A 202,356-nucleotide genomic window follows, 5' to 3' on the forward strand; every position below is an offset into this window, starting at 1 on the left:
GAGGATCTTTTTATATTTAATCAATTTTAGAATACGTCTGTAATGTAACAAAATGTGGAAACAGCGAAGGGGTCTGAATACTTTTCATATGCACTGTAAGGGGTGACCCTCCACCAGATGTTGGCTGGATAAAAGATGGTGAAGACATTGAAGATGACAGAGAGGCCTGTGTCTTTTTTACTTCGTTTTTATTGTCTGTGGTCAGACAAAGTGTATTTCAATACACAGGCAACGGTACAGACCAGACAGGCCTGTTTTATTCAACAAAACAATATATAGTTGGGTCAGAAATTCATTTATGGTTGGGAATATTTCTTTCATGGTATCATCAAACAGACAACCATCAACAAATGAAAGCTTACTGTATATTATTGTTACAAAACAGATATTTGAACACATGACTTAATGACATTTACATATTTTGTCTCTCTGCCACAAATGACAATGACAGCTGGCTTTATATTGATTAAGTATTTTACAAGCCAGAGTTAGATGCACATTGATAAGAGTTTATCTACAGTTGGAGTCGGAAGTGTACATACACTTAGGTTGGAGTCATTTAAAACTCGTTTTTCAACCACTCCACAAATTTCTTGTTAACAAACTATAGTTTTGGCACGTCGGTTAGGACATCTACTTTGTGCATGACACAAGTAGTTTTTCCAACAATTGTTTACAGACCGATTATTTCAATTATAATTCACTGTATCACAATTCCAGTGGGTCAGAAGTTTACATACACTAAGTTGACTGTGCCTTTAAACAGCTTGGAAAATTCCAGAAAATGATAGCTTTAGAAGCTTCTGATAGGCTAATTGACATCATTTGAGGCAATTGGAGGTGTACCTGTGGATATATTTCAAGGCCTACCTTCAAACTCAGTGTCTCTTTGCTTGACATCATGGGAAAATCAAAAGCCTTTTTTTTGTAGACCTTCACGTCTGGTTCATCCTTGGAATCAATTTCCAAATGCCTAAAGGTACCACGTTCATCTGTACAAACAATAGTACGCAAGTATAAACACCATGGGACCATGCAGCCGTCATACCGCTCAGGAAGGAGACGCATTCTGTCTCCTAGAGATGAATGTACTTTTGTGCGAAAAGTGCAAATCAATCCCAGAACAACCGCAAAGGACCTTGTGAAGATTCTGGAGGAAGTATCTGTATCCACAGTAAAATGAGTCTTATATCAGCCACAGCTCCAAACTCGCCATCAAAAAGCCAGACTACGGTTTGCAACTGCACATGGGGACAAAGATCGTACTTTTTGGAGAAATGTCCTCTGGTCTGATGAAACAAAAATAGAACTGTTTGGCCATAATGACCATCGTTATGTTTGGAGGAAAAAGGGGGATGCTTGCAAGCCGAAAAACACCATCCCAACCGTGATGCACGGGGGTGGCAGCATCATGTTGTGGGGGTGCTTTGCTGCAGGAAGGACTGGTGCACTTCACAAAATGTATGGCATCATGAGAAAGGAAAATTACATGGATATATTGAAGCAACATCTCAAGACATCAGTCAGGAAGTTAAAGCTTGGTCGCAAATGGGTCTTCCAAATGCACAATGACCCCAAGCATACTTCCAAAGTTGTGGCAAACTGGCTTAAGGACAACAAAGTCAAGGTATTGGAGTGGCCATCACAAAGCCCTGACCTCAATCCCATAGAAAATGTGTGGGCAGAACTGAAAATGTGTGAGCAAGGAGGCTTACAAACCTGACTCAGTTACACCAGCTCTGTCAGGAGGAATGGGCCAAAATTCACCCAACTTATTGTGGGAAGCTTGTGGAAGGCTACCCGAAACATTTGACCCAAGTTAAACAAGTTAAAGGCAATGCTAACAAATACTAATTGAGTGTATTTAAACTTCTGACCCACTGGGTTTGTAATGAAAGAAATAAAAGCTGAAATAAATAATTCTCTCTACTATTATTCTGACATTTCACATTCTTAAAATAAAGCGGTGATCCTAACTGACCTAAAACAGGGAATTTTTATTAGGATTAAATGTCAGGATTTGTGAAAAACTGAGTTTAAATGTATTTGGCTAAGGTGTATGTAAACATCCGACTTCAACTGTAGATCAACTCTCCAGCGTGCATGTTCAAAATAGCATGCAAAGGTCAAAGGTCTGTTGAGATCTTCACAATTGCAATAATAATCTGTGCAAAACCTCAAACGGCATTGATCACTTGCATTATGTTTTAATGTAATCTCAACTGAAATCCAGGCAATTTGGTTGTGCTATTAGATGAAGCACAGTGATAACACAAATGTTGTTGTATAAATAAAAAATATCTGACATTGTTTTCCCATTTGAAAGTGCAGCAATAACACATTTAGATGACAACTAAACCAAAAATTATGGATGTGCATGTGCTTTTAGATTGTTGAAAGCATAGTGATAACAGATTTAGGAATTTAACAAACTTCTGGCTGTCTTTTCAGTGGGTGAATAAAGATTGAAATCTCATTGATCAACGTCTCAAGCAAATATTAGCCACATTTTCACATTGAAATGATGAGGTGTGCCCAGTGGGAAGTCATTTACCATCCATCCTTCCCACTGGGCACAGATGTCAGTTCAACATCTAGTTTTGATTTACATTTGGTTAAGTTGTCAACTAACAAGATAACAATTCAAGGTGAAATCAAAGAAAAATATATTTTTTAAATCGGGTGAAAAAAAGACTAAATGCCCTTACATTAATGAGTTTTTTCAAATCCAATCAGTTTTTCAATTGGTCAGTGGACGTTGATTCAACGTCATCAGACTGGGTTGAAATGAAGTGAAAACAACGTTGATTCAACCAGTTTATGCGTAGTGGGTTGTGTGTCCAATCAAGATAATCCTCTGAAATATATATGCTAGCAGATATTATGGAGAGACTTTTCCTTCACTCTCTCGTACATTGTGGATCATTTGAGCTCTGAATGTACGATCTAGAGGTGGCGGAACACTCCAAGATTGCTCTGAGGGCCTTCTGTCATCTTCTCTTGGTTTACTTCCTCTTGGTCAAAGGTCATGTGGCTGTGACTGCATTCCAGGAGAGGGGCGCCAAGCTAGAGGAAAGGGTGTTTTTGCTGGGCCCTGTCAATTTACACAACTTTTAACTGAGTGTGAAGATGTCTAGGATAATTGTGTGACAGTTTGCTACAGCAGGAAAATGATCCTGCAGCAACAGGAAATGTGAATTATTATGGGATTATAATTAATGGACATTTTTGTAGGGGTTGATACATTTTTCATAAAGGGAAAGTCAAGTCTTCAGAACTATTTTTAAACCTCAAGTACACTACAAGTTTTACATTTCCTGCATTGCATGAAAGTTCTTCTGAAACAGGGAATTTCTATCTGCAATGTTCAAGAAAGTTTTTCAGCTGAATGTGGCCCTGTTAACATTACCAGTAGCCTATACGCAAACATTTGGTGGCACAGAAAGAAAGGAAAAAGAATAGCAAACAATTTATTGACTAAATTCCTCTTGCCACTACGCTATATCTGACTGGGTAAATAACATTATTTGAAGTTAATTTAGACCAAGTGACTCGACTTGAGCACTTGGACTAGGACTCGAGCACTGGGACTCAGACTTCAGCCATAGGGACTCGTGACTTGACCATTGGTCACTTGGACTTGACCATAGGGAACGTGGGACTTGAGGTTTAGGGACTCAACTACATCACTGGGCAAAACAGTCATTAGCTCCTGTTCAAAGTTATTATCCCCAATTCTAATTTTGGACATCAATGTGGCTGCGGTGTCTGAATCTTAAAAAGAGTGCCAAAATTAACACTGACCTAAACATAGCTCCTACCCCAACTCAGGCCTAATGACACAGTTGCTGCCGTCCAGCTTGCTCCAGATGGCGTGAAACAAGTAGTCGGATTGTAACAGGGTATCTTGTGTCAAGGCGGTAAAGTCAGACACAGAGTGGGCCTATCTCTGTCTGGATTGGAATAGAAGCAGAGGTGTGCCCGAAAGAGACCCTAGATAAGCCACACAGTGGGCTAAAACATGCTGGCCTGGCCTCAGTAACGCTTTCCCCTTGTAAAACTGTAACCTCATTATCAGTGCTGTAGCCTCTTGGGAGACGGGGTGTGAGCAGGGGAATAGAGGTGTCACACTGCATGTGTCAAGTTCACATAATACCTAATGAACTGAACTACTAATGTGGTGGTTAATGTTTGTTGATTATTGGACCACTGACCAATTGAAATTCAATTTCCATTGCTCCATTTATTTGTATGTGTACATTTACTACATTAGCACTTCATCTGCATCAAATAAACATGAGGCTTAGCCATTTCCTCCTGTGGCTGTTACCGACACAAAAAGGTTTTGTTTTGCGCCTCCGTTTATGGCCTGGAGTGAGTGCACGCTGGGCTATATATACAAAGAATCCCATCATTAACCACTGTCAGCAGCTGCTCGTGGTGTGCTATTTTAAAGTGCTCTGATGTGTAATATCAGAAGAGCTAACGTGGAGGGCAGCGTGATGTTTCTTCACACCCCTCCGTTCACCTGCCCAGTTCCTTCACAAATGTTTGCACACAAACCTCGCGACTTGTAAGCCCCAAACAACTATGCATAATCCCATGTGTCTCAGTCCAGTTTAAGCTCCAATTGAAAGATGTCTTCAATTGTCTTCTCAGTTTAACATTAATTGGTTTGTGAAGTGGGTCGAGTTTATTTCACCACTGATGAAATGTAAACCATCTGTCATTGTAAATTTTCGGCATTATGTTATGAAACAGGTGTAAGTTTAAATTGAAGATGACCTAATTCTAAACAAATTACACAACATTGTTGTCTCAGGAGTCCCTTGGAAACAAAATTATTTATCTTTTATGGAGGATTTGAGCTGGCAAAATATGTTTTACAGTGTTACTCCATTGATGTTTGAGTTGTCATGAGAGACTTGTCAGTCGCCCACTCTTACACAATGGCTTCAGGTGCCCTCTCATCCATTCAAAATGTTATGACAGAGTTGTTTAAAAGAAAGAAAATATCACCCATGGACACTTTGGGCAACAGCTTCAGTGTCACGTGGCACCCTAATCTCTCATGATGACAGCTCTCCATCCATCTAAAATAGGCTAATTTGTCACAGATTTTGTCCTGCAAAGAACAACTTTTATCACTCTCTGTCAGTAAACTAGTTTCTCAGATGTGTTTCTGCCAAGGAACTGTAGCTACATAGATTCTTAATCTTGAGCACTATTTTACTAGTCACAAAACAAGCCAAATGTATTTCCTTTTACATTATTCTGTTGATTTAGACAACTATTGTTGTCTGTAGTGCAATATAACTTTTAGATACATTTTGCGACTACTGAACAATTAATGTTATCTGACTTTTCATAACTACATCACAGTGCCTATAGCCAGATGAGTCTTAATGTGCAATAGTGATTTAATAGATGAGGTTGGTTTTTAGCTTAAATAATTTGAAAAACACTTCTATCTAGTCAGTCACATGGACTTTGTAATACGTTTAAAGAGAAGAACTAGAGACACATTTCAGGCTTAACTTACTGAATATTTGTGATTATTCTAAGACGTTTTTTTTAAATATTGACCTGATGATTCAAAATCGTAGAAAATCAGCTGTATTCCAAACTAAGCATAGAAAATGTAAACAATGAAAATATAAGGGTGTGCAAATAAATACTGTTTTTAAGGTCTAGTCATGGCTATCAACTAGCAACTTTTTTATTTTAAATTATATTATTATTTAAAATATTAAACATGTATTTATGATATACTACTTGTGTGATTAATTTGACAGATTTATTTTGTTAGTTCCTGTCACTTTATATTTTTTTCACTATTTCCATGACTGAGGTGGCACCTGACTTTGTTATATAAGCCCCGGCTACAACCACAGTGAGGTAACAGGAGGACGACAGAATACTATCTGAATACTTTCTCTTTTAGGAGTCCCTGCCCATGCTGTTTCTTTGAAGAAACCCTGCAATCGTGGCTTTTTCCAAAGTCTCTTCTGCTACCTATGTCACAAAGAAACAAAGCAAATCCCCATCAACAACAATGCCCCCTTATTGGTGGAAGAAAATAGGACCATTTCAAAAGTAAGCTGTCTATGTCCTTACATCCCTCTCTCCCTCTTGCCCTTTCTTGTGATGTTGACTATCTCACACGTGGTCAACATGATTGAGAGCCACGTGGTCGGTACACATGTTTTCTTTGCGCTATGTCGTTTCATGTTTACAAGCTCTCTGGTCAATAAACTATTGCAGTTCCCCCTTAAAAGTAAATATTTCACTACAAATAAATCAATCCAGATGACACCTTGAGTCAAAAAATATATAAAATAAAATCAGCACACACTATAATGTATTATCAGACCACAGTCATTCTGTGTCAGTGTATTAAGGTGAATCACTTAACAGCATTCCCTGCTAAACAGGAGATGATATCAGGCTATTCCAATTTTTGGGCAGATGACAAAGCCGCCCAAGACTCTACTGAACTTGGAAAACAACATGGTAGTTAGCTCACTACAGACAGATCAGGTGTTCAAGACTCTATTGAACACATTCTTGGGAAACAACATGGCAGTTAGCTCACTATAGACAGATCAGGTGTTCAAGACGCTTCTTGTGTGTCAGTTTAAGATTTATGCCTTACTTCAGCTTTTTATAGTGATTTGATATTCCAGGAGTTATTTGTCACGTCTCTTGAAGCCCCAAATAAAGTGCTAGGTCTCCTGGAGAGGGACCTGTGTGCTAGGCTCAGTGTGGTTGTGACCTCCTGTCATGCCAACATGAAGACTGTTGCTGCTGTCTCAGGCGGGCTGTGGACTCAGTGAAGACCCCCAGCAGTGCAAGCCACTAGTACCAAAGGAGCTGTCTGTGACCTGCCAGCCCTCTGGACTCTGTCACCTCCCTTGAGAAAACAACTCTCTCTCTCTATGCTTGGAAGAGTTTAAAACCTCTGAACACTACAAACCTATTGGAGAAGGTCAGCTCCCTGTGTACCTAAAGAAGCACTCTGGTCAAAGCAAAGCTTTTGACCCATCTGCCAAAAGCATGCCTGCTGAACACTGTGAGGTGTCAGAACTAATTGAAGTCATGGATTCAAGCGAGCCTTCTGAGCAATCTGCTGAACCCTGCATCATTGTGGACGAAAGAAAAAACTCTTTGGACTATACTGAATCCCAAAAGGTCAATGGACAAATGGATACCTCTGTGCACAGTGTCGATCATTACAACATGAATGGAGACCATGCAGAGGAGAGTAAACCTTCTGTGCATTATAATAGGCATTCTGTGGGCTTTGAACAATGGATCAACAAGCCCTGTGAGGACTATCCAGCTCTTCACAAGCACACTAATCAGTGTACGTCTTCCGAGTTAAGTAAATCATTTGAAGAATGTACTCAACATTGTGAGTGCTTTGAGTTCAGCAAGTCCTTTGAGCACTGTGCTAATGACTGTCTAGCTTCTGTATTTAGGCAACACTGCGAAAATTGCACAGGACACTTTCAGTCATCTGAACAATGCAAGCCTTCTGATCAACACTGTATGTCTTTTGAGCCAAGTGAACCTGCTGAGAGCTCTGAGTTTTTTGAGCAATGTAAGATAAATGACTTCATACCTGACATCTCTGAATCCACTAAATCAATCAGATCATTTGAGCACTGCACTGGTATTTGTGAGTATTCAGGAAAATACAATCATATTGAACATCCAACAGAATATAATGAGACTACAATGTCATATAATGATGATTTAAAGCCCGCTGAGCCTACAGTTCAACAAATTGAAATCTGTGGGCTTTTTGACTCTGAGTTTTGCACAACATTAGAACCTATACATTCTTCAGATTTGAACATGCCTTCTCAACGCTATGCTGAACAAGTTGATCCCAATGAAAGTAGACATGTCTCTAAAGTTTGTGAACCCACTGAGCAAACTTTGCTTGCTGAACAAAGCAGTCATCAATCTGCTGAATATGATATACCCTCGGGGCACTGTGAACTGCAAAACAATCTCTATGAGCAAAATGAGACAAGTGTACAGTGTGAACTGACTGAGCGATGTAATTCTTGTGAGAGCTATCCCGGTCAACATCAAAGCATAAATAACAAATACTATGAGCCTAGCAACGCATTATATTCTGAGGAAGACAAGTCCTCTGAGTGCGCATCCATTGAAACAAGTTATTTAGAATTTTGCATCAATGACAGTATAAATTCAGACCTATTAACTGATTCAGCTGATTCCTATGAAGTATTAGTGGAAGAAGGAGCACCAGACAAATCCAGTGATGATAAAGCTAAATTCTGTTCAGAGATATGGGAATCTTTTGACAATTGTCCAGATGCGGTAGAATGTGAGGAAAGCAAAGCTGATGAAGAAAAACCTCACTTGGATGCAGTCGTTGTTGAGGAATTCTTTGACTTATTTGATAAAAAGGATACTTGTACCTTTTCTCAAAGGCAACCTTATACCTCCTGTTTTGAAGGGGGAGGGGTTCATGAGCAGATTTTTCAACAACTTAAACCTCAAGTGCACATTATGAATGAGGAAGAAACACATATACTCTGTGCCAAAAAAAGGCTTGAATCACTTGCTTTAGATGAGAAAATCAATGAGAATAAAGCTTTTAGTCAAGAAGTAGTTGATCAATCTTATGATACTTGTGCTGAGGATGGACCATTTCATGTAGACTGTGCTGATGATGAGGCATCAGCCTCTGGATCTTTTGCAGAGGAGGAAAGATGTGAATCTTGTTTTGAAGAAGCCTCAGCTAATGAAGTTGACGTTTATGAAGCTTTTGTAGCAGAAGACAATGCTATTAAGGCTCAGGCCCACAAGCCCTTTGTTGAGAAAGATTGCATTGCTGAAGATAAAGCTGGTGAGGTTCAGGCCAATGGACCCTTAGTTGATGAGGACAACATGTACGAACACAGTGCAGAGGAAGCTTCTCATGGATCCTCTGCTGACGTGTCTCTTGTTGAAGATGACGAAACATATGAGGGCCAAAATGATCAGACTTATGAACCATGCTTTGAAAAAGATAAATCTTTTGATGAAGAAGACCAGAAAATACGCATTGCAGAAGATGAATTATACAAGCCATATGCTAGAGACAAAGCTTATAGATCATATGAACTGTGTGATGAAGATTGCATCGCATATGGCTGTGAACATACACCATTTTCCATGGAAGGGGAAGCTTGTGCACTCTGCACTGAGGAGAAAGCCTGTGAACCAAGTGATGAAGATCACCATGAATATGAAAGCAAAGCCAATGAGTCTAATGTTAATCAAGAAGCTAATGGATTCTGTGATGAAGAAGACTCTGATGATATTTTTAATGAAGGAATTGATGACAGCACTCCTGAGACATATTTTAAAGTTGGAGTATGCACTGAGGAGGGAGAGCATGATGCTCCATGTGCTGAGAAGAGTGAATGTCCTAACTCACTTGAGGTTATAACCAAAGACACTATATTATGCACTGAAGGAAGCAAACCAGCTATGCCTGATGGTATTGAATTCAATGGAGATCAAACTGATTCCTCTACAACCTCTTCGGAAGAGATAGATGAGCAAAACAAGTCATCTGAATTGTGTGAGGATCTGAACACACCATATCTGTCTGAGAGCTGGGAGGAACACAATGTTGTCTCAGAGTACTTCCAACCGCCAGAGTCAGAGGACCTTTCAGAGCAGGTGTCTGAGAAAACAAGCCCCCCTTTCGATGGTGCTGAACATAGTAAAAACTCCATGGTCAGCGAGCCACATGAACATCACGCCGAACAAACAGAGCCCGCTGAAAAAAGTGAGCTGGATGAGAAAACAGAGTTGAACAAATTTTTTAAGATTGTGGCCTCTGAACAACCAAGTGAAGAGTCTGAGGAGGAGCTGAGTGACGATGAGTCTGATGAGTCCTGTGAATGCGAGTACTGCGTTCCGCCTAGAGACCAGGTATTTCAAGGTCTTTGCACCTTTCTTTAAATCCATTCGAATAGCATGCACCTAATTTGATTATAGCTGTGCTTTCAAATTTCAAATGATATATGAACGTTTCAGGTGTTGCATCAAACTGAAATCTGACAGAGAAAATAGTAAAATGTGTTTGTCAATGTATTTGGCCTGTTTTTAAAAAAAAAATTACATATTGACCATTCAGTTTTTGCTTTGGCTGTGTTGGCGTTGGATCAAATTTGTGGCAACACAACTGAAAAAGAGGAGGATATGACTAAACATAAGGCTCTTATTGCTTGACACAGCAGGTGGTATTAATGTCAGCCTATAAAAGTTATGATATCCTGACCTGGTTATTTACTCTACTGGGGCAAACAAATTTTGATTACACAGTATTATAGGCTGCTTATTTGGTCATCCCATTTCCTCATGCTAGTATAGTCGGTTTCACAGTATTGCCTACTTGATGAGGGAAGGGTTAGCTCATAGTCAGCCCACAGACCCATGAGTCCACAGTCACATTGACATTTACTTCTTCCATCAACAGAACACCAGCTGTTTGGAAATTGCTGTCTTATGCCCCCCTATGGACACATTCCTCTATAACTCATTTCTCTCAACATCACAAGCAAACCTTTTATCAGTGTGTTTTCTCACTACAATTTCATGAAGTAATGTTTTAAGTTTAATTCATGACCCACATGCACACTTTTTAATGGTTTTTGCATCATGTCAGTGTTGTCTTGATTTGCTTTAGAGCACAAACATTACAAAATAATCTAATTGCATCAATGAATTTGATGTCATCATTTGGCTCATTAACCTAACATTTACCTATTTGCTTTCAGGTCCCAGCAAAACCTTTGCTCCCTCAAATCAAGTCAAAAGACACAGGGAAGATCTGTGTGGTGATTGATTTGGATGAAACATTGGTGCACAGTTCATTCAAGGTAAGCTGATGTGTGTGACCGGCTCTTTAAGGACAAACGCTAACGTACTAGAGTTGATTATTTTCAACTTTCTCTTTTGTACTAATTAGTAAAGCAAAATGCAAATAATAATTTATTTGATCTAACAGCATTGTTTTTATTCTATGTCCATATCAATATTAATTTCTTCAAAAAGACTTAAAAAGAAAACATACTTTTAGAAGATCCTATACTCAAGGGATCACAAAACAAAATTCTTGCCAAATTCAAGCAAGTTCTTCAGGGTCAAATCACTACTCTTGTAATGGCCATGGTTAAATAATACATTTCACTTCCAAGGGACCGTTTACGCCTAGTATTGAAATTATTGTCCATATCAAATAATGTGTGATATGTCCCTTCGTGTTCACAACTTGCCTATACAAGTTTCATGATTGTATCTGCTGTGATCAGATTTATTTGGAATGTTAATTGTTGTTAATGAATGTTTAACAAGTTGTTAAAGGCAGAGTTCAGGATTTTGGCAATGAAGCTCTTTATCTTAACTTCCCATTTCAATGAAATGACGTTGAACCAACGTGAAATAGACATTGAATTGACGTCTGTGCCCAGTGGGTTGTGGACACTATTTTTATGTCTCTGCATGCAGTTTGAAGAAAGTTGCTAACTAGCATTAGCACAATTGCTAAGTAGCAATAACTGTTCCTACAGACTTCCAGTCATTGCGCTAACGCTAGTTAGCATTGGCTTGCAAAACTACCTCTAACTTCCTTTGTACCGAACACAGAGACATAAAAATGGTATCCACGAGTTCATCTGACTCTTTGGAAGAAGATAAAGGGCTTCATTGCCACAATCCTGAACTCTCTCTTTTTTACGGTTGAGTGCACCATTAAAAATGGCAGGACTCCTTGTTGTGTTGCTTCTAGCAAGTATTCTTATCTATGCTACTCGGTATATCCAGAATTAGCTGCGTAATGGGCATTATGTACTCTTGCCCACCACAGGTGGTCTTGGCAATCTAATCACAGTCTGTCCCAAAGGATGTCACCGGATAGGGCCACAGGTCTAAACTATCAATGAAAGTGGCAGCATTTGATTGAAGGCGAGTCACAAGTTGTAGTGGTGCTGTTTTGAGTCACTTGTAGTTTTGGTTAGGGTGTATATAATTGGATTGATGTTCAGTTCTGTAATGTCTGCTTGTCCAAATAAGTTATGGAGGGGGACTTATAGTAAATTAAAGATTTTAATGATTTGAAATACATATTTAATTTCCTATTCTCTGAGAGACATGTGCCCTATTCTAAATTAAGTTGGCTTGTTTTTTTTCATAATATGGCTGTTTTGATTTTAGAATAATGCTGTACATTTAGGTGATGTAAACCTACATTTTGATGCATGAAAACAATAAGTATTCAACTCGGTTCAAAGTAAGCTAGAACGGTCTGGTACGGAGTGCCAGCAAAATAAATAGTGGGGTAATAGTGGGGTACTAGTAAAACATGAGCCTATCACAATAATTAATGAATAGATTCCTAGAGAACGGTAGGATATTGAACTATTTATCTTTGCTGCATTTGAGTCGCATGAAAAATTTGCGAATAGACATGAAAACTTGTGGAATACGCTCCAAAATGCGGTGTGGTTCTATGATAACACTAAAATGTAGCCATTGCAGAGATGAGTGGCCGAGATCGAGACGCGTGGACAGCAATGTACGCATCATTCAAGACATTTGAGGTCCTAATGAATGACAATCACCAAATGTCATTCATAACACGTTTTGGTGTTTTGTAAGTAATGTCTCTTCGCATTTCACTTTACTTGTTCATGTGATATTAAAACTTGAAACATTTATCAAATGGCACTGTATGGATGCCGGAATTGAAGTAGCCTAATGGTTGTAATAGTAACTCATGTCTGGAATCTGACTGTAGGCCTCACATGTAGCCTATTATAATATTAACCCCTGCAGAATTAAGTGTCCCTCGCAGTAAAATGATAGACCAAATGTCAATTTTGTCTCAGGAACAGGAGTGGAGAAGTATGAGAGAATGCGAATGCGTGCTTAGGGACCTGTTGTGTAGCCTCAACGTGCAATTTCTTTGTGACATAAAAGCTGACAATATTTCATTTTCAACCACATAATATATGCATCCAAGATTAACTGAAATATTTTTAGAAACATGTTGGATTATTTTCACAGCTTTTAATTTCCATAAAACCAGTCAAACTGCTGTCATTTGGAAATATCCCCTGGTTCCTAAATGTCCTCACTCCATGAGAGAAGCAAAACTGAAAGAAAAAACTTTACCGGTATCAACTAGATTGCTGATGATGTAATTCCTGTCCTAGAACTGAAATTCTTGTTTATGTTCCACCTCAAAGACTGACTCAGGCTGCTATTCAGCAATTTGGGGTGGGAATGTGGTGGTGATTTCCACATGTTTCCGAGAAAGAACAACAATTAGGCCACTGACTGACAGCTGTCAGTGTAACTACCTAGCATGCTAACCTTAGCCAGCTAATGAAAGTTATGTGAGGACATTTCAGTTAAGATAATTAGGTGTTAGTCTTTTTCGTAAATAATTATTTTCACCTATCAGCCTACCTGTCAAGAGATGAGTCTCAGCTAAACTGTGCGTATACGAGCTGTTGACATGTTGAGGGTTGACGTTTGTCTGACTTGTCGTTTGATAATTCCAGTGAAACCATGTTGGATTCCAGATGTCATTAATATTGGACATGCACACAAACATGATCAAATAGCTATATTCTTTGTTCTCTCTATTCATTTCAGAAAGTATTCATACCCCTTGACTTATTCCACATCTTTGTGGTGATTGGGTGTATTGATACACCACCCAAAGTGGAATTATTAACTTTACCATGCTAAAAGGTATATTCATTGTGTGCTTTTAGAATTGTTTTCCCCATCTACCAATTGGTGCCCTTCTTTGCGAGGCATTGGTAAACCTTCCTGGTCTTTGTGGTTGAATCTGTGTTTGAAATTCACTGCTCGACTGAGGTACCTTACAGATGTGTGGGTTTACCGAGATGAGGTAGTCATTAAAAAATCATGTTAAACATTATAATTGCCCACAGAGTCCATGCAGCTTATTATGTGACTTGTTAAGGACATTTTTAAACCTTAACATTTTTAGGCTTGTATACTTATTGACTCAATACATTTCAGATTTTAATTAATTTGTAAAAATGTCTTGAAACAAAATTCCACTTTGACATTATGGGGGTATTGTGTGTAGGCCAGTGACACAAAATCTAAATGCAATTAATTTTAAATTCAGGCTGTAACACAACAAAATGTGGTAAAAGTTCAAGGGGTGTGAATATTTTCTGAAGGCAATGCATTATCTAAATTGCGCAGCTATATATCAATGCATTATATAAATTGCGCAGCTATATATCAATGAATTTTCTAAATTGAGGCTGCGAATCCGCCATAGAAATAGAAAAAATATAAGCTCTGGTAATATGGATAGCCGATTGAATGGTTTGAAGCGTGTATTGAAGCAATGCACAATTTCGTTTTGCATGGTTTTCTCATTAAGATAAATGGAATGGTCGAAAATGAGCAAACCCTGCACACCCGGGCCATGCAAAACGAATTTGCCTAAACGTTAGTAGTCAAAACCATTCATCTTTGGGTGATGTGGGGAGTGGGGTTCTAAAATGCATAATTTATAAAATGGTCATCTTTGTTTTATGCAGACTAGCTACAAAATAATTGAAATTTGACAAATTAAAAAAGGGGAGGTGCAAAAACATTATTTTGCACCCCCTATTTTAATTTGCTACATGGCAAGGTGTAAGGTCATCACTAGTTAACACAGCCACAAGTCATAAACCCATTTTATTTCTACATTTTTCTATTCCTGAAATGTTCAACCTACATTACATTTACATTTTAGTCATTTAGCAGACGCTCTTATCCAGAGCGACTTACAGTAGTGAATGCATACATTTCATACATTTTTTTTTTTCTGTGCTGGCCCCCCATGGGAATCGAACCCACAACCCTGGCGTTGCAAACACCATGCTCTACCAACTGAGCTACAGGGAAGTAACTTCACTGCTAACCTGCTAACCTCACTGCTAACCTTAACGAAAAAGCTAATTTTTGTTTTCATGAATTTGTATGATATAGCCAATTTGAACTTTGGTTTCAGCTAGATAAAACAGCTACAAAGTGTAGGCTACAGAGAAAAGCTACTTGCCTCTTGGGTGACTTAGGGTGGCAACATAGCCTAGTGGGTAGAGTGTTGGACTAACAACTGAAAGGTTGCAAGATCGAATCCCTGAGCTGACAAGGTACAAACTTTGAACAAGGCAGTTTACCCACTGTTCCTAGGCTGTCATTGAAAATAAGAATTTGTTCTTAACTGACAAGCCTAGTTAAATAAATTAAAAATAGAGAGAACTTTGCAGCAAGAGGTTCGGAATAATAAACATTGCCATTTTGGTGGGTGGTAACATTGAAATAAAACCCAACCTGAAACAAAATGTGCAGTAGGCTGAAAATGTCATCTCATAGCAAAAGACACATAAGAGTCATGGAAACATCTGAAGTCACACATTTGGATTTGGCAATATATCATACTTTGACAAAAATGATGCCTTATTCACTTACATTGTTGTGCAACATCATGGGTAAGCTCTGGCCAGAGCCGGTCCTGACCTAAGCAAAATTCTGCTAAGGGGCCCTCGTACCTGACCCATGAGCCATGTAAACCATTGCCACACAGTCACACCAGTGCTCCCACTACAATCCTTCCTCCTTTAAATCAGTTTGCTCCATCTGTCGGTCTAAGAATAAGTAGACCTATACAGAACAGAATGAGGTATAAACAAACAATATTTATTGAATAGAATATTTGATAGAATCTTAAGATAAGTGAATATTAACATAAATAGGAAATTGTAGAAAATAATAAAATATAACACTGAGCTTTGGCTCTGCTGCCTGGTAATTAGTCCAGTCCTCACAATATTATACATTTTAGCTTTGTCTATACAATGTAAACATACGCCTATAGGCTATGGCTGCAGCTATACATCTTAAAATAGTGAAATAAAACCTATACAGCTGTGTGATTAGCTTTGTCTATACAATGTAAACATACGCCTATAGGCTATGGCTGCAGCTATATGTCTCAGAATAGTAAAATAAAACCTATACAGCTGTGCGATTAACTTTGGTTTCCTCTACAGCCTGGGCATTTTCAGCATCAGCACCAGTCTATCTGGACTGTCTGGAAGAAATTGAGAAAGTATGTCACATAGTTAAGCAGTCAATTACACAAGTTCACTTCTGCCATACAATGTTAAATGTTACTAAGTGTGTAAACATTTTAATGTTTGAATTAAAATCTTAGCATCAAAATATTCCTCTTCTACACTTTCTTGAGGCAAAATCATCTATGATATCATAGGACATGTGTTTCCCCACGTCATGATTTATGTAAATAGCCCATCCAACTACCTCATCCCCATACTGTATTTATTTATTTATCTTGCTCCTTTGCACCCCAGTATCTCTACTTGCACATTCATCTTCTGCACATTCTACCATTCCAGTGTTTAATTGCTATATTGTAATTACTTTGCCATCATGGCCTATTTATTGCCTTACCTCCCTTATCCTACCTCATTTGCACATGCTGTTCTATTAGGGTTTCACATTTACGCAAAAACAATGTGCAGTGGGGGGAAAAAGTATTTGATCCCCTGCTGATTTTGTACGTTTGCCCACTGACAAAGAAAGGATCAGTCTATAATTTTAATGGTAGGTTTATTTGAACAGTGAGAGACAGAATAACAACAAAAATATCCAGAAAAACGCATGTCAGAAATGTTATAAATTGATTTGCATTTTAAAGAGGGAAATAAGTATTTGACCCCCTCTCAATCAGAAAGATTTCTGGCTCCCAGGTGTCTTTTATACAGGTAACGAGCTGAGATTAGGAGCACACTCTTAAAGGGAGTGCTCCTAACCGCAGCTGGTTACCTGTAAAAAAGACACCTGTCCACAGAAGCAATCAATCATATTCCAAACTCTCCACCATGGCCAAGACCAAAGATCTCTCCAAGGATGTCAGGGACAAGATTGTAGAACTACACAAGGCTGGAATGGGCTACAAGACCATCGCCAAGCAGCTTGGTGAGAAGGTGACAACATTTGGTGTGATTATTCGCAAATGGAAGAAACACAAAAGAACTGTCAATCTTCCTCGGCCTGGGGCTCCATGCAAGATCTCACCTCGTGGAGTTGCAATGATCATGAGAACGGTGAGGAATCAGCCCAGAACTACACGGGAGGATTTTGTCAATGATCTCAAGGCAGCTGGGACCATAGTTACCAAGAAAACAATTGGTAACACACTACGCCGTGAAGGACTGAAATCCTGCAGCGCCCGCAAGGTCCCCCTGCTCAAGAATACATAAACATGCCCGTCGGAAGTTTGCCAATGAACATCTGAATGACTCAGAGGACACCTGGGTGAACGTGTTGTGGTCAGATGAGACCAAAATGGAGCTCTTTGACATCAACTCAACTCGCCATGTTTGGAGGAGGAGGAATGCTGCCTATGACCCCAAGAACACCATCTCCACCGTCAAACATGGAGGTGGAAACATTATGCTTTGGGGGTGTTTTTCTGCTAAGGGGACAGGACAACTTCACCGCATCAAAGGGACGATGGACGGGGCCATGTACCGTCAAATCTTGGGTGAGAACCTCCTTCCCTCAGCCAGGGCATTGAAAATGGGTCGTGGATGGGTATTCCAGCATGACAATGACCCAAAACACACGGCCAAGGCAACAAAGGAGTGGCTCAAGAAGAAGCACATTAACCTGTTGGATTTACCCTAGGATAGGGGGCGCCACAGCGCATTTTGGAAAAAAATCGTTCCCATTTTCAACGGCCTACTAATCAAAGTCAGAAGCTAAGACATGCATATACTTATTTTATATGGATAGAAAACACCCTAAATTTTCTAAAACTGTTTGAATGGTGTCTGTGAGTATAACAGAACTCGTATGGCAGTCAAAACCCCGAGACCGATTGAACCAGGAAGTGGAAATCTGAATTGTGGACTCGACTTCACAGCCTTACCTATAAATCACAACGTAAAAAAATGAAAATTGAGCACTTTCCAGTGCTTCCACTAGATGTCCCCAGTCTTTACAAAGTGTTTTGAGGGTTCTGCGGTAGAAACTCAGTGAAAGAGACGATGTGGCAATTGGTCAGAGTAGTAGGGCCATGAGCATTGTGACGTCGGCGGCCGTGTCTGCCCCCACCTTTGGAAGCCTTTTGAAACACAATGACATCGTCCCACTCGAATCTGATTGGCTCTCTTGTTGAAACAGGCCCTGACGATTATTTTATACAACGTTTGACATGTTTGAACGAACCTAACTAACCGTAAACAGTCATTTTGCATTAGACAGGTGCCGCGCACGGAACAACATTTGATTACAGCCTTAGGACGCGCTAACGACAGGAAGCTAATGGAACATAAAGCATGGACTTTTTCGACCGAAAATACATTTGTCATGGACCTGGGACATCGGGAAGTGTTTTCTGATGAAGACAACTAAAGGTGAGGGATTATTGGCGATATTATACAATATCAGATGTTACTTGCTCAAATGTTCAAAGATGGCGCCGAGCTAGGTTTTCGAGCTCAATTTCTGGGTATCGCATCCCATTTGATCTCAAAGTGTGATTACCCTGTAAAGTTAATTTAAAATCTGTTTTGACAGGTGTTTTCAAGAGATATTCATCTATAAATCTTAGATTGACAATATATATTAAAAAAATCGTTTTCGAATAGTAATTTATAAAATTGTAGCACTGTTTCCCGGGACGCATTATATGGGAAAATAGTTAGTCAACCTCAGGTGCCGATGTAAAATGCTGTTTTTATATAGAAATATGACCTTTATTGAACAAAAGATTGCATGCTGTGTGTAACATGATGTCCTAGGTGTGTCATCTGATGAAGTTTGTAAAAGGTTAGTGCTGCATTTAGCTGTTTTTTGGTTATATGTGATGGGTGTGCTTGCTCGGAAAATTCATATGATGCGACTTTTACAATGTACTCCTCTAACATAATCTAATATTGTGCTTTTCCTGTAAAACCTTTTTGAAATCGGACAACGAGGGTCGATTCAAGAGAGGTGTATCTATAAAACGATATGAGACAGCCCTATATTTGAAAAAAAAAAAATATTGAATTTCGTTATGCTAATGTCGCTAGGAGTTTTCGCTGGAAAATGATCCCGCTAACGGGATGGTAGGCTGAAGAAGTTGGTCCTGGAGTGGCCTAGCCAGTCTCCAGACCTTAATCCCATAGAAAATCTGTGGAGGGAGCTGAAGGTTCGAGTTGCCAAACATCAGCCTCGAAATCTTAATGACTTGGAGAAGACCTGCAAAGAGGAGTGGGACAAAATCCCTCCTGAGATGTGTGCAAACCTGGTGGCCAACTACAAGAAACGTCTGACCTCTGTGATTGCCAACAAGGGTTTTGCCACCAAGTACTAAGTCATGTTTTGCAGAGGTGTCAAATACTTATTTCCCTTACTAAAATGCAAATCATTTTATAACATTTTTGACATGCGTTTTTCTGGATTTTTTTGTTGTTATTCTGTCTCTCACTGTTCAAATAAAGCTACTATTAAAATTATACACTGATCATTTCTTTGTAAGTGGGCAAACGTACAAAATCAGCAGGGGATCAAATACTTTTTTCCCCCACTGTAGACTTTTTCTACTGTATTATTGATTGTAGGTTTGTTTATTCCATGTGTAACTCTGTGTTGTTGTATGTGTCGAACTGCCTTTCTTTATCTTGGCCAGGTCGCAGTTGCAAATGATAACGTTTTCTCAACTAGCCTACCTGGTTAAATAAGAGGTGAAATAAAACATTTAAAAAATTAAATGATGGCCAGACCACTCACACGTTCCTGTGACATGGAAGACTTTAGGTAGCATAATTTTGAAAAGCTCCTCTCTACCGATGCTACTGTTACTGGTAGAGTGACTGCAATTCTTAGGGCTATCCAAAAGGTTAGGATAGAGTTCCTCCAGGTTTTTCTCACAGAGAAAAAAGCAGATCAGGTCAATTCTGAATCTTGTGTGCCAGATCCCTTCCACTGATGTTACAGTCATCTCTGAAGGTTAGAGTGTTTTCAACTTCCATGCAGTGAGCCTTTAAATATTCACTGGACATCTGAGAGGCAGTGCTGAAGTTCAGCAGCACTCCATATTTGGTTTTCACCTTGTTGAGTGTTTCAAATCTCTCATCCATGGATGTCACAGCAGAGTCGACCACAATGTTGAAGTAGTTGACTTCAAGGTTTTTCAGTGCATCAGTAACTGGTTCATCTGGAGCCTCATAGCTTAAGTGCCTCTTGCTGTTTTTCAGTCTTCTCTTTCAGAACAGCCTTCACATTAATTTCTTCACAAATGCTTTTGGCTGTAGTCTTGGCCTCAGAGCATCCAGTTTCCTGGTATGTAGTGAGGGAGGCCTTTGCATTTGAGATTAAATTCACTGCGATATCCAACTGCATTGAGGCGGATTGAAGGAGCTTCTTTACCTTGTTTGTCATTGTCAGTATCTCACACCATACAACACAGCAAATCAAGAAGCGGTAGGACCCAACATCCTCTGCAAATGCTTGTGCCTCCACTTTGGCCACAGGATCATTGATCGTCTGTCTGGCTTCCAATAATGCCTCCCGAACCTCAGAAGCCTGATACCTGATTGCATGAACACTTTGGAGCCTACTCTCCCATCTTGTGTCACTCCATGATTTCACAGTTATGTTCACGTGTTTCTTCAAAACACTCCATCTTTGTGTGCCAGCTGAAAAGAAGGTGAAGAGCTTTTGCACATGCCCAAAAACCCCAACTGCATCTTTTGAAGATTTGGCAGCATCTGCAATGACAAGCAGTGGTCACCAACCTTTTCTGAGTCAAGATCCCTTTCGCAGTCAAAAAGCAAGCTGAGATCTACTGCTCACATTATTATTATTTTTTTTACATTAACCTGACACAAACAGTTTTGTAGGAATGAGGTTTGGGCAGTTGGCCTAATACATTATCACAGCATATCTGCTATATGATTGGCCTGCCAATATTGTTAATCAGACCATATTATATTTCAAAACTTGAGGTTTGATAACAAAATAGATCAGTTGGTTTAGCACTTTTGAGGCACTGTAGAGCATGAATTGAAATAATTTGCTTTTTTATTTTACTGGCCTGATGGTACCTTCATCTGATGGTCAACAAGGTCAAATCACGACGTCGGTGATCTTCAGGTCGAAAAGTCAGAGCTCTAAAAAGATGCCTGAGTTTCCGACTTGGAATTCCGACTTGGATGACCATTCAAAAGATTTTTCCCAACCCCTCTCACGGTCCCTGCTCTCTTCTTCCTTTCCTCCGGTGAGACTGAACAGAGAGAGGGGACACAGTCTTCCACCTAATGGCGAAACTCGAGTCGCACCGCATCTGCCTCATAAACAAATTCATGTTGTTCCTACGACCAGAGAAAGTTACATATTCCTTAATATTAAAATCAACACGAAGAACTGCTAATAATAACAAAACGCAGGGCTATCGATACTTGGCTACTCATTCATTGCAGCTGAGTCCCAGCGGAGAAGCGCATTTTGTAATAGTGTTGAATGAAAACAGTAACAGTGCTGAATATAAACTTAAACATGAACTCACTCATAAAAACAGCAGCTCTTTGCCGTATTTGTTGACAGTCTCTCTGTGGTCATGGTTTTAAAAGTTATTCAATCTTACGTAGGTTAGTAGCCTATTAAACTTGGCTGTAGCCAGGGTCATGGAAGCTCTGTAGCCACGGTGATTTGAGCTATCCGATTGGGCAGCGCAGTAGGTCAAATCAAATCAAATGTATTTATATAGCCCTTCTTACATCAGCTGATATCTCAAAGTGCTGTACAGAAACCCAGCCTAAAACCCCAAACAGCAAGCAATGCAGGTGTAGAAGCACGGTGGCTAGGAAAAACTCCATAGAAAGGCCAGAACCTAGGAAGAAACCTAGAGAGGAACCAGGCTATGAGGGGTGGCCAGTCCTCTTCTGGCTGTGCCGGGTGGAGATTATAGCAGAACGTGGCCAAGATGTTCAAATGTTCATAAATGACCAGCATGGTCTAATAATAATATTCACAGTTGTCGAGGGTGTAACAAGTCAGCACCTTAAGAGTAAATGTCAGTTGGCTTTTCATAGCCGATCATTGAGAGTATCTCTACCGCTCCTGCTGTCTCTAGAGAGTTGAAAATATCAGGTCTGGGACAGGTAGCACGTCCGGTGAACAGGTCAGGGTTCCATAGCCGCAGGCAGAACAGTTGAAACTGGAGCAGCAGCATGGCCACGTGGACTGGGGACAGCAAGGAGTCATCATGTCAGGTTGTCCTGAGGCATGGTCCTAAGGCTAAGGTCCTCCGAGAGAGAGAAAGAGAGAAAGAGAGAATTAGAGCACATACTTAAATTCACACAGGACACCGGATAAGACAGGAGAAATACTCCAGATAACAGACTGACGCTAGCCCCCCGACACATAAACTACTGCAGCATAAATACTGGAGGCTGAGACAGGAGGGGTCAGGAGACACTGTGGCCCCATCCGACGATACCCCCCGGACGGAGTGAAACAGGAAGGATATAACCCCACCCACTTTGCCAAAGCACAGCCCCCCACCACTAGAGGGATATCTTCACCCAACAACTTACCATCCTGAGACAAGGCCGAGTATAGCCCACAAAGATCTCCACCACAGCACAACCCAAGGGGGGGGCGCCAACCCAGACAGGAAGACCACGTCAGTGACTCAACCCACTCAAGTGACGCACCCCTCCTAGGGACGGCATGGAAGAACACCAATAAGCCAGTGACTCAGCCCCTGTAATAGGGTTAGAGGCAGAGAATCCCAGTGGAGAGAGGGGAACCGGCCAGGCAGAGACAGTGAATTTGGGTTTCCAATATCTCCAAAAGAATGTGGTGATCGATGGTATCAAAAGCAGCACTAAGATCTAGGAGCACGAGGACAGATGCAGAGCCTCGGTCTGACATCATTAAAAGGTAATTTACCACCTTCACAAGTGCAGTCTCAGTGCTATGATGGGGTCTAAAACCAGACTGAAGGCAGTGAGTTGCTGCGCAACAGCTTTTTCTACATATTTTGAGAGGAATGGAAGATTCGATATAGGCCGATAGTTTTTTATATTTTCTGGGTCAAGGTTAGGCTTTTTCAAGAGAGGCTTTATTACTGCCACTTTTAGTGAGTTTGGTACACATCCGGTGGATAGAGAACCGTTTATTATGTTCAACATAGAAGGGCCAAGCACAGGAAGCAGCTTTTTCAGTAGTTTAGTTGGAATAGGGTCCAGTATGCAGCTTGAAGGTTTAGAGGCCATGATTATTTGCATTATTGTGTCAAGAGATATAGTACTAAAACACTTTAGTGTCTCCCTTGATCCTAGGTCCTGGCAGAGTTGTGCAGACTCAGGACAATGGAGCTTTGGAGGAATACGCAGATTTAAAGAGGAGTCCGTAATTTGCTTTCTAATGATCATGATCTTTTCCTCAAAGAAGTTCATGAATTTATTACTGCTGAAGTGAAAGCCATCCTCTCTTGGGGAATGCTGCTTTTTAGTTAGCTTTGCGACAGTATCAAAAATACATTTCGGATTGTTCTTATTTTCCTCAATTAAGTTGGAAAAATAGGATGATCGAGCAGCAGTGAGGGCTCTTCGATACTGCACGGTACTGTCTTTCCAAGCTAGTCGGAAGACTTCCAGTTTATGTGGCGCCATTTCTGTTCCAATTTTCTGGAAGCTTGCTTCAGAGCTTGTGTATTTTCTGTATACCAAGGAGCTAGTCTCTTATGACAACTGTTTTTAGTTTTTAGGGGTGCAACTACATCTAGGGTATTGCGCAAAGTTAAATTGAGTTTCTCAGTTAGGTGGTTAACTGATTTTTGTCCTCTGACATCCTTGGGTAGGCAGAGGGAGTCTGGAAGGGCATCAAGGAATCTTTGGGTTGTCTGAGAATTTATAGCACGACTTTTGATGCTCCTTGGTTGGGGTCTGAGCAGATTATTTGTTGCGATTGGAAACGTAATAAAATGGTGGTCCGATAGTCCAGGATTATGAGGAAAAACATTAAGATCCACAACATTTATTCCACGAGACAAAACTAGGTCCAGAGTATGACTGTGGCAGTGAGTAGGTCCAGAGACATGTTGGACAAAACCCACTGAGTCGATGATGGCTCCGAAAGCCTTTTGGAGTGGGTCTGTGGACTTTTCCATGTGAATATTAAAGTCACCAAAAATTTGAATATTATCTGCTGTGACTACAATGTCCGATAGGAATTCAGGGAACTCAGTGAGGAACGCTGTATATGGCCCAGAAGCCCAGTAAACAGTAGCTATAAAAAGTGATTGAGTAGGCTGCATAGATTTCATGACTAGAAGCTCAAAAGACGAAAATGTTTTTTTTTTTTTGTAAATTGAAATTTGCTATCGTAAATGTTAGCAACACCTCCGCCTTTGCGGGATGCACGGGGGATATGGTCACTAGTGTAACCAGGAGGTGAGGCCTCATTTAACACAGTAAATTCATCAGGCTTAAGCCATGTTTCAGTCAGGCCAATCACATCAAGATTATGATCAGTGATTAGTTAATTGACTATAACTGCCTTTGAAGTGAGGGATCTAACATTAAGTAGCCCTATTTTGAGATGTGAGGTATCACAATCTCTTTCAATAATGGCAGGAATGGAGGAGGTCTTTATTCTAGTGAGGTTGCTAAGGCGAACACCGCCATGTTTAGTTTTGCCCAACCTAGGTTGAGGCACAGACACGGTCTCAATGGGGATAGCTGAGCTGACTACACTGACTGTGCTAGTGGCAGACTCCAGCTGGCAGGCTGGCTAACAGCCTGCTGCCTGGCCTGCACCTTATTTCATTGTGGAGCTAGAGGAGTTAGAGCCCTGTCTATGTTCGTAGATAAGATGAGAGCACCCCTCCAGCTAGGATGGAGTCCGTCACTCCTCAACAGGCCAGGCTTGGTCCTGTTTGTGTTTGAGTCCCAGAAAGAGGGCCAATTATCTACAAATTCTATATTTTGGGAGGGGCAGAAAACAGTTTTCAACCAGCGATTGAGTTGTGAGACTTTGCTGTAGAGCTCATCACTCCCCCGAACTGTGAGGGGGCCAGAGACAATTACTCGATGCCGACACATCTTTCTAGCTGATTTACATGCTGAAGTTATGTTGCGCTTGGTGACCTCTGACTGTTTCATCCTAACATCGTTGGTGCCGACGTGGATAACAATATCTCTATACTCTCTACACTCGCCAGTTTTAGCTTTAGCCAGCACCATCTTCAGATTAGCCTTAACGTCGGTAGCCCTGCCCCCTGGTAAACAGTGTATGATCGCTGGATGATTCGTTTTAAGTCTAGTACTGCGGGTAATGGAGTCGCCAATGACTAGGGTTTTCAATTTGTCAGAGCTCACGGTGGGAAGCTTTGGCGTCTCAGACCCCGGAACGGGAGGAGTAGAGACCAGAGAATCGGTTGAAAGTTTCTGTCGGCTGAATGAGCAACACCGGTTGAGCATTCCTACAGCATTTCCCTCCAGAAGCCATGCGAAAGTTGTCTGGCTGCAGGGACCGTGCGAGGGGATTTATACTAACGTTACTATCTGTACTTACTGGTGGCACAGACGCTGTTTCATCGGTGCACTCAATTTAGTCACAGATTTGCCAGTCCGCCGGGAAGGGGGAGTTTGTCTCATGGGAACACTTTGCTTACCCGGTGCGCAGGACTTTTGAATCAAGTGCACCTACTGGCAACAGCTCAACACGATTTTTAAAAAGGAGTGCAAGCCTTTATCGTTCTTTGGCTTTTATACAGAAATATTTGGTGATCGACTAGGAATGCCTTGAAGCTATTGACCGGTTGGCGACCACTGGTTTAGAGTATGTGCTCCACATGGGACGAATACGGCTCTGGGATTTCTTTGCAGCCGTCTGGCTTGTATTCCTTGGTGCTTGCCCTTCATGTTGGCACCATTATCATAAGCTTGCCCTCTGCAATCTTCAAATGGACTCTTCAGCTCATCTAAAATGACAGTGGACAGATTCAAGCCTGTTGTAACCTCAACATTCACAAAGCCAAGGACGTGCTTCTTGAGCTCTGGCTTTCCCTTTAAAGCCACGCTTCTCAGAATAATGGACATTTGCTCCTGGTGACTAATGTCAGGTGTGCAGTCCAAGATAATGGAGTACTTTGAGTCTCTTACTTGAGTCACTATTGCTTCCAGAATCGTGTCACTCATTCTGTGCGCACTTCCCAAGGTAATGAGCATGTGTTTCTCCATCTTTAATTTTGCTGAGATGATTTTCCATAACGGGGTCAAATTTAGCCAGTAATTCAACCTCTTTTAAGAAGTTTCCATTATCTGGTTGGAAGAGTTTGTCTGATGAACCCCTGAATGCTAGGTTTCTTTCAGCCAGAGACTGGGTGATACTTATTAAATGTGTAAGGACATCCCGTCATCCCTTTCTTTCAGCCTCCAAAATTGTCATTTGTATCTGGTCAAGAGTCTGTCCTCGACTTAGGCGCAGATCAAGTTCTGTCCACTTAATAATATTGTTTGTGTGTTCAGGACTACCCTCATGGTGTTTCAGAATGGCGTCACCAGTCATTCACGCCTTCCTTTATTATTTTGTAGTCTTTTGTTTAAAAGAGCTTACAGCAAAAACAAACACAGTGTATGAAAGCCAGCTCCCATTTGACACCTGTCTCTGTAATAAGCCTGAATGGAAACCTCTTCTAGACTTGTGTTTAGTGTAAGAAAAATCCAGTCCTGGTTTGAATGGACCTTTGCACACTAACTCAGTCCTCATAAAGTATTTTAAGAGTGGGGGCCAATCTGCTGGGTAACTTGGTAGAGCAGCAACTGTTCTATTAGGGTCTGAGCTGCTTGTATCTGATGCTGGCTGTACACTTCTGGTTGTGCTAGTACTGGCTGAGGCTGCCTGTACTTCACCTGGGTTTGTGTTAGTACTTGCTGAAGACAGCTGTATTGGGTCTGTGTTAGTATTTGCTGAAGCCAGCTGTACTGGGTCTGTCTTAGTACTGGCTGAGGCTAGATGTGGGTCAACTGAGTCTGTGCTTGTACTGGCTGATGATCCAGCATCTCCTCTACTGACAAACTTAAGCATAGCACCTGTAAATTATTGATAACAATACTATTATTAATTGTATCAGCTGCATCAGGCCCATTCAAACTGTCTCACCCATATTTCATTTTATACATTTTCAAATATACTATGGCTTGGCTGAATACTTGATGGTTATTATTTACTGAGAGATGTGCATCCATATTGCCCAGCATGCCCAGCTAATCAACATTTTAAATTCAATATATAAATCAATAGTCAATGTCAATCAATTACTTTCCATCTTGCATTCGTCCAGAGTTGTAACAAAACCTTGACTGAGAGACTAGAAAATCATTGTCTTGTTTTAATTATGTGCGCCTATGAGGAGTACTATCACGCCCATATATTGTCTGGACTGGTCCACACAGAGGTTGCTGCTGGAAAGCGCAAGTTTTAGTTCAGGCACGCGCATATGAACGCATGTTCACGCGTGACACGGTTATCTTTTCCAAGCTGCAGTTTATAAACACCGTTGCCCGTTGGTGCTTATCAAACGTAATAAATAGTTGTATTTCACTCTCACTTTTGTCAGGCACAGTCACAAAACACAGCCCTGAAAGTGGCAAGCAAGCAAGCAAGACACAGACAGACCAAGAGATGCACTGCCCAGCTATGTTAGCAAGACAGACACACTAGAGAGATGCACTGCAAGCTAGCACATCAACTTAACATTACAGTTATTTGCTGACAACAAACTTGGAGAGGAGAGAACACAAGTTTACCTGATTGCTGTTCCCGCAATTCACTCTCATGGTGTTTTTTTTTATACTATTTTCGTGATCAGAAGGATTGTTCCGCTTCATCCTCTCATCGAAGTTGTAAACATTGAACCCCGCTTTGACACACACCCTGTCGTTCCGCCATTCCTGAGTAATTTGCGCAGGTAGCCTACATGAGCCTTTTGAAGTTTGACAATCAGATGAAAACATCATGACTGGTTGTGTTTATGCCACATTAAAAAGCAGGCTAATACATGTTAAAAGCTAAACAAGACATCTTTACTGTTAAGGCCGATAGAGATCCTATTAAATTAATATGGATTCTATATGTAATTCCATTTTTTTTTGTTTAGGCACGTGCACACATAGGAGGTCCCTTTACCCGGGAATAAATTAAATCTACTTTCACTCCTGATTCAACTAGAATACTGAAACAAAGTTGGAAAACTTAAATAATCTTCAATTACATTTATTTAAAATGTCTCTGAATTAGTATTTTGATATATCAATATGACGTTTCAATGAGGTATATATGACCTCATTGATTTACTGTGCTCTACAGTAAGCAAAGGCAGTGCACTTTACCCAGGCAGCCTTGTGAGATAAGCATTTTATTTACGAGGGACTTCAGCTTGGCATCAACCCTGTGCTCACTGACCTGAATGTCGGGTGGCTACGGTCATGCTAGTGGTGTGGAGTAAGAAAGGGAACATTAAAAATGGGACATTATGAATCACTGTCATCTCTTAAATGGGCTTGAAATGATTTTGCTATCTATGAATGTGAACCCATGAGCATGAGGTAGCTAGTGATGTGAACAAGTCTGGTGTCCTGGTAGAACTTTCATAGAGCAAAAGCAAGTGTCTCTCAAAATTAGCTTGCGTCAAATTCTGACTTGGTCAGATGTGGCATGGAGTCAATACACATTTTAAATTAGCTACTCTTTTTGTCAAAGAAAACATTGAAAGCATTCCAACATGTGCATTTAAAAAAAACATGCAGATAACTGTATGTATGTATGTATGTATGTAGTGAAAAAAGCGCATATCCAGCCATATAGTTTGCTATCAGGTATCTAGGTAAGACCCAGATGCAGACACATCAAATTGACAATGGTTTCATATTTCAACAGGGGCAGGCAATAGACAGGTCAAGGCAGGCAGGGGTCAGTGAACCAGAGGTGGGGCAAAGGTAAAGGTCGGCAGGCAGGGTCAGGGGCAGGCAGAGTGGTCAGGCAGGCGGGCTCAGAGTCAGGACAGGCAAGGGTCAAAAACGCTGGTTGACTTGACAAACAAGCGAACTGGCAACAGACAAACAGAGAACACAGGTATAAATGCACAGGGGATAATGGGGAAGATGGGCGACACCTGGAGGGGGGTGGAGACAATCACAAGGACAGGTGAAACAGATCAGGGTGTGACAGTTTGCCAGACTCTACACTTTATTACTTCATAGATCATGAATTTAGGTGTCCTACAAAGCACATTCTCGTGAATTACCTAACATTTGAGAGACATATTGTAGGTAGAAGACGCATCTAAATATATCCAACATTTATTTGTATTTATTTTTTATTTATTTCACCTTTATTTAACCAGGTAGGCAAGTTGAGAACAAGTTCTCATTTACAATTGCGACCTGGCCAAGAAAAAGCAAAGCAGTTTGACAACATACAAAAACACAGAGTTACACATGGAGTAAAACAACATACAATCAATGATACAGTAGACAAAAATAAGACAATATACAATATGAGCAAATGATGTGAGATAAGGGAGGTAAAGGCAAAAAAGGCCATGGTGGCAAAGTAAATAAAGTATAGCAAGTAAAACACTGGAATGGTAGATTTGTAATTTGAAGAAAGTTCAAAGTTAAAATATAAATAATATGGTGCAAAGGAGCAAAATAATAAATAAAATAAAGAAATACAGTAGGGGAAGAGGTAGTAGTTTGGGCTAAATTATAGATGGGCTATGTACAGGTGCAGTGATCTGGGAGCTGCTCTGATAGCTGGTGCTTAAAGCTAGTGAGGGAGATAAGTGTTTCCAGTTTCAGAGATTTTTGTAGTTCGTTCCAGTCATTGGCAGCAGAGAACTGGAAGGAGAGACGACCAAAGGAGGAGTTGGCTTTAGGGGTGACCAGAGAGATATACCTGCTGGAGCGCGTGCCACAGGTGGGTGCTGCTATGGTGACCAGTGAGCGGAGATAAGGGGGGACTTTACCTAGCAGGGTCTTGTAGTTTTGAGATACAGTATATTTCAGTGACTCAAATTTAAACATGATGGTGCACCTTTATTTTTACTTGACAGTTTTACAAGCTTGTAAAGTACATATTTAAAGACTTCATTCAAACATCTCTTTCTTACATAAAAGCTGCAATATGTAACTTTTTGGGCAGCCTGACGAAATTCACATAGAACTGTAAGTTATAGATCTGTCATTGAAAGCAAATCCAAGCAGCGGTAGATATGTTATATTAGCTCTATTTTATGCTTCCTGTTCTGCTAGCTTTTTGCGTATTTTTACATTCAGTTTTGTACACCAGCTTCAAACAGCTGAAAATACTATATTTTGGGTTATTTAACACTAGAACCGCCTTGCCTTTCAGCCTTTAGGTACCCGCTAGAGAACATTGCCAGGCGTTCACTTTAGCATATGCATCAGATGCATATCAATCCGCAAGTTGCAGCACTTAAATAGTACATGAACTATAACATTATAAAGGGTAAATTCCATGAAGAAATATTCATGGAAATACTGTATTTAAAAAAAAATTATAATAAAAAAAAAAATAGTCAATTGTTTAGATTGAAAAATTATTAAAAAAATATAATTTACTCTAAGTCCTAGAAAAAACTGTCCTGTAGCGGTTTCCCTTACAATAAAACATTACAGTGTAATCCATGTGGTCAACTTTATTTGTAGATTCGATTAGTAATAGAGTTATAGTAATTAATAAAGTCCAGTTACAGCTCTTTTTGACAAAGTAGAAACGAATAAGATAATAATAATAATATAACCAGGTACACAGGTGAAATTATTTGCTCTATTCCTAAACAAAAGCATGAATGCATGAACAATTGTAAAGGATGAATTGCATAAATAAATAGCATATTTTGATTTTAAGTTTATTATGTCCGTTTTTGCTTAGTAGCCAGAGCAATGCTGCCTTTGCGAGTGGTCATGTGATGAATGCATGGACAGCACGGGTATTCTTGGAAATAGTGAAATTTGGAAATAGAGCTGCACCTGTTGAATTATGACAGTTATTTGACAAAGGTATATGATACTATATACACATCTAAATGTTTTACCTTCATGTGACTCTGAAGGAGGATTTGCATCTGTAAATTACAAGATGCAGCCATCTCTTCATATACAATTTGACATCTGATAGGCCTAATATTGTCACTCATCAGGTTATTGTCAATTTAATCTTGACTATAGGCTAACTCTTATTATGTATGAAGTTAGCTTCAGCATAGTATATGTGTAGATGTGCAGGCTGACTTGCATCAATTCTTTCCCGCTCATGAAGTCGGATGGAATCAATGATATGTTTAGCATTATCCTAAAGGCCTACTGCAACACATAGCATGTTTTATTTTCCCTTACACTACATTTGATTAGTAATAGAGTTGCAGTAAATGAAACAGTCCTGTAACAGCTTATTTTTACAAAGTAAAACGTAAAAGAGAATGGTATCAGTGACCAACCAAGAGTGGTAAATGTGACTGACCGCCTTGATTTGGTCTTAGGTATCAACATTTTAAATTGTGTTTTTTACATTGGATAAAAGTAGAGACTCAGAGCTAGAACATTGTATATCATACACTGCAGTTGAGGAACACTGGGAAAGTATTCCTGCTTTAAAAGTTGATAAAATTGTAACCCCACTTTTGAGAAAATGGCCCTTGAATCTTTGGTACACCTACTGGAGAGCTCTTCTTTGTCTACACCCTTTCAGCATCGTTCACACACTCTTAAGCCTTAACCCCACCCATCTCTTTAAGGATTCACATATGAGTCCATGTGGTAAACACACGCTATGTCAAATAAAATCTAAGTTTATTTGTCACATGCACAGGATACAGGAAGGTGTAAACGTTACAGGGAACTGCTTACTTGCATAGTAGCAATATCAAAAACAGAATAAAAATAATTTATAAATATTTTATCATTATTAGATGACGCTTACCTGACATGCTTGTCCAAATTGATTAGTCGGAAATGCTATAACCTCCCCCCAGCCACATCTATCTAAGTGGATTGGTCACTATTGTCTTGACATGTGCACATGTTCATGAAATACAATAGATGGCCGTAATCACCCCCAGACACACCTGGCTAATTTGATGGGTCATGTAATAATCCGTCTGAAGTGGAGTCTTTTGTTTAGACATGTAGCTTGCTAGCTAAACAATGAACCGGCATAATCCCAACTCATACTACTACCAATGCTAACATTGTCATAGCTATAGTATGAATCTGCAGGGAGCTAAAGCTATCAAACTAGTAGGTTAAATGTTAGCTAGCTAACATTAGGCTATAAATAGCAATGCAAATTGTTTTCTGATTCAAATAATATTACTGTACAAAGATCACAGCTAGCGAGCCAGCAAGCCAGCAAGCTAACATTTGTTAGCTGAAAATGTAGCTCGACTCTTACCCGTATACATGGATGAATGCTTCACGGCAGACTGGAACCATTTAACTTTGTTTTGTTTGTAGTTACATCTTGTTTTGGCCAGCGATGTGTCAATTCACTCTGATTCACAATGACCGTGGCGTGTGCAGAAAGTAGCCCATCACTTTTGCCAACTAATCTATCGATAGCGCCTGCTAAATTCAGGGCATGGATTTTGTTGAGAAAAGTAGCAAAACTTTTGTAGTTCTCGATGGCTAATGTTATATCTTTCAAAAATGGTGTGGTAGAAAGGACTGTCAACACATACTGAACAGCTCACGTTATAGACAGAAGCATGCTACATGGCAGACCATTCATTATCTCAGCCAATCATGGCTAGCGGAAGGTTCCTGTCTTTTTCCATGGCTAACCCAACTAGGCTCATCATTTAATAATTTAATTCATATTTATGGGTGGAATACAAGGTTGTTATTAAGGCACACGAAACTTCACATGTTACGGAAGGCATTTCTTCCTTTAAATAAAAAATAAATGTTTACGTTCAAATGCCGCTCCTGTGAAGTAGTGGCATGCAGCATATACCTCGTTTCCTGAAACGAGTCACATATAGGCATAACACAAACTCATGATTACACTATTGTTCTTGTAAATTCCATCAACCTCATCATTCAGTTAGGCCTCATTTAAATTTGATTGTGATGTAACTAATTATTGCCCATTCCATCCATTTGTTATTCATTCAGTGGGCTGGCATTGTTTGCTTCGTGATATGTTTTGCATCATTCTAAAGGCCTACTGCAACATGTAGCATGTTCTGTTTTCCTTGACAATAAATGTGATTAGTAATAGAGTTATTGTAAATAAAACAGTCCCATAACAGCTTATTTTTACAAAGACAAAATGTAAAAGAGAATGATATCAACCCCCAAGAGGCGCAATCAAGTTATTTGCTGCTTATAAAAAGGCATAACACATACACTATCATCTTTCTAAATGAAATCAACCTCTTCACCCTCCTTATCATTCTGTTAGGTCTAATTTAAATATAATTTTGAAGTAAGGTGCACAATTATCATACATTTGTCATTCATTCAGTGAGAAGAGAGAGATGTATTAGTGCCTGGCTGGGTACCAACATCCTACAATACATCTTGGTGGGTTAAGTTAAGAATAGGTATGAAAAAGGCTCTAAATATTTGTGATTTCAAAATTCTGACATATGAGCAACATTTAGGAAAAGTCAGGGAAGGAGCAGGACAGTTTTTTGTCAGAATTTTGTAAAATGTACAAAATCAAACGTCAGTGGCGGCCTATGGCGGTGTTATTTCACAGCGGTTTAGATGGTACAATGATTCTCTACTCTCCGAGTACTGGTTTTACAGTGCCTTGCGAAAGTATTCATCCGCCTTTCCTATTTTGTTGCATTATAACCTGTAATTTAAATGGATTTTTATTTGGATTTCATGTAATGGACATACACAAAATAGTCCAAATTAGTGAAATGAAGTGAAAAAAATAACTGAAAAGTTAAATAAAAAAATGGAAAATTGGTGCATGCATATGTATTCACCAGCCTTGCTATGAAGCCCCTAAATTAGATCTGGTGCAACCAATTACCTTTAGAAGTCAGATCATTTGTTAAATAAAGTCCACCTGTGTGCAATCTAAGTATCACATGATCTGTCACATGATCTCAGTATATACACTGCTCAAAAAAATAAAGGGAACACTTAAACAACACAATGTAACTCCAAGTCAATCACACTTCTGTGAAATCAAACTGTCCACTTAGGAAGCAACACTGATTCACAATAAATTTCACATGCTGTTGTGCAAATGGAATAGACAACAGGTGGAAATTATAGGCAATTAGCAAGACACCCCCAATAAAGGAGTGGTTCTGCAGGTGGGGACCACAGACCACTTCTCAGTTCCTATGCTTCCTGGCTGATGTTTTGGTCACTTTTGAATGCTGGCGGTGCTTTCACTCTAGTGGTAGCATGAGACGGAGTCTACAACCCACACAAGTGGCTCAGGTAGTGCAGCTCATCCAGGATGGCACATCAATGCAAGCTGTGGCAAGAAGGTTTGCTGTGTCTGTCAGCGTAGTGTCCAGAGCATGGAGGCGCTACCAGGAGACAGGCCAGAACATCAGGAGATGTGGAGGAGGCCGTAGGAGGGCAACAACCCAGCAGCAGGACCGCTACCTCCGCCTTTGTGCAAGGAGGAGCAGGAGAAGCACTACCAGAGCCCTGCAAAATGACCTCCAGCAGGCCACAAATGTGCATGTGTCTGCTCAAACGGTCAGAAACAGACTCCATGAGGGTGGTATGAGGGCCCGACGTCCACAGGTGGGGGTTGAGCTTACAGCCCAACACCGTGCAGGACGTTTGGCATTTGCAAGAGAACACCAAGATTGGCAAATTCGCCACTGGCGCCCTGTGCTCTTCACAGATGAAAGCAGGTTCACACTGAGCACGTGACAGACGTGACAGAGTCTGGAGACACCGTGAAGAACGTTCTGCTGCCTGCAACATCCTCCAGCATGACCGGTTTGGTGGTGGGTCAGTCATGGTGTGGGGTGGCATTTCTTTGGGGGGCCGCACAGCCCTCCATGTGCTCGCCAGAGGTAGCCTGACTGCCATTAGGTACCGAGATGAGATCCTCAGACCCCTTGTGAGACCATATGCTGGTGCGGTTGGCCCTGGGTTCCTCCTAATGCAAGACAATGCTAGACCTCATGTGGCTGGAGTGTGTCAGCAGTTCCTGCAAGAGGAAGGCATTGATGCTATGGACTGGCCCGCCCGTTCCCCAGACCTGAATCCAATTGAGCACATCTGGGACATCATGTCTCGCTCCATCCACCAACGCCACGTTGCACCGCAGACTGTCCAGGAGTTGGCGGATGCTTTAGTCCAGGTCTGGGAGGAGATCCCTCAGGAGACCATCCGCCACCTCATCAGGAGCATGCCCAGGCGTTGTAGGGAGGTCATACAGGCACGTGGAGGCCACAGACACTACTGAGCCTCATTTTGACTTGTTTTAAGGACATTACATCAAAGTTGGATCAGCCTGTAGTGTGGTTTTCCACTTTAATTTTGAGTGTGACTCCAAATCCAGACCTCCATGGGTTGATAAATTGGATTTCCATTGATTATTTTTGTGTGATTTTGTTGTCAGCACATTCAACTATGTAAAGAAAAAAGTATTTAATAAGATTATTTCTTTCATTCAGATCTAGGATGTGTTGTTTATGTGTTCCCTTTATTTTTTTGAGCAGTATATATACACCAGTTCTGAAAGGCCACAGAGTCTGCAACATCATTAAGCAAGGGGCATCCACCAAGCAAGCGGCACCATGAAGACCAAGGAGCTCTCCACACAGGTCAGGGACAAAGTTGTGGTGAAGTACAGATCAGGGTTGGGTTATAAAAAAAGATCTGAAACTTTGAACATTCCACGGAGCACTATTAAATCCGTTATTAAACAACAAACTTGCCGAGAGAGGGCCGCCCACCAAAACTCACGGACCAGGCAAGGAGGGAATTATTCAGAGAGGCATCAAAGAGACCAAAGATAACCCTGAAGGAGATGCAAAGCTCCACAGCGGAGATTGGAATATCTGTCCATAGGACCACTTTAAGGCGTACACTACACTGAGCTGGGCTTTACGGAAGAGTGGCCAGAAAAAAGCCATTGCTTAAGGGAAAACATTTAAATGTCTTCGAATGGCCTAGTTTCACGGCTGTCTGAAGAATGGGTAAAGCGCAGAGTGTGTATCGTTCCACATTTTATTTCCACTGTGAAACTATGCAAGATATACAAATTAACTAAAGAACAAAAACAACAAACTGTGACGAAGAGGTGCAACATACACTAACACAAAAACAAATCTCCCACAAAACAAGCTGGGAAAAACAACTACTTAAGTATGATCTCCAATTAGAGACAACGATGACCAGCTGCCTCTAATTGGAGATCATCCCAAAAAACAACAATATAGAAATACAAAAACTAGAACATAACAACATAGAAAGTCTAAACTAGAAATAAAACCTGTCACGCCCTTACCTACTCTACCATAGAAAATAACAGCTTTCTATGGTCAGGACGTGACAGGGTTTTTTCTATGGTCAGGACGTGACACCCCCCCCGCCCAAAGGTGCGGACATCCGAACGCAACCTAAAAAAAAGAAAAAAAAGGTAGGGTTAGGGTGGGTGACTAATGTCGGTGGCGGCTCTGGTGCAGGACGAAGAAACTTCTCATTCCGTGGATCCTCCAGCAGAGGAGGCGGTTCCGGTTCGGGGTGTAACTCCCGCTCCGCCCACTGACCCCTCCGCTTTTGTGTCACCGGACCCTGGATCGTCGCCGAAGGTTCTGGACTGCAGACCGCCGCTGGAGGTTCTGGACTGCAGACCGCCGCTGGAGGTTCTGGACTGCGGACCGCCGCTGGAGGTTCTGGACTGAGAACTGTCGCCGGAAGCTCTGGAATGGGAATGCACACTGGAGGCCTGATGCGTGGGGTTGGGACAGGTGGCGCCGGACTGGTAACACGCACCTCAGGGTGAGTGCGGGGAGCAGGAACAGTACACCCAGGACTGGGCGGGCGCACTGGAGGCCTGATGTGTGGGGCTGGCACAGGTGGCACCAGACTGGTAACACGCACCTCAGGGCGAGTACGGGGAACAGGAACAGGACACCCCGGACTGGGCAGGCACACTGGAGGCCTGATGCGTGGTGCTGGCACAGGTGGCGCCAGACTGGTAACATGCACCTCAGGGCGAGTGCGGGGAGCAGGAACAGGACACCCCGGACTGGAGAGACTCACTGAAGGCCTACTGCGTGGAGCCGGGACAGGTGGCCCCAGACTGGTGACACGCACTTCAGGGCGAGTGCGAGGAGCAGTAACAGGTCGTACTGGGCTGTGGAGGCGCACTAGAGGTTTGGAACGTAGGGTTGGCACAATCCACGCACTGGGCTGTGAATGCGCACTGGAGACACCGCGCGTATCACCGCAAAACCTGGTGCCTGACAGGTCACACCCTCCCCACGGTGTGTACGGAGAGTTGGCACAGGACGTACTGGACTGTGAATGCGCACTGGAGAAATGGTGTGTATAGACGGCCTCATTTGTACCGGAACTTTAACCTGTTGAGGACAGACGTTCTTCCGCCTGCGGAACCCCTAGCCAACAGCCAATGGCATCACACGGCGCGAAATACAAAAACAACTAAAATACCACAATTAAATTTTCTCAAACAATCAACTATTTTACACCATTTTAAAGATAAGACTCTCGTTAATCTAACCACATTGTCCGATTTCCAAAAGGCTTTACAGCGAAAGCAAAACATTAGATTATGTTAGGAGAGTACATAGACAAATAATCACACAGCCATTTTCCAAGCAAGCATATATGTCACATAAACCCAAACCACAGCTAAATGCAGCACTAACCTTAGATGATCTTCATCAGATGACACTCCTAGGACATTATGTTATACAATACATGCATGTTTTGTTCAATCAAGTTCATATTTCTATCAAAAACCAGCTTTTTACATTAGCATGTGATGTTCAGAACTAGCATACCCACCGAAAACTTCCGGTGAATTTACTAAATTACTCATGATAAACGTTGACAAAATACATAACAATTATTTTAAGAATTATAGATACAGAACTCCTTTATGCAATCGCGGTGTCAGATTTTAAAATAGCTTTTTGCAATATTCTGAGTACATAGCTCGGCCATCACGGCTAGCTATTTTGACACCCACCAAGTTTGGGACAACCTAAACTCAGAATTACTATTAGAAAAATTGGATTACCTTTGCTGTTCTTCGTCAGAATGCACTCCCAGGACTTCTACTTCAACAACAAATATTGTTTTGGTTCCAAATAATCCATAGTTATATTCAAATACCTCCGTTTTGTTCGTGCGTTCAGGTCACTATCCGAAGGGTGACGCGCGAGCGCATTTCGTGACAAAACATTTTAAAATATTCCATTACCGTACTTAGAAGCATGTCAAACGCTGTTTAAAATCAATTCTTATGCTATTTTTCTTGTAAAATAGCGATAATATTCCAACCGGGCAACATTGTATTCATTCAAAGGCTGAAAGAAAAAAATGGAGTAGTCTCGTGACTGCGCATCTCCAGTGTCACTGTCCCCAGGCTGACCACTAACAAATTCTCCTGCTGTTCTTTGCCCAGAGACAGCAGACACCCCATTCCACTTTCTGGCGGCTTTAGAGAGCCAATGGAAGCCTTAGAAAATGTCACGTTACAGCACAGATGCTGTATTTTCGATAGAGATGCAACAGAAGGACAACAAATTGTCAGACAGGGCACTTCCTGTATGGAATCTTCTCAGGTTTGGCCTGCCATATGAGTTCTGTTATACTCACAGACACCATTCAAACAGTTTTAGAAACTTTAGAGTGTTTTCTATCCAAATCTACTAATTATATGCATATTCTAGTTTCTGGGCAGGAGTAGTAATCAGATTAAATCAGGTACGTTTTTTATCCGGCCGTGAAAATACTGCCACCTATCCCAAAGAAGTTAACACACTTCTTGGGATGTGTACGGGGAGCTGACTCAGGCGGCAGCTGACGGCTAACATGCTCCTCAGGGAAAATGCTGTCATTCTACGCCAAACCAACAGCTCTCTCTCATCGTCTTGAGGCTGCCTCTCGTGCTTCCATCGTTGCCATGCTAGTTCCTCGTATCGTCGCCGCTCTGCTCTCGCTGCTTTAATCTCCTCCTTAAGACGGCGATACTCCCCGGTCTGCCTCCAGGGTCCTTTCCAGTCCAGGATATCCTCCCATGTCCATTTGTCCTGACCACGATGCTTGGTCCTTTGGTCGTGGGAGATTCTGTCATGGCTGTCTGAAGAATGGGGACCAAAGCGCAGCGTGTGTATCGTTCCACATTTTATTTTCACTTTGAAACTATGCAAGATATACAAATAAACTAAAGAACAAAAACAACAAACCGTGACGAAGAGGTGCAACATACACTAACTCAAAAACAATCTTCCACAAAACCAGGTGGGAAAAACAATTACTTAAGTATGATCTCCAATTAGAGACAACGATGACCAGCTGCCTCTAATTGGAGATCATCCCCCCAAAAAACAACATAGAAATACAAAAACTAGAACATAACAACATAGAAAATCTAAACTAGAAACAACCCCTGTCACGCCCTGACCTACTCTACCATAGAAAATAACAGCTTTCTATGGTCAGGACGTGACACCTAGTCAAAGACCAGACCTCAATCCAATTGAGAATCTGTTGTATAAATCAAAACTTTAACAAAAATATTACATTTTCCGCTAACTAAACAATCTGGTTGTTATATCCATAACTTGTTTGATTCTAAGCCAATCAGATGTTTATTATTAAGTTATTGACAGTTATGTGTGAGTTCCCACTTGTGGCCAATTTCAAAGCTGCATAAAAAACTGTTGAGGTAACCCTTAGATAAACATATTTTTCTGACAACTGTGTTACCTTTTCAGATAAGTGATCATAATTTTTGTAAAATTAAGAGACTCATGACAATTTTTTGCCAATTGAAAATGATTTTTTTTTCATGCTTGTAGTCGTGCCTGCATGTCACAGTCACACAGTAACATTACTTGGCGAACTACACCAAGATAGTAGATTTCAGGCATTCACAGCTTACATTTTAAAATTGCATTTTGTCTTATTTTACTGTTAAATTAACCTTAAATTCTGTTTTACACAGAAGCCATTTTTGTAAATTTGACATTTATCTCAGGTGGGCCTAAACGGTATAGTAGCACAAAAGCACTACCTAAATACAGAATGTAAATTACAATAAAGCAATATTGTAGAAAAATAATCTCAATACTCTCAATACTAACTTTGCATAATATTGTGATATATAGTGTATATTGATTCACCAAGTCATTGGTTTCCAAATATTTTATTAGTAGACTTTGTTATTCTGTTTTTTTCACCTTGAATCACTGTTGTTCCAATTAAGCCCAGTATGCTCCTATTAAGCCCGGTTTGCATTGAAATACATGGGGATATGCTGATATCCGTGTGATGATATCTGTAATATTCAATGAACGTGAGCATATGTTTCTTGTTCAGATATAAGTTAATTAAAACACACAACTACAGTTATTTTAGCGCCGGAGGAAACCATTTTACGGGGTTCCAACCAATTGTACTATTTTGTGTTTTTTTTTTACATTGTTTGTCACTTATTTTGTAAATAATGTTTCTACCACTATCTCTCATAACTGAAAATAGCTTCTGGATATCAGAACAGCGATTACTCACCTCGAACTGGACAAAGATTTTTTATTTAACGAGTCGGACACAAAGGATTTACTACAGATACCGGACGAGGCCCAAATCCCCGTCATTTGCATGAAGAATAGACGCAGATACAGGGAACGCAGGTCCGGGTGCCTTGTGAGTATTCGTCGGCGAGTGAGTAACCCGGCTCTACCATCCGTCTTCTTAGCCAATGTGCAATTATTGGAGAATAAACTGGATGACCTCTGTTCAAGACTCTCCTTCCAACGGGACATTAAAACCTGTAAAAGCACTAAAAGCTATTTCACTGAGTCGTGGCTGAACGACGACATGGATAATATACAGTTGACTGGGTTTTCCGTGCATCAGCAAGACAGAACAGTTGCCTCTGGTAAGACAAGGTGTGTCGGTCTGTGTATATTTGTCAATAACAGTTCACAAAATCTAATATTAAGGAAGGCCATAAGCGAACAAGAAAATGCTCATCCAGAGGCAGCGCTCCTTGTGGCCGTGGACTTTAACGCAGGCAAACTTAAATCCATTTTACCTAATTTCTACCAGCATGTTACATGTGCAACCAGAGAGGAAAAAAACTCTAGACTTCCTTTACTCCACACACAGAGACGCGTATAAAGCTCTCCCTCACCCTCTATTTGACAAATCTGACTATAATTATATCCTGCTGATTCCTACTTACAACAAAAACTGAAGCAGGAAGTATCAGTGACTCGCTCAATACGGAAGTGGTCAGATGACACAGATGCTAATCTACTGGACGTTTTGCTAGCACAGACTGGAATATATTCCGGGACTCATCCGATGGCATTGTGGAGTATACCACATCAGTCACGGTCTTCATCAATAAGGACATCGATGACGTTGTCCCCACAGTGACTGTACGTACATACCCCAACCAGAAGCCATGGATTACAGGCAACATCCGCACTGAGCTAAAGGATAGCTGCAGCTTTCAAGGAGTGGGACTCTAACCCGGATGCTTATTACAAATCCCGCAATGCACTCAGATGAACCATCAATCAGGAAAATGTGAATACAGGACGAAGATTGAATCCTACTACACCGGCTCCGATGCACGTTGAATGTGGCAGGGCTTGGAAACTATTACGGACTACAAAGGAAAACTCAGCCACGAGCTGCCCAGTGACACGAGCCTACCAGACAAGTTAAATTACTTCAATGCACGCTTCAAGGCAAACAACACTGAACCATACTTGATAGCACCAGCTGTTCCGGACGACTGTGTGATCACTGGGGGACTTGAATTTGCTTTTAATTAAATTGCTGTTTTAAAATGTTTTGTATATGGACCACATGTTATGAGTATTATTATTATTATTATTATTATTATTAATAGTAATATAATACGTTTGCTGTTTTCCGTAGCCGATGTGAGTATGACCTTTAAATAGGTCAACATTCACAAAGTCGCAGGGCCAGACGGATTACCAGGATGTGTACTCTGAGCATGTGCTAACCAACTGGCAAGGGTCTACACTGACATTTTAAACCTCTCCCTGACCGAGTCTGTAATACCTACATGTTTCAAGCAGACCACCATAGTCCCTGTGCCCAAGAACACCAAGGTAACCTGCCTAAATGATTACCGACCCGTAGCACTTATGTCTGTAGCCATGGTGCTTTGAAAGGCTGGTCATGGTTCACATCAACAGCATCACCCCAGAAACCCTAGACCCACTCCAATTTTTATACCGCCCCAACAGATCGACATATGATGCTCCCTTTCCCACCTGGACTAAAGGAACACCTATGTGAGAATGTTGTTCTTCGACTACAGCTCAGAGTTCAACACCATAGTGCCCTCGAAGCTCATCACTAAGCTAAGGTCCCTAGGACTAAACACCCCCCTCTGCAACTGGATCCTGTTCTTCCTTACGGGACTTCCTGATGGGCCGCCCCCAGGTGGTAAGGGTAGGCAACAACACATCTGCCACACTGAAACTCAACACCGGGGCCCCTCAGGGATGCGTGCTTAGTCCTCTCCTGTACTCCTTGTTCACCCATGACTGAGTGGCCAAGCACGTCTCCAACAAGCGTGACTCATTACGTTTGCCAACGACACAACGGTGGTAGGTCTGATCACTGACAATGATTAGGCAGCATATAGGGAGGAGGTCAGAGACCTGGCAGTGTGGTGCCAGGACAACAACTTCTCCCTCAACGTGATCAAGACAAAGGAGTTGATTGTGGACTACAGGAAAAGGAGGTCCGAGCACGCCCCCATTCTAATTGACGGGCTGTAGTGGAGCAGGTTGAGAGTGTCCACCTCACCGACAAACTATCATGGTCCAAACACACCAAGACAGTCGTGAAGAGGGCACGACAATGCCAATTCCCCCTCAAGAGTCTGAAATTTTTTTGCATGGGTCCTCAGATCCTCCAAAAGTTATACAGCTGCACCATCGAGAGCATCCTGACTGGTTGCATCACCGCCTGCTATTGCAACTGCTCAGCCTCTGACCGCAAGGCGCTACAGAAGGTAGTGTGTACGACCCAGTACATCATGGGGCCAAGCTTCCTGCCATCCAGGACCTCTATACCAGGCGGTGTACCCTAGTAATAGACTGTTCTCTCTGCTACCGCATGGCAAGTGGTACCGGAGCACTACGTCTAGGTTCAAGAGGCTTCTTTACAGCTTCTCACCCCCAAGCCATAAGACTGCTGAACAGCTAATCAAATGGCTACCCGGACTATTTGTATTGGTATTTTTTTACGCTGCTGCTATTCGCTGTTTATTATCTATGCATAGTCACTTTACTCCTACCTACATGTCCATATTACCTCAATTACTTCAACTAACATGTACCCCCGCACAATGACTTAGTATCGGTACCCGCTGTTTATAGCCTGGTTATTGTTATTTTATTGTTGCACTTTTTTTTTTCTTTAGCTTATTTAGTAAATATTTTTTTAGCTCTTATTTTTCTTACAACTAGATTGTTGGTTAAGGGCTTTTAAGTAAGTATTTCACGGTAAGGTTGTATTCGGCACATGACAAATAAAATGTTATTATATTTGATGCATATTATGCATCTAGCCATGGTGCCTTTACCAAGATTGGAAACTATTAGGAACAATTAGAAACCTCGGTACTCTCCCTAAGACGTTTGGAGTGGACAGGCAGTCGTTGATGCAGAGAGAGAAGAATAAGATCAGGGTTGAAGGATATCAGGGATAGAAGACCTACAAGTGGTGGACAAAGATGTGAACAAATGAGGGTTGTTCTCTTGATAAGTGTTTAAATTGGACTATTTCTGTCCTGCTAAGCATTCAAAAGTACTTTTGGGTGTCAGGGTAAATGTATGGAGTAAAAAGTACATTAACTGCTTTAGGAATGTAATGAAGTCAAAATAAAAGTTGTCAAAAATAGAAAGTAAAGTACAGATACCCCAAAAAAACTACTTCAGTAGTACTTAAAAGTATCTTTACTTAAGTACTTTTCACCACTGCTATTGGGCGACTACTCATGCACTTTTGGGTGGGCCTTTGTCATATTGTTGTCTTTCATCGAGGTGATTCAGTTTTTTGGTCTACCACCTGTACCTTTATAATACACAATAGAGAGGGATATTTTAAATTCTCTTCAGATAGGCTTTAGGAAGACAAGTTGAACTAATTAACAACAATAACAGTTCAGCAAATGTGAATCAGGTTTCAGATAATGAATTGAAGGTTGTGTGTGTTATAGACTTTGTTGCATGGCTTCTTATCCACAGAGGGCCAGGTTCGTTTTCTAACCAAACAATAACACACCTGATTCAACTAATCATGTCTTGATTGAAGTCTGTGATTTGTTGAGTCAGGTGTGTGTACTGGTTGGCAAGAACAAAAACCTAAGTCCACATTGATCTGTGTGGAAACGATTGGACCCCCACTGTTATAAGTGCTACTTTCATGATGAATAGCAATGATCTGTTTATTTTAATAACTTTAGGGGAGATTAATATAATCCCATTATAAATAACAAATGTCAGTTTGTACGTTTTGAACATTTGGACATTAATTAAAATGTGTTATTTAAGAGATCGGCTTATATGGAACACCCATGGGCTTAAAGGGTACAGTACCCACTAAACCCAGGCCAGACTTTTCACATATTTTATCTAATATTTTTTGTCTTATTAAAGCATTTTGTAAGTAAAGTCATAACTTCACATGAGAGATTAATCTTTCATTTTATATTCACTTTTCTTACAAAATTCGGACAGATTATTAAGTTAGAAATGTCTAAATTTAGATTTTGGTGGGCTTAATAGGTACACTTACCCTACCACTTCTTAGACTTTCTTTCAATGAGAATGACAGATCTATAACTCACATTTCTATGTACATTTGGTCAGGTCGCCCAAAAAGTTATATAATGCAGCTTTAAGTAAATGGGTTCCGTACTTGATTCTTACATCGTATGTTCTTGCTCTCAACAGCCATTGAACAACGCAGATTTTATAATTCCAGTGGAAATCGATGGAACAGTTCACCAGGTAAGCACGACTCTTTTGAGTTTAAATTCTTAGCCTTTTTCACAGGTTCTCTCCTTCATAGCACCACAATGGAATTAGCAGTAAAGTTGCCCTGACCTCAAATACAATTCTATAATCTATTATCTGTGTTATCCATGCTATCTCCTCAGTTTTAAAAGTGTGCCATTAGTTCAAAGTGGTCTCTTTTCTTTTTACCTTTTTCCTACCACTGTTTACTCACCGGTGCTATAGTGCTAGTACACTAGGCTAGCAACCTGACAGATCTTTGGCCTTCTCTGTTGACGGGTCTCAGCAGCTGGTGTCTATTTCTGTGGGCTGACGAAACAAGGAAGTACTGACTGGCTTCTCAGAAATCTCTGGGCCCATCAATCTCAGTCCCTAGAACAGATTCTGCCCAGCCCATTGGAGATCACATCGGAGATTGCAGATACTGCTGCAGTTTTGCTTAGTTTAAAGGCAATTTTGGCCAGAAGACAGAAGAAAACACCTGTTTTATACCTCAGGCCTGGGTCTGTTTCAAGTAATCTAGGATAGGCTTGTTTAAGCAGGGAGAGCCTATTCGGGATGACTTGGTTCAGGAACAAGGCCGATAGCATCATGCTCTTTAGAGGAATCGAGCAGAACTGGAATAAAAGTTATATATTGACAGGCATATCCTTGGTTCAGATAATAGGCTACACCTGATTGACCATTCCACATGGAAGTTTAGGGTCATCTGGTATTTATGAAGTCTGATATGCTGTCAGAGGTGTTAACCTCTCTTTCAGTCTCTTTCAACGTCTCATTTTTATGTCCCAACCCATTAACCTCAATATCATCTGGCACCCCAATAGCAGTAAACCTGGACAAGCAAGGCAAGGTGCAGCCAAAAGTTACAGATGAGAGGGTGTAGGCACAACTATTGCGGCAAAAATGATATAAAAATGATATTCAAAAACTAGTTTAAAGCATTAACGTCTTGAGCAAAGACAAAATACAGTCAACTTTTTGTAAATAATCGGAAGTATTTCCCCATGTCTTGTGTTTCTATTACTTCAGGTGTATGTGTTGAAGCGACCCCATGTGGATGAGTATCTCAGAAGAATGGGGGAGTTGTTTGAGTGTGTTCTGTTCACTGCGAGTTTATCCAAGGTGAGATCATGTTCACTGAATGCTGATTGGCATAACTACATTAAAGGTTGAAAGGATCTAACTTTTAGTCAACTACTAGGCTTAAAGGGAAATTCAGGATTTATGATGTTACATGTTAGATGGTTCCTCATCCTGAAAGTAGTCTATGGGCAAGGAGAACTTGTAATCCATGGTTCTGTTTTCTTTAAACAGCCACTACAAATGTAAGCTAACTTAAGTCCATGCTATGTAACAATCAATGGAAGTGATGGGGCCATCTACTGAACTTTCCATACTGAACTTTCCCTTTAAGAATGTGACACGTGTTTGACATGTTTTATTTACAATTCTTAGAAACTTTGCCCTGCCATTCTAATATCTTATTCATACACACAAACTTTGTTTACATGTACATATGCATCACACACACACACAGCTTTCTGTGAACTACCATCAATGACAATGTTGTGTGTTTTTTCATTTTGTGCCAGTATGCCGATCCCGTCTCCGACCTGCTGGATAAATGGGGTGCCTTCCGACACCGTCTCTTCCGGGAGTCCTGCGTTTTCCACCGAGGAAACTATGTGAAAGACCTGAGTCGGCTGGGCAGGTACCTCAACAAGGTCATCATTGTGGACAACTCTCCAGCCTCCTACCTCTTCCACTATGATAATGCTGTATGTCATTCAAACTTCTCTCTACCAGTATACTATACTAAGCCCTCTATTCAATCAACTGCAGATAAATGCGAAACTGCACTGCAGGTTCACTCAGAAAATTGCTGTTGTATCAGAGGTGTTTAAGGAGCCTTTTGGACCTAGATTTGGCACTCCGGTACCGCTTGCCGTGCGGTAGCAGAGAGAACAGTCTATGACTTAGGTGATTGGAGTCTCTGACACCGCCTAGTATATAGGTCCTGGATGGCAGGAAGCTTGGCCCCAGTGATGTACTGGGCCGTATGCACTACCCTCTTTAGAGCCTTACGGTCGGATGCCAAGCAGTTGCCATACTAGGCGGTGATGCAACCGGTCAGGATGCTCTCGATGGTGCAGCTGTAGAACCTTTTGAGGATCTGGGGACCCATGCCAAATCTTTTCAGTCTCCTGCGGGGGAAAATGTGTTGTGGTGCCCTCTTCATGACTGTCTTGGTGTGTTTGGACCATGATAGTTTGTTGGTGATGTGGACACAAAGGAACTTGAAACTCTCGACCTGCTCCACTGCAGCCCCGTCGATGTTAATGGGGGCCTGTTCAGCCCTCCTTTACCTGTAGTCCACAATCATTTCCTTTGTCTTGCTCACATTGAGGGAGAGGTTGTTGTCCTGGCACCACACTGCAAGGTCTCTTACCTTCTCCCTATAGGCTATCTCATCGTTGTTGGTGATCAGGCTACCACTGTTGTGTCGTCAAAGAAACTTAATGATAGTGTTGGAGTCGTGCTTGGCCACGCAGTTGCAGACAGAGGTGTATAGTCCCAGGGACCTTAGCTTAGTGATGAGCTTTGCAGGCACTCTGGTGTTGAACGCTGAGCTGTAGTCAATGAACAGCATTCCCACTTGGGTGTTATTTTTGTCCAGGTGGAAAGAGCAGTGTGGAGTGCGATTGAGATTGCATCATCTGTGAATCTGTTGAGGCGGTATGCGAATTGGAGTTGGTCTAGGGTTTCCATGATGATGGTGTTGATGTGAGCTATGACCAGCCTTTCAAAGTATTTCATGGTTACCGATTTGAGTGCTATGGGACAGTAGTCATTTAGGCAGGTTACCTTGGTGTTCTTGGGCACAGGGACTATGGTGGTCTGCTTGAAACATGTAGGTATTACAGACTCGGTCAAGGAGAGGTTGAAAGTGTCTTGGTAATCCGTCTGGCCCCGCGACTTTGTGAATGTTGACCTGTTTTAAAGACACTTGCTCACATTGGCTACGGAGAGCGTGATTGCACAAGTCCTGCCACATCCGAAAGGCGTCAGAGTCAGTGTAGTAGGATAATAAAACATTTAATTAAAATAAAAACCAAAAGTGAGGTGGGTTAGAATCACGGGAATGCAAGTACTGTGTATACAGGTCAATGCCAGTACCTTCTTAAATGTGCAGGGATACTGGAGTGGTTGCGGGGGGTTTCATACATAAAACATGACTGGTAGTAGAAATATATAAATGCTTATGGTACTATACTAATGGTAATATATACATGTAAACAGGAGTAATTGTCACGACTTCCGCCGAGGTCGGTCCCTCTCCTTGTTCGGGTGGCGTTCGGCGGTCGACGTCACCGGTCTTCTAGCCATTGCCGATCCACCTTTAATTTTCCATTGGTTTTGTCTTGTTTTCCCGCACACCTGGTTTACATTCCCTCATTACTCCTCTTGCTTATAACCCTCTGTTTCCCTCCATGTCTCTGTGTGGAATTGTTATATGTAAATGTATGTGTACTCCAGGCTGGTTTGTGCCAGGTTATTGTAACCCGTGTGTGTTTAGTTTTCTGAGTGCCGTGTTTTTGTTCGCCTCAATAAAGGGCTCCGTTTGCTACCCATTTCTGCTCTCCTGCGTCAGACTTCCCTGCAGCCAGTTACGCACTCCATTACAGTAATAGTTACCAGAAGCAGGATAAATAGATAAATACTAATGGCAATGAATAATTTACATTTACATTTAAGTCATTTAGCAGACGCTCTTATCCAGAGCGACTTACAAATTGGTGCATTCACCTTATGATATCCAGTGGAACAACCACTTTACAATAGTGCATCTAAATTTTTTAAGGGGGGGGGTTAGAAGGATTACTTTATCCTATCCTAGGTATTCCTTAAAGAGGTGGGGTTTCAGGTGTCTCCGGAAGGTGGTGATTGACTCCGCTGTCCTGGCGTCGTGAGGGAGCTTGTTCCACCATTGGGTTGCCAGAGCAGCGAACAGTTTGGACTGGGCTGAGCGGGAACCGTGCTTCCTCAGAGGTAGGGGGGGCAGCAGGCCAGAGGTGGATGAACGCAGTGCCCTTGTTTGGGTGTAGGGCCTGATCAGAGCCTGAAGGTATGGAGGTGCCGTTCCCCTCACAGCTCCGTAGGCAAGCACCATGGTCTAATAATAATCAATCGACAGCGGTGTAATGGAGTCAGTCGATAGGCTGTGGTAGAGGGAGAGCAGTAGTTGTTAGCCATTTAACAGTCTTATCACCAGGGGATGGAAGCTGTTTAGGGGTGGGTGGGACTTCTGGCTTTTCTCCTCCAATGGGTTTTGAGAAGGTGAGAGGACACTAGGAGTATGCAATTGAGATTCTCCCAACGCAGCATCGCCCTTTCAAAAAATGTACAACAGATTGGCTAGCGAAACCAACACTCAACCCTCTGAATGGACCATCAAACTGTCAATCAACACAGGTCGGGTGAGCTACTGAACAGATTGCTGATTTGCTGTACAGCTATACAGCTATACGATCGCGTGCAGCACAAAAGTCAAATTGTAGGGAGAGAGGAATTATATGGCGATCAAGAATTTTAACAGCTTACTTTGCAAGCTCACCAGCAATAGGGCGTCAAGCAACAATTGCTAGCATAGGCCTAATTGTATTTTAACCATGGAAAGGTGACTGGGAACATGGACAAGTAAAAACAGTCCATCTATGCTCTCCATAAGGCAATCAAACAGGCAACCTTCAGTACAGAGACAAAGTGGAGTTGCAATTCAACGACTCAGACACGAGAGGTATATGGCAGGGACTCCAGACAATCATGGATTATAAAACGAAACCAGCCACATCACGGACACCAACGTCTTGCTCCTGGACAAGTTTAACACCTTCTTCGCCCGCATCAAGTGCTACCGACGTGGGCCACCACCCGCGTCGTTCTCTGTGGCCGACGTCAGTAAGACATATTAAGTGCGTTGACCCTCGCAAGGCTGGCGGCCCAGACAGCATCCCAAGCCGCATACAGACCAGCTGGCTGGAGTGTCTTCGTACATATTCAATCTTTCCCTATCCCCACTTTCTTCAAGATGTCCACTGTTTCTAAAACAAAGAAAGTGACGGTAACTGAACTAAATGGCTATTTCCCTGTAGCACTCACTTCTTTCATCATGAAGTACTTTGAGAGGCTAAGTCCGTGGATGACGCAAGTTCCATCACACTGCACATTACCTTATCCCATCTAGACCAGAGAAATACCTATGATAAAATGCTGTTCATCGACAACAGCTCAGCCTCAAACACCATAGTGACCTTCAAGCTTATCACTAAACTCTGGGCCCTGACTCTGAACCCCACCCTGTGCAAGTGGGTCCTGGACTTCCTGACGGGCCGACCTCAGGTGGCAAAGGTAGGCAACAACACCTCCGCTACGCTGATCCTCAACACAGGAGCCAAACAAGGGTAACCTCTGCCTCAGTGTCAACAAAACAAAGGAACTGATTGTGGACTTCAGGAGACAGCAGAGAGAGCAGTGGAGGGTGAAAAGCTTCAAGTTTCTCGGCGTGCACATCAATGACAATCTGAAATTGTCCATCCACACAGTCAGTGTGACAACCTCAGGAGGCTGAAGAAATTTGGCTCGGCCCCTAAGACCCTCACAAACGTCTACAGATGCACCATTGAGAGCATCCTGTCGGGCTGTATCACAAACCTGGTACAGCATGGCGCCGGAGAAGATGGAGCACGTAAAACGTCAGCCTAACCAACTGTGTTTTTTGTTTGTTTTTTTGCGTTGTTTGTCATTTATTTTTCAACTTATTCTGTACTTAATGTTGCTGATACCGTCTCTTATGACTGAAAATAACTTCTGGACATCAGAACAGCGATTACTCACCACGAACTGGCAGAAGCATTTTTTTCCTTTAACAAGTCCGACGAGCCCAACGTGAAGGACATACTGCTTTCCCGGGAACAGGCCCAAATCCCCGTCATTTGCGTGAAGAGAGGTCAGGCTGCATTCGGAGAATTCTTAGGCGATCGAATAAACCCCCAATGCCTTTCGTTCTACTAGCTAACATGCATTCATTGGAAAATAAAATTGACGACCTACAAGGAAGATTAAACTACCAACAGAACACTAAAAACTGTAATATCTTAGAGTCGTCACTGGACAACGACATTATCAACAGCTGGCTGGTTATACGATGTATCGGCAGGATAGACCAGCGGCGTCTGGTAAGACAACGGGCGGCGGACTATGTATATTTGTAAACAACAGCTGGTGTATGATATCTAAGGAAGTCTCGAGGTTTTGCTCGCCTGAGGTAGAGTATATCATTATAAACTGTAGGCCACACTATCTACTTAGAAAGTTTTCATCTGTATTTTTCGTAGCTGTCTACATACCACCGCAGACCGATGAGTACAGTCTTAGTGCCAGCAATGAGCTGTATTCTGCCGTAAGCAAACAGGAAAACGCTCATCCAGAAGCAGCGCTCCTAGTGGCCAGGGAATTTAATGCGGGGAAACTTAAATCTGTTTGACCAAATTTCTATCAGCAAGTTAGATGTGCAACCAGATGGAAAAAACTCTAGACCACCTTCACTCCACACACAGAGACAAGTACAAAGTTATCCCTCGCCCTCCATTTGGCAAATCTGACTATAATTCTATCCTCCTGATTCCTGCTTACAAGCAGAAATTAAAGCAGGAAGCAGCAGTGCCTCAGTCAATAAAAAAATTGTGAGATAAAGCAGATGCTAAGCTATAGGATTGTTTTGCCAGCACAGACTGGAATATGTTCTGGGATTCTTCCGACGGGATTGAGGAGTGCACCACATCAGTCATTGGCTTCATCAATAAGTGCATTGATGACATCATACCCACTCTATCCCAACCAGAAGCCATGGATTACAGGCAACATTCGCACTGAGCTAAAGGCTAGAGCTGCTAAGAAATTCTGCTATGCCCTCCAACGAACCATCAAACAGGCAAAGCGTCAATACTGGACTAAGATCGAATCGTACTACACCGGCTCCGACGCTCATAGGATGTGGCAGGGCTTGCAAACCATTACAGACTACAAAGGGAAGCACGGCTGACAGCTGCCCAGTGACACAAGCCTACCAGACGAGCTAAACTACTTCTATGCTCGCTTCGAGCCAAATAACACTGAAACATGCATGAGAGCACCAACTGTTCCAGATGACTGTGTGATCACGCTCTCTGCAGCCGATGTGAGTAAGACCTTTAAACAGGTCAACATTCACAAGGCTGCAGGGCCAGATAGATTACCAGGACGTCTACTGTGAGCATGCACTGACCAACTGACAATTGTCTTCAATGACATTTTCAACCTCTCCCTGTCCGAGTCTGTATTACCAACACATTTTAAGCAGACCACCATAGTCCCTGTGCCCTAGAACACAAAGGTAACCTGCCTAAATGATTACCGACCCATAGCACTCACGTCTGTAGCCATGTAGGGCTTTGAAAGGCTGGTCATGGCTCATATCAACACCATTATCCCAGAAACCCTAGATCCACTCCAATGTGCATACCGCCCTAACAGATATACAGATGATGTAATCTCTATTGCACTCCACACTGCCCTTTCCCACCTGGACAAAAGGAACACATATGTGAGAATGCTATTTATTGACAACAGCTAAGCGTTCAACACCATAGTGCCCTCAAAGCTCATCAATAAGCTAAGGACCCTGGGACTTAACACCTTCCTCCGCAACTGGATCCTGGACTTCCTGACAGCTGCCCCCAGGTGGTAAGGGTAGGTAACAACACATCGGCAATGCTGATCATCAACACAGGGGCCCCTCAGGGATGCATGCTCAGTCCCTTCCTGTACTCCCTGTTCACTCAGGACTGCACGGCCAGGCACGACTCTAACACCATCATTAAGTTTGCCGATGGCACAAAAGTGGTAGGCCTGATCACCGACAACAGCAAGACAGCCTATAGGGAGGTCAGAGACCTGGCCGTGTGGTGCCAGGACAACAACCTCTCCCTCAACGTGATCAAGACAAAGGAGATGATTGTGGACTACAGGAAAAGGAGGACCGAGCATGCCCCCACTCTCATCGATGGGGCTGTCGTGGAGCAGGTTGAGAGCTTCAAGTTCCTTGGTGTCCACATTACCAACAAACCAACATGGTCCAAGCACCCCAAGACAGTCGTGAAGAGGGTACGACAAAACCTATTCCCCCTCAGGAGACTGAAAAGGCACTACAGAGGGTAGTGCGTAAAGCCCAGTACATCACTGGGGCCAAGCTTCCTGCCATCCAGGACCTCTATACCAGGTGGTGTCAGAGGAAGGCCCTAAAATTGTCAAATACTCTAGCCACCCTAGTCATAGACTGTTCTCTCTGCTACCGCACGGCAAGCGGTATCGGAGCGACAAGTCTAGGTCCAAGAGGCTTCTAAACAGCTTCTACCCCCAAGCCATAAGACTCCTGAACATCTAATCAAATGGCAACCCAGACTATTTGCATTGCCCCCCCCACCCCCCCACCCACTCTTTTTCTCCACTGCTACTCTCTGTTATTATCTATGCATAGTCACTTTAATAACTCTACCTACATGTACATACTACCTCAATTACCTCGACTAACCGGTGCCCCCTCACATTGACCCTGTACCGGTACCCCCTATATATAGTCTCGCTATTGTTATTTTACTGCTGCACCTTAATTACTTGTTCCTTTTTCTTATTTGTATTTTTTAAACTACATTGTTGGTTAGGGGCTTGTAAGTAAGCATTTCACTGTTGTATTCTGCGCATGTGACAAATAAAAGTTGATTTGAATTGTACCATCCTCAAACGCAGGGCTCTCCAGAGGGTGGTGCGGTCAGTGTAATGAATCACTGGGGCCACACTGCCTGCCGACTAGGACATCGACGGTGTGAAAGGAAGGCCAGGAAGATCATCAACGTCCTTAGCCACCCGAGCCTGTTCACCCCACTACCATCTAGAAGGCGGAGATCGTACACGTGCATCAAAGCTGGGAAATGTAAAAAACAGCTTCTAGACTGTTAAATAGTCACCACTAGCCGGCCTCCGTCCAGTACCCTGCCCTGCCCTGAACTTTAGTCACTGTTACTAGCTGGTTACCACCCGGTACTCAACCCTGCACATAAGAGACTGCTGCCCTAACTACATAAACTCAGCAAAAAAATAAACAGCCCTTTTTCAGGACCCTGTCTTTCAAAGATAATTCGCAAAAAATCCAAATAACTTCACAGATTTTCATTGTAAAGGGTTTAAACACTGTTTCCAATGCTTGTTCAATGAACCATGAATAATTAATGAACATGCACCTGTGGAACGGTCGTTAAGACACTAACAGCTTACAGACGGTAGGCAATTAAGGTCACAGTTATGAAAACTTAGAAGAGGCCTTTTCTACTGACTCTGAAAAACCCCAAAAGAAAGATGCCCAGGGTCCCAGCTCATCTGTGTGAACGTGCCATAGGCATGCTGCAAGGAGGCATAAGAACTGCAGATTTGGCCAGGGCAATAAATTGCAATGTCCGTACTGTGAGACGCCTAAGACAGAGCTACAGGGAGACAGGACGGATAGCTGATCGTCCTCGCAGTGGCAGACCACGTGTAACAACACCTGCACAAGATCGGTACATCCGAACATCACACCTGCAGGACAGGTACAGGATGGCAACAAAAACTGCCCAAGTTACACCAGGAACCCACAATCCCTCCATCAGTGCTCAGACTGTCCGCAATAGGCTGAGAGAGGCTGGAGTGAGGGCTTGTAGGCCTGTTGTAAGGCAGGTCCTCACCAGACATCCCCAGCAACAATGTCGCCTATGGGCACAAACTCACCATCGCTGTACTAGACAGGACAGGCAAAAAGTGCTCTTCACTGACAAGTCCTGGTTTTGTCTCAACAGGGGTGATGGTCGGATTCGCGTTTATCATCGAAGGAATGAGCGTTACACCGAGGCCTGTACTCTGGAACGGGATCGATTTGGAGGTGGAGGGTCCGTCATGGTCTGGGGCGGTGTGTCACAGCATCATCGGACTGAGCTTGTTGTCATTGCAGGCAATCTCAACGCTGTGCGTTACAGGGAAGACATCCTCCTCCCTCATGAGGTACCCTTCCTGCAGGCTCATCCTGACATGACCCTCAAGCATGACAATGCCACCAGCCATACTGCTCATTCTGTGCATGGTTTCATGAAAGACAGGAATATCAGTGTTCTGCCATGGCCAGCGAAGAGCCCGGGTCTCAATCCCATTGAGCACGTCTGGGACCTGTTGGATTGGAAGGTGAGGGCTAGGGCCATTCCCCCAGAATTGTCCACGAACTTTCAGGTGCCTTGGTGGAAGTGTGGGGTAACATCTCACAGCAAGAACTGGCAAATCTGGTGCTGTCTATGAGGAGATGCACCTCAGTACTTAATGCAGCTGGTGGCCACACCAGATACTGACAGTTACTTTTGATTTTGACCCGCCCTTTGTTCAGGGACATATTGTTCAATTTCTGATAGTCACATGTCTGTGGAACTTGTTCAGTTCATGTCTCAGTTGTTGAATCTTGTTATGTTCATACAAATATTTACACATGTTAAGTTTGCTGAAAATTAACACAGTTGACAGTGAGAGGACGTTTCTTTGCTGAGTTTAGTCATTGAACACTGGTCAATTGAATAATGTTTACATACTGTTTTACCCACTAAGTATGTATATACTGTTTTCTAGTCAAGGCTTGTCCTATATAACTACTACTGTACACACATTTTCTATTCATATACTGTCCATAATGTCTATACACACCATCATATACATATTTATATTCCGGACTCTGAGATTGCTCGTCCTGATATTTCTTAATTCCTTTCTTTTTTGGATTTGTTTGTATTGTTAGGTATTACTGCACTGTTGGAGCTACAAACATAAGCATTTCACTGCACCTGCGATAACATCTGCAAAAAATGTGTACGTGACCAACAACATTTTATTTCATTACATTTTTTTTATTTTAATGAATGTTCGCAAGACTCATGAGGTAGAAGTTCTTACATAGGTAGTCCTCTTGTTCAGATGGGATAGGGCAGGTTGCAGAGTGATGGCGATTTCATCGTCTGTGGATCTATTGGGGCGGTAAGCAAATTGAAGTGGGTCTTGGGTGGCAGGTAAGGTAATATGATCCTTGACTAATCTCTCAAAGCACTTCATGATGCTACGGGGCGATCGTCATTAAGTTCCGTTACATTTGCCTTCTTGGGTACAGGAACAATGGTGGCCATCTTGAAGCATATGGGGACAGCAGACTAGGATAGGGAGAGATTGAATATGCCCGTAAACACACCATCCAGCTGGTCTGCGCATGCTCTGAGGACGCAGCTATGGATGGCGTCTTGTCCGTCAGCCTTGCGAGGGTTAACACGTTTAAATGTTTTACTGATGTCGGCCACGGAGAAGGAGAGCCCACAGAATAACTACACTGTTTATATTCAGCCATATTCCCAGTCACCTTGCCACGGTTAAATGCGGTGGTTCAGTTTTGCGCGAATGCTACCCTCTATCCACGGTTTCTGATTAAGGTTTTAATAGTCACAGTGGGTACTACATCTCCTATACACTTCCTTATAAACTCAGTCACCGTATCCATGTATACATCTAGAATTGTTAGATTACTTGCTAGATATTACTGCACTGTCGGACCTAGAAGCTCAAGCATCTCGCTACACTCACATTAACATCTGCTAACCATATGTATGTGACAAATACAATTTTATTTTGGAAGATGGGCGACACCTGGAGGGGGTGGAGACAAGCACAGGGCAGGTGAAACAGATCAGGGCGTGTCAGTATTGTGCTGTTGGCGGTAGGTGCACTTGATACAGAAGCTCTGCGCAAAGTGTTCCCGTTTTGAACCATTTCATTTGTCTGAAAGGATGAACTCTTTGGCTAAATTGGTGTTCCTACTGTGCTGGCCAATCTGATAGCTCAATTCACCCTGTCTACAGTTTCTACAACCCCGGCCACAGCAAAGTTTTATACTAGTTTATGTGAGATTCAGTCCTTTAAAAACTTTGACCAGAGAGAGAGAATGTCAAAGAATACAGCAAGGAGCTGTATTTATTCAACACTATCACAAAACATAAAATGTGTTTCTCCCTACTTCCACTGGTGCTGCAATGAATGAGTAGCCAAGTGTATCGATAGCCCTGCGTTTTTATTAATATTATTAGCAGCTCGTTATCTTCAATATCGAGGAATATTTCACTTTCTCTGGTCATAGGAACAACATGAATTTGTGCATGAAGCAGATGCGACTCGAGTTTCCCCATCAGGTGGAAGACTGTCTGTCATGGGTGTCGTAAGGAGTGGACCAAAATGCAGTGGGTAAAGTGCTCATCTTCTATATTTATTAAAGAAAAAAACACTTAAACAAAACAAACGACGAAAACAATCCAGTAAGGTGCACAGACTATACTAGGAACAACCACCCACAAACACAAGTGAAAACACACGCAACTAAATATGGCCTCCAATCAGAGATAACCACAACCAGCTGCCTCTAATTGGAGGTCATTGACAAAACTAACATAGAAATAGACAAGCTAGATAAACACATAGAAATAGAAATAGAACCTAGAACATAAACCAAAACCCCCGAAACACACAAACCAAACACCCCCTGCCATGCCCTGACCAAAGTACAATAACAAATAACCCCTTTTACTGGTCAGGACGTGACACTGTCCCCTCTCTCTGGTCAGTGTCATCAGAGGTAAGGAAGGAGAGAACGTTCCCTCTGCTGCTCCCTCTGCTGAGACTAATGCTATGTTCAAAACAACTTGGAGATTCCCGAGTTCCCAGTTCTCCGAGTTCCCAGTTCTAGAGCCGGGGCTCTAGAAAGATACCTGTTTACGATTTGGAATTTCGAGTTGTATTACGATCAAAAAAATGTTGCCAGTCGGATCTCGTTTTTTTCCAGAGTTGTCTCGAACACACTGAAGTCGGAGATATCCGAGTTCCCAGTTGTTTTGAACATAGCATCAGTAAAGCCATCAGGATTCTCAGTACATCGCACAGACAGGAATAAATATCTCTCTGGGAAGCAGAAGGGCGGAGGGGTGTGTTTTATGATTAACGACTCATGGTGTAATTCTAGGAACATACAGAAACTCAAGTCATTTTGTTCACCTGACCTAGAACACTTCACAATTAAATGATTGCATGTACTGTTTAAATATATATATACTGCTCAAAAAAATAAAGGGAACACTTAAACAACACATCCTAGATCTGAATGTAAGAAATAATCTTAATAAATACTTTTTTCTTTACATAGTTGAATGTGCTGACAACAAAATCACACAAAAATAATCAATGGAAATCAAATTTATCAACCCATGGAGGTCTGGATTTGGAGTCACACTCAAAATTAAAGTGGAAAACCACACTACAGGCTGATCCAACTTTGATGTAATGTCCTTAAAACAAGTCAAAATGAGGCTCAGTAGTGTGTGTGGCCTCCACGTGCCTGTATGACCTCCCTACAACGCCTGGGCATGCTCCTGATGAGGTGGCGGATGGTCTCCTGAGGGATCTCCTCCCAGACCTGGACTAAAGCATCCGCCAACTCCTGGACAGTCTGTGGTGCAACGTGGCGTTGGTGGATGGAGCGAGACTGTAACGATCGTCGTGCATGAAGGAAGAAGTGGACCAAGGCGCAGCTGGGAGCGAACACATGTTATTTATTTCAGACTGAAATAACACGGACAAAACAGAGAATAAACGTATCGCTACTGCTCAAACAAAAAGAGACAACAACCCACAAACATCGTGGGGGGAAAAGGAACTTAAATATGATTCCCCAATCAGAGGCAACTAGCGACAGCTGTCTCTGATTGGGAATCGACAGAACCCAACATAGAAATACATACAACATAGAAAGCAAGGCTATACCAAAACATAGAAAATAAACTATAGAAATGCCACACCCTGACCAAAATAGAAGAGTTCACCTGGTCAGGGCGTGACAGAGACATGATGTCCCAGATGTGCTCAATTGGATTCAGGTCTGGGGAACGGGCGGGCCAGTCCATAGCATCAATGCCTTCCTCTTGCAGGAACTGCTGACACACTCCAGCCACATGAGGTCTAGCATTGTCTTGCATTAGGAGGAACCCAGGGCCAACCGCACCAGCATATGGTCTCACAAGGGGTCTGAGGATCTCATCTCGGTACCTAATGGCAGTCAGGCTACCTCTGGCGAGCACATGGAGGGCTGTGTGGCCCCCCAAAGAAATGCCACCCTACACCATGACTGACCCACCGCCAAACCGGTCATGCTGGAGGATGTTGCAGAACGTTCTCCACGGCATCTCCAGACTCTGTCACGCCTGTCACGTGCTCAGTGTGAACCTGCTTTCATCTGTGAAGAGCACAGGGCGCCAGTGGCGAATTTGCCAATCTTGGTGTTCTCTGGCAAATGCCAAACGTCCTGCACGGTGTTGGGCTGTAAGCACAACCCCCACCTGTGGACGTCGGGCCCTCATACCACCCTCATGGAGTCTGTTTCTGACCGTTTGAGCAGACACATGCACATTTGTGGCCTGCTGGAGGTCATTTTGCAGGGCTCTGGCAGTGCTTCTCCTGCTCCTCCTTGCACAAAGGCGGTGGTAGCGGTCCTGCTGCTGGGTTGTTGCCCTCCTACGGCCTCCTCCACGTCTCCTGATGTACTGGCCTGTCTCCTGGTAGCGCCTCCATGCCACACTACGCTGACAGACACAGCAAACCTTCTTTCCACAGCTCGCATTGATATGCCATCCTGGATGAGCTGCACTACCTGAGCCACTTGTGTGGGTTGTAGACTCTGTCTCATGCTACCACTAGAGTGAAAGCACCGCCAGCATTCAAAAGTGACCAAAACTTCAGCCAGGAAGCATAGGAACTGAGAAGTGGTCTGTGGTCCCCACCTGCAGAACCACTCCTTTATTGGGGGTGTCTTGCTAATTGCCTATAATTTCCACCTGTTGTCTATTCCATTTGCACAACAGCATGTGAAATGTATTGTCAATCAGTTTTGCTTCCTAAGTGGACAGTTTGATTTCACAGAAGTGTGATTGACTTGGAGTTACATTGTGTTGTTTAAGTGTTCCCTTTATTTTTTGGAGCAGTGTATATATATTTTTTTACTTGACCTGCTCTTAGAATGCATGACTTGGACTTGACTCGAGACGTTTCACTTGGGACTGGACTTCGGACTTGAACCTTGCGATTTGAGATTTGCTTGTGACTCGAATAATAAGGACTTGGTCCCAACTCTGCTTGATACATCTAGGCCCGGACTCGACACAGAGACCATTGCGCCATAACCAATCAGAGCTACAGTAAGGCTATATGCAAATAGTCCATTGCCATACGTACCAAAGATGGCTTGATACATCTAGCTAAGTAATTTAGCTAGCTAGAACCGAAAATCACACGAAGCCTTGTACCAAAGACTATCATCTGTGCTTGTACTGTCCAGCTGTCTGCTGGGAATATGTTAGGTTATCGTCCTGGACAAGTGGGTGAGGGGCAGACTTCTCCCCCAAAAAATATGTTGATGTAGTGCATTTTGGCAACTGAGGGAGAGAGAGCCTACTTGTTGGTTGTTTGATCAACAGGACTGTAATGTACCCAAAAGTAAGACTCCTGTTGTATTTATATATTTGCAGAAGACGATTCAGGTTCTTAAAATAACAACTGCTTTCTAAACATTGATCTGAATAAAGTCACGCTGTGCCTGTAAACACACTCCAGTGCAGTGCAACTTTAAAGTGAATGACACAGGCCTGTATTTTAGACCTACTGTACCTCTGATTGGTTATGGCACACCGGTTTGTGTCTTAAGTCCAAGCTTGGACAAGACTGACAATTTTATATTAATTTATATTTACTGCGGTGTCTGTTGATTGCCAAAATGCATTGCCAATTCCCACTCATATCAGTTGTGGCAAAGAAGGGGGTCGAGTGATAAATGGCAGATATGTGAGGGCAGAACTAATAAACGGGCTCTGCCCGATCACTAAAATGGCCACCCCGATCAGAACTACAGATCACAAAATGGCCGACTGCCAAAACTACAATTCCCAGAAGCAAGGGGAACCCTCAGAAGGTGGAGCCGACCCACAGATAAAAGGTCAAGAAAAACCAGGAAGAGAGAGAGAGAGCGGGAAGGATCTATGAACCATAGAGAGAGAGACATTCTACATTGGCTGGATTTACCGTGTACGAGCTGGACTGTTTTGGACTTACCTGTTGGCGTTTAGACCTGGACCTACCGAGAACCAGATTTGTGTACCGAACCCTGCTATCCTTGACCTTACCTGCGACCTGGGTGGACCAGGACAGAGAAACAAACATACAGGTACTGTCGTGTTCGAAAGAACTTTAATTCTGGGCTGACTTTGGTGACAGTTTCTCACTTAATTTGTGACAAACGCTCCTAGCTTTGAAGAGGTTTGCCACACGTGGTGGAGAATGTGGGCATTGGATTAACCATACCGCTGGTTAGGTAGAAAAAAAAAAAAAAAAAAAAAGTTTAGTTAGCACTCCAAAGGGGAGTCAAGTTTTTTTTTTGTTTGTTTTTTTGTGGCTTTGTTTGGTTAGGACAGTTTTTTCAGGAAAATGAGTATGGAGGGAGCCATACAGGCCCTGTTACAAGCGGTGGCCGCCCAACAAGAGGCAACTAGAGCTCAACAAATAGCTCATCAGGATGCAATGCGAATGTATCAGGACACGTTACAGGTCCAGCACCACACCAACCAGCTGCTCAGAGAAGAGCAAGAGAGAAACACCCGGGAGTTAAGAGAAGGCCTAAAGGGGCTAGCGGACCAAATTGGGACTCAGTTACCAGCTGCAAATACCCAAAGGTGGGCCAATCATTTTCTTCAAAAAATGACAGCGCAGGATGATGTGGAAGCATATCTTACCACCTTCGAAAGGACGGCAGAGAGGGAGAAGTGGCCAAAAGAAGAATGGGCAGGGCTTCTGGCACCATACCTGGCAGGGGATGCTCAAAAAGCATATTTTGACCTGGAGTTGAAGGATGCACAGGATTACGATAAACTCAAGGGAGAGATTCTGACTAGACTGGGAGTGACCGATACCGTGAGGGCACACCGCTTCCACCAGTGGTCCTACAGACCGGGACAACCCCCCCGAACACAGATGTTCGACTTGATTCACCTGGCACGGAAATGGTTGCGACCGGAGACCCGTTCGTCCGCTGAGGTCGTCGAGACCATCGTACTCAACCAGTTTCAGCGAGGTCTACCCCAAGAAGTGCGACGATGGGTTGGCCAGAACGAGGTACTTTCCGCCGACCATCTCGTGGGCCTGGTTGAACGGTATTGTACGGCAGGAACAGCTGAGCAGGCGCAGGAGGAAAGATTCCCATTCCCCAGGCCTGGGCGAACCAGCGGACAGGTTAAGACTGTGCCAACAGGGGGAGGGGGAGGAGAGCAGCGTGGGGCCATGAGGAAAGAATCAGAATCAGGCCGAGACACTAAGGGAAAAACCGGAAACCGGGACTGGGGGTCGAGGAGGTCTCCCCCCTGGAACCCTATTATCTGTTACAATTGTAATCGACCGGGACATATTGCAGCCTACTGCCCTATTAAAGAAGAGCCAATGCAATGTAACCTCGGTGAAAAAGAAGATGAGATATGGTATGCATGTCCCGTGGTAACCACTGTACTTGAAAGATCAAGAAACAAACATATGTGCAGGGTGAAGGTTGAAGGGAAGGAGGTTGAAGCACTACTGGATTCCGGCAGTATGCTAACCCTGGTCGTTGCAAACCTAGTGCCGACGCATAAACTGGATACAAGTCAGGATATCAGTGTTACGTGCATTCATGGGGATACCCGTCTGTACCCCACAGCATTAGTGAGCATACAAACAGAGGACGGTCTGCTGGATTATGAGGTCGGCGTGGTCCCAAAGATGCCATATGATGTAATATTGGGTAGATACTTTCCTAACTTTGCGAAGTTAGGTCAAAAGAACGGCATATTTGAGAAGCCAACAACCCTGACCAAGCAGGAAGAAGCATGGGGCCTTCAACCAAGGCCAAGAAAAGAGGTCTCCCAGGGGCCAAGCCCACAGGTACTAGTAGGGGAGGATGAGGATGAAGTGGCAAACCTTGTTGATAATGAACAGCCCAGTACTAGTGGGGCTGGGGTCGATCTGAATCCAGAGGACGACTATCTAGAACCAGCAGACCTGGCAGGGTCCATGACTAATTTCGGGACGGCCCAACACCAGGATCCAACCCTGCAGCAAGCCAGAGCAGACGTGCAGGTCATAGATGGTACTCCCATAAATGATAGGATGATGCCTAATAGTTTTCCCCACTTCATCATGAAAAATGGTTTGGTGTACAGAGTCTCAAAAATAGGGGTTGATGTGGTGGAACAGTTGTTGGTCCCCACCCGGTACAGAAAGACAGTGCTGGATCTAGCTCATGGGCACATTCTGGGTGGACACCTTGGTATCGATAAAACCCGAGACCGGATTGTAAGGAGGTTTTACTGGCCAGGAATTCAGGCTGAAGTGGCTCGGCATTGTGGAGAGTGCCCGGAGTGCCAGGTAACAGCTCCCCGACCAGCGTTTAGAAGCCCGTTAGTGCCACTCCCCATAATCGAAACGCCATTTGAGAGGATAGCGATGGACATAGTGGGCCCACTACCCAAATCTGCCAGAGGGCACCAATACATTCTGGTCATTCTAGATTATGCCACTCGCTACCCAGAAGCCATTCCCCTTCGGACAATGGCTTCCAAAAATATCGCCAAGGAACTAGTGCTATTGTTCACCAGGGTTGGGGTCCCAAAGGAGATCCTTACTGACCAGGGGACCCCCTTTATGTCCCGCCTTATGGCAGACCTTTGTAAATTGTGGCAGGTGAAACAGTTGAGGACATCAGTTTACCATCCACAGACGGACGGGCTGGTTGAGAGATTCAACCGGACCCTGAAGTCAATGCTCAGGAAGGTAATCGACAAGGATGGGAAAAACTGGGATTGCATGTTGCCATATCTGATGTTTGCCATTAGAGAGGTTCCTCAAGCCTCGCTGGGGTTTTCTCCCTTCGAGCTGGTATATGGGAGGCACCCCCGGGGAATCTTAGACATTGCCCGGGAAACCTGGGAACACCAATCCACCCCGTATACTAGTGTCATAGAGCACGTCACGGCAATGCAAAACAGGATAGCCACAGTCATGCCCATCGTCAGAGAGCACATGAGACAAGCACAAGAGCACCAGCGGCACACTTATAACCGGCAGGCTACCCTGAGGGAATTTCAACCGGGAGATAAGGTGTTAGTGCTGATCCCCACGGTAGAGTGCAAACTACTAGCCACATGGAAAGGACCATATGAAGTACTGGTGAGAATAGGAGAAGTTAATTATCGGATCCGACAGCCAGGTCGACGGCCCCAGGAACAGATCTATCACATAAACCTGTTAAAAGCATGGAGAGAGAGAGAAACACTAATGGTCACGTACCCCACACACACTCAGGAGACAGCTGAAGTAAATATTTCACCTACTTTGTCCCCAGCACAAGTACAGGAAGTAAAGACCCTGATCCAGAAAAACAGAGATGTGTTTTCAGAAGTACCCGGCCGAACTGAGGTTACAGCTCATGATATCGTTTCCCTACCAGGGAGAAAAGTGAGCATGAGGCCATATCGGGTACCCGAGGCTCGACAGGCAGCGATTAGAGCAGAGACGGAGAAAATGTTGACAGCTGGAGTGATCGAAGAGTCACATAGTGAGTGGTCTAGCCCAATTGTGATGGTCTCCAAGCCCGATGGGTCTTTGCGGTTCTGTAACGACTTTCGGAAGGTAAATGAAATCTCCAAGTTTGATGCCTACCCCATGCCCAGAGTAGACGAACTACTGGAGAAAATTGGTAAAGCTCGGTACATTACGACCCTGGACCTGACAAAAGGGTACTGGCAAATTCCTCTGACCCCCAGGGCCAAAGAAAAGACAGCATTTGCAACCCCTGACGGTTTGTTTCAATACACCGTCATGCCATTCGGCCTACATGGGGCCCCAGCCACCTTTCAACGGCTCATGGACAAGGTCCTAAAACCGCACCAAGCATACGCCGCAGCTTATTTAGATGACGTGGGGATCTACAGCCCAGATTGGGAATCCCACTTACCCCGGGTACAGGCGGTGTTAGACGCCCTTAGAAAGGCAGGGCTCACGGCGAACCCTGCCAAGTGTTATGTGGGGTTAGAGGAAACGGAGTATCTGGGATACACCGTGGGAAGAGGATTAATCAAACCCCAACGTAAGAAGGTGGAGGCAATTAGAGAATGGCCGAAACCAGTAAATAAGAAGCAGGTTCGAGCCTTCCTAGGGCTGACCGGGTACTACCGGAAGTTCATCCCAAGTTATGCCACAGTGGCCGCCCCACTCACCGACATGACTAGAGCCAGAGGGCCAAACATGGTCAAGTGGGATGAAAGGGCCACCAAAGCATTTAGGACATTACAGGAGGCCCTCTGCTGTAATCCAGTGCTGGTGGTACCAGACTTTGAGAGAGAGTTTGTGGTTCAGACGGATGCTTCAGAGGTCGGCTTGGGAGCAGTGCTGTCCCAAGAGGTAGAAGGGGTGGAACACCCCATCCTGTTTTTAAGCAGGAAGCTGGAACCACGGGAAACCAACTACTCAGTTGTTGAGAAAGAGGCGCTGGCAGTAAAGTGGGCTCTGGAAAGCCTGAAATACTACCTGCTGGGGCGCCACTTCACCCTCATCAGTGACCATGCACCACTCACCTGGATGCATAGGGCTAAAGAGAAGAATGCTCGGGTGATGCGGTGGTTTTTGAGTCTCCAACCGTTTCACTTTGACTTGAAACACAGAGCAGGAAAGGAAATGGGAAATGTGGATGGGTTATCCCGCATGCACGCATATTTTGCTGCGGTAGCCCGACCTAGGGGGTCGGATCTAGGGGGGGAGATGTGTGGCAAAGAAGGGGGTCGAGTGATAAATGGCAGATATGTGAGGGCAGAACTAATAAACGGGCTCTGCCCGATCACTAAAATGGCCACCCCGATCAGAACTACAGATCACAAAATGGCCGACTGCCAAAACTACAATTCCCAGAAGCAAGGGGAACCCTCAGAAGGTGGAGCCGACCCACAGATAAAAGGTCAAGAAAAACCAGGAAGAGAGAGAGAGAGCGGGAAGGATCTATGAACCATAGAGAGAGAGACATTCTACATTGGCTGGATTTACCGTGTACGAGCTGGACTGTTTTGGACTTACCTGTTGGCGTTTAGACCTGGACCTACCGAGAACCAGATTTGTGTACCGAACCCTGCTATCCTTGACCTTACCTGCGACCTGGGTGGACCAGGACAGAGAAACAAACATACAGGTACTGTCGTGTTCGAAAGAACTTTAATTCTGGGCTGACTTTGGTGACAGTTTCTCACTTAATTTGTGACAAACGCTCCTAGCTTTGAAGAGGTTTGCCACACAGTATAGAATTTTCACATCCGACTAGACGTAATTTCCAAACATTCTATGAATGTATGAAAATTTGACAATTAGCAATGCGTTTGCTTGACACAAAATGTAAAAAAAAAAGTTATATATATACACTTTTTAATGTGATTTAATGGTGCTAAAATTATGTCAGTTTCTATTTAAATGCATTCAAAGTCTCTGCCATTGAAAGGGAAACTTCAACTGATTGAATTGGGGCTTCAAGGGATAGTTCACCTATTTTCAATTTCCCTAGGGTAATGTTTCCTCCATACCTGGTTATTTAACAAAGTCTAAAATAATCTGGCTATCTAGAATTTTCAGAGAATGTAGCAATGCTAGGGAATACGGATTGTATCAGTTTCTCAACGCATGAGAAAGGAGCAGAGGGTGACCAAATAATAATAATTAATATTATTAAAAACAAAAAACGACTCTAAGTGAGAATAGGCATTGGTCTGAAGCCAAAAAATAAAGGAAATTAAAATGAGGACCGCAATGCCTATTCCACCCATGCTCTACCAAGGTTTTCCAGCACACAGAGTTGGTCTACTACAGTAGCTAATCTGGTATTGTACTTCAAACTATGTGTAGGTAGGTGGCTTAGGATTCAAACCTTCTCAAACAGCCTAATTCATGTTATTTCAAACAGAATATAACGTTGTTAAAAAAGATGGCTTAATTGTTCATGCGTATAAGCATTTAATTGTGTTCGGTAAAAATGATAGACCTTTCAAATGTTTTATGCAACATTATCGGCAAGTAACTTGATGCCTACTGTGCAAAAGTGATTTAGTTGTTTAACGGGAGTGAAGAGTGTGTGGACATAAAGGTAATATTATCAAAATCCCACATTTAAACCATTGTAATGTATGATTCAGTGCAAAATGCCTATGACATTATTGAAGCTATCGGAATCGGTGTAAAAAAAAAAGATTATGTGTGACAACATATTAAGCAAGAATAAAGAATTGGCAAAGTGATCGTGTCAGGCGAAAATGATTTAAAACGTTTTACCATTGCAACATTTGATGTACTGTACAGTCAAATTCACCGTGGTTGTCTGCAGCATGCTATACATTTCACAGCTGGCAAAGCCTCATTGTGGTTGGTTATTCCCCGTCATTTGCAACCGGTCAATGAGCGTCATCACTATCTTTCCTTTGAGGTACCTCAAACTGTCGTGATTACCAGCTGAGAAACTTTTATGAGTTAATTTTACTCCTGGCTCAAAGTCTGTCTGAGCAGTGTCTTAACATCATCCTAAAACCTACTCTGAGCTGAGAGTGTTTTGTTGTTGTCTTAAAACTGATTTTAACAGGGTTCCTAGGACCTTTTCTGAGAGGTTTTGTGGATACAGGCCCTGGTCTATCCTTCCTTCTAGCAAGATGCACGCAGTAGTACACACCATAACACTCAGTGCCACTTGCTTGCCTCTCCACGAACCCAAAGGCTCTTTTTAAGAGCCACCTAATACAACTAAATAAATGTGCGTGTGTCGGGAGGGGGCTGTCAAAACTATTTAACGAAAGAATGGTCAAAATATTTCCTCCAAGAGGCGAACCTACAATGTTCTGATCCACAGGTGGGAACTCTAACCATTGAACTGAATCCTGTTTTTAACCCCTTGACTTCAACAGACCATTTAAATGTCTGTAAGCTTTCGTCCCCCCCAAAAACATCTTCATTCACCCAGTAGTGTTGATTTATCTTGCTTTGTTAAAATAAAAAAAGTCTAAAACAGTTTATTTGTTGATAACAGACTCATTTAATCAAGTAGGTAACCAAGTTAGCATTTAATTTTCTTTTGACTGTATGCTGCTGTAACCTGATCTCATAGCATTTTGTATTATTCTCTAAGTAAATCTGAGACACTCCATTTAGTATGATATGTTATGTTTCATATGGTATGTATTAATTTGTGGATGTCCATCATCCATTTCACAAGATCTGTTGGAAATTACAATTCTTATGATATGTTACGAAATGCAATTCATATGATGTTTTGAATTTAAATTCATACAATATGTTATGAATTTCCAATATGTATGATATGTTACGAATTCCAATTTGTTGTTGCTAACGTTAGCTTGGAGGCTAATGTTAATGTTAGCTAGGTGCCTAATATTAGCCAAACTATAAGTTAGAGTAAGGTTAGGTCTAGTCTATGAGATCAGGCAGGCACATGGATTGTCCAGCAAGCAGTAATTCTGAATATTGTTGTTTTTACCCTGGTGCACCATGTATTTGTATTTATTAGGATCCCCATTAGCTGCTGCCAAGGCAACAGCTACTCGTCCTGGGGTCCAAACACATTAAGGCACATACTGTCATGACTTCCGCCGAAGTCGGTCCCTCTCCTTGTTCGGGCGGCATTCGGCGGTCGACGTCACCGGCCTTATAGCCATCGCCGATCCACTTTTCATTTTCCATTTGTTTTGTCCTTGTCTTACACACCTGGTTTCACTCCCCCAATTAATTGTTAATTATTTAACCCTCTGCTCCCCCATGTTTGTTTGTGAGTGATTGTTTGTTGTATTTACGGTCCCTATTGTGGGCTAGGTTTATCGTCTTGTATTTTGTCCTGCGCCTGACTCCTCTGCACCAGCTACACCCAGACCAATTACAGAATCACTCACCACCGAATGGAGTCAGCAGGAGCAGACGCCCTCCCTGGGGCGGTAGAGGAGCACGCAGGATTTCGCTTTGGACTGCCGGACCCTGGCAGCCAGCGCTGGATGGAACGACAGGGCCCTGATTGATCACTACCGGTGCAGTCTGCGCGAGGACGTCCGTCGGGAGTTGGCCTGCCGAGACACCACCCTCACGTTGGAACAGCTGGTGGACCTGGACAACCTGCTGGCCAACCGCGGACGTCCGGATCGGGGCCTATCTGTTCCTTCCCCCAGCACCTCCGCTCCGACGGTCATGGAGCTGGGAGGTGCTGCGCTTACGGCGACCGGAGGAGGGGCCATACCCTGCACCATCTGTGGCCGCAGAGGGCACACTGCTGGTAGGTGCTGGGTGGTTCCTCTGGGAGTCGAGGCAGCAGGCAGGGCACTATCGTGTCACCCCAGGTGGGACGGCACCAGGCTCACCCAGAGCCCCCTGTTGCTCACATGTATGTGTTTATTACATTTCCTGAGTTTTCCCCGCATTCACAGCGCTTGTAGATTCAGGCGCAGCTGGGAATTTTATTGACCGTTCATTTGCCCATAGTTTAGGGATCCCCCTTGTTCCTGTGGATATGCCCTTCCCTGTGCACGCCCTAGATAGTCGACCATTAGGGTCAGGGCTGATTAGGGAGGCCACCGCTCCACTAGACATGGTTACGCAGGAGGGTCACAAGGAGAGAATCAGTCTCTTCCTTATTGATTCTCCTGCGTTTCCCGTGGTGCTGGGCCTACCCTGGCATAAACCTCACTATGTCTTAGCAACAGAGGGCTCTCAAGGGGTGGTCACGAGAGTGCTCAGGGAGGTGTGTGGGGGTTTCCATCGGTGCGACTACGGTGGATAGTCCAGACCAGTTCTCCACCGTGCGCATCCCCTCAGAATATGACGATTTGGCTCTTGCGGGGGGATTGTGCGATAAATCTCCTGGTAGACGCAACACTTCCCAGGAGCCACGTGTATCTTCTATCACAGGAGGTGACGATGGCTATGGAAACGTATGTCTCCGAGTCCCTGGGCAGGGATACATTCGGCCCTCCACTTCACCTGCCTCCTTGAGTTTCTTTTTTGTGAAGAAGAAGGATGGAGGTCTGTGTCCCGTGTATTGACTATCAGGGTATCAATCAGGTCACTGTGAGGTACAGCTACGCGCTGCCTCTCATCGCCAGTGTGATCGAGTCAATGCAGGGGAGCACTTCTTCACAAAATTGGATCTCAGGAGCGCTTACAACCTGGTGCGTATCCGGGAGGGGGACGAGTGGAAGACGGTATTTACTACCACCTCAGGGCACTATGAGTACCTCTTCATGCCGTACGGGTTGATGAATGCTCCATCAGTCTTCCAGGCCTTTGTTGATGAGATTTTCCGGGAACTGCACGGGCAGGGTGTAGTGGTGTATATCGACAACATTCTGATATACTCCGCTACACAGGCCGAGCATGTGTCCCTGGTGCACCCTGCGCAGGGTGCTTGGTTGACTGTTGAAGCATGACCTGTACGTCAAGGCTGAGAAATGTCTGTTCTTCCAACAGTCCGTCTCCTTCCTAGGGTACCGCATTTCCACGTCAGTGGTGGAGAGTGACCGCATTTCAGCCGTGCGTAATTGGCCGAATCCCACCACGGTAAAGGAAGTGCAGCAGTTCCTAGGGTTAGCCAACTACTACCGGAGGTTTATCCGGGGCTTTGGTCAGGTAGCGGCTCCCATTACCTCACTGCTGAAGGGGGGACCGGTGCGACTGCAGTGGTCGGCTGAGACAGACAGGGCTTTTGGTCACCTGAAGGCTCTGTTTACCTCGGCTCCTGTGCTGGCTCATCCGGATGCCTCTTTGGAGTTCATAGTGGAGGTGGACGCGTCCGAGGCTGTGATAGGAGCCGTGCTCTCTCAGCGCTCAGGTATGCCACCGAAGCTCCGCCCCTATGCCTACTTTTTGAAGAAACTCAGCCCGGCAGAGCAAAACTATGATGTGGGGGACCGGGAGCTGTTGGCTGTCGTCAAGGCTCTGAAGGCATGGAGACATTGGCTTGAGGGGGTGAGACACCCTTTTCTCATCTGGACTGACCACCGCAATCTGGAGTACATCCGGGCGGAGAGGAGACTGAGCCCTCGCCAGGCAAGGTGGGCCATGTTCTTTTCCCATTTTGTGTTCACCCTGTCCTACCGACCAGGTTCCCAGAACGCTAAGGCAGATGCACTGTCCCTGATGTATGACACAGAGGAGCGGTCCATGGATCACACTCCCATACTCCCGGCCTCTTGCCTGGTGGCACTGGTAGTGTGGGAGCTGGATGCGGACATCGAGCGGGCATTACGTACAGAGCCCACTCCTCTCCAGTGTCCAGCTGGGCATCTCTACGTTCCGTCTGCTGTCCGTGACCGGTTGATCTATTGGGCCCACACGTTACCCTCCTCTGGTCATCCTGGCATCGGTCGGACAGTGCACTGTCTTAGTGGGAAGTACTGGTGGTCCACCTTGGTCAAGGACGTGAGGGTTTATGTTTCCTCCTGCTCGGTGTGTGCCCAGTGCAAGGCTCCCAGGCACCTGCCCAGAGGGAAGTTACAACCCCTACCCGTTCCACAATGGCCTTGGTCGCACCTGTCGGTGGACTTCCTGACGGATCTTCCTCCCTCACAGGGTAACACCATGATCCTGGTCATTGTAGATCGGTTTTCTAAGTCCTGCCTTCTCCTCCCTTTGCCCGGTCTCCCTACGGCCGTACAGGCTGCGGAGGCCCTGTTCACTCACGTCTTCCGGCACTACAGGGTGCCTGAGGACATAGTCTCTGATCGGGGTCCCCAGATCACGTCCAGGGTATGGAGGGCGTTCATGGAACGTCTGGGGGTCTCGGGTCAGCCTCATATCAGGTTTTCACCCCGAGAGTAACGGGCAGGTGGAGAGAGTAAACCAGGATGTGGGTAGGTTTCTGCGGTCATATTGCCAGGACCGGCCGGGGGAGTGGTCGGGGTTCATCCCCTGGGCAGAGATGGCCCAAAACTCACTTCGCCACTCCTCCACTAACCTCTCCCCCTTCCAGTGCGTACTGGGGTATCAGAGCCAGATCGAGGCTCCTGCGGTGGACGAATGGTTTAAGCGCTCAGAGGAGACCTGAGACGCCGCTCATGTGCACCTGCAATGGGCCGTGAGGCGGCAGAAGGCGAGTGCCGACCGCCACCGCAGTGAGGCCCCGGTGTTTGCACCGGGGGACCGGGTCTGGCTCTTGATCCGAAACCTGCCCCTTCGCCTGCCCTGCCGGAAACTGGGCCCACTGTTTGTGGGGCCATTCAAAGTCCTGACGGGACTGAACGAGGTATGCTACAGGGTACAGCTACCCCCAGATTACCGTATTAATCCCTCGTTCCATGTGCCTCTCCTCAGGCCGGTGGTGGCTGGTCCACCACAGGAGTCTGAGGTGCGGGAAGTTCCTCCACCCATTCTGGACATCGAGTGGGCCCCAGCGTATGCTGTTCGAGCCATCCTGGACTCGAGGCGTCGAGCAAGGGGCCTTCAGTACCTCGTGGAGTGGGAGGGGTATGGTCCGGAGGAGAGACACTGGGTGCCGGTGGAGGACGTCTTGGACCCTTCGTTGCTGCGGGAGTTCCACCGTCTCCATCCGTATAGCCCTGCACCTCGTCCTCCGGGTCGTCCCCGAGGTCGGTGTTGGTGCGCTGCTGGAGCCGCGCATTAAAGGGAATTAGTGACACAAATATTACAATCAAAGGCGGGAGCGGGAGAAATACTATTATAAAAAACACATACATTCCTCTGTAAACGGGTCATTTGATAATGTCCTGAAATTACCAAAAGGCACTAGTGCATCCAATTTTAGAGTATACTGAAATGTATTCCATGTATGTGCCACATAAAAACTAAAGAACGTTTTACCTAAATCGGTAGAGACCAATGGAATTTCAAGAATTAGCCATTCCTGGGAGTGAGTAAGATATTTCCTACTTCGGTATGTCAGGAGCAGGGTTTCCCGTTAGCCGGCAATTGCCGGCTTTTGGCCGATAAATAAAACTGTTGCCGGCCAAAATGACCAGGAGAAAAAAATCTAATTTCAAAATAATTCATGGAAATACCAGTCGATGAAAATACATTTGACCGTCATGCTTATCGGTCAATAGGTTAATTTGCAACATTTTGTTGTCTTCTAATTTATCCAACACAACTATCATACCTGCACAGTGGGATTTCTCCTGCAGCTCCTGAGCTGGTTGCTGCTGGAGTAAAACATGTGCATTTATAAGCCCATTCATTGCGCAACAATTTCTAAATGCAATCATATGTTAACAGTTTTGGTGCATGATTTAAAAAGAGCTACTATATATGTTTTTCTCAACTGGTAATTGAAGTGCGCCTACCATTCACAATTTAAGTGCAGGCAACAGGCTATCCGCGTGTCAAGCTGGAGTCAGTATGCATTTTGAAAACATACTTAATTGTTTGAAACCTGCATGTTTTACTTCATATTATGAGGCATGCTTTCCCTTGATTCAAAGTAGCCTATAGGCAAAATCCAACTATGGAATAGTGGAGGCAATTATTTTATACATACTTCATAAGCAGCGCATGTGTTTCCAGTTTGGGAAAGCTTACAATTTATCCTACCATTTCTACCGATCTGCATGCCAGTTATGATTTTGATATGCACATTTTCATGGAATAATAACATTTTTAGTTTCTCAAAATCATTGTCACCTGGTATAGTTGTCACCATATAAATCTGAAATAAAATAATCAAAGTTAAATATTCAACTAATGCGAGGGCAATGCCAAAATATCTTAAATCTCTGTTTAAATTGGTTGTTGATCATTGCTAGAGAACTATTTTCAGGTCTTTCCATAGATTTTCAAGTATATTTACGTCAAAACTTTAACTCGACATTCACTGCCTTTTTTGTAAGCAACTCCAGCGTAGATTTGGCCTTGTGTTTTAGATTATTGTCCTGCTGAAAGGTGAAATCATCTCCCAGTGTCTGGTGGAAAGCAGACTGAACCATGTTTTCCTCTAGGATTTTGCCTGTGCTTAGCTCCATTTTGTATTTTCTTTAATTCTGAAAAACTCCTCTGTCCAAGCATATCAGTACAAGCATATCCGTAATTTGATGCAGCCAGCACTATTCTTGAAAATATGAAGAGTGGTACTCAGTAATGGAGAGTGGTACTCAAACATAACACTTTTTATTCAGGACAAATAGTTAATTGCTTTGCCACATTTTTTCCAGTATTTCTTTAGTGCCTTGTTGCAAACAGGAGACATGTTTTGGAATATTTTTATTCTGTACAGGCTTCCTTCTTTTCACTCTGGCATTTAGGTTAGTATTGTGGAGTAATTACAATATCGTTGATCGATCCTCAGTTTTCTCCCATCACAGCCATTAAACTCTGTAACTGTTTTAAAGTCACCATCGATCTCATGGTGAAATCCCTGAGCGGTTTCCTTCCTCTCTGGCAACTGAGTTAGGAAGGACGCCTGTATCTTTGTGGTGACTGGGTGTATTGGTACACCATCCAAAGTGTAATTTAGAACTTCACCATGCTAAAAGGGATATTCAATGTCTGCTTTTAACATTTTTACCAGGGGTTGGAACCGAAATGATTTTCCAATTGTTTTGTTTAGTTCTGAACAGAAACATAATTTTTTTCCTTCCGTTCCACTCTTCCAACCAGCAAAATAAACTTCTGAACCGGTTCGAAACCAAATTAAAGTCATGGTTTAGATCATTCTGTTACTTTTTATACCTCTGAAATACATTTTTTTTTACATTTACCTCGACACTAAATTACTTCACCAATCAGCAGGTAAGCAATTTAATCTGTATAAGAAGGTCATTATGAGCAAATATTTATTTTGCCATAACAGCATGGTTGAATCATAATGAAAGACAAACACACTATCAATCACAGTGTAGGGCGTTTATTTCACACAGAGTGAGTCCATGCAACTTATGTGACTTTTTAACCAGTTTTACTCCTGAACTTATTTAGACTTACCATAACAAAAGGGTTGAATGCTCATTAACTCTAGACATTTCAGCTTTTCAGTTTTTATTAATTTGTAAAAAATATGAAAAACATAATTCCACTTTGTCATTATGGGGTGTTGTGTGTAGGCCAGTGACAAAACAATCTAAATGTAGTAATACATTTTAATTTCAGACACAACAAAATGTGTAAAAAGTCAAGGGGTGTGAATACTTTCTGAAGGCACTGTATTTTCTTAAAGAAGCTAATTATCCTTGATTCCTTAATGGCTAAGCCATGCTTTCTGGGGAAGTATTTTGAATGAATTTCTGTATTTCTTTACAGACAGGAGTAATTATATAATTTTGGCTAATTTATTTCAATTTAGTTCCCTAGCCTATTGGACCCACCGCTATGTCATTTCTCTCCTGTTCTATTGGTTCATACTTTCTTTCATTGTCCGGAAGCCAAAGGCACAATCCTAGTCATATTAGCAACCCGTCCTCGTTGTTGTATCTTTAGATTCCCCCTTTTTATAAGTTCCTAACAGAGATTTTCATGTGTCACATATGGAACAACTCTCATCAGGTGTGCCGTTTAGAATTCTGTTTTCCCTGTTTTATTACAGGAATTGTATGTTCTGTTAAAATGCATTACCATAATCTAAATGCAGTGGCGATCAGTGCCGTTTAAGATGAGGGAGGACACATTTTTTATGAGGATGGCCTTATTTCTATTATAGTATATTGGATGACTCTGATTCATATTCCATTCACCCAGTTCAATGTAACAGAGATAAGTTCAGGCTACTCTAATTTTCCCTATACCCATCAAAAAAATAAAAAATAAAAATGAGGTTGCTACAACCTAGCCTATGAATGAAAGTTTACAACATAGGTTGAAAGACAAAACTGAGGTGACAGACAGTGACATTCAATATCGTCTTGCACACTCTTGCCTGTTTCTATTGGACAAATTCATGTATGTTTATCCCCGTTATGTTCCGTTTGCTTCCATTTAAGAAGCGTTTTTCAACAGAATCGGCGTAATGAATACACCACTGATCACGTGTAAACACAGTTTCATAGCAGCCATGTTATATTCCTTCTTGCATCTATGCGCTCCTCCTCTCACCTCTTCCCTTCGCTTGTTGACTTCAATGCACAACATATCAGCTGTATGTGACCAGGCGAAAAAACCTTTCCAAGCCAAACCGCTACACACAGCCTACATCGTTGTCAACATATTAGCTAAAGTAACGTCCTTGTCAGCATAGCTAATATAACACATTTGTTCGTAAACCTGCTATAATCATGCAGAATTGAAAGCATTCGTCAACTATCACTTCGACTCATTGTTTTTGGTTTAGACAGATATTTTTCTGTCGATTTTTTCAGAACAGCATGTGTGATATAACTTATCTTCTCTCTGCACCAAAATAATGTCTGTGGCTTCCATAGTTATGTAATTTTGGTGCTTATATAGGTAAAGAATTTGCTCCAATGGAGAAATGTGAGATGGGTGTAAATGTACCGAACAGCATGCACCCTCTCGACCCAAATTTTTGGTGGGGATGTAGTGCTTTCGTGGATTGTCTAACGTCAATAAAAATGTATTTTCAATATATTCATCTATGACCTATTCATAATAATGTGGATTTTTACATTCTCATGAATAGGTCAACTGTTTAAATTATGATCTAGTTTCATTTCCACATATACCATTACTAAATGTAAATAAAGGGTATTCGATATAATTAAATCACTGGTTCACATAGATTTGTGTCATGATGTCTAAACCTGACTTTTTTTATGACTTCACCTCTTCACACACTCAGGTCCCTGTAGCATCCTGGTTTGACGACATGGCTGACACAGAGCTACTAGATCTCATCCCGTTCTTCGAGAGACTAAGCAAGGTGGACGATGTCTACGATACGCTCAAGCAGCAGAGGACTGCAAGCTAGTGTGTAATCAAACACCAGCTGCAACTTTTCACCACGGGGGCCATGGAGGAGGCTGGTGGTTAACAAGCTTCAAGTTTCTTCCCACTAGAAGGACCAGCTAGTGTCTCTCGGTTGTCGTCACCCAGCGAATTCCATTCACACACAACATCATAGAGGCCACTCAGTTTTGCACAGAGACAGAACTGGGAGAAACTACTTCATGACAAACATCGAAAAGAGTGTTATGAGTCATTTTTTCACATTTGATGCAGTAATCCCCTCATGGTTGCGACTTTTCCTCCTGAAGAGAAGGTTGAATAAAGCCCTTTTTCGTGGGACGGTGATCATTTAAGCAGGCAATAAAGTCCTTTTTGCAAAGCAATTGGTGAATACGATATGAAATACTGAGGGTGTTCATCTTGAGATCAAGATAACTCAACCCAATCGTTTAAAGATTCTTTCCAAAAATGTCCTACTGCACTGCAAGTATATTGTTTTTGAATTTCAATCATTTTTCCTTACCCGAACATTACTGTATATCGAGTGTTTTCAACATTCAATACCATTATAGTAAATTATTCACTACAACATGCACACTTGTGATTGTGTCAAGGATGTACGATTATCAACAAGGATGCACTATGTAGCAACACAGCAAATCATTGTATTTTGACCTTTGGAAAAGCTGTCACATGCACGTGTATGTATGTGTTTGTATTTTTATTCCATGTCAGCTGATTTAAGATCAGATTAGAAAAAGATACAGCAATAATGTTCACCTTAGTGAAAAAGTCAGCATTTGATATTAACTGTAACAGCAATTCATTATATCTAGTTATGCTCTTTTCATCATTAATCAAGTTGAAAAAAAACTGGAATCTCATCAGTCAAGCATTATGATGACATATTTAGCCATTATATCAGGTAATAAGTGTTTATGCCCGTTTGAAATGTATTACACACAGAGAATGCCTTATTCATGATTTGTCAATCATTCACTGAAAGTAAATACCCAGAGAATTTCACTTTTAAAAGTTACTATTCTGTTAACTCATTTCCAAATTAATGCTGTTGACTCGTCTTATACTCGTATTTGTGGCCAAAGCATAAATTTGAGAAAAGAAAAAGACTTATAAAACCCACCTCAAATTGATGTCTCAAACAGACCATTTTTTTTAAATCCTTGCGATTTCCTCATAGAACATAATATAATCTCCCCGAGGAGGGTGAGCAGAGCAATCAGCGGTCTAGGGGAGGATGAGCTGACCAGTCAGCGGTCTACTTGCATGAATATTTTGAATGACGATATACTCCCACACCATTCTGTTGGTGGGGTACGCCCATACCATTCCAACACAGAAAAGCAGATTTTTAACATACTTAATTAAAACATTTTTGGAAGGAATACTATTTAACTTATATTGTAAGTAATTATACTTCATATTTCATAGAAATCTGTAAACACTGGTCAGTTACTTTAAATGAGTACTGTACATTATCAAGTGAGGCTCGAATTGCCTTGGTCTTCACTAGTTACCACAGCCACAAAGTCATTAACCCACCTATTTCTAAAATGTATTTTCTTAAAATGTTTTTTAACCTAACCCTAAACCAAAACCCAACCAAATTGCTAACCAAAGGCCTAACCCTAACTTTAAATGAAGACCAAAAAAGCTATTGTTAGTTTTCAGAGATTTTTACAATATAGCCTGTTTTTACTCTGTGACTGTTGCAACTAGTGGAAATAATTGTTTTTCCTCATCAATCTAGACACAATACCCCACAATGACAAAGTGAACACTGTTTTATTTGTCATTTTTGCAGATGTATTATTAAGAATAAAAAACAGATACCTTATTTACATAAGTATTCAGACCCTTTGCTATGAGACTCAAAATTAAGCTCAGGTGCATCCTATTTCCATTAATCATCCTTGAGATGTTTCTTCAACTTGGAGTACACCTGTGGTAAATTCAATTGATTTGACATGATTTGGAAAGGCACACACCTGTCGTCTATATAAGGACCCACAGTTGACGGTGCATGTTAAAGCAAAAACTAAGCCATGAGGTCGAAGGAATTGTCCGTAGAGCTCCAAGACACAGATCTGGGGAAGGAGGAAACATGGCACCATCCCTACGGAGAAGCATGGGGGAGTCAGCATCATGCTGTGGGGATGTTCTTCAGCGGCAGGGACTGAGAGACTAGTCAGGATCGAGGGAAAGATGAACGGAGCAAAATACAAAGATCCTTGATGAAAACCTGCTCCAGAGCGCTCAAGACCTCAGACTGGGGCGAAGGTTCACCTTCCAACAGGACAAAGACCCTAAGCACAAAGCCAAGACAACGAAGGTGTGGCTTCGGGACAAGTCTCTGAATGTCCTTGAGTGGCCCAGCTAGAGCCCGCACTTGAACCCGATCGAACATCTCTGGACTGACCTGAAAATAGCTGTGCAGCAATGCTCCCCATCAACCCTGACAGAGCTTGAGAGGATCTACAGAGAAGAATGGGAGAAACTCCCCTAATACAGGTGTACCAAGTTTTTAGCGTCATACCCAAGAAGACTCAAGGCTGTAATTTCTTCCAAAGATGCTTCAACAAAGTACTGAGTAAAGAGTCTGAATACTAATGTGAATTTGATATTTCAGTTTTAAAAATTGATACATTTGCTAACATTTCTAAAAACCTGTTTTTGCTTTGTCATAATGGGGTATTGTGTGTAGATTGTTGAGGCTAATAAAACAATTTAATCGATTTTAGAAGGCTGTAACATAACAAAATGTGGAAAAAGTCAAGGGGTCTGAATACTTTCCGAATGCTTTGTATTTTATCAGCTCTATTCATTGTATTTCTATCTGCAACATTCATAATTCCACATCCCAGAATACACATCCCTGAATACGGATAGGCAATGGCCTATCTGTGTGACTGGAGAGTGGTCTCCAATGACCACATGCCTTGTAGCTGGACAGAATGACCATAGACTGATGGGTCTTTCAGCCCTAATATCTGATGGTTAGAACTACAAGTGCCAATATGGATGTGGTGAGAAGATTTGGACAGCTTTCAGTATTTAGCCAGTTGTTTTGATAGTTTGTTTTACATATGTTAAATATGTCATGTTTTATACTGTAGATTAACTGATATAGACAAAATAATATGTGCTAACTTGGAATAATTGTAGTACGCTGTCCAGGTGAGGAAATGGTTTGTAATCCATATGCTGGAGATGTATGTGTGACATTTGGTTTTAACAAGTACTTGTACTTGACCTTTTTGATATGCAATATCATATTGCAAGTCTAATGTAGTAGTCATTCAACCTGTACAGTCAGTTGAGTGGGGAGCCTTTTCATAGCTCCTTGTATTACATGCCTTGTAAAGATCCTAATATACTTTATGACACTTCCTGCCGTGCTTGCTTACACGTGACTACATGTCTGTGCATGCGAGTCTGCGTTACCTTAAAAGTAAAATGCAGCATTCATTTGACAAGATTGCCATCTTTCAATACAAAAAATCTTTCAATTACTATAATAATTTGCTGGTTTTTTTTCACTGCATGCAACAAGTGTTGACATCCGAGTAAAGAAACTTGAGCTAAGTCAAGTGTTTGAATGAGTTAGAGCTGCTCGTCAATTTTTAGAATAGAAAGAAGTAGAAAACGATTTGTACTTTACCATAATAAAGCATGATTTATTGAAAGAGGTAATATCCCATTAAAATTATTCCTGCATACACTAATGGAGCAATTGAATACAATGCAGGGGGTGTTGGAAACAAATTAAATTGAAAAGAAAAAGGAATAGGGAACTGACTTCACTTCATATGAAAACCATGTTCATTAATTATTCAATACAATATATATTACTCAGGTAACTCTACATTTAAACTTGAATATAATCTAATAAAATGATCAATATAAACTACCTTTCTAAATTAACCAATTTTGGCCCAATGTATTTATATTACAAGCCCAATACTACTTGACAGAACCCATTCGTCATAGTAGCTTGATTTTCTGCCTCCAACAAAACAACTTCAAAATGTAAAAAACTATGTTTATACAGTGGACACGTGATGAAAAATACAAATGAAATGATGCAATTATAAGTGATGATGATAAAGAAATTTGAGAGCGAGAATGGCGCTGTTCCTCAAACAGCTTGACTGACTGAATAAATGGACACTTAAAGTAAAAAGAACTAATGGAACCTTTTAAGAATCTTTTTAAACTTAGGACTGAATCCTAACTTGAGAAAAATGTGTATCTCAAAGTTCTGAATAAATGCATTGATGTCAAAGGGAGATTTATGTGAAAAGGTTGGTAGCTCAAGTTAGGATTCGTCGCTTCTAAACAACTTACAGTTTCTCAATACTTGCTATAAGTAACCATTATGGCCAAAATTCTGACATAGGATGCCAGTGCACAACTCAGACTTTTGCATAAAGCATGCATTCATATCTATGTGAGATTTGCAAGCAAATTCCACTCAAACATGGATCTCAAGTTAGGATTCGGTCCCACGCCTGTAATCAATTGCATTCTCCAACTGTATTTTACGATTGACTTTAGAACACATTTTTATATTACATAAAATGCTTATATTACATTACATTTTATGGATTAAGCACATGCTCGTATTCAGAGAGACAATTTAGTCAACTCTGTACTTATGTTGGTTGATATTTACCTAGAGCCTCTTTAGAGGACATTGTTTCAAGTGAGTAGGGGTATCTGCATTGGGAAATAATTATACAAAATATTTCAATAACATATTGTTAACTTTGACAAAATATTCACCCCCTTTTTAAAGACAGGAAATATCTTACAATTCTATTCCATACATTCCAATTTAACATGACAAATATGAACACAAATAAATTGGTGAATAAAATATCGATCCATCTCATTCTGATGTTGACACTGCATCACAACGATACTGCGTCTGTCAAGGATCACCTGTTGAAGAGTAGAAAAAAAATACACAAATACTCAGAACTATCAATCCTATATGTACTGTATGTTCGAGTCAAGCAAAATGGTAAACAGGTTTCCCCAACAAGACAAGAATGTGCGTCTTAATTCATGCATTCCAAAATCCATAGTGAAAATGTTAATATAATTTGAATTGACAAATCAACAGATTTCACAAATATAATTATTTCATTATTTGAAATTTAAACATTTATGTTGGCACTCCATAGTGTTGATTCATACTATATAGAGTGAAAGAGTTTACAGTGAAACAACATCACAAGTACATTTCCTGAGGAAATGTGGTGTGCTTGCTAGCTGTGAAGGATCGATTTCATTGATAGGATAGCCTGAACATGTGAAAGGTGGTTTGTTGTCTCTAGCTTAATTGGTTCAAGGGTTAGTGTTGGTGGGGTATGTTATGCTAATTCACACAAATGTCTATAGTTATAGTTGATACAAGTTTTTTAAGGAATTTGAAGTTAGGATAGCCTGAACATGTGAAAGTTTGTCTTTAGCTTAAACGGTTCAAGAGTTACCCCCCCTGTGTAACGATCATGATGTTTAATTCACTTCTTGATATGCCACACCTGTCATGTGGATGAATTATCTTGGCATAAACGAAATGCTCACTAACAGGGATGTAAACAAATTTGTGCATTTTAGAGAAATACTTATTTTGTGCCTATGTAACATTTCTGGGATCTTTTACGTCAGCTCATGAAACATTGGACCAACAATATACATATCGCATTTATATTTTGTTCAGTATAAATATTGTTTAAGTTCAAAAAGTTTTAAATGCTATCCAAAATATTTTCTCAAGTAATCTAAATTGGGGCTGTTTGGGGTAATATCTTAACACAAAATAGCAGAATAATTATAATACAAGTATGAGATAAATCTAGAGTTGTGCATTGTTTTGAAAGCACACCTAATTATCTATTTGGCATGACAATTGTTTTTGTTTTATTTTGGTCTTGTGCAATAATAACATAATGGTTTTGATTGAATAGGGAAAAACTGTATATTTTAATGCAGCTGCATAAATACTACAATGCAGGTTCAATTGAATTGGGGACATCCAGTAATCCTCAAGTAGCCATCATGAGCCAAATCCTAATATAAGAGCCGAGCTTCGGTCTCCTGAAAAACAATAATCCAAAATATAGTATAAATGTTGCAACTGCATAAATACTACAGTACAGGACGCTATAAGTAGCCTGTAATCTTAAGTCTCGCATAATGGCTCAAGTGATACGTTAGGAGAAATTAGATTGTATTAAAATATTTTCAATGCAAGGTATGTACAATCAGTTACGCTCACGGCAAACTGAACCACATTTAATGTGATGAACAAACATAATACTTATCCAATTATAGACCATGTTATAAAATTAAAAGTATTTTATTACTGTCAGCCTGTAAATATAGCCTTCGACGTCTACCGGGAAATACATTCAAATTGTCTGACCTAGATGTCAATGCCAATGGAGAACTGCACATAAACACCAAACATAGCTTACAGTATGTCACACTTCTCTCGCCATGTGCCGCTGTTATGTCAAATCACATGTAGAAGTTAAAGGGTTTGCCTACTCTTGACGTGGAGCTCGGCGCTGCTCTTGGCTTTTCCTGATGTGAACTCCACCAAGCCGTTCATGTCAACAGAGGTCTGTCGGAGGGTGAGGCGGTGGACCATGCCCATCTTCTCTAGGCTGACTTTGGGCCCCTGCTGCAGGGCCTCCCCCTTCAGGCTCCACACGGGGGCTTTGAGGATGGGGACCGAGACCTCACACTCGAAGCAGGCCTCATCCGGGGCCACCACCTCCACGCTCTTCAGTTCCCTCACCATCAGGAGAGACTGGGCTGTGTTGACCAGAGAAAGATAAATACATTGAGTGAAGAATGGGGGAACACTTAAAGGTACACTCAACAAGATGGCATCATCATCAATTACAAAACAACATCAGACCACATTGTCACCAAAATTCTGATGTACAACTACTGCCAGTGTTAGCCTTTCACAATTTGCACCTTACCCAATAATGGCTGTTTTGAAGTCTGTTGTCCATGTTGTATGAGTTTATCCCATTGTGTTTGAGGATGTCACCTTACTAAGTTTCCCTTAAATATGAATATACTATACACTCTATTCACTATATGATGAATTAAATGAGAATCAAATGACTCACCTGTAGAAGTTAATTGCAGATAAGGGGCATGGAACAATGCTTGAATTGAATTTATAGCACTTTACTTTCATACCTGAGTAACACTAGGAACACTAGGAACAACATGTTGATACAATGTTGTTACATAGTACTTTAGTAACTGCTTTATAATTGCACAGAACTAGAGTTGACCTATGATCCTATCAAATACTGAACTGAGTGAGCTGCAGTGTGTAATGAATAGAAATGTCTTACTGCCATGTTCCCAGTAGATGGAGCTGATATTCAGGATACCGATCCTTCTACGCTCCTGATAGAAGTTGCCCTTAGACAGATCTAAGATCAGCCTACTCTCCCCAAATCCTAACAATCAGGGGGATGCAAAACTTACCTTATATTACTGATCTTGCTATATTACTGAATACAATTTCTATTCATTTGAATTTGAGACAAATACTGTGGCTGTATCAACACAATAAATGGACTGGGACGTGGCCTCATTTTGACCAAAGGCAAATGTTCATGTCAAACATCTGACAAACTTTGATTGTGGGGTGAACTGGCATTTTAATAGATTATCTTACCTTCGACAGTCAGTTTCGCAGAGCATGTGTGCTCTCCAACCTGCACACTGTAGGTTCCCTCATCATCCAGTGCCACCTGTTGAATGACCAGCTTGCGATAGCAGCCCTCACTGCAGATCTCGAAGCGCTCTGAGGGCAGGATGACATTGCTGCCTTTGTACCAGCGGATACTGCACCGAGGGTTGGATACTGAGCAGTCCATGATCGCACGACTCCTCTCAAGAGCTACCTTGTCCTGGAGAGGGGTTGTTATGTTCAACGGAAGCTCTGCAAGGATAAAATACACATTTACGTCATTTCCGAATGTGTCGCAAGGTGTGTTCTGAGGCCTGACAATAATTAATTTGGGCAAGTGGCAGGCACCAATATCAATAATTCTATATTTACCTACAGTACCAGTCAAAAGTTTGGACACACCTGCTCATTCAAGGGATTTTCTTTATTTTTACTATTTTCTACATTGCAGAATAATTGTAAAAACACATGTACTAACAAAACAATCAAAGTATATTTTCTATTTGAGATTCTTCGAAATAGCCACCCTTTAACTTGACAGCTTTGCACACTCTTGGCATTCTCTCAACCAGCTTCACCTGGAATGCTTTTTCAACAGTCTTGAAGGAGTTCCCACATATGCTGAGCACTTGTTTTCTGCTTTTCCTTCACTGCGGTCCAACTCATCCCAAACAATCTCAATTGGGTTGAGGTTGGGTGATTGGAGGCGAGGTCATCGGATGCAGCACTCCATTGCTCTCCTTCTTGGTCAAATAGGCCTTACACAGCCTGGAGGTGTGTTGGGTCATTGTCCAGTTGAAAACAAATGATAGTGCAAACCAGGTGGGACGGTGTATCGCTGCAGAATGCTGTGGTAGCCATGCTGGTTAAGTGTGCCTTGAATTCTAAATAAATTACAGACAGTCTCACCAGCAAAGCACCCCCACACCATCACACCTCCTCCATGCTTCACAGTGGGAACCACACATGTGGAGATCATCTGTTCACCTACTCTGCGTCTCACAAAGACACAGCGGTTGGAACCAAAAGTCTCAAATGTGGACTCATCAGACCAATGGACAGATTTCCACCAGTCTAATTTCCATTGCTCGTGTTTCTTGGCCCAAGCAAGTCTTCTTCCTATTGGTGACTTTTAGGAGTGGTTTCTTTGCAGCAATTCGACCATGAAGGCCTGATTTACGCAGTTTCCTCTGAACAGTTGATGTTGAGATGTGTCTGTTACTTGAACTCTGTGAAGCATTTATTTGGGCTTCAATTTCTGAGGCTGGTAACTTGAATGAACGTATCCTCTGTAGCAGAGGTAACTCTGGGTCTTCCTTTCCTGTGGCAGTCCTCATGATAGCCAGTTTCATCATCACGCTCGATGGTTTTTGCGACTGCACTTGAAGAAACTTTCAGTCCTTGAAATGTTCCAGATTGACTGACCTTCATGTCTTATAGTAATGATGGACTGTCATTTCTCTTATGTTTATTGGAGCTGTACTTGCCATAATATGGACTTGGTCTTTTACCAAATAGGGATATCTTCTGTATACCACCCCTAGCTTGTCACAACACAACTGATTGGCTCAAACGCATCAAGAAGGAAAGAAATTCCACAAATTAACTTTTAACAAGCTACACCTGTTAATTGAAATGCATTCCATGTGACTAACTCATGAGAAAATGCCAAGATTGTGTAAAGCTGTCATTAAGGCAAAGGGTGGCAACTTTGAAGAATCTGAAATGTAAATATATTTTGATTAGTTTAACACTTCTTTGGTTACTACATTATTCCATATGTGTTATTTCATAGTTTTGATGTCTTCACTGTTATTCTACAATGTAGAAAATAGTAATATAAAGAAAAACCCTTGAATGAGTAGGTGTGTGCAAACTTTTGACTGGTACTGTAGGTCTATCCTATTAGGAACAAAGCATCTGATATTGACATAGATTTTCTATATCCGCCCCCATATGCCATTTGCCCCAAAAATATTATTTTGTTACTACAATAATATATATACTATATATACACAGTGCATTCGGAAAGCATTCAGACCCCTTCCCTTTTTCCACATTTTGTTACCTCTTCACTATTATTCTATAATGTAGAAAATATATATATATTTTTAAAAAACCTTGAATGAGTAGGTGTGCCAAACTTTTGACTGGTACAATTAAGCAATAAGGCCAGAGGGGGTGTGGTATATGGCCAATATACCACGGCTAAGGGTTGTTCTTTGCATAACGCAACGCGGAGTGCCTAGATACAGCCCTTAGCCGTGGTATATTGGCCATATACCACAAAGCCCAGAGGTGTCTTACTGCTATTATAAACTGGTTACCAACCTAATTAGAGCAGTAAAAATAAATGTTTTGTCATACCCGCGGTATACTGTCTGATATACCACAGCTGTTGGCCAATCAGCATTCAGGGCTCGAACCATCCAGCTTATAATACATATATAATATGCCATTTAGCAGACACTTTTATCCAAAGCAACTTAGTTGTGAGTGCATACATTTTACGTATAGGTGTCCACGGGAATCAAACCCACTATCCTGGCATTGCAAGCACCATGTGCTACCAACTGAACTACAGGGATGAGTTTACCTGATATTTAAACGGGGTCCAGTATTTTCCTGCCTACACTACATCAGGAGATTTGACTACATTTCATATGTACAGGAAAGGAGAGGTGGTCTAGAATGGTTAGTGCTACCAGAGTTGACAGGGGTTTAAATCCCAACCCCTGCCCTCTGACTCGCACTCCTTCTACCTTTCCTGTCTCTTCACTGGCCTATCCATTCAATTAAACCACACACGTATGAAAAGAGTGGGAATACAAAGAAGAAGTAATCATATTACCCTCCACCTCCAGATAGGCTGTGCATTCCACGTGTTTGGCGACAAACTTGATCTCTCCGGAGTCCTCTCCTCTCACGTTGCACATTAGAAGAAAATGCTTGGTCCCTAAAAAGACATGCAAAATCAGTTACCATAGAATCTTTGTTTTTTTTCCGGCTATGTTAGTGTGTTGAGAATAAAGTCATGTTTCTAAGAGCCACATGTTTATAAAGCATTAGACATGCACTTAAAGCTAGAATCCTAAATTTAAACAATAACAAAGCTTTTCCCTGCCCCTGTTTCGCTAAAAAGCTAAGGGATGGGGCTGGAGAAATGTAACAACTCTCAAATTCTTAGACAGCTATGGATGCAAGGGACTGACCATACATGATATAAAATGTATAGTTTTAACCATGTTTTGAGGCTATACAATGTGTGTTTACATTTACGTTGTTTATAAACATTGGAGTAAATTAAAACAAGCTCATATTTTGGGCTCTGATGAGGTACGACAGTTGAACTAAGCTCATGAGGCATTTATAAGTTATACCCATTGATTCTTGAAGAATATATCATGAATTTAGTCCAAAAATGCATTTAGCGATTAAGGATACTAGCTTTAAGGTGCCAAGGGTCACCCCATAGGGCATTATAAAATGTATTATAAGCACTTATAACAGGTGGTAAAATGCATCATAACATTTGTTTTAAACACTCATAGTTAATCCTCGACTATTCAAACATATATAAATACCTACAATGTATAAATAAATTAGTGGCTCATAGAAAGTATTGCCGCTATCTACAGATCAACATGCACAGACTTTGATATAATGTTTAAATCCTTGTCAGATGTCTTACTGGACCAAGACAGAATAATATACGTTTTCAAAGGTGGGCAGGTAACACTTTATAATAACTTTCATTACTAACTATAAATACAGCACATACTATTGATAAATGAGTATATCATTCGTTGTAAACATAAATACTTTCATAAGCATTAAAATGCATATGGATTGATAATATATATAATAATTTATAATAATTTATAAAGGCTTAAATATGAGTTATTATAAAAAGTGTAAACCCCAAAAGTATTACTACGTGTCATAAGAAATGATAACAATTGTAAGGATGACCTTCCTGGCGGATCTTGATGGTGCTGGTTGGTGTAATTCTCACTCCATTTTTTAACCACTCTCCAGGCACATCCTCCAGGGAGATCTCAACTACAAACACAGCATTCTGGTCCTCCTGTATGTCCAGGTCCTTCAAGCCTTGCAGAACCACAAGCTCCCGTTCTGCCAAGGGAGGTAAAGACAGAAGCTCTCATGTCAACACGTCATTTAAATATTTTAGAAGGTTGATACTGTATGTCTTTCTTATTGGTATTTTTATCACCTGTTCTGGACCTGTTAGTTGTTTAGCACCCCCTAGTGGCGGTTTAAGTGCAGCAGCGTAGAATTTACCTGTTTGTGTCATGTGAAAGGAAGCAGTTTCAGAAGGGAAGCAATGTTTTAGACGTGCAAGTGTGACAGAGTAGTTACAATCCTTCAACATCTTTATAAGCTTTGTAAAACGCAATGTCCGTAAGTACATTTGTTTATTAACACAAGATAAATGTTCATCACATTTAATTGTCATGTTTCTGTAAAATATTAATTGAGTTAGCTGTTAGCTACTTTGCGTTAGATTTAGTGCTATTTCTCCCTAGGGACACCTAGCTGAACAATATCAAGTAACTTAATTTTATATTTGAATCTAGATTGAGCACTCTTAATCCTTATTTCGAACATTTAGTGCAGTTATTGTGGAAGACATTCTGTGCTCTATACCACTGTAACTGAAAACATGTATTTTTGTGTTTGTTGCAGTTTCACACTGTGATTCAAGTACATTTCCAAAACAGCACCCACAGAGTTATTTGAATGAGTGTTTAGCTAACTGCATAGCTGGATAACGGCTACTTTACATTTAGCGAGCCAAGTATATCACCCCTTCAAAACAATAAAATAGTGGGAAAAAGGGATTTTTTTATAAAGACCCAATGTAACAATACTGCCCTACAAAGGCAAAACTCAGTAACTATGCCAACGGTAAAACTGAGAAAAATGGCTTTAAAATATTTTTGCTAACCAGCCAGATATGTTGTAGGTAGGTAAGTGATAATGCACTGATGTATCATCTTTATATCAAATAATTTTTATGCATATCAACCATGACCACTGATTTGACCTATGACCCCTTAAATGCAGATACTGCACCCTGCCTTTGTATGACCTTAAACAACTATATGGGCAATGCAAAGGCAAAGTGCAGTATCTACAATCTAAATGTGTTAATCCAACTTTATTGTTGTTTTTCTGTTTGATGGAAACAGTTTGAGAGTTCTAATTACTGTACTAACCAACTGTATTTAATGGTTTATATAGTTATGTTTTCATGTTTTAAATGTTGTATTGTAGTAACCCTCAAGCATTTCTTTACCAAAAGGTAAGGACTATTTCATTGCGCAGAATGTTTATACTTAAACAAATGTTTGACTTTGTGCAGTATCTACAATCTAAATGTGTCAGTGGTCATGGTAAAATAAATGGTAAAAAAATTACTTCATAATAAGATAATAAATCAGGGTATTATCACGTATCTACCTACAACATATTTGGCTGGACAGCAAATAAACTTTAAAGCCATTTTTATCAGTTTCATAGTGGAACAAAGCCAAAGTGCCTTGGTTTTTACTTGGATTTTGTACTTGCTGAATATTTCACACGCCATTTTCCCTGAAACAGAACATAATTGAATCAGGATACTTTGTCACAAGATAAAACAGATACTAAAAAGCCTGATTTCAGTCTTAACTAAATGTTGACCAAAAGTGTAGTTACTGCGTTTTGCCTTTGTACGACAGAATATCAACAGGTGATATGGGTTATTAAACTCTTTTTGGGGGGATTATGGTGACGTAATAAAATAAAAAAAGACTTAGTTCTAGTTCCCCCGACAGATGTCGGTCGTGTGCAAAAATGTGTGTAATCCACAGTGCTGTGGTGTCTTCATATATTTCTATGACCCTCTGATGTACAGTGCATTAAGAAAGTATTCACACCCCTTGACTTTTTAAAAATGTTGTGTTACAGCCTGAATTTGAAATGGATTAAATTGAGACTTTTTTGTCACTGGCCTACAAACCATACTCCATAAAGTCAAAGTGGAATTGTTTTTATTTATTTATTTGTATTATTAAAATTAAAAGCTGAAATGTCTTGATTCAATAAGTTTTCAACCCCTTCGTTATGGCAAGCCTAAATAAATTCAGGAGTAAAAATGTGCTTAGCAAGTCACATAAGTTGCATGGACTCACTCTGTGTGCAATAAACACCCTACACTGTGATTGGTAGCACAGTGTTTGTGTGTGTGTGTGTGTATATCTTTCATTATGATTAAACCATGCTGTTACGACAAAAATACAATTTGCTCATAACAACTTTCCTATACAGATTAAATCTGTATAGGAAATAGCAAGCTGCTCTATCTGCACTGATTGGTCAAGTAAGAGAAAAAATGAACAATGTGGAAGGTGTTTTCTGATCCATTATTTTCCAGAGAATGCATAGAACCCCGAGTTGATTATCCCTTTCATACCATGGCTATAATTCAACACATTTGCCACTAGAAATGTGTCAATTTGCCAGTAGAAATGTGTTCAACATCAACTGAAGTAGCTAACAACTTTATTCGAGAGCTACAGTAGTCGCTGTGGTAACGAAACAACCAGACTTGCTAGTTTAGCTAACCAAACCATCAGTCCAAGCTTGCTATAGTGAAAATCGACTTCAACATTACCAATAATGTTTTAAATTCGACATGCTCTGGAATGCCCTTTAAGAGAATAAGAAACAAGTATTCAACAATACCATGGTATAAGAGTGTTTAACATTATTTTTTAATGACTACCTTATCTCTGTACATACTGCCAAGACTGTGCTCATCAGAGCTCGACATCACCTGGAGCAGATCAACAACCACCTCTCGGACGGGCAGTTGCCGCCAGGATAGCAACGGAAGGCGAGGGAGCTGATCGCCCTCTTCATCCCATCGGGGGCCACCGAAACAGACCAGGAGATGTGGCACTGAGGAGAGAGCCCCTCAGACCACACGACGAGGAGGAAAGCGGACCAGCAAGACCAACAGGCTGACACCACCATACTCGGAAAACACCCGAGACCCGGCCAAACCCGGGTGGCACAGGGAGGGCTTCTGATGCGGAACACGACCCAGTCCGACCTCAACCCAGATAATGCCCCGACCAGGGTGACTGGACACGAGAGGCCTGCGGAAGTGACGGTGGTCCCAGAGCACCACGAACCCAGCCAAACCCAAACCAGGGTTGCACGGGGAGGGAAAAAGGCCCAGCCAGACCTCACCCTGGCCACACCCCGACCAGGGTGGCCCGGGACGAGGTGGCAGAAGACCCCATTGACATTGGTGAGGGACGGAAGGAGATGGAGACCCATACCCCACCCAGAACCCCGCCCGGGTTGATCCGTCATACCCCGACCAGGGTGACACCGGGGATTGGGAGGATGGTTGACCTTCTGGCGGCCAAGGGAGATGGCCTCTCAATGTTCTAAGACCTTTTCGTCCACCCCCCTGCGATCTCGGGGTCACCGCTGTCTCCCCTCCGCCACTCACAGACCCCCTCGCCCATGGATCAAGAGGACCTCAACATCCTGGATGACGCCATCTTAATGAGCACGGTGACTGAGCCCTCCCAACAGACCGAGCTCTCCCAACAGATACAGATAGAGCCACCCCACCGGCAGGATGGAGGTGGAGCTACCACCTCCACCTCTAACCTGCTGCCAGCCCTGTCACCCCCCCCCCTCCCCCTCCGCCACCTCCCCACGTCCCACCGACCTCGCTGCTGCCTCTGGAACATCACCATCCAGTGGTGGACCTGGGGAAACTCCCGGCAATCTCCTCGACTCTGACGTAGAGCATCGGGCAGCGACTCGTCAAGGCCTGTCAACCCCCGGCCAGCAGGATCGCCCCATCAAAGGTCGAGCAGTGAGACCCCGGTCTGGGCCGGCCCACCTGCCACCGCAACAGCCCTGCCAGCCTCATCGGCCCGACGCCGTAACCACCACCGCCAATGTCTCCTCTGCCGCCGCTCCAACCACACCAACAGTAACAGAACCCCCATCGACGCCCGACACAAGCCACTTCATGTGTCACCCCGTGCTCGCTACAAGCCCGAGTGGAGGGTACAACCCCACTGTCCCATCCTCATCCTGGGAGGCTCCAACATCGCCAGGCTCCTTCGGATCTTCTCCGACCAGATCTAAGTAAAATCCTTCCCCGGTGCCCGCTTTTGCCACGGCATCTGCCTCCTCGACTACCTGCGAACCGAGGGCTGTCCCGAGGTGGCAAAGGTCATCCTCTCCTTTGGCCTCAACAACCGAGAAAAGGGAACGGCTACCACCTACCACAAGGCCTCAACCTCCTACTTTGGACAGTGACCGAAGCCTTTCCGAACGCTGCCATCTTCATGCTGAAGCTAAATTACTCTCCTAAGATGCCGTTGGCCGACCGGATCAACTTGGATATCCTGAATGGGTTGATTGGCCACAGACAACATGTCCCTCTGCTGCCCTCATCACAGTTCCACACCCGACAGGATGGCCTGCACTGGACCCCGGTCATGGCGATGTGGCAATTGTGGAGCCACTGTTTAAATTAAGCATTCCGCTCACTGGCACAGACCAGGGGGAGAGTGACCCTCTGGATGGCACCAAGCCACCTGCCCGCCTCCCTGTGCCCCGACCGGCAGGGCCGTACCCCACCGTGACCAAGACCAGAACACTCAGATGGATTCGGGCGTCGGGGACCATGCACCCGCCCGCCTCCGACCCAAATTCGGGGAGACCGACATGGATGGGCAACCCCGCCGATGACCACCACCCCACCGAAGCAAGAGGAGGACAACAGGGGGCTGGACTCTGCCACACCGCACCCACCGCACTCTGACCCAAGCACGGAGGAGACCAGCATGGAGGTAGTGGTCCTGTCACGTATCTTCACACCCATAAAGCCCTAACTCTCCCTGTCCCGACGAGGCCTCTCATTCATGCCCACGCTTGACACGGGCAAGGAGGCATGTATCCGGCTCCGCCCTGAGATTGACGACTACCACCGAACGCTCAAAGTGGCCGACTACTTTGACAGCCACATAGGCAATGCACACCGCGGAACCCAGAGGGAACAGCGACTGTGGAGAGGGCCCACAGGGAAATAAACAACTATTCACAGTACCTTCAGCGTGGGAGCCGCCCGACACGTATCTGCCGCAGGGCATCCACTACCTACTGGAAACCGACTGGAAAACCTTTAACTTGACCCCCCCCCCCGACCTGCAAGGGGCATGGGACAACCTGCCTAAGTAGGAGGTTACCGCCCTCAGACAACTGGAGAGGGACGCGACAATAATCAAACCGGCGGATAAAGGGTCAGCTGTGGTCATCCTGGACAGGGGTCAGTACGTGAAGAAGGCTGAGCGCCAACTCGACCAGGAGGGGAACTACCGGTGGCTGGCGCAGCCCACCTTCCAACGGACGGCTCTGCTCATCAGAGGTGTGCTCGATGGGCTGGTGACGGACGGGACCCTGGGGCCCAAGCAATGCGCCTACCTGGTGGGAACCATGCTGGCCAAGACCAGGAAACTCTACCTCTTGCCAAAAATCCACTAGGTGCCCCACGAGGTGACCCCCGGCAGACCCATCAAGTCCGACTGTGGCAGCGAAACCTATGGTGTGTCGGAGTGGATAGACACCTACCTACGCCCGCTGGCAACGAGGCACGGCAGCTACATCAAGGACATGATGGACTTCCTGGACAAGGTGGCAGCAACCAAGGTGGGCGCCGGCGACTTCCTGTTTACCATGGACGTGGACAGCCTCTACACCAACATCGAAGTTGGACATGGCCTGGCCGCAGTCAACGCTCACCTCGAGCGCCACCCTCAGGACAGCAGGACAGCAGGACAGCTCACCCGCAACGACTTCGAGTTAAATAGAAAAATCTACCTGCAGGTCAAAGGAGTGGCCATGGGAAAGCAATTCGACCCCGCCTTCGCCAACATCTACCTGGCGGAATGGAAAGCCACCGTGTTCCCCCTGTGCGCTCTCCGACCCTCACGCTTCTACCGCTTCCTGTACGACAAGATGTGTGTCTGGCACTACGGGAGGGAGGTCTTCCAATGGTTCGCATGAACGCTGAATGCGCACCACGCGTCCATCCACCTCACCTACCGACTGGACGGGCAGCAAGTGGACTTCCTTGACACCACCACATAAAAGGAATCTCACTTCTCCCGTGCAGGCCGGCCAGCTGGAAATCAAAATGCACTTCAAGCCCACCGACACCTACGCCCTCCTACACGCCGCCAGCTACCACCCTCACCACACGTGCAGTGGGATACTCAAGTCTCAACTACCTCGCTAATTGTCTCTAAAAACATGTTTTCACTTTGCATTATTTTTACATTTTGGTCATTTAGCAGACACTCTTATCCAGAGCAACTTACAGTATTGAATACATACATTTCATTTCATGCATTTTGATTTTTTTTGTAACTGTCCCCCGTGGGAATCAAACCCACAACCCTGGCGTTGCACACACCATGCTGGCGTTGCAAACACCATGCTCTACCAACTGAGCCACAGGGAAGACTGGGGTATAGTGTGTAACAAACCCAGTGCAATGTTCAATCTAAGCGCTGGGTGGTAGTTTTATAGGTTCAGGGGTATGTCAGAAATATTTTTTCTATTTTCACAAGAACAATTATCAGTGCAGACGCTGGCATTGGCGCAAAAGGGCTGAACTTTGATGAAATTACAATTTGTGGGTGTGTTGAGGCTTGGACCCTGCTCCATGGATAAATACGTGGTTGCTTCAAGTTGTGTGTATTTATGGTCTTTAATGTATTGCATTAGAATCAACTCAAATCAATGTTAGTCTAAATCAATGTTAGTCTGTTATAGTTTGTTAAATGGTGGTCCCGTGTGGCTCAGTTGGTAGAGCATGGTGTTTGCAACGCCAGGGTCGTGGGTTTGATTCCCACGGGGGACCAGTACGGGGGAAAAAAATGTATGAAATGTATGCATTCACTACTTTAAGTCGCTCTGGATAAGAGCATCTACTAAAATGTAATGTAAATGTTGAACAGCTTACAGAAACAAAAATAGCAAAATGTAGACCTATACCATCTTTGCTAAATATGTTAACTTGAACCTGTTTGCAGTCCACATTGTTCTAAGTAATTGCATGGCTTCAATGTTGAAATATATACATACAATTCCCATTGATATAGGGGCTAGGCCAACTGTAAATTGCATTATGGCTGAGCATAGTTATGCCAAATGTGGTCAATAAACAAGACTAAATTCACTTAAAAGAGCAAATCATTTGAATACAATTCTAAACAAAACAACAATTTGTTTTAAATAAGCTATGTCTAAATACACTTACAGTACAGGCACCATAATTGCTTCATATTGGCATATAATATTAAAACAACGCACACTATGGAGGCTTTTACACACATCAAAACTTTTCACAGTAGCTGGACAAAGATCCAATATCAATAGAAAGGGAGAATGTCCACTCACCTTTATACTGCTCCCAAGTAGGCCTAAATTTTATGAACATAACCGGAAGCATTTTACAGATCAGATCGCATTCACACATCTCCAGAAGCTGCATTGCCAGAGCGTCATGGACGTTGTCACCATAAAACCAGCAAGGTGAATCATTCTTATAAGTTTGGTTGACATTTATTTTAAACTAAAAACAAGTAATCTGTTGTTTTTTTAAGAACAACAACAATACATACAATAGCATGTAATTATATGATAAAATAAAACCATCAGGATAAAAAAGACACACATTGCTGTTGAACTAGTGTTACCGGTGTGTAAGGGAGGCAAAGTTAGGTGCAGGAGAGTAGTGTGTAGTAACAGACGCACTTTATTCCGTTCCAAAAACGACAGCACAGAATACAATAAACGTGACCAAAAACGCGGAACACGAACAAAATACAGGCACGTGGTAAAATACCCACATAACATACAACAATATCACACAAAGACATGGAGGGGAACAGAGGACTAAATACATGCAGTGTGATTAGGGAATGAAAACCAGGTGTGTATGGAACAAGACAAAACAAATGGATATATGAAAAATGTAGCGGTGATGGCTAGAAAGCCGGTGACGTCGATCGCAGAACGCCGCCCGAACAATGAGAGGAGACGACTTCGGCAGAAGTCGTGACAGTACCCCCCCCCCCTTGACGAGCGGCTCCAGCGGCACGCCGACACTGGCCTCGGGGACGACCCGGAGGGCGAGGCGCAGGGCGATCCAGCCGGCAACGGTGAAACTCCCGCAGAAGTTCGGGGTCCAACACATCTGCAACCGGGACCCAGCACCTCTCCTCCGGACCATACCCCTCCCACTCCACAAGGTACTGAAGGCCCCCTGCCCGACGTCTCGAATCCAGGATGGAATGAATGGAGTACGCCGGGACCCCCTCGATGTTCAGAGGGGGCGTAGGAACCTCCCGCACCTCAGATTCCTGGAGCGGACCAGCCACCACCGGCCTGAGGAGAGACACATGGAACGAGGGGTTAATACGGTAATCAGAGGGAAGCTGTAATCTGTAACACACCTCGTTCACCCTCCTCAGGACTTTGAATGGTCCCACAAACCGCGGACCCAGCTTCCGGCAGAGCAAGCGGAGGGGCAGGTTTCGTGTCAAGAGCCAGACCTGGTCCCCCGGTGCAAACACTGTGGTCTCACTGCAGTGACGGTCCGCGCTGGTCTTTTGGCGAAGTGTGGCTCGCTGAAGGTGAACATGGGCAGCCTCCCATGTCTCCAACATGACCCAGAACCAGTCGTCCACCGCAGGAACCTCGGTCTGACCCTGATGCCACAGCGCCAGAACCGGCTGGTACCCCAATACGCACTGAAAGAGGGAGAGGTTAGTGTAGGAGTGGCAAAGCGAGTTCTGCGCCATCTCGGCCCAGGGCACGAACGTCGCCCACTCCCCCGGCCGGTCCTGGCAATAGGACCGCAGAAACCTGCCCACATCCTGGTTGACTTTCTCTACCTGCCCGTTACTCTCGGGGTGAACACCCGAGGTAAGACTGATCGAGACCCCCAGACGTTCCATGAACGCCTTCCAGACTCTCGACTTGAACTGGGGACCCCGATCAGACACTATATCCTCAGGCATCCCGTAGTGCCGGAAGACATGAGAAAACAGGGCTTCCGCAGTCCGTAGGGCCGTAGGAAGACCGGGCAGAGGGAGGAGACGACAGGAAATGATCCACAACGACCAGGATCATAGTATTTCCCTGTGAAATAGGAAGATCGGTTAAAAAATCCACCGACAGGTGTGACCAAGGTCGTTGTGGAACAGGTAGCTTACCTCTGGGCAGGTGTCTTGGAGCTTTACACTGGGCACACACCGAGCAGGAGGAAACATAAACACTCACATCGTTAGCCAAGTTGGGCCACCAGTACTTCCCAATCAGACAGCGCACCTTCCGACCGATCCCCGGATGACCAGAGGAGGGTGACGTGTGGGCCCAATAGATCAACTGGTCACGGACAGCAGCCGGAACGTACATACGCCCGATGGGACACTGGGGGGGAGCGGGCTCTGTACGCAACGCCTGCTCAATGTCCGCGTCCAGCTCCCACATGACCGGTGCTACCAGGCAAGAGGCCGGGAGTATGGGAGTCTGATCCATGGGCCGCTCCTCTGTGTCATACAGCCGGGACAATGCGTCTGCCTTCATATTCTGGTAACCTGGTCTGTAGGACAGGGTAAACACAAAACGGGTAAAGAACATGGCCTACCTTGCCTGACGAGGATTCAGTCTACTCGCTGCCCGGATGTACTCCAGGTTGCGGTGGTCAGTCCAGATGAGGAAAGGGTGTTTAGCCCCCTCAAGCCAATGTCTCCACGCCTACAACGCTTTAACCACAGGCAACCGCTCCCGGTGCCCCACATCACAGTTCCGCTCCGCCGTGCTGAGCTTCTTCGAGAAGAAAGCACAGGGGCAGAGTTTCGGTGACGTACCCGAGCGCTGTGAGAGCACGGCTCCTATCCCACCTCCACTATGAACGCCAAAGAGGGATCCGGATGGGCCAGCACGGGAGCCGAAGTAAACAGAGCTCTCAGCTTCCCAAAAGCCCTGTCCGCCTCAGCCGACCACTGCAACCGTACAGGACCCCCCTTCAGCAGTGAGGTAATGAGAGCATCCACCTGGCCAAAACCCCGGATAAATCTCCGGTAGAAATTGGAAAACCCTAAATATCGCTGCACCTCCTTTACCTTGGTGGGAGTCGGCCAATTACGCTCGGCTGCAATGCGGTCACTCTCCATCTCCACCCCTGATGTGGAAATGCGATACCCTAGGAAGGAGACAGCCTGCTGAAAGAACAGGCATTTCTCTGCCTTGACGTACAGGTCATGCTCCAACAGTCGTCCAATACCCTGCGCACCAAGGACACATGCTCGGCGCGTGTAGCGGAGTATATCAGAATGTCATCGATATAAACCACTACACCCTGCCCGTGCAGGTCCCTGAAAATCCTGTCTACAAAGGATTGGAAAACTGATGGAGCATTCATCAACCCGTACGGCATGACGAGGTACTCATAATGCCCTGAGCTGGTACTAAACGCTGTCTTCCACTCGTCTCCCTCCCGGATACACACCAGGTTATACGCAATCCTGAGATCCAGTTTCGTGAAGAAGCGCGCCCCATGCATTTACTCAATCGCCGGGGCGATAAGAGGTAGCAGGTAACTGTACTTCACCGTGATTTCATTGAGACCTCTATAGTCAATGCACGGGCGTAGACCTCCATCCTTCTTCTTCCCAAAAAATAAACTCAAGGAGGCGAGTGAAGTGGAGGACCGAATGTACCCTGACGCAGGGATTCAGAGACATATGTCTCCATAGCCACCATCTCCGCTTGCGACAGGGGATACACGTGACTACTGGGAAGCGCAGCGTCTGCCAGGAGATTTATCGCACAATCCCCCCGTCGATGAGGTGGTAATTGAGTCGCCTTCTTTTTACAGAAGGCGAGTGTCAAATCAGAATATTCTGAGGGGATGCGACGGTGGAGACCTGGTCTGGACTTTCCACCGTGGTAGCACCAATGGAAACTCCTACACACCTCCCCGAGCACTCTCGCGACCAACCTGTGAGAGCCCTCTGTTGCCAGGAAATAGTGGGGTTATGATGAGCCAACCAGGGCAGACCTAGTACCACGGGAAACGCAGGACAGTCAATGAGGAAGAGACTGATCTTCTCCTCGTGACCCCCCAGCATCTCCATGGTCAGGGAGATGGTGGCTTCCCTGATTAGCCCGGACCCTAATGGTCGACTACCCAGAGTGTGAACCGGGAAAGGTCTAACTACAGGAATAATGGGGATCCCTAAACTAAGGGCTAACGCTCTGTCGATAAAATTACCAGCTGCGCCTGAATCGACGAGCACCTTATGATGGGAATGCGGGGAAAACTCAGGGAAACAAACAGGTGGTCAACAGAGGACTCTGGATGAGTGTGGTGCAGACTCACCTGGGGACGCCAGAGTGCCCTGCCTGTTGCTTCGACTCCCAGAGGGACCGACACGACACCGACCGGCAGTGTGCCCTCTGCGGCCACAGATGGGGCACGTGATGGCCCCTCCTCCAGCCTCCCTACACGCAGCCCCTCCACCGGAGCGGGGGTGCTGGAAGATGGCACCGACAGAGCCCCCTCTGGATGTCCGCAGGTGACCAGCAGGTTATCCAAACAGATGGACAAATCCAACAGTTGGTCAAAGGAGATGGTGGCATCCCTGCAGGCCAGCTCACGTCGGACGTCCTCTCGCAGGCTGCACTGATAGTGGTCGATGAAGGCCCTGTTGTTCCAGCCTGCTCTGGCAGCCAAGGTCCGGAATTCCAGGGCGAATTCCTGGGCGCTCCTCGTCCCCTGCCTCAAATGGAAGAGCCGTTCCCCCGCCGCTCTACCTTTGGGTGGATGGTCGAAGACGGCCCGGAAGCGACGGGTGAACTCTTCGAAGTGGTCCAACGCCGTGTCTCCTTCTCCCCACACGGCGTTTGCCCACTCCAGAGCTCTCCCCAAGAGGCATGAGAAGAGGGCAGACACTCTCTCCCTTCCCGAGGGAGCTGGATACACAGTGGCCAGGTAGAGGTCCAGTTGTAACAGGAATCCCTGGCACTGTGCTGCCGTCCCATCATACTCCCTGGGAAGGGAGAGACGCATCCCACTGGGACTGGCTCCAGACGGGACGGGTAGAGGTGACCCCGGTTGCGCTGGTCGAGGCACTGGAGAGACTTCCTTTCTCTCCCAGCGGTCCATAGTCTGGACAACGCGATCCATCATGGCACCAAGATGATGTAACATAGCAGAATGTTCCTGGATGCACTCCTTGACTCCTTTCACCGGGGTACCTGCTCCTGCTGACTCCATGGGTGATGTGATATTCTTTTACGGGTGTGTAAGGGAGGCGAAGTCAGGTGCAGGAGAGTAGTGTGTAGTAACAGGCACACTTTATTCCATTCCAAAAACGACAGCACAGAATACAATAAACATGCCCAAAACACGGAACATGAACAAAATACAGGCGCGTGGTAAAATACCCACATAACATACAACAATATCACACAAAGACATGGAGAAGAACAGAGTACTAAATACATGCAGTGTGATTAGGGAATGAAAACCAGGTGTGTAATGGAACAAGACAAAACAAATGGAAATATGAAAAATGGAGCGGCGATGGCTAGAAAGCCGGTGACGTCGGTCGCTGAACGCCGCCCGAACAAGGAGAGGAGCCGACTTCGGCGGAAGTCGTGACACCTAGCCTTTGTTATAGTAGGCCTAAGGGAGGTCTTGGGTTATGAACATATGAAACGGAAAACAAGCCACTTTTACAAGTTACAGAAAACGTCTACATTCTCATCTCTCATTTCATGATGGCATGGACAAGTAGAAATGCCGTAGAAATGTTTTAATTTGCGGTAGAAATGTGTTGAACATCCACTGAAGTAGCAAGTAAGTTTTTCTAGAGAGCTACAGTATTTTATTTATTTTTTGTATTTACATTTTTATTAGGGGATGGATCAGCGTTAATATTGCAGATAGATAGTTGCTTCCATTAAAGTAATTGTCTGTATTATTTCAAATCCCCCATAGATGTTTTGGGTAAACATACACTGCCGTTCAAAAGTTTGGGGCCACATAGAAATGTCCATGTTTTTGAAAGAAAAGCACATTTTTTGTCCATTAAAATAACATCAAATTGATCAGAAATACAGTGTAGACATTGTTAACGGGGCGGCAGGTAGCCTAGTGGTTAGAGCGTTGGACCTGTAACCAGAAGGTTTCTAGAGCCAATGCCCAAGCTGACAAGGTAAAAATCTGTTGTTCTGCCCCTGAACAAGGCAGTTAACCCCCTGTTCTTAGGCTGTCATTGTAAATAAGAATGTGTTCTTAACTGACTTGCCTAGTTAAATAAAAAATAAAAAAAAATACTAGTGTAGCTGGAAACGGCTGATTGTTAATGGAATATCGACAGCTGAAGTCGGAAGTTTGCTAACAGGAGTGATGGTTGATTTCTTACTGACCCAACGCTCTAACCACTAGGCTACCTGCCGCCCCTAATCCAAGTATGTAATTTTAAAAGGCTAATTGATCATTAGAAAACCCTTTTGCAATTATGTTTGCATAGCTGAAAACTGTTCTGATTAAAGAAGCAATAAAACGTACCTTCTTTAGACTAGTTGAGTATCTAGAGCATCAGCATTTGTGGTTTCGATTAGAGCCTCAAAATGGCTAGAAAGAAAGAACTTTCTTCTGAAACTCGTCAGTCTATTCTTGTTCTAGTCTATTCCATGTGAGAAATTGGCAAGACAGTGAAGATCTCGTACAACACTGTGTACTACTCCCTTCACAGAACTGCGCAAACCTGCTCTAACCAGAATAGAAAGAGGAGTGCACAACTGAGCAAGAGGACAAGTACATTAGAGTGTCTAGTTTGAGAAACAGACCCTAACACGTCCTCAACTGGCAGCCCCCAACCCTCCAGGAGTCTGTCACAATGGGAATTGGACCCAAAAGAACACAGCAGGGAGTACAACGCTCCCAACCGCTATAAACAAGTCAATGAGAAAACAAAGGACAAGGCCCACAATTAAGGAGACCTGTGGGTCCGGACAACACCTCACAGAGACCTCCCCGGGCTAGTTAGAACCACACAAGTCTCGACAACTGCCTCCAAAAACCCTGGAACCTGTCGCTACCTCTTAAAACCTGTTAGGGATAGGGGGCAGTATTTACACGGCCGGATAAAAAACGTCCCCAATGTAATCTGGTTACTACTCCTGCCCAGTAACTAGAATATGCATATAATTATTGGCTTTGGATAGAAAACACCCTAAAGTTTCTAAAACTGTTTGAATGGTGTCTGTGAGTATAACAGAACTCATATGGCAGGCAAAAACCTGAGAAGATTCTGACCAGGAAGTGGCCTGTCTGACAAGTTGTTGTTCTTCTTGCCTCTGTTTATTGAAGACTGAGGATCTTTGCTGTAACGTGACACTTCCTACAGCTCCCACAGGCTCTCAGAACCCGGGAAAAAGCTGAATGACGTAATTCAAGGCCCAGGCTGAAACACACTAGCTCGTTTGGCAAGTGCTCTATCAGAGGGCTATTAGACGAGGCTCGTGCATGAGGGGATAGCATGCTTTTACTTTTTCTCTCGTTGAATGTAAACAGGCTTTGCCGGTCAGAATATTATCGCTTTTTTACGAGAAAAGTGGCATAAAAATTGATTTTAAACAGCGGTTGACATGCTTCGAAGTACTGTAATGGAATATTTAGAATTTTTTTGTCACGAAATGCGCAATGCTCGTAACCCTTATTTACCCTTCGGGTAGTGTCTTGAACGCAAGAACAAAACGCCACTGTTTGAACATAACTATAGATTATTTGGGACCAAACCAACATTTGTTATTGAAGTAGAAGTCCTGGGAGTGCATTCTGACGAAGACAGCAAAGGTAATAACATTTTTCTTATAGTAAATCTGACTTTGGTGAGTGCTAAACTTGCTGGGTGTCTAAATAGCTAGCCCTGTGATGCCGGGCTATCTACTTAGAATATTGCAAAATGTGCTTTCACCGAAAAGCTATTTTAAAATCGGACATATTGAGTGCATAGAGGAGTTCTGTATCTATAATTCTTAAAATAATTGTTATGTTTCTTGTGAACGTTTATCGTGAGTAATTTAGTAAATTCACCGGAAGTGTTCGGTGGGAATGCTAGTCACATGCTAGTCACCTGCTAATGTAAAAAGCTGTTTTTTGATATAAATATGAACTTGATTGAACATTTACATTCACATTTAAGTCATTTAGCAGACGCTCTTATCCAGAGCGACTTACAATTTGGTGCATTCACCTTAAGATATCCTGTGGAACAACCATTTTACAATAGTGCATCTAAATCTTTCGGGGGGGGGGGTAGAAGGATTACTTTATCCTATCCCAGGTATTCATTAAAGAGGTGGGGTTTCAGGTGTCTCCGGTAGGTGGTGATTGACTCCGCTGTCCTGGCGTCGTGAGGGAGCTTGTTCCACCATTGGGGTGCCAGAGCAGCGAACAGTTTTGACTGGGCTGAGCGGGAGCTGTGCTTCCTCAGAGGTAGGGAGGCGAGCAGGCCAGAGGTGGATGAACGCAGTGCCCTTGTTTGGGTGTAGGGCCTGATCAGAGCCTGAAGGTACGGAGGTGCCGTTCCCCTCACAGCTCCGTAGGCAAGCAGCATGGACTTGTAGCGGATGCGAGCTTCAACTGGAAGCCAGTGGAGAGAGCGGAGGAGCGGGGTGACGTGAGAGAACTTGGGAAGGTTGAACACCAGACGGGTTGCGGCGTTCTGGATGAGTTGTAGGGGTTTAATGGCACAGGCAGGGAGCCCAGCCAACAGCGAGTTGCAGTAATCCAGACGGGAGATGACAAGTGCCTGGACTAGGACCTGCGCCGCTTCCTGTGTGAGGCAGGGTCGTACTCTGCGAATGTTGTAGAGCATGAACCTACAGGATCGGGTCACCGCCTTGATGTTAGTGGAGAACGACAGGGTGTTGTCCAGGGTCACGCCAAGGTTCTTATCACTCTGGGAGGAGGACACAAGGGAGTTGTCAACCGTGATGGCGAGATCATGGAACGGGCAGTCCTTCCCTGGGAGGAGGAGCAGCTCCGTCTTGCCGAGGTTCAGCTTGAGGTGGTGAACAGACATGCATGTATTGTATAACATAATGTCCTAAGATTGTCATCTAATGAAGATCATCAAAGGTTAGTGCTGCATTTAGCTGTGGTTTGGGTTTATGTGACATTATATGCTAGCTTGAAAAATGGGTGTCTGATTATTTCTGGCTGGGTACTCTGCTGACATAATCTAATGTTTTGCTTTCGTTGTAAAGCCTTTTTGAAATCAGACAGTGTGGTTAGATTAACGAGAGTCTTGTCTTTAAAATGCTGTAAAATAGTCATATGTTTGAGAAATTTAAGTAATAGCATTTCTAAGGTATTTGAATAATGCGCCACGGGATTCAACTGGCTGTTGAGTAGGTGGGACGATTTCAAGCGTCCCACCTAGCCCAGAGAGGTTAACACGATCCAGACCCAAAGGAACACAGCAGGAGAATAATGCTCTCCGTTGGAAACAACATCATAGGCTAGCACCGTTGAAGCTAATGGCACTTATTCTCCAGCAAGGCCGGGATCCCCTAATCACCTGATCTCCAATTGACATTGACCACCCGATCAGGTGACAGCAAGGGAGTTGGAACCTGATTGGACGAATCGGCCCCACTGCATAGCAACTAAATGGACCAATAGGAACGGTCTGCGCCACACCCACCAGCCCTATATAAGCAGCACACCTCTCCACTCCCCTCATGAATTTGCGGAGGGACAGCCAGACAACGGATCTCTGCTTCTAAAGACTACTACGAATTAAGAAGAATACTCAAGACTGCAAGAACAGCTGAAGCACCACCATTACATCCACACACACACACACACACACACACACACACACACACACACACACACACACACACACACTCTCTTTTAGTCGGGAACGGCTAATTCCGGTACCATTGTTTTTGTAACTTTCTGCATTTTTTTGTCTTCCCTGCCACTTGTGGAAGCCGAATAGGCAGAAACGCATCGTGCCTGGGACCTTTCTAGAGCAGTTGTGTTGCCGTAAGAAATGTAGGTTCTGCCTGGACTCTTCGGAAAGGTAACCTTTTGTCTACCCCCCTTTTTTCTCACTCCTTAATTTGAGTTTTACAGAGTGCTTCGGTCATGACGGCGAGGGACCACACACTACAGAGCCAGTCTCTGGGCACTTCAATGCACTCCACGCCCCTCACGGACCCCACCTGCGCTACAGCTACGACCCGACCGTCAATCTCTTACCTGAGACGACGCTATGAGAGAACACCAGATGCTTCTTCCGGTATACAATGAGCTACTCAACCATCAGTCTCCCGCATGAGACCACGCACAGGGAGACCGCCGGATGCTTCTCCTGGTCGGCAATCAACCACTACCACCAGACTACCAGGCTCCCGCCGGAGCCAACGTGCCGAGGAAACACCGGAAGCTTCTCCCGGTCGAAGCACGGAGCAACACGCTGCAACCACTACCGTATCCATCACCCAGATATGGATAATGACCTGACAACCGGACCAGGTAACTCTGGACGCCGGCAACTCCCACCTTCACCACTCTCCACACGATGAGGGATGCCACGACACCTTCCACCTGGGCTACTACGACACGGACACGAGTGTAAAAGGGAGACACGATGAGGGAGACATGACGAGGGAGCACCTCCTCCCCCCCTCCCCAGTGCAAGGGCCAAGAGGGATAGCACCAAGGCTGCAAGTCCGGTAGCACACCCGACACCCTCCAGAGCACACCCACATCCACCGGTGGCTTCCCCTTCCCTTCCTTTTTCAGCGCGGGGCAGCCAGGGACAGTGGGGAGGCGACAGCCTCCGACACATACCCAACGCCTCTGAAAGCGCACTGCCAACCCTATAGGGTTACCCCTCCTTCCCCTCCCTCTTCCAACAGACACCCTACGGTTGGCAGGCATGGAGCAGATGCACCGGACATGACACTGGACACGACACGGAGGCAAGAGATCACAATGGAGGATGGACTACAGACCAACGATCCGAAACACAGTAAGGCCGAGTCAGTAGCCACCTTCTTCTTCCACCCCAGTGTCAAGGCCACTGCCAAGACACTGCTCATCAGATCTTGACATTACCTGAAGGAGATCAACAACCACCTCTAGGAAGGGCCGTTGCCACCAGGATACCAACGGAAGGCGATGGTACTGATCGATGGACTGACAGCTTTGTCCCGCAACCTCACCCGGGCATTGGCGGGCAGTAATGTGGAGGATGGGGAGTCCGATGGAGCGAGGGCGACACATGGGCATTGGCGGCAACAAAGGAGGTCTCATCGGAAGAGGAGGAGAGGAGTCCATCTCCACACTCAAGGCAGAACTGATGCAACCTGTCGGAAACACCACTTGGCTGGAGTGCATGAAGAAAGGAGACTAGGGGCCACAAGGAGGACGTTGGGAGACACCACCGGAACAGACACGCAGACGCGGCACTAAGGAGAGAGCCCCTCAGACCGCACGACGAGGAGGAAAGAGGACCGGCAAGACCAACAGGCCAACATCACCATCCCCTGAACACCCAAGACCCGGCCAAACCTAAACCCGGGTGGCACAGGGAGGGCTTCCGATGCGGAACACGACACAGTCCGACCTCGGCCCAGACCATGCCCCGACTAGGGTGACTGGACAGAAAAAGGCCCTTGGCCACACCCCAACCAGGGTGGCAGAAGACCCCATGGACATCAGTGAGGGACAGAAGGAAACAGAGAGCCGTACCCCACCCAGAATGCCGACCAGACCGATCCGTCATACCCCAAACAAGGTGACACCGGGGATTGGGAGGATGGTTGAGCTTCTGGCAGCCAAGGGGGATGGCCTCCCAATGTTCGAAGACCTCTCCGTCCGCCCCCCCGGTGATCTCAGAACCATCACTGTCTCCCCTCCGCCCCTCACGGATCCCCTCGCCCATGGATCAAGAGGATCTCAACATCCTGGACGACGCCATCTTCATGAGCGCGGTGACAGAGCTCTGCCAACAGATACTAATGGACACACCAGAAAATAAACAACTGTTCACGGAACCTTCAGGGTGGGAACCCGACACTGACCTGCCGCAGACTGTCCGTGACCTACTGGAAAATGACTGGAAAACCTTTGACTTGACCCCCCTCCCACCAGGGGCACAGGACAACCTGCCCAAGGAGGAGGTGACCTCCCTCAGGCAACTGGAGAGGGACGCGACGATCGCCATCAAACCGGCGAAAAAAGGGTCAGCTATGGTCATCCTGGACAGGGGTCAGTACGTGAAGAAGGTGGAGCGCCAACTCAGCCAGGAGGACAACTACCAGAGGCTGACAGGACACGGCGGACTTCCTGGACAAGGTGGCGGCAACCAAGGTGGGCACCAGCGACTTCCTGTTCACCATGGATATGGACTGCCTATACTCCAACATCAAATTTTTACAGGTTACAGAAAACGTCTACATTCTCATCTCTCATTTCATGATGGGCATGGACACGTAGGCTACATCATGGAGGGGGTTTTACGCAAGTCCAAAACGGGACCTGCATGGCTAAAAGAATGTGGACTTGCTTACAAATGCAGAGATAAAATGGGAATGTCAGCTAACTGTTTTACTCCTCTCAAACATAATATTTTAATAAAGCTTTGGTGATTAAGATTTATTTCCAAGTGGTCTCAAGAGCCAAAGCCTTTATCGACAATCTTGACTACTTCACGATTGCATTGGGGAAAAAAATGAATTGAGAGGAGGAGAGGCTATGCTTGGTTTTAAATCAAATTAAATGAAATTGTATTATTAAAACATGTTTATGTTTCTAAATACAAAGTATACAGGCACCAAAAGCAGATTAGGGCAGTATGTGTCACGGCTGGATAGGCTGCATTTTCGCTTTCAAAATTCATACCATAACCAACTGTGTTACCGCTAAAACCAGCTTTTGGTTGGTCATAAATATCCTTGCCTGAAATTAGCTCTTTGGATCATGTTTTTAAGGACACAAAAATTTCCAACCCGCCCATCTGAGCACAAGCGAGCTGATATAAGACAGGTAAATTGCCGAACCTGGCGTTAGGGCTGGAAAATGCCAGTGCGCCAGATTTTACATGACGAAATTGCAAACTAACGTGCGTTTGACACTAGCACCGTCTTAACGCAAGCCGAAAATAGAGCCCTAACACTGTAGTGTTGCCATACTTTAACACTGAAGTGTTACCATAAAGTACAGTATATCTGATCAAACCTAGAGGTGAGGCAATGAATGACAGGCAGGTTTTATTATAAGCTTAGTTAGTCATCAAAATATTGTTCATATGGGAGATTATTAAGGCGGCAGACATTACCGTAGACCTCTATATTGCAGGATGTACTGGAGTCTCCAGCGTCACATGAGTATGTGCCAGAATCACTGACTTCACACTTCAGGATTTGGAAGTAGTGTTTTCTTCCCATAGCATAAATACGCAAATCCTTGCGTGGTTTCACCTCGATCCCATTCTGAAGATAAAACATTTTTAATTGAGAAATAGTCAACATATCCACAGAAATCTGTCATATCATTTGAGTAAATGAATAATGTATAAGTAAACTGATCATTGTCGATGTTGTATTTTACAAACCTAGCTATTCATGGACTGCACTTCCCGTCATTGCCATTGTAATCAACGTTCTGCAGATGCCGCAGCATATTGATGTACGACTGATGGTTAATGCTCAGTTTTTTTGAACGATAGTTAATGACTGTTTGGTAAAAATTACACTATAGTGACCTGGAAATACAATGACATTGCTAAAGTAGACAAATTATTAGTAGGAAACAATTTTGACACCATTATGACGTAGTCAAGTTTACTTTAGAGAGATGGCAATGTTGCCATGAGCTAGCAAAGTTTGTCAGAAATAGCTAGCAATACTAACATTAGCTAGCCTCCACGGGATTGCTGTTCCTATACCGGGACGGTTGAGTTAACGTACGCTAATGTGATTAGCATGACAGTTGTAAGTAACAGCAAACTATCCAGACATGTCTTATATGGGTAGAAAGCTTAAATGATTGTTAATCTAACTACACTGTCCACTTTACAGTAGGTATTACAGTGAAAAATACCATGCTATTGTTTGAAGAGAGTGCACAACAACAACAAAAATTATCACGGCAACTGGTTTGATACATTCGCCTCTGAAGGTAAATAATGTACTTACATTCAGTAATCTTGCTCTGATTTGTCATCCTGAGGGTCCCAGAGATAAAATGTAGCGTAGTTTGGTCTGATAAAATCTACAAATGTAGGAACTGGGTTTTACAGTTTGAACCCCTGCTGTCTCTAGCTCCACACCCACCCCACCTGGCTATCTATATGTGTGAAAGTTATTGTATAAGCTAAGGATCCATCATGTATGACATCCCTGGGAGGATGTAAACTTAAATGTTGTGTTACCATATCATTTTTGTATGTTCTCTGTGGTTATGTACTTGAAAATGTATCAATTGACCAAATCGGCACATTTGGGAAGACTTCATACAAAATATTGTCCTGTTTTGTAATGCTTCACTGGATCAATCTGAAATTTTGCACACACACTGCTGCTATCTAGTGGCAAAAATCTAAATTGCGCCTGAACTGCAATATTATATTATGGCCTTTCTCTTGCATTTCAAAGATAATGGAAAAAAAGAAATAGAAAAGGCATGTTTTTTGTTTGTATTATCTTTTACCAGATCTAATGTGTTATATTCTCCTACATTAATTTTACATTTCCACAAACTTGTGTTTGTGGAAGAAAGTGTTTCCTTTCAAATGGTATCAAGAATATGCATATCCTTGCTTCAGGTCCTGAGCTTCAGGCAGTTAGATTTGAGTATGTCATTTTAGGCGAAAATTGAAAAAAAGGGTACGGTCCTTAAGAGGCTAACTAAAATTCTGGTGTTCTTCCCTCAATTTAGCTAGCTAGCTAAGGTTGTGCTGCATCTAAAGTCAATCTGGCGACATCACAATGATTACAAAAGCTTGTCCTACTAATTATTTTGAAAGCCATAGTCAATCAATCAACAATATAATAATTCTCTTAGGAAAGGTTTTCATCTTAACTCACAATCTTTAAAAAATATATTTTTAAAAATGCATTTAACCTTTATTTAACTAGGCAAGTCAGTTAAGAACAAATGCTTATTTTACAATGACGGCCGACCCCGACCAAACCCTCCCCTAACCCGGGCGACGCTGGGCCAACATCACAGCACAGTAAAATATATGGCACATGGGAACCAAACGAGGGTGGTCTACGGTGATAGGTGGGATGGGCTGAGAGTAGCTGAGGGGTGGGATTAAAGAGCTCATGATCGGTAATGGTATTATTGAAAACACTACACATAATATAATGTGTACCGGAGTAAAATCTAATGTAAGTATACTGAACAAAAATATATATATGCAACATGTGTTGGTCCTATGTTTCATGAGCTGAAATAAAAGATCCTAGAAACGTTCCAGGCGCATAAAAGATTATTTCTCTCAAATTATGTGCACAAATTTGTTTACAGCCCTGTTAGTGAGCATTTCTCCTTTGCCAAGATAATTCATCCACCTGAATGGTGTGGTATATCAAGATGCTGATTAAACATCATGATCATTAAACAGGTGCACCTTGTGCTGGGGACAATAAAAGACCACTCTAAAATGTGCAGTTCTGTCACGGAACACAATGCCACAAATGTCTCAATTTTTGAGGGAGCGTGCAATTGAAATGCTGACTGCAGGAATGTCCACCAGAGATGGAGAGATTTTAATGTTCATTTCTCTATCCTTACTACCTCCAACATTGTTTTAGAGAATTTGCCACTACGTCCACCCGGCCTCACAATCTTAGACCATGAGTATGGCGTTGTGTGGGCGAGCAATTTGCTGATGTCAACGTTGTGAACAGAGTGCCCCATGGTGACGGTGGGGTTATGGCAGTCCTTCTCAAATAGTGGGGCGCGCCCCACCTGGCGGGGCTCGAAGCGATGCCAGGGGGGGGCGCGTGTGACCCCGGGGAACATGCTTTTTTTTGCCGCATGGAGTAGGGTTTTTTTGCACCGAACAAGAGCACACAGCACAGAGCAGGAGATATGAAGTGCAGATAACAAACCCTTAAGAGACACCATGGAAAAATATTTAACAGTGATGAAAAGAAAGGCGGAGAGAGACGGAGATAATGAGACAAACGTAAGTCTCCCGAAAGCTAAGACGAGGAAATATGGCTTCACTGTAACTACGGTGGGAGACGAGGAAAGACCGGTATGTTTACTGCGTCTAAAAATGTTGGCAGCGGACAGCATGAAGCCAAATAAATTAAGGCGTCACTTAAAGACATTACACCCCAATCACGCTGATAAGCCGCTTGAGTTTTTTCAGCGAAAACGTGTCGAATATTGCCAACAATCGTCCTGCTTTGTGAATGCTACTTCAGTAAACCAGCGAGCACTGTTAGCATCATATAAGGTGCGTACCAAATTGCTCAGTGCAAAAAAAAACACTCCATAGCAGAGGAGCTGATACTGCCTGCAGCATTAGACATGGTCTCTGCCATGCTGGATGACGCAAGTGCTGCAAAAATAAAAACTATCCCTCTGTCCAATGACACTGTCGCCAGACGTATAAATGACATTGCTAACGATCTTAAAGAACAGCTGGTAGATAAACTCAAAGACAAACGTTTTGCCTTACAGTTCGATGAAGCAACTGACAGCAACAAAGACTGTTTGTTTATCGCTTATGTACATTTTGACATGACAAACTCCCTGTGTGAGGATCTACTTTTTTGTAAATATGTCAGAGACAGAGCCACAGCTGAAGAGCTATTCAAAATGCTGGACTGCTTCCTGACTGAGAATGGGCTAAAGTGGGAGAACTGCATTGGTGTTTGCAGTGATGGTGCACAGACCATGGCAGGGATGAGAAAAGGACTTCGGGCACTCATCAAGAAGGCCTCACCTAATGCTGAGTGGACACACTGTGTTGTACACAGAGAAGCACTGGCATCAAGGCACCTTTCCTCTGAATTAAGTGAGGTTATGACTGACATTCTAGGTGTAGTCAATTTTGTAAAGACCAGACCACTAAAAACAAGTCTTCTCTGCTATCTGTGAGGAGATGGGAGCTGAACATCAAGCTGTGCTGTTTCACAGGGAAGCAAGTTGGCTGTCACGAGGAAAAGTCTTGTCCCGAGTTTTTGAGCTCAGAGAGCAGATAAGAATGTTTTCGAAGCAGGAGCACAAGTATGACCTCGCAGAAAAAAATTGTGATGAGAACTTCCTGGCAAAACTGGCCTACCTGAGTGACATATTTGGAAAGCTTCAAGGGAAAGATAAACACCTCCCTCGGGTCACAGACAAGATCAGCTCTTTCACTCGAAAGCTTGCAATGTGGGGCAGGCGACTTGATGAAGGAAATACTGAGTCATTTGAGAACCTGCATGAATTTGTTGACACTACTGACTATGATGCCACCTCAGTGATTCCATATATTAAGGAGCATATTTCATCACTGATGGGATTCTTTAAAAAGTACTTCCCTGAAAACAGTTCCCAATATGACTGGGTGAGAGATCCTTTCAATGCACCAGCTCCAACTGGTTTCAGCTCTGCAGAGGAGGACCAGTTCATTGATATGACATCTGACTCCACATTGAGACTGAGGTTCACATCACAGACACTGAGTGAATTCTGGCTGAGTGTAGAGAGGCATTATCCACTCTTAGGGCAGAGGGCCATGGGCATTCTTCTTCCTTTTGCAACATCTTATCTTTGTGAGACTGGCTTCTCTGCTGTTGCTGCACTAAAGACCAAATATAGCTCCCAGCTAAACATTGAGCAGGAGCTGAGAGTTGTAGTATCATGCTTCAAACGCCGCTTCGAAAAGCTGTGCTCTGCAAAACGTGCTCATTGTAGCCATTAATCCTGACTTCCTCATTTTGATAAAAAAAAATCAGCACAAATTGTTTTATTCATTTTTGCTTTATAGGTCAAAGTGTTTCATATATTGTGCTCCTGAGTAATTGTTGCTGATCAATTTGAATTTATTATTATTTATTGATTATATTAAATTTATTTTTCAGTATCAAATGGTCAAAAAATGTTTACAGTTTAAATAAGGCTTGAATTTTTTGGGGGAATTTCAGGCAAATTGATTGATGCACTTTAAGTCTTTTCTGTTACAGACTAAAAAACAATGTTAATAAAGTTATTCTTTGTTGTAAGTTGATCTATATTTCTTTCTTTTTTCTTTTTTTGTTTTCTTTAATGCTAATAAGGATACAATGTTATGCAGAGGTGTACTTATAACAATTCTATAGACAAATTATACTATTTACAGTCGCGGCGGAGAGTTGGGGGGCGCGAAATGTTTACTTCTTCCTAGGGGGGGCGTAACAGAAAATAATTGAGAAGCACTGGGTTATGGTATGGGCGGGCATAAGCTACGGACAACAAACACAACTCCATTTTATCGATGGCAATTTGAATGCACAAAAAAAAACATGACGAAATCCTAAGGCCTATTGTGAGGCCCATTTTTTTTATCTATCTGTGACCAACAGATGCATATCTGTATTCTCAGTCATGTAAAACCCATAGATTAGGGCTGAATGAATTTATTTAAATTCACTGATTTCCTCATATGAACTGTAACTCAGTAAAATCTTTCAAATTGTTGCATGGTGCGTGAAAGTTTTGTTCAGTAAATGTATGTATGTACAGTGCATTTGGAAAGTATCAGAACCCTTGATTTTTTTTGTTAAGCCTTATTCTAAAATGGATTCAAAATGTGTTTTTTTCTCATCAATCTACACAGAATACCCAATAATGAAATGTTTACAAATTTATAAAAAATAAAATACTGAAATACCTTATTTACATAAGTATTTAGACCCTTTGCTATGAGACTCAAAACTGAGCTCAGGTGCATCTTGTTTCCATTGATCATCCTTGAGATGTTTCTACAACTTGATTGGAGTCCACCTGTGGTAAATTAAATTAATTGAACATGACTTGGAAAGGCACGCACCTGTTTATATAAGGTTCCACAGTTGACAGTGCATGTCAGGGTAAAAACCAAGCCATGAGGTTGAAGGAATTGTCTGTAGAGCTCCGAGACAGAATTGTGTCGAGGCACAGATCTGGGGAAAGGTACCAAAAATGTCTGCAGTATTGAAGGTCCCCAAGAACACAGTGGCTGCCATAATTCTTAAATGGAAGAAGTTTGGAACCACCAAGACTCATCCTAGAGCTGGCCGCCTGGCCAAACTGAGCAATTGGGGAGAAGGGTGTTGGTCAGGGAGGTGACAAAGAACCTAATGGTCGCTCTGACAGAGCTCTAGAGTTTCTCTGTGGGGATGGAATAACCTTCAAGAAGGACAACCATCTCTGCAGCACTCCACTAATCAGGCCTTTATGGTAGAGTGGCCAGACGGAAGCCACTCCTCAGTAAGGCACATGACAGCCCGCTTGGAGTTTGCCAAAAGTTACCTAAAGACTCTCAGACCATGAGAAACAAGATTCTTTGGTCTGATGAAACCAAGATTGAACTCTTTGGCCTGAATGCCAAGCGTCACGTCTGGAGGAAACCTGGCACCATCCCTATGCCGAAGCATAGTGGGGGCAACATCATGCTGTGGGGATGTTATTCAGCGGCAGGGACTGGAAGACTAGTCAGGATCGAGGGAATGATGAACGGAGCAAAGTACAGAGAGATCCTTGATGATAACATGCTCCAGAGCGCTCAGGACCTCAGACTGGGGCGAAGGTTCACCTTCAACAGAACAACAACCCTAAGCACCCAGCCAAGACAACGCAGGAGTGGCTTCGGGACAAGTCTCTGAATGTCCTTGAGTGGCCCAGCCAGAGTCCGGAACCTGAACATCAAACATCTTTGGAGAGACCTGAAAATAGCTGTGCAGCGACGCTCCCCATCCATCCTGACAGAGCTTGAAAGGTTCTGCAGGTAAGAATGGGAGAAACTCCCCGAATACAGGTGTGCCAAGCTTGTAGCGTCATATCCAAGAAGACTTGAGGCTGTAATCGCTGCCAAAGTTGCTTCAAGAAAGTACTGAGTAAAGGATCTGAATACTTATGTAAATGTGATATGGTAGTATTGTTTGTAGATTGATGAGGGGAAAAAAACAATTACATCCATTTTAGAAGAAGTCTGTAACGTACCAACATTTTGAAAAAGTCAAGAGGTCTGAATACTTTCCAGATGCACTGTATGTATGTATGTATGTATGTATGTATGTGTATGTATGTATGTATGTATGTATGTATGTATGTATGTATGTATGTATGTATGTATGTATGTACACTTAGTGTACAAAACATTAAGGACCACTGCTTTCAATGACAGACTGACCAGGTTAATAAAAAAATATATATACCTCATTTTGAAATGTCATCATGTTTCCAAGCCACAGTAATGCACTTTAGACTCAATCTTAATTAACCCCTATTGAGACTGCACTGAGTAGAATGCTTACTTTGGTATCAGTCCGTTTAAAACAATATTGTGACGAAACTTGCAATCCATGAATATGACTTCATGTGATGCATCATGCACCATAGTATATTTGAGTGAAAGGTTGCTAACAAAATAGTGTAATTATTGGGTGGAAAGGGTATGAATTGTTTACCTTCATCCATTTCACTTCAACGTGAGGCCTTGATAGCTCACAATCCATTGATGCCACAGCTGCTTCTGGAAAGCGCAAGTCCTCCAGTTTTTTAATGACTGTCACTGGTGGCTCTGAGAACAAAATGAGAACAAAATCAAGGTGAGAGAAAGAGTAGAGATGAAACTGTATAATTAGTGTGAGTGTGAAATGAGTGTGAAAAGCTTCCTGTACTGTGACACTGCCTCGAGTGTGAGGTGACATGAGCACATACATATTTCACTGGCTTAAAGTTATAAAACCTTTGTGTCTTTTCATTTTCATGTTTATGTAAAGTATCTGCCAGTTCTGACTGCATTATTTGGACAGGCAAAATCCAAGACTGGCAAAATCCATTTCTGTTGAGAAAAGTCTAAGTGTGATCCTTGGGACGTCCAACTCTGATGTCACCCCATTGAATTTGACATTTAAAATGTTTAAGGTAAGGGTTAAGGTTAGGGTTAGGTAAGGGTTAAGGTTTGGGTAGATGTAAGGGTTAAAGTTAGGGTTAGGGTGGGGTCGTCCCAAGGATTCCTCTAAGCAACTTAGCATATACCATTTATGTTGCACGTCCCTTTATTTAAAAGGGTATGTGGATGTGTCCCATTAAGAAAAAGGAGCATTTGGGGAAATGTTTGGTGTACCTGGGGCTGAGAATTTATTGTCTTAAAAAGCCTTGAAATAGCCATTAATTAAGTCTATAAACTGCTCATATTTGTGGACTTTACTCACCCTTCAAAGGAGTAAGTGTCACGTCCTGACCAGTAAAGGTGTCATTTGTCATTGTAGTATGGTCAGGGCGTGGCAGGGGGTGTTGTTTCTGTGGTTTTGGGGTTTGTTTGTTTCCAGGGGATATATTCTAGTTTTCTTTTTCTATGTTCATTTTCTATGTGTGGCCGAGTATGGTTTCCAATCAGAGGCAGGTGTCTTTCGTTGTCTCTGATTGGAAGCCATACTTAGGCAGCTTGTTTTTTCCTTTGGGTTTGTGGGTGGTTGCTTTCTGTATAGTCATTTACATTACATTACATTTAAGTCATTTAGCAGACGCTCTTATCCAGAGCGACTTACAAATTGGTGCATTCACCTTATGATATCCAGTGGAACAACCACTTTACAATAGTGCATCTAAATCTTTAAGGGGGGGGGGTTAGAAGGATTACTTTATCCTATCCCAGGTATTCCTTAAAGAGGTGGGGTTTCAGGTGTCTCCGGAAGGTGGCGATTGACTCCGCTGTCCTGGCGTCGTGAGGGAGCTTGTTCCACCATTGGGGTGCCAGAGCAGCAAACAGTTTGGACTGGGCTGAGCGGGAACCGTGCTTCCTCAGAGGTAGGGGGGCCAGCAGGCCAGAGGTGGATGAACGTAGTGCCCTTGTTTGGGTGTAGGGCCTGATCAGAGCCTGAAGGTATGGAGGTGCCGTTCCCCTCACAGCTCCGTAGGCAAGCACCATGGTCTTGTAGCGGATGCGAGCTTCAACTGGAAGCCAGTGGAGAGAGCGGAGGAGCGGGGTGACGTGAGAGAACTTGGGAAGGTTGAACACCAGACGGGCTGCGGCATTCTGGATGAGTTGTAGGGGTTTAATGGCACAGGCAGGGAGCCCAGCCAACAGCGAGTTGCAGTAATCCAGACGGGAGATGACAAGTGCCTGGATTAGGACCTGCGTCGCTTCCTGTGTGAGGCAGGGTCGTACTCTGCGAATGTTGTAGAGCATGAACCTACAGGATCGGGTCACCGCCTTGATGTTAGTGGAGAACGACAGGGTGTTGTCCAGGATCACGCCAAGGTTCTTAGCACTCTGGGAGGAGGACACAAGGGAGTTGTCAACCGTGATGGCGAGATCATGGAACGGGCAATCCTTCTCCGGGAGGAAGAGCAGCTCCGTCTTGCCGAGGTTCAGCTTGAGGTGGTGATCCGTCATCCACACTGATATGTCTGCCAGACATGCAGAGATGCGATTCGCCGTCTGGTTATCAGAAGGGGGAAAGGAGAAGACTAATTGTGTGTCGTCTGCATAGCAATGATAGTCTGTGTACCTTACAGAACTGTTGATTGTCGGTTTGTTATTTTTGTTTAAGTGTTCACTCTCTTTAATAAATATACGAAGATGAGCACTATACCCGCTGCGTTTTGGTCCCCTTTCATCGACGCGTATGACAGTAAGGTTTTTGTTGGTTTTGAGAATACCATTCCGAGGAAGTCTTTAGAAGGCCGGATTTCCCTTGCTACTGGGCAATTACACGGTAACAGATTGACGCCAAGACTCACTTTTAAACTTTGAAATGTATGCCAAGCAAAAACCATTGATTGCAACGTTCAACAAACCATACACCTATATGCAGAAATCTACTTTTTACAATTGCCTCTGGAACTTTTAATAAAACACATTTACATTAGGAACAGTGCAGATGAAAATAAATATTCCAAACATAGCCTGGGACAGTTGTGGGATGCAATAGATCCCAAATTAATACAACCACGAGCATAAAAAAAACAGTTTTAAGTAAGGAGCTTGACGCAACAGATGAGAAAGTTTATCAACATTTTAAGCTAAAAGATTAGGCTATTTCTGTGCATCATTTTAAGAAGTTATATGGCCACTTTAATTGTGATACAAACGTTATCAAAGCATATAGGCTTATGGGGTAGGCTACATGACGTGTGCGACTATGATTTGAAGAAGTAAAAAAAAAAAGCATGTGCTATTTGCCTTAAGCTGGGCACCATTCAAGTGATAGGCTAATAATGTCACCCATCACACTATTCTCGATTTAATCTTTACATATATTATTACATATATGTGTGAAATTTGTTTTGATTTAGAATGGACCATTATCATGCACCTGTCTCGAAACAGGGGCAGTGGGGGAAAAAAATCCATGTCATCGATGCACGTTAACAGCGAATTTCCCGTGGTTATTTTTCATGCCAGCCAGGTATACTATACTTCTGTTTAAAGACAAGCAATGTACTTAATATTAGGAAAGTTGAGAAATAAATATAGTAGGCCTAGCGTATAGAAAGCTGATGGGATCCTCCTCTTTTTAATAGAGGCAATCACTGTTTTCTCACGCAATTGCATAGCCTATAAAAACGTTGCGCAACATGAGCTCATGGGCTATCATGAAGTTTTGATTAGATTTTCAATTACATTTGCATTGATGTCAGAGTGATTATAGGGACAATAGAGTGCTGAGTACCGGGCAGTTAGCAAGTCTGGTAGGCTACTAACGACAATCAGCAGCATCAGAGCTTGGAGAAGCCTAATCACCGTGACTAAATGGTCACATGGAATTTGACTGCCGTTATGTCTCGTGACCGCCGTTGTGGCAGTAATATGATAGATCGAGTCAAGATTGAGACCAGAAAAATGCGAGTCCAATTCAAGACAATGATTGTAATTTTACCAAATCACCACCATAATAAGAGTTCAAAATGTCCAGTATTTCTGTGTTCATATTTCAGAACAACATATGGATTCTTTAGACATTCAGATAGAATAAATGCATGCTGATGGAAAATAGAGACACTCTACAAATTATTACTAACCCAAACACAGTGGTGAACAATGGGCATTCTACGCATTCAGAGAAGAGCTAAGGATTTATAAAATAATAATAATAATTATATTATTGTTTTCAATGATTTTCTGATTTAATCTCTTCAGTTTTTGTTGGAAAGGAAAGAGTTATCACTGAAGAGAAAAAATATTCAATCAGGATTTTGTTGGTCACGACTTTGCTGGTCTCTGGCAGATTACATCGAGCTAGCTAAGTCAGCCATTGGCTAGGCCAACAGAAGCTTGATAAAGGCATCTGCCATTCAACTGTATTAGGGCAAAATGTTGTAGTGACAGTGGAATCAAGCAATCACATTTTGACTTAATGGGTGGGACCGTTTTTACAAAAACTGGCAAAAAACAGCCAACACCTTTGCTGATATTCAGGAGTTGATGTTGTTGGAGGACTTTAAAAGCAACCTGCCTGACAGAATTATAGTTCATTTAACCTGTTTAGGATAGGGGGCAGTATATTCACAGCCGGATAAAAAACATACCCGATTTAATCTGGTTATTACTCCTGCCCAGAAACTAGAATATGCATATAATTGTTTGATTTGGATAGAAAACACCCTAAAGTTTCTAAAACTGTTTGAATGGTGTCTGTGAGTATAACAGAACTCATTTGGCAGGCCAAAACCTGAGAAGATTCCAAACAGGAAGCGCTCTCTCTGACTATTTCTTGGCCTTCTTGATGATCTCTAACCAAAACAGGGGATCTCTGGCATAACGTGAAATTTTCTAACGCTCCCATAGGCTCTCAGAGGGCGCCAGAACGATGAATGGTGACTTTGCAGGCCATGGCTGAAAAACAGTAGCGCATTTGGATAGTGGTCGATCTGAGGACAATGAGACTGAGGCGCGTGCACGAGGCGACACCATGTTTTTATTTTTTCGTCTTTGAACTAAAACAGGGTTTCCCGGTCGGAATATTATCGCTTTTTTACGAGAAAAATCGCATAAAAAATTGATTTTAAACAGCGTTTGACATGCTTCGAAGTACGGTAATGGAATATTTACAATTTTCTTGTCACGAAACGCGTTGGGCGCGTCACCCTTCTTTACCCTTCGGATAGTGTCTTGAACGCACGAACAAAACGCCGCTTTTTGGATATAACTATGGATTATTTTGAACCAAACCAACATTTGTTATTGAAGTAGAAGTCCTGAGAGTGCATTCTGACGAAGAACAGCAAAGGTAATCCAATTTTTCTTATAGTAAATCTTAGTTTGGTGAGTGACACACTTGGTGGGTGTCAAAATAGCTAGCCTGTGATGCCGGGCTATCTACTCAGAATATTGCAAAATGTGCTTTCACCGAAAAGCTATTTTAAAATCGGACATAGCGATTGCATAAAGGAGTTCTGTATCTATAATTCTTAAAATAATTGTTATGTTTTTTGTGAACGTTTATCGTGAGTAATTTAGTAAATTCACCGGAAGTGTTCGGTGGGAATGCTAGTCACATGCTAGTCACATGCTAATGTAAAAAGCTGGTTTTTGATATAAATATGAACTTAATTGAACAAAACATGCATGTATTGTGTAACATAATTTCCTAGGTGTGTCATCTGATGAAGATCATCAAAGGTTAGTGCTGCATTTAGCTTGTGGTTTTGGTTTTTGTGACATTATATGCTAGCTTGAAAAATGGGTGTCTGATTATTTCTGGCTGGGTACTCTGCTGACATAATCTAATGTTTTGCTTTCGTTGTAAAGCCTTTTTGAAATCAGACAGTGTGGTTAGATTAACGAGAGTCTTGTCTTTAAAATGGTGTAAAATAGTCATATGTTTGAGAAATTGAAGTAATAGCATTTCTAAGGTATTTGAAAATCGCGCCACGGGATTCCACTGGCTGTTGAGTAGGTGGGACGCAAGCGGTTAACAAACGAGGATCGGATGTCGTCAACCTTCTTTTCAAAATGGTTGACAAAGTCGTCCGCAGAGAGGGATGAGGGGAGGGGAGGGGAAGGAGGATTCAGGAAGGGGGAGAAGGTGGCAAAGAGCTTCCTAGGGTTAGAGGCAGATGCTTGGAATTTAGAGTGGTAGAAAGTAGCCCATAGAGGTTAACGAGAGTCTTGTCTTTAAAATGGTGTAAAATAGTCATACGTTAGAGTAATTGAAGTTATAGCATTTTTGAGGTATTTGTATTTCGCGCCATGCGATTCCACTGGCTGTTGACTAGGGTGGGACGCAAGCTTCCCACCTAGCCCAGGGAAGTTAATGCAACCGCTGTGTCAGATTTTAAAATAGTTTTTCGGCGAAAGCATATTTTTCAATATTCTGAGTACAGAGCTCAGCCATCAAAGCAAGCTATACAGTTACCCGCCAAGTCAACTAAACTCAGAATTAGTATTGTAAATCTTCCCTTACCTTTGCTGATCTTCATCAGAATGCACTCTCAGGACTCCCACTTCCACAAGAAATGTTATTTTTGTTCGAAATACTCCATATTAATGTCCAAATACCTCCTTTTGTTTGCGCGTTCAGGTCACTAATCCAAAGGCATAACGCGAGAGAGCAGAACCAGAGACAAAAGGCAAATAGTTCCACTACCATTCTTAGAAACATGTCAAACAATGTTTACAATCAATCCTTAGGGTATTTTTAACATAAAACGTCGATAATATTCCAACCGGACAATAGCGTATTCATTACAGAGGAAAAAGAAGGAGAGGTGCGCCAACGTTCCCGTGCAGTAAACAACTCACTGGTCCCAGGCAGTCCACTGATTGACTGAGCTCCTATTCTCTGCCCAGTAACAGTAGACAGATGAAACAAGTTTCTAAAGGCTGTTGACAGCCAATGGAAGCCTTAGAAAGCCAATGGAAGCCTTAGGAAGTGCAAAATAACCCCACTGACACTGTGGTTTGAACAGGGATTAGATAGAAGAACTGCAAGTCACTTCCTGGTTGGATTTTTTTCTCAGGTTTTTGCCTGCCATAGGAGTTCTGTTATACTCACAGACATCATTCAAACAGTTTCAGAAATTTCAGAGTGTTTTCTATCCAAATCTACTAATAATATGCATATCCTACCTTCCGGGCCCGAGAAGCAGGCAGTTTAATTTGGGCACGTTTTTCATCTGGCCGTGAAAATACTGCCCCCTACCCTAGAGAGGTTAAACAAAAACAATAAAACGACAGCCAACAGTTCCGCCAGGTGATACTCAGAAAATGGAAAACAACTACCCACAAAACCCCATAGACAAACCCCAACTTAAATATGATCTCCAATTAGAGACAACACAAACCAGCTGCCTCTAATTGGAGATCATCCAAAACTCAACCTAGAAACAGAAAAACAAGAACAAAACATAGAAACAAAAAACAGAGACTGCCCACCCATATCACACCCTGACCTAACTAACCAGAGAAAAAACAGCTCTCATCGGTCAGAGCGTGACACCAAGTAGACGAATGAATCACCACATTGTCAAGGTAAGCAGTACAATTTGGCACAGAAAAATCTAACCAGGAAGTGAGAATTGTGGTGCTTGTAGTCCTTTCAAGTCATTGCCTATCGAACACACAGTGACTTAGGGTTCATTTTGCACTTCCTAAGGCTTCCACTGGATATCAACAGTCTTTAGAAATTTGTTTGAGGCGTCTATGATGAACAGAGAGCGAACAGAGGAAGTTGGAAGTTGTTGACTCAGGAAGGCACTGGAATTCATTGGTGCGCGTTCACGTGAGTGTTAGCTGTGTTGCAAAACATTTTTCAGGACAATGGAATTGTCCGGTTGGAATATTATTGAAGTTCTAAGTGATAAAGGCCCTAAAGATTGATGCTATACAACGTTTGACATGTTTGAACGAACGTAAATATAACTTTTTTAACTTTTCGTCGTGACATTTTCCGTGCGCTTCCTAAATTTGGAGTAGCTAACTGAACGCGCTAACAACAAGGAGCTATTTGGACATAAATTATGGACTTTATCGAACAAAGCAACATTTATTGTGGACCTGGGATTCCTGGAAGTGCCTTCTGATGAAGATAATCAAAGGTAAATGAATATTTCTAATGCTATTTATGATTTTAGATGACTCCAAAATGGCGGGTATCTGTATTGCCTAGTGTATTTTTCTGAGAGCAGTACTCAGATTATTGCAAAGTGTGCTTTCCTCGTGAAGCTTTTTTGAAATCTGTCACAGCATTTGCATAAAGGAGATGTTCATCTATAATTCTTTGAATAACAGTTTAATATTTTATCAACGTTTATGGTGAGTATTTTTGTAAATTGTTGTGCTGATTCACCGGTAGTATTGGAGGCAAAATATTTTCTGAACATCACGCGCCAATGTAAAATGCTGTTTTTGGATATAAATATGAACTTTATCGAACAAAAAATGCATGTATTGTGTAACATGATGTCCTAGGAGTGTCATCTGATGAAGATCGTCAAAGGTTAGTGCATCATTTTAGCTGGTTTTCTGGTTTTTGTGAAGCCTGTCCTTGCTAGGAAAATGGCTGTGTGCTTTTTCTTGTGTTGGAACTGTCCTAACATGATCTAACTTTATGCTTTCCCCATAAAGCCTTTTTGAAATCGGAGAATGTGCTTACATTAAGGAGACGTGTACCTTTAAAATGGTGTAAAATAGTCCTTTCTTTGAGAACTTTGAATTATGACATTTTGTGGTTTTGAATTTGGCGCTCTGATTTTTCACTGGCTGTTGAATAGTGTGAAGCGTCCCACCTGCCCAAGAGAGGTTAAGTGTTATTATAAAAGTAAATATGAGCACTCTACATGCCGCGCCTTGGTCCCCTTTATACGACCTTCATTACAGAACTACCCACCATGATTGGATCAAGCGGCGTGCCCAGGCAGAAATGGACACCTGGTCACATGAGGAGTGGATAGAAAGGAGAAACTGGACGTGGGGGAAAGTGATAGAGAGATATCGGATCCTACCGGGGAAGAACAGGAGGCACCCCCAAAAAATTTTGGCGGGGGGCACAAGGGTAGTTTGGCTGGGCCAGGACTGAGACCTGAGCCAACTCTCCGTGCTTATTGTGGTGAGCATGTGCCTGCCTCCCGCGCTCTCTCTCCAGTGCACCTCCGTAGCCCAGTACGTTCTGTGCCTGCTCATCGCGCTCTCCCTCCAGTGCGCCTCCATAATCCAGTACGTCCTGTGACTACTCCTCGCACTCTCCCTCCAGTTCGCCTCCATAGCCCAGTACAGCCGGTGCCTGCTTTGAGCACTCGGTCCTCAGTGCGTCTTCCTAGTCCGGTGAGACCTGTTTCAGCTCCACGATCTAAGCCTCCAGTGATAAGCGATGGTCCGAAGCCTATAGAGATGATCCATGGCACAAAGCCTCTAGTGATGATCCATGGCCCAGAGCCTGTAGGGATGTTCCATGGCACGAAGCCTCGAGAGGTAATCCATGGCCCGGAGCCTGTAGAAATAATCCTTGGCAAAAAGCCTGAAGGGATTATAAATGGTCCGGTGCCTGTAGGGATAAACACTGGCACGAAGCCTGTAGGAATAATCCATGGCCCGGCACCTGTTGAGATCACCCATGGTACGAAGCCTCCTGTGATGATCCATGGCGCGGATCCTGTAGAGATGATCCATGGCATGGAGCCAGCAGCAGCGGTCACTAGTCAGGAACCGATAATGGCGCTTCCCAGTCCGGAGCCTCCGGCGACGGTCCTCCGTCCGGAGCCTCCAGCGACACTCCTCAGTCCAGAGCCTCCAGCGACGTTCACCAGGACGGAGCCTCCAACAACGCTCCTCAGTCCGGAGCCTCCAACAACGCTCACCAGTATGGAGCCTCCAACGACGCTCACCAGTACGGAGCCTCCAACGACGCTCACCAGTACGGAGCCTCCAACGACGCTCACCAGTACGGAGCCTCCAACGACTCTCACCAGTACGGAGTCTCCAACGACGCTCACCAGTACGGAGCCTCCAACGACGCTCACCAGTACGGAGCCTCCAACGACGCTCACCAGTATGGAGCCTCCAGCGACGCTCCCCAGTACGGAACCTCCAGCGGCGGTCCGCAGCCCAGAACCTTCAGCGGCAGTCCGCAGCCCAGAGCCTTCAGCGGTGGTATGCAGCCCAGAGTCTTCAGAGGCGGCCTTCAGCTCAGAATCTTCAGCGGTGGTTGGCATTTCAGAGCCTCTGGCGATGACCCACGGTCTGGTTCCTCCAGACATACAGAAGCGGGGGGATCAGCGCGCAGTTGGGGTGCTACGCCCCGAACCAGAGCCGCCGCCGAGTACAGATGCCCACCTGGACCCTCCCCTATAGGTTCAGGTTTGCAGCCGGGAGTCCGCACCTTTGGGTGGGGGGGGTGTACAGTCACGCTCTGACCTAGGAGAGCTGTTTTTTCTCTGGTTAGTTAGGTCAGGGTGTGATATGGGTGGGCAGTCTCTGTTTTTTGTTTCTATGTTTTGTTCTTGTTTTTCTATTTCTAGGTTGAGTTTTGGATGATCTCCAATTAGAGGCAGCTGGTTCGTGTTGTCTCTAATTGGAGATCATATTTAAGTTGGGGTTTGTCTATGGGGTTTTGTGGGTAGTTGTTTTCCGTTTTGTGAGTATCACCTGGCGGAATTGTTGGCTGTCGTTTTGTTGTTTTTGTTTAAGTGTTATCAGAAAAGTAAATATGAGCACTCTACACGCCGCGCCTTGGTCCCCTTTATACGACCTTCATTACACTTGGTCTGATCATCTCGCCACCTTGAAGTGCGTTTCAGCAGTTGGAGAATGCTTCCTTAACCCTTAATTTGGCCAAGTGTGAGTTAAGGGAAGGCTACAGTGACTTACTTAGGGAAGCAAGAGAGACGAGGTCAAGTGCACCCAGTAACTGGGAAAGTGGAACCAATTGTTGCTTTTCTTGCTCCCACGACTCGCCGCCCGTTGCGCAGATTCCTGGGGATGGTAGGTTACTATCGTACATTCTGTAAGAATTTTTTGACATCTCTGTTCAGTCCCAAAGTACCATTTAAGTGGTCCCAGGACTGTAACTATGCTTTTGAGTCCGCCAAAGCGCTACTTTGTAGTGCCCCAGTGCTTGCCGCCCCCAACTTTGACAAACCTTTTAAGTTGGAGGTAATCGCTAGTATAGTGGGGGTGGGTGCGGTGCTCATGCAGGAAGATGAAGAGGGAGTGGATCGGCCTGTCAGTTTCTTCTCCCGTAAGTTCAACTCGTGTCAGTCAAGGTACTCCACCATTGAACAAGAGACGCTGGCTTTATTGCTAGCCTTACAGTTTTTTGGAGGTATATGTGGGCTCCAGTGCCTTGCCTGTACTGGTCTTCACGGACCATAATCCTTTGGTTATTTGAAGCAAATGTACAATCAGAACCACCGCCTTATGCGTTGGGCTCTGATTGTACAAGGATACAACATACAGATTAACTATGTGAATGGTTCGGCGAATGTGATCGCCGAAGCGTTATCACGGGTTTAATAACTGGGGATGCATGTTGGTTTTTGTTATTGCAAACTGGAAGTTTGAAGGTTTTGGGCTGGGCGCGTTACGTTCCCCAATTTCTGTGTTGTGGGTTTGTGTATGTATGTGCGTATTTCCGGAAATGGCTTCCTGGATTCCCCCAAGCAGCTGCTTGGTCAGCCCCATTGCAGATTGGAGCTCTCATCCCCCCTTTTGTTAGACATTTACATTTACATTTTAGTCATTTAGCAGACGCTCTTATCCAGAGCAACTTACAGTAGTGAATGTATACATTTCAATTCATTTCATACATTATTATTATTTTTTTTTTTTTCGTACTGGCCCCCCGTGGAATTGAACCCACAACCCTGGCGTTGCAAACACCATTGCAAACAAGCTCTACCAACTGAGCCAGGGGATACAGCTGTCGGCAATTCCCGACTCCTGCGGCAGCTTGAAAAGCTAGTGTTCCTTTGTTTGGAGAGAGAGCTTCTTGGATGTCCTGTGTTGGTTGTTGCTCAGAGACAGGTTTTGTTAAGTATTTTGTAGCCGCTACTTCTGAGGCATGTGTGTGCCAATAGACTCAGTGTTTTTGATTATTGAAATTGTTCACTTTAAGTTTGTATTATTTTGTTTTTGTTCCCGGGGGGAAGGGGAAGACAACTTGGGTGTGCTTAGACAAGAGGCCTGCGGGCATACATATACCCGTAGTATATACTCTGTCTATGCACACTAGGTATGCACACTAGGTAAGACCTGGTCGGACCCCCCCCGTATTTTGGTTATCACACCCACACCAGGTGGTATTAAGGTAGGCAGGTAAGGTAGGAGTGAGGACTCTAACTTCTACATTCTTTGCTTTGGTTCCGTCCAGCCACTTTTCCCCAAATTACCATGTGAAGGAAATGTGAAGGAAATAAATTCCCTGTTAAGGGTAAAATTTTCTGCCTCTGTCATCCTTACCCGTACCTGCAGTCACATACCTCTTTCACTCCACGGGAAGTTGAGAGTAGCAGGGTGTTGCGACCCCTCCTACAAGAGGCGTGCGTAACACTGGTAGATATCATAAATTATACAACGGGTGGGTTTAATCCTGAATGCTAATTGGTTAAAACCGCATTCCAGCAGGCGACTATTTCATAAGTTACCACCGGCTATATTTAAGATGTTAAAATGCATATTTACTCTGTTCCATCTGACTGCGCAATCCACTCTCTCAACAGCCCAGCCAGGCACTTTATAAACTTGATCTCCACTATGAAAGGCATCTAGACATTATCTCACTTTCTTTTAGACTAACGTTTAGTTTTCAACAGTGGAGATGTGTGTAAACCTAGCTATCTGTCTCTCTGACATTTGCAACATTGTTTCAATATTCAAATTCGATCTCCTGCTCTCCCATAGTAATGAACGTGTCACGATTAGACAGAAAGGTAGTCATCGTTTCTTAGCCAGTCGAAATCATGAATCAGCTGGCATCATTTTATGGATATATACAAAGAAACAGTTCAAACGAAACAAAGTGCAGCTAGTTGGCAGTCTTTCCAGCTTCAGTTTGAAGTGATTGTGTTAGCTGTGTTGTGGGCTAGCTCCTCTAAACAACAGTGTCCTGCAAGAGGACATGTTCTATGCCAGGTGAAATCGCGCCTCATTAGCTCATTGTTATGAATGTCCAAATAAATGTCGCTAGAAACCAGCTTATGCATATACTGTTGTTATTCTGGCTGCACTGTTTGCCGTGACTGTAAATTAGCTGTAGTTGGCTAGCTAGCAAGCAAGGGATAAGGACGTTGCCAGCCAGTAAGACAACGGAACACTTAGAACAAACGACTGGGTTGTGTCCATATACAGAACAACGACTGAATGACTGGGTCGCGTCTCTGGCAACTGAAAAACGACCAGCCGACTTGGGTTTGTGTCGGGACTATATCTTGTAGAAGGATGAAATAGTATTTTAATGTAAATATCTCAATCATTATTTGACTATATTGGTGTTTGGCGGATGTATTGGCATGATTTTCCGGCCCTCAACTTTGTCTTGGGCCTAACAATACCCGTGCCAATATATCCTCCAAACACCGGCTTCTCGGTGCCACACTGCAAAATTACTAAAGTAAAAAAAAGTGTTATTTTGGATGCAGTATTTGCAGCATACTGCAGTTGTACTACACTCTGACTACAATCTTTTTTTTTGTAGGGGGGGCCCTTTGTGTAACAAAAAGTGCACTCTCCTACATGAGTGCGCTGGTATTATGAGAATGCTATTCATTGACTATAGCGCAGTGTTCAACACCATAGTGCCCTCATCACTAAGCTAAGGACCCTGGGAGTAAACACCTCCCTCTGCAACTTGATCCTGGACTTTCTGACGGGCCACCCCCCCAGGTGGCAAGGTTTGGTAACAACACATCTGCCACAATGATCCTCAACACAGGGCCCCCTCAGGGGTGCGTGCTCAGTCCCCTCCTATACTCCGTTCACTTATGACTGCATGGCCAGGCACGACTCCATCACCATCATTAAGTTTGCCGACGACACAACAGTGATAGGCCTGATCACCGACAACAATGAGACAGCCTATAGGGAGGAGGTCAGAGACCTGGCTGTGTAGTGTTAGGACAACAACCTCTCCGTGGTCAAGACACAAGATCAAGACACAGGAGATGATTGTGGACTACAGGAAAGGAAGGACCAAGCATACCCCCATTCTCATCGATGGGGCTGCAGTGGAGGAGGGTGAGAGCTTCAAGATCCTTGGTGTCCACATCACCAACAAACTAACATGGTCCAAACACACCAAGACAGTCGTGAAGAGGGCACGACAAAGCCTATTCCCCCTCAGGAGACTGAAAAGATTTGGCATGGGTCCTCAGATCCTCAGAAAGTTCTACAACTGCACCATCGAGAGTATCCTGACTGGTTGCATCACTTCCTGGTATGGCAATTGCTCGGCCTCTGACCGCAAGGCACTACAGAGGGTAGTGTGTACAGCACAGTGCATCACTGGGGCCAAGCTTCCTGCCATCCAGGACCTCTATACCAGGCGGTGTCAGGGGAAGGCTGTAAAAATTGTCAAGGACTCCAGCCACCCTAGTCATAGACTGTTCTCTCTGCTACCACACGGCAAGCGGTACCGGAGCGCCAAGTCTAGGTCAAAAAGGCTTCTTAACAGCTTCTACCCCCAAGCCATAAGACTCCTGAACAGCTAATAAAATGGCAACCGAGACTATTTGCATTGTACCCTCCCCCCTCTTTTACGCTGCTGGCTACTCTGTTTATTATCTATGCAGTCACTTTAACTCTACCTAAATGTACATATTACCTTGACTAACCTGTGCCCCCGCACATTGACTCTGTACCGTTACCCCCTATATATAGCCTCGCTACTGTTATTTTACTGCTGCTCTTTAATTATTTGTTATTTTAATTTTTTACTTAACACTTATTTTTTTTAACTGCATTGTTGGTTAAGGGCTTGTAAGTAAGCATTTCACTGTAAGGTCGGCACATGTATTCGGCACATGTGACAAAGAACATTTGATTTGATTATGGTTGCTGTCCTTTCAGAACCACGAACCTGTCACACACTGAAGGAATATAGGTTCGTCACTGTGCAAACATGCCTATAATCGATATAAAAGCTGATATTAATGTTTCAAGAAAGGAGTGTATATATTTGGCCTGGCGAAGTGGTTTTATGTGCTGAATGAATGGAAGGTGATAATTATGATTTTTTTTCACTCATCTCGGCTGGTCTCGGGAAGAAATTAGGAGGCCTCACTGTCCGAGACCGAGTCAAGACCGAGTACAAATGTATCCTACACAACACCAAGACAAAACCGGTCTTGAGTACTACAATACTGGTATGAGTTTTTATTTAATTTATTTAACCTTTATTTAACTAGGCAAGTAAGTTAAGAAGAACAAATTCTTATTTACATTGACAGCTTACCCCAGCCAAACCCTAACCCAGACGTCACTGGGCCAATTGTGCGCCGCCATATGTGACTCCCAATCACGACCAGTTGTGATACAGCCTGGAATTGAACCAGGGTCTGTAGTGATGCCTCTAGCACTGAGATGCAGTGACTTTTATCGCTGCGCCACTCAGGAGCCCCTGAGCTAACAGAATATGAACTTTTAACAGTGAGATTTTCACTGGACAGTTACTTTAATATCACTTTGCTTTTGTTGCTCTCATACTGAAAGTATTTCCTCAAACCATTAAATTGTAACTTATTTGTTTGAGATCCAAGCTGATTCATACAGTGCTGTTTTACCAGTATGAATCATTTGAAAAGTGAAAGCGCTCTCCCGTTAACTTAAAATCTCAACTACAATGTCCTCTGACACTTAAGCCAAACTGAACGCCTGACACAAATTTGGGAGCACTATACTTACAGTACACACGCTCTGCACCATGACATCATCAGTACAATAGCCTGTATTTTAGTGTTAAGACATGTTTGGTAATGCAACTGAGCTATTTACTGGGATGACATTTTAATCCAATTGTCATCCTTGATTTCAGAACCCTGGCTCAACGGGATGAGACGTATTGAGTGACTCTGTATAAGGGAGAGATTACTTTACAGTGTGAGGTTACATTAGGGAGTGACTGAAAAGACCAACTAACCTACTTGCGATGTATACTACGTGGCTATTTTCTATTTGTAACGTGAGGCACAGTAAGAACGATAGCAGAGCAGTCACTCCATTTCTTTATCATGCCATCGCTTATTCTGACATTGACAAAAATAAACTTGTCATTAAGCCTTACAACCCATGACTGGCAGACCCCAGTGGAGTAGACAACACGAGAAACCAGGCTTTCCTAGAATTGTATATGACACCTCGGCATCAAAAGCTGAGGTGTCAAATATATATTTTCATTCTGTATTTCATACACTCCCTCACACTCTGCTTGTAACACTACTATATAAAGGTGTTGTCTGTAAATCTTTTGCAATAATTGCATTTGATGTAGAAAAAGCGTAATGAAATAAAATATTGTTATTTTGAGAACCGATGCTGAATCAAAAAGACGCTGCTGTTTGTGTACACTGAATGTTGCCAGTCTGCCCACTCTGACAACAAACTAGTGTACTGTTGCTGTCTGACCATCTATATCCGTGCCCTACCTTTAACAATGAGCCTTGCAGATGATTTCACATTTTCCGCAGTTAACACAAATGTGCCTGTGTCGTCCAAGGTGAGGTTGGAGATGGTGAGGCTGTGGACACACCCTTTGGCACTCATGCGCCAGTGGTTGTTGGGCTTTAGCTGGTTCCCATCCTTTAGCCAAGTGGCTTCTACATTGCTGTGCGACAGCTCCACCTCGAAGGATGCTGTTTCACGTTGAATGGTTTGGATGTCAGTGAGTCCTCTCCGAATTGTAATTTTTCTGGCTGTGGGGAAAAAATGGTATTGTAGCTAAAGGCAATAATAACAACAATATTCATTTAATTAGTAAGTTCATCATATAAATCATGTAAATCATCTATAACAGGGGTAGGCAACACTTGTCCTGGAGTGCCTCAGGAACTCACTGAACTGATCAATTAGCTCAGTTGGTCAGGTGTGGTGTCTAGTTGGAATAAAATCCAGCAGTACCTGCGGTACTCCAGGAACAGGGTTGCCTACCCTTGATCAATAATTAAATCAACAGATTTACATGTTGCATGTTTGACAGGGACAAACAAAAATCATGTGTATGGTGCCATTTTTATATCAGCAGTTGCTTTTACCGTAGCCCAGCCTAGACCCCAAAGAGCAAGCAGAAGCAGAAGCAGTGGCACATTGGCTAGGAAAAACTCTAGAAGGAAGAAACCTGGAGAGGAACTTGGCAAAAAGGGGACTCGAGATATACCTTTTTTTTTAAATATATCATTTTAATTTCCCTTATAGAATTGTTTTATTCAATCATCTATTATTTCATGTATTATTTAATCTCTAGAAGCATTCCATACAATATGATCCCTCTGCAAATACCAAATCCAAAGGCTATTTCTTAGCATTTATTTCCATGTTTCTTCCATTTTCATATAGAACGTCACAATAACAGAAGTCATGTTACAGTATGTGTGATACAGACAGACAAATAAAACATGTAGCCAGTTGGAAGGAAAAAGGCAAGTATTTTTTATCATTCAAAAACAGTACTTTACACCAAAGCCTGTTTCGAATCTGCCAACATTTTGACTCATTCTAACACAGATATGCATTCCCCAAGGAGAAGAAGCATTCATTTCTTAGACTTGATGACAACAAACTCGATTTTGAAGGCCAGTGCATAAATTTAGATGCAATGAGAGGAGATCCAAATTCATAAGCGGTGCCAACAGCAGCCGAAGTCCAGACTTTCCCCTTCCCAACCAAGCTGTTGCTGAAAAGACAAGCTCTATCTCACCCGCACCTCACAGCACTAACTCACCCACAAAACAAGTAAGAAGAAAAGAGCTACAGTACATTTTAACTATTAGACCCTTTGGGGTTAAAGCAGCCATTAGTCATAGCTCGACTCTGCAAAAGTAAGCGAAGAGAATGCTCTCAGAGAGCAGTGCTTGTGTGAATGTAATCCTAGAGCTCGTCTGATAACATCTATATCTTCACAGCCAAGCAAAAGGGGCTTAAATAGTTCCTCACGAGTACTTCCTTCTAGCCTTCGATCTGATTCCCCTTTGACACGCTTAATGAAATCATTATGGCTCCAGTGATCCTATGTCAATACAGAAATCTGCTCCCTGAGAACCAGAGGGTGGGCTAGCAGTCTGTCTGTACGTCACCTGTTTGCAGCCATCACCATGGAGGAACAAGTGCCACCCTGGTCCCAATCGTTCAAATTACTCTTACTCAGTTATTGACTTTGCTCCAAAAGCAACAACGGCAACAACAGGGGCAGCGTGCGAAAGCGATGTTGCCGGCAACGGAGGTAAACAAACAACAACAGCGCATAGTGACAACACGTGCGCACTCACGTTCCACGATGAGTTGGGCTTGTGTGCGGTCGTGAAGAGTTTCGCAACTGTAGGTGCCCCGGTCAGAAAGTGCAAGCTTGTGGATGGTGAGGCTCCGTCTCCGGCTCTTTTGCTTCAAGGTGAACTTTGGCCCCGGGTGGATGACTACACCCTGCCTCATCCATTGCACCTCTCCAGAGTCGAGACCCACCTCCACCTCCAGGGTAGCCTCCCCGAATTGCTCAGCCACAACGGGCACCATGTTTTTGGTGAACAACACTTGTTGTTCTGAACAGATATACCCACAATTACTGTGAGTGGGTAAAGCAACTGGTATCACACAAGTATTAGATATGAACTCTAATTAACATTAAACTACATATCCAGACTGCCATACACAAAGTGAAAAAAGAGAGCTTTGTAAGCTACATTATAACTATATAAAGATTCTAATAAAATGATATGATAAACAAACAGAAATGTAGGACAAGTTCTGCTAATGATTCAATTCTCTTAATAGTCTGCTTCCCTAAGTGTTGTAACATGTCTCCGGCACCATTTGTCTCTGTCAGTTACCCAAGGAATTCTAACAGGAGACGCTACTAAGCGCTAGCCGTCAAAGGCGCCCCTTCAACAATTTGAGCTTGTCTGAAGAGGTCATTATTTATTGAAAATATGTTGTGGCATTAAAGAGGCTTTCCAAGAGCACACTGTTGCGCTCATTCCCCCAATAGATATAAAGAGATTTAAAGGGGAGGCAAGGATGATGAAAGTCATTTTTGCCAAAGCTTACTTCAAAATGATCTCTTAAACTTCAAGGAATCAACAGTTGTATAAAGTTATTGCAAATGTGGAATGACGATTACAATTATATGTCTCTAAAACATTGACATACACTGTTGTTCAACGGTGTCAACAGCGCAACTATGAAAATCAAGGGAAGTTAATACAATTAATAAAAGGTTTGGGGGGAAATATCAATTTCCTAATTAATCAGGGAAAATAACATCTTGTCACACTGTAACTATATAATCATAAGAGCACAGTCAATGAGCTACTTATCAATTTAAAGGTGCTCTGTTTGTTGTATGATATTTATATCCTGGTTAGCTTAGAAAAACCTGAAATAGCTTAGCAATACTTTCCTTTCTCATCATAATTTAAATAAGACATCCATTGTTTTCAACCTCCAAGAACGAGAATCAGGAAGATGCTGCTGTTTGAAGGTTGACATTCCCGGAAAAACAAGCAACTTTACTAGCTTCAAATGCCATTCTAAATTATATTTTTATCCCGTGGGATTTTTTTTTTCTTTACTACTACAAATATATCGTTGACATTTAGATCTATTTGTAGGTGGAATTTTTGCATATAGCACATTTAAAACTAGACCAGAATATCTTGAGTACCAAGCTAGCACAATGTTTACCAATGGTGTCTCACCTTGAACCTGGAGGTTTGCCTCAGACACCAGCCCTTCTGCCTCGGCAGTCACCGTGGCACAGTCTGAGACCTGGCAGTTGTAAATGCACAGCATGTGGCACAGTCCATTACTTGAAATGACAAACCTCTCATTTGGAGCTATAGGCCGGCCGTTCAGGCTCCACACTAGCAGTGTGTCCTCTGGCGAAACCACACACTTAAATGTAGCATCTTCCCCCTCCAGTACAGTGATATTGTGTAGCTCTGCAATAAACTCGACAATAGGTGGAGGCACTAAGGGATAGAACATAAAAATTAATTAGAATAATAACACCGACAACAACACACAGGGTTGATTTGCAATGAATATCATTGAGACACTGTATCATTGTTCCAAATCCTAACATGAGATCCATGCGCTTAACTCACACAACTTTTGCGTAAATCATGCAATGAGAGGTCAATGGGTGGTATGAAAACTGTACAAAACGTAATTTGTTGCAAAGCTTTGCTTGGAAACGTGTTTACTCACAAAGGATTTGTCCTATTGAGAGTTAAAGGTTCAATGCACTTTTTTTTATCTCAATATCAAATAATTTCTGGGTAACAATTAAGTAATTTACTTTGATTGTTTACAATTAAAAAGGTAAACATTTTTACAAAAATAGCTTCTTAGCAAATGGCAATTTCTCAAGCAAAAATGTTGCTAGTACTGTCTGGGAGTAGTCTGAGTGGGGAGGGGAAAACTGAAAACTAGCTGTTATTGGCAGAGAAGTTTGGAACGCTCTTTCTTATTAATCTATGACCTAATTTACTGTATTTTAATTATATGTATTGTCTAAATGTTGAGTGTTTGTGAAGTCTTGATTGTGGTTGTTTGTAATGTCTTGTTAATTGGTGTTGGACCCCAGGAAGATTAGTTAGCGTGATGGAGTTAGCTAATGGGGACCTTAATAAACAAATGTAAAATTACAAAAATAATCACTATGGAAGGCCAAAACTACATCCCACAAAAACATTTCAGGCAGCCTTTTTAAACAGCTCTTACACTAAAGGGGCATTGTCAAAATGTTCACAATTTCACAGTATTATTCCAACCTCATAGTGTGAAAATATATATGTACAGTACCAGTCAAAAGTTTAGACACACCTACTCTTTAAAAGGTTATTTTTACTATTTTCTACATTGTAGAATAATAGACATCAACACTATGAAATAGCACATATGGAATCATGTAGTAACCAAAAAAGGGTTAAACAAATCAAAATATATTTTATATTTGAGATTCTTCAAAGTAGCCTTGATGACAGCATTGCACACTCTTGGCATTCTCTCAACCAGCTTCATGAGGTATTTACCTGGAATGCATGTCAATTAACAGGTGTGTCTTGTTAAAAGTTAATTTGTGGAATTTCTTTCCTTCTTAATGCGTTTGAGCCAATCAGTTGTGTTGTGACAAGGTAGGGGTGGTATACAGAAAATAGCCCTATTTGGTAAGATACAAAGTCCATATAATGGCATGAATAGCTCAAATAAGCAAAGAAAAATGACAGTCCATCATTACTTGAAGACATGAAGGCCAGTCATTCCAGAAAATGTCAAGAACTTTGAAAGTTTCTTCAAGTGCAGTCGCAAAAACCATGAAGCGCAATGATGAAACAGGCTCTCATGAGGACCACCACAGGAAAGGAAGACCCAGAGTTACCTCTGCTACAGAGGATAAGTTCATTAGAGTTGCCAGCCTCAGAAATTGCACCTAAATAAATGCTTCACAGAGTTCAAGTAACAGACACGTCTCAACATCAACTGTTCAGAGGAGACTGTGTGAATCAGGCCTTCATGGTCGATTGCGGCAAAGAAACCACTACTAAAGTACACCAATAAGAAGAAGAGACTTGCATGGGCCAAGAAACATGAGCAATGGGCATTAGACCGGTGGAAATCTGTCCTTTGGTCTGATGAGTCCAGATTTGAGATTTTTGGTTCCAACCGCAGTGTCTTTGTGAGACGCAGAGTAGGTGAACAGATGATCTCCGCATGTGGGGTTCCCACCGTGAAGAATGGAGGAGGAGGAGATGAGATGGTGTGGGGGTGCTTTTTTTGTGAGACTGTCTGTGATTCATTTAGAATTCAAGGCACACTTAAGCAGCATGGCTACCATAGCATTCTGCAGCGATACACCATCGCATCTGGTTTGTATTTAGTGGGACTATCATTTGTTTTTCAACAGGACAATGACCCAACACACCTCCGGGCTGTTTAAGGGCTATTTGACCAAGAAAGAGAGTGATGGAGAGCTGCATCAGATGACCTGGCATCCACAATCACCCGACCTCAACCCAATTGAGATGGTTTGGGATGAGTAGGACCGCAGAGTGAAGGAAAAGCAGCCAACAAGTGCTCAGCATATGTGCGAACTCCTTCAAGACTGTTGGAAAAGCATTCCAGGTGAAGCTGGTTGAGAGAATGCCAAGAGTCTGCAACGCTGTCATCAAGGCAAAGGCTGGCTACTTTGAAGAATCTCAAATATAAAATATATTTTGATTTGTTTAACCCTTTTTTGGTAACTACATGATTCCATATATGTTATTTCATAGTTTTCATGTCTTCAATATTATTATACAATGTTGGAAATAGTACAAATAAAGAAAAACCCTTGAATGAGTAGGTGTGTCCAAACTTTTGACTGGTACTGTGTATAAAACATAGGAAAATCACGCTTTTTAACTTCACTGAGCCTTTTACATAATGTGAGTCATGCTGGCTTCACGTGCTCGTTGAATATAGGAAACTGGAAAGCGGTTAGTCCGACATGATCGTGTTCAAGTGCTTTTGGAGTCGCAACAATTCTTCAACCACTAACATTTTAGCTAGCTTGATAAGCTTGCTAACATTGGTTATAATAAATTTAGCTAGCTTGATTAACATTGACAATATGTTCAGACTAGCTACATTATCCATATTGATGAGGTTGTAATTGTCAAAAACGGATTTGTTGTAATCTTTTGGTTGAATAGGTTAAAAAAAGGTCAGTGGTGAAATGTCGGGTAACAACATTTTCTCAGTTTCCCACTTGTAATTTCAACTTGGAGGGTCATTCAAGTGAAATTTCCCACTGGGAACTAGGAGCATCTGATAATTCCGATAGCACATGAGCATGGCATTAGACATGCGCTGACATTAAAAACACCCAATAATGTTAATTTAGTTATTTCAAATATTAGCATAAACATAACTGCCCATATCCTTACTTTCTACACCAACGGTGGCAAAAGTCCTATCGTCTGTGGATTCACAGGCATATTCCCCAGCATTGTCTAGCATTAGCTGGTGGATAGTGATGCTTCGCTCCCGACCCTGTGCCCTTATCGTATGTTGACGGCTGGGCTTAATCTCCTGGCCATCTTTGAGCCACTGAACATCTCCTTTAGCTTTGTTGACCTCACACCTCAGGGTAAGGGTACTGTCCTTCAGGGCAACGATATTCTCCAGAGGTCTGGAGAATTTCACTTTCATTTCTAGGAAAACAAGCTTAATAATCAGTTTTCCAGTTATGGCAGCATAAATACTGTGTTTAACTATGTTAAACCTTATTCTTAGGCATTTTGTAAAAAAAATCCTGCTCTTACCTTTGACCTGGACAATGAAATACATTTCATCCGTGTTGATGTTACAGACAAAACCACCACTATCTGATAGTTTCAGGGGGTTGATGATGAGGGTGTGCATTTTACCCGCACTGGAGATGTGAATATTATCCCCATTCAATAGTTCACCATCTTTAAGCCATCGCACATAGGCTTGCTCCCGGTTCACCATGGCACACAGTGTCACACTTTCATTTTCGTAGCCAGAAATGTTGGTTCTGGCTTGTTTATTCACAAACTTGACTGGGGGCTCTGAGGAGTAAAACATAATTTGAACATGGCCTCTTGAGACTTTTATGTTTATGTTGTGTCAATAAAATAGGTATGTTTTTGTAATTTATTACATGCATTGAAAATGTAAACACTTTTACCTTGGACCTCAACTATGGTTACCATTTTGTCATTGATGGCATCCAATATGTACTCTCCAGAGTCCGAGGGCTGAAGTTCTGACAAAACAAGTTTCCTGGTGGCACCGTCACTGTCTATGTGAGTGCGAGTGTCTGAACTCAGTAACTTTCCATTCCAGAGCCACTGGACAGTGGCATTTGGACAAGATATCTCACACTCCAAGATGAGTTTGTCGCCTGCTACCAGGCTATGATGTTCTGGGTTACCCGAGTTGCCTATGATGGTCACAGGGGGTTCTAAGGAGAAAAACAACAGTCTTATTTTATTCTCACTTTAATTCAATTGAAATTTCCCAATTTTACTACTTCATATTCATCATCTCCAGCACCACCCCAACATCAACACGTGAAAACGACTGCACTCTATGTTTTGTAATAAAAAAAGATAGAGACCAGATGAAAAAAAAAATGTTTGTAGATGATGTCGGAAACACTTGTCTTCTGGTCAGCATAAAGTGATTTTAACCTGTTCAGAATAAAAGGTTCAAACCTGTTTGGCTATGCCTGGATAAGATAATTTCCTAAAGAGGGCCATGAACAATACCTAGCTCTGATCTGATCTTCACATTTCAGGTTAATTTATTTATGAGATGTATTCACTTTACTAGCAAATAGTACAAATATGATAAAGTATGAAAATATGATGATTTCATATGCTTTGAACAGCCTATTCATGAAAAAAAGGCTGAATAGGGTCTAAAACATTTTCTAAGTCATGCAAGTACACTGCATTACCAAAAGTATGTGGACACCTGCTCTTCGAACATCTCATTTCAAAATCATGGGCATTAATATGGAGTTGGTCCCCCTTTGCTGCTATTTCAGCCTCCACTCTTCTGGGAAGGCTTTCCACTAGATGTTGGAACATTGCTGCAGGGATTTGTTTCCATTCAGACACAAGAGCATAAGTGAGGTCAGGCACTGATATTGGGCGATTAGGCCTGGCTCGCAGTCGGCGTTCCAATTCATCCCAAAGGTCTCCAATGGGGATGAGGTCAGGGCTCTGTGCAGGCCAGTCAATTTCTTCCACACCGATCTCGACAAACTATTTCTGTATGGACTTCGCTTTGTGCTTTGTTGCCACAAATTGGAAGCACAGAATCATCTAGAATGTCATTGTATGCTGTAGCGTTAAGATTTCCCTTCACCGGAACTATGGGGCCTAGCCCAAACCATGAAAATGAGCCCCAGACCATTATTGCTCCTCCACCAAACTTTACAGTTGGCACTATGCATTGGGGCAGGTAGCGTTCTTCTGGCATCCACCACATCCAGATTCGTCCAGATGGTGAAGCGTGATTCATCACTGCAGAGAATGTGTTTCCACGATCTTTACACCACTCCAGCCGACGCTTGGCATTGCGTATGGTGATCTTAGGCTTGTGTGCAGCTGCTCGGCCATGGAAGCCCATTTCATGATGCTCCCGACTATAAAAACAAAGAGAGTCGCACACTCCATATTTATAACCTCCCAGTAATTTATTGGGTAAAAAAACACCAATGTTTCGGCATCCTTGTGCCTTCTTCAGGGTATTGTCATGAATGCTTGAATCAGGTTATGTAGCCAAACAGTGCAATTAGTGCAACCAATGACAATAGGTAAGGGGTGTGTCATAATTGCTATATTGATCAGAATTAATTGAGCTAAATTGTTAAAAGACAATAGCCCACAGCATATTGAATATATTATGCCATTGTTATCATCAGCATTAGCATCAATATACATTATTGTTTCATTTAATTTCACTTATTAAATATTTCCAATTTCATTCAAAAAAATCTTACATGTAATCTTTTGGGTCAACCATAATGCATAATAAGCATCATCAACAGAGTGAACATATGGGTGTACTCTGATGAGCTGTAGAAAGAATACATTCATTTACAAGACCTGATCACAGAAAATACAATTGGTCATACAAAGGGCCAGAGATCAAAGTCAATATTCAGACCACTAGGGGTCAATGTTTTTAAATAGGATATCAAGTAGGCCTCCCTCTGTAGTAGTAGGATCTCAATGTTATTGTGTATTTGAGAAGGAGATGGGATGGTTAGCTTCAACAAAGTGAGCTGCTACTGGATAGTCAGTGATCTTACACCTGATTGAGCAGCGGTGTTCAGCTATGCGTTGTTTAATTGTATTTTTGTTTGTACTATGTAGGGTTTCCCACATGTACAGGTGATGAGATAGATTACTCCCTTTGTCTTGCATGAAATGATATCCCTAACAGGGATTTTTCGACCCGTATGTGGGTGTCTGAAGAAGGATATTTTTGTAGTGCTATTGCACTGTGTGCATGAGCTACATTTGTAGTTCCCATTTGGAATGGGTGTCAAGAGTGTCTGAGTGGGCATGTCAGACCTAACCAATCTATCCCCAATATTGCAACCACGCTTATAGACCACCAGTGGGGGCTCCTTGAAGAGGTATGCAATTTTTTTGTCTGACTTCAGAATATGCCAGTGCTTTTTCAGGATTGCTTTCATTTTCTCTAAACACTTGGTGTGTTTTTCTTCTTTGGTTTAATTTTGAGCAATTCCTCTCTTGGTTTTTGAGATATTTTCATCATTGCAGCATTAAGAGTTTTGTCTTCGTAGCCTCTCATTTTGAATGTATCTTTCATTTTCTTATTATTGCTGTCAAAATCTGACTGGTGGCCACAGATTTGTTTAACCCTGCATAACTGGTTATATGGTAGACCATTCTTGAGGGGAAGTGGATGCATACAATCCGCACGTAGCAGGGTATTGCGGTCTGTGGGCTTTGTGTATGAATCTGTATGTAATGCATCATTACCTTTGATGATCAATAAGTCCAGGTAATTTATTTTTATCTCATCAGTCTGCATGGTGAATTTGAGATATTCAGAGCACTCGTTCACCAGAGTTTGGAATTCATTTAGTTCCTGCTGACTTCCTTCCCAGAGCACAAAGACATCATCTATGTATCTCTTCCATAGGATGATTTTAGAAAGTAGGTGGTGTGTCTCTGTTTTGTAAATGAGTGCTTCCTCAAATTGTCCCACATACAGGTTCACATAGTTGGGGACAAAAGGGGAGCTCATGGCTACACCCCGAAGTTGAAGGAACAAGTCTGACTCAAAGGTGAACAGTTCTTGTGCTGAAGTTGCTTCCAGAGGCAGTTTGGAACTCGGTAGTGAGTGCTCCAACCGAGGACAGGCAATTTTTACGTGCTACGCGCTTCAGCACTCGGCGGTCCCGTTCCGTTGTGCTCCTAGATGTTTCCACTTCACAATAACAGTACTTACAGTTGACCAGGGCAGAAATTTGATGAACTGACTTGTTGGAAAGGTGGCATCCTATAACGGTACCACGTTGAAAGTCACTTCAGTAAGGCCATTCTACTCCCAATATTTGTTCATGGAGATTGCATGGCTGTGTGCTCGAAATAACCGAATCCACTCATTTGAAGGGGTTTCCACATATTTTTGTATATACTGTACATACATACATATATACATTTGAAGTCGGAAGTTTACATGCACTTAGGTTGGAGTCATTAAAAATCGTTTTTCAACCACTCCCCAAATGTCTTGTTAACAAACTATAGTTTTGGCATGTCGGTTAGGACTTACAAAGTTATCTACTTTATGCATGACATAAGTCATTTTTCCAACAATTTTTTACAGACAGATTATATCACTTATAATTCAACGTATCACAATTCCAGTCGGTCAGAAGCTTACGTACACTAAGTTCACAGTGCCTTTAAACAGTTTGGAAAAATCTGATAGGCTAATTGACTTAATTTGAGTCAATTGGAGGTGTACCTGTGGATGTATTTCAAGGCCTATCTTCAAATTCAGTGCCTCTTTGCTTGACATCAGAGAAAATCAAAAGAAATCAGCCAAGACCTCAGGAAAAAATTGTAGACCTCCACAAGTCTAGTTCATCCTTGGGAGCAATCCAAACGCCTGACGGTACCACGTTCATGTGTACAAACAAAAGTATGCAAGTATAAACACCATGGACAATGCAGCCATCATACAGCTCAGGAAGGAGATGCGTTCTGTCTCCTAGAGATGAACGTACTTTGGTGCAAAAAGTGCAAATCAATCCCAGAACAACAGCAAAGGACCTTGTGAAGATGCTGGAGGAAACAGGTACAAAAGTATCTATATCCACAGTAAAAGGAGTCCTATATCAACATAACCTGATAGGCCGCTCAGCAAGGAAGAAGTCACTGCTCCAAAACCGCCATAAAAAAGCCAGACTACGGTTTGCAACTGCACATGGGGACAAAGATCGTACTTTTTGGAGAAATGTCCTCTGGTCTGATGAAACAATAATATAACTGTTTGGCCATAATGACCATCATTATGTTTGGAGGAAAAAGGGGGAGGCTTGCAAGCCAAAGAACAACATCCCAACCGTGAAGCACGTGGGTGAAGCGCAACATAGCTTCAGCGTGTAAATCAGCTAGAAAGATGTGTCGGCATCGATTAATTGTCTCTGGCCCCCTCCCAGTTAGGGGGAGTGATGAGCTCTACAGCAGAGTCTCACAACTCAATCGCTGGATGAAAACTGTTTTCTGCCCCTCCCAAAAGATAGAATTTGTAGATAATTGGCCCTCTTTCTGGGACTCACCCACAAACAGGACCAAGCCTGGCCTGTTGAGGAGTGACGGACTCCATCCTAGCTGGAGGGGTGCTCTCATCTTATCTACGAACATAGACAGGGCTCTAACTCCTCTAGCTCCACAATGAAATAGGGTACAGGCCAGGCAGCAGGCTGTTAGCCAGCCTGCTAGTTTAGTGGAGTCTGCCACTAGCACAGTCAGTGTAGTCAGCTCAGCTTTCCCCATTGAGACCGTGTCTGTGCCTCGATCTAGGTTGGGCAAAATTAAAGATGGCGGTGTTCGCTTTAGCAATCTCACTAGTATAAAGACCTCCTCCATTCCTGCCATTATTGAAAGAGATTGTGATACCTCACATCTCAAAATTGGGTTACTTAATGTTAGATCCCTCACTTCCAAGGCAGCTATAGTCAATGAACTAATCACTGATCATAATCTTGATGTGATTGGCCTGACTGAAACATGGCTTAAGCCTGATGAATTTACTGTGTTAAATGAGGCCTCACCCCCTGGTTACACTAGTGACCATACCCCCCGTGCATCCGGCAAAGGCGGAGGTGTTGCTAACATTTATGATAGCAAATTTCAATTTACAAAAAAAAAAACAATGACGTTTTCGTCTTTTGAGCTTCTAGTCATGAAATCTATGCAGCCTACTCAATCACTTTTTATAGCTACTGTTTACAGGCCTCCTGGGCCATATGCAGTGTTCCTCACTGAGTTCCCTGAATTCCTATCGGATCTTGTAGTCATAGCAGATAATATTCAAATTTTTGATGACTTTAACATTCACATGGAAAAGTCCACAGACCCACTCCAAAAGGCTTTCGGAGCCATCATCGACTCAGTGGGTTTTGTCCAACATGTCTCTGGACCTACTCACTGCCACAGTCATACTCTGGACCTAGTTTTGTCCCATGGAATAAATGTTGTGGATCTTAATGTTTTTCCTCATAATCCTGGATTATCGGACCACCATTTTATTGCGTTTGCAATTGCAACAAATAATCTGCTCAGACCCCAACCAAGGAGCATTAAAAGTCGTGCTATAAATTCTCAGACAACCCAAAGATTCCTTGATGCCCTTCCAGACTCCCTCTGCCTACCCAAGGACGTCAGAGGACAAAAATCAGTTAACCACCTAACCGAGGAACTCAATTTAACCTTGTGCAATACCCTAGATGCAGTTGCACCCCTAAAAACAAAAAACATCTGTCATAAGAAACTAGCTCTCTTGTATACAGAAAATACACGAGCTCTGAAGCAAGCTTCCAGAAAATTGGAACGGAAATGGCGCCACACCAAACTGGAAGTCTTCCGATTAGCTTGGGAAGACAGTACCATGCAGTATCGAAGAGCCCTCACTGCTGCTCGATCATCCTATTTTTCCAACTTAATTGAGGAAAATAAGAACAATCCAAAATTTATTTTTGATACTGTCGCAAAGCTAACTAAAAAGCAGCATTCGCAAATGGAGGATGGCTTTCACTTCAGCAGTAATACATTTATGAACTTCTTTGAGGAAAAGATTATGATCATTAGAAAGCAAATTACGGACTCCTCTTTAAATATGCGTATTCCTCCAAAGCTCCATTGTCCTGAGTCTGCACAACTCTGCCAGGACCTAGGATCAAGGGAGATAGTAAGGTGTTTTAGCACTATATCTCTTGACACAATGATGAAAATAATCATGGCCTCTAAACCCTCAAGCTGCATACTGGACCCTATTCCAACTAAACTACTGAAAGAGCTGCTTCCTGTGCTTGGCCCTCCTATGTTGAACATAATAAACGGCTCTCTATCCACCGGATGTGTACCAAGCTCACGAAAAGTGGCAGTAATAAAGCCTCTCTTGAAAAAGCCGAATCTTGACCCAGAAATTATAAAAAACTATCGGCCTATATCGAATCTTCCATTCCTCTCAAAAAAAATTGAAAAAGCTGTTGCGCAGCAACTCACTGCCTTCCTGAAGACAAACAATGTATACGAAACGCTTCAGTCTGGTTTTAGACCCCATCATAGCACTGAGACTGCACTTGTGAAGGTGGTAAATGACCTTTTAATGACGTCAGACCGAGGCTCTGCATCTGTCCTTGTGCTCCTAGATCTTAGTGCTGCTTTTGATAAAATCGATCACCACATTCTTTTGGAGAGATTGGAAACCCAAATTGGTCTACATGGACAAGTTCTGGCCTGGTTTAGATCTTATCTGTCGGAAAGATATCAGTTTGTCTCTGTGAATGGTTTGTCCTCTGACAAATCAACTGTAAATTTCGGTGTTCCTCAAGGTTCCGTTTTAGGACCACTATTGTTTTCACTATATATTTTACCTCTTGGGGATGTCATTCGAAAACATAATGTTAAATTTCACTGCTATGCGGACGACACACAGCTGTACATTTCAATGAAAAATGGTGAAGCCCCAAAATTGCCCTCGCTAGAAGCCTGTGTTTCAGACATAAAGAAGTGGATGGCTGCAAACTTTCTACTTCTAAACTCGGACAAAACAGAGATGCTTGCTCTAGGTCCCAAGAAACAAAGAGATCTTCTGTTGAATCTGACAATTAATCTTGATGGTTGTACAGTCGTCTCAAATAAAACTGTGAAGGACCTCGGCGTTACTCTGGACCCTGATCTCTCTTTTGAAGAACATATCAAAACTGTTTCAAGGACAGTTTCTACGTAACATTGAAAAATCAGAAACTTTCTGTCCAAAAATGATGCAGAAAAATTAATCCATGCTTTTGTTACTTCTAGGCTGGACTACTGCAATGCTCTACTTTCTGGCTAGCCGGATAAAGCAATAAACAAACTTCAGTTAGTGCTAAATACAGCTGCTAGAATCCTGACTAGAACCAAAACATTTTTGGCCTTTCTAGGGAGTTTTTCCTAGGGAGTTTTTCCTAGCCACCGTGCTTCTTTCACATGCATTGCTTGCTGTTTGGGGTTTTAGGCTGGGTTTCTGTACAGCACTTTGAGATATCAGCTGATGTACGAAGGGCTATATAAATACATTTGATTTGATTTGATTTGGAAGCATCATCTTGTGGGGGTGCTTTGCTGCAGGAGGGACTGGTGCACTTCACAAAATAGATGGCATCATGAGGTAGGAAAATGATGTGGATGTATTGAAGCAACATCTCAAGACATCAGTCAGGAAGTTAAAGCTTGGTCGCAAATGGGTCTTCCAAATGGACAATGACCCCAAGCATACTTCCAAAGTTGTGGCAAAATGGCTTAAGGACAACAAAGTCAAGGTATTGGAGTGGCCATCACAAAGCCCTGACCTCAATCCTATAGAACATTTGTGGGCAGAACTTAAAAAGTGTGTGTGAGCAAGGAGGCCTACACACCTGACTCAGTTACACCAGCTCTGTCAGGAGGAATGAGCTAAAATTCACCCAACTTATTGTGGGAAGCTTGTGGAAGGCTACCTGAAACATTTGACCCAAGTTAAACAATTTAAAGGCAATGCTACCAAATACTAATTGAGTGTATGTAAACTTCTGACCCGATGGGAATGTGATGAAAGAAATAAAAGCTGAAAGAAATAATTCTCTCTACTTTTATTCTGACATTTCACATTCTTAAAATAAAGTGGTGATCCTAGCTGACCTAAGACAGGGCATTTTTATAGGATTAAATGTCAGGAATTGTGAAAAACTGACATTTAACTTAAATGTATTTGGCTAAGGTGTATGTAAACCTCCGACTTCAACTGTATATGGGGGATTGGAAATGATGCAGACAATTACATTGATCGAAGCTACAATCTATCTGTAATATTAAAGCTGATCTACCCCCTAAATTAAAAAATGAAATTAAAAAATAAATATCCGCGGCTCTCAGACAAAACCGTCAGGAAGTTAATAGGCTTTACAAGGACTGATTCATTAAGCAAATTGCCTTGATAAAACAATTCAAATAAACAGATCTGGGACTTTACACTTTTAACCCACTATGAGCAGGCAAAAGTCCCCCTTGCTTTCTTATAGTTAGTAAAAATTATGCACACCAGATGATGGCGGTAATACTTGTCTTCCGCTATCTTTTTCACTACAAAACATAGAAATGTGCTGTTTTCACATATGTTGATGTTGGATTGGTGCTGGAGATGATGAACATGAAGTTTACATGTTTTTTTTATTTCTCTGTTAACTAACACCAACATGCAATGCTTCATGAAGCCTTCATTAACCTTTCGTAAGGACTATATAGACACTTCAGAAATGATTTAGAATGGGACGTTACATAAACAAGATAGCATGAACCTACGAAACAAGAATATGTACCTTTCACGGTGATACAGAACACCATCTTATCATCTCCGGCATCACAGGTGTACTCTCCAGAGTCGTCGATCTCAGCATTTAAAACCACCAGTGAACGGAAAACACCCCGCTCCTCACTACAGTAGCGCTCATTGTCATCAATTTTTTTGTTGTCTTTGTACCAGACGACCATGCAGTTGGCTCTTGAAAGCTCACACCCTAAGACAATGTCATCTGATGTGAAGAACTGCTTTTGAGTATTCACATCATTTTTGCCCAGGATCTTTACAGGTGTCTCTGAGAATGAAAACAGCAAGAAAGCAAGTGAAAGGTACTTTAATGGGCATCTGTATAAGAGTAACATGAACAGTGACAAAGCAAGTGAAAGCTACTGTATGGACTAACATGAATATGTGATTCAATTTATATATCTACCTTTTATCTTGACCTGGAAGTCCATCACATCATCCTTGGCGTCACAGACATATTGCCCAGCATCCTCCAATGTCATGGAGTGGATGGTTAATTGCCGCATGACACCATCCTCAATAACGGTGACATTGCTGCTCTCTTCCATTTCCTCCCCATTCTTCTTCCAGCTTACCGCAGCATTTGATCTGGACACCTCACAGTCAAGAACCAAAGAATCTCCAACAAACATCTCGACCCGACTTGCCATCTTTCTTGGGCGCACAAAACGGACAGGAGGATCTGTGCATAAAAAATAATCACTTAAAAATTAAGCATCTCTTCAGCAGTAAAGGGGTTTCTTCTTGTGACATATTATGCAATCTGCACCAGCAACAGATCACTAAGGCACCATTAATCATTCAACACTCATAAGTAATCTGTCTGTTTCTACTTTGGATATCAAGTGCCGTTGAAAAAAATATAATAGTAGACATCTGTACCTGCAATGTTGACAAAGAACGTCATGTTGTCATCAGCCGTATCGCACACATATTCGGCTGAATCTTTGACTGTGGTCTCAGGTATAATGAGTCTCCTGTAGACCCCATCCACCTCTAAGATGAGGTTGTCATTTTCCTCCACCTCAAGCCCGTCCCTATACCAGCGCACCACAGCATTGGGCCTTGAGATCTCACAGCTCAACACCATCCTCTCAGATGTTTGCTGGCAGAGCTCCATTTGCGACTGGCTTGGAGATATAATTTGTACTGGAGGCTCTAGAAAAAGACAGCACCAACAATCCATCAAGACATGCAGTATGACCAAAACACTTATTGTTTGAGTAAATAGTGATCTCATGTGACAGAGAAAGCCAGTTACTACAGCAAGCATTGTGAACCTGCATGAAAACAAGATGTTATGCTCTTGTTGCTCCCCTTACCTGTTATGCTGAGATTAAAGAATATTGAATCATCAGCCGTGTCACAGACATATTCGCCAGAGTCTTCAACTCCACTACAAAGAATCTTCAGTCGCCTGTAAGGGCCCTCAATCTTAAGTTTAATGTTTTCGCTTTCTTGCAACTTTTGCCCATCCTTGAACCAGTTTACGACACCATTTAGACGTGAGAGTTCACAGCTGAGAATGATCTCCTCTGGCACATGCCGATCAAGGTGGACATCTTCTTTAGGGTATACAATCATCACTGGTGGCTCTGTAGATGACACGGAGTTATGTGAGTGAGAACATCACAGCAAGCATGGCATCTCAGTATCACAAGTCATAGCATAGTCTTCAAAGTGCAATTCACAATTGCCAAATGCTTGTTTTACGGTTTGTCACATAGCTTATGAATGCAGTATGCCACTAGATTATGAATCATTCACAAAAATGATATTCTGTAGGCTTGATTTGATGTTGTACTTCATTCAAAGTAAGAATGAAATGTTCTTGCTAAGTCATTACCTCGTATGTTAACCTTGAACATTAAAGCTCTGTCTCCGGCACGACATGTGTATGTTCCAGAGTCTGACAGCTGAGCTGACTGGATGGTCAGCATCCTAACAGTGCAATCTGCTTGTACAGAAACGTTGTCACTAGACTGCGTTTCAACCCCATCTTTGTACCACTGGACAATGGCATCAACCCTGGAAACCTCACAGGACATAACAAGACGATCTTGTTCCACAACACTTTTGAAGAGGTCTTCCTCAGGGATATCAACAAACGTCACCGGAGGTGCTGCAGAAAACAATACAAATGGTTCAGTGGAGTGAAATAACAAAAGAAGTCTTATTAGATGTAAAAGGCCTGCTTTGTGCAGGTTAAACATGCATTGACTTCAAGCATTGACGATGATGCATTGACTTCAAGCATTGCCGAGGATTGCCTGGATAGTTCTAGGGAAGTCTGCATCCACTGTTGAAGCAAAGATAAATGGTTAATTAAAGCTGTGCAAGGATGTACTGTAGTGCAATTAAGTCATTGGGGAAATGGCAGATCACGGTACATGCTTTTTTTCTCCTCCGATGGCCTCTTCAGGTGTTTAGCCTTTAATGAAAAGTATCAAAATATCTCATGAATGGCAACAAGAGATGACAAAAGGGAAAAAACTATTATGATGACCATAGCACAGTTTAAGAACACAAATGGCTCCTACGTTATGTGTTTATAAGGGTAGATGCATAAGTAACTCCTAAAAGCAAAACTCAATGAACATGTCCAATGTCCAATGATTGCGTGCTCTGAAAAGGAAATTTTTATCTGCAACATGAATTTATTAGTCACGCCGAACTTGACATTAACGGAAAAGCTTTACATGTCACCTTTCACATCCACATAGAATTCGCTGATATCATCTGCTGTTTTACAACTGTACACCCCAGAGCTTGAAAATGTGGCTGATTGGATAACCAGGGTCCTCATGGTGCCCTCTGATTGGATGTGTATTCCATATTGTGGGAGGAGCTTTATTCCATCCTTGTACCAGCAGATCTGTCCACTGGGGTCTGAGAGCTCACATTGCAGTACAATAGGACAGCCTGCTTCAATGGACGTGTTCCTCTCAACCTCTGGGGCAGCTGAGAACCTCACTGGTGGAGCTATAGGTGCTTTAATTAATTTAAAGAAATATATTCAATGGCGGTATCATTCTAACATTAACATGTACATACAAAAGCAATTTGAATAAGTACATCTGAAGATGTATGATATTATGTGGCTACCATCCTGGCTACTTGTTAAGGGTTGTCTAGATACTAAAAAGAGGGCACAATTGATTCATTGTTGTGTCTAGAGTCACCAGAGTTGAAGTTATTGCTTTAACAAATTTCTTTTTTGTAAATATCATGAGATGATTTGAAGGAGATAGGGGTACTTCACTCATCACAGGAGGTTAGACACTTGAAAGCTGAAGCTATTAGATGCACTGCTTTGAGCATAGCTGTCCAATTTGTACCTGGAAAGATATTGCTTTTCCGAGAGTATTTAGTCGTAAATCTCACAGATCCTTTGAATTAAATTAATTAATTTAATTCCATGCAATCAAAATCAGCATTTCTCTTAATCGAATCTGCTACTAGAAATAGTATCAAGCATCCACTTTTCTACTGTCTATATCACATAACTAACTCTTCCAAAGGACGCTTAGGCCTACTAATGACTGATGGAATTTAAAAGAAGACATGATGTTCAATACAAACTGACAGCTTGCACGCATTACGAAGCATTAATCAACATATTAGTTAGTGATTTTGACCAAACTCAAAATTCTTAGATCACCTGCAACATCCACCTTGAATGCTATGCAGTCATCTAAAGCCTCACAGCTGTACACCCCAGAGTGACTGAGCTCTGCTGATTGGAGGATCACAGCCCTCAAAGCGCCCTCTGATTGGATGTCGACTCCATTCTCTGGGAGGAGCTTTGTTCCATCCTTGTACCAGAACACCTGGGCAGTTGGATCTGAGAGCTCACATTGTAGAACAATGGGGCAGCCTGCTTCAATGAACTTGTTCCTCACAACTTCTGGAAGTGCTGAAAACCTCACGGGAAGAGCTATGGGGTTTTCAAAGCATTTAGGAAAAATATTTAACCAAACACGAAATGCACCTGTTTCAAAGTGCTGATTCTTGTTCTATGATAAATTAAAAAGCTATGGGTACCTTTAAAACCTACTGTAGATGCCAGTTTTTCAGGGATACACTCATTATTACAAAGATATATACTGTATCACAACTATTAGTTACAATACAAAAACGGAATGAAATGGATATTACTATTGGTTCTTTGTAAGTCATATAGAACATGTGCTACACCCATAAAAAGCTGTTAAAAAGGGAGTTATAGAGAGGAAAATCACCTTGAACATCCACCTTGAATGTCATGGCATCGTCAGCAAGACTACAGCAGTAGAGCCCAGAGTCAGAGAGCTCCGCAGAGTGAATTACTAGTCTCTTCACATTGGCTTCACTTTGGATATCGAGGCCAGTTTTGGGAAATAGTTTCATTTCATCTTTAGACCAGCAGACCTGGGCTAGAGGATCTGAGAGCTCACACTGCAGTACAATGGGAGTGCCAATTTCTACGGACTTGTTCCTCTCCATTGGTGAAAGTGGCATGATCTTCTGTGACGGAGCTAAAGGGTATGAATATGTGTGGGGAGAAAATGGTATGGCTTTGAAGTTGCAAGACAATTGTATTAAGTCTTGTGCACACCGGTTGCATCAAACTGTATGTGTTCTGGCGGAAGTCCATTTATTTCAATGGAAGGCAATCCGCAACTGCTTCGAGTCATCTGCCGGACAAGGTTGCGGTGCATAGCTCTGCACACAGAGGATTTTACCAACTTGCTTTGCGGTACGGTATCAGACACGTAAGTAGATAAACCACCGAAAAAGTTGCTAATGTATAGCGCGATTCTTTTTGTTATGTTGTGGCGCATGGACTGAGAAGACTACGTAAAATGTACTGTACGGCAATGTAATGATGCAACCTGTGTGCACGTGACGTTAGACTACTTCATTGATTAAAAAACACATATTGATCTAGCGGTGCTAAAGTTCAAGTAGTTGTGGAAGGAAAGTAGTAGTTAATGTCCTCCCAGACCATCAAATATAAGCACACATTAGATACTGTAAGAGTTAAGGAAAATATTGCAATAAACAAACAGTGGCTACACCAATGAGGATATAAGCATAAGCTCCTGTTATGTGTTGTGTAGCTAAAAAATAGCTGCAAATCACCTTTGATCTCCACTTTAAATGTGATGGTATCACCGGCTGTTGAGCACTCATATGTTCCACCATGTGATATTTCAGCTGATTGGATGAGTAGTGTCCTTTTGATGCCATCTGACTGGATGTCCATTCCACTTTGAGATAGGAGCTTTGCTCCATCCTTGTACCAGTACACCTGGGCAGTTGGATCTGAGACCTCACATTGTAGTACAATGGGGCAGCCATCTTCAATGAACTTGTTCCTTTCAGCTTCTGGAAGTGCTGAGAACCTCACAGGTGGAGCTATGGGTGTCAATGATCATAAAGGGGATCGCAATGTTAATTTTCTTACATGTTTTTAAATGATTCAAAGATTTTTCAAGATATGCAACACATGTATTTCATTATGAGGGAAGAAACTGCAAACACACCAAACTGATTGAGACCTGGCTCAAATGACAGAAAAACATTCTGTCTGGCATCTAGTTATCAAAGATAAGACACAAAGCAGGAACAAACAAGAACAGAAGAGCAGAGAGTGCAAGAGTCAAGGAATGTGCAATCTCAAAGCCGCTAAAGGTTTACACAGAATAACATGAAGAACAAGAGACAGGCAAGTGAGGGAACAAATTACAAAGTGTCTTCATAAGAATGAAGGAGGATAAAAGTAATTTGTTAAACAAAAGATAAAGGTAATTGTTTAAATAAAAGATGAGTCAAGATGTAGTAAGTAGGCACCAGGGCATAATTCACATTCATATTAATGGGTACTTATAGCATGGTTTGGCATTTGCAATATCCCCTTTACACCAAATTGTAAGTTATGAACTAGTACACTAATCTCAATAGCCAAATAGGTATAAACAAATTATTCTCAAATGTTGCCCATTGGGTCGTCACTACCTTATTTATATCTGCATATTCGGTCACCATATTACTTGAACATATTGTCATCTTAGTAATGGTTGTGTTTTCATGTGATTGTTTAGCCTTCATAGAAGACTATCCACTAATTGTGTGGCTGAAATAAGTGCCCCATCATCAAGGCTATCTGTAACATGATTAAGTTTGGCTTTGACCAGTTAGGGCAGTATACAGACTAGAGATCTGTGCACTTAACTTTCATGTTAATTATTAATTGTGAGTTATGCATGCAGATCTCAGGTGTGAGTATCTACTGTATAAGCTCAACAAACAATGGAAACAGACCAGTGATATCTTTTCTGTTAGATACTCTGCCAAGCAACACCAAACCCCACCAGCCATCAGTTAGTTACCACTGCAGAACATGATTGGTTGATTTTTAATTTATAGATAGTTTTAACATCACCTTTTACTTCCACAGTGAATTGGAGGCCATCCTCCATTGTCTCGCAACGGTACACTCCAGAGTGAGACAGCTCTGCTGATTGGATAACTAGAGTCCTCATAGTTCCATCTGATTGGATGTCTACTCCACTTTGGGTTAGGAGCTTTGTTCCGTTCTTGTACCAGTACACCTTGGTTGTAGGATCTGAGAGCTCACATTGCAGTACAATGGGGTAGCCTGATTTGATGTACTTTTTCTTGTCAGCTTCAGAAATTGCTGAAAACTTCGGAGGTGGAGCTACAGGATTTAATATGAAGAACATTTGGGTTATTGAACAGGTAATGTAGGCTTATCACCTGAAATCATCTGCAACATTCTCTACTGAATATTCATTGACTTGTTTCATATATCGAGAAATCTGAAGGAAAAACTGAAATGTGTGATATAACGCCTACAAAACACTGTCACAAGCATGACAGACTTAATACCTGTTGTAACATTCCACCACCAATTATATCTGATTTAAAGCAGGATTGGGCTAAATTCAGAATGCATTATTTTAACCATCAAGTTGACACTGAGGCCTTCAAAAATAAGCCAAACAAATAAAATTGTTGGTGGAAAAATAATTGGTTATTCTAACACTAAGGTTAAAAGAGTATTTGAACATTGTTTCCAGAGAAAAGTTATATTCTTTGGCATCTGGAAGTGGGACCTGTCAGATTCAATAAACAAATGTTATATGACTGAGTGGAATTTATTTGAATTGCACCAGAGAGGAAAAGAGTAAAAAGAGAGAGGGTTTAAATCCTCCTAAAATCTGTCCACATGAAGCAGATCATTAATTATTAAGCAAGTGAGTAGTTTTTGTATGGCGGAGTCAAGATAAAAACAAATTGTTATTTTGATATGTAAGGCTTATTTGATATGTAATAGAAGTTTCGTAATGATTAGGTTGTTATGAGTGTACTGATATATATAAGTGGGATGCACATGACATTAACATGACTTAAATGTCAACACCCCTTATTGAATATTCAAAAAGTATTCAAATAACGAGATGTATCCACCAATCCAAAGAGAGGACAGGAGCTTGACAGCCCGCCGTTCCACTCTGAGGACATCGACATAGGCAACTCGTCATTATATCCAGTATCTCCGATTGCACCGAATTACATTTTACATTCCTGTCATTCAAACTCAAATTCTACATCCAGTAAGGTGTCCAATTCAATTACAATTTCAACTCATGAGTTGTATAGTAGTCAATTCCAAAATTCTTAATTGAATGAAATCACAATGATTAGCAAAAATTCAGTCAATGATCCTCAATGATCCAGATTTTATGGGACTCGTTAAAGGTTGTATTACAAACAATGCAACTGCATTCACATCTGGGCTGAATAAATCAATTGAATAAAACAATAAAACTGAATAAAACAATTAAAGAAAATTTCAGAATTGGAGAAGTTGTTAGCACTTTTTCAGACCAGGTAGCGACTACTCTTATCAAAGTCAAGACAGAACTAAATCTACTGGTAACATAGACAGCAGAATTTGCCATCCATCGAATTAGACGCAACCATTAATTCCAATTAGCAGATATTGCAAGTATTGAATCTGAATCAGGTGAATTACTATCAAAACAAAAAAATATATAATAACTATTTTTTTTTATCCTGAACCAACACTTGCACTTGACTCCCCCATCCCACTCCCTTCTAGCTCTGACTTTGCTGATAGCTACTTTATTGAGGAAAAGTGTACTTACTATGCCTGTGATACATGGTTGTCCCACCTACAGTAGCTATCTTAAGATGAATGCACTGACTGTAAGTCACTCTGTATAAGAGCGTCTGCTAAATGACTAAAATGTCAAATGTAAATGTAGAACCAAAATGAATCAACCAATTTAAATGTAGAACCAAAATTCATCAAAGATTATCCACTATATCAAAGATTATCCACTTCATCAAAGATTATCTACTATATTGAATTGTACACCTCGTATTGTAAATAAATTGATTGAGTAATTGATTGATTAATTTAAACAATTATAAGTACTCCTCTTCTTTCAACTGAGGAAGCTGGCTTGCTGGGAGCCCACATCGCTCTCCATGAACTCAAAAGGGCATTGGATAACATGAATACAGGCAAATCACCTGGTTGTGCTGGTATTCCTCCTGAGGTCTATTTAACATGTTGGAACCAATTAGGTCCACTATTAATTGAAATTATTTACACAGCTATTCACAAAGGTTAATTTGGAAGGCATGTAAATACAGCACAAATGTTTGTTTTTGAAGAAAAAAACATCTGGACCTAAGCAGGTTTGTTAAAAAACTATTATCCTCAGATAACCTCTGTTGCTTATTACATATCTTACATGCTTCATCAGAAATTAAAGCTCCTTGGGCAGTTCTATCTCTCATCGCAGAAAAAGATTTTGATAGACTAAAATGTCATATATCCGGTTGGTTTTGGAACATATGGGTATTGGCTCCAATTTCATTCATATATTTAAAATACTATATGCCAATCCCTCAGCCCTAATCATAACAGGAAATAAATGCTCTGTTCCGTTCAGAATAACTAGAAGTCGTAGGCAAGGTGATCCTATCTCACCTCTGCTATTTTTATTGTCTATGGAACCCCTGGCCAAGGCAATTCGACAACTGAAAGAAATTACACCATCATCTCTCAATTCCATGGATCACATCATCTCACTTTATCTAGACAATGTATCTCAATCCCTCCCAAAATCTCTGAAGACCATAGACAAATTCAGTTCTATGTCAAGTTTTAAAATAAATATAATGAAATCTGCCTGACTGCCTCTCGAGACCCTGATGGAGGACTCCATCTCTACTTATGGAATCCCAATCGTTTCCCATTTTAGATATTTGAGAATAGATATATGTCCTTCCTTCAATAAAATCATTGGCAGAAACTTTAACAGAACGCTCAAATCAATTAAATTCATCCTCAGTAGATGGACTAATATCTATTGTCAAATATAATATATTGCGACATCAACATTTCTGTATTTCAATGCTTCCCTTGTCTCCCCCTTCTGGCTATTGGGATAAAATCCATAGTGCGCTTACAAAATGTATATTGCAAGGTAATCGGGCCGGATAAAATTAACAAACTTGCAAAGAGGGAAAGACGTAGTTGTACTATCTGTACCAAACTTTAAATCGCATTTAGTCCCATCCTAAATTCGTTTAGACATGATTCTTCCGCCCCCCTCGCTGAGTATAGAGAGATATATGGTGTCTCCTATTGCCTTGGAAGAGGTGGTCTTCACTGATATATCTTTTAAACAATGTAAACTATGCTTTGGTCCTATTATTGTGCGCACAATTTCTATTTGGCACAACATTTTAAAACAATGTAACTGGGAATCAAAATGGCTTGCCCATTCTCCAATATTTCACAACAATGCCTTGCGATCTGAAGGGTGGCCTTTTGCGTCCCCCCAATGATCCAAATGTGGAATCTGTGCCCTTGCTGATATCATGGACAGTAATGGTTTGAGAATACTCCAATATTTGAACGACACACATTACCAGGCTATTCTTTTTTTCTATATTTACAATTTAGGTCAGCTATGCTGGCTATGGAGTCCCTTGGGAAACCAATGATGGGATTTATAAATAAATGATCTGGGCTCCTGAACGGACTGATCTCTGTAATATATAAACAACTTTTGGAAAGGTCATGTTCATGTGCTGGCCATTAAGAAAGTATGGTCTACAGATCTAATTGAATCTAAACAATCCTTTAACTCGAACAGGATATGGAAAAATATGACCTTGGCGTCCCATAATCTGAATCATCAATTTATACATTTTAAGTTAATTCACAGACTGTAACACCAAGGATGGGACACGGGGGGATGGGACACGATGAGACATGTGGGGTTACGGGGATGGGAGGTTGTTTATACCCCCCCAACAAAAAATGCAAAACAAATAAAATGTTGGTCACCAAAAAAAGAAGAGAAGTTATTTGACAACATCAATCCACCATTTGTACATGCAATGTATCTTAGCATATTACTATGTTGTGCTAATGCTAGCATTGAATTGGCTTTCACTGGTTCGAACTTCTCAAAAAATGTCTTAAAATAGATCACACATACTTCAATCTAATTTATACCGCGAGATCCAGATTTCACTTGGAATTAAAGATTGTGGAATAGAAATTGTTCCAATGATTATCGTATATTTCTACGCTATGTTTCCTTACAGGCTCTACAGAAAGTCCTTTGAAGTACAGAAGGCATGGAATGTAAGTATAAAATCTTGGTTTGAAACAGTTCTGTTCAAATAACTTTATTTCTTCTGGAGTGATAATCCTGATATAAATTGGAATAAAGAAAGAGCTATTTTAGGATGTTTTTAGAGAAAGCTATAGAATCAATGCAAATAAATTGGATACCAATAGTAGCAATATGCTAACATGAGCACTATAACATACCGTTGGTGGATTGCTCTGAAGTCATCAAAGGACTTCTCTCCATTTGAGAAAACATATTGGGGTAAAAACGGAAAACTATGCATTTAACACTGTGGTGCTCTCATGGTTACAATTTGAGGTCTGAAATGGTGCTTTTCTACGTACGTTTATATCTGTCCATTTACTTTATGTTTAATTTTATTTAACCTTTATTTAACTAGGTAAGTCAGTAAAGAACAAATTCTTATTTACAATAACGGCCTACCCCGGCCAAATCCAGACGACACTGGGCCAATTGTGCGCTGCCCTATGGGACTCCCAATCACAGCCTGCATTCGAACCAGGGACTATAGTGACGCCTCTTGCACTGAGATGCAGTGCCGTAGACAGCTGCGCCACTCACGAGCAAGGCCTTTGTAAAGACAATTGAGGAAGATGATTTCATATGACACTGTAGTGACAGATTCCAGGTCTCTTGCACACCACAGGGATAAGCTAAAACCTAGCCATTAGCTTTGGACCTAAGACATCTCTAAAGGTCTACTTACTGTATCCTTTTATTAGTAAATTATTAAACAGTCCCAAAAAAGCGGAACAAATTATTACCTTTCACATCCACATGAAACTGCATTGCATCATCTGTTGTCTTACAGCTGTAGCTCCCTGCATCAGACAGCCTTGCAGATTCCACATCCAATGTCCTTATGGAACCTTTCGATTGCATTTCTAGTCCATTCTCTTCATGTAGCAGTGTTCCGTCCTTGTACCAGGAAACATGTGCATTTGGGTCTGATATCTCACAACGCAGGACAATGGGACCGCCTGCTGCAACGGACTTGTTCCTCTCAGCTTCACAAGGTGTTGTGATCCTCACAGGAGGTGCTGGGGGTGTGTGAAGTAGTATTAAGAGAGAATCACATCACCATTACAATAAAATGGTTCCAGTATCTTAAGAGCAAATATCACTACCGAGATTAGTCATGCCAATACCTCTCAAGAATCTCAAATGAATAAGCAAATACGACTAATTCTGTCACGTTTACCATATAAGTATAACGTAACTGTTTTATTAGAGTTGATGTATAAAATTTAAGGGGAAGATATTTTTGGTTAGACTGAGATACCTATGAATACAAGTGAATGTGACTTTGAATCTTACATATAGAATAATCAGACAAATCATTATAAAGCACCCAAGCTCAAAGTATCACAATGACTAATTTTCAGTATTATTTTAGTATGAGCTAAATTGAACAAGAGTAAATGTAGCAATTGTCAAGTGTAAAAGATTACTTATAGCAATCAGTTGATTTTTACACAATGCCAACATTGTGCCTGTCAGTTTGTTTTGTTTGATAAAGCTAACCATATTTAATCACCTTCAACATCCACCTTAAATGCAATGTCATCGTCATCCAATTGACTGTCACATTCTCCTAATTGATAGGGCTCTGCTGATTGAAGAGTTGGTGTCTTCATGGAGGTACAGAGCTCTGCTGACTGGAGAGTTGGTGTCTTCATTGAGCAGCAGAGCTCTGCTGATTGGAGAGTTGGTGTCTGTATTGAGCCACAGACCTCTGGTGAGTGGAAAGTTGGTGTTTGCATGGAACCACATACCTCTGTTGATTGGTGAGTTGGTGTATGTATGGAGCCATAGAGCTCTGCTGATTGAAGAGTTTGTGTCTGCATAGAATCATAGAGCTCTGCAGACTGGAGAGTTAGTGTCTGCATGGAGCCACAGACATCTGCTGATTGGTGAGTTGGTGTATGCATGGTGCCATAGAGCTCTGCTGATTGGACAGTTGGTGTCTGCATGGAGCCATAGAGTTCTGCTGATTGGATAGTTGGTGTCTGCATGGAGCCATATAGCTCTGCTGATTGGAAGGGTGCTGTTTCCATGGAGCCATAGAGCTCTGGTGAATGGAGAGTTGCTGTATCCATTGAATAGTGTTCTGCTGGTTGGACAGTTGGTGTCTCTATGGAAAAGTGCTCCACAGATTGGAGTCTTGGCATCTCCATGGAATTTATTTCATATGTTTGAAGATGTTGACCGTCCTTGTAGTGGAGGATCTGGACAGTAGAGTCTAAGGGCTCACAGTGAACCTCAACGGGGCAGACCTCTTCAATGGACTTGTTCTTCTCAATCGCTTGGTCAGCTGAGACCCTCACAGGTGTAGCTATATGCATTGTGGTGCACACAGAGAAAGGTTTTCAATTGATGTTCTGTGTGCCTTCTCTTATTTAAAAATCCTTTTCTAAAGGTACTACACATCATTGTGTGTTAGCATGGATGAGTTAAGAGAAAACCGATAGCAAAGGTTAACAATTAAGAGAGGCGACCAGATTAAGAGCTGGTCTAAAGACAAGATAAATAAGACCTAACAGTACATTTCCTAACACAGAACTCAGTTCACTACATCACTCATTCCTGTTTAGCCACTCGTACATACATTTTCACTTATTGTGATAAAGGCTCATTGCGACAGGGACAGATTCTGGGCAGCAAAGGGAATGTGAAGATTGGATGATGAGCAAGACATAAGATGTGCTTCAGGAATGGCAAAGCTGCTTGTTACAAGCGTCGTTGTTGTTTGACTCTGTTAAGAATGACGATATGATATACTAAACAATTAACATGAATTAGTATGAAGAAATTCAGCCGCTCACAGACCATTCAGATGTTTGATTAAAAGCAAAAATAGCAGGGAATCAGATGAGATTGAGGGGTGAAAGGATCACAAAAAGAAACACATTTAAACTACTGTCTTTATATGCTTTGAAGGATGGAATACACTAGCTAATACACCACCATTGTTAGTGGCATGTATATGCTGGGTTAAAATGGAGAGTGCTAATGTTGAAATAGCATTATATCACCTTTGATATCCATAGTGTATTGGGAAGACTCATCAGATATCTCACCCTTCTCACTGCCAGGGTGAGACAGCTCTGCTGTTTGAACAAAGCCACAGAGAAAACAGTAAGCTGGATGATAGCTTCAACCATGTAAATGCTTCTGTCAGATTTTGATATGGAGTAGAAAAGGGTTTATGTGGAGCACCACCTTTGATGGCCACATTAAATTGTGTGGTATCGCCAGTTGTTTGGCAGTCAAACCTCCCACCACAGGACATGTCATCTGGTTGGATGAACAAAGTCCTTATGCTGCCCTTTGATTGTCTGTCAAGTCCACTATGTGGGTAGATCTGTGTTCCATCTTTGTGCCAGCAGACCTGGGCAATGGGGTCTGAAATCTCAAACTGTTGTACAATTGAGAGGCCTGCTTCTATGGACTTGTTCTTCTCAACTTCAGGGGCAACCAAGTATGTCATGGGCGGAGCTATAGGTAATCATTGAGGGGATAATTCAGTGTGAATTATTTGGAGTGGTTATAAAATGGCTAATGTAAAGAGACAATATCAACACTAAAGCATCTAGCTTTTTAAGTATTAGCTCAGAACATGTAAGAAGACAATTAATCCAAAAGCAACAGAAAGAGAGTTAGTCGCAACTGAAACTAGAGAAAAACAAACATTTGCAAAAATCACCTTGGTTCTGTACAATTAACGGGGCAACATCTTCCGCTGTCGCACAATAATACGCCCCAGAGTTGGAGGGGTGTGCCGGTTCGACAACCAGGTTCCTCCTGATGCCCTCCATTTCGAAAGGTCCAGTGTCAGAGATGAGCTCTACTTTGTCCTTCTGCCGTGACACCTGGGCAATGGGGTCTGAGATCTCACAGGGTAGTTCAATGGGGCAGGTTGCTTCAAGCAGCTGGCTCTTCACAACCTCTGGTGAAGGTAAGAACTTCACTGGTGGAGCTAAAGATGATTATCCATGTTATAATTGTGGAATTTACAGCAGATAACAATAATTTGGGGGAGGGAGGGGGCTTACAGTAAAGCTTCCCCAACTGACTAATCTGTCATCTCTCAAACCAGTTTCAAAGAGGCAAACCTATTGCTTCAAACAGTAAACAATAAATCAATATTTCCTTATTTAATGAGATGAAAAGCAAGTGCTTCAATTAACTTAAGAAGAAGAAGTAAGTCCCCACAGACAGACAACACAAATAGCCACCAATGTTAGTTGCATCTAATCTCCACAAAACTGTCTAGGGTTACTCTGTATGAGATTTGAACCAAAAAGCCACAAATCACCTTTGATATCCACAGTAAACTGGAGAGTGTCGTCAGAAGTTTCACAGTTGTACAGCCCTGAGTGAAAGACCTCTGCTGATTGGACAATGAGCCTCCTCATGGTGCCATTAGATTGGATGTCCATTCCAGTCTGTGGGAGGAGCTTTTCCCCATCCTTGCACCAGTAGACCTGGGCAGTGGGATCTGTAACCTCACATTGCAGTTGAAAAGGGCAGCCTGCTTCAACCGACTTGGTCTTCTCAACATCAAAGATAGCTGAGAAGGTCACTGGCACAGCTAGCAATGAGGATGAATGAAATACCATATTATAGAGATAAATATTTAAATGTATGTCATACAGTATATACACTTTTATGTGGCTTCAAATTATTTGAAAATACAAAATGAGTAAAGTGTTCATCAAGTATGTGTAAATAGATAGCCACAGCATTGCAAATCAATCGAGCACAGGTAGCAAGGCTATATACAGTATTCTGTTCTGTAAAGTTATTTGTTCATGAACACAGAAGGCAGGGATTATTAGTTGCATTTGGAAAAGGACACGACTGTTAAAGGATGTAAAGCAAAGGCAGAAAGGGCAAATCACCTTTGATATCCACATGGAACTCCATGGTTTCATCCACTGTGGTACAACTGTAAGTGCCAGAGTGAGTCAGTTCTGCTGACTGAACAACCAACATCCTCATGTTGCCTTCTGATTGGATGTCTAGTTCATGGTTTGAAAAGAGCTTTGTTCCATCCTTGTACCAGTAGACTTGAGCAGTTGGATCTGAGAGCTCACATTTCAGTACAATGGGGCAGCCTGCTTCAATGGACTTGTTCCTCTCAGCTTCTGGAAGTACTGAGAACCTCACAGGCCGAACTATAGATATGTTTAAGTCTTAGATAATGGTAATCCATAATTACATTGTTGGTTTGATTAGAGATATCATGATATTATTGGTTTGATTAGACAAATCATGATTTCATGACTTGTCAGTGTAAAATGGCAGGTTTAAAAAAATGTATAATCGAAGATCAAGCAGGTTAAGCATTGTATTGTAATAAAAGAAGGAATGATCATAAAGCTCATTGTTAATAGGCAGCAAGAAAAAGAGCGACAGAAAACATACAGTACAAGACCATCATTGTTAGTAGCTTTGTTAAAAGGGAGCTTGTTATTTTTTTGTAGAGCCCAAAATAAAACTTTTTCACCTTTGACGTCCACATTGAACTTGATGGCATCACCCTTTGTCTTGCAGCTGTACGACCCAGAGTAGAATATCTCTGCTGACTGGACAACTAGTGTCCTTGTGATGCCATCTGACTGGATTTCTATTCCACTTTGAGGTAGGAGCTTTGTTCCATCCTTGTACCAGTACACCTGGGCAGTTGGATCTGAGAGCTCACATTGTAGTACAATGGGGCAGCCTGCTTCAATGGACTTGTTCCTCTCAGCTTCTGGAAGTGCTGAAAACCTCACAGGTGGAGCTATGGGTGTTTAGATGTTATGTTTTTTTATGTCTGTGCGTTACATTCATCTTATGTTTGATTTGTGATGTTCAAGTGCAATCATCAAACTTAATACATACTTGTTGAACAGATGTCTATCAGGTCAGAAGGTCACAAGAAATGTGTTAGTAACCTTGCCAGAAGAAATTAGTTCAACAGAAACCACTTGCCACTCACCCTCAACTTCCACGTTGAACCTTATGACATCATCAATGGCATCACAGCAATACACTCCGGAGTGGGAGAACTCTGACGATTGGATGACAATTCTCCTCATTGTGCCTTCTGACTGAATATGAAGACCCTCGACTGTGTGTACCTCCACCCCATTCTTGTACCAGTGTACTGGAACTGCGGGGTCTGACAACTCGCAGTAGAGTACAATGGGGTTGCCAAGTTCAACAAATTTATTACGATCCATCTCTGACAGTGGTGTGAACTTCACTAGAGGAGCTGCAAATTTCAGAGAAATCATGAGCATTTTTCTCATCACAATTTTAACACTTTGACCAAAATTCAATTGGTACAATACAGTAAGAAATGACATTTTTCTCATACACCTTTAATTTTTGGCAGTAATTAATATGTACCTTGAATATAGAGTGCTGCTGAATCTCGTATTCCATAGGCAATGAATGTGATCTCAGCCCCATTGTCTGTGTCTCGGACCCCTTGTATGCGTAGGGATTGGTGCGTTCGAGACCGCCGCATGGAGTAACGGTCGTCCTCCAGAAGCTGAGTGCCATTCAAGAACCATGAGCCAATAACTGAGGCAGTGAGCTCAATTGAGAAGCAGGCATCCTGGCCTTCTGGCACCAAGGCATCCTGTAGGGGGGCTTGTATTCTGGTCACAGGGACTGAAAAACATAGCAATAGTACACCTCAATTACGCTCTGAATTCTACTTCAAACTCAAATTCGGTAACACCTTATGCAAAGCAGGTTTCAAAAGGGTTATAATGTTAAGTATCTCTATGATTTTGTTTCCGCTAAGAGCTGCTCCACATTCAAGCTGGCTTGATTTCTGATTGTCTCCACTTGTTCTAATGGTGTTTGCTGAGCACAGAATTCAAACTCTCTCACAGTTCAGTCATTTGAACTCAGAGTAGCTAGCTAGCTAGCTTTTAGGGATCAGGTTTGGATCATTAGCTAGTTGCCGAATGGCTAGCATGGTAAGAATGATAGTTAGCCAATACTAGCTTAATATTATACTAGCAGATGATAATGCTAACCAATGTTTTGCTGGCTAAACATTTGGCTAGCTAGCAGAATGGGAGTAGTTACAGCAGTGAATTCTTTTGACAGACATCACACTAGCTCTAGCTAGTTGTCTAGCAATGGCTATTATGTTACACCATTTACATTAGCATACCTAGCTAGCTAAAGTGTTACATTAGCTAGCTAGCAATGTAAAAAAAACATTCTTGTAGCAATGGAAATACAAATTAAGCTTTGCCATCTAGAGCAGTTTGGCTTGAATCCAGCTTGGCGCTAATGTGCCAATCGAAAGGTATATGTAGCAGATTTTCAGTTGGGAGGGCTTCTGCTTACCCAGGTGAACTGCCCTTGGGAACTCCAAATTGTTGCTCCTGCCATACTTGTTGACACTGCATATGCGAAAGCGATAATCTGCCTCGCAGGGAACGCTGTCGCCAAGAATCTCCACTGAGGTGGCCGAGTCGGTGGTCAAGCATTGCAGCCACTCCTGAGAGCCGGTGCCCACCTCTTGCCTCTCCAACACGTAACCCGATGGGGGGTTCTTCCGGGTGTCCTGCGCTGGAACCCAGGAGAGGAGGGCAGCGTTGGCACGCTCTGTGTTGATCTGCACACCCACTGGGCAGCTGGGTGGGCTATGCCTGGCCGCTGAAAGCAGAATATACTATATACAGTATGTAATGTAAAAAACGCTAGCCCATGTTCTTATATTTGGATATAGATTCATTTTAGTAAAATTGGATATTAATTCAGTAGAATTAGGCTTGACCACCTTAGGAACACAATTTCTATCCCATTTGTCTGACAAATTCACCACCTACAAAATTTTATCCCAAACAGATGCCACAAGTATTGTACCTTTTACCCTCAGCTGAGAGGAAGTTTTGGATCTTCCCACAAAGAAGGTCACAAGGCCAGAATCCTGGGGTGTTGTGTTGACAAAAACCAGAATGTGAGTTTTTCCAAAGGACTTCAGGATGGTCTGATGAGTCTCACGCAGCTCCGTCCCCTCTTTGTACCAGTGTATGTCCATTTCCTCCTCCTCCACTTCAACACAGAAGGCAGCATTTTCCCCCTCCAAAACATCCACCTTACGTGGAAGCTTACGCACGATTGTGCCTACAAGGGGACAGAGTAAATTGTAAGGACATCAATAGCTGTGTGTATCAGTCCAGATACTGTGTATATTATATATAAATACAGTAGATGTAGAGAATTTACCTTTAACTGCCACCTCAGCAATGCTCCTCCCCCCATCCGCCATCTCGCAAAGATAAATCCCATCGTCGTCGACTCCGATGTCACGAATAGTTAGTCGTCGTTTTGTTCCCCACTCTTCCATCCCATATTTGGCCCCTGGCTGTAGCCGCCTGTCCTCCAAATACCATGTGATGGGAACAGAGTCCTCAGGAACCTCACACTCCAGAACAGCCAGGTCCCGTTCCCACACCTCCAGATCAATGAGGGGCTGCTTAAACCGCACAGGCGGCTCTGACATTAAGGAGACGGAGGGATACCATTAAATGGGTTACGTAGGACTCATTCGAAGGACATGGTAAAATAAAAAAATTACTCATATGTTCCTTTTATCAGAGATGTCTGGCCTCAAAGCTAATACAGCAGTATAACATTGTAAAGAGGTAGCTCTGACACAGAACAAAGTCTACTGACTTTGTCAGACTAGTTATTTTTTGATAAATCACTTTATTGCACAATAATGTGGTGTTTTAGACATGTTACCCCAAAACCGTCTTGACTATAGCCAGTGGAAAATTATGTTCATTTGTATTTATTCTATTGGTTTAAATCTTTGAATTGCAGTTTTAAAACATGGTAAAGATGTTACTTTATACAGTGCTGGTTTACACTAGGAATAACTCCTGTTCAATTCAGACAACACTCACTACTGTTCGTGTAAATACTGTCCATGTGAAATTCCAAAAATAGCTGGCAACTGCACTTGATCTGTGTCCTTGGTCTAGAATTATGTTATAATCTGTAAATTGAAATATATTTCATAGTAAATACCAATATAGCAAACAAGTTAAGAAGAATCATATGAGACAAGTGGCTTCATTCAGTTGCTGTGGAAAGACCATTAACACATTGGGGCGTTGGATTGGCAATAAACTGTTTGTAACTGACACCATCAGACAGTACCAGTTATAAACGAAAGAATGCGAACTGCTCTTTGAATTATGTGTGTATTTAGCTGACTATATACTTATCCAACCCACAAAGAGCTTGATGATCCAATAATTGAGGAAAGACTCTTAACAAATTCACCTATTTAAACTCCCATCTGCATTACCAGGATAGCATTGTGTAAACATATACTTTCTAGCCTGCCATAGCTCTAACACAATGTTGCTTTCTAGCCTGCCCTAGCTCCAATACAATGTTGCCACCAGTGCTTTTCTCTGCGCCATGTGCGAAACATGATCCCACCTCTAGAGACTTCGATCACATGGAAGACCTTTAAAAACCTAAGTGACTTTGCAGACATTGGACCGGTTGGAATCCACTTCATGTCGATGAGCTTGGCCAGGTCAGGTACTTTGAAATATCTCTGTTCAAATTTCAGATAATTAAGATGTATCATTAATCCTCTGGTGGATTAGGGATTGAATTGCTTTGCAGGAGCCAAATCATTTGGCTACTGATTACACAGGCCATATGCAGCTAATTGACTTGTTAGCGTATTCATTTAGCAATGCTGATTACCTGTTAAAAGGCATATATATGGTATTAAGTCAAGGGGAGATGTACACACCTGGATGGAGTTATGTTTTTATACATGTTATATTGTTCAATCAAAGTCATTCTAGTTCTCTACTGAAGTATGTTAACAGCCAACTCTGTAGCAATGGACAAATACCAGTTTGACTTACCTTTCACAGAGAGATGTACAGCACTGAGGGTTTGTCCTGCAGTGTTGGATGCAGCGCAAACATAAACCCCGTTGTCCTGTTGCTTACAATACAGCACTTTAAGTGTGAAGTAACCCTCCCTGTCTTCATATAACAGGTACCGTCTTCCGGACATGATCAGCCTGCCGTCTTTCCTCCATATTATTTCTGGTTTGGGCTTCCCAGTCACAAAGCAGCGGAATTTGGCATGCTTGCCCTCTGTCACGGCAAACATTTTCACTTGCTTGGCTTGGTGGGTCACTGGGTCGTCTTTGAGCCGTGTGGTCAGCTGCCTACCACTCCTCTGTTTGCCTTGATGGCCTTTCCAGTGGCCGTTTGTGTAACCGTTGCGGTTTCCCTCTTCCTCGTGACCCGGGCCTGCATCGACGAGCAAAACGGCTCCAGCCAACCCCTCTCCAAACTCATTTCTGGCCTTGCATGTGTACACTCCACCGTCGGGTGCACGAGTCTTGAAGATTTTAAGCTGGAACCATCCCCCGTCCTGGTAGCCCACATTGAAATGTGTACTCTCAAAGATCTCGTTGAGTTTTCTCCCGTCCTTTTCCCAGACCACCTCTGGCCGCGGGTTTCCCCACAGCTTACAGGAGAAGACGGCGTCTTCGCCGCGGCCCACCCGGGTGGAGAGGGGCTTGATCAGGAAACGAGGCTTGTTCTCCTCCCGGAGCTCCATCTCTTGGGCCTCGCCCTCCACCTTCAGGGTCGCCGCGGCATATGTTTCCCCGATGCTGTTCTTGGCCTTGCATGTGTACTGGCCGCTATCCTCTGTGGTCACCGATGAAATTATGAGATTGTAGACATTTCCATCCTCGAAGAAACGGTAGCGACCCTCTGGGTGGATCTGTTCGTTGTTTCGCTCCCAGATGACCGCTGGCCTGGGGTCCCCGCCGATCTGACACTTCAGGACGGCGTCAGTGCCACTCTGCACTACTACGGGGCGAGGGTAGGCCAGGAAACGTGGGGCACCACCAAACACATCCATCTCTGCTAGTTTGCCAGCCTCACCTCACCATAGGCAGGCCACCAGCATGCAGTTGCTCCCTCACAGGAGTCGGGCTGCCCACTTCTGAACTGTACAAGGTTCTAAAATAAAACAAACAGAAAGATACATTGTGCAATACCTGGCAGACAATGTGTTGACATACCTGCAGAAATATGTTTTTGCCCGCGTTACAGACAGCTATATCGGTCCGCTAATACACGACCAGTGCACTTTTTTGAGAATGATTTTATTTATTAAGATTTGTTTTTATTCAAATATTTCAGGGGGGCTGCAGCAACTTCAGCACCCCTACATCCTGTGTCTAAGTGTGTTGCTGCAATCTGATCATTTGCTTTTGAAGATGGAATGGAGCTGGAATGAACAAAGAAATAACAAGGAATTGTTTCATATAAAAAATGTATAGACTCTTCAAATGTGTTTTGATTCATTCTCTGGGTATGCCCATGTTAATAAAGTAATTTTGATTTTCAAAAATGTTAAGCGCGCCTTGGAATTTATTCAAATATGAAGGCTAAATCAGGAACATTGAACTATTCTGATAATTATGCATTTATAAGGAGTGGGGCAGACCCATTCCTCATATATATATATATATATATATATATATATATATATATATATATATATTGTTTATTGAATAGAGAAGAAATTTAGAAGAGAGAGTTGCTGAAATAGTAGTTGGCCTAATTCAAACCTGTGCTGCAGCAGTATATACATGTTCCAGAGGCAGGGGCTTAGACCACTAGACCACTGATAATTATGCATATGTAAACATTTAGCTGCTCACAGGCGTTGTAGGATCAATTATCTGTATTATGGCATTTCAGTGGGTGACAAAATATGACAGAAAGGACAGTATGGTAGCTATTTGCCATAATACTGCAGTAAAAATGCATTGTAAGATGTGTCATAAGCATATGAACTACTTATGTCTTACTTCCTATATGATTGTGACTATACAACTACATGATTATACATTACATAGTAAGACAATAAAATTATAAGAAAGTATAATGGCTCAGTGTTATTACAGGTAATAAAGGAACATGCAGTGCATTCGGAAAGTATTCAGACCCCTTCACTTTTTCCAAATTTTGTTACATTACAGCCTTATTCTAAAATTGATTAAATTGTTTTTTTCCATAATCAATCTACACACAACACTTCATAATGACAAAGGAAAAACCGGTTGCTGCACAGCTATTTTCAGGTCTCTCCAGAGATGTTAGATCGGGTTCAAGTCTGGGCTCTGGCTGGGCCACTCAAGGACATTCAGAGACTTGTCCTGAAGCCACTCCTATGCTGGCTTGGCTGTGTGCTTAGGGTTGTTGTCCTGTTGGAAGGTGAACCTTCGCTCCAATCTGAGGTACTGAGCGCTCTGGAGCAGGTTTTCATCAAGGAACTCTCTGTACTTTGCTCCGCTCATCTTTGCCTCGATCCTGACTAGTCTCCCAGTCCCTGCCGCTGAAAAACATCCCCACAGCATGATGCTGCCACCACCATGCTTCACCGTAGGGATGATGCCAGGTTTCCTCCAGACGTGACGCTTGACATTCAGGCCAAAGAGTTCAATCTTGGTTTCATCAGACCAGATAATCTTGTTTCTCATGCTCTGAGAGTCTTTAGGTTGCTTTTGGCAAACTCCAAGTGGGCTATCATGTGCCTTTTACTGAGGAGTGGCTTCCATCTGGCCACTCAACCGTAAATTCCTGATTGGTGGAGTACTGTAGAGATGGTTGTCCTTCTGGAAGGTTCTTCCATCTTTACAGAGGATCTCTAGAGCTCTGTCAGAGTGACCATTAGGTTCTTGGTCACCTCCCTGAGCAAGGTCCTTCTCCCACGATTGCTCAGTTTAGCCGGGCGGCCAGCTCTAGGAAGAGTCTTGGTGGTTCCAAACGTCTTCCATTTAAAAATGATGGAGGCCACTGTGTTCTTGGGGACCTTCAATGCTGCAGACATTTTTTGGTACCCTTCCCAAGATCTGTGCCTCGACACAATCCTGTCTCGGAGCTCTACGGACAATTCCTTCGACGTCATGGCTTGGTTTTTGTTTTGACATGTACTGTCAACTGTGGGACCTTATATAGACTGGTGTGTGCCTTTCCAAGTGATCTCCAATCAATTGATTTTACCACAGGTGGACTCCAATGAAGTTGTAGAAACATCAAGGATGATCAATGGAAACAGGATGTACCTGAGCTCAATTTTGAGTCTCATAGCAAAGGGGCTGAATACTTATGTAAATACATTTGCAAACATTTCTAAAAAACTGTTTTCACTTTGTCATTATGGGGTATTGTGTGTAGATTGCTGAGGATTTTTATTTATTTAATCAATTTTAGTTTTTTACGTAAAATGTTACTAAAAGGGCAATACAGCGTAAGAACTTGGACAACTACTCTAGTTCAGAATAGAATATATTGTCTCAGGGTACTGCATGGAGACTACATAACAGCTTATAGCACTAAAATGTGTGTAAAAAATACTTATCATTAAAACATTGCACCATTTAGTATCCATGATGTGTTTTGGGTGATTAGGTGGCATTACTATTAGTGTTAATTGAATTACAGGGGGGTGTGTGATACAGAAGCGCAAGTTAGCCATTCAGAAGTGAACAGCCTTTACTTTAGTCCTATTGCAACAGCAGCCACCACAACATATAGCCAGCACAGCTGGTGCTGTATTTCAATGGGAAAGTGCTTAATATAGTATGCCCTAAATAAAGACCTATGAGAGAGCCTGTGTCAGGTATCACAAAGCACACCCTGGAACCCGTGTGCTCACACAAACGCAGATCTAACTCACAGTGCTCACACCCCTAGAGAACTTACAGTCAAAATATGCTAAGCCTTCATCACACCCGTTGTTGGCACTCTTATTCAAGAATTCATACTCCAAATATCATTGTTGAAATTGGTTTTCTCTGTCATTTTCCAAAATAAATAGAATGCAGATATTAACAATTCCCTAGCATAAATACATTATCTTCACAGTGTTATGGCACATTGAACAACCTGGTCCTCTCAATTGTATTTCTTTTTGGCTTCTCAATTTTGGTAGAAGCAGTTGATGGTTTGCCCTGATAGACATTGAAGCCATCTATTAGTCAGGCTATGACTTTATTCACTTTAAGCTCAATGTGTATGTTTGCTTTATGTCCGCTCTGATGCATGGATAGGGTCTCAAGGAAGGTGAGCCAAATCTAGAATGCTTCCGAGCCATGTTTGTCATGCGTCCACCAGTTTACTGCATGGGCCACAGTGCGCACACACACATGCAACACACACACAGTCAAAAGCACATATAATAAGAGTAGTATATGGTGATACATGTACTGAATCTTAAATCTTATAACTAGAAACCAATATGACAATGTTTAGTAGTCTGGTTTACCGCTAAAATAAGCGCTATTCTGTCACTCTTTCAACCCTTTCTCTCTTCCCGAACCTGTGGCACGTCAATATGCTGAAAACCCTTTTTATCAGTTAGAACTCGTAATATCCACTTTATCACCTCCAATGGCAGGTGCTAGTAATTATTTCCCTGTTAGCCACCTGTTCCACAAAAATGATTGAGGACAATACATTTAAAGTGGTCTCAATATTCCCCCTGGGGGTTTAAGAGGAGATTAACCTTTGTGTTTACTCATCTGGTTTAATTGGAAGGACCCTTGCCCCCAGTGAATCTGTACTACGTACTCCTCACATGACCTACCTCTCTTTGGTCCCAAGGAGCGACCGTCAACATACATTCCGCACTGGCACTCTTCTTCAAGCCACCGAGGCTATATTCTCCGCCTCCAAACTGCTGAGTAATGTCACTTACTGGTCGATTCTTTCCCCGACACCAACTGTAATCCGGTTGGGGTTCTTTCTCTCAAATATCAACCAATGTGGAGCTATGTTTTCACAGTTTCCAAGTGATCTTTTAGTACATATTGACGGGCCTGTGCCAGACCCATCCAAGAAAAGTAAAGAGAATTTGAGTATTTCCCCCTCAGCGCACTTTCTACACTCCAGAGCGGTCCCCCAATCTCTGTGGCGTTCAACCCTGAGACACCCCGAGTGTCATTGTTCGTGGAAGAACGTTAAATGCTTTTGCAGCTGCTGCTGTCCCCTAAAAATACCATCAGCCTTGATGACAGCAGTGAAGATAAGTTGGGCTCTTCCATTCACTTGCTTGCATGGGCTAAAGATAGCTTTAGATGGCTGGTTCAGGGCAGACTGCTTAGCTTACTTGAGACCTTGCAATAAAACCTAAGGAGAAGGGCAGTCTTCTCTGGGCTCTAAAAAAATCTTTAAGACCCCTCCATGTTGAAGCTTCTTTATGTTTTCTTGTAATTCACCACAATCTAGAAAAGAGGAGATTAGAGATACTGATAATAATCATCATTGTAGATATCCAGAATAAGTGGCTGCCACTGTAAATTGATGCTCTCCGTGTGAAGTGAAGAGTGAGTTTTACGTTCAATTTAGATTATTGTGTGGTGTAGCAGGGGTTGACCACGCTCACAAGGACCATGCATAGGTGTGGGCTAATTCCAAAATCTTAGGTGTCAAAACAATGAACAATCTAAACAAGTACTGATGTTCAATGATAATAAAAAAAATGATACATACCAATTGAGTCTTGAAGAATATATCTTGTAAATCAGGGCTGCCCAACCCTCTTCCTTGAGATCTACTGTCCTGTGGGTTTTCAGTTCAACCCTCAACAAGACCTTAACTAGCTGAATCTGATATGCTAAATTAGGGTTGGACTGAAAACCTACAGGACAGTAGATCTCCAGGAAGAGGTTTGGGCAGCCCTGTTGTAAATGCTTCAAGAGCATTTACAAGTGTCTGTCTTACCCACAATATTACCCACATTTTAAGGTTTGGAAGAAAAGTTCTAAATGATAACACGAACTGGACAATTTGGAAAGGAGTCACAATAAGGTGAACAAGACTTACATGATGACGTCGACTGCACTTCAAAACAGTCGACTTCGAAAGCATCACCAAGGATGAGTTAAACCTTGTTCTCTGAGAGTTTTATGGCAGTGTGCATAACAAAGTGTGAGCAGCTACCTTGGGCTCTGGGCTGGACTCAACAGGTTAATCAATGACCCATCCGTCTCAACTGATTCCTGATGCAAGCTACTGCATTTACACTTGGTAGATCATGGTGCTTGCAATGCCAGGATCATGGAATTGATTCCCGCTGGGGCCATCCATACAAACAATGTATGCTTGTCTGTAATTCGTTTTGGATAAAAGCATCTGCTAAATGGCATTCATTATATTACTACAACCTCTGATTATGCATTTTTGGGCTACCTTAATTGGATAGTTCAGTGGAAAATCACCAGAGTAACTACTCTGCCCAGTGTCATCCCTGAAGAAGTACATGTACCTCACAAAATGCCCAGAGAATGCCACTGCCTTTTACCTTCACCCAATGGTACACTGCAGACCCACTGGTCATGAACTATGTTGTCACAATGTTGCCACGCATTTGCAAGACAGCAGGAACGACTATATTCCCAAACCACAGCATGAGGACCACCCCTGTGCAGAAATGTGCTAATACAGGTTAGGAGGCGAGGGAGATAATGCTAGTCAGTGGGCACTGATGCAAGAGTTCACTCCAAAGCTATTGGCATCTGTCACTCAAGACGTGGACAGTAAAGACTGGAACAACCTCCTGATCCTGGCTGAAAACAAGTGTAGGCCTACAGTACCATGATGGCCACAACCTCATCCAAGATGGTGAAGGAAAGCACTCAAGGGAAGGGAAGATACATTATATATGGACACAGTTTAGTGGCAAAAAAGGGTTAAATACATGTAAAAAGAAATAACAAATGTTTCCTGATCTTTCTTAAAACGCTCTGATATAGGACAGACACTTAAGAACAAACTTCCTTTAGACTTTTTGGGGAGACTATCTGTTGTTCCATGTAGTCAATATGTTATTCAATGTGTTTGTATGGGTAACAATAAGGCCAAAAAAGTTTTTTCAGCAAATAATTGTTAATAGATTTTTTCGATACATCACAGGGTCTTAACATTCAAAATCAAATAGCTAAATGATCCTTGGTATAACCTTCTTTAAAAAAGTACATATAATTCAGGAGAACCCGCCCCAGCTTAGACAGGGCTTAGACTCTTATGGGTTAATGAACAATGAGACTAGTTAATCTTGAATCATATTTTTAAGTTCACTATTCAAAGAAGTTGAAGCACTTCACTTCAATAAATCTCTATTGAATGAATCAACATATACACTGAGTGTACAAAACATTAGGAACATCTGCTCTTTCCATGACAGACTGACTAGGGGAGTCCAGGTGAAAGCTATGATCCCGTATTGATGTCACCTGTTAAATCCACTACAATCAGTGTGAAGAGGTGATGAAGGGGAGGAGACAGGTTAAAGAAGGATTTGTAAGCCTTGAGACAATTGAGACATGGGTTGTGTGTGTGTTATTCAGAGGGTGAATGGCCAAGACAAAAGATTTAAGTGCCTTTGAATGGGTAATGGGATTAGGTGCCAGGTGCATCGGTTTGAATGTGTCAAGAATTGCAATGCTGTTGGGTTTTTCACGCTCAACAGTTTCCTGTGTGTATCAAGAATGATTCACTACCCAAATGAAATCCAGCCAACTTGACACAACTATGTCCATGCCCCGACATACACTCAGTGTAATTTCTAAATGTACAAATAAGCTAACTCGCTTGAAAATGTTAGACATATTAGTAAGTAGGCTATTATTACTAAAGCATCATTTCTGGTCAACAAATAATTGTCCATACCAGAGGTGGCCAACCTTGCTCCACTCCCTGACATACTGGGTGAGCAGACTTCTATTCCAGCCCTGCAATAATACACATTATTATCAACTCATTAGGTTTGATACATGGACTGCTGGGTTGGTGTGTTAGTGCTGGGCTGGAACAGAAGCCTACACATCCAGCATGCCTGCAGGAGCAGGATTGGCCTGCTCAAGTTGTAATACGTTTGTAGCCTACATTGTTTGACTTTCAACTGTATTGTTATATACAAAATTTGCTAAGAACACATACAACCCATGGCATACAAGGATGTGCCAACAGACTCTTGGGACATTCACTGGGACCTCGTCATCTGCAGACAGGCTTTCACAGCTCTCCATATCTGAGGACAGACAACATCACAAATAAACAGGCTATATTATATTACAATTTGACAGAACTGACTATTATATATATGTCTGTCTTCGTAGTTTTCCTCTCTAGAGACTAGAACTGGATCATCTTTTCATAACACCTTCATACATAGCAAACAATAAATTATAAAGAATACGGTTTTGAAGTATCTGTCCTATATCTAGGAGATAAAAGAAAGCTCCAGAGATATTCATGTTTTTTTGGACACATACAATGCCTTCGGAAAGTATTCAGGCCCCTTGACTTTTTCAACATTTTGTTACGTACAGCCTTATTCTAAAATTGATTTTTTTAAATCCTCAGCAATCTACACACAATACCCAATAATGACAAAGCGAAAACAGATTTTTAGAAATGTATGAAAATGTATTAACCTCTCTGGCGCATGTGGGACGAACTCGTCCCACCTACGTAACAGCCACTGAAATCCAGTGGCGCGATTTTTGAATCGTTAGAAATACTATTACTTCAATTTCTCAAACATATGACTATTTTACAGCTATTTAAAGACAAGAATCTCGTTAATCTAACCCCACTGTCCGATTTCAAAAAGGCTTTACAACGAAAGCAAAACATTAGATTATGTCAGCAGAGTGCCCAGCCAGAAATAATCAGACACCCATTTTTCAAGCTAGCATATCATGTCACATAAACCCAAACCACAGCTAAATGCAGCACTAACCTTTTATGATCTTCATCAGATGACACACCTAGGACATTGTGTTATACAATACATGCATGTCTGTTCAATCAAGTTCATATTTATATCAAAAAACAGCTTTTTACATTAGCATGTGACGTTCAGAAAAAGCATAACCCCCGTAAACTCCCGGGGAATTTACTAACAGTTTGCTAAATTACTCACGATAAACGTTCACAAAAAGCATAACAATTATTTTAAGAATTATAGATACATTACTCCTCTATGCACTCGATATGTCCGATTTTAAAATAGCTTTTCGGATGAAGCACATTTTGCAATAATCTAAGTACATAGCCCGGCATCACAGGGCTAGCTATTTAGACACCCACCCAGGTCAGCCTCCACCAAAATCACATTTCCTATAAGAAAAATGTTCTTACCTTGCTTGTTCTTCGTCAGAATACACTGCCAGGACTTGTACTTCAATAACAAATGTTGGTTTGGTCCCAAATAATCCATCGTTATATCCAAACAGCGACGTTTTGTTCGTGAGTTCTAGACACTATCAGAATGCTACATCACGGTCTTGCGCATGGCGCATTGGCGTGACAAAAAATTTCGAAATATTCCATTACCGTACTTCGAAGCATGTCAACCGCTGTTTAAAACCAATTTTTATGCCATTTATCTCGTAGAAAAGCGATAATATTCCGACCGGGAATATGCATTGAGCCTAAACAGCCGAATTAAATTTCTCCTCAGGAGCGAATCGTGCACGCGCCTCATTCAAAGGTCCTCTGATCCGCCACTTACCAAAGGTGATAATGTGTTTCAGCCTGAGGCTGCCTCGTCAACCTTCAGGTATTTCCCGGGTTCTGAGAGCCTATCGGAGCCCTGGGAATTGTCACGTTACAGCTAAGATCCTTACTTTTCAATAAACAGATGCAAGACTCACGACTCCTTGTCAGACAGGGTACTTCCTGCATGAAACCTTGTCAGGTTTTTGCCTGCCATAGGAGTTCTGTTATACTCACAGACACCATTCAAACAGTTTTAGAAAATTCAGAGTGTTTTCTATCCAAACCTGAACAATAATATGCATATTCTAGCTTCTGAGTTGGTGTAGGAGGCAGTTAAAAATGGGCACATATTTTTTCCAAAATTCTCAATACTGCCCCCTAGCCCAAACAGGTTAAAATGATCTAAAAATAATATGTTATTTACATAAGTATTCAGAGCCTTTGCTATTATACTTGAAATTGAGCTCAGGTGCATCCTGTTTCCATTGATCATCCTTAAGATGTTTCTACTACTTCATTGGAGTCCACCTGTGGTCAATTCAATTCATTGGACATGATTTGGAAAATCACACACCAGGTCCCACAGTTGACAGTGTATGTCAGAGCAAAAACCAAGCCATGAGGTCGAAGGAATTTTCCGTAGAGCTCCGAGACAGGCTGGTGTCGAGGCACAAATCTGGGGAAGGGTACCAAAATATGTCTGCAGCATTGAAGGTCCCCAAGAACACAGTGACCGCCATCATTCTTAAATGGAAGATGTATGGAATCACCAAGACTCTTCCTAGAGCTGGCTGCCAGACCAAACTGAGCAATCGGGGGAGAAGGGCCTTGTTCAGGGAGGTGACCAAGAACTCGATGGTCACTCTGACAGAGCTCCAGAGTTCCTCTGTGGAGATGGGAGAACCTTCCAGAAGGACAACCATTTCTGCAGCACTCTACCAGTCAGGTCTTTATGGTAGTGGCCAGACGGAAGTCACTCCTCAGTTAAGACATTTAAATGTCTTACTCACGTTGGCCACGGAGAAGGAGAGCCAACAGTCCTTGGTGGAGGGCCGTGCCGGTGGTTCTGTATTACCCTTGAAGTGGGCAAAGAAGGTGTTTAGTTTGTCTTGATGCAAGACATCGGTGTCCGCGACGTGGCTGGTTTTCCTTTTGTAATCCGTGATTGTCTGTTAGACCCTGCCACATACGTCTCGTGTCTGAGCCACTGAATTGCGACTCCACTTTGTCTCTATACTGACATTTTGCTTGTTTGATTGCCTTGTGGAAGGAATGATAACTCTGTTTGCATTCTGCCATATTCCCAGTAGCTTTGTATGGTTAAATGCAGTGGTATGCGCTTTGAGTTTTGCGTAAATGCTGCTATCTATCCACGGTTTCTGGTTAGGGTAGTCATATGATGAACTCAGTAACCGTGTCCGTGTATAAATCAATGTTATTCTCAGAGGAAACCCAGAACATATCCCAGTCCACGTTATATCCCAGCCCCAGTCCACGTTATATCCCAGTCCAGTCCCAGTCCACATAATCTTAAAGAATGGATTTTAAATGGGCAGACCAGTGTTGAATAGACCTTAGCATGTTACATTTACATTTACGTCATTTAGCAGACGCTCTTATCCAGAGCGACTTACAAGTTGGTGCATTCACCTTATGATATCCAGTGGAACAACCACTTTACAATAGTACATCTATATCTTTTGGGGGGGGGGGTAGAAGGATTACGTTATCCTATCCCAGGTATTCCTTAACCTCTATGGGCGATCCTCGTTTGTTAACCTCTCTGGGCCAGTGGGACGCTTGCGTCCCACCTACTCAACAGCCAGTGTAAACCCGTGGCTCGATATTCAAATACCTTAGAAATGCTATTACTTCAATTTCTCAAACATATAACTATTTTACACCATTTTAAAGACAAGTCTCTCGTTAATCTAACCACACTGTCCGATTTCAAAAAGGCTTTACAACGAAAGCAAAACATTAGATTATGTCAGCAGAGTACCCAGCCAGAAATAAACAGACACCCATTTTTCAAGCTAGCATATAATGTCACATAAACCCAAACCACAGCTAAATGCAGCACTAACCTTTGATGATCTTCATCAGATGACAATCCTAGGACATTATGTTATACAATACATGCATGTTTTGTTCAATCAAGTTCATATTTATATCAAAAACCTGCTTTTTACATTAGCATGTGACTAGCATGCCCACCGAACACTTCCGGTGAATTTACTAATTTACTCAGGAAGTGTCACGTTACAGCAGAGATCCTTTGTTTTCAATAAAGAGAGTGTAGAAGGCCAAGAAATGGGAGAGGGCACTTCCTGTACAGAATCTTCTCAGGTTTTTGCCTGCCATATGAGTTCTGTTATACTCACAGACACCATTCAAACAGTTTTAGATACTTTAGGGTGTATTCTATCCAAATCAAACAATTATATGCATATTCTAGTTTTTGGGCAGTAGTAATAACCAGATTAAATCGGGTACGTTTTTTATCCGGATGTGAAAATACTGCCCCCTACCCTAGAGAGGTTAATGAACTTAATGTCCGAGGAGTGTCATCTGATGAAGATCATCAAAGGTTAGTGCTGCATTTAGCTGTGGTTTTGGTTTTTGTGACATATATGCTTGCTTTGAAAATGGCTGTGTGATTATGCACTTCCTGTATGGAATCTTCTCAGGTTTTGGCCTGCCTGTCACGTCCTGACCAGCAGAGGGTGTATTGCTTAGTCTAGGTCAGGATGTGGCAGGGGGTTTGTGTTTGTTAAATGTTGGGTTGATAATTGGGACTTCCAATTGAAGGCAGGTGTGTATAGTTGCTTTGATTGGAAGTCCTATGTAGGTGTGTGTGTTTGTCTTTGGGGTTGTGGGGAATTGTTTTTGCACTGCGTTTGCACATAGCCTGTGAGACTGTCCATGTTGTGAGTATCCTTTATTGTTTTGTTTTCCGGTGGATGCTTTGCCTTTTACCAATTAAAAGAATGAGTGTCCACACTTCCGCTGCGCCTTGGTCCTTCTCTCTCCCATACGACTTATACTGTGACAGAATTCCCCACCAACAATGGACCAAGCAGCAGAGAAAGGAGCGCGAGAGATGGGCTCGCGAGGGGAAGGAGTTCTGGACCTGGGAGGAGATCAAGTCGGGGAAAGGACCCTGGCGGAAGGATTCCCAGGTCGAGGAGGTAAAGCCAGCCGGTGGACGGAGTCGCAGGCGGCGGTCAAGGAGGCCCGGAAGACACCCCCAAGAAAACTTTGGGGGGGGCTAATGGGGTGGTCCGGAAGGGCAGAGGAAGAGCCCAGACCACTGCTCTCGTGGGGGATGACGGCGGAGGAAGAGACGAAGATGAGACAGTTGATTGAGGACCTACAGAGGGAAGATCTGAAGGAGGAGCCATGGTATGCGGAGTTGCGCGCTGTGTCGCCAGTGCGCCCGCACAGCCCGGTGCGTCCGGTGGACATGCCCAGCACATGCTGTGCTAGGATGGGCATCCAGCCAGGACGAGTGGCTAAACCGGCTCCACGCTTCAGGTCACCAGTACGTGTTCACAGTCCTGTCCGGCCCGTTCCTGCTCCCCGCACCAGGTTAGTGGTGCGTGTCCCCAGTCCTGTATGCCCAGTGCCAGCACCACGCACCAGGCTTCAAGTGCATAAACCCAGCCTCGCCAGTCAACAGTCACCAGAGCTGCCCGCCAGTCAATCAATCTGTGGGTTGTGTAGTTTTAACCATGGATGGCCCAGAACCAGAGGAGAGTTGGGACTGTTGATTATGTGGAAACTGATCTTTTCCAGGTGATTACCAGAGAGACACAAGATGACTGGAATGGTTCTCACAGACACGGAAGAGAAGCTTACCATTGAGAGCGTTGGCATCGAGAGGTGCGTTAAGTGGAACGGTGTCCAGGCCCAACTGGTTAACAACACCTCGATCTAGAAAGCTCTCGTTAGTAGCTGAATCTATCAGAACAGAGAGGAAAAGCCTGGCTCTGCCACACAAGGTTGGCCTCAAACAGTGGTCTGGGGAAACTTGGGCCGACGATTTGACTCAACAGTATTTCCCCATAACAGCCGGGCCTCCTCTCACTGGACACAGGGAACAAGAAAGCTCCTAGTATCGATACGCCGCTGTTTCTCCTCTGGAGATAGACGGGTCCGGCCGAGCTGCATGGGCTCAGGATGCAGTCGGAGGAGAAGAGCAAGGCACAGAAGCAGATGTTAAAGAACTTGCAAACCTACCTACACTCTCCCTCCGACGCTCCCAAAGACAGTTGTCAATGCGGATAGTGAGAGAAAGGAGTTACTCAAGATTATCAGGCTCCTCCCTGGACACCAACTCGTCCTTGAGGGTCTCAGAAAGTGAGTTCCGGAATGCACCCTGAAGAGCCTCCTCATTCAGTTAGGATCACCACTTTATTTTAAGAATGTGAAATGTCAGCATAATAGTAGAGAAAATGATTTATTTCAGCTTTTATTGCTTTCATCACATTCCCAGTGGGTCAGAAGTTTACATACACCCAATTAGCGACCCACCTCGACAACATCCGGTGAAATTGCAGAACGCCAAATTCAAATTACAGAAATAGTAATAATAAACATTCATGAAAAAACAAGTGTTATACATCGGTTAAAAGATTAACTTCTTGTTAATCCAGCTGCTTTGTCAGATATAAAAAAGGCTTTACGGAGAAAGCATAACATGCGATTATCTGAGGACAGCGCCCTGCACACAAAAGCATACAAACATTTTCGAACCAAGCAGAGGAGTCACGAAAGTCAGCAATAGCAATAAAATTAGTCACTTACCTTTGAAGATCTTCATCTGGTTGCAATCAGAAGGGTCCCAGTTACACAATAAATGGTTGTTTTGTTCAATAAAGTCCCTCTTTATATCCCAAAAACTCAGTTTTGTTGCCGTGTTTTGTTCAGTAATCCACTGGCTCAAAGGCGGTCAAAACATGCAGATGAATACATCCTAATAGTACCGGTAAAGTTCGTTGAAACATGTCTAACAATGTTTATAACTAATCCTCCGGGTGTCAATTATCTAAATAATCGATAATATTTCAACCGGACAATAGCATATTCAATAAAAAGGAAAAAGAACGAAGGGCGTGCACACAGTCACGCATGCAAACCAATACTGCATTGTTCCCCAGTCCCCTAACCAAAAGGTTTTTTTCTTCGTTGTTTTTCAGAAAACAAGCCTGAACCCATGTCTAAAGCCTGTTGACATCTAGTGGAAGCCATAGGAACTGCAATCTGGTACCTAACCAATTACATTGTCAATAGGCATTCAATGGAAAACCACACATAAAAAAAATCCCACTTCCTGGAAGGATTTTCCTCTGGTTTTCGCTTGCCTTGTCAGTTCTGTAATACTCACATACATTATTTTAACAGTTTTAGAAACTTCAGAGTGTTTTCTATCCAATTCTACCAATATGCATATCCTAGAATACTGCCCCCTGTCACTAAAAAGTTAAATTGTTTAACTTGGGTCAAACAGTTTGGGTAGCCTTCCATAATCTTCCCACAATAAGTTGGCAGAATTTGGCCCATTCCTCCTAATAGAGCTGGTGTAACTGAGTCAGGTGTGTAGGCCCCCTTGCTTGCACACACTTTTACAGTTCTGCCCACAAATGTTCTATAGGATTGAGGTCAGGGATTTGTGATGGCCACTCCAATACCTTGACTTTGTTGTCTGCAAGCCATTTTGCCACAACTTTGGAAGTATGCTTGGGGTTATTGTCCATTTGGAAGACCCATTTTCGACCAAGCTTTAACTTCCTGACTGATGTCGTGAGATGTTGCTTCAACATATCCACATAATTTCCCATCCTCATGATGCCACCTATTTTGTGAAGTGAACCAGTCCCTCCTGCAGCAAAGCACCCACACAACATGATGCTGCCACCCCCGTGCTTCACGGTTGGGATGGTGTTCTTTAGCTTGCAAGCCTCACCATTTTTCCTCCAAACATAACGATGGTCATTATGGCCAAACAGTTTTATTTTTGTTTCATTTGACCAGAAGACATATCTCCAAAAAGTTCTGTCCCCATGTGTTTGTACCCATGTGCAGTTGCAATCCGTAGTCTAGCTTTTTTTACGGCGGTGTTGGAGCAATGGCTTCTTCCTTGCTGAGCGGCCTTTCAGGTTATGTCAATATAGGACTCGCTTTACTGTGGATATAGATACTTTTGCACCTATTTTCACAAGGTCCTTTGTTGTTGTTCTGGGATTGATTTGCACTTTTCGCACCAAAGTACGTTCATCTCTTGGAGACAGAACGCGTCTACTCCCTGAGCGGTATGACGGCTGGTCCCATGGTGTTTATACTTGCGTACTATTGCTTGTACAGATGAATGTGGTACCTACAGGCATTTGGAAATTGCTCCCAAGGATGAACTAGACTTCTGGAGGTCTACAATTGTTTTCTGGGGTCTTTTTCTGAGATTTATTTTGTTTTTCCCATGATGTCAAGCAAAGGTAGGCCTTGAAATACATCCACAGGTACACCTCCAATTGACTCAAATTATGTCAATTAGCCTATCAGAAGCTTCTAAATCATTTTCTGGAATTTTCCAAGTTGTTTAAAGGCACAGTCAACTTTGTGATACAGTAAATTATAAGTGAAATAATCTGTCTGTAAACAATTGTTGGATAAATTACTTGTGTCGTGCACAAAGTAGATGTCCTAACCAACTTCACAAAACTATAGTTTGTTAACAAGACATTTGTGGAGTGGTTGAATAACGAGTTTTAATGACTCCAACCTAAGTGTATGTAAACTTCTGACTTCAACTGTACATGTATTTTCCAGTTGAGGAATATTTATAATTTTACAATCTGAGTGCACTGTCCCTTTATTGCAAATGCTAGAAACACATGAAGAGGAAATTCTGTTATATGACTTTTTTTCTAGCTAGAAGGCCCCTTTTTGACATTGCAAAAGTGAGATGTTACCAAAAAGAATGACCAAACAAAAGATCATTTCATATACTTAAATTTACTTGATTGACATTTTTTTATTATATTGTCTGCTTTGCATGCATTATTATCTTGAAACCTGCATATGTTGTTTTTTGCTGTTTTTCTTTTAACCTCTTATTATTTCCGTTTCCAGTCAAAATGGATGTGTCTGTATCTTTTGTGAAGTCAAAATGCCCCCCAGTGGTCTGTGGATATTAGACTTATATAGATCATTTCATCACTCAGTAACTCAGAAAGCACACCAAAACATCTGTATTACCTCTCTGTGGATGTTTGAAGTACTGCACAGCTTTGACAAATCCCAACTCAATCAGCCCCTACCCTTGTACCTTTAGGATATCCCTTAAAAAATAAAAGAGGGTTAATAATGAAGATGAATAAACAATTCTATCATTATAGATTATTACATTGTAAAAAAAATCTGTAAATATACAGGACATTTTAACAGTAAATAACTGTTTCTCCATAATACAGTACCTTACTGTTTGCAACAATGCAATCTGGGAGTTATGTACTGGGTTTACCACCCTCTTTGCTGTGTTTACCATTTTAACTGTAAATGACTATGCATGGTGGTTAATTTGTTAACCTTCTATCTTTAAATTAAAATCGAAGCGGGATTTGATAACTATCGAGTCGGCAGCATTGTGGGATCATCGCCGCTTCAATTTTGAGATTCTAGTTCAGACAATAGCTAGTTCAGACATGGTGGATGCATAGATCACACAGAAGGAAGGAATCAACGAATAAGGTATGTAACCTATTTTAGCATGCCCTACATGAATAGAGTGTACTGAATGTGTGCCGTTTTGTGAGATTAATTTAGCTAGCTAGCTGGGTGATGGTGTGGCTAGCTAACGCTATCTGCAACAGTGCCTTCGATGCATGTTCGACTAGCATAGCTGATTTCTTGTCAAATCTCAAATCAAATGACAGTGGTTAGGCTAGCTTATCTCGCCATTATTGAAGTTATACATCATGGAAGCTTTTGATTGTAGCCAGTGATGGAAAAATAACTCAGTTATCATACTTGAGTAAAAGTACAAAGTTAGAGTAAATACTATACTTAAAATTCCTTATATTAAGCAAAACGGACGGTACGATTTGTAATTTTTGTATTTTATTTACGGTCAGCCAGGGGCAATAGTGATGACAACGTGTTATACTGATAGGTGCGTGAATTGGACCATATTGCTGTCCTGTCTGAGCATTTGAAATGTAACGAGTACTTTTTGGTGTCAGGGAAAATTTAAAAAGTACATTATTTTCATTAGGAATGTAGTGGAGTAAAAGTAAAAAATACACATATTAAAGTAAAGTACAGATACCCCAAAAAACTACTTAAGTAGTACTTTAAAGTATTTTTACTTAAATACTTTACACCACTGATTGTAGCTAAAGTTTTCTGTGGGCTCTGTATTCACCAGGGTATCATCCAATGTTTTGGTGTGTGATACTTTTGTGACTCGCAGTGCAAGCTGTAACGGTCGTCGTATTGAGTAGACCAAGGCGCAGCGGGTTGAGTGCTCATTTTAACTTTTATTTTGAACACTGAAAAAACAAAACAAGAAACGAACGAACGAACGAACGAACAAAACTCATACAAAAAAACACCCCTCTATATAGGACCTTCAATCAGAGGCAACAAAGAACAGCTGCCTCCAATTGAAGGTCAAACCAATAACCCTAAACATAGAACAAAAACCCCGGAACACTCTAAACAAACACCCCTCTACATAAACACATAGCCCAACAAACCCCGAAACACTCTAAACAAATACCCCCTGCCACGTCCTGACCAAACTATAATAACAAATAACCCCTCTACTGGTCAGGACGTGACACAAGGACCTTCAGGCAGCAGTCTCTCTGTTAGCTGTCAGCTAAGGTCACAACTTGAGAGCGAGTAGGCATGGTGGTTTGAGTAGCCACAGCCAGCGTATTTGAATAAGTAAATAATCAAAAGTACACTGTCATGACTGTCCTGTGAGGATCAAAATGCTTCATATCAGCTTAGCAATGGCTGACAATAACCAGACCCTCTCCCACCCGCAAAGGGGGAGGAGAAAACTTGACAGCTCACACTCGGTTGAAAATTAAGCCGGAGAGGGCTCTCTCTTTCTCTTTAGTATCAACCCAAGGAATACCTTTGTTCACAGACACTTTTGCCCGCCAAACCTCTGTCAAAAAGTGATAATGGAACAACATTTCTAACACAACAATGTGGGAAGTGGTCAGTGGGGAGATGTATAAAACTATTGTCATATTGTTATTCATTTTGGGATGCCATTAAAAACTGTATGGACCAAATACTGTAACTTGGAAGGATACCCTTATTATCTGTCAAGTTTCCATCCAATACGTTGTGCAAATGATATGACAAAATGATGAATGTTTTTTGTTAAGATATGAATGTGATTTTAAGAGTCATAAGAGAACTTCTAATCATATCCTTTGCACATTAATTAGCCACGCCACGAGGGAGGTCAGAGAGCTTGTCAGCATGACGGAGCACCCCTTTTTACCAAGAGTGCATAAAGGCTTGGAAGAGGAATCAACCTTTAAATCAAGAAACGTGAGACGAGAGCTACATGTTTTAAAAACATGAGTTGAAGAAATCAACTCACCTTCCTTAAAACCTGTTGGGGCTAGGGGGCAGTATTTTCACGGCCGGATGAAAAACGTACCCAATTTAAACAGGATACTACTCTGGCCCAGAAAATGGAATATGCATATTATTAGTAGCTTTGGATAGAAAACATTGAAATTTCTAAACCTGTTTGAATGGTGTCTGTGAGTATAACAGAACTCATATGGCAGGCAAAAACCTGAGAAGAATTGAATCAGGAAGTGGGAGAAATTAGAAATGTAGTTTTTCTTTTGAATCCCTTGAAAAACTATAGTGACATAGGATTTACGTTGCACCTCCTAACTCTTCCATTGGTCGTCAACAATCTTTAGGAACTGGTTTCATCCGTCACCTGTTACCGGGCAGAAAATTGTGGCTCAGTCAATCACTGGCCAATCTGAGGACAGGTGTCTTATGACGCGCATGCACGTGACTTTGTTGTTTTTTATTTTTCTTCTGGGATGAATACCTATTGCCCGGTTGTAAAATTATCGCAATTTTACGTAAAAAAATACCCTAAAGGATTGATTGTAAACATCGTTTGACGTGTTTCTACAAACGGTAATGGAACTTTTGACCATTTCGTCTATGGATTTGCGTCCACGCCACATGGCATTGTAAAGTGTTCTGGATGGGTCAACAAATGGACGTATTTGGACATAAATTATGGACTTTGCAGAACAAATGAACATTTCTTGTGGAAGTGGGTGCCCTTCCGAGTGCATTCCGCCGAAGATCAGCAAAGGTAAGAAAATATTTCGAACATATTTTTTGAGATTTGTTGACGTCGTGGTTGTAGGCTAACTGTATAGCTTAGCATTGAAGGCTAAGTTCTGTACTCAGAATATTGAACAATGTGCTTTTTCCATAAAGTTATTTTGAAATCTGACAAAGTGGTTGCATAAAGGAGTAGATTATCTCTAATTCTTTAAATAATTGTTATACATTTTGTCAACGTTTATGAGTTCTTCTGTAAATGTATGTGCCTATTCACCGGGAGTTATGGGGAGAAAACATTTTCTGAACGTCACGCACCAATGTAAAAATTGGGTTTTTGGATATAAATATGAACTTGATCGAACAAAAAATGCATGTATTGTCTAACATGATGTCCTAGGAGTGTCATCTGATGAAGATTGTCAAAGGTTAGTGCTTAATTTTAGCTGTATATCTGGTTTTGTGACGGCTATCCGTGCTTGGGAAATTGCTTTTTTTTTGCTAATGTGCCATCCTAAAATAATCTAATGTTTTGCTTTCACCGTAAAGACTTTTTGAAATCAGACAATGTGATTGGATTAACGAGTAGAGTATCTTTAAAATGCCATATAATACTTGAATTTTAATTTTGAGATAATGTATTTTTGAATTTCGCGCCGTGCTATCTCACTGGTTGTTGTCCAACCAATCCCGTTAACGGAATTTTATCTTGAAGGGGTCCTCTAGAGTTTAAGACCAGAGAGACGAAGAGTTGCAGCTCATGTCTAGCGTGGTCCTAATCCTGAATACCAACACAAGGAGGAAGAGGAGAGAAGCTCACCTCAGACAATCACTAGAACAGCTGATTAGCTGTCTTAAAACCTCTACAGGATCGGTGGGTCCCCCGCAGGACTGTTGAGCTAACGTAGGCTAGCGCTATTAGCATGAGGTTGTAAGTAACAAGAACATTTCCCAGGACATAGACATATCTGATATCGGCAGAAACCTTAAATTATTTTTTATTGAACTGCACTGTCCAATTTACAGTAGCTATTACAGTGAAAGATACCATGTTATTGTTTGATGAGAGTGCACAGTTATGAACTTGAGAAGTTATTAATAAATCAATTAGGCACATTTGGGCAGTCTTGATACAAAATTTTAACAGAAATGTAATGGTTCATTGGATCAGTCTAAATCTTTGCACATACACTGCTGCCATCTTGTGGCCAAAATCTAAATTGCCTGGACTGAAATAATACATTATGGCCGATCTCTTGCATTTCAAAGATGGTACAAAAAAAATACTAAAAAACGCATGGTTTTTTTCTTTGTATTATCTTTTACCAGATCTAATGTGTTATATTCTTCTACATTTATTTCACATTTTCACAAACTTCAAAGTGTTTCCTTTCAAATCCTACTACGCTCATCACCAATGAGAACCATCAACATGGCTGGTTATCTTCCAGAGTGAACAACAGTAGAAGACGGGAAAGGGGAGACCCCTTTCGGACAATCAGAGCCATACAGCTGGAAGGCCAACAACTTTCCAAGAAGGCTTGGTTCTCATGAGATAAACAGCGAACGAAGTGATTTCACACATAAATACATTCATGATTTCTTATTCCAAACGGGTGGGTGGTGATTCGTGTGAAAGATATATGATTAATGTGAGGACAGTCATAGAATGTATCCACAATAGTGTACTTTTTCTCTCTCTCTTCCCCCCTCTCCATCTATGTTGTAACAAGCTGTCATATCTTACCAGTCCACATGGGACCTTTGTCTCATGTAAGTGTGTGTGTATTCTGTGTTATTATTTAGTTAGTTTGTAAACAAATTATTAAACCAAATTGTGTAGTACTGAATAATGCACAAGGCTGGGGTTTTTGCAGATCAGATTTGATGAGAGGTTTTGATTAACCTCTCTAGGGTAGGTGGGACGAAATCGCAAAACATTAGATTATGTCAGCAGAGTACCCAGCCAGAAATAATCAGACACTCATTTTTCAAGCTAGCATATAATGTCACATAAACCCAAACCACAGCTAAATGCAGCACTAACCTTTGATGATCTTCATCAGATGACAATCCTAGGACATTATGTTATACAATACATGCATGTTTTGTTCAATGAAGTTCATATTTATATCAAAAAACAGCTTTTTACATTAGCATGTGGCGTTCAGAACTAGCATACCCCCTGCAAACTACCGGTGAATTTACTAAATTACTCACGATAAACGTTCACAAAAAACATAACAATTATTTTAAGAATTATAGATACAGAACTCCTTTATGCACTCGCTATGTCCGATTTTAAAATAGCTTTTCGGTGAAAGCACATTTTGCAATATTCTGAGTAGACAGCCCGGCATCACAGGGCTAGCTATTTAGACACCCACCAAGTTTAGCCCTCACCAAAGTCAGATTTACTATAAGAAAAATGTTATTACCTTTGCTGTTCTTCGTCAGAATGCACTCCCAGAACTTCTACTTCAATAACAAATGTTGGTTTGGTTCAAAATAATCCATAGTTATGTTCAAATATCCTCTGTTTTGTTTGTGCGTTCAAGACACTATCCGAAGTGTAAAGAAGGGTGACGCGCCCGACGTGTTTCGTGACAAAAAAAATCTAAATATTCCATTACCGTACTTTGAAGCATGTCAACCGCTGTTTAAAATAAATTTTTATGCCATTTTTCTCGTAAAAAAGCGATAATATTCCGACCGGGAAACCGTGTTTTAGTTCAAAGACAGAGAAAGTAAAACATGGGGTCGCCTCGTGAACGCGCCTCAGTCTCATTGTACTCTGATAGACCACTTACCAAAAGGCGCTAATGTTTTTCAGCCAGGGGCTGCAAAGACATCATTCAGCTTTTTCCCGGGTTCTGGGAGCCTATGGGAGCCGTAGGAAGTGTCACGTTACAGCAAAGATCCTAAGTTTTCAATAAAGAGAGTCAAGAAGCCCAAGGAATGGTCAGAGAGGGCACTTCCTGTACAGAATCTTCTCAGGTTTTTGCCTGCCAAATGAGTTCTGTTATACTCACAGACACCATTCAAACAGTTTTAGAAACTTTAGGGTGTTTTCTATCCAAATCAAACAATTATATGCATATTCTAGTTTCTGGGCAGGAGTAGTAACCAGATTAATTCGGGTACGTTTTTTATCCGGCCGTGAAAATACTGCCCCTTATCCCAAACAGGTTAATGGCGCTGACTTTCTGGTCTACCTCTTCATCTGACATATCAGAATAGCATTCCCTGACAGGCATACTGTGTTCTTTCATCCTTCTGTAAAAAAATCTAACCGTTACACTGTCATGAAATATGATTATATACTGTATCGACTATGAAACAAAGAGGACATGGCCTGCTTATGAGTTGCCATGAAAGACAGTTAAATGCTAATAATAAGAATAATAATTGCATGATTTATCATTCTACGGTATGTATGTATGTAATATAGTAGAATGTTATGAACTGACACTGAATCTTAGGAGCTAACTACTTGCTATGTAAAAGTTGGACGGAAGAACGCCCAGTTCTGCTTACCTGAGATGCCATCATCACACAGTCCTTCTTTGTAGGTGTCCACTATAACTTCCTTTGTGTCAGAAAGAAAGGCTGAACAGTCTTAGTTATAGCCAAACTGACACTCAAATAATCACCAAAATCAAGGGTGATGGTAGTGAAATTAAATTGGATTTTTGTATTCAAATACATGTTCTGTTCTCAAAATATTTTTGTGGAATAATATGCATAAAGATTTGCGCTCTATTACAAAATATTTGATTGCAACATTTTTTTTTTACTTTGAAGCCTTGTATTTGCTTTCAGAACAATTATTTTTGATTGAAAATAAAAATGTTGCTTTCAGAAAAATTATTTTTGATTAAAAAAAAATGCCCTCGACAAAAAGATATCCCATCGTTGCAAGTTAGGGAGGGGTGCTAATAGCTGAACAATAGACTATTCAACCGTTGCTAAAGAATAGTTTAATAGCCGAGCTAGGTGTGGAAAAAAAGTCCTATCACAGACCAGATTTGCCCTAATGACCAAGGGGGAGAGAGCACTGATTATGCTTTTGGGTACCAACGCACTACTGTGTCTCTAACTGACAATGAATGGGCAATATAAACCAAATAATAAACTGATAATTGTGCACGACTTCAAATGAAACAAACAGGGAGCAGGTTTTGAACCCTCAACCTTCTTGCCTGAAGTCCAGTGCGCTATCGACTGTGCACCAAAAGCATGCTCAAGCCACAGAGTCGATTGAGCGCGGTAGCTTGCTACTCAATCTAATAAAGTAATGACTTTTCAAATAAGTTACCTTACATGTTATGTTGGCTGACAATTTGTTAGCTATGCTATCCTTACGAACCACATAGCATACCATTACAGGAGCATGTACCGGTATGTTAGCTATCTGCCTAACGTTAGTAGTTATACATCAAACTTACATTATATTAACTACAGGCTATCTAACTACCCAAGGTTTATTGACTTGATTATTCCTGCCATTCTTAGCTTAGCTAAATGGTATAGTCATTGTGTGTTCTCAATGGACATTTGGGTGCTTTAGTAAATATGCTCTGGCTATCTACACACGAGTGCTCAACACCCGTTGAATATGGCCGGGGTCAGTAAAAGCCGGCACAAAAAGCGTAATTAAATTGTTTCCAGTAGCACAGTTACAGTCACCAACGCTCTGGTTAACACGAAAACTGCCTAACCAGCTCTGCTAGGGCGAGTAAAATGGTCAGAAGGGACTCATTTGTGTCTGGAAGTAGCTAGCAAGCTAGCGAATGTTAGCTTGGGTGCTTGACTGCCGTTGTAAGGCCAGAACGCTCAAATCAACCCTACAACGTGAGAGCGAAATTGTCTGAATTTACAAACTGACAACGCTCTGAATTTATGAGCGTCATGTTGTACAGCATCATACTTTCTGTTCCATCCTAACAGAAACCCAGCGAGTTTTTCATTTTTCATGGAATAGAAACACCATAATATTAATCAAATTAATTAAGTAAGTACCAGTCAAATGTTTATTTTCTACATGTAGAATAATAGTGAAGACATCACAACTATGAAATAACACATGGAATCAATTAAGAACAAATTCTTATTTACAATGACAGCCTAATCATTCCCCCCCATTGGGGAATTGACCCCAGTCTCCCGCGTGCCCTCCCCATCTCAGGTAATGCCAATATGGAAGACTATCAAATGCTTCTCAAAGATGCCCTCTGGTTGTCAAACTAGCACTAACTTGCAGAAACAGAAAAAATGGCTGACAATTAAATGACACGCTACAGAATGCTGCGGCAGCACGCAAGGTGTGCCGCAGTATGACACAACTTTTAAAGGAGGAACCACTGTAAGTCTCAGAAATGGCTAATTTATGAATGTTAACTGATGTTATCAAGTTATTGATTTCATGAACCTTATTTCTAAGGCTACATATAGTATTAATATGGGCTATCTTCAACCCTTTCCTGGGTAGCTTATCAGAGATAGATATAATACTGAAAAGAGCAAAGCAAGAGAGAAAAATATACATTCAGCAGTCCAATAATCAACTGATGTGTGTGTGCAATTAACGTATTGTTCAGTGTTGTGTTGTGTTGTGTTGTGTGGTGGCTTATCTGGCATGCATCTAAAAAAATGTTGGGGAGTTTGCCCCGTCAAGATTTACATGATAAAATTGCCACTGCCAAAGTCAACCTTTAAAGATCATAAAAGTATATGCCAGGGATGGTCTTTAAACTGATACATATCTTCATTTATTTGAAAATAACAATTTACTGCCTCATTTTGAAGTTCTAGCATAGAAACACACACACGCAAAACAAAGTTATTTGTCTGTCTGGATCCATTAGAAATGATCTGATAAATTGACTTGGAGATAGGGTCATTCAAGTTTGAAATCTATCTCCATGACCAAAATATTCTCCTATCTAACCTGGAGAATATAGAGACAAAAGTTGTTACTCCTGGAAGAGCGGCGATAATGGTAGCTATCTTGTGTAAACACATGGCTTTTGAGAGGCATGTGGATGTGCGCTGGGGCAGGACTACAGCCAAGCAGGGATGGTTGGGACATGCCTGGACTGGCCAGGGAGCACGTCGCTCATTTGAGGTGATGGCCCGTCGCTCTGTGTGGGCAGTCCGTTTTGTTCAAAAGTGTCTTAGAGGCTTTGGACAGGTTAAGCACATTCAGCAATATCAAGGAAACTACTGGTCAAATAAGGGATCAACACGGGATGTTAACAAGGGATCAAGCTTTTTTCTTCTGGACAATTGAATGTTACGAAATGTCCCATATTACTAAACTAAACCGACTGTGTGACATCATGCGCCTATTTTTTGTGATAAATTGATAGTGATATCAGCCACAGTATTATTATCTCCTTCAATGATAGACAGTGATGTTTTGGGTTTCCTCCCAGCAGAGTGAGGGATGTACTGTGAAGGTTAGCAGGGTTTGAGTCAACTTGTATTCCAACAACCCTTAATGTTTTCCTGTCCTTGTGACATCTCCGTATCGACCACAAAATAAACAGAAGAGATGAATGCTACTGTCACCTATGTGGGTACTTTCCAGATATAATAGAGGATATAAATAAATGTACTGGCATACCACACACCCCCGCAGCCCCCTCACCAGATAGCAATGGCAATGACAAAAATGTTTAGAATTATAGGAAATTAGCTGTAAAACTGCATAATTTACTCTCAGCCTCATGGAAAAATGTGTAGAATTGCAAGAAATTTGCTTTAAAACAGCAACATTTTATTTCAGCATCGTGGAAAAATGTGCAGAATAGCAGGACAACTAGTTATGTTATTAGGGATACTCTGTGTTAGTAACTTGAGCAGTTACAGTATACACTGCTCAAATCCAATTAGCATCTCCTATGTATTTGACCCCAGACAAGAATTTATAAGGGCAATTCCTTCCCGGTCAAATGACCTATCAAATCCTACTGATGTCAGGAGAGTATTTATAAGGTATGACTGCATCCTCTGTAGTATGTCATACAGCACATCTTGCCATGCTAATGCACTTTATTAGCTGACTTAACTGAGTTCAAGGGAATTGACCACAACCCTGGTCAATAGATTTATTTAATGGCCTGATTGGTAGACCCAACAGAATATCCTAAGCTTCGTTCAGAGAATGGTGGGCATGAACACCATATTTCTACAAGCTAGTTTTACCTCTAACCTATACTAGTGAGTGGTGTCAACTTACTTACATCATACGTCAAAAGTTGAATACATTGCACTACCTCCAGGCACATTTCTCAAGTTATAAAGGCCATCTGGGCCTCTTGAGGTCGCACTTTCATGTTAATGTGGGGAAAACTAAAGGGACATAAACTGACCAGCAAAACCATGCCAACCCATAGCACTAACTGATGAAGTACCTAATTGGTTAAGGTTAGGGGTTGGCTTCTGGTTAAGGTTAGGGTTAGAGTTATGGTTTGCCACCCTTTAGTTGCACCCTGTCAATGTGAATGCAAAATATTTTTAATCTAATTAAAGTCAAACTCATGACTCTTTCATTGAATTAAATTTAACCAAACAATGTTGAATTTAGCTCAAGCCTGCTAGACACAGCCCACTGGACACAACACGTAATTTCAACATTAATAATGGGGAAATGTTTGTGTGAGACATTTATCAATTACAACATATATTCACCCACTCAAAATCACAGCCAAAAGTTAGTTTAATTTCCAATGTGTCATCAATATGCTTTCAACCATTTAGAAGTACAACCAAATTCCAATGAAAAAACAATGTCTTATTTTTGGTTTAGATGTCACCCAAATGTCTATCACCATTCAAAGCACAGCAAAGTCCAGATGGGAATACAATGTCAGATATTTTGTTTATTTATTCAACATATTAATGTGTTATCACTGTGCTTCATCTGATAGCAGAACCAAATGACCTGGATTGCAGTTGAGATGACATTAAAAGTACATGGTGTAAGAGATTCTGCAACAATTGTGAAGATCTCCACAGACCTGTGATATCGTATGCATGTTATCTTGAACATGCACACTTTATATGATTACACAAGAAGAAATGTATAGGTACAGTATCCCCAATTTGGCCATGAATGTGTTACTCATTTTAAGTTTGAATGTTAAATTAAAATCTCACTACCATAAAATCTTTTGTTATTGTCAATTTTTGTCTGATATTGTAACGTCTGCTTCCAACTCACACTCTCAAACACATAGATCCCCTGAATGCAGCTCACTTTCCAGCTCACTTTCCAGCCCACTTTCCAGCTCACAAAGACATAGAACCCCTGAACGCAGCTCACTCTCCAGATCCCAATCACCGGAATTCTGATCACCTGTTCACACACCTGTAGGTCATTTACACACACGATTTAGTTCTTTGCACCCCCATCATTGTGAGGTATTGTTTGTTTTGTTACACCTTCTATTCGGAGCTCTGTTCATTTTTTCCATATTAGTCCTCCTGTGTGTCATAGTTTTTGGCCATCCTCACCTATGATGCCTTTTTGCCTATTCCCTGCCTGTACATTTGCCTATCTGATTTCCTGTCATCAACCTCTTGCCTGATCTCCCAGACTACGTCATTAGCCTTTACCCTGCCTGTACCTGTTTGGGCTCCCTGTGAATGATCTTCTGCCTGTCCCTGGACCAAGCTACCTGCCTCCTCCTGTGGTCCTTTCCTAATAAACACCTGCTGCTCTCTGCGCTTGAAACCAGTGTCTGTCTCCCATCGTATTCATTACAGATATGGACACCATTTATCTTCAACCCTGTCACAGACAATATGAAAGTTGTCTGAATATGATTAGAAAAGATACTTGTTATAAATTAATATTTACCTATTGCTCATGTGTCCCCAAACCAATTAAATTATTATAAATATAAAATGTATGTCAAATCTCAAAATTTTACTATATTAAACCCTGAAATAGACACGTGTCAGCGTGTTCACCATTTAAATAAAAAAATGCTTTCAATTCAGAATTTTAACATACATCTAATCTTCCTGGGATTGTCTTTAACATTTCAGACTGAGCTCAGAAAACATCAAATTCATATTTATTCATCTTTGCCATTTTATTTAACAAATATTGTCATGTGACAGGGTTGAGACTAGGGTGACAGGGTTGAATACGGTAACAGGGTTGAAGAGACACATCGGTTTCCATATAAACTAGTTTAGTTTACTATCAAAATCCCTCCAAGATTTACTCCAAAACATTGCATTTCATTGTATGCAACCATGTACAGTGGCTTGCGAAAGTATTCACCTCCTTGGCATTTTTCCTATTTTGTTGCCATACAACCTGGAATTAAATGTTATTTTTGGGGGGTTTGTATCAGTTGATTTACACAACATGCCTACCACTTTAAAGATGCAAAATATTTTTTATTGTGAAACTAACAAGAAATAAGACCAAAAAAACAGAAAAGTTGAGCGTGCATAACTATTCACCCCCTCAAACTCAATACTTTGTAGATTCACCTTTTGCAGCAATTACAGCTGCAAGTCTCTTGGGGTATGTCTGTATAAGCTTGGCACGTCTAGCCACTGGGATCTTTGCCCATTCTTCAAGGCAAAACTGCTTCAGCTCCTTCAAGTTGGATGTTTCCCCTTAAACCACTCGAGTGTTGCTTAGCAGTAGGGTCATTGTCCTGCTGGAAGATGAACCTCCGTCCCAGTCTCAAATCTCTGGAAGACTGAAACATGTTTCCCTCAAGAATTTCCCTGTATTTAGCGCCATCATTCCTTCAATTATGACCAGTTTCGTGAGTCCCTTTTTTCTTTAAGCAATGGCTTTTTTCTGGCCACTCTTCCGTAAAGCCCAGCTCTGTGGAGTGTACTATGGACAGATACTCCAATCTCCGCTTTGGAGCTTTGCAGCTCCTTCAGGGTTATCTTTGGTCTCTATGTTGCATCTCTGATTAATGCCCTCCTGTTCCGTGAGTTTTGGTGGGTGGCCCTCTCTTGGCAGGTTTGTTGTTTAATAATGGATTTGATGGTGCTCTGTGGGATGTTCAAAGTTTTGGATATTTTTTTATAACCCAACCCTGATCTGTACTTCTCCACAACTTTGTCCCTGACCTGTTTGGAGAGCTCCTTGGTTTTCATGGTGCCGCTTGCTTGGTGGTGCCCCTTGCTTAGTGGTGTTGCAGACTCTGTGGCCTTTCAGAACAGTTGTATATATACTGAGATCATGTGACAGATCATGTGATACTTAGATTGCACACAGGTGGACTTTATTTAACAAATGATGTGACTTCTGAAAGGTAATTGGTTGCACCAGATCTTATTTACAGGCTTCATAGCAAAGGGGTGGATACATATGCACGCACCACTTTTCAGTTTAAATGTTTTTGAAGTTATTTTTTTCATTTCACTTCACCAATTTGGACTATTTTGTGTATGTCCATTACATGAAATCCAAATAAAAATCCATTTAAGTTACAGGTTGTACTTGAGTAAAAGTTAAGAAGTATTTGGTTTTAAATATACTTAAGTATCAAAAGTAAATGTAATTTCTAAAACATACTCAAGTATCAAAAACCAGACGGCACAATTTCCTTGTTTTTTAAATTTATGGATAGCCAGGGGCACACTCCAACACTCAGACATAATTTACAAACAAAGCATTTGTGTTTAGTGAGTTTGCCAGATCAGATGCAGTAGGGATGACCAGGGATTTTCTCTTTAAGTACGTGAATTAGACCATTTCCCTGTCCAGCTAAGCATTCAAAATGTAACGAGTACTTTTGGGTGTCAGGTAAAATATATGGAGTAGAAAGTACATTATTTTCTTTAGGAATGTAGTAGAGTAAAAGTAAAAGTTGACAAAAATATAAATAGTAAACTAAAGTACAGATACCCCAAAAAATGACTTAAGTAGTACTTTGAAGTATTTTTACACCACTGAAAAAGATCATATGCAGATTCCTTTCTTCCTCCCGTTACTGGGCAGCTTAAAATTTATAATTTAGACTTTTGCAAGGATAATAAACCATTTTCTGTGTTTCTCATTTTTCTAGCCACCATTTCCATTGAAACACCAAGTCCAATCTGTTCTATCTGTTGTATTTCTATGTGCTTGAGCAAAAGGCATTATCTCTGCTCTGAGAGGATCTCCTGTCAGACTTTCCCTCTCTCTCTCCCTTCTTATCTCGCTCTTCAACAACGACTCATAAAACGCTTATTCATCACCATACAAGAAAATTCTGGCTATATTTATCCATATGTTTTGCATTCAAATCAAATCAAATCAAATTTATTTATATAGCCCTTCTTACATCAGCTGATATCTCAAAGTGCTGTACAGAAACCCAGCCTAAAACTCCAAACAGCAAGCAATGCAGGTGTAGAAGCACGGTGGCTAGGAAAAACTCCCTAGAAAGGCCAAAACCTAGGAAGAAACCTAGAGGGGAACCAGGCTATGAGGGGTGGCCAGTCCTCTTCTGGCTGTGGCGGGTGGAGATTATAACAGCACATGGCCTAGATGTTCAAATGTTCATAAATGACCAGCATGGTCAAATAATAATAATCATAGTAGTTGTCGAGGGTGCAACAAGTTAGTAACACAAGAGTAAGTGTCAGTTGGCTCTTTCATAGCCGATCTTTGAGAGTATCTCTACCGCTCCTGCTGTCTCTAGAGAGTTGAAAACAGCAGGTCTGGGACAGGTAGCACGTCCGGTGAATAGGTCAGGGTTCCAGCAGGTCTGGGACAGCAGGTCTGGGACAGGTAGCACGTCCGGTGAACAGGTCAGGGTTCCATAGCTGCAGGCAGAACAGTTGGAACTGGAGCAGCAGCACGGCCAGGTGAACTGGGGACAGCAAGGAGTCATCAAGCCAGGTAGTCCTGAGGCATGGTCCTAGGGCTCAGGTCCTCCGAGAGAGAGAAAGAAAGAAAGAGAAAGAGAGAATTAGAGAGAGCATATTTAAATTCACACAGGACACCGGAAAAGACAAGAGAAATACTCCAGATGTGACAGACTGACCCTAGCCCCCCGACACATAAACTACTGCAGCATAAATACTGGAGGCTGACGTTCAGAACTAGCATACCCACCGAAAACTTCCGGTGAATTTACTAAATTACTCACGATAAACGTTCACAAAAAACAAAACAATTATTTTAAGAATTATAGATACAGAACTCCTTTATGCAGGTGTCCGATTTTAAAATAGCTTTTCGGTGAAAGCACATTTTGCAATATTCTGAGTAGATAGCCCGGCCATCATGGCTAGCTATTTTGACACCCACCAAGTTTGGCACTCACCAAACTCAGATTTACTATAAGAAAAATTGGATTAC

General features: G+C 42.4%; 2 protein-coding genes across 11 annotated transcripts; one reads left to right on the forward strand and one right to left on the reverse strand.

The window, feature by feature from the left end:
• The first annotated feature begins 6,780 nt into the window (after nt 1–6,780).
• Nucleotides 6,781–79,323, forward strand: LOC115156199 (carboxy-terminal domain RNA polymerase II polypeptide A small phosphatase 1-like). 5 transcript variants are annotated; one of them, XM_029703569.1, is made up of 6 exons: nt 6,781–9,963; nt 10,812–10,913; nt 45,323–45,379; nt 46,418–46,510; nt 46,981–47,166; nt 77,412–79,323. In XM_029703569.1, the coding sequence occupies exons 1-6, from the start codon at nt 7,057–7,059 to the stop codon at nt 77,538–77,540; spliced, it is 3,474 nt and encodes a 1,157-aa protein (XP_029559429.1). In that variant the 5' UTR covers nt 6,781–7,056; the 3' UTR covers nt 77,541–79,323. The 5 variants fall into 5 exon arrangements, with proteins under 5 accessions (XP_029559429.1, XP_029559431.1, XP_029559432.1 ...); XM_029703571.1 differs by having other exon boundaries at nt 46,981–47,112; XM_029703572.1 differs by having other exon boundaries at nt 46,981–47,099; nt 77,412–77,467.
• Nucleotides 79,324–81,195: 1,872 nt separating this feature from the next.
• Nucleotides 81,196–175,174, reverse strand: obsl1b (obscurin like cytoskeletal adaptor 1b). Of its 6 annotated transcripts, XM_029703574.1 has the most exons (37): nt 174,760–175,174; nt 170,004–171,122; nt 168,334–168,603; nt 167,971–168,231; nt 167,449–167,760; nt 166,489–166,755; nt 166,076–166,351; nt 165,602–165,877; nt 164,994–165,269; nt 164,408–164,683; nt 163,796–164,068; nt 163,312–163,587; nt 163,125–163,199; nt 160,854–161,129; nt 155,805–156,080; nt 154,502–154,777; nt 153,619–153,894; nt 153,039–153,314; nt 152,084–152,368; nt 151,224–151,499; nt 150,700–150,972; nt 150,260–150,535; nt 149,784–150,059; nt 149,370–149,645; nt 140,442–140,717; nt 140,053–140,322; nt 139,675–139,941; nt 136,444–136,716; nt 135,022–135,288; nt 133,186–133,452; nt 117,072–117,184; nt 109,754–109,907; nt 89,244–89,405; nt 88,123–88,227; nt 85,257–85,523; nt 84,098–84,367; nt 81,196–82,483 (listed from the first exon to the last, which is right to left on the reverse strand). In XM_029703574.1, the coding sequence occupies exons 2-37, from the start codon at nt 171,019–171,021 to the stop codon at nt 82,473–82,475; spliced, it is 9,600 nt and encodes a 3,199-aa protein (XP_029559434.1). In that variant the 5' UTR covers nt 171,022–171,122; nt 174,760–175,174; the 3' UTR covers nt 81,196–82,472. The 6 variants fall into 6 exon arrangements, with proteins under 6 accessions (XP_029559434.1, XP_029559435.1, XP_029559436.1 ...); XM_029703575.1 differs by lacking the exons at nt 163,125–163,199; nt 163,312–163,587 and having other exon boundaries at nt 174,760–175,173; XM_029703576.1 differs by lacking the exons at nt 163,125–163,199; nt 163,312–163,587; nt 163,796–164,068 and having other exon boundaries at nt 174,760–175,173.
• Nucleotides 175,175–202,356: the final 27,182 nt, after the last annotated feature.

The sequence above is a fragment of the Salmo trutta genome, chromosome 20 (genome assembly GCF_901001165.1).
Source record: "Salmo trutta chromosome 20, fSalTru1.1, whole genome shotgun sequence".
In the NCBI taxonomy this organism is placed as follows: Eukaryota; Metazoa; Chordata; class Actinopteri; order Salmoniformes; family Salmonidae; genus Salmo; species Salmo trutta.

Excerpts from the sequence above, each read along its gene's own strand:
- LOC115156199 (XM_029703569.1), top strand. The coding sequence starts at position 7,057 with ATGCCTGCTGAACACTGTGAGGTGTCAGAACTAATTGAAGTCATGGAT. Across the intron at positions 9,964-10,811 it reads GCGTTCCGCCTAGAGACCAG|GTCCCAGCAAAACCTTTGCT; the intron begins GTATTTCAAGGT and ends ATTTGCTTTCAG. Across the intron at positions 45,380-46,417 it reads TCGATGGAACAGTTCACCAG|GTGTATGTGTTGAAGCGACC; the intron begins GTAAGCACGACT and ends CTATTACTTCAG.
- obsl1b (XM_029703574.1), bottom strand. The coding sequence starts at position 171,021 with ATGGATGTGTTTGGTGGTGCCCCACGTTTCCTGGCCTACCCTCGCCCC. Across the intron at positions 168,232-168,333 it reads TGCTGAGGTGGCAGTTAAAG|GCACAATCGTGCGTAAGCTT; the intron begins GTAAATTCTCTA and ends GTCCCCTTGTAG. Across the intron at positions 161,130-163,124 it reads ATACACTATGGATATCAAAG|CACCTCCTGTGAGGATCACA; the intron begins GTGATATAATGC and ends ACACACCCCCAG.